Raw genomic sequence first — 269,776 nt, forward strand, 5'->3', positions numbered from 1 at the left:
CAGCAAGGATGAGGGTAGGGAAGCCGGAGGTGATGGTTAATTTCCAGACTATCTCAATCTAGATATTTTTCTCTCTCAATGGAAGACTTGGATTGTTTCCGTTTAACTACATAACATTATTGGGCAAGGCAAGACCTTGGGTGTAGACGGATACTCTTCTTTTGAAAATGATTGACTTAGAGTGGACTTCCAAAAAGCTCTTTCTGGGCTAAGATGCTGTGATTACGGGATTTGATTTTGCCCTGTTTGAAGAAAAACTAAAATAAATTGGCCAAGAGACTCTGAGTGAGTGTGACAGTGAGTTTTGGTCATGTGGTGGAAGTAACTGGATACAACGACAATTTTTACAAGATAGTTGTTTCTTAAACCACACTTCATCAAGTCCCTTTCATTTGCTACTCCATTTATCTTTGAAATACCCAGGGAACAACAAAAGAGGCATATTCAACGGAAGAAATTTATTTACTTTTTTTTTTCTAGGTACATAGATGACATAATTATAGACAAGTTTTGATACATAGGGAAAACCCTTCTATCCACCTCCTTTTGCTAAATGAATCACAATAATTTTTACAATTTTTAAAACAATACACAGCTTTCTTGGGCTGAAGCAATGGCAAGAACATATTGGTACTGGTATATTACAGCTACTTACAATGTTTAAGAACAGCAATGGAGAAAAATAAGTTATTTAAATATTGATTTCATATACAGAAAGTGCAATGTTGTTAGTTGTTATATAACTTGCTTGACAGTTTCTTATTTTTCTATCAATTTAAAATCGAGATAACTTGGACTCGGACTACTATATATTTTTTTTTTCTGAAAATAATACAGTACACACATGCAGCATTGACTTGGTGAACCGATTTGCTGCAATCTGCTCTGACAGGAACTGATTTCCCATAGACTTAGGAAATTCCAATTTCACCTATACCTGGGTACAGGAAAGAGAAAAGGGCCTCTGACTAAGGCCAAGGCCATGAACATCTGTCTACTTCTTGGTTATCGGGAATGTAAATAGTGGTTGGGGCTGGCTGTATTTCCTTGTAGACAGACAGCTTCCAAGGAAAAATGATACACAACGGATGTGCAGCTACCTGAGCCAAACTGCCTCTGCTTTTGTGCTTTCCAAAGACAACGAAGCTCACCCTTCCTCAACACTATGCACCAAGTGCAAGGGATTAAAAACTGGATATTGCTGAAGCCGACCACCTGTCTTCAAAGGCCATAGGCGGCCCCGAACCACCTCAGTCAAATGTCACACACAAACATTCAGGCTTTTCTAGAATCAAATTAAAAGTTTAAAGCAAAAAAAAAACCAAACACATATACTAAAGATTAAAAAAAAAAAAAATTTTTTTTTAAAAGCACAATAAAGTAAAAACCACCTCAGACCCCGGATTAGGAAACCCTTCCCACTGAAAATGATTCCTGGTCCCTGAATTTCACTTTTCTATGCAAAGGCAATGATTTCCAAAGAAGAATGACAAACACACAGTTTGGTATTCTCAAAAACTCATAGTCGGAAAGTTCCCTTTTCTGGCACCACTTCAGTGAAGATCTTCCGATGAACGTGAACACTTGGAAGTTCACGTATCTGCCCTTCTCCTCTGTTCCCTATAACCCGACTTGTGTGCAGTCTCTTAGCTCAGCTTAAACTAGGAGCAGGCTCTCGAGGGCAGGCGGAGGGACCGCAAACCAGGCTGTTCCTACGGCACCCCGCCTCCCTGCAGCACTTGCAGTTCCTTTCAGTGACCCAGTTCCAGGAGAGCCCCGCCGCCTCCTTCATTACCTTCTCAATGGACTGCTCTCATAGGAATGTCTCACCCCACATGACAAAAATGGGTTGTGTTTAAGGGGTCGAGAGAAATTTGGCAGCTTTAGCATTTTCTTCTACATGTCTACAACTTCTTCACATGGCATCTTACAGGGGACAGTACTGAAGGAACATATATTCTTCTTTAAAATGCACACCAAAGCATGAAAAAATACATCACCTGAGAATGTCCTTTTCCTCAGAAACATGGATCCATATATATAAAGCAAATGGTAAAATGGCTTCGTATTTCATGAAATCACCTTTTTTCCCTTCCCCTGAGGGAAATCATTTGTTTCAAAGAGTGGATGAAATCATAGACCTTTTTAATCGAGGCTTTGTGTTCCCAGCATTTCTATAGTAAATGATCATCCCTAATGCTTAAAATAGGGCTCATGATAAGAACGTAAAGGAAAATCACTTTGTGGGTTTTTTTTTTTTTTTTTTTTTTTTTGGTCTTTTTGTCTTTTTAGGGCCCCACCCATGGCATATGGAGGTTCCCAGGCTAGGGGTCCAATTGGAGGTGCAGCCACCGGCCTACGCCAGAGCCACAGCAACGCAGGATCCGAGTCACGTCTGTGACTTACATCACAGCTCACGGCAACGCCGGATCCTTAACCCACTGAGTGAAGCCAGAGATCGAACCTGCGTCCTCATGGATGCTAGTTGGGTTCGCTAACTGCTAAGCCATGATGGGAACGCCAGGAAAATCACTCTGTGAGCAATTGGTAACCTGAATAATTTAGTTATCTAAATTTCTGTTAGAAAATCATACACTAGACTAAAAAAGGATGCTGAAATCAGCTGAAAAACAACGAGGATGTGCAACTACTTAATATATGGCCAATGTAATTTGGCTCCAAAATAAACCTTTATTTTATTTAAGAGAATGATCTAAGTAAGAAAAGATGGAAAACAGTATTTTAATTATAAAACTGAAAAAAAAATCTTTTAAAACATCTTATAAACTACTTCCCTTTTGAAAAACATCTTTCTTAAATATTTCATCCCATGATGACTTTTTGCAAAGGTGATCTGTTAGCTGAGGACTGGATTTTAGAATGAACACCATCAAGATTCCAAGTCAATACTGCAGCACAATGACCATCACGGTAACAGTACTCAACCGATTAAAACGAAAAGTAGTTACCGTAAGCGCACATGCACACGCACACACAATCACACACACACACATGCTCTCACACACGATATCTTGTGACGTTCAGAGCTTTTTACCAGATTTGTGGTTAGTTTAAAAACTCAAAGTCGACATGAAATTTGGCCTGATAAACACCGCTATAAAATACGCCATGTTCGAGTGAGACAAAAGCCCATTTCTGCCAAAAACATCCCAGGTATGTTAGATGACAGTCTAAGCTGAAGATGTGGAACTATGGTTACAGGCTAGTGAACACTAGTTAGATAACTGCTTAAAAGCTTACATTAAGGCAAATAAAAGCTGATTGCTAGAAAGCAATTATTAAAATGTCTCTTGTTTATCTAAAGGAGAATAGGACTTTTTTCTAGTGCAGCCAGATTTTCTAACTTTTGAACCACTGAGCCTTGGTCGACAGTGTACAATCACACCCGAGTCTGTCACCTGGCCTGGCTGAGTCCCGTCTGGGCCTCGGGTACCCTGCAGGATGGCAGACACCAGGGCGAGGGCATGCTGCCCCTCCCTCTGCCCCCGCCCTCTCCCAGCACACCAGGACAGACTGTGGGCATCGCATTTGCACCAAGTCAGCATCTTGGTTCTCCTGTGTCCTGAAAACAAAAATAAGTGCTTGTCTTTTCCCTGGGGGTCAGAGAACCACCCCAGTCCTGGAGGGGGCTTTTCTGGAGAACAGAGGGTCATCCGTCCCGTGCCAGGATTCCGAGTTCTGTCGGCCACACGCTGGCCTTTCTCTTGGATCTGGTCTGCAAGTCCAGCGAAGGAGGAATTGCATCAGCATCTTAAACACAGTGAAAGGGTGGCTCTGGTCCAGGGAGGTCCGTGTCGGGCCTGGCTACATGGCCTCGGGGCCTGGTGGCAGTTTGAAGAGTCTGGCTGCGGACACCAGCTTGCTTATGTGTCTCTCCTCTGTGATGCCGGCCTCCTGAAGGCAAGTGGGGGAGAGAGAAGGCACCTGGCCCAGTGTGCTGAACCCCGCCTCGGCGAGGGCGCTGGCGTACATGGGCAGACCGATGGAAACCAGCCAATCGGACACGGAAGAAACGCATCCGGGAGAGAGGGGCTTCCTACAGATTTCTGTGAGTCCGCCACTTGGGATCTGGGTAAAACAAAGAAAGCAATTTTATTTTTATTTATTGTTTTATGTGTTTGTCTTTTTGCCTTTTCTAGGGCCGCTCCTGCAGCCTATAGAAGTTCCCAGGCTACGGATCTTATCGGAGCTGTAGCCACCAGCCTACGCCAGAGCCACAGCAACATGGGATCTGAGCTGCAGCTGCGACCTACACCACAGCTCACAGCAATGCCAGATCCTTAACCCACTGAGCAAGGCCAGGGGTCGAACCTGCAACCTCATGGTTCCTAGTCGGATTCGTTAACCGCTGAGCCTCGACGGGAACTCCGAGAAAGCAACTTTATAAAGATTTGATGGGTGCCATGGGAGAGCTCTTTCTTATATGCCTACAAGGAACATTATCGAAATTTTATATTCCTAGACTATCAGACAGTGATGACTCTGTGAGACGCCAAAGACCATGACTAGCATCAAGAATGCTTTGTTGACTTCTCAAAGGTGAGACAAATCTTCGAAGAAGTGTTTGAGGTTCCAGAAGGTACTTGGAATTAGCTCTAACCCTGATTATGTGTTTAACCCTCCAAACTGTAAGCATTTATATTTTTGGCTATTTTGTCTCATGTTCTTCAACCAATGATCCCTACGGTGACTGAAGAAGCGAACCTATGGGGTAGTGTGAAAAATCAGATACTCAATGGGAAAGGTTTTTACGAAATCGATTTTCTCCTGTATTCTGAATCTACATTAAAAAGCAGAAAATCAAACATTTAATCAATGTAGCTATAAAGAACTAGAAATACAGTAATACTATATCCAGCCTCTTGGGATAGGCCATGATGGAAGATACTATAAGAAAGGGAATGTATATATAGGTATGACTGGGTCACGGTGCTGTACCCAGCAGAAATTAGCACAACACTGTAAATCAACTATATTTATTTATTTATTTTGCTTTTTAGGGCCACACTCGCAGCATATGGAGGTTCCCAGGCTAGGGGTCAAATTGGAGCTACAGCTGCTGGCCTACACCACAGCCACAGCCATGCAGGATCTGAGCCCAATCTGCCACCTACACCATAGTTCACGGCAACGCTGGATCCTTAACCCACTGAGCGAGGCCAGGGACTGAACCTGCATCCTCATGGATGCTAGTCGGGTTTGTTAACCACTGAGCCATGATGGGAACTCCCTGAGTCAACTATGCGTTAATAAAAAGAAAAACAAAACCAAAAAATACAAAATAAACATTGGCTAGGGTAGGGAAATGGACGCCTAGACTTGACTTCTGAGAAGGCCAAGTGCCAAAACTTTCAGCACATCCTTGAGATTTGAGGCACTCTTGGTGAAGCAAACATTCTTGGAGAAATATATCCTCAGAAATTAACCACAAAAGTCTACGAAAATTATTAACTAGGATATGCTTCACTCTTACTATTTAAGATAAAAAGTTGGAAAAAAATCTAAACGTTTCAACAACATGGAATTGGCTGAAGTAGGGCACACCTACTAGAATACTTTGAAATAAGTGATAATATACAAGAATTTTTAGTCACAAAGAAATGGAGTCATGATGTGATAACTGAAACAATAAGGTTTCAAAGCTGTATCTGTAATATACATTATATATGTGCAGAAAAATAACTAGATGGACTTTTTCACAGCCCTGGATTATGGGTAATTTTCATTTTTTCCTTTCCAAACCTGTATTTTAAAAACTGTGTAGGCTGGCTATGGATTACTTTCCCCCAGGAATCTCCCTTCAATAGCTATAACGAACCCTGGGCTACTCAGAAGCTGCCAGCATGCTCATCAGTAAGCTTGAGAACTGAATGGACTTTAAAAAGCAGGGGAGGGGATCCCTGAAGGGTGGGCTGCTCACCGCCATGCGGTGCTGCTTCCGAAGCAGCTTCACTCGGATCTGGTCCATGTGGGTGGCGACGTCCCTCTCGGGCTGATCTAAGTCTTCTGCGTATCTCTGGACCAGGGCCTCAGGAATCCCACAGCGGCCGTGCTGTTTGGGAGAACAGAAATGTGATCAAGGTTGTAAGGATTTTTTCTTTCTCTAGGAACAGCAAACAGAAGGTAGGATGAGACATTCGGCTACTAGAAAACAGGACCAAACGTTTTAAATGGAAGTGAAGATACTTTCTTTAGGGTCAGGATGGATATTTCGGAGAGAATGCTTTTACATCTTTAGTTAGGGAGGAGCTTTAGAAAAATGTTTGTTTTTTTTTTTTTCTTTTGGCCATGCCCTTGGCATGTAAAACTTCCTGGGCCAGGGATGTCACCTGAGCCACAGGAGGGACAGTGCCAGATCCTAACTGCTCAGCCACCTAGCAACTCCTAGAAAAATGTTTTGAGACATAGCAAAAGCAGAACACAATCATCCAGGGGGTCCAAGGCCCTCACTTCCCTCTGATCATTTTGTAAAATGCTATTGAGGATAGTCTTTGAAACTGCAGAGGAGAAGGGCAAGCTTGTCTGCTGTCGTGCCTCAACTATGAAGAGTTATATTGCTGCATCACTAGACTAGCATTGACCATAGAGTAGAATTCTCACTACTTCCTTTTCTCTTTTTTGAGGGCCACACCCATAGCATATGCAAGTTCCCAGATTAGCGGTCAATTGGAGCTGAAGCCGCTGCTCACAGCCACAGCCACTTGTCACAGCTTGCATCAACACCGGATGCTTAACCCACTACGCAAGGGCAGGGCTCGAATCCTCATGGATACTAGTCAGGTTTGTTACCCCTGAGCCACAACGGGAACTCCCGAATTCCCACTGCTTTCCATTCAAAGGAGCTCATTCGCTAAATATCAGGAAGGCAGAGGAGAAGTAAGGCACTTGTGGTCATAAGAAGTTTACAACAAAGACTCCTAAGAACGCATTATAATAAAACATCCATTTCTAGGAGTAACATACAGCTGCACCTATTACCATGTATATGTCTTCAGAATCATTTTGGTATTGGCAGATCAACCCTTTATTTCTCAAATGATAAGTGAATTTTCATTGTAGATTCAATGTTTTTGGTACAATGGGGTATTTTATATAATCTTTCCCCCTGTTACCCATACAGATACTTATACAGTATAATTATTACCTCTGAATAGGGCTCTACGGTTTTCGAAGTGGGTTCGCACTTATTTTATGTGCTCCTATTAATACCCCTACGAGGTAGTTATGTGGTTATGAGCAATCTCATTTTACATACAGGGAAATGAAGCGGGGATCTGTTAATGCCAAAAAACAAAGATGTTGAGTAAGACATGGAAACTGGAACTCAGATTTGCCAAGTGCACTAAACCAGGACCCAGTGCTAGGAGTGAGTGATAGGTGCTCCCTGCAAAGGAGAGCTGCCCCCAGTGAAACACAAACAAGCCAAAAAGGAGAAGAAAAAAGGGAAAGGAGAAGAGATTCCCGAGGCTGCGTTTGCATGTAATGTGCGCCCTGTGTTCCTCATCCATGTGAACACCCAGCTCCGGGTGGCAGGAGCCCCTCGCTGTGCCCCCCCACCCCCCGCCCACTGTTTCTGTTCACAGTCTGCCGCCCACGACACCAACTGGCACGAGGGGAGCGGGTGCGGAAGCGCGCCGTTCTCTGGCCCGGTCCCCTAACTCAGCAAGGCCTGTGCAGTGGTGCCTGGGCTTCGGATACCTTATCAGAATACGGCTCCTCGGTGAGATCGATGCCTTCGGATCGCAGTTTATTCTCGGTGAGCATCTCCAGGTCCACCCCGCGGGTGCAGGAGACCTTCCTGGCCAGGCCGGGGCCCAACCGCACGCCGTGCTCCTGGAGGCTGGCGCTCTCAGGCAGCTCCGCCAGCCAGGGTGGGGGCCGGGTGCTCGGCGGGCTGCCGGGCTCCGGCCCGGGTCCCGAGGGAGGCCTGGGCGCGGTGGGCGGGGGGCAGTCGCTGAGGTTGCCGGGGCTGCCCTTTTTCACTGGCAGGCTGGGAGCATCAGGGCCAGGCGGGGCAGGGGGACCAGGGGGGCCAGGATGCAGCCCATTGGCCAGGCGCTCCCGGCTCTTCTTGGCGGGAACGGGCGGAGGCTGGACCGGGGGTTTTGCCTGCGTTCTGGCCTCGGGGCCCCTCTGCTCAGTATCCCCGCCTTCTTTGGTGCCCGGAGGGTGATGTGTTCCTTCGAAATCCAGTCCTTTCCTGTGACCCTCAAGAGGTGTCCTTGTTAAACTGGGTTTAACAGCGGGAGGGGGGGCGTCAGGGTTTTTGGGCAAACACGGAGGGGGGGATGTGCCACGTGAGAAGGCAGCCATCGGGCTGTCCAGTTTCTTAGGAGTCGTTTTTTGAGGTTCAGAAAATCTTTTGCTTTGGGTCAGTAGCAATGTATTGAATGTATTGTCAATAGCAGAAGCTCGTTTGGGGCTTTGAACCTTTGTGATGGAGGGGGCTGTCTTTTCTGGCACTTCGGGTATAATCTGAGGGGAAGGTTCCAGCACCTGGCCAGGCACATCTTTTTCAGTCTCAGCCTCTCCTTGAAGGTCATCCAGAGAGTGGGATCGGGGCCAAGGCTCCCCAGTCTGGGGGCCCTCCAGGGTCTCACAGCTCCGACAGATGGAAACCGGGAGGCTTCTTCGGTTTTTATTCAAATCAGTCACACTGGGGGGATCACAGCACTTGGAGGTGTGAGAGGTGAGACCACCGCCCAGCCTGCTCTCCCCTCCAGGCTTCAGTGCATCCACTGACTTCGTTAAAGGCAAGGTTGGGTAGTTACCCAGCTGATTTCTGTTGAAAGACTTCAAGCTGGTCTCGGTGGATGACTTGGCAGAGAGAAGGCTGGTTTTTCGAGTCTTGCCTAGGAGACAAAGAACAATTTTACAGTCACATCTTTAAAAAGCAAATCAGTTGGACTGATAAAAGGTGGACTTATGTAGGTGAAACCCCCAACCTCCATATCCCATTGTCGAATTATGCGAAGAACATAAAATCACCACCGGGTGATGCAGATTGATGGTGGTCCCATTTTTATTTTAGAAAGAAAAGAAAAATTATTCTTAGTCTTATTAAAGGACTCAGGGAGCTAGATGAAGGCTAACTGAATTACGTGGAAAGAAACTATGCTGTGTCAGGCAATAAATAATTAAAAAAAAAAAAAATCTAGGCCTCATGCCTGTTCCTAACTGCAGTCAGTATGGAAGAAGGCTGATCATCCAGACCTGGTGTAGAAACCATACTGATGGGAGTTATGTTTAGTTAGGGAGTACAGTTTCCTGAGGCCATGGCTGCATGGGAGGTGGACTGAACTCTGGACAGGTTATTTCTTTTTTCCCCTGGCCTGATCACTGCATGCAAAAGTTCCCTAACCAAGGATGGAACCAGTGCCACAGCTTAGTTTTCAGCTTTTGTTATACTTTTGGTTAATACCATGTTTGGTGTGGGCTTTGACTCTGGGGTGAAGGGAATACCCCAAATATGACAAAAACACAGGAGCCGAGTGATTCCAGTACTCTAGGTCTGTAGAAAAAGATAAACATTTTACAACTACTCTAGTTCTCTGGTGGCCTAGTGGTTAAGGACCCAGCATTGTCACTGCTGTGGCATGGGTTCGATCCCTGGCCCCAGGAACTTCTACATGCTGTGGGCTTGGCAAAAAAATAAATAAATCTTAAACCCACATCAAGTTAGGAAGGTGCAAAGAAATGGCTGGCTCTAATTTCTGAAAAGCCACTCTCTTGTAACGAAAGGTTTTCTTCCCAGTCTACTGCTTCAGAAAACATTTCTACTTAAATATTTTAATTTAAAATTTTGACATCTCCCCATTAAGCAATCTCGTCCTTGGAATACACAAGGAGCAAGCAGAAACCAAGTGGGGCACTGATTTCACTGGGAGGGGAAGAAGGGTGTGGGCAGTGCCAGCTCTAAAGAGGGAAGAATAATTTGGGGATAAATGAAAGATTCTCTGATAAAAGCTCTGTGTGGATGCTAAGTGAAGGAAAAGGGACAAAAAGGCCCAGGGCACTGTGACATCACATGTGGTTTGGCCATTGTCGGCAGAGAGAAAACCAGATTCCTTCCGTGATTTCACAGCTTTCTACTAAGCTCACTCTAATTTCAAACTGAGAATATTAAATCAAGTATAAATCCGGACACTGACAGTGATGGGAAAGCACAGTAGCCTCCCCAATCAGACTTTTTACTAATGATTCCATCCTTCTGTTAAGATACCCGTCAACACATAAAGTATTTTTGCATCTGGCAAAGCAAAGTCATGGTCAAATAGCTTTTGTCTGCTCGTATGTACGATAATGTGAGGCCTCAGAGCCAGCCATCTGTGCATTAGCAACTTGACAGGCTAACATCATTAGAGGATCATTTCATTATTACATGGAGGAGGTCTTTACTTCACCCAGTGTCACCACGGAATATACTGACTATGATCGCATTTCTCAGTAATAGAAAAGTCATCACCCACAAAATGGAAGAGGCCAATTCCTCTTCAGAAAGCCGATCGCTTTAAACCTAAAGTCTGAGTTCTCCTGTGGTACAGGGGGTTAGGAATCTGGTGTTTTCACTGCAGTGGCTTGGGTCCTGAACTTCCACATGCCACAGGTGCAGCCAAAAAAACAAAACAAAACAAAACCAACTAACAAAGCCAACAAAAAAAAATCCCCTACAGTTTAAAAGTCAGTTAAAACAGAAAACCCATAAACCCACTTTGGTATACATTTTAAAATTATGGCTTTCCTTCTCTTGAACTCTTAATATAAACTATATGTGTAAACTCCATGTTCGTATTATATTTATATTAGAAGGATTCCCAAATACACTGAGGTGACAGTATGGTTTGCCAGCTTCTTTAATCTAGTTCCTCAGCAGGTGCACCTCAATTCTTTTTAGTATTAAAATGTCTGGGAATTCCTGTCGTGGCACAGTGGTTAACGAATCCGACTAGGAACCATGAGGTTGCAGGTTCGATCCCTGGCCTTGCTCAGTGGGTTAAGGATCCGGCGCTGCCGTGAGCTGTGGTGTAGGTTGCAGACACAGCTCGGCTCCCGCATTGCTGTGGCCCTGTTGTAGGCCAGTGGCTATGGCTCCAATTTGACCCCAAGCCTGGGAACCTCCATATGCCACAGGAGCGGCCCAAGAAATGGCAAAAAGACCAAAAAAAAAAAAAAAATAAAATAAAATAAAATAAAAAATAAATAAATAAATAAAATAAAATGTCTGCCAGTGATATCTGTAAGAATCTTATTGATCCAGAACAGTTTGGAGGAGAATTAATTTACTGAAAATGTTTGGATATGGAAAGGTTATTCTCAGAAAAGAAGAACCTTGAGGACCTACACAAGGACTTGTTAACTGAAACTGCAGAGTCACTGCGATCCAGGTGGGATTTCGCATCCCAGCTTGGCCACGGCTGTCCTAACGCTGGAACCTGGGGAGAAATACGACCTTCCCCAAAGTGCTAAGAGACTTTGAAGGCCAGGCTCACGGGTCAAAATTTGAGTCCTCAAAATGCTCTTTAGAATTGGGGTGAGGTGAGCAAGGCGCCTGGTGGACACACTTGAAGGAGATGGTCACTCGGTCCTGCAAAGGAAGCTGTTACCTGAATATGAGCACCTTTCTGAAGCCTGCACCTCCCTGCTTGCTGGCCTCACTCTGGTTCTGCTTTGGGGCCCATGATGGCTCTCAAACTGTTTTTTAAATCACAACCCGCAGTAAGGAAACATGTTTTACATTCATGAGCCGGTACACACAGACACATGTAACACAAGCAGAAGAGATTACACACACACACCTGAAACAAGGGTCTCAAGTTAGCAATGCTGACAGTCATCTTACCTATGGAATAGCACTCAGATTACTTTCTATCCTATTTTATCTTACAAAACTGCTCTTCATGACCTCCCCTCCCTCTCTCTCTCTCTCTCTCTCTATATATATATACTATATATATATATATATTTTTTTTGGTCTTTTTGCCATTTCTTGGGCTGCTCCTGCAGCATATGGAGGTTCCCAGGCTTGGGGTCAAATCGGAGCTGTAGCTGCCGGCCTACGCCAGAGCCACAGCAACACGGGATCCGAGCCTCGTCTGCAACCTACACCGCAGCTCACGGCAACGCCGGATCCTTAACCCACTGAGCAAGGCCAGGGATTGAACCTGCAACTTCATGGTTCCTAGTTGGATTCATTAACCGCTACGCCACGACAGGAACTCCATGACCCTCTATATTGATTTCTCAAGTCACTGATAAATTGAAAAGCTTGGCTTTCGTACATGCTCGATCAGTATTTTAACGCACTGGCTTCTTGATGAGATTCCAGTGTCAGCTAAGACTGGTAACTGTGAACAGCTTTTATGAGGGCCTTCCAGGGTTCCACGGAGATGGAGGGGACCCTTTACCTCGGTTTCTAATCTGGCTATCATAGGAGTGATCCGCACGATCACAACAGGAAGCCACAGAGCCCGCCGTGGGAACACGGAGTGCATCTGACGCCAATCCGCTGAAGACCCCTTTTCTGTTTGGGCCGAGGAAGCTATCTGGAATTTCCTGCAGACTCTCAGGACAGGGAAGCAGCCCACAAGACCCGCGGCCCTCAAACGGCCCCCTCGCTCCCTCACTGCTCCGTTGGTCCGCCCGCGCAGCCAAGGCATTTAAGCGACCGCAGCTCGTGTGGCCCTGATGGATGGTCTACCTGGTAAATCGTTTTCCTCACGGACCTAATAGTTCCCAACACTCAAATGGTAGTTTTTACTGCAAAAAGAAAAGGACATAGGAGACACACAATTTAGGTTTTATGGCCGCAGGTATTTCAGACAGAATTTATACACCCCGCACAGCAGTCGGCAGAGGCGTAACCAGAAACGAGCACAGGGAAGAGGTCAGAAGGGGAACGGCAGGCACTGAGTTCCTAATGGTAATGGGATCGTCTATTTTCAGAACACTGTTTCCCTTTTGGCTTTTTAAGGGCCACACCCTTGGCATATGGAGGTTCCCAGGCTAGGGGTCAAATGTGAGCTGTAGCTACCGTCCTGCACCACAGCCACAGCCATGCTGGATCCAAGCCACATCTATGAGCAACACAGCAGCTCACGGCAATGCCGGATCCTTAACCCACTGAGTGAGGCCAGGGTTTGAACCTGCGTCCTCATGGATACCAGTCAGTTTTGTTACCCACTGAGCCACAACGGGAACGCCCCGAACACTGAGCTTTTGAAATCAATACTTTTCAAAGTGGGAGGATCCTTTCAAATGAAGCTTCATTGCTAAACCAGATGGAAGGTGAAGTGTGGAGGTTGTGCAAGGCCCAGGCCCACCCTGACCCTCCATGGCCACAATCACCCCACACAAGGCCCCCCAGGCCCCTGAGGCTTGCAGGACCCCCACAGACCACAGTCAAACACCAGGGCTTCAGGCAGCATGAGCTCTCGAACCAGAAGTTACGAACTGCCTAAGAGGCACTGGTCCTTTAAAGACACCTTGTGCTTCTTTCTCCATTCAATGAGAATACTTTCCTAGTAAAACTAGAACAAAATTGTGCAGCTTGGTTTAACATCTGAATAAACAAATGTATTGGGGAGGGTACCATGTCCTTAACTGTTACGTGGACAAGGCAGAAAAGATGGGGGGAAAAAAGATCAAATCTATTTAAAAAATATCTAGCTTTTATTTTATTTATTTTTTTGTCTTTTGTCTTTTTAGGGCTGCACCTGAGACATATGGAGGTTCCCAGGCTAGAGGTCTAATTGAAGCTGTAGCTGGCTGCCTATGCCACAGCCACAGCAATGCCAGATCCGAGCTGTGTCTGTGACCTACAACACAGCTCAGGGCAATGCTGGATCCTTAACCCAATGAGCGAGGCCGGGGATCGAACCTGCAACCTCATGCTTACTAATCGGATTTGTTTCTGCTGTGCCATGACGGGAACTCCAAAAATATCTTGCTTTTAAAGTGATTTTGGTTGGTTTGAATTGTAGGCCTCTGGCTATTTCATATCTTCACTGTATACTTTTATGCTACTTTTCAAAGCAGAATGTATGGTTGATCCTTTTGTTCCAAAATCTATTTAGTGAATGTCTTCGATGGGCATGTAACTATGGAGGCTATATTATAAGGAAACCACTGATGCAAACTGAGTCCATCATTTGCAGTGGGTTTGGGACTCAATACACCAACTAAAAATACATATTCTCCAATAATTTTCAAAAACTAGACCATGAGGAGGGCTGGCCCAACGGTGTGATGCTTGGGGACCGTTACTCTGAGGCCCCAGTCATGCTCTCTGAATGAGAAGTACCATATTAGTTGTGAGTAATTCTGTCTAGCTGGTCTGAAGTTTTGGTATGTTTTCTTTTGTTAAAAAATGTAAGCCTTTAAGATTTAACCATATACACATTATTCAGAGAGCTGGCTTTCATAAAGATGAAGTAATGTTTGAATCAAGTCACACTTTTCACATTATTTTCATAAAATTAAAAAAATTTCTTTTTAATTTGGCTGCCTTGTGGCATAGGGAGTTCCCGGGCCAGGGATCGAAACTGACCTGGAGTTTTGACCCACACCACAGCTGCAGCACCAACAGATCCTTAAACCACTGTGCTGGACTGGGGATCGAACCCAAGTCCCTGCTGCTACAGAGACATGGCTGATCCTGCTGCACCACTGTGGGAATTCCTAAAATGAATTTAGATATTTTCATACTGTAACGATGATACACGCTGCCAGGATCTATCTGTCTGTGGAAGGAGTCATTCTGCCACCAGTGTCCCCGAGCTGACAAGCACACCTGTCTTCCCAGGCAGTGTCCTGTGCTGAGGGCCACGCCTGCTCAGGCTTACTGTCTATTTAGGAAAAAAAATGAAGGTCAGGGATGATGATGATACTGAAGGAACCAAACCTCATGCCCTGCCTTTGCCTCCTGTTCTCCGTGGGATGCACAAAATCCTCGCATTGAAATGACAGTCCCAGGCACTGGGATAATCTTGCTCCTCAGAATAAATAAGCCGACAAATAGGCAAAGAGACCTTTTATGGTATGTGGTGCCTTTTTCCTTGTTCCCAAAATAGGTCCACCTATTTTAATCCAATCCATGGGTCTTGAAGGTACTTATGAGAACATATACAGACTAAATCCCTTCTGGCTTCAAGTTCAACTAAGCCCAGTTACTCCTGGCTGATGCATGAGGACATTAAGTAGTTAGAGGATGGACTTGAAAACGCTTATGGTATTGGGAAGTCAGGTCTAATATACCGCCTGCCATTGACTGAGAGCCTGTTATGAGCCAGAGTGGTGCCAGGAGCAAACAAACAGAGGCTTCAGTTATTATTTAATCTCTTTAGCGCCCACATCTATAAAATACACAGTGCAGGATTTGAGATAATTAGCAGGGGCATATGTAAGCACCTGCCCTATTCACAGTCAGTGTCTACAAAATGCTGGGTATTTTTTAATATATTATTACTTTGTTTAAGTGTTAGAACAATCTATAAAAGAGAAACTCATAGTACAATTTCAGAGGTAAGGGGAGGTTGGAGATGTAAAGTAACTTGACCGAAGTCTTAAGCTATGCCCTGTCTGGTTCAATTCTCAGATCTTCCTACTCTAATCCCCCATGGCTCTTCTCAAGATCTAGATGATGGCAGGTGTGTGTGTGTGTGTGTGTGTGGGTGTGTGTCTCAGCCTTTAAGAGTTACAGGACAACGGAAAGTTTAGGGTCCCTTTCTCTGATACACAAATTTAAACTCTTTCGGTTTAGGTCCTACGTGGGAGGGGGAAATAACTGATGAAAAGACTCCTCCGCTCATTTCTCAGTATCATTGGCGGCCCAGGTTCCTGAGAGATGTTCCTCCCCCCTAAGGATCTTAATTAAGCATCAATCACCCCAGGAAAAAACCCCTCCTCCCAGTGCCAGTTTTCCCAAAAGCAATGCTCAGGCTGAGGAAGAAAGACTGTCGTTAGCTGAAGCTCAGCTGTCAAGGAATGGCCCAGAAGGCCTGTGTATGAAGATGCATTCATGATTTATCTGTGCCGACAGTACCGTTTTCCAGGTTCTCGCTGCTTTCATAGCATCCGGAGTCTCGAGGGGAGCATCCGCTCAAGCCCTGGCTGTCAACAAGCAGCTTCTCCTGGGATCCCGACTGGTCGCTGTTACCTGGAGAAGATGGACACACAGGTGGATCGTAAGGGGAATGAAAAGCAGGTTCCTAAGAATCCGTTTTATTCTGAGCTGTCACCATGCGCTTTGAAGCTTTGGACTTGGGAAGAGAACATATGATTTTAAAGTAAATGAGATAGAAATGAACGCTCGAAATCAGAACATTCTTTTCAAAACAAGTATCACAGGAAGATAAGTTTATTTCAAGTTATTTGGTCCCAGCTTTCCAAGTTTGGGAGCGAATATAAAAGTCAGTGTCAAATGAACCATCACTTTTATTAGCCTAATTTAGGAACTTTCTTAACCCTCACCTCAGGGACATATGCTGGCTCTCATATTACCTCAAAGGGAGTAAGGGTGACAACAAGGGGACACAAGCCCTTAAACCGAGGATGCTGTGACTTCAAATAGAGTATCCTTACTGAGAACAGAGTTAGAGGGTTTTCTTTCCTTTTTAACCTTCTTCTCCCTCCGTCTCAGGTCACCCTTCTGTTCCCTGCACACAAAAGATAAGACCTGGAAGGCTCAAAATGCCCTCCCACTTGGAAACTGAGTCTCCAGGACTCTCAAGGTGGAGGATGGAAAGCTGATCGTCCCCATCCTAGGGAACCCTTGGAGGGAGAAGCATCCGATGCCTTCCACTGATGGTCCCCTAGAGTAAATTACATGGGAAATCATGTGGGCCTTCCTTCCCCCCACCCTGTCACCCTGCACATTCTATAAAGAGGGCACACCTCGTCATACATGAGGTCAAGGTTTCAGGAAGAACATCTTTCAAATATTAGCAGACTAAATGCTTGGCTGACAAATATGGAAGCCAAGAAAACATTTTCTACGTAAAATAAGGAGTTGATGATGAATGGCCTTAGTTTACTTTTCTTTCTCTTTATTCCCTTCCTCCATACCCCCACCACACACACACACACACACACACACACACACACACACACACACACCCCCAACACATCAGAACTCTGATGCGTTTTCTTAGGTCATTAAAAAAAATTGCGGGAAGGCCGAGAGCTGCCATTCCACATATATCCCAGCTGCTCCCCCTGTCCACTTATCACTTCCTGTTTGTATTTCTCACATGGAAAGTGTTTTATAACAGAAATTATGGCAGGACACACCTTAAACTAGAACACCAAAGGAAGAAGTGCTATTTTAAAGTGATTAATGAAAAATTAACTGGAAGCCCAAGAGCAAATCCTTTCCCCTCCCCCCAGACCAAAAGTGGCACATTCTAGAGTGATGTGCTCAGTGTGTGGAAGAGTCTGCGGATTTGGAAGGACCTTTGTTCTAGCATAGCATGTTATTTAGGAAAATGATACTTAGAAAATGAGGGCTTTGAGCTATCAGTTACAACCCAGGAAGAGGCATCGATGCAGTTTTGTCCTTGGCGGGATGGGTCAGTGTATTGCAGTGGCCAAAACAGACAAACAGTGCTGACTGATGGGAATAAAACAGCAAACTTGTGCCTACCATTGCAGGAAAATGTGGACTGTGCCTGCATCTTTGGGGATGCCAGCCTCACGACACAACAGGATGCCGGAAGTTATTATAATGGGGAGTGAAGGCATCCAGTGAATGGCCTGAAAACTGCCATTCAAATTTACAAAATCAGGAGGCTTATGTCAAGGGGTGAGAGCCACTTTCTGCCTGAGGATCCAATCAGCATCTACTTGGCAGGAATCCAACTATCAAATTTAGCGAAACTACCTAAAGGTAAAAGCCAGTGTTTCCCAAGTTAAGTTGCTCTTCATTAGGGAGAGTGAGAGGGCAGGCATCTCGTGGGTATACTGCAGATTCAAGGCCATAGCCTCTCCCCGCACTCACTAGCATTAATGCCAAGGTACAGAGACAAGAAAGAAGAGGAGCTGGAACCACGAACATTCTCACTGTCAAGTAAGAGCAAAGGACCGAGTGATGGGCTGAGACTCCATTTGGACATGACCTGAATTTGGACTAAAGTTCTTCCCCCACCTCCGTCTCACTCACACACACACACACACAGAAGAACGTGCTAACACTGATGAGATGGATCCAAATCAAAAGGGGCTTATACACCAGGATGTGTGCCATTTTCTGGGTTTAGTTACCCTGGGAAAGTAGGGAAAGGAATGAGATTCTTGGACAGCAGGGCTTCCAATGGGCTTGTAACATTTCAGTCTTTAAAAAATAAGGATTGAAGTAAATGTGACAAAATGTTAACTTTAGTTGGATTTAGGAAGTGGATATATGGGTTTGTTTTCCTTTCTCTGCAATTCCCTGCATATTTGAAATAATGGTGATTAAAATTCTTATGAAAATGATTTTCTTAAAGGAGCTTTCATTTGGCCCACCTAGGAGAGAGGGTTTGGGATCAATGGAAGGAATTGCTCTGGGACAATGAGTGTCTTTTCTGAAGGGCACCCTGTCTGCAGACTGGCAGGCCCCGTGCATAGACACAACGAGAGAGGCTGGACCACTGGCCTGACTGCACGCAGTGAGGCAGATGTGCCTCTTGCTCCTGTGGGAGGCTGGGCGGAAGATGTGCAAGATCTCTCCAATCTCAGCAGAGCTCTGGTTCTGTCTAGTTTGACAGAAACGGACTGTGTTTCTCTAAGGTATCAGTGACATACAGAGAGTGCTTCTCAAACACAATGAAATGAACAGCACTGCACGTGGAATCTTCCATTCGGAGGATAAACCTGGATCCAGGCTCTTGGTACTAACTGGCACTCTAGCGCCCCTGAAGACTTTGTTTTGGAACCACTAAAAAGAAATACCACTTTGTGCATTAGGGATGTCCTAAACAGTGGCACAGCCCAGACTCGAAGTGGGATTATGAGGAAGGAAGGTGCCTCCCTTAGACCTCTGCGTGAGCATCATGATGGGCAAAGACGCCCTCCTACAAAATACTCCCTGGGGCAAATCTCAGGACATAATTCCAGGAGGGACAAGGAGCCTGAGCCTTGGCGACATGACAGAGACACAGCCTGCCTTCCACTCAGCATTTAGCTTTGCTCCTCCTACGGTGGCATGCTAAAGGAAATGTAATGAGGGGGGCTTATAAGCCAGCTGTTCTCAGTGGCTGACGGAGAGCAAATGAGCTATTTTATAGAGCAGATGTGGTCCAGGAGACTAGATGATTGAACATTAATTGATATTAATTAATATAGCTGGTTGGCTACACCAGGCACTGGGCCAGGCTCTGACAACCTGGCCATTGACCCCCAAAGTGTCCCCGGGGGAGCTCCAATACTAAAGAGACCAGGTTATAGAGTGATATTAACCACAAAACACAATTCCCTCCAAATCTATCCCTGAAGACAGCATGTTTATCTAGGGTTCAGACATCTATTTGATGGTATGTCATTACTTAATTTAGAGGGAGGACCTATTAAGCAGAAGTGAATTTAACTGCACTGAGACACTTGTCTCTTGGGCCTCATACATTCAGTAATGTACAATTTTTTTCCACCATTAACCATGGTTTTGGTGTATCTTTTAGCAAGAGAAATGCTATTAGCTACTGATATTTCTGAAGCAGAGCATATGAGAGAAAATGCATTTGAATTCAATAACTGGAAAGGATACTCCTCCTCGTGATGAATAATTTCAGGAATATTTTTGATGTCAGATTGAAGAATAAAGAGCAAGATAAGACGGGGTTAATGGAGCAAACGATACAGTGTATTTAGATAGACTACATAAAAGCTGTGAGCTCACTGGATTCTGTTCATGGGCTGTGAAAATGAGCTCTCCTTTTGGCTGAGAATTTGCAAGGTGGAATTCTCTGCTCTACATATTCACTTGAGATTCTTTCCTGCTTCTTTAATGCAAGCTGACGAATTTCATTTACTCATTAACTAACCTCGTCAATCAGAAAACTCCTCATGTGCTCTGAGAAGTAATCAACCCCGGGTGGGATAAGCTCCCCACCACCGTCCCGGTCACTTCTGTGCCCGGGGACCTTAGCGACCTCCTAAAGACTGCACATCCCACCAGTCCCTAAGGTGGCGTGAACGGTGTTGCTTAAGAAAACTGCGATTCAACCCTCAGTTACCTAGAGAAGCATCTTCCTCAATCTTACCTAGGAATGTTGAGCAGCAAGCTTTCTTTTGCTCCTGCATTGGCAGGAAGGTCTGCACCAGGAATCTATGTCTTCGTGCTCTTTGACATAATGCAGAACTGACTTTGGCTTTGAAAAGAGTAGGATCAAGAGTGACTCCAGGGACCTCAGCATAGGCTAGCAGCTTAGGGGATGCCTGCGGGTGACCTGAGAATGTGACTGATCTAATGGCACACACTTCCGTACCGGGAGGGACTTACTGTCATATTCCTGTAACAGCTCCACTGCTGTTAGGAGAACAGCTCTGTGCTCCGGGTCCCTGATATTTAACTCGTCCAAGTCTTCCTCCTCCAGGAGCTTAAAGGTGTCCAGATCTTCATATCCGTTGAACAGGAAAGTGGGCATATGCTCCTAGGAAGGACAGAAGACAGAGGTGAGTCAGCAGGCCCCTCCAGGTGATGCCTGACCCACAACTGGCCACTAGACTCTGCAGCCATAGCCATTTTTATGCGAATTGAAAGAGGAATTAATATCCTTTGTCACATAGGCTGTACCTCCTGGACCTATAGCTTGGGGCACAGCTTAGCGAGTCACTTCCTCAATTGTGGGTTAAGAAGATGGACATTTTGGGCCGAGATGGACTCCACTAGCTTGCGTTTACATTGTGCCCTTGCTGTGAGCAGGGCCTGTGATGGTACCTAGTGGGCAGTGGAGGAGATTCTTCTTTTACTTAGAGCTACGGAAATCCAGCTCAGAGAGACTGGCGACTTCCTCAGGAGCAAGGCAATTTTGCAAAGAGGAAGCAGATCCTACCACGTGGACTGACCCCATGAGATGCTGGGAGTCATGGTGGGACAGAGGTGGGAAAAGAAGAACCCTTATGGCCTCTGAGAAACCGGCCAGGGCGCCCGGCGTTGATGCTTACAGCCCATCCTGGTAGGAGCTTGAAGTGCACAGCTCTTGGCAAGCTGCTCTTTGGACCAGGAGCCAGTTCTGACCTGGGGCTCACGCTCTCACCCCCAGAGGAGGTCAAGGGCAGCGTCAGTGCTGGTAACTACTTCTGTAGGATAACAGGTACTCATAGCAATGGGCCGCCCTTGCTGGATGGCGCGGATCGCCCCGCCCTTCCCTGAAAGTGCCCTCACTCGCTCGGTTTCGAAGGGGAAGGCAAGGTGGGGTCGCAACAGGACGGAACTGACTTTGAGGTTGATGCGATCAAGGAGCTCCTCCACCGACTTGGGCTGGGGGCGTCTTCCTTTCCTCCTCCTCCTGGTGGGGCGCTTGGGCTTCTCCTCTTCCTCATTGAGCACGTCCACGTAGATGAATTTGAACGTGCCCACCTTGTTGTTCAGCAGACCCATCCAGGTGCCCATGGGGGGCTTGCTGATTATGTCAATGATGTCTCCTTTCTGGGGCGCAGGGGACAAAGATCTTAACATCGGGTCCACTTCCCAGCATGAATCATCAATCTGATGTGTTAGTCACATGGATGTGAAGACACTGAGGGGTCCCTCGGGTCACCTTACATAATGGGGGTCTGGCAGAGAGCCAGACAGAGCCTGTTTGGTGGCGCTGGACCCCATGGAGGCCGGGGGCCCCGTCCTCTGCGCCCTCCTGCCTCACAGCATGGTGTGCCCCAGTGTCTCCCAGCGCTCGAGGCTGGGGGACCCCTGGCTCTCTGAATGCCCACCCTCACCCAGAGCTCCTACGTCCTAGAGCAAGGACTGCCCACCAATCAGGTCAGTGGCAACCCCTGTCCTGCGACTGCATCACACATTTTGAGGAACCCCATCTATCCTGTACAAATGTCACCGATCGCACGGAGAAGCCAGTTGTGTCCCTTCAGGTGGCAAAAGCACAGAGACTGGAGGTGGAGGGTGACAGGACTTCTAGAAGGAAGCTGAGAGCAGAAGACAGCAGGGCCAGCAGGAACAGGTGGTGGCAACAAAGGATTAACATGACACCGCCTCGATCCCCAAGTGCTGGCCGGCTCTGTTTCATTTTTCCCCCCCGAGGAGACCCGTTTCCGAAGGGAGCCGAGACACTGGCCAGTGTGCACCACACCAGCCCAGCATTCCACAGCTGGGAGGAAAGAACGTCTCTGACGGAAACAAGGCACCCTGCCCAAGGGCTCCACGGCCAGGCAGACACACGCACCTTGAGCTTGAGGGAGTCTGTGTCATAGGGGCTGGGCGTGAAGTCGGTGTGCACCCTGGCACGCCCACAGAACGGGCCCCGGTAGGGGGGCTCCTCGTCGTCACCGTCTTCCGACTTGACACTCTCCCTGTTGCTGGTCGAGGAGTCCGTGGTGCTCACTGTTTGGCCGCCTGGACACGAGAAACAGGCAGAACGCGGTCAACAGAGACTGGCTGCACAGCCAGCCGGACGCAGCGAAGGTGCCACAGCCTAGGAAGGCAGGGGCCAGAGAAGGGAAGTCTCGAGCCACAGCCATTTGTCAGGACCAGAGCTGAGACCTGGGGAGAATCTGAGTTTCCTGACTGTCCCCTCTAATGGGACAGGGGATTCGAGCAAGTTACCTTTCTGACCTGGGAATCCAGGTGACACAGAGACTCCCTGATGGAGGACGCCGTCCGCGCTTAACATTCATGGCCTCCCATCTGTTAAGCATTACTGCTTGTGACCCCAGCTTACAGAGGAGGAATCTCAGAGGTCAACTTGCCCAAGGTCAAGTGCTTTTAAAGTGGTGGGTTTAAACGTGGTTCCCTCCCCTGTAGCGTTTGGCTAACACCACCACTGGACCGAGAGGGGTTGAACAGCATTTGTTTCGGGGACAATTGTAATTCTCTCCTCTTATTATTTTTCTGGTTCTTAGTTGACTACTTTATTGCTCTGATAATAATGTGGGGTTTTTTGGTGGTTGTTTTTTTGGCTGCTCCTGCAGCATGTGGAAATTTCCCCGGCCAGGGATGGAACCCGCGCCACAGCAGTGACAACGCTGGATGCTTAACCCACTGAGCCACCGGGGAATTCCAATAATGTTTTAATCATAAAAGTTATGAAGATATCGGCTTTCATTGTCAAACCAGAAGAGAATTATTGATACCTCCCAGTGCCCAAAATTCATCAGGGAAAAATAATGTCACATTACTGTGTTGAATCCTGCATAAAAATGTTTCTGATTAAAGACTGCAGGCTGAAGAGAAGCATTTGTCTTCTCTTTTATTAAACCCCAATAAAAGGCTAATAAAGGAACTGGATTCACAAGGACAAAGACAATAGCAGGGGACAAGGAGCTGATGAGGTTATTTCTACCCAAATCTGTAAGACAAAACGGTGGTCCAAGGATCGCTATTTACAACTGTAGGCGGAGGATGCTCCCTGAGGTGGGGCGGGACAGCAGCGTGTGCCCGGCAGGACCCTGGCCCTCTGCTCTGACTCCGCTGCTCACCTGGTGAGCTGCCCCACCTCCACCCCAACCCCTTCGCCTCCAGGCTCCAGATCTTCCTCTGACCTGCTTTCTCTCTTTTCCGACTCAAATTCACCTCTTGTGCCACTGCTGAGCATCAGCTACAGAACAAATAGGATGCCAGGGCCAGGTATCTTGCGGGTGTGTCTCCGTATGGGCATCTTACGGGTAGAAACGTCTTACCTTTCAACTGCCTGAACCTGACACTCAGGAAAAGTCTGATTTTGACTCCAAGGAAATCATCTACGATTACAAACGGGATGTACTGGAGTTCCCGTCGTGGCGCAGTGGTTAACGAATCCGACTAGGAACCATGAGGTTGCGGGTTCGGTCTCTGCCCTTGCTCAGTGGGTTAACGATCCGGCGTTGCCGTGAGCTATGGTGTAGGTTGCAGACGCGGCTCGGATCCCACGTTGCTGTGGCTCTGGCGTAGGCCGGTGGCTACAGCTCCAATTGGACCCCTAGCCTGGGAACCTCCATATGCCGTGGGAGCGGCCCAAGAAATAGCAAAAAGAAAAAAAAAACAAACGGGACGTACTCATCGAGCTCTGGCCGCTCAGAGAACTCCGCAGACTCTCCACAGACCCTCCAGCTTTGAGCTTGGGCTTGTCCATGTGTTCGCCGTCAGGCTGAGAGGATGGAGGGGAGCCAGGCATTCCGTCGAGGCCTGAATCCTGAAATGGGTTTCAAGAAACATTACAGCTCATCAGAGGGGACGGGCGTCCTTTTGTAATTCACAGCAGTCGAGCCCACAACAAAGTCAAGCAAATCCATTCTTATATCCGTGTCTGATTCTTCACCTAATAGTCTCCTTCTTTGTAATCTATAGCCTTCTTCATTTTAAAGTTGTGGCTCATGTAACTATTAATTAAGCACTCAAGAAGTATTTTACATGCTCAAATAGATGTTCTTGAAAAAAAAAAAATCTATCTACCTTGTAGACAGATCATTTCATTAAAGACTTAGAGACTTTTGAGCAAACTCCTTATGCAGTAAAAAACTGGACTTTAAGTGCAGATTCGATATAATCCGCAAATAATGCAGTGTCCAGAAGGTACTATCAAAGGACATCAAGCCTGTCTGAAATAATTACACTTAAAAAAAAAAAAAAAAGAGGGTATCTTTTGTCTTTTAAAAAAAAGCCAGATGTGGAAGTCCCCTTGTGGCAGCATGGGTTAAGGATCCAGCTTAACCCATGTGAGGCAGGCTGCAACTGAGGTATGGGTTCAATCCCTGGCCCAGGAACCTCCACATGCCATGGATACAATAACAACAACAAAAAAGCCAGATTCCGGGAGTTCCCACTGTGGCGCAGCGTAAACGAATCTAACCAGGAACCATGAGGTTGCGGGTGTGATCTCTGGCCTCGCTCAGTGGGTTAAGGATCCCGTGTTACTGTGAGCTCTGGTGTAAATCACAGATGTGGCTCGGATCCTGCGTTGCTGTGGCTGTGGTGTACGCAGGCAGCTGTAGCTCCGGTTGGACCCCTAGCCTGGGAACTTCCATGTGCCGCAGGTGTGGCCCTAAAAAGCAAAAAAAAAAAAAAAAGGCCAGATTCTTATATATTTCTATCACAAAGTTATTGAAATTGGCTAATAAAATACTAACTTAAGACCCAGATATATAGCTGTCCCTTGAACACACAGAGATTAGGGGTGCTGAGCCACTCTGCAGCTGAAAATCTGAATATAACTTGTAGTTGGCCTCCTTATCCGGGGTACTGCACCTGCCAGATTCAACCACAGATCCAGAAGTGCTCTAGCAAAATCCACCTTTCAGTGGACCTGTGCAATTCAAGCTCGTGTTGTTCAAGGGTCAACTGTAGAGCAAACATACCACTGTTCTGTCTGTAATCAATTTTCATACGTCACCCTAGGATTTCACCTTCTTTCACTTCTTTTTCTGTGTTGTTAGTAAAAAGCTGCGAAGTCCCTTTTAGATGGTAAGGTCAACAGTTATGACTCAGCAGTTTTACTCACTTCTCGGATGCCTAGGTATCATTAGCTTGGCAAATGAAGGGTGACTAGAGCCTGCTCATTGAGATGTCGATAGCCAATGATAGCCAGAATGGTTTACTTGCCCAAATAGAACACTCTCTGGCATACTACACAGCCACGTGAGCACTAAACCATCTAAACGAAACCTGTTATTTGCAGAGTGCCGAATCATCAGACGGGCTCTGCCTGAGATTCTGCGGGGGCCCTGCAAACATTTAAGGACAACAGTAAGGGCAGCTTCTGACCCAAAACACACTTCTGCTTTATACATAAGGAGAGTAAGCAAATACCCTGAACAACAACTGCCATAAACAGGGGAGCATTATTAGGAAGTGACTTAAACTGCAAAGGGCGAATTCTGGAGTAGGTTTTCATTCATTTTTTGAATCATAAAATCAGCCACCTTTCCAATTAAAATCTTTTTAAAATGCTCCTGAAAAAAAAAATCTCACATTTTGAAAAACAGTCATAGGAAATATACACTTTGTATACTCTATGTTCACAAATGCTTTTAGAAAATTATTTATCACATCTTTATTGATTGCTTGCAAGAGCAGGTACTATTCTAGAAGCTGGGCATACAGAGTAGGAATAGAGCAGACACAAATCCTTACCAGAATAGTTGGTATACTTAGTAAAAAGTAGGGGGGAAATTAAAGCCTTCCATCAGTAATACTTGTCTCTCCAAAAAACATGACAGTGATTCCTTCTTTTTTTTTTTTGGTTTATGTGAAATGACTGTTTTAAAAACACAGAGGACTAAAAATATGAGATATCTACATACTAGTGAAATTATAGAAAAAGGCTCCATACGGCATTAAAGGTCGAGGCTCATGATTCATCAAGTGGAAAACGCCTAGGAATGTAAGTTTACAAGAGCTTTTGGTGGATGTTTCAATTTGGGGGAAAAGCCAACTAAACAAAGTGCTTTAAATTTGAGGCACTGCTTTCCTTGGCATGATGTGTGTTTCACAGGAGTGCAGAGTTTGCGTCACTGCTGGCCAGAAATACAGAGTCACCGTCACTCCCACACCCACAGGGACAAGAAATGAAAAGAACAAGGAAAACAATCATGGAGAAGAGACACTAGAGGCTGCCCAGACTTCCCCTGTAGGTCTAACAAGCCATGGCTTCTCAACCTGAGCACGAATGGCATTTGGATGGACAATTCTTTGTTGTGGGGGGAGGCTGCTCTGTGTATTGTAAGGGGCATCTCTGACTTCTATCCACCAGATGTCAGTAGCACCCAACATCACCCCACCCCAACCCGGTTACAACTATCGAAAATGTCCCCAGCCAAAGCCCGGGGGCTGGTGGGAGAGCAAAATCAACCTCCTACAGTATGTGAGAACCACTGTACTAAAGTGAAGATGTACAGGCTTTGTGTGTCTCACAGGGCAGGAGGCTGGCTAGCTGGTGTGCAAAGCAATACACAGGGAGGCTTGGTTTTTAGCTCTCTGTGTCCACCAGAGGGCAGCAGCTGAACAAAAATGTCTGCTTCCCCTGCTGTTTTATTCAGTAGATAGAGCGGCATCACCTCCACATTTCAGGTAGACAACCAGCTCACGCACAGGGACTTCAATAGACTACACAATGAACACTATAAAAGTGCCAGCGGAGAGGGTTCTAAAAATCTAATGGTCAAAATTATCTCCAGGCCCAGCTTTCCAAATGTCATTATTCCCTCTACCCACACAAATAAGACAGAAACAGGTCATGTTCCCAGTGATGACATTATAGAATTGGGGAAGGGAGAGGTGTCAGTTCTGTGTTATCTTAGTGGCTGCAGATTGGGCTACTTAGTGAAAACACCCTCACAGAAACAGCAGTAGTATGTTCAGTCCTACATCCAGGAAGCACCTTAAGTTTACCTCTCACACATGCTCTGTGCTTCTAGAACGACCTAACACTGCATTTCTTTGATAAGGGAAAAAAAGAGAGAGAGAGAAAGAAGTCTGCTGTCTAAGAAAACATGATTGTCCTTTTTTGGTTTGATCCCAGGGACGCCCATTTTGGAGCAAGGGCTACATTAGAAAAGAAAATCCTTCCTTTGTGTTCTAATTTGTAGTTAGTGCTTTTACTGCATTAAAGAAAAATCATTTCTTTACATGGCTGTGTTTTCTTTCACTATATCTAGAAGGCAGGGCCTGCTCTGTATGCCCAGCACCTAAGTGATTAATAAATATTTGCTGAATCCAGTGTTTGTCCACATAAACTAAGCATGGTCCTGGAGCCTGTTAAGGTCAATGCATGTGTATAGTACCATGTAAAATCTCAGATTGACCGTGCTCGGCTTTTCTTGTCGTCGGGAGGAACCAAGGGGGCTTTTTGCCTGGCCCTCACATACCTGCTCAGAGACAGAGCTGCTGTATTTTTTAGACATTCTCTTCCTCATGGTCTCTTTCACTGATTTCACTTTTTTCCCAAGAGAGATGCGGGAGGCAGTGGGTGATTTGATTACTTCTTTGTACACAAAATCTCCTTCTTTACCCTGCAAAACAAAAGGTTATAAGCATCTTTAATCACAGAAAATGAGGCTCCCAAACAGGTTTTATTATTCAAATCCTGAATGTTCGACCTCTCAGAAAAACATGGGCATGCCTCGGGACCTTCACTTTTTCCTTATATTAATTCACTGCTAGGTTATTTATCTTTTCAATTAAAAATTAAAAGCTACTGACTAAGGGGCTTTTGTTTATTGTTTGTTTGAAGTGGGATGTAAGTCACTTTACTTTCTTCAATCTTAGTATATTCTTCTATTATTTTCCCCCCATCATTTTAAACACCCAAAGGGACTGTATTTCATCAATAGTGACTTAGATGAACCAACGCTCACTTAATCCCAGCAGTTTGGAGGAAGGGAAAGATTATACAGCTAATCACCCTAGGAAAGTGGTAAGAACAAAACAGCAAATCTCAATTATGAGATGTCCAGCATCTGGTAGGATTTATATCATTTCCTGTGCTCAGACCCTAAGTAAGAGTGTGAAAATTTCCTTTTCTGAACCAGTTAGATTGCGGTCACCTCATTCTATTTTGCATTGAAACAAACAAACATTTCCCCCAGGAAAGACAAAAAAAAAAAATCACACTTTCATTTTTTTAAAAGACTGACTCCAGGACATTTTTGGTTTACAAATCAATACAATTTGATATCCAAATAAAATAGATTTATTCCTCCAGGAAATTCTTAAACACTTCCACAAAGATGAGTTCTTCAGCTGACATGTGATATGACAAGTGGAAAGCACAGAATCCTAATTTCACAGTTTCATGACAAAATGCACCAGGGGGAAACAAAACTGTATGGAAAATACACCTACATCCTTGGGACCTCAGACAGCAAGCCTTAGGGAGAACTTGGGTACCTCAGAGGTCTGTCCCTAGATTACCATCCAGAGACAGGTCTGAGGAAGCAGTAACCTTGGCCCTGAGAAGTCTGGTTTGCTCTGCCCCACAAGGACTGGGTCCACTTTAGGACACTTCAAATCAGAAAGACCTAGGCTTAAGGTAGGGCTACGCACCTGGCCTGTGACAAAGCTGGCTTTCAGAAATGTTGGCGCATACTCTTGGAACCCAAATCCCAGGGCTTCATCCTATGGCACTACCTGTGTGTAACAGCCCCATCCACTTGCAACTGGTGTGGACAAAAAGCACGTGTGCACCAATGACCAACACCATAGAAACCAAGCTCATCTGCACTTGTGACTCCAAGAACCCTGGAAACCAAGCCATCAAAGAAATGCGGCTACTGCCAAGAGGGAGAGGGAAGCTGCAGGTGGTCGTCATTTCACTTCGGGGGCAACAGTAAGGGGACTGAGGTGGGGAAACAGGACTTCTCTCCCAGTGTGACTTAGGATTCCCGAGGAGCAGTGTCATTACCCAGCAGTGACTCTCAAAGATACCAAATGCGAAACTGCGTCAACCACATCACTTGATCCAAACAAACCCTTTGCTGTGCTCTGATGCTCACTCACCACGGGGTCTGAAGTATTACTGCCGATGTGTAGGGAACGATTTGTCAAGTCGAAGCCTCCAAAACTGCAGGTTCTCTGTGGAAAGGAGAGGGCAGGGTGGGAATAATCCGGTTATGCTTACGGTGGCCAGCAGTGCAGCCACCCAACACGTTTCCCTCGTGCAAGACATCACGGAGTCACAAAAAGTTACGCGATGGACGTACGGAATGAGGAATGATGAAGAAAAAAAAAAATCCATGACTTATGTTATCAGGAGACGTCACTCATTTTGCATTTCCACAGGCCACTGGAACTGTGCCTACACCAGAGGTTCAGAATCCCCTTAACAAAAATCCAGTGGTTTAAAAAAAAAAAAAAAATGCAACAACAATAAACATACCTGTGTGAAGTGCGCTAAGATTCCCTGTCTCTTAGCAACAGAATCCCCTTCCAGTCCCCTTAATATTGGCTGCATATAGCAGTGATAATGAGGGAAAACTCATTAGAGAACCCCTTGCTCAGAGGGGTCTCGGGAATCCAGATCTGAAGTCCTATAGCCCTGCCTCCGACAGCAGGCTTTTCGAAGACTCTTGTTTTGTTTAGTTTTACATTGCTGAGATGGAGGGGAAAAGGTTATGTTTACAATAGAGTCTAATCAGGCCAGAGGATTACTCAGTCATTGCTTCCCTGACCTCGCCAAAAATGCTGATAACTTTCCCATCTAACTGCCCAACTGAATTCCTTATGACCCCTTTCCTCAGACTGTAGGAAGGAAAGACACCACATTTGCCCAGAAAGAAAAAGTTTGATTCTGGGACTGTCTTTGACCGCACTTCCTTCATTTCAATAGGGAAAACACTGATGTTATAAAGAATGCCTTGATTGTCCTTTCGGCTGCTTTCAAACTTTCTGGAACTGCTTATGTTTCAGGGCTTTAATTTTTCCAGAACTTGGTTTGAATTCTCTGTTGTTTTTCGAGCAAAAGCTACTCAAGCACCACCTCCCCCTGACCCCAAATCTTTAAGAACAAGGAGAAATTCAAAGCACACCAACTTTTGTTACAACTGATTCTCTTTTTAAGAAATTGGTAATAAAATCTCAATAACAGATTTGTTTCTCAGAGAACTCTAATTAACTACTAATACATGGAAGAAATGGACAGGAAAGTCAATTTATACTATAAACATTGCTTATTTAAAATACACACACATATGTATAACTGAGAAAGCAGAAACATCTAGGGGAAAAAAATACCTAGGTTTTTGGAATCATACAGAACCAAAGACTGGGAGTTCCCATCATGGCTCAGTGGTTAATGAATCCGACTAGGAACCATGAGGTTTTGGGTTCAATCCCAGGCCTTGCTCGGTGGGTTAAGGATCTGACGTTGCCGTGAGCTGTGGTGTAGATTGCAGACACGGCTCAGATCCCAAGTTGCTGTGGCTCTGGTGTAAGCTGGTGGCTATAGCTCCGATTTGACCCCTAGCCTGGGAACCTCCATATGCCGTGGGAGTGGCCCAAGAAATGGCAAAAAGACCAAAAAAAACCCAAAAGACAAAAAACCCAAAGACTGGTTCTGCCATTTAACTTGCTGTGTGACCACAGTTAAAGTACTTAAACTCTCTGAGCTTTGGTTTCTTCACTAGTAAAATACTATCTATATTCTAGATTTGAGGCTTCTAGCACACTGCCTGGTACAAAGCCTCACTCTAGGAATGCTGGTTTCTTTCATTACTGAAAACACCACACTGAGAATTTGGTAGCTTGTCTTGACAATTGCTGCGTTCAAGTTTAGGCTTAGGCAACAGGCTAAATGTGCAAATGAAGAACTGGGCTTACTTCTGGGCCTTACATTCTGGGAGCTTCCCCTGTAAACCAGAGCCATCCCAGGAATGGGCCAAAAATAGAGAGAGGGCAGGTGTGGCAGAAGGAGAAGCCAAGAGAGGCAGAAGTGCCGCAGGAGGCTCGGCGGGATAACCAGCATTCAGGATATCACGCAGCTGTTTTTCTCCTTCACCAAAGCTGTTGCTGCTGGTTTAAGTAATCCACCATGGACACGATTTCAAAGGAGAGTTATTCTAATTTTATGTGAAACATCAATAGACAATCTGATTTCCCTTACAGTCAACTGAAGTGGACCTATCTCTATAAAAACAGAAAGATCCTGTATACAAAACACTCATCAAATTCCCTCATCTGCAACCAGTGCTATGACCATCTCTCAGGACTAAGCTTTAACTTCAACTTTCTCTTTCCAGTTTATAGTGCCAAATACATTTTCTCATTTTTGCAAAGGCAGTGATTTTATTCGAGTTTTTTCCTGTGACTCAGGGCTCCGCAGACACAGTATGGCGTCCAGATGCCTCATCATTTGATGGCTTTTGTGCTTTCCTGCTTTGAATTCCAGCATCAACTGCAGCCCTGAAGCCCAGCATGTTATTTCTGATGCATATGAAATAACTGACAAAGAATTTATGTGGAAACGATAACTGCAATAAATTAGAAGCTCGTTTATGTCTTCATATGCCTGCTACATGCATTTATTCCTAAAATAAGCTGAGAGTAAAGAATGGACTGGTTTTCATAACTAACAACTAAAACCTCTCCCAGTGATATGCTGAGATATTTGGAACCGATTCTTCTTTTTCAAAGGAGGATGAATAAAATATAACAGTTGGCACTGCTTGAACTAATCTCAAGCTTTTTTCTGGAATATTAAGGAGTTACCAAAGCAGCACGCTTACAACAGAGAAAACAGACGGTAGAGAGAATAGTAGGAGAGGGCAGACCAATCTTTGACTTTGGCGGGCTATATAAACGAAGCCTAAATGAGTTTTTTCAAGTTCGACCATCTCCTGCACAGATAATTATAAGAACATTCTAGAGAGATGCTTGTGGATGAGGAGAGCCAGTCAATGGAATGGGCATGCAGTTGAAGACATGTTTTTTGGTGGGGGGAGGGCTGAATTTTTTTTTAACGGGCAAAATTCCGAAATGTCATGCATGTCTCTTCCCCCAAACGAAAACTGAATGACCAAATAAAAAGCAAGACAAGTGACGGTTTCCAGTGAGTGCAAAGCATTGTCATTTCCCTGAGGTTTCATCAAGCAAATATGGCATTTTTTGAAAGACAAAAAGATCAAGGTTCAAGAATAAAGGGCACGACACTTTTCAGTAAAATGAAAGAGATATGACAAGAAGAAGGGAAAAAACCTGAAGTAAACCAAGCAAAAAGATTTTATCTTAATCCCTTAAGAAAAAAAAAACCCCAGAAAAACCTCTTTCTGTTGTTAAAACACTTATTTTCCCCTAGGTTCTCTGAATAAGTAGAAAATTAAATTTTGTTTTCTTAATTGTACAATTATGCTTATGAGAAATGGTATGCATACATTTCTAATTTGGAACTGAACATATATTTCAGCAAGTATTGAAACTGTCCAGTACTGCCTCAAGTTCATAGCCCTTAAAAAATATCCAGCCTCAAGCGGATTACTTGGGATGGAGGCTATAGAGAGTGCCACTTTGACAAGGGTTGAAACTGGCACATGAAAACAAGTCTGTCCAAATGTCCACACTCAATGTCCCTCAATGTGGGTACGACGGCCCACAAGGGCACAAATCTTGGAAATAGGACCTCTAGCGAGAAAGTCCTCTTGAAGTTATATCATTAATACAGCAGCAAAGAATATGAGGAACACATGAGCCACTCAAGGCACTCAATTGGAAAAATTCTCAGTCTTACGTGATCTCAACTCATGGGGATGAGCCATCAGTTCACAGAGTAGAGATGGAACTGTTCTATCAAGACCGTGTCAAAGGTACAGAGGCAGACGAACACCTCTCAAAAAGCAAATCACACCAACACTGGGTAGCCACAAGATTTTACAAAAAAGATCTGTGGGTGAGAACTGAATGAGTGATACAAAGAATTGTTATGTTACAACAAAGACAAACACAAACTGTTGCCATGATGGAGAAAGAGCCAGAGGAAAAGCTGTTAGTGATAATATTAAAAGTGTTGCAAGATTTACAACAATGGGACAAAAAAGAGAGAAAGTAAGATCCAGTAAGAAAGGCAACACATGTGGGAATATTTGGGAAACCTAAGGGCTGGTACAGACCTAAGCATCCTTTCAGAACAGAGAAGTTCATTTTAAGGATGTTATTCAGGAGTTCCCGTCGTGGCTCAGTGGTTAACAAATCTGACTAGGAACCATGAGGTTTCGGGTTCGAACCCTGGCCTCGCTCAGTAGGTTAAGGATCTGGCATTGCCGTGAGCTGTGGTGTAGGTTGCAGACATGGCTCAGATCCCGAGTTGCTGTGGCTCTGGTGTAGGCCAGTGGCTACAGCTCCGATTCGACCCTCAGCCTGGGAGAGGCCCAAGAAACGGCAAAAAAAGACCAAAAATAAAAAAGGATGTTATTCATCAGTCAGTCTCATTTCCACAGAAGCAGAACCTGACTGAATCAGTTTAAATGACAGCAATCATCTGGAGAAGAACATCTTATAATGCGAAGGAATATTCTAGGAGAAGCCACCACAGGAGGTGGCAGTATAGGTTATTCCTTCAGACCTTTAAAAGGGGAGAGGCCAGCAGCCCCAGTCTACAAATAAGCAAGGTGCCAACGGCTAGCGAAGCCAGCAAGCCCACAGTGCCTCCTTGCACGGTGCCACTTATACGGGCGCCTGTGCAAACTAAAAGTTGGGTGGGAATTTGGGATGTTAAATACCTAGATTCTCAAGTTCAATATGTCTTGCCCTGAAAATAAACTGTACCAGGTCTCCAATAATTCAGTAATAAAGCTGAAGACCATTTAATTATTTAGCAGTAAGTACTTTATTCCTAGCTATGTACAGAAAAATCCATGGGGCAGTGGGGGACTTTTCTAAATGCTGAGCCTTTTGTTTAAAAAGATAAGCACATCAAATCTACTCAAGTAAAAGAAAAACAGCTCTGATTTTGTTTTTCCCCTTTAGATTTAAGAACTTTCCATCGGCCCTTAGTAATAGAAGAAATATACTTTCCAGCATTTTCCAAAGCACCAAATGGGTGATGAGAATGATGAGACCGCTCCTATAGCTTTAATCAACTGAGAGAAAATGCATCTCTTTCAAGGGCAAAACGTCCTTCTGTTTTGAATCAGCTTCTCTGAGGTCAAGTGACATGATGGCTGGGACTCAAGACAGCCACTTCTAGGAGGCCAGACCCCACCCCTGTATTCTGAGAGAACCCTCTCTGGATCGGCTTCAGTGTTTAGTTTTAATGAAAAAGCTTCAACTGTCAGGAGGACAAAGGGGAGAGAGGGAGAAGCCATGGCTCAAGGAAAGCGGGTTAGGAATGGAGGCGATGATGGTGGGGCGGGGACCACGGGGATGGGGGAAGGATGCCAGGCTCAGCAAGAAAGGCCATAATGCTTGACGGCACTTCACAGAAATGACAAGGCCGTCCCCGTGACCGTCTCTCTGTGACTCACGGACTTCTGGTGGATTCTCAAGAGAACCCTTTTAGTACAGCGGTCCACCGTGGCGGCCCACTTCCTCTTGGCTTCCTCCTCCTCCTCCAGCAAGCACCGCCTCAGGTCCTGCTTCTCAGCCTTGCTCAGGGTCCTGTCGGCGGCAGGACGCACTAGCTGGGTCAGGTTCAGGTGGCTGTACAGGCTGCGCTCCACCACGTACGTGACATTGAACTCGCTGACCGCGGGGCGCCCGCGCCCCCTCCGGCCGGGGCCGCCGCAGCCTCCGCCCCCTTTGGGCTTCGGCCGGAGCAGCTGCAGGTCACAGGTGCTGCTGGTCACGCCTTTTCTGGAGGGACGCTGGCAGAGGAAAGCTCGGGAACAGGAATAATTAGCGTCCGTCTTCTTCAAGCGGATCTGCTTCCGGACGCTCTGAACCTCCTCCAGGGACACCAGCAGGTGGTGCCGACGACGGTGGCTGTCATAGAAGCAAACCCCATCGGTACTTACCCCGTGGCTCAGGGACCCGAGGCCCTTCTTCATCTCCCCCTCGGTGAGGGAGCGGGACACCTTCTGGGCCTTGTCTTCTTCGGGGTAGGAGAAGAACGTTCCCATCTTCTTGGGGGGCTTGATCAGCCCCCGGCTCTCTCCTCTGCTGAAGGTCTTGACCAGCTTCCGGCCAGCTCCCCAGGTGTCCAGGCTGCTGGATGATGGAGAAGGGGTGAGAGAGTCCGCTTCATCTTCCGGAGGTTTCTCAGGAGAGGCATCAAAGAAAAACGGCTTCTTGTGCACTCCGGAGTAAAGGGCGGACCTTTCGTCGGGGACCGGGGGATTCTCGAACACCTGCTCCTCCCCGCCTGGAGGGAATCAACACAGACACGGTCACGGTCTCCTGTCATCACACCTTGGCATTCTCTCACAGCTCAGATTTGTCTTGAAGCCCCCTGCCCTGCAAAAAAATTAGCTAGCCCTCAGGGCAACCACAGCGGTCCGCCCCCCACACTCACTCACTCACTCGCTCGCCATAAACCTGGCTCCCACTCAACTAAACGTGCGTAGAAAAGAAAACAACCAAACTGAACAAGTGTATGGTTTCACACAAGCTTAATGGTAAAAGATTTCAGATGTGTTTTCTCCTCGCCCCCGCCCTAATATCTTCATAGACCAAAAACCTTAACAGACCTACTAGAAAATACCATTTGGAAACTCTAAGCCCATCATTATTCCTATATTTAAGGATATTTAGCCTCTAAAGATAATTATCCTTCCCAGTTTGCAAGTGCAATCCTCAGAAGCTAAAGAATTAGAATTGTTCCCCCTTCTGAAAGGCCCTCCTGTTGAGTCTGGTTGGCTTTTTATAGTCAGGGTGCAATGAATGCCATGTGGCTGACAGTGATTTTTTTTTTTTTAATTGGTACATATGCCATTAAATAATTAAATCACTGAGGGAGAAGTCTGGGGGAGGAAACGCCATAAAGGGTCGTAGCTTCTAAAGGCAACGACAAATGGTCCCCATCTGACAAGCCTAACACAAAAAGTTAGGGAACTGGGTGCTCCAAGACAGACATCGCCACCAAGGCAGGCCCTACTTCGAAGCAGCAAGGGCATTTAAGGGCCTGGACACGCAAGCAGCCCCATGGAGTGTTCCATTTCGTCTCAAGGATTCCAGCTCTTGAAGCCTTCCCTGGAGCCAGGTATCCAGCCAAGACTTCCAGAGCCCAGTGGAAAGGTTTGGACTTGCTGGCAGGAAAATTGAGTTCTTTTCTGCATGTGTTATGTGAACAGATGTGAGAAAAGAAGTAGGTCAAACTCTGGGTGTAGTGATCCTGACTGGCTGGGTCCCTTTAATTATAAGGAAACTTTGGAGCACGGCAGCTCTCTGCCAATTGAATTGTGAAAAGGAAAAAATACCAAGTGCCCTGGAACAGTGGGATGGCGTTAAATATACCAACTGGGACTGGGATGCCAGTGTGTGGCTAAATGTCAGAGATAAAGGGAGAGGGCGGCTTGCTCTAGAGGGGGGAAAGAGGATTGGGAAGAGGGCTTTAACATTCCAGAAGTTTCTCACTTTCCCGACAGATGGGAAGTATAGTTACAAAGGAGAAAAGAATGGCTACTATGAAATACAACATAAGATTGACTCAGATGTCAAGGAGATGGTGGTAGGGAGAGTCATTCAAAACTATATCCAGTCCAACTGATTCACTTTGCTGAACACCTGAAATTAACACAACATTGTAAGTCAACTATACTCCAAAAAAATTTATTAAAAAAACAAAACAAAACAAAACCCTATATCCGGTCCAAAGTTACTCCATTGCTTGCATCACAAACATATTCACTCAATAAGATTCCCAGATCTTTCAAGGGAGTTGACGAGCAGGGTCTCTGGGTCTGGCAGATACCGGCCAGACCAGAAGCAGTGTGCGAATATCATGAGCGTTTCCTGCTCCTTCCTCAGGACCTCTAACTAATGGAGGCCAAGGGTGCTGATGCTGGCGGAAGTAAAAATCGCAACCTCTTCCGGATACAGTCAATGCTCCACTTCCAGGGATGAAGTGATGGGGCAGAGACGAGAGGCACAGCCTGGTGGCAGGGCAGCCCAACAGCGGACTCCTCTGTAAAAGCGGATCACGCTTTCACATTTAGCCCAGGTGTCCACAGTGGTGTGCGGAGGCCCCTCTCTACCCACAGTCTTTAGGTGCTTTGGGGAAGTTAAGGACGCAACAGTGATCTGGAAATTTTACAGAGTCCATTTTTGGTGCTGTCACTGGTGATTCCAATACTTCCTTGTGACATTTAAGTTCGGAACCAGCTGGTTCACACATGCCCGTGACATGTATAGCTCTACTTCCTGATTCTGGCAAGACAGCATCTGGTAAGGAGTCTGGAGGGAAATATGGCAAAGGCTTCCCAAGAGGCCACCTTAGACTGTGCCGAGGGCAGTCCTGACTCTTGTCTGTGCCTGACCTGAAACCCAGCCTGGACTTGGCTCTGTGGGTTTAGAGCATCACCTCTCCCATTTGCCTCTGACTTGAAATTATAACTGTCCTCCTCTTGGGAGAATGACAATCAAGATGTGCTCATTCCATCATCATCTGGTGTACGATTTGCTGCACATAATTGACCTTTATCTATTTTGCCCAGCTGGAATCAGAATACGGAAGAAACGGAGATTTTGATGGGAAGAAAGAGGTAGGATATGGGATGACTTAATGCCAAGAACACAGACTGATGCCCTAGACTCCAACCCTGGCTCTGCCATTCACCATCTTTGCAACTGTGGGCATTCCTTTATCTCTCCGAGTCTCAGTTTCCTCTCCTGTAACAGTGCCTCCCTATCTTCATAATATCTATTACAAGGCTCTTGAGAGGATAAAAGTAAGTGAAAAGAGTATGGGAAGGTACGTTATAAGCTGAAAAGCTAAGGAGTCATTAGCAGGTTGCAGATGAGCTGGAATAAAGAGAGTGGGTGGGTATCAGCTTTAGGAAAAGACACAGAAATGGGCAGATGAAGAGCACTGCCTTGGCCTTCAATTTCACTGTGTCTAGGGGCATCCAGGCCCTGGATAAGGACTCAAAACTCAAGTTACAAGCGTGAGACTAGATGATGGATTGTAACTCTCCTGGCTTTTTCAAGGCTCCAGAGCTGGGGGCTGAGAGATGGCGTGGGAGCAGCGTGGAGACCTGGATGTAGAGAAGTCGGGCTACTCAGACTTAATTCTGGTCCCTGGCCAGCTGGCTCAGTGACCATGAGTAAATTACTTCCCCTCTTTGTGTCTGTCAGAGTTTTCTCATTTGTGAAATGAGGGCAGTCTCAGTGCCTGCCTCTGGTGGCTATTCTGAAGATGACATATTAAAAGGAACATAAAATCTAGTGTTTGGAAAAGCAGCTGGCACACAGAAAGCGCTCAGTAAATGTCCCTTATTATTCAGACAGCTTAGTATTGGCACAGGCGTGCAGGAAGTCCAAAGGATCAACTTTTTGAAGGTCCAGGAGCAGGAGAAGGGGTTACTCAAAGAATAAACCTTTCCAGCTCTGCAGAAGCAGGTGTCAAGGTGGCCTCTCCAATACTAACACCAGTTCTCTTGCCAATGACAAACCTCAGAGAGTTGTACCAGGCAGGAGTGGTAGAGTTCCAGTCACCACCAGAACTGGTGCTAGGGGCAGCCTGCAGCAGATGCCCTGAGCTGTGCACACACCTGCCGCCTTTCCTGGCATTAGCGACAAGCCTGTCCACAGCACCCCAGCTCCACAAACACCACAGGACTCAAATTCACTAAATCCATCTTCTATCTGTGACACCTAATTCATAGCCAGCGGATCAAAGTTCAGAGCTGAAATGCCATATTGTTATTACTTGTTACCCTATTGCTACCTCTTTTGGTATATTTTCCCATTTTGTTTCCAACTATATCTCTGAGAGACAGTTGAGTTGATTTCTTCTGACATAAATACACAAATGAGAATACTTCTATGCTTTTACAAATGTTATGCTACAGGAAAACCTGCCCTAACACACATGACTACCCTACATGAAGGGGCTCCTGGGTGGCAGGCCCAGGCCCAGGGACTTCATCCACTTATCTCATTTATGGACAAGACCCACCCATCTATGCGTGATATATGGGATTTAATTTTGGCGAGTGTACATGAGGTTTGTTTTAAAAGTGCGATGGCTCCCAAAGTTGAGTGATGGCAATTTCATATGGTTCTACTTAATATTACCACCAAGTGACGCCGTGTGTGATTTCAGTAAGAGCTTCTACAGTGAGAGGAAGTCAGGCTATGTTCTGTACAGTGAAACCACAATGGACAGGCAAAGGTAAATCAGCACTGCACCCAGAATTACCATGCAAAGGACACCTAAAAGAAACCCTGGAAGGAAGCACAACTCTAAGTTTATGAAATTGGCCATAATGCAGATAGAGCCCCACCCCACCCCTCTCTGTCTCTCTCCTCTTCCTTTCCTTTTTCCCTTTTAATCTCCACTTCCCCACAGCAGCCCCTTTACCTTCTATGATCTTCTTGGGGATTTAAACTGATAATTACATCAAACAAATATTTAAAACCCAGCAAAAATAACAATAAGAAACCCTCACTCATGTAAATAAGGGGGAATGCGGTTCCCTCCAGGGTTTGATTTGATTTAAGTACAACAGAAAAGCCTCTGCAATGGTATTTTTTTCATCTACATGCTACATTTTTGAAATTTCCCACAAAGTAGATATGGCATTTTAATAGGTAATGTGCTTTTTGTGGGGGGGGGGGGGAAACAAAGATAGATTCTTTTCAGTATTTCTTTCAGTTCACTTATTGTTTTTCAAGCAGGAAATCTTACTCTTTTACTGCATCACTTTGGGAGAATTTTACAGGCTGCTGTAAATGCACTGCACTAAACAATAAGAAAAACGGCCACGGTTGAGATTTGACCTGTCATCATTACACTTCAAAGGTTAACTATTCATTACAACAAATCCCAGCTTATGCCCCTTTTGACACTGCTCTTCTGACAAGTGGCTTAGCCAGTGAGGTAGCTCTTAAAGACCACTTAGGATGGGAGGTCCTTAAAGCCTCAGTGGAACTGAGACTTGAGACCATTTATAGGAAGATCAAATTATCTCAGAGATCTGAAAGGACATTAAGTGCCTCAATTGTTAGATGTTTGTTCCAGATGGAGGTAAATCACATTTGCACTAAATTCACTGGGTGACAACCTTAGTCTTTTCGGAAGTAGAGGCTTACACTCAGAAGATGTCCTAAAATAAAGCTTACATGAAATGGTAGAAGGTCCAAATTAAAACTGCACCACATCCTGAGAAGACTTCACCGAGATACACGAGCCGTTTCCATCTCTGTAATATTTAGATAACTAAGCCCCTGGAATGCTGGATGGCAGAATCCTTCCTTCTGGAAGGTACGGAGTGTTTGCCCTGCTCACACAACAGATCCAAATACTCCCTCTGCCAGCCTCAGCCGGAACTCAACCCATTTTCTGCCTGACATCTTCAGACCCAAATGATACACTCTGGAATAAGCAAGGTGGAGTTTGCTTTTTTTACCTTCGGTGCTGGGCTTTTTCATTTCTTCCACCCTGATTAGTTTCTTTCTCACTCTGCGAGTGGAGTTTACCAGCTTGTGTAACCTCTTAAACTTCACCGACTCCTCCGTCTCATCATCCGACTGTTCTCTTGACTGGCAAAGAAACAAAGGAAAAGTTAATCAGATAATTGCCGGGTGCAGCTCAGCCTCTCCGCCTGTCTGAACTTTGGCAGTTCTGCAGCTGAACTTGGGGCACCGACAAAGCTGCCCGACAGGTTCATGGAGCCCCACGTACCATCATCGTAAGGTCTCATTCGGTGCCAAATGAGGTCCTGGGCACCACAGCGCACACTGGTGCCCTGGGCCACCATGGGGTGCATTTGTCTCCGTGTGGTCCTGGTCCTTTTAGAGAACCCCGGCAGATCACCCTCTTAGGCTGCCCCTGTCATTCTACTTGCACTGCTGGGGTGTGAGCCAGGTTCTCCTCTGTCTGGCCCCTCAGGACTTGCTGTTTAAGTGGTCATTGACTACTTCTCCAAACCCCAATTCTGCTGACTTGTTTCAGCCCGCCCCAAAAATCAAAACCAGCAGGGCAGGAAAGGGGAAGAGACGCACAAAGCCGCCTTCAGGCCCATTTGTGCGGCCCGCCTGCCGCATCTCAGCTCTCCTTCCTTCCGCCTCTCTCAGCCCTTTTCCGACAGCTCACAAGGCGAAGATGGGGACAGACCCTGCATTCCTCCACGAGGGACAAGGGAAAAAGCTGACCTTTAAAGCCACACAGTCCAGTCCATATTCCCCAGCATCCCGTTTCGTTCCGCAGCGATGCAAGTATGCTCAGCCCAGCTGTTTTCCCTCAAGTATCAAACGTTACAGGGAGGGGGGAAAAACAGCAGTGACCCAAGCGAAAAACAATCCTGTCCTTGTGAACAAAATGAGCGTTTCGTTTCCAAGTCAGTTCCAACACTCAACGTGCAGCTTCCCCTGTTTTATCTGGTCAAAACGGGAAAAAGCAACGGGCGCCTCCCGCTCCATGGCCCGGCGGCCCGGGGCTGGGCGCTGCGGCGGCCCGGGAGCCGGAGCGCGGAGCCGGCGGAAGTGCACAGCCTTGGCCGGCCGGCTGCTCAGGGGCAGTTCCAGCCAATCCCGCACATCCTGCCAGCAGCCTGCTCTCCATTTCCTCAAACCGAGTTCACTGCCGGAGAGGGAGAGCGATGCCTCAAACCAGAACACGAAGCAGGAACAACTCACTCCTCCAACACTGGGTCTCATACGGAGACCCCCCCCCCCAACCCCCCTCCAGAAACGCTCTCCTTAATCCCAATGTTAGAGACCATAAAATAAGTAAGCAAGAGCCAGCAGAGAACAGTTCAAGAGGAAATGAGTTAGGGCTTATATTTATTCCTTTGGCTTAAAAATGTGCCTATTTTTACAGCACTATGGCCTCTGTAAGGGGTATACTACCCACTTCTGGGCCTCTGTCCTGGCCCTGGACTTGCCAGCATTGGAGTCATTGGACTATAAGCAAGCCATTCACTTGCTAAAGAATCATTATTATAACCCACGAATGGCAAGTCAGCAGGACTCCCCTTTGGTGAAGTGTATCAGTGTCTACCTCTGATTTCTCTCCATCTCTCAGATAAAATGTTGCATACACATTTCAGAATTAAAGTTAACTGCTGGTTACCTGGTAACAAAGAGTAGAAATTGGACCCCCACAGAAAACAGGGGAAGGATACACTGCATGCCAGCAATCAGGCTTGATGTGTTTGTTCTAAATGTAACATATTAAAATAATAAATACAGCTTCTCCTACCTAATGGCTTTGCCTGATTAGAATCTCACTTTTACTTGGATGAACTGTTGGTGTGATGGAATGGTTGGAGTGGTCAACCAGAGGAAAGAGAACTTGGTTAACCCTCATTCTGGGTAATGGGCACCTGAACAAAACCACAGTGCATGGAATTACACATAAACATTGAAAAACGTTCTGCCTTCTTGAGGTATCTCAAAAGCCAAGTTCTTCTAATAGAAGAGGAATCAACAATAGATGACAGAAGGCTTCTGTACCTACAAAGCTAGACCGTATCTACAACCCTCACATTAAAAAAACAAACAAACAAACCTGGAGTCACGTGAAAATGAAATAAACACAAGATAATCAAGATTCAGGAAGCTACATTACAGGATGAAAATCACTCACACCCAGCTTAGAGCTGCTGCTGGTGGGGAGATGGGGGGGTGGAGGTGGGGGGAGGGGGGGTCAGTGATGGGGGAGGGGTAAGAAGAGAAATGGGATCTAGAAAGGAGTAGTACAAAAATCCTGAGTCCACAAAGACACAAATCATCTGCAGCAAACGTACCACCAGGAGGAATTTTTCAGGAGAAATCAAAATAGTTAAACCAGAACAACAGGATAAAAGGCAATGACTCCTCGGGCCCCCACCAATCCCACTTTCCTCTGCCCAGATCCACTGTGGTGAAAAATAGCATATTCCAGGTACTTATTTAATTGCTTTCACATGTTCCACTTAGTTTTGAGAAACAAGAACTCTTTAGAACTTTGAATTCAAGTTATTTTTATTTTTTTCCTCTAAAAAATTAAACGTTTGGGGGTGTGTGCCACTGACAACTCACAGGAACCAATGACTTTCTCTGCACTATCATGTTTGCTTGAACCCTAGATGAAATAGATGCAGCACAATTTATATGAAGAAAAATATAGAGTAAAAACCAAAGTAATTCCTGATATCAATACCTTATTATTATTATTTAAAAAATAGTGAACCTAGAAGTCACTGGAGTTGAACAGTGCTTTTTAAGGATGCTTTTTATTGAGAGAGGTGTTGACTTCTTACTTCCCCCTGAGTCCAGAGGAAAAAGAGTTGTGAAATATTTGCCTTTAAAAAATTCTCTCCAGCTGTTTCAACATAAAGTCTGTAAACAGCATGCATTTTTCTATTAAACTGGGGAGGAAAGCCTCAATTCCTCATGTTTCTCCTTTTAAATGAGCATTGCCACTTCCCAAATGCTGGGAAAAAAAAAAAAAAAGATGTATCTTGCTGTTTTATTCAGAATCTACCTCCAATGATGTATGTGTGAAAATTTTTTTTACTTTCTTAAATTTAAGAAATACATGTGTGTATGGAAAGGAAATCTCCCCACCTAGAGGAACTTTGTAGAAGAGGAGAGAAATCTTCATTGTATGTGAAATGAATGATTGATTCCAAGAAAGAGTCTCAGCCATTATAACACAGGTTTTAAATACACTAAAGTGAAAAAATAACCGTATATGTTTATACACATTCAAACACAAATAGTATCTCTTCCTCTCCCTGTCTTGGCCCAGGGCAGAGTGCTAAAATAAACTTTAATGTGACCATCTTCTAAATTAGAAGGTAGAAACTCAATCATCTGGATAACCGCACCCCCCCACCCCCAGATCCTCAGTTAGAAAAAGGCAATTAATTTATCCCACCAAAGGCTGTGGAAAAGTGGATTTACAATATTGTAAATAGAAACATTTGATTTCCAGCCTCTCTACTGCAGATTTTTCCACCAGAAAGCCCATATGGCTCAACTTTTAATTACTTTGGCTAATGCTATATGTAGTAATTCTGTGGTGAATGCTTAAGTGTTTCATTTCTGGTTGCTATGACAACATTACATCAGATTGCAGACAGCTGGCTCCACAGTTTTAAACCATAACAAATTGACCAAGCCAAGGCACAAAACTATAGCTGCTTTAAAGAGAGAGTACACCATTCTCCTGCCAGGGTGCTGAATGAGGAGCCTATGGGGCCCGTTTGGCTTGCTATGGAGGGTGGAGCCTTCTTCCTTCTCGGCTTCTTTTGGAACATGTGCGTCCTTGACACATCTGCAATGTTCTAATGGGAAAGACACGGAGCCAGCGTGGAGAACTTTTTATAATGCAGCTACACTAAGGATGCTCAGAAAAAACAAACGCAATTAAGAGCATCTGTAGATTCAAAAATGAGTGATCTGGAGCAAACTAAAAGTATCCCCTTCCTGTTCAACTGAAGCCTGTCGCTGCAGGTTGGTAACAGATGCTTCACTCGCCTGACCCTGTAACAAACAGTTCTTGCAAACGATGGGGTGCGAGAACAAACGCTTTCCAAAAGCTGCGTGGCGCAGTCATGCAGGCACAGGGGTCACACGCTGTGATGAAGATTAAATCAAACTTGCATGGAGCAGCTAGAACCCTTTCGGGCACCACTGGAAACCTTTCTGAGCATAGGATTACAACTGCGCCTTTCGCAGAAACACACATACTCAGTTTGCTTCGACAGCTCCGGACACGTAGCACGCTGTCCAGATGAACGGCCAGACTAAGTCAACTTCTCTTCCCCAGAGCCCCGCACGGAACACTATCTTTAAGCATTTCTGAAAAGTATTCTCAAATCAGCAATATATTTGCCTGTGAAATTCACACAATGTCAAGGGCATTAAGCTTCAGGAGAAGAAACTAATCGGAGGTTTATGAAAAGTCATGAGCAACGCTGCTGAAAGCCAAGTCTTCCACAGGAAAAGCCGCCACAAGTGGCAACTAAGTTCCAACCCACGTCCAGCCATCCCCTTGCATGCCTGCTTTATTCTCCAAATATTGTTCACTATTCTCCAAAAGCCATGCCTTAGTGTTGGGTGAGCGAGCTGAGAAAGAAGTCTTTGGGTTACAAGGTATGGAAGTAAACAAGGGAAGAAGGAAGAATCTGAATAGACAAGAGGGAGGCATCCCAGGGCAGGAACAATTTAAAAAAAGCCTTTCCTTGAAGGGACAGAAAGCACATCCTCCCCTTTCCACGAAACAAGTCCGCGAACTTACCGGCTTCGGCATTTAGCAGGCCTGGGGGGGGATGCTGAGCACGTCCGGGACCCCCGCCCCCTCCCCACTCTGAGAGCGTCTTCACTCCTGCTGTCACCTCTGCAATCTCAAAGGGACGGTTAGGCGCTCCCGAACATGCTCTTTGGGAGTTACATGACCGGACAGGCTCCGCCGGCACAGCTTAGGATCCGAGGGAGAAGAAAGTGAAGGCACTGGTTTCAATTAGCTGCTCGCTGCCTGCTGCCTGATCCCCCGGCTCCTCGCTAACTGCAGAACTTGTAAGAAAGGCATAAGTCATCAGCTCTAAGCAAATCTCCTATTCACCACAAGGAAAAAAGGGAGTGTTGTACGTGGCAAACAATCCCTGTTTTCACTGACGAAGGCTCCCTGACCTCCCGCTGGCCTCCAGTTCCTTAATTACTGTCTATGGAATTCCAGAGAAAGAAAAAAAGAACGCGAGAATCTGAGCAAATCCGGGACAAGGACTCACCCCTCACAAGTGACTGAACTGAAAAAAGATCTCTTTTGCAGAAAGTCTTCCCAACAACCCCTGAAGGGAGGCATCACGATTGAAAATAGACACCTTCCGAGGGCTATTTTTGAAATTACTGAGTTGAAACTGAGGATTGTGGTTTTCTCCTAAAGCTGTCACTTTCTCTCTCCCCGCCTTTTTTTTTTTTTTTCTCCTTCCTATTTTAACCGCTAGAGTAAATGGAAGATGTTTCCCTTCATTGATGCTTCTAAAACTGTCTTAACAAATTGTTTCAATGGTCATTTCGGAGCAGCGGAATTCTCCCGGATCCTAAAGTGTAAGCATGGGGACTCTGCCACCAGAGGGTCACCGAGTTTTCGCAGGGGTGTCTGGGGAGCAGCATCACATGCTGTTACTTAAACAGAACATCACCTAAAAAGGCAGGACTGAAAACCCATATGAAGTCCCACAACACGAGTAGCAAGTCAGGTCTGTATTTTCAGGGCTATGTTCAAATGTATCCATACAGTGCAGTCCTAGCCGCCAATTCCCAGGGCATCAAACAGCAGAGATCTTGGCAGGTACCAGAGACCACCAGAGCTCTTTCCTGGGGGCTTGTCCTGTTGTTTTTCTTTCCTAGGTCCCTTTGGCATTTCTCACTCTACAGGAAACTCCCTCCCCCCCCAACCTCTCCCACCACCACTTATGGTATTTCCTATTATTTCTCACCACACCTGCCCTATGCTGCTTGTTTCCCATTTTCCAAAGCTGCTCCCTCACACCCTCTCTGGTTCCACATACGCTCCCTTTCCCATCACCATCTGAGGACCCACACGTGCCACCCATGGTGACAGGTGCTTTCCCGCCCTTGGACTTCAAACACCCCTGCTTACCAAATGCCCACAATCAACCGGCACTGTGCTTAATTAGTCTTTGCACACATGTCTTTCTCCCAGGCAATAAATGGCAGAGGCAGACTGCGAACCCTCATGGTTTTATACCACCACATCTTGACCCGGGCTTTCTTCACCCAAGTCTGACAACCCCGCTGCTGCACCATCGCACTTAAAATTCTTTAAGGCTGTTGCAGAAAGTCTGGCTTGCATTTCCCTGATACTTCATGAAAACTAAGAAAATGTGTAAACCCCCCACCCAAGATGGTGAGCAAGTACTCGGAGCCTTTGGAGCCAGAACAGCCTGGGATTCATTTCTAAGTCCTCCGACAAATCGCTGGACTTCTATGGGTCTTAGAGTTCCTCCATGTAAATTTGGTCTAATAGTATTTGTCTTAAAGTGTTGCTGTTTTACAAATGGTGTATAGAACTGTGTATAATCGACCACTGGAGCTTGGTGAGTGCTCTATTACATCCTATCTATTACTGATCAGAATTCAAACAAGACCTATTTTAATTCTTGCAAATAGCTGTTTGAGGTGCTGTGTAAACACTAAAGGCAAGGAAAACACATGAAAGTGATAATGGCCAACATTTGAGGCTGGGTCTGAACAGGTTGTTTAGATGCAGAGAAGATGCTAAGCAGGATACGGAGCCACAACTCGGGAATCCTGCAGACACAGGCTGAGGTTCCCTTTATGCCACTTGCGAATTCTCATTTCTAAAATAGGCAGTGACGAGCCTCCTAGGGTTCCTGAGAGGACCCATCTCCTACATCTCCTTTCCTGCTTTTTAACTGGTCACAGCCGCCACTCTCAGAGGAGGAGCCAGGTATTTATGGAGACACTCCATGTAGGGAGCTCCATGGATGCTCAACAAGGGCTATCTTTCAGAGGACAGAAGGGTCCAGAGGGACAGGCACTGTGTCTCTTCCCCTCCTTGTATGTGGGCTGCCCAGCAGGGCCCGCCCACAGTGGGCCCATGGCAAATAGGTATGTGACCTATGTGAAAAGAAGGTGAGACTTTCCAGCCCCGTCGCTCCCAGCCTGTGCTGTGTAGCAGAGTAAACTGCGGAATATCTGAAATACTAGGCTGAGCCAGGCCACTCTGGGCAGCTTCTTGGTGGAGGGACGGTGGAAACAGGGCACATGAACTTCTCGAGGGAAGGCGTCACTGGTCTCGTACACTGAGTGGTGGACTTGGACTTACCCAGCCCACAGGAGTGTACAGATTTGCTGAGGACAGATCTGAGCACCTGATCCCACTCGAGAGAACTGTTCATTAATTAGGTCCTTAGAGCAAAGGCCGAATATAGGACATCATGGTCAGAGCCCGTCCTTCCAGTTTCTGTGTCTGTTATGCTCAGTGATGCAGGCACTACAAGGACTTGGCCTCTCAAAGGACCTGATTCCGCCCTCCAGCTTCCTCACAGAATCTCAGATACCCCATCTCTCACAGGCCTGCACACCTTTGTTCTTGCAGATCCCTTTTGGGGGACAATCTCTGCCCACCCCCTCTACTCCCCTAGCTCCTACTCATCCTTCAAGATTCAGGCCACTTGTCACCTCCTCTGAAGAGCCTTCCTGGACGTCCCCCTCATCGTCTTAGGCTGGGTGGTTGCCTCACAACCCAACAGATTTCATCTGAGGACTCAGCCCCATAGATGCTTATCACAGTATGACTCGCTCTTCACCCAGCTCCGAGGACAGTGAGCACTGTCATGTCCCCATTGCGCTATCTGTATTTCAGGAACAGTTATGGTTTATTCCTCGTTGCACACAATATACTTTTAAGTAGAAATTTTGGAAAATGCAGATACAGAAAAAGGAGTAAGAGAAATCACTTATGTCCTCTGACTCAGAAAAATTAGTAATGTTTTGGCTTATATCGTCCCTCTTTTCTCACACAGATACTCACTCACTCTCTAAACTTGAATGTTTGTTTGCTTGGTTTTTTTTTTTTTTTTTTTTAGCAAAAAAGGATGACCTTGTGATCTTTATCCGCCGCCCCCCATCCCCCAGTCACTATAAGGTCCCCAAAGTCTCCCTCACATGCACACGGGGTGTAAGTAAAGACACAGTGTCCAGTTATATTGTGTCTCTCTCTAAGCCACACTGCAGCCTCTAAAGGTTCCTTTAGAGAAACCCTGGGGCCCTCAAAGTACACTGTTCAAACTGTTTTATAACATGCTTTAAAAACTTAACATGTTTTGGAGTTCCCATCATGGCTCAGTGGTTAACGAATCCGACTAGGAACCATAAGGTTGCGGGTTCAACCCCTGACCTCGCTCAGTGGGTTAAGGATCCGGTGTTGCCGTGAGCTGTGGTGTAGGTTGCAGATGCAGCTCGGATCCTGAGTTGCTGTGGCTCTAGCGCAGGCCAGCAGCTACAGCTCCGATTCAACCCCTAGCCTGGGACCCTCCATATGCCATGGGTATGGCCCTAGAAAAGACCAAAAAACCCCAAAACAAACACTCAATATGTTTTGAAAATTGTCCCACACTGACAAATATTCAACAAATAAAACACAAAAATATATTAATGATTCAACAGTATTCAGCCACAGAAGTACATCATAACTTAACTTAAACAATACCCTCAATCACTGGACATCTGTAGGTTTTCAATTGTTCAATATCACACACACAAAAAATACTCTGGTGAACACTTTGTTGTAAAATTTCTAATGCATCTAATACATGATATTTTTTAGAATAAATGATTAGTTTGTTGAACTGATGGGTAATGAATGGGCATATAGTTAAGTCTTTTGATACATATTAACAATTTGCTCAGGGAGTTCCCGTCGTGGCGCAGTGGCTAACGAATCCGACTAGGAACCATGAGGTTGCGGGTTCGGTCCCTGCTCTTGCTCGGTGGGTTAACGATCCGGCGTTGCCGTGAGCTGTGGTGTAGGTTGCAGACGCGGCTCGGATCCCGCGTTGCTGCGCCTCTGGCGTAGGCCGGTGGCTGCAGCTCCGATTCAACCCCTAGCCTGGGAACCTCCATATGCCGCGGGAGCGGCCCAAGAAATAGCAACAACAACAACAAAAGACCAAAAAGACAAAAGACAAAAAAAAAAAAAAAAACAATTTGTTCAGAAGAAACATCGTGTTTTTTTAAAAATCCCTCCTTACTGACTACAAAAAAGAGTGCCTAATTCTTTACACGATTGTCAACAAGGAACATTACAATTCCCTTTTCCACAATGTACATATGTGCAGGACTGGGTCAGTCACTCTGCTATACAGCAGAAATTGGCACAACATTGTAAATTGACAATACTTTAATAAAAAAAATATGTGCAGAAAAAAAAATCATTTTCACGGGTCAAGAAAAAACCCCAATATTCTTTTCCACTTAGTTTTTTTTTTTTTTTTTGGTCTTTTGTTTTTTTAGGGCCACACCCATGGCATATGGAAGTTCCCAAGCTAGGGGTCTAACCAGAGCTGTTGCTGCCGGCCTACACCAGAGCCACAGCAATGCCAGATACGAGCGGTGCCTGCGACCTACACCACAGCTCACAGCAACGCTGGATCCTCAACCCACTAAGCGAGGCCAGGGATCGAACCCGCAACCTCATGGTTCCTAGTCGGATTTGTTCCCACTGCACCACGACGGGAACTCTGATAATTTAAAATAGTATATTTGTAATAAACAGATACTTCCTGATTGAAATCAGTGGGTGGTTGTACTGATTCAAGACATTAGGAAGAGCAAGGGATCAAAACATGAGTGAGCAGGCTTTACTTGGACTTGCACAGGTTCTCATCTACAAGTCTGGGGTGAAAAGAGGCCCCGGGAGAGGTTCGAGCATGATTAATATAAGTCAACGGTGATACTCGTGTGAGAAGAACAGAGATACAGGGATTCAGAAGTGGGAGAACTCATCTCTGGCTGGGGAAACTGAGGCATGCTCCAGTGAGGGGACGTGGCACTTGTCCTGGGTTTGGGGGCATTTCCTATGTGACCCTGGAAGTCCAGGGTTTAGGTGGCCCCAGCTGACCTTAGGTGCCTGCCTATCTGGACAGCCAAAGAAGAGTCGAGCTGCTGCTGCTGCCTTTATAAACAGCATGTGACACCAATCAACAGGCGCTTCGTGGCCCTCCTCTTCTCCAAGCTGGATTTCATAACCGCTCCAACGTGCCTGATCTTCCTTCACTGGTCCAAGAAGTGATGCATTCAAGGTCACTCCCTACCTTGGGGGCAGCATATTGGCTCGGGCTGGGGACATTCAAGCTCAGCATCGATGACCACCAGTCAGGGGAGTCAGGCCCATGGCAGGGACTTCTGGTTACAGACACAAAGGACAGTGTGTGTTATTCTTTGGGTTGATAGAAAAGTTAGTTTCACTCTTTCAAAGAAGTTAGAGTGACTTTAAAAAGTGTTTATGAGTTGTCAGAGTAACTCTATAAAATATGAAACAGATTGTGGGGTTTTTTTCTTACTTTACAAAGGAGCCAGGGAAGGACTCATCTGTTTAGAAAGAAATAGTTTGCTCATTAGCTGGTGACATCATTGCCCTCTGAAATTAGGCGATTTTTGTTAGCATATGGAAAAAAAAAGATGAAATTCCATTCTTCTCCCAGAGGTGCAGTGTAACACTGAAATAATCTCTCTGGCAGTTTCAAAATTAACTAGTTGTCGCCAGATTTGAAGGCAGAGGAGGAGGAGAAGGCAGAGGAGGGGAGGATAATTACATGATACTCCTATTTATAAAAAGTATGTGAGAATTTGAGGGTAATGTTACCATCCCCTAGAGGCAATGGCTTGTCAGCACTTAATTCACTTAAGAAACGGTTTTTAAAAAAATAATTATAAAACCAAAAGAACAGAAAATGATGCTACATTCCACAATAAATTAATTATTGTTTTTCTTGAAACACATGAACTCTGAATTGCTTTTAATCATCCCCAAATAATGCTGCCACTTTCCCCATAAGAAAGGAGAAAATATGAGGCCTCAGGAGTCCTACAGCCAAGTCTAGGGAGACTCGGATTACAAGTAAGCCCACCCATCCCAATTCTGCAAGTGTCCATGGAGCAGAGAAAATGCCTTGCTATGTCCTGAAAGGAGTTGAGGGAGGAGAGGGGTTGAGTGGAGGAAGAAGACCTGACTTCCTCTTCACTCTGTAAACCTTAGGGAAGATTTTACTGCTTGAGATTATGTCAACCTGCCCATGGGTCAGAGAACCCTGATGGTGATATAAAATAAGTGAGTTAAGACCAAAAAAAAAAAAGAGTTCCCATTGTGGCTCAGCGGTAATGAACCCAACTAATATCCATGAGGTCACAGGTTCCATCCCTGCCTCACTCAGTGGGTTAAGAATCTGGCATTGCTGTGGCTGCGGTGTAGGCCAGCAACTACAGCTCCAATTCGACTCCTAGCCTGGGAACCTCCATATGCCACAGGTGCAGCCCTAAAAAGACAAAAAGATAAAAATATAAGGGAGAGAGTCAACAGCTCTACAGGTCCCTCTGAAAAGAGTGAGCCAGTGTTACCCAAAACAAACCTATGGAGCTAGGCACACAGAGGCTAAAGCAAAACACCAAACCCACTCACTCCCAAGTGCATTCAATTCTCACACAGCCTGTGCCATGGAAAAAGGATGATTCAGAACCAGGCTGCCAAGTAGGGCAATTACATATGCGTTTGAGGCTGTAGTTTCTGGAGCTGATGGAAGTTTTCATCCCAGAAGCGGTAAGTCTCCCAAGGGATTGGGTGGTGTTTGCAAAGTCACATTACTTTTATGGCATCTTAGACCGACTGATTCACGGATCAGGCACGATGAGTTCTTGGACAACCTTGTCTGGGCACATGATGATGTAGAAATACAGAAAATAGATGGAGCCTGCACAGCAATGGAGGGAAAGTGCAGACATCAAGTTCTTTCCTCCAACCCAAACTTAAGCCACCGGAGCAGCAGAGCCATCTGTTGAAGACAGAGGCAGGTGGGCCAAAGTTACCTCCCAGGGTCATGATCTATGACCTGAACATACTTCCCCTTATGTCTGTAGAACAAATAATATGCAAATTTACTTCCAAATGGAAGAAATCTTGGCTGAACCCTTAGAAAAGGAATTAAAGCCAGAAAGGCTGTTTGTGGTCATCTAACTGGCAAAACTATCAGGTCATGATACTCGCTGAAAACTAAACCACAGACTATCCTTCCTACAACAACTAACAAAATGAGTAATAGTGCCCTAAAAAGCAAAATTTCTAAAAACTGGCAAAAACACCCCACCAAGGGCACACAAACAAAGGTACAGAACCTAATACATTAAACTTCAAAACTCCATGATCAAGCTAAGAGACACATTTCTGAAGACCCACAGAAAAACCGCTGTCTAAAAGCTACACTGGTGGGAATCTTGAGAATTATTTCATATAACTTCAAATTTAGAAGGAAGCCAACTGTGTAGCCTTCTTTATCTTTTTCTGATGTAGGAGCACCAGAAGTTGCTTCAAGGGAATATGAGTGAAAAAATGGAAAGTCTATAGCAAGGCTGAACTTGATTGAAACAGTCTTTAGAAATTCACCAGGAATTGCAGGAATGAATTAAAAGCAGACTAGCTATGGCCCACCCATCCCCCCACCCTGAACCAAGCAGCGTGAGCCATGCAGCAGTGCAACAGCAACAGCATAAATGACAAAGTCTTAGGAGAGAAGGCTGAGTGCAGTGCAGGTATCCCAGCGAAGAGCATCTTCCACCGCAGTTGGGTTATAGCAACAAAAAACATGAATGGATTACCAAATAAAGCCCTCCTCATTGTATCAACACAAAGAGAAAACCTGACTTGAGCTATCCAAGCATGATCAAAATGAAAAGACATGTATGACAACTACTCAAACAAACTATAATGGGGGGTGGTACAACAGAGAGAGAGAGAGAGAGAGAAAGAGAGGGAGGGAGAGAGAAGTCATGGACAAACACAAAGATTCTATCTCTTGATCCCATCTCTCTATCAGAAGAAAACATCCCTCAAGGAACAGGAAGAAATTCCTAACAATTACTTCTCTACATAATAATTTCAGAAGAACATGAGTTCACTTAAATGAGACCTCAAAGACAAGATGAAAAACATGAACTATATGGAATTTTCAAATTTCAGTAATAAGAAGATAGAGGCCCACATAACCTATTTAAGGACAAATTTATAAATAAGAATGAGCAAAGATTAGAATCTATGTTGTGTAAGTAAAAATAATGAAATTGAAAAAATCTAGATAATTTAAATCCATTTTCTCCCATGACCCAAGTTGGAAGAGTTACCCATCTCTTCCCCTAAGCTATGGGTTTTGCTGTTCCCTCTACCTAACAGGCTTCTCTTTCTTCTCCTGGCGAGCTCTTGCTTGGTCTCAGTCATCGTCTCTGGGCTTTCCACACTCTCCTCTCTGGGGCTTACTGGACTTTCTGTGTGTACTTAACATGCCAGGTAGAGCAATTCCAATTAAGGCCACAACCATGCTGTTTGTCTGTCTCTTCTTCTTAAATATAAATCCCTGTGTTTAGGGGCTGATAATGTGGTAGATACTCAGTAATGTTTGCACAATGAAGGAGTAAAAGAATGTTCAAGGTGGCATTCTTTCACCTACACTCTGGGTCCAAATTGCAGGGCAAGAAGTCTCTTTGCAGGAACTAATTATGCAATACTATTATTAGAATTAGACTAGTAATAATACGGTAAACAAGGGATGCCAGAGGGTGTGGCACAAAGAGGGAGAGGAACAGGGACAGAAAAGAGAATAAAGGGATATGTCTATCAATTATTCTGTGAACAATTAGAACTTGAATCAGAGTTTGGTTGTATTAAAATATTGCTTTCCAAATGAATGTCACTGATGACTGAGTATAGTTTTTTAATAGCTTTTTTAGAGTTTTGATAGAATGGGTAACTGTGGTGACTTACAGTTCAAATGAGCTCTGAACAAGTGCTGGGCAGCCTGTGACTTCAGTTAGTTGGCTTGCTGGAAGTGGCCTTGGGTCTGACTGACTCATGAATTATGACATGGCCTGGGTATTGCTCCAACCCATCCATTATATAAGATTTGGTACCCGGGCAAATGGGGAACTAACAGATGATGAGTCACCATCATTTAACAAGTAATGGAAATCCTCTTACTCCAACCTCCCTCAAGTTGATCCCAAAAGCAAAAAAAAAAAAAAAAATAGCACTGCAAATCGAAATGCCAATCCTTAACCCAGATTATATTACAAATATCTGTATTTAGATATAATCAGCTAGCAGGGAAAATGTGGCCTATCTTGTTTCGTATTTATGTATCAGGTTGAACAAGTGAAATTGGCATTTTTATAGGTCAAAGCTAATTACTATCTCCAGTTTACATGGTTCAAGCAAATAAAAGGAATAACAGACTACAACATTCCCAAAAGCTAGCTTAAATTTTTTAAATGTTAACAATAAGTGAGGCAATCCTCAGATTAGGTGGTATCTGGATATGTGGTCATTATTTTGGTTCATGTGGCCCTTGATATGTTGAGGGGAGTCTGCAGATAGCACCCTGTGCAAACCAGTGAGCACAGATGTACCTGGCGAGTCTGCCAGGTGCAAAGAGCCAGATTTTCAGCTCTTTCTGGACCTGCAGTAAGCGTGCCCCCAACATAACAGGTATAGAAGCGCATATCCACATGCAAAATGTGGCCCTGGGTAATTTCAGTACACTTATCTGCTTATTTTCCCCAAACAGTAATTCTAAGACCACATATGTTACTGACAAGATATCTGGCTCACCGCTAAGCCCACTTACACCTTCTGAAAGAGAAAATAAACCGAAGGGGGAAAAAGCACAACCAAGTCAACACACACTATCTCCATTAAGCCAGTCTGACAACTCCCAGCCACAACATGCCCATGTATATGCACGGCTACCGTATTAGTGGCATGAACAAAAACGAAACGTTTCCAGGAACTCAAGTGTTGTCAGAACAGCTAATGGGAAGGGAGAAGATGTTCATATCAAGCCCTAGAGCCTGGCACTCACTGGGTGTTGTTGACCCCTGGCCCTGTTTTCCAGATGAGGAAATGGGGGCTCAAAGAGATGAAACAACTCACCCTCCGATGTAGAGTGAAGAGGTGGCAGAGCTGGGGTCTGAACCCAAAATCTGACTCATGTCTGTGAGCTTAAGCAGCCCCCTCGCCTGCCCACACTGGGCAAGGGCCCACTTTCCCGAGGCCAGAGCCTCCTTCCTTCCTAAGTGTTTAAAGACAACGCTCTCAAGGGACCCACAGCAAACACAGGCCTCAAACTTGGCCCTTCTCCCAGGGAGAAGGCTGGGGGTGGAGGGTGGTGTGGAAGAAATGACAAGAAGTCATCGAAGCAGTGCTGTCTTGGTGAGCTTATGCCCAGGGAGAATGAAACGCAACTTTCTCACAGACTTTGTTACACATGTTATTCCAATGGACTGATTTTGTCTTTGAGTCTCGCCATAAAGCCACGGGTCTAAGAATCATTACTTCTAGGCTTCCAAAGAGAATGGTTATATGTCCCTATTTTACTATCATTTTAGTTTCAGAATCACTTTTGCTAAAATTAAGAGCAATATGTCTTCTTCTTCCCACCTGAGCGATCTATAAAAGTCTGAAGAATCAACTCAGGGCTTCAAGTATGCATTAAAAGACCAGAATCCAGAGAAGGTATTTTTAACCTAGTTGCATTTAGAGATATTTAGAAAAATGTTAATTACTTTGGCATGGTATAACACAGGGCTGCATAAACATGTCTGTCCCAAAGATACAGGGTACCAAAACCCTCTGGCAGATGAACGTTAGGTCATATTTCTCCTCTCTCTCCTGGTCATATTACAAGTCAAATGAGTTTGCATAAAGCTCTTCTTCTGTTCAAGAAATAAAGAGCCAAAGCACCCATCTAACCATCCTGTACGTAAGCCTGGCTGGTATAAGCATTAAAGCTACAGCAAGGAGAACCGCTTTCTAGCCACCCATCAAAATTTACCTGAGCTTGCTGATTAGAATCCTTTAAAGCTGAAACCTATATATTGAGTTAAAAAAGAAATTCTCTAGGAAAAGAGATTCAAAGAAAAAATATAAACACCATTAAAAGCAAACAGTAACTTACATTCATAAAAAGCTACTTTTATGCCTGGAATCTATTCCTTCCTACATTTCCTCATAAAACCAATAAGAGCAGAAAGACGGTGGAAAGAAGGTCTGTCACTTTCATGAAGATACCTTTACTGGGCTTCTACTGTCTCATCTAATACTGAGGTCTATGCGAATCTTCACAGGGTTTGTGCAGCCCCTAAATATTCACTCAAACTCAGCAAAAATACAAAAAGCACGTTTTTTAAAAATTGCTGGTACTCTCTATAGGTAGGAGACAATTCTGTAAATTCATCATGTATTTTCACTAAAAAAAGGTCAGATTTCCCCAAACAACAAAAACTAATAATACTGGTTTCTCTTTTCTTTTAATACCTTTGCAGTATAAAAATAAAACTTCTGATAAATTTTTTTTGGTCACACCAGCAGCATGTGAACGTTCCTGAGCCAGGGATCAAACCTTTGCCACAACAGTGACCCAAGGCTCTGTAGCGGCACCACCAGATCCTTAACCCACTGAGCCATCAGGGAACTCTATGATAAATTTTAACATATAGACATTCTCTGTAAGTTCATTCTAGTATAAGAAAAATATTCAAAATAAGAATTATTTTAATTTCATTAATTACACTTAAGAATAGCCAAATTTGGGAGTTCCCATTGTGGCTCAAGCGGGTCACAAACTCAACTAGTATCCATGAGGATGTGGGTCCGATCCCTGACCTCTCTCAGTGGGTTAAGGATCTGGTGTTGCCAAGAGCTTCAGCACAGGTCACAGATGCAGTCTGGATCCTATGTTGTGGCTGTGGTGTGGGCCTGCAGCTGCAGCTCCGACTTGACCCCTAGACTGGGAACTTCCATATGCAGCAGGTGTGGCCATAAAATGCAAAAAAAAAAAAAGAATAGCCAGATTTTTTTTAAAAAAATCTAGTTCAATCCAGAATAATGGACTCTAAGAAGAGCATTGTGGATTTACAGGCACCTCTTAGACAATCGGAAGCATCACTCTGCCGCTGAAGAGCACCCCAAGGCGTGAGTTCTGTTCTCTGACCACATTCTGTATTAAATGATTAAATTGTCCACCTTTTCTCTGGCCGTAATAGAAATTAAACCATTCACCAGAGAAACCATTAAAAAAGTAACTTCGTGAAATGCTCTCCTGGCTTTCAGCACATTATCTTTATGAAAGTTCTAGATTAAACTAAGGCTATAGCCAGCATCTCCTTCCAAAACAACAGACCTGAATCTTCTGGCTGGAAGACAATGGCTGTAACCGAGGCAGGTGAAACAACTCTGAAAAGCCTCAGTAAAAGCCATCTCCTGGCAAGGGCCAAGTTTATGGTTTATAATTTTAGAAAGCCCCAAAAAGATTCACCCAGTCTCACATCATGCCAACAATATGGGGATATTTTAGCTGTGACCTGGAAAGCCCTCAATCAGGGAAACATTTAAAATAGTGTTTTGTAAAAAGTGGAAGAAATTATCACTTGACATTGTGTCTCTGTTACACCAAATCTGGACACAGTTCAACCACATGGCTCCGCAGGTTAGTGGCAAAGATATACTCAGAGTTGGAATGAAAGAAAGGCTGTGAAGAGATGCACATATGGCTGTGAGGTGTTGTTATAACACCACAGTGATAATACAGCGCTCGCTGCATAAATATTTCCCAACTCTAAATTTCCCCCAAATGTAAAAGCGATCGATTATGAAACAATGACTTGCTTTACAAAATAACTCACTTCACAAACATGTCACCACAGTTGCTTCATTCTCATAAGGAAATCCAGATAGGGAAATTAATTCCAACTTTTTCTGGAAACACAGTTTGTATGAAGTGAAACAACTAAATGCGACCAAAATAGATGTCTGCAAAGGACCCTAAGAGCTCTGGTGCTTCACTGTCTTTGTTGTTGCTTTAATTTTTCTTTATGCATTGTATATTTTAAAAAATAATTAAAATAGCATCATAATCAAATAATTGACAATTTGATATTTTTTGGAAAGAGAGATTTCCCAGCAAACATTTCAAGTACAGCTCACCAACTCTTACCTACTAATTCTGTAAAAGCAAAAACTACAATTTACTAAAACGTATGCCTTGAGTAAAAATCTTTAAACCCCAGTAAGGCAGAGAGCACAATTTCTTTCAACATTTTCTTAATCAGAAGGTAAGCCGCACCTCAACGCACAAGGATGCAAGCTTGAGATGAGAACTCTTACAACTCTCCTTCCGCAGGAGGCAAATGAAAACAAAAGTTACTAAAATAAAACGGAAATTATTAAACATTCAGGGGAGGGCATGGGATGGACTGGGAGTTTGGGGTTAGCAGATGCAAACTATTCCATTTAGAATGGACAGACAGTAAGGGCCTACCGTACAGCACACAGAACTATATCCAGTTTCTTGGGATAGAACATGATGGAAGGTAACATGAGAAAAGGAATGTGTGTATATATATATATATATATATATATATATATATATATATATATATATGTGTGTGTGTGTGTGTGTATGTGTGTGTGTATGATTGGGTCGCTTTGCTGTACAGCAGAAATTGGCATGACATTACAAATCGAATATAATTGTAAAAAGGCAACAGAATTAAAATAAAGTAAAATAAAACAAACATTCAGTTGTTTAACAAGGAATCCAGTGAAGTACTCAACCAGAAATTCTTTTTAAAAACTCTAACACTCACAACAGAAGTTTGCTATTAATGAAAAACAGCAGAGACCAGATTCCCCTCTGGCAAAGAGAAAGCTATTTTTCACTTCCCCTGGTAACTATCTTTAGTACTTTACACTCTTGGAAACCGAGAATGTGAATATGGATTTATTGCGAAGCAACATGCAATTATCTAATGCCAGTTCTGGGGGTGGGGAAGCCTACGATCAATGCAAATGAAATCCTAAAGCACGACAGGCATCAATATAGGCATTGAGGTCTGGTGACAAAGGCCTTATGATCTCTGAAACTTTCATGGCCTGGGCATTCCCGACATGGCCAGTGGGCTATTTACATCTCAGTACAGAAAAGAATCGATAGAAAACTGAAAAGCTCTGGCCCTCGCACAAAAGATAATCAAAGCACCGAAGCCAAGGCGGCTGGAGTAGGACACAGTGGGAATTATCTGAAATTAATTACTCTGCTATCAGGCAAATGGAGCATCAGTGAAGAGGAATATTTTGGATGGAGTTTCCTGCTGAGTTTCCACAAAAACAGAGGACAGACTGAAATCAGGGTAAGAGGGGCGAGTGTCACGTACATTGGGATCACAATCAAGTTCATGCGAACTTCACACACATGTGAGTTCACACAGTTCATACGACTGTAATGGTGGTCGTTACAGTCACGAGCGCAGCGACTGCGAGGGGGCGTGGCTTGTCTGCACAAAGGCAGCCAGCAAAACACACGGGCTGAACGACATTTCTTTAGAAATGAATAGACTGTCTTCATCGACATCATTCCGCAAAGAGACAAGTCATTTTAGAGCTCCTGGGAAACTGAGCTGCAAGGGGACAGAGCATAGGGGACCCCCGGCCCTTCGTCCAACTAGGAAGGGCTGAGCTTATGTTTTGAGCCATCTATGAAGAAAAAGTGCGCTGAGGGGCTAATAAGAGAAGTGGGTACAAGACTCTCAAGTCTGCGTGAGCACATGGGAGGGTTAACCTCTGCACTGCAGCATAAACTCCCCCGGGGCAGGGCCCCTCCTTCTTCACCTTTGCAGCCTGGATATGGAGCAAGAAACCCGGCACAGACCAAGCGCTCCACGAATATCTTCCACATGAACAAAGCAATGCTCGAGAGAATCAATGTCCAACTTCTAAGGACCGACTTCATTCTCCCAGTCAATATCGAGGGAAGGGTTCTGATGCACCCTCACCCTCTGAAAGGGACCCAACGCACCAACACTTAATAACGCTTTCTTAGCAGCTCGTTCAAAATGCCTGCAGTCCTCGATGTACGGTAACTTCCTCGTAAACGGGACAAGCCTCTCTTCTTGCCATCGAGGTAGGAGGTTTTCCTACAGGCCTGTGTCTCTGAATGGATAAAGTCCTATAACCTCTCCCTTGCCTCAGATGCTATTCATCAGGACAGCTGACAGTGAGACTGTCACTAAAGGACCCACTGTGGACAAACAGGTCTTTGTGCTCCCTCTGCGAGTGGACTTTGAATCCCATCAGTCTGGAGTTACTGTATTTCTTCTTCAAGATCCTTTGGGTTCCTGATTTACATTTAGATTATGTTGGTTGTTAGGACTAGGGGATAAGAGACCCAAAAAGGCACATGGAAAACCATGGACCCAGTTCCTTTGATTACCTCATAGTCCCAGGACGCGCTGCTGGTGAGCAGACGACACATTTATTATTATACATGGTAACGTCTCAGTCCCTTTTACACAAAAACCAATCAGTCAGGGCTTGCAAATTAATAACTATGTTTTTTGGGTTTGCGGGGGGGAGCAGTTTGTTTGGTTTGGTTTTGCTGTTTTAAGCTGCAATAGAAATCTGGGTGCTGAAATCAGGGGCAAGAAGGTTGTGGGAGGGTGACACTAACTTCTGATATGACATCTCTTGTTACTTAGATGCAAAGGAAGCGTAAAGACTGAGTCTGTAGTTGCAAGACATAAAACATACTCCTAAAGCAGCAGGAAGGATGACCACTGAAATACAAATTTGTTCATTGAATATTTCTCGGACAGGTTATATGAGGTGGACAGCGGGTTAGGCTGCGATGGAGACACAAAGATAAGATAGCCTGTCTTTCTTACTCAAGAAGCTGACAATTTCCACAGAGGCTGAAACGTGTACAATTAATGCTGACACTCCAGGACGGCTGCTAGGTTTCATGTCGAAAGTTACTTTAACAAAGCACAGAATAGAAAGCGATAAAATATCCTTGAAGAGGCTAAAGTTTCAGAGGAGGAGGCAGCTAGGCTTCATCTTGAAGGATGCATAGATTTTTACCAGGAAGTATTTGGAGGAAGACATTTTAGGTAGAGGAAATGCCCACATTAAAGCAGAGAGGGTGAAAATACAAGGTGTGATCAGCAGTGCCAGCAAGGTCGAAAGTGGATGGAGTGGAGGTGACTGAGGCCGAGGGTGATGGATGGGAGAAACTGACTAAAGCCAGATCCCATAGGGTTTTTCGTTTGTTGTTTTTCCCCTCCCGCACCCACGGCATGCGGAAGTTCACAGGCCAGGGACTGAATCCACTCCACAGCTGTAACCAGAGCCACAACAGTGACAACACTGGATCCTTAACCCACTGAGTAAGCAGGGAACTCCACATAGGGTTTTCAGCATCCCCAAATGTTTGGGATTTCTCTTATAAAACTGGAAAATCATCAGGGCTTTTTGAAAAACAGGAATATAAGGAAAGAGGTATGTTTTGGAAAGATGATCAGCTGGACGGAGCACCGACAAAAGGAAGCAAGAGGCTGAAGACATGGAGGCAGAGTTGCTTCCAGACGTTAGGGAAGAGATAGCCTAATGGACAAAATAACTGTGTAGCAGGTGAAAAGGCTAACTCCCTTCACCACGCTCCATGCAGTTTGATGATGGCACTTGGAAATGTCTATTGGAAAATCTGGAATTCCTCTTATGGTCTTGGTGGAACTCCACTGTTCTGATGGCATTAAAATAACATGAGTATGGAGTTCCCGTCGTGGCGCAGTGGTTAACGAATCCGACTAGGAACCATGAGGTTGCGGGTTCGGTCCCTGCCCTTGCTCAGTGGGTTAACGATCTGGTGTTGCCATGAGCTGTGGTGTAGGTTGCAGACGCGGCTCGGATCCCGCGTTGCTGTGGCTCTGGTGTAGGCTGGTGGCTACAGCTCCCATTGGACCCCTAGCCTGGGAACCTCCATATGCCGCGGGAGCGGCCCAAGAAATAGCAAAAAAGACAACAACAACAACAAAATAATAATAAAATAAATAAATAAATAAAACTTTCAGAAGTAAACTGAAACTCTATAAATTTGCTTTAAAATATACAAGGTTATCAAATAAAGATAATTGCCTTTGGGAGCAGAGTGGAATATAAAACTGTAATTATGTAAGTAATAACCAGGGTTCCCCCACCCCATGTAACATGCATTGTAAAAAATTGTTAGGAATTCCTTCCATAGTGCAATTGGTTAAGAATCTGACTGCAGAGGCTGGGGTCTCTGAGAAGGTGTGGCCTTTAGAAAAAAATCACTAGCGATCTTGTTTTGTAATTTTAAAACCTAGCATTTTAACATACAAACAGCTCATACAACTCAACAACAACAAAAAACAACCCAATCAAAATATGGGCAGAAGCCCTAAATAGACATTTCTCCAAAGATAACATACGGATGGCCAGTAGGCCCATGAAGAGATGCTCAGCATCGCTAGTTATTGGAGAAATGCAAATCAAAACCATAATGCGATACCTCTTCACACCAGTCAGATTGGCCATCATTAAAAAGTCTGCAAACAGGAGTTCCCGTCGTGGCGCAGTGGTTAACGAATCCGACTAGGAACCATGAGGTTGCGGGTTTGATCCCTGCCCTTGCTCAGTGGGTTAACGATCCGGCGTTGCCGTGAGCTGTGGTGTAGGTTGCAGATGCGGCTCAGATCCCACGTTGCTGTGGCTCTGGCGTAGGCCGGTGGCTACAGCTCCGATTCGACCCCTAGCCTGGGAACCTCCATATGCCGCGGGAGCGGCCCAAGAAATAGCAACAACAACAACAACAACAACAAAGACAAAAGACAAAAGACAAAAAAAAATAAAATAAAATAAAAATAAAAATAAATAAATAAAATAACATGAGTAATAAAAGGCATTAAAATTGAAAATGAAGTAAAATTGCCTCTGTTCACAAGTGACATGGGTTTAATATGTAGAAAACACATACACACACACACACACAACCTGTTAGAGTTAATAAAGAAATTTAGCAAGGTTGCAAGATACAAAATTAACCTACAAAAATCAGTTCCATCTTTATATACTGGCAATGAACAATTCAAAAAAAGAAATTAAGAAAGCAATTTCATTTATAATAGCATTAAAAATACTTAAAAATAAACTTACTCAAAGAGGAAAAACTTATAACTGAAAAGTACAAAACTGTTGAAAGAAGTTCAAAAATACATAAATATTAAAAACAAAAAAAATTTTTCTTGGCTGCACCTATGGCATGTGGAAATTCCCAGGCCAGGGGTTGAACTGAAACCACAGCAGTGACCTGAGCTGCAGCAGTGACAATGCTGGGTCCTTAACCCAATGAACCACCAGGGAACTCCCAAGAAGACATAAAAAAAAGTATTGTCATCTTAACAATATGAAGTTCTCTGATCTACCCAAATCAATCTACAGATCCAATGTAATTCCTATTAAAATCACATGGCACTTTCTGCAGAAATAGAAAAACCCATCCTAAAATTCATATAGAATCTCAAGGGACTTCAATAGCTAAAACAATCTGAAAAAGAAGAACCAAGTTGGAGGGCTCACACTTCCCAATTTCAAACCTTACAACAAAACTATGTTAATCAAAACAGTATGATACCTGCGAAGGACAGACATACAAACCAATGGAATAAATGAATAAATAAGACAGCCCAGACATAAACCCTCACGTGTATGGTCAATTCATTTTCAAAAAGGAGTTCCCATCGTGGTGCAGCAGAAACAAACCTGACTAGGAACCATGAAGTTGCAGGTTCAATCCCTGGCCTTGCTCAGTGGGGCAAGGATCTGGCGTTGCCGTGAGCTGTGGTGTAGGTCACAGAAGTTGTGGTATAGGATCTGATGTTGCTGTGGCTGTGGCGGAGGCCGGCAGCTATAGCTCTGATTTGACCCCTAGCTGGGGAACCTCCATATGCCATGGATGCGGCCCTAAAAAGCAAAAAAAGGGGGGGGGGGAAGGTGCTAAGACCATTCATAGGGAAAATGTCAGTCTTTTCAACAAATGGTTCTGGGAAAACAAGGTATCTACCTGCAACAGAAGGAAGTTGGACCCGTATGTTATATCATATATAAACATTAACTTAAAATGGTCACAGACCTCAACATAAGAGCTAAAACCATAATCTCTTAAAAGAAAACATAGGATCTTTAGGACAATAGATTTGGCAATGATTTCTTGTATCTGACACCAAAAGCAAATGTAAACTGCACTTGAAAATTAAAAACTGTCAGGAGTTCCCATTGTAGCTCAGCAAGTTAAGAACCTGATATAGTGTCTGTGAGGATGCGGGTTCAATCCCTGGCATCACTCCATGGGTTAAGGATCCAGCGTTGTTACAAGCTGTGGCATAGGTCGGTAGCTGCAGTTCCTATTTGACCCCAAGCCTAGGAATTTTCATGTGTCACGCGTGTGGCCATAAAAAGAGAAAGGAAGGAGGGAAGGAAGGAAAAGGATGGCTAGTATCAAAAAAGGGGAATTTTCCAAGTATGGGCAAGGAAGCAGAGAAACTGGAACTTTCATGCGGCTGTCGGGAATATAAAGTGGTGCAGCCACCAGGGAGAACAGGAGAGCAGCTCTTCAGAAAGTGAAACACAGAAATACTGTTAAGATCCAGAAATTTTACTGCTACGTACATACTGAAAAGAAGTGACAGCAGGGATTCAGACACTTGTACACCAATGTTGATAACAGCAATATTCACACTAGCCAAAAGCTACAAATACCCAAGTGTCTATCAACAGATGAATGGTTAGACAAGATGTGGTATATACATGCAATACTGTTCATCCATAAAAAGGAATGAAGATCCAGCACAGCTGTAATGTGGGTGAGTCTTGAAAATATGGTGTTAACTGAAAATAAACCAGACCTAGGACATGATTTCATTTATGTAAAGTACCCAGACCAGTCAAATTTATAGACACAGCAAGTTGAATGTGGTTTCCAGGAGTTGGAGAATGTGGCGCCAGAATGGACAGTTACTGTTTAATGGTGATGGAATATCCGTTTGGGATGATGAAAAAGTTCCCAAAGTAGGCTGTAGAGATGGTTGCACAACAGTGTCAATGTACTTAATGCCACTGAACTAAACACTTAAAATGCTTACAACTGGTAAAGTTTAAGTTGTATCTACTTTACCACAATTAAAATTAAAACAAAACAAAACAGCATGCAACAGTAACACATCAGAGGCGATGCCCCTTCTCAGATCCGGGTGAGAGTTGGTAATTACAAAAAGTCTAAAGGCTGAAATTGTGCGGGCTGGCCTTTGTCGGTGGAAGTGGTTAAGATGCTCAAAGAGATGGTAAACTTACATTGCAGTTTGATGAGCCATCGAATGTTGGGTAAGAACCATCTGGCCAGTCAGCAGGGTCCAAGGCAGCTGACTGCCGGTGCTGGGCCTCGTACTCCTTGAGCTGCAACAAAAGAAAGTAAGAGACTGAACTGGCAGTAAGCTGAGGCTGTGTCCCAAGCAGCGGAGGAAACACTCAGGCACCTTCTTCATGCCACAGTTTGTGACTAAGGGCCAGCCAAAGACAAGGGTCCCAAAACCTAGAGGAGATACTCGCCCTGCCTTGCAGATTTGCAGCTAAATCATACCTACAGACACAATACTCTTTGTATTCTTTGTTCCAAAAAGAACTTTGATATCCTCCCCGACATCCTCCAACATCTAAACTCATCTTTCTCCATTAAATTTTTGGTTTAATAACAGAAATTATACTTTGGCCTCTGGATTACCTCTCTTGGACACAACGTGTAGGATAAGGACATTTTAGTCAGAGGTGGAAGCCTGAAATGGATTTTTTATTATTATTTTTTTTCTTTTTAGGGCCATACCTGCGGCATATGGAAGTTCCTGGGCTAGGGATTGAATTGAAGCTGCAGCTGCTGGCCTATATAACAGCCACAGCAACGCTGGATCTGAGCCAAATCTGCAACCTACGCCACAGCTTGCAGCAATGCTGGAACCTTAACCCCCCAAGCAAAGCCAGGGATCGAACCCGAATCCTCATGGCCACTACTCAGGTTCTTAACCTGCTAGTTAGGCGGGAACTCCAAAATGGATTTTTTTAAAAAGCACTTGCTTGTCCTGTTCTTGGTTGCCCCAAAGTTACAGTTCAATGTTATCACCTAACAAGGGTCATGGGATGCACTGTGGATCCTATAATTGAGAGGAAAGAAATACCTATCTAGGATATGGTCAGACATTTAAAATTTGGGCTTAAACTAGGTTTCCACTTTTTGAAAAACATGGAAAGACAAATGAAATATTACAGAAAACTAACCAATTTAACCCACCAGAGTTAGATGAAGGATCTTCAAGAATGGCAAGAGGGAAAAGTGCCAGGTATGTTTTCGTAAAACAGGTAGGAATTTAATTCACTACATATTATAATTAAGTTGTCACTGCATTAAAATTCTGTTATACAACAGTTTCATTTCATTTTATTTTACCTTTCTTCTTAGGGCCGCACTCGTGGCATATGGAAGTTCCCATGCTAGGGGTCAGATTGGAGCTACATCTGCCAGCCTACACCAGAGCCACAGCAATGTGGGATCTGAGCTTTGGCTGCAACCTACACCATAGCTCATGGCAACGCCAGACAGTTAAACCACTGAGAGCCAGGGATTGAACCCACATCCTCATGGATGCTAGGTGGATTTGTTTCCGCTGAGCCACAAGGGGAACTCCTGTTTTAAAACAGTTTTTAAATACCAACTTAAGACATTGAGCAAATCATGCTCCATGAATCAATATACCAAAAACAAACAAACAAACAAAAAAACCAGAAACAAGATAAACAGACAGCCCAGGAGATGGTGCCAGGGCTGTGCTTAAGCTCTGGAGCTATGTGGACGTGGCAATGCCACTCTTTTAGGAAAAAGCAACTTCCCAAAGCATTATTTCTATGATGAATTTTTTTTCTATGCACACTTGTGTCAGGAAATGGACGAGGGAAAGGCAAACAGTATTGACTGACAGATAAATTACCTAACCTCTCTGCGTCTCAGTTTCTTCACCCAGAAAATGGGATGACAATAAACTATCTCACAGGACTTTTACCAAAATGAAGTAAGACAGTGGTACCCATGCAGTAGACTTATTATTACAGTGTAATTATTATCACCCATGTGGTTTAAGATAAAACTCAGGTGTCTACATTTTTGCTATTGGGGCCCTTAATATTATTTTAACCTTTCTATTATATTAGGGGGATTAATACTGTTCTAATTTCTGTCATACATTTAAGTGATGTATTAGAATGCTTTTCTTTACAGATGTAATGGCTTCTGAAGTGCAAGATTCTTCCAGTATGATTGAAATAGCTGTCTGCTGAAAAGTGAGGCTATCATTTTTTTCTCAAGGTCTCTGCTCTATGCTTACACTTGACCTTAGCCCCAACTTGTAGGAGCCACTAAATAAAAGCTTCATCTTTAGGAAAACAAAACAAAAAAATGCCTAACTAGTCAATCATAAACAGACTTAATATTTTTCTTTTGCTATCTGTCCATTTGCACTATTTACCTTGGGGCTTAAGAGCACATGTGCTTCTTCCGATATAGATTCAAATTTGTGTTCTATCTAAATTTACCTTTTTTAATTCCCTAATTTCAAAATGCTGGGGGTTTTTTTAGTTACAGCTGATTTACAATGTTGTGCTAATTTCTGCTGCACAGCAAAGCAACTTAGTTATACTCATATACCCACTTTTTTGTCTTTTTAGGGCCACACCCGCAGCATATGGAAGTTCCCCAGGCTGGCAGTCAAATCCGAGCTACAGCTGCCAGCCAACACCACAGCCACAGCGACTGCAGATCTGAGACATGTCTGCAACCTACACTGCCGCTCACGGCAATGCCAGATACTTAACCCACTGAGCAGAGCCAGGGTTCAAATCCATGTCCTCATGGATACAAGTCAGGTTTGTTTCCACTGAGCCACATTGGGAACTTCTACATATTCTTTTTTGTAAATATTATTTTCCACCACAGTCTATCCCAGGAGACTGGAGAGAGTTCCCTGTGCTATAGAGCAGTGCCTTGTTGTTCATCCTCTCTAAATTTAATAGTTTACATCTACTGACACCAAACGCCCAGTCCATCCCTCCCCCTCCCTCCCTTCTCCTTGGCAAAGGCAAGTCCATTCTTCATGTCTGTGACTCTGTTTCTGATTTGTAGATAGGTTCCTTTGTGCCATATATTAGATTCCAGATATAAGTGATGTCATATGGTATTTGTCTCTTTCCTTCTGACCTACTTTACTTAGTATGAGAATCTTTAGTTGCATCCATGTTGCTGCAAATGGCATGATTTCATTCTTCTTTCTGACTGAGTAGTATTCCATTGTATAAATGTACCACACTTCTTAATCCATTCATCTATTGGACATTTGGGTTGTTCCCAAGTCTTGGCTATTGTCAATAGTGCTGCAATGCACACTGGGGTGCATGTATCCCTTTGAATCATTGTTTTGTCCAGGTATATGCCCAGGAGTGGAATTGCTGAAGCATATGGCAGCTCTATTTTTAGTTTTCTGAGGAACCTCCATACTGAACTCCATAGTGGCTGCATCACTTTACATTCCCACTGACAATACAGGAACATTCCCTTTTCGCCACATCCTCTCTAGCATTTGTTTGCAGACTTTTTAATGATGGCCAATCTGTCTGGTGTGAAGAGGTATCGCATTATGGTTTTGATTTGCATTTCTCCAATAACTAGCGATGCTGAGCATCTTTTCATGGGCCTACTGGCCATCCGTATGTTATCTTTGGAGAAATGTCTATTTAGGGCTTCTGCCCATATTTTGATTGGCTTGTTTTTTGTTGTTGTTGAGTTGTATGAGCTGTTTGTATGTTAAAATGCTAGGTTTTAAAATTACAAAACAAGATCGCTAGTGATTTTTTTCTAAAGGCCACACCTTCTCAGAGACCCCAGCCTCTGCAGTCAGATTCTTAACCAATTGCACTACGGAAGGAATTCCTAACAATTTTTTACAATGCATTTTACATGGGGTGGGGGAACTCTGGTTATTACTTACATAATTACAGTTTTATATTCCACTCTGCTCCCAAAGGCAATTATCTTTATTTGATAACCTTGTATATTTTAAAGCAAATTTATAGAGTTTCAGTTTACTTCTGAAAGTTTTATTTATTTATTTATTTTATTATTATTTTGTTGTTGTTGTTGTCTTTTTTGCTATTTCTTGGGCCGCTCCCGCGGCATATGGAGGTTCCCAGGCTAGGGGTCCAATGGGAGCTGTAGCCACCAGCCTACACCAGAGCCACAGCAACGCGGGATCCGAGCCGCGTCTGCAACCTACACCACAGCTCACGGCAGCGCCAGATCGTTAACCCACTGAGCAAGGGGCAGGGACCGAACCCGCAACCTCATGGTTCCTAGTCAGATTCGTTAACCACTGCGCCACGACGGGAACTCCCTACTTCTGAAAGTTTTAAAACAATGACTTTTCAAAGTGTGTGTGTGTGTCTGTCTGTCTGTCTACCTTCATATCCTATTTCTCCTAGTCTCACAGTTTTCCTGCACTTGAAGTCTATGACATGATTATTAGAGGGATGACATCTTTACTAGGTTAATGCTTATTTTATCTTGAAAATCTTAAAGACATTTAAGGAGACAGATTCTAAAATGTTCCCATTTCTAACAGCACTTATTATAAAGAATATTTATATTATATTTAATCTCAATCCCCTCCAGCTGCAATTTGCATCCATTTCCTTTTATTCTCTCCTCAGTAGAGATTAAAACCAAACAAAACACTGCTCAGTACATCTTAACAACTACTGTCTAATAATCCTTCGTGTACTGGAAGACAGTGAGTTCTTTTCTGCTTCTCTGCTAAGATAAATCTTTTCCAATTTCAACCCAAGAGACCTATTTTAAAAAGCCCTCAATCACTTCACTGCTCTTCTAGAGTCTCTCCACGAGCCTCTCTAGTTGTCCAAATTTCTATGATTAATGCACAGTAGCAGCTACAAAGAAATAATTCAATAATATTTATAGGTTCCCAGTTCTTAAGCCTGTGCTCTGGTATACCAGATGCCTAGACTCCCTTTCTACAACTATTTGCCAATTCCCCAGTTACTGCAGAGATGGACGCACGTCTCTACCCTGCTCAGGAGAACTTTCCATGGTTGAGAGAAGTTGTCTCCCCAGCGATGATTAGAAGGCTGCTCCCTTCTCCCCAGTCAGCTTCCAGCCTCCTTTTCTCTGGCAGGATGAACTTTCCAGTGTGATTCACTTTCCAGATCTCCCCACCCCCCAGGGGATCAGGCTGAGGCCCACACTGGACTCCCCTGCAATCACATCTCTGCCCAGCTTCTTCCTCGGCTGCTCCTGCTTCCCTCCCTCCCTCCTCTGAAAGCTGCTCTTCAATAAATCATGTGCATAAGAATTCCCATCTCAGGCTCTGTTTCTAGGGAAAATGCTAATGATGAAGATTAAGAAAAATTAAGGAAAATTCACATGCCGAAACCTCAATCAAGTGAGTGACATTAGGAAAATTTGACATGTCAATTCCTCAATCAAGTCAGGGATGAACATCAAGTATTTTTGTTTTTTTCATCCCACAAGACTTTAATTTGGACTTTAATACCGAAATGACCTTGTGGAACCTAACACAGATTTATCAGGTGAATAAATATGTAATAGTTAGTAATTAGATCAAATCATAGGAGCAGTGTTTAATATTAATACTTACATTATTTTTAGGAAATATGATTATTAAATCACGGCCATAGATCTCTCTCAATTTCCTGCATTCAGTGCTCCCAGTTAACATGGCAAAGGATGGGTTTTATCAACAGCGTAGCCCCGTCGTTGCTTAACCCCATCACGCCAAACCAACAGTGCTCTCTTTTACGCAAAGCTGTAAAAATCGGTTTATTCCCTACCCGCCCAATCTCACAAACACCACAAAAATTACCCAGACAAATGAATAACCTGTAACTTCCAAATATCCCACTGGCTTTCCATACCTTGTAGAACTAGTCCAAGATGTGAATACCTTGAACTTACCAAGAGCCACGAACCTCTGAAATTTCACGCCTGGAAACTACGTTGTTTAGAATATGCCAATCATTCAGAGCTTCCTAAACAATTTCTTTTTTTTTAAACCTATGCTGGACTCCTTAAAATACACAGAATAAGGATCCATCATAAAACTATTAGAAAATGTTCAAAATACCATTCGATTTGATGGAACAATTAATAAAATATAAAAATCCTAAATTAAGCTGCTGCCTTTTAAAATTACACACTGTGTACACAGAGTTATTTTATAAACTTCATCCTCTTCAAACACTTCTGCAGCTCACCGTGGGGTTTCACATAATAGGTCCTTGAAGCCCTTCTCCTTTTTAGCTTTGTATTGGTAACTGGGCTTTCAGGCATGTGAATCATAGCTGTATACTTCACAGGGGGAGAACATTCATCCATGAGATCAAATTCATATAGATAAAATCTAGTTGACCTACTTGTATTCACCTGTACACAGGCAAAATGTCTTCTAGGACAAGGACGTACTGGGGAGTACATCTAGCTCCAAATGACACACAGGCAGGAGGGCCCATCGTGGCTCAGCGGAAACGAATCTGACTAGTGTCCAGGGGGATGCAGGTTCCATCCCTGGCCTCACTCAGGGGGTTAAGGATCCGGCATTGCCGTGAGCTGTGGTGTAGGTCGCAGACACAGCTCGGATCTGATGTGGCTGTGGCTGTGGCTGTGGCTGTGGTGTAGGCTGGCGGCTACCGCTCCGATTCAATCCCTAGCCTGGGAAACTCCATATGCTGCAGGTGTAGCCCTGAAAAAAAAAGGAGGGGGAGAGGCAAAGGACACACAGGCAAACTTCTCTCTCCTGATGCTGGGTTGGGACTGTCAGGATTAAAATCTACGTTCTGGAGTTCCCATCATGGCGCAGTGGTTAACGAATCCGACTAGGAACCATGAGATTGCGGGTTCGATCCCTGGCCTTGCTCAGTGGGTTAAGGATCCAGCGTTGCTGTGAGCTGTGCTGTAGGCTGCAGACTGCTGTGGCTCGGGCGTAGGCCGGCGGCTACAGCTCCGATTAGACCCCTAGCCTGGGAATCTCCATATGCCACAGGAGCGGGCCAAGAGATGGCAAAAAGACAAAAATAAATAAATAAAATAAAATAAAATAAAATAAAATAAAATCTACATTCTACCTATGGGTCTTGAAGTCTCTGACTTGACAGTGGAAAAAACATACCTGACGTTCTGGAGAATCATTCTCATCACAGTCATTATAGGAGGTCTAACTCTTCATGTTTCTTTTATACAGCAATCAAGTACATTTAGATCTTTGAGCTGATCCTAAGTTCAAGGAGGCAGATCCTTTATTTTTCTTAGAGTGCTTTGCCTCTGGCTAAAAGCAAACCCAAGCAGGTGCTAGTAGCTGAGGGCGTAAGCTACCCTGCCAAGAGCAGGCCAACAAGCTTCCCTGCTACTTCATCATCTGTCAAAGGACACCATCTTTGTGTGCAGGATCTAACAAAGTTTGGAGAATGTTACCAGTTTTTTTCTTTAACCTGTGGTTCTCAATTGCCTTGTAGAAGAAAATATTGATGTCTTGAGGAGTTCTCTGCAAAAATTAGGCAAAGGCAGCCAACCTGTTACAGACAGGCTCCTAGGCTAAAACCTCTACCAAAAATCTGCACACAACTGTGCCATTATTTTATTTTATTTTTGGCGGCACCTATGGCATACAAAAATTCCCTGGGCAGGGATCAAACTCGAGCCACAACCTGAGCCACAGCACTGATAATTACAGAGGCTTAAGCCACTGAGCTGCCAGGGAACTCCCTGTGCCACTTTTTCATAGAGTTGACTTCTGATTTTCTTTCCATGCAAACAATGGCCAGCTGTTAAAATGATCAGATCAGAAAGAGCATCGAACAAATCTTTTTCTTCCTCAGCTTCGAAAGCATTCCTTTGTTTCTTTTTCCATTATAGAAATGTGCCACCTCAAGTTGACTATGTTAAGGCCACTTTCTTTTTTTTTTTTGCTTTTTAGGGCTGAACCCATAGCTGGGGGTTGTTGAACTGGAACTATAGCCACTGGCTGACACCATAGCTACAGCAACGCCAGATCCTAGCCTTGTCTGCCACCTACGCCACAGCCTGCGGCAACACCAGATCTTTAACCCACTGAGCACAGCCAGGGATCGAACCCACATTCTCATGGATACTAGTAGGATTCATTTCTGCTGCGCCACAGTGGGAACTCCTGTTAAGGCCACTTTCAACATTTGCTTCTGCTCCAAGAAAACTACATTAACCTGGTCTATCCTATGCAACTCCCTTGCCAAAAACAGATGTTGTTAGCTGACTGCAGACAACGTCTGCATTCACATCTTCATTTTTATGATTCAAAAATGCAATTTTGCTGCCTCACTCCCAGAAAGGGAAGTACACGTCTTGCCTACCATGGGAAAACTAAATACAGATCTGTGTTTCTCATATGCATGTCCTGGGAATTCAGGTGGATTTTTCCCAAAGGCTATGGCATGCTCAAGGGATGGCGCTGGAAGGACGATGTAGGGTGGGCTTTTGGCCCCAACTAGCAGCTGGGCTGGGTGCTGAAGGCGTGGTGGATTTGGTAGAGCAGGCCGAAGGTAAAGGGCAGGTGCAGGTGATGAGCAACATGGACAGATAGGATGTTGTCACCTGTCACCTGCTCCATCACTACTTTGGCCCACCAGAGACATTGGAGGCGGAGATTACCTTTGCTCCTCCACATCAACGGGCTGGCAGATGGGCATCTGGTGGTGGCCTGGACCCCGAGGTCTCCCCTTACTACAGGTCCCACCTCCCATTCCCCTATTCCCCTCAAGTGCTTCCCCCCTCCCACACATTGTCTCAGCATCAAATTAAACATGTTCTTTTAAACTACTGAGGTTCAGAGTCAGGTAGTCTAAACAAGTGAGTACAGTTGTCATTGTTTCAAGGTCTCAAACCTTCAAGATTCTGCTTAATGGTAAAGTCATAGCTCATTCAAGGATCCCTTAGTAACTTGACATTTCTAAACCTGCCTAATTTATAACTTGTCTACACTGTCCCGAACCAAGTGTTCAAAGTCAAAATCCAAGGATTTATAATAAGTTTGTTGGGCAACAACAAAGCAGGAAAGCTCTTAAGAATTGCTATCTCCAGTATCCTGAAGGTTAACTAGGCTTCTTTTAGTGCTTAATTTTAACTGAGAGCAAAAAAATATGACACAATAAACTGCACTTAATATCTACTTAGAAGTTAAAGTATGCAAAAGTTTAAGGTTTATAGATAAAGCCTGACTTTTAGATCAATGTTTAGTTTGTTGAAAGCATCTTCTAGAACTAATGTTTATAATGGCAGTATTCCATTTTTCTTAGTTTTTTTTTTTTAGTAATGGATCATTATCAATTATATTGATATATTCCTATACCTTTTTATGCCCCTGTCTTTCTTAGTCTGTTTAAGCTGCTATAACTAATCACCATAGACCAAGTGGCTTATAAACAACAGAAATTTCTCACCGTTTTGGAGGCTGGGAAGTTCAAGATCAAAGTGTCTGATGATGACCCACTTCCTGGTTCACAGATTATCATGTGCCTTCACACAGTGGAAGGGGTGAAGGAGCTCTGTGGGGCCCCTTATGTAAGGTCACTCATCCCATTCGTAAATGGGATGACCTAGTCACCCTTCAAAGGCCTCACCTCCAAATAACACTGCTTGGGGATTAGGATTTAATATATGAATCTGTGTGTGTGTGTGGTGGGCGAGGCACAAACATTCAGTCTATAGCAACCTCCCCCGCCCCAACACTTTGTAAAGAGGTCAAGGACTGGAGTTGCTGTTGTCATGGCTCAGTGGAAATGAATCTGACTAGTATCCATGAGGATGCGGGTTCAATCCCCAGCCTCCAGAATGGGTGTTGCCGGGAGCTGGGGTGTAGGTTGCAGATGTGGCTTGGATCTGGCGATGCTGTGGCTGTGGTATAGTCCAGCAGCTACAGCTCTGATTCAACCCCTAGCCTGGGAACCTCCATATGCCGTGGGAGTGGCCCTAAAATGACCAAAAGAAAAAAAAAAATCAAGGACCCACAAATGCAAACCAACCCTCCGCCCTCTTACCCTAGCAAGCGCTTCCTCGATGGTGATCATCTTTTCCTTGACCATCATCATCAGCTGAATCCGTTCCTCATCACTCATGGTTATCTCGCTCGCCACATAACCCACATCTTCTCCTACAAGCGGCAGAAGAAAAACAACAGCAATGAAAGCGCGAAAGAGAAAACAGGCTGCCCATCTTAAGGTCTGTCGTCCAGGACCGGAGAAGGATGTGATGCGGGGGTACTGTTTCTGGTGGAGCCACAGGAGCAGGAACGGGCTGCACTTCAGGAAACCAGTGACACCAGCTCCAAGACCATCTAGATGTTACCATGGAAACAAATCCTTCAGAAGGATCAGAGCTTTTGCGGTGGAGGGTCCGGTGGAGGCATTTTACCAGAAAGCTGGTGGGGAGTCTGGAGCAACAGGTGGGGCAGAGACCTAATTTAAGAACCCCAGCTAGAGGTGAAAATGTAAAATGCCAAAGGCACGATGAGAAAGTCTGGGAACCCCTCAAAAGGTTAAACGGAAAGATAACCTATAACCTGTCAATTCTATATTCAGAGAATGGAAATAAATGTCCACGTAAAAATAGATATGCATATAAAAACTTGTATGTAAATGTTCACAGCAGGATTAATCATAGCAGGATGGAAAAAGGTGGAAACAAGTCGAAAGTCCATCAAATGATGAACAGATCAATAAATTATCTATTTATTGTGGTACATCCATACAGTGGATTATTATTCAGCTATAAAAAGGAATACAGATACTCCACATATGCTACACTGTGGCGTAACCTTCAAAAACACATGCTAAGTAAAAGAAGACAAAGAAGACCACATATCATACGATCCCATTTAAATGAAATACCCCAAAGAGGACAGATCTATAGAGGCGGAAATTAGACTGGTGGTTTCTTAGAGGTTGGGGAGGTTGAGGGAAAATGGAGAGTGATTACAATGAGTAAGTTTCTTTCGTTCTCTTTTTAGGGCCACACCCACGGCATATGGAAGTTCCCAGGCTCGGGGTTGAATCAGAGCAGCAACTGCCAGCCTGCACCACAGCCACGACAAGGGAGGACTGGAGCTGCATCTTCAACCTACACGATAGCTCATGGCAACACTGGATCCTTAACCCATGAAGCAAGGCCAGGGATCAAACCCTCATCCTCATGGATACTAGTCAGATTCTTAACCTCCTGAGCCACAACGAGAACTCCAAGAAGTTACTTTATGCAGTGATGAAAATGTTCAAGGTAAAATCTGTTTAGTTATATACGATAAGTGGTTGGATTTTACCATTATGTGAGTTATATCTCAATAAACTATAGCATGAAAAAGAAAAATAAAGACCTGGCTAGAGTGGGCATTCATTCCAAGACTCTCTGGGCATCCTTCAATTTCAAACATGAACAAGAAGGAAATGTTTTTGCAAGAGTGGGAGGGAACTGTATTTTTTTTCTTTTTTTTTTTTTTTTTTTGCCTTTTTGCCATTTCTTGACCCGATCCTGTGGCACATGGAGGTTCCCAGGCTAGGGGTACAATTGGAGCTGTTGCCGCCGGCCTATGTCAGAGCCACAGCAATGCGGGATCCAAGCCGCATCTGCGACCTACACCACAGCTCACATCAATGCTGGATCCTTAACCCACTGAGCAAGGCCAGGGATCGAACCCGCAACACCCTAGTCGGATTCATTAACCACTGTGCCACGATGGCAAGACAGAGAACTTTAAGGTCACAGTGTGTGCTGCAGAACAAAGCCTGCTGCCCGGTGAAACTCGAGATTCCTAGATTCCTGCTAAGCTATGTGACTGCTGTTCCTCAGTGGACAAGCGCAGATGAACGGAATCACAGGTGTTGAACAACTGGGGTTGGTTAGAAGGATGGTACAATCTGCGTACACATCTGAAAGCATCGCTCTCACCATATGTTCCCAAACCCACTGTGAGGGGAACTCAACTTGCAGCACTAAACCAAAGGCAGCCGAAATCATGGAGGGAAAAAGAATCCCTTGATTTGGATTCTTTGCAAGTGTTTTCTTAAAAAGTAACATCACCTATAGGTGAGCCCCATCAGCGTGGGGTAGGATGTTCTGGAAGGGGGGCTGCGCGAGCTCTCATCCCACGTCCTCCTCCTCTGCCCTGTTGTCCCCCTCACACCTCACTAGCATCAGTGTTACCAGGTCACTAGCTCATTTGCCCTTGAGGTAGGAGGACAGCCTCAGGGGTGCAGACCTCGGGGGACCCGTTTCAGTCAGGGCCTTCTTTGGAGTTTGTGCTCCCCTGTGCCCTTGTCTCATTTCCATGTGTCATCAATCAGTCCAGAAACACCAAATTCCCTTCGCTGGTCAGTTCCTTGTATGGGGAGAGTAATAGCCTATGCTGGGCGAGGGGGGAGCCGGGATCTGGTTCATTTTACTATCCGAGCAGCCTTCCCCTGGTGGAGGGAGTGAAGGGGAGTTGGTGGGATTTAAAAAGCAGTTCTCAGAGTTCCCATCATGGCTCGGCAGTCAGCCAACCTGACTAGCATCCGTGAGGATGTGGGTTCAATCCCTGGCCTCCCTCAGTGGGCTGAGGAGTCGGCGTTGTCACGAGCTATGGTGTAGGTTGCAGACGAGGCTCAGATCTGGCGTGGCTGTGGCTGTGGCGTAGGCCGGCAGCGACAGCTCCAATTGGACCCCTAGCCTGGGAACCTCCATATGCCATGGGTACGGTCCTAAAAAGACAAGAAAAAATAAACTTAAATAAATAAATAAATAAATATCGATTCTCTGAGCCATTAAACTGTTGGCTCCCTCCCTCCATTCTTTGTCTCTCTTTCTCCTTTTCTCCCTTCTTTCCTTCCTCCCTCCCTCTCTTTCTTTCTTTTCCTTCCTTCTTTCTCTCTTTCTTAGACTTTGTTAGAATCCAAGGTTTACTTTGACTCCCAAGTGATGCTGGGTGTGTCCCCAAAGGAAAAACCGAAGAATGTTTAGGGAAAAACGCCCTTACAGCAGGGCAGCTTCCATAAGCCCACTGCCGGCTGCCAGGGAAGCCAGGTGTGCTCCTGGCACACTTGCTGCCCGTGTCCGTGTTTCTCATTTCCGTGTGCGTGAATAAGCGGAGAAGCATTCTGCGCAGGGCAGGACACTTAGATTTGGTCAAAGAAAATAAGCCGCGTCAGCGGTGAGCTACTAAACATCTAATGATAACCTTATTCAGCCAGACTGGAATCCGAGAGGAGCTTGGTTTCCACTCCCTGTCTGAATCCTGGAGAAACATAAATTATATAACTGGGCCTCAAAGGGGTGACATATTTACTTACTACATAAACAACAACAAAAGACACGGCCAAGAGGAAGGCAGAACTCCCTTCACAAAGCAGTCCGGGCGAATTCCCATGATGTCAGCCCATTAGCCAGTTTCCAGGGGCAACAACCCCATAACTGTCCCTGCCACAGAAAAGCATCTGAAGCTCAGAAGACTGCAAAGGCCCCCAGTGGCAGGCCAGGGCGGGAGGGTCCAAAACTAACAAACGCTGAGCCTTTCTAGACCCTTTGAGGTTCCATCTTGGCCAGTAAGGCTGTCCCTGAGGTTGCTGTGACTGAGAAAGCTAAAGATTTGGTCTTAGCTGTCAGATCTATGAGAGAGAGAGAGAGAAAAAAAAAAAAAAAGACTGTGAACGCTTCCCATTTTGTTTTCTTTGATTTAAAAAAACCAGGGAGTTCTCATCGTGGCTCAGCAGAAACGAATCCGACCAGGAATCATGAGGTTGCGGGTTCGATCCCTGGCCTCACTCAGTGGCTTAAGGATCTGGCGTTGCTGTGAGCTGTGGTGTAGGTCGAAGACGCCGGCTCGGATCTGGCGTGGCTGTGGCTCTGGCGTAGGCCGGAGGCTACAGCTCCGATTCGACCCCTAGACTGGGAACCTCCATATGCCACGGGTGCGGCTCTAAAAAGACAAAAGACAAAAAATAAAATAAAATAAAATAAATAAAAATTGAAACAACCACAACAACAAAAACCCAAAACCTCACTGGGATGAAGTCTCAAAGTGATGATAGGAATGTCAGCAAAGTTGAGCATTTTACGCGCACATGCAATGGCTCATGCTATCGTACAGCATCCATTTAGACGGGCGGCCCAGGCTTCTTGACGTCTTAGAGCTAAAAGGAGCGACTGTCCACCAGCTGTGTTACAGTACCTTTTGAAGTCTGTCTCATTATTCCTTTCTGATTCTTTCGGAAGTTCTGCCAGAAATACTTATTTTTCTTCTTCCAATCTCCTTTTCCTTTAAAAAAAGAAAAGAAAAAAGGGCACAAGCAATAAACTCATTAATAACAAAAGTAGCCTCTTCCTTCCCATTCAAAGCTTATAGGAATCCTTTAATTTCACAAAGACAGTTTTGCTCTTTCAGTTTGTGAAAAGGCTTAGAAATGCCATTAAAGTTGTTTAAAAGAAATGCAAATTTTCTAGTAGCAAGAAATGGTACAGTAAAGATGAGAAATAAAGAAACATCAAAAAAGCAGGCAAATCATGCATTCTTATATTCCCTTTGATGTTTGTTTAACTAGTGAGTCTAATTCTGCCTTGTCTTGTGGTATAGCTTTTCCCCTTTCGTCTCAGCCACAATTATTTCAACTGAACCACAAATAGGATACTTTAAAAAAAAAAGGTTAACTTTGTTGCATTGTTATTCCTGCTGTTGATCTATCCTTGGTTTATTTGTTATCCCAGATTTAAGGAGGAGAAGAGAATGGCTGCTATCTGTGGTGCAGAGCTGGCTCCCCGGGTCTGTAGGGTGACTCGGGCTGCTTCTCAAGGTGTGGAATTTGTATGGGTCTAAGCTATAGCACAGGAGGGGCACCACAGCCACCTCTCTGGCACTCAGGCTACCTGGTATCTGACCTACAGCTCACCCGGGGCACAAGGACGAGAAAAGCGGGCTCCCATCTTGCTATGACATCCTCCAACTTAGTCCCCTGTCGTGACTACCATCTTTCCCAGACTGTTCTGCACGTTGGCGCGCGCGCGGCAGGGGGTGTCGGTTTAGGCGTGCACCTGCAACCTATGAAACTTTCTACGCCAAGGGTTGAACTGGAACTGCAGCTGAAGCCTATGCCACAGCCACAGCAATGCAGGATCCCAGCCACATCTGCGACCTACACTGTAGCTGGCATAAATGCTGGATCCATAACCCAGTGAGCGAGGCCAGGGATTGAATCCTCACCCTCATGGATAATACTCGGGTTCTTAACCTGCTGAGTCAAAATAGGAACTCTTGTTTTGTGTGACTTTGCGGTGAAAACAAATTCACTGCCATGGCTGGATGTTTTTCATATCTGGTTGGCTTGTGATCATCAGGAACATGTAATACCTTTTAAAAAGCAGGGGGAAGGGGGGAAAGTAAGGAAAAGGAAAGAAGCGAATGACCCTTGATTCTTAGACTCGGCAGCCCTATTTGTTCTTGTAGATGTGGCACCGCCCCACCCCCCAGAGCTGTGGCTTTGTCACCATTTGGTGTCGGGTTGCTCCACAGCCACTGGAAACAGGACCCAGCAGAGTGATGCACTGTCTGTTTCCACAGTCTAGACTGGTGGTGCCAGGCAGTGCTGCACAAAACAGACCAGTGGAAACTCCATGCACAGTGCTCCCAGGCTAGAAAGGGCATCATCAGTTTATCAAAACAGGATGCCCTCATTACGTTGTGACAACCCCCAGGACTGTGGCAAGGAAATCGGAGCCACCAGCCTGGGGCTGCCTCTGTACTCAGAATCTGGAAGGCGCCTGCTGCCTTTGGCCTAACCCGACAGCCAGTATCAGCCAGGAAAGGTTACAGCAGAGGTAGGATTACTCCTACTTCAACCTTTCTCTCGGGCCACCTGGGAATATAATGTATTTCTTCTTAGCCATACTCCCCTCTTCTCCCATTTGAATGTTTCTGAAATGGAGAAGCAGCTTTAAAAGTTAATGGGGAGAACGTTCCCTTGTGGCTCAGCGGGGGAAGGATCCAGCGTTGTGACTGCAGCGGTTCGGGTGGCTGTTGCGGCAGGGGTTCCACCCCTGGCCCAGAAACTTCCACATGCTACAGGCGCAGCCAAAAATAAAAAATAATGGTGAGAGCTAACGTATCCAGGACTTAGCATATCCAGGCACTTTTTATCTAAGCATCATTTACTACTCACTTGATAAGAACAAAGGATGTATTCTTGCTTCCATTTGGTGGATAAGAAAACTGAGGCTCAGAGAGGCAAATGACTTGCCCACGGTCATAAGCTGGTAGAGTCATGATTCAAATCGAAATAAAGGCTGGATGTGAGCACTTAGGCTCCTAACCATGAGTACCATGCCAGCCTTTCTCAGACCCAAACAGAAAAGGTATCACGAAATCAAGGAAATAGGTAGATGTTATAACCAAGAAAATAAAATATTTAACACTGCGACTGTGCATAATCTTTGACTTAGAATTTCCAAATTGAAGGATTTATCCTGAGGACATACCAGGGACAGGTGCAAGGATGTTTAATGCTAGCATCACTTCCCTGTGGGAGAAAAAAACTGCAAACAACTGAAAAATCCAGTAAAGAAGAGATTGGGGGAGTTCCCGTCGTGACGCAGTGGTTAACGAATCCAACTAGGAACCATGAGGTTTGCAGGTTCGATCCCTGGCCTTGCTCAGTAGGTTAAGGATCCGGCGTTGCCCTGAGCTGTGGTATAGGTCACAGAAGTGGCTCAGATCCCACGTTGCTGTGGCTGTGGCATAGGCCAGTGGCTACAGCTCCAATTGGACCCCTGGCCTGGGAACCTCCATATGCCACGGGAGTGGCCCCAGAAAAGGCAAAAAGACAAAATAAAAAATAAAAAAAAAGAGAGATTGGTTCATATTATGCAGACTTCAGAATTTTACTGTAAAAAATAATCAAGTGAGAACGTGTTCATGCCATATTCAATTGAAAAAAAGAACTATGTGGAGTTCCCATTGTGGCGCAGTGGTTAACGAATCCGACTAGGAACCATGAGGTTGCAGGTTCGGTCCCTGCCCCTTGCTCAGTGGGTTAACGATCTGGCGTTGCCGTGAGCTGTGGTGTAGGTTGCAGACGCGGCTCGGATCCCGCATTGCTGTGGCTCTGGCGTAGGCCGGTGGCTACAGCTCCGATTCAACCCCTAGCCTGGGAACCTCCATATGCCGCGGGAGTGGCCCAAGAAATAGCAACAACAACAACAACAACAAAAAGACAAAAATAAAATAAAATAAAGATGGTAAGTGTGGTTTCTTTTTAAAAAAAAAAAGAAAAAAAGAACTATGAAATAATACATAGAATATGACCCAAATGATGTTTAAAAAAAAAAACACCCACACAGATATGGGAAAAAAGAGGAGAGCTGTACATCCAAGTCTTAACAATGCTGATTTCTGGCTGGAAGGATTCCCTGTGGTTTTTGTATTTTCACATATTTATGTGCTCTATAAAGTACTGAAAGAAACTGATTAATTAAAAATGGTTAAACCAAGGAAAATGGTACTGACCCACAGAGCCGTCTTCCGAGTGGGACTTATGAAGAGGATGCCTGCAAAAGAAGAAGAACAAGCGTGATTACCAGGGGGCCTCGCCTTCACGTGCGAACCAAAGACCCTCCCCTAACTAGAGGGACCCAGCATCCATCAACTTGGCAGAGCAGGGAAATTTTCAAAGAGTATTTACCAACAGCCCTTTCCAGCCATCTGCTGCCTTTCTAAAAACACGCTCACGTGCCATTGTCAACACTAATTAAAGCCTCCTTCCAGGGCGAGACCTCCAGTGAATGAAGGGAGCAGACTTTGCTAGGTGACTGCTGAAGTGCCTTCCATTTCTGTGAACCATCAACCACACGTGACGTTCCTGCCTTTGAGACATCTCTTGTGCAAGCGGGGAAGAGGAGGTAAATAACAATGCCACAGAGACCTAGCTGATGAGCAGGGTGGTGAGCTTGAGGAGAAACAGAGGCGTGGGGGTGGTACGTGGACATTAATCAACAGGAGGTTGGATGCCCCAAATAGGAGCAGCCAAGAAGTAGCGCCTTGGGTCCCCTGCTGCCGATTGGCAAGCGCACCATCCATCTCGCTGGATCTTCCAATGTTCAAAGACAAGACAGAAATCTGCTTTTTTTTTTTTTTTTTAACAAGAGCTTCACATCTTTCAGTGCTGGCAAATCATTCCATGTCTTTAAAAATATGTCCAGGGAGTTCCCATCATGGCACAGCAGAAACAATCCAACTAGGAACCATGAGGTTGCCGGTTCGATCCCTGGCGGTGCTCCGCAGGTCAAGGATCCGGCGTTGCTGTGAGCTGTGGTGTAGGTCACAGATGCGGCTTGAATCTGCTGTGGTGTAGGCCGGCAGCTACAGCTCTGATTAGACCCCTAGCCTGGGAACCTCCATATGCCATGGGTGCAGCCCTAAAAAGACAAAAAAAGACCAAAAAAAAAAAGTCCAAGTTAATTACTATGTGGTGTCTGGGCATCAGATTTGGCTCACACCCCACCCTAGCCTGGCTGCCAGGGTGTGACTGCTGATACACCCAAAGAACCTGAAATGTGAACACAGCCCCAAACCAGGTGATAAGCCTTTCTCCTGAAAATACAGAGATAGGCAGCAACGTAAAGAAGAAGGTAGGGAAACCAAAGAGACTGAACGCCGGTTGTCTCAGAGAGGGAGGAGTGGAGGTGGAGCATAATTTTTCATCAGATGGGTCCAGAGCCTGGAGGGAGTACAGGGTCCCCGAGCTGGCTGACAAGGAAGCCAGGGAGAAGGAGCCTGCGTCAGAACAGAAGCAGGGATGCTCAGGGGGTTTACGCCTGAATCTTCGCTGCACAGGCATCCACCCAGACAGAGGAGGGAGGCGGCTTCTGGCGGAATACTCTTTGCTATGAGAAAGCCTGTGAGGCTGGAACTGAGTTGCACTGCAACAGTCAGGAGGAGAAACAGAATGTCCAAGTCACCTAGGGTGATTTTCTGCCTACCTGGCAGGTGACAAGGGCCTCTAGATCTCAAGGTGACCACAGGGAGTGGGAGGGGGCTTTCTCTCTTGCAGAGCGAGCTGTGACGAGCAGTCTCTCTTGGGTACAGTCGCACTGATGCTGCTGACCACTGGCTGCCATTTGAGAACAAAGGCTTCAAGCCCTGCAAGCACCTTCGTGCCCCAAGTCTGAGAGGAGAGAATTGTTTCTGACTAGCCTGGAAGCCTGACAGGCCTCTGCTGTCCATGAGGGGTCAGAGGAAGAGGGGTCAGAGGAAGAGCAAAGTAGGGGAAAGGCCTCGGCTGCTGAGGCCCAGAGCTAGACTTGAAGCCTATCATTTTCCATCACACTACGTGCCAACAGAGAACATGTGAGGAAAATCTCCCCTGTCTGCAAACTGTGCCAAGACTTAGCCTCCAGGATGCACGCTCCTCTCTCTGATCCACAAGAGAAATGAAGACACCGAAACACACTTCCTTGAGAGGCTTTACGAAATAGCCATGTCAACGCTTAACTCTTGCGGCAAAATGGTGTTGAATGTTGAATGTTGCTGTGAGTAAGGTGCCTGGATGATGATGAAGGATGGGGACTCACAGTTGACGGGGGGTGACAACTGTGAACCAAGCACATGTAAGGGAGAAGCAAGAGCAGGAGGAGGGGGTGGGGGACGGGAGGGGGAGGGAGAGAGGGAAGGAGGAGGGGGAGGCCCAGAAGGAGCAGCCACACAGGCAAGGCCCTCGGGGCCACAGAAGCAGAGGGCTGCCGACCGCAGAGGAGAAGAGCTGGTGAGTCGGCTGAGAAACCCTTCAAAACTAACACTTAGACTAAGGTCTGAATTCTTTTTTTTTTTTTTTTTGTCTTTTCTAGGGCTGCCCCGCGGCATATGGAGGTTCCCAGGCTAGGGGTCGAATCGGAGCTATAGCCACTGGCCTACACCACAGCCACAGCAATGGAGGATCTGAGCCGCGTCTGCAACCTACACCACAGCTCACGGCAACGCCGGATCCTTAACCCACTGAGCAAGGCCAGGGATCGAACCCGCAACCCCATGGTTCCTAGTCGGATTCGTTAACCACTGCGCCACGACGGGAACTCCTAAGGTCTGAATTCTTAAACTTTGTTTTTTAAATTGTCCTCTGCTGCATGTGTAGCTCCGAGTCGTGGCAATATGCTCAGTCTACCTTTCTGCAACTGGCCATGGTCCACAGGCGCCATCACCATCCTGCAGATGACTGCTGACGGCTAAGCAAGTGGCACGTTTCTTTTTATACTCCCTCTAAGGACTAGGAACGGCTTGACCTAATTGCTAAAAACCAAATACATCAGATCTCCTTAGCTCTTGATAAACTACTTACTATATAACTAAGAATATGCCTTTTCCTTTTTCTAAGAGAACTATTTTCACGGGGAAGTGGTCTAAAGAAATAGTACTTTTCCCCAGTCCTTTGCTGATCTAAATAATAGGCCTCATCGAGTTGTGAGGAATTTTGCCCATCATTTAATCCAACCCTGCTTTGACAGGAAACCATGGTCTCCAGAAATTACAGAAGTGGTACAAGATTCCATGACTGGTCAGGGGCCAGCAAGGAGCTATGCCGAGGCACTGCTAGCTCAGATGTCTTTCCAAAATACACCTGACTCTTCCTAGCTGGGTAAAGTGTATATAAAATTGTTTCAATATGATTCTTGAAAAAGGCAAAGGCTCATTTCAATTTTTCCAACCCATTTTTCACTAGTTCTGCCAAATGGGAATATCTAACAGTGAAAACACTCCCAACCCCACATTACAGAAAAGTTATGTTCTCACTATTACATGGTTATCACAAAATATAATTGTATTTTCCTCTCTAAAGTGCTGACTCACAACTTTTTAATCTACTTTCTTCAAATTGTCATGCATTTTGAATATTCATCCTCGGGTTTGCCGTTTGATCTATTTGTTACATAAGAGGGGCTGCTCTTCGTCATCACTTGCACTTACTCCAGAATGCCAGCAGATGGCACTGTAGTTTCTTTATTCATTTGCTTATTGCAGCCGGAGGGAATTTTGGTTTGAAAATTTCACAAATTCACAATCTAGATACTGGCCAAAGACAGCAAGCCAACGTTTCATAAGCGTGAGGCTCCCCAACTCATCAATTTATAAAGTGGGAAAATGAGGCCGTATGCAGTTTAATTTGGAAGCAGTGAATTGTCCCTGCAAACAGAAGCTGGCAGAGCAGCCATGCAAAATGTCACCACCTCCTTCCTCCTCGAGACTAATTATAAAACTCATCCGGCACGAACAAAAATCAATGATGTAACCAAATTCCAAATTTGGATGGCAGCAGGTGGAAGGGTCATTTACTGATCTCCTGGTGGAAGAAATTAATGCTCAGAAGTCAGCTCCAAAGAGGCTTCCTTGTAATGCATCCATCCAGCCAGACACTGCGGGCCTGAAAGCAGCAGCCCCGTTTCTATCCATCATTTTCATCGTTAACAGGGTAAAAAGGATGGGGACTTCCACACAGATTTCGATGACTGGGAAGCAATAATTAATATTCTGTTGCACTTTGAAAGTCTATTTAAGCATTTAATAGTCACAGAGTTTTGCATTTAAAGTCTCTGGACTTAATCTTTGTAAATAATCAATAACACAACTATTAGACCCCCAAACTGCTTAAATGTGAACATTTTTTCTTTGAGATCCCTAAAACTACTCTAGTCCTCCAGGAAGGCCAAATTCACTTAAAAAAAACTCATAAGGCAAGTGCCCTGGTGGCGCAGCAGGTTAAAGATCCGGCGTTGTTTGATCCCTTCCACAGCGGCAGGCGCAACCAAAAAGAAAGAAGAATAAGAAAAATCATAAAGGTATAGATTAGATCAAAAAACCAATTTAAGGAACAGCATCCCCAGAAGTTAACCAATTCTTTTTATCCTACACTTTTAGTCTTCAGTGAATTCTTTGTTAAATTGCTTCCTTCCTTCCTTCTCATTCCTTTACTTACTCATTTTGTCTTGCATTCAATAAACACTCATTAAGCTCTCATTATGAGTCGGGCATCCTCTGAGGCACTGAGATCACAGCAGTAAACAGAAGATGAGGAGGAACCCTAGTCTTGGGGAGCAGATCAAGAAGGGGGGAGAAGTCTAGAAGGGACAGAGGGGGCCTCTCTGAAGAGGTGACAGGTGAGCAGGCACTTGGAGGATGAGCTGCCGTGACAGTCACTCCTCCTGCTGGGCAGGGAAAGAAGTGAGGAGGAAGCAAGGTCTCCTTGGTCTGAGGTGCTTGCTCTAAACACCCCTTCGGGATGTGTGAAGTCTGAGTTCAGGGGATTCACTGAGGAGTGGAGATGAGCGTTTGGAAGTCATTTGCTTATTTAAAGCCAGGAGACCAACCAAACAGGTTGAAGAGAAGTTGAGACTAAACTCAAGGGCAATCCAATTTTTTAGAGGTCAGGAAAAAAACGTGAAGCAGGCAATGCGACTTGGTGGGGAGGGGGCGGTCAGTGGGGAGAAGGAACACCAGGCAAGTACACTTCTTTTTCTGGCTTGAATAAAACTAAAATCGATTTCACACAAATTACACTGCTGCCTTGAATGCCATACAGGGTAAATTCTAGGTTGCTCTATTTTTCCTCTGAATCTATTGCTTCACAGCAAGACAACCCCACAAGACCAAAGAGAAAACTAAGAAGGGTCAAGCGAGACTCTTTACAATTTACATCTGTGTCTAGAATTCCACCTTGCCTAAGGACACGGGGCTGGCCGGGATGCAACTCGGTTTAGCAGAGTGTCTCAGTCCAAAGCTTCATCCACTCTACTGAACGCAGCAGTGCTTCTCATGTATATAAAAGAAATTCACGGCACGTTCTATGCTGGCCTGGTTCTTGGGTCAATTTCGGAAACGAGACTCAGAAGGATGTGTGAGGAGAGGGTATGTTTTCAACCCCAAATGTGAACATGGCCTAAGGGTTTATTAGAACTAAGTGTTTCAAAAGCCTTTTCAGGATTTGGTTGTGTTGCTGCTGCACAGCCTCCTGTCTGCTTGTCAAAGGAAAGGAGGCCACATCATCTGGCTCAAGCCCATCTTTCTTCTTCTATTTATATATAACTAGCCTGAGGTTCCTCCAGGCAGAGACAGCTCTATTGCGTTGTTACAGACTTAGGCTGGCACACCAGAAAGGTATAACAAATGCCATGCGGAAAGGGATGCCTAAAATAGACTTGATGTTTTTGTTTTGATGGACTGTTCAGAAACTTCATTATAACCAAGCCAAAAAAATAAGAGGAACTGTGCTCACCTCCTTTCTAAGAAAGGACCATGTGTTAGATGTTACTACACTTAGGAGATTTTAAAGGTTCCTTTATCGTGTGCCTCCGGAAATACACTTTTCCATTAGTTTCTTTTCTGCTGGCTTTTGCTGTGTCTGGGTCCTTGCCTGTCTCATCCCGGGCCTGCCAAGCCAGTCCCCAAAGCCAGCACCAATTTTCCTCAAGAAGCAGAAAAAGGACTGAGGCATCTATGCTACCGAATTGCACGTGCACAGGGGGAGGGAGGCACTTTTTAGTCGTTAATATTTTCTGTTGCTTTACGCCTTCCCTAAATAAATGAATAACTCACGTTCATATCTTGCATATATGGAGAAACAAATCATTTTGTGTAAAATAGGTCATCTCTTACTTTGACATTACTTATTATCCTTTGGTTATTGAAGGCATTTTTCATATAGGAGTCTCTCTCCTCTCATTGAAATAAGTATGAAACAAAATGCATATTCATACTAGGGTCGGCCATGAAAATTTAAGGGTCACCCCTTTCCAGCCATGGGGCAAGGACTAGGATGAGGCACCAGACATGGAGGGTCCCTAGTGTCGGGGTGCCACTCTCGCAGATGGGGGACGTAGTGAGCAAGCACCTCTTGAAACTCTGTGCCCTCGGTCATCTCCAGCTTTACCCTAGATGGGGCCCTTCCCAGCCGATACCATTGCATTTCAGGCACCTGATGGAAATTAGCCTGCAAGCTCACTGGCGGGGCTGGAAGGTAACTCTGTTGGCCAGAGGCTGGTCAACTATTGTCAGAACTCCCCAGTGACAATGCTGGTGACATGCTGTCACCCTGGTGGACCCACTCTCCCCACACGGGCTTTTTCTTTCATTTCGATCTATTCCTGGCCTGTACTTTCTGGCTTTTCGTAGCAAGGTTGCCTTCCTAAGTGATGAAGGTGGGTGTCTGAAGAACCACATCCAAGGCCGAGGCTGACATGCACAGGCTGAGCAGCCGCACGCTCAGAAGTCAGGCACGCCTGTGGCTGCACTGCCATAAATCTAAACCTGTTCTTTTTTATGGGAAGTAAAACGGTGTGATGATAGAAACTACCTACCTTCGTGGGTTGTTAGCGGAATTACAGGAAAGCATGAACGTAAAGAGCTCAGGGCAACACCTGGCAGTTGGTGAACTCCCAGTAAATGGCACCTTATGACTATTCCCCAAAGCGGCCCCCATGCAGACGAATATGCTTGGTTTCTGCAGAGATGACACCTCGCTCAGGCCTCCAAGCACTGCCCCGACTCAGCTCCTTCTCTAGACTCCAGCAGTTTCTGAATCACCAAGGTTCCTCTTTTACTTTTCTTACATGAACTTCCTTCAAATAATTTGGATGGATATAGCGATTCCTCTTTCCCTTTCCTATCTTACTGTAGACAAGCAACGCCTGCTTTTCTCCAAAGTGAAAAACAACAACAACAACACAATGATTGAACAAAATGTCAACAGCATATCATTAACATTTGTTTATCTCCTTTGGTCTTCCCTAAGCAGGAAGAACTGTACCAATTTAGCTTATCACATTCAGCGCAGTGGCTACTAAATAATATTTTGTGCATGTTGCATAGGTGTCAATATGGATGCATATCTTGGGAAATGATCTGGGCCCATCAATCATGTAATATCACTCTCCAGATGAAATAGCAGGTTTTCCGGGTCTCTTAATGATGGTATTTCTAAAACAAGAATACCCCCAACCTTTACTTCCAGTTTGAAGAGGGTCTCTAACCACACAAATCAAATTCTCACACTTGGAAAGGGCTAAAAGGACATTTTTAAAGTCTGAAATTTCCAACCAGGAGTGTGGGCCTTTTCAAGGTTTTCCAACCCTACCCCTCTTCTTTATAGTATCTTTGCTTTTATTTATTTATTTATTTTTGTCTTTTGTCTTTTGAGGGCCACACCCATGGCATATGGAGGTTCCCAGGCTAGGGGTCCAATCGGAGCTGTAGCCACTGGCCTGTGCCACAGCCACAGCAATACCAGATCCGAGCTGCGTCTGCGACCTACACCACAGCTCATGGCAACGCCAGATCCTTAACCCACTGAGTGAGGTCAGGGATCGAACCTGCAACCTCATGGTTCCCAGTCGGATTCATTAACCACTGAGCCATAATGAGAACTCCCTATCTTTGTTTTTTGTTTGTTTTCTGTTTTTTTGTCTTTTTGCTATTTCTTGGGCCGTTCCCATGGCATATGGAGGTTCCCAGGCTAGGGGTCGAATCGGAGCTGTAGTCACCGGCCCACGCCAGAGACACAGCAATGCAGGATCCCAGCTGCGTCCGCAACCTACACCACAGCTCACGGCAACGCCGGATCCTTAACCCACTGAGCAAGGGCAGGGACCGAACCCGCAACCTCAAGGTTCCCAGTCGGATTCGTTAACCACTGCCTCACGACGGGAACTCCCCTATCTTTGTTTTTAAAACTGCCATCAGAATCACTTTAGGTAAGACAATTCCTTCTTTCAAAAGGAGTGTCTTATTCAGAAAAACACAGAAGGAAAGATACAGCCAATCAAGACGTGAGACCTGACTTCTAATGACAATCATTTCTATTATCCTCCAGCCCTCTGCTGATTATATTAGGTATGTAGAAGTTCTAGGTGTTTACCCATGATCCTTTGTGTGCAAAGCAAGCCCTTCTCAAAGACCTACTGCCCTTACATAGTCAGGACACAGCGATTCTTCTTCCACTTTTCAAGTGCACTTTACCAAAACAATCCATATTTTTCTTAGAATTATACACCAGTGATGGAACATGATGTCAACATGGAGATGCCCAGGCAGCATCTCTAAGGCCACTCTCCCAGAAGCTGCCAAGCACAATGGCTCACAAGGGTTCTGGAGCCCAACCACGAGTGTTCAAGGACCAGATCTTTCACTGACTAACTAGCAAGTCTGGATGAGTCGCGCTCAGTCCCCCTGAATCCCCATTTTAGGCTGTGCACAATAAACAGCAATATTTCCGATCATACCGGTTTCCTGGAGGTCTCAGTGAACCATGACTCGTATGGTACTGGACGGGCCTGCACAGGACAGGACCCCCACCGAGAAGGTGGCCGTCATGACCGCTGGCCTTTGCTCTCCCCCGTTCTCCCTGGAGTCAAATCTCTTTTAGTCCTTCTCAGAATGCACTTCCCTCCAAATGCAAGGGATCGGCTCTCTGGCACCTTGGGGGTGGCCGACAAGCCCCCCAGGGCCAAGAGTAGGGCTCTATGCCTGAGGAGTCTGAAAATCCTTCACAAAGGGGCCCTCAAAGATCTTCGTGCTCTTTCATCCACCAACTGGTGATGCTACCCACAGTGAATGATGCAGGACACTGGCAGATGCTGAAGTTTCTGGCCTGGAAAGCAGCCAAAAGCGCTCTCTCCACAGTGGGGGTTCAGGGTCCAGTTGAGTCTGGGCCCCACCTTCCCCCGAGCCAGGATTCCACACGGGGCAGAACTCGATGTGACCACAGAAGGGGGCTGGGGGCAGGCAAAGCCAACCCAGGACTGCACACCACCATCCTCCAGGGATTCCAAAACCTCTCAGCACGTCTCTTCTTCTCTACTGGGGCCATAATCTTCACCTGTGTCCCGTCTAAAACCTGGCTGTGGGTGCCAGCAGTGATGCTGATGGCCCTTCTGAGAGTATCAGCGTCTACCTCGGCCCCGGGAAGTGATAAATGCCTTCCTGATGCCTCCAGACTTAGTAACTAACCTTCAGAACTTCTCCATGACATACGAGAGGGCAGGCAATATTATTTTTTTATGTTACGTTCATATACAAAGGCATCTGTATAACCGATCAATCTCATGCAGAAAAATACCAAGGGTGATTTCTTGCTCTAGGCTTCATGTGTGGTACAGATAATGAAGCCGTGTGCGTTGAGGGAGGGAGATGCGACACCTGGGTCCACAGTTTCCAGGAATTTACAAGATAATTCAGTAGACGACATGCCTGTGACGCGAGACGCCAGTGGTCGAGTGAGGGCTTATAACGGGCAAGGCCAGTTGGCTCCCATGTCAATATCCATTCTCATCTTCCTTCTTATTCAAAGAACCTCGATTTTGCTTGGGTGGCGGTGTGTCCTGTTAAATTACTCACTTCCCCACATTCCCTTGAAGCTGTGGAAGGCCAGGTGTCAGCACAGCCTGAGAGGACATACCTGGAACGTTATAGTGGGATGTTTCTGGGAAAGCCTGTGTTTTTATGGTGCAAAGAAATGACTCAGTTTGCACATGTCTTTGGCCCTTGGCCCTCCCCCTTGGTCCTGCCAGAAACACGGGCATGGTGCCCAGGCAATTGTCATTTCATCACAAGGAAGAGGAACTAATTCTCAGAATATCTACCTCTAGACTCCTTGCGGTACAGAAAAATGTGCCCCCATTGGCCCCAACACTGAAGTTAGCTTTGGGTGACATGCCACTCAATATAATCCTAACAGATTTGGTCATGAAGAAGCAAAAACAACCCAGTTCTTCTATAAAGCATGGGCCTGGGTTTACCAAGTACATTCTCACACATCTCACCAGATTCCAGGCTCACAGAGACCCTGAAAAGGACGACGTCCATTATACAGATGGAGAGACTGAGGCCAGGAGTATTCATGGTCAGTTGTCAAGTCACAGAGGGAAGGCTCAACCTCGCCTCTTCTGACATCCAACTCCGTGTTCTTCCCACTAAAAACCAGATTCACAATACGATGAATGGAAGCCAAACTGTGTGCATTTTCTCTAATTCCTGGAAGTGACAGTGCAATTTAAGTTTGTGAATCGGGCCCTGGAGTCTGCTGCTCCAGGTCAAGCTCTGACTTTTACTGCTTCCTCAATCGGAATACAAATCAAGGTGTTAAGAACAGGAAACGGTCTTGAACTGCTTCTGTTCATTCTGGTTTTGGTGTAACCAGTAAAAACAAATGCTTTTCTTTTATGGCCTCTATGCCGAATTTTAATCTTTATTTAGGTCTTTATATCTTCGGAATTACTAAATTACTGTCAAAACCAAAATAAAACACAACAGGATCTTAGCGCATTGCTTTCACCATACAAACTAGTTTGTATAAAATGAGGGAAAAAAACCCTGTAAGTGGCTTTGTTTACATTTTTAATGGCTGCTATTTACCCTGTAAAGAGAGCAGAATTATTCCTTCCTTCTATTTATTTCCCCTTTAAAATCTACTGCATGTGTGTAATAAATACATGGTCCAAGAAAGGCTTTTCTGCAAGGAAATGTGGCTGAGATTTGAGGCCGCCTGGATCAACAGGGAAGCGTCTGCTCGCTCCGCTGGAAGGCTGTTTGGTTATCAGAACGTGTAATGCAGCCCCCAGCTCAGGAACAGGTGTGGAAATGGGCTGTCACTCTGGTACAGGGGTTCATACAGGGTCATTTATCCCGCCAGAGGCTGGCACCATAAGGAAAATTGACCTTTGCTCTTCTTATCAAATTTGCAGGGACCAGTGAGGGAAGCCAGGCTGCAAAGAGCTGGCCCCTACCCGCCAGAGCTCAGGACAGGGAAAGGGAGCGGGGAGATGGAAGGAAAAGAGGCTCCTTTCAAAGATCTCCTAGGTCTGTTTCCATGGCGATGCTTCCGGAAGCAGGTCAGAACTTTCTCAGTGGAAACGAACAGCGGCTCCCATTCACCATCACCCGAGCCATGCTGGCCACGCTGGAGGAACCTGGGGAGGGACGTGGGGTCCGGGGCTGCCAGGCTTTCTTCTGTCAGCTGCTCTGAAGGCAGCAGGGGAGTCGGTGAAGCTGCCTCTGAAGGCCAAAGTCAGAGGAGCTGCGGGCATGCAGGGCCCCTCCTGGCCTCGCTGATCACATGCTGCAGGCACAGGGACCAGCCAGCCTACAGGACAGAGCTGTGGGATCCCGGTGGGCGGCATAAAGGACCAGGTCCTTTCCACAGCGACCACTGCCACAGCCTTTCGTTATTTTCTTTTTCGTTTCTTTTGCTTTTTAGGTCCGTACCTGCGGCATATGGATATTCCCAGGCTAGGGGTCTTATCAGAGCTGCAGCTGCCAGCCAATGGCACAGCCACAGCAACGTGGGATCCAAGGCACATCTGCCACCTGCGCTGCAGCTTGCTGTAATGCGGGATCCTCAACCCACTGAACGGAGCCAGGGATGGAACCCACACCCTCATGGACACTAGTCGGGTTCATAACCCGCTGACTATAAGGAGAACTCTAGCCTTTTGCTTTTTTTCACTTTCAATTCCTTCAGACACAGCTGATGGGAATTTTTTGGGATGGTATAAATACGATGAAAATGGGAACTCCAGCTTTCCTATCTTCTCAGATCTCATCTTTTAAATTGTGGTACAACACAGTGACGTGGTAGAAACTTATCACCACAATACGTCTAGTTAACCTCCGCTACCCTTTGGGTCTCATTTTTAAGTCCCCCCACAGCTCCCTTGTCACACCCTCGTGCCCTCCACCTTTGTGGCCACCAAGGGGCTGCCTCCGCCTCCCCGTGCTTTGTCACTCCACCAGCTGCTCACCCTTGGCTCTCGGAGGGCCTCACATCCTTCCTCCTCCTGATTCCGTGGCTTTCTCCGAAGTGACGCACCAGCACCTGCTGGAGATGATCCGCATGCCAGGAGGCACTGCCAGGGACACCCTGACGATAAACAACCTCCACCAGTATCACCCGAGCGGCCCCCAGCTCTGCTGGGGACCGAGAAGGGAAGCAGAAGCAGAGAGCTTCCGTCCCACAGATGAGAAAAAGGTTTTGGCAGAGGTTCCTAAAACCAAGCCAGCTGCTTGAGAACCTCCTGGGAACCTTGTTAGAGGCTCCAGCGTTCCACATCTGGAGAATCCAATGTGCTTGGCCTGGGCAGGGCCTGAGGGTCTGTCTTCAGCCAGCCCTCCAGCTGACTCGGACGTGGGCGTGCCGGAACCAGAGTGTGACCCAGGAAAAAGTGCAAAACCCATTTCCCCATCCTTCCTTCTCCCCCGCCTCCCTGTACCCTCCTTCTCTCAAACCTCCAAAATACGGCAAGCAGCACTGCCAGTGAGATTTCCAGAAGAGAATACAGATTATAGTAAGATAAAACAAGTGGGAGGTCCTGTTGTGGCTCTGTGGGTTAAGAACCTGAGGCTGTCTCTCTGAGGACGTGGGTTCAATCCCTGGCCTTGCTCAGTGGGTTAAGGATCTGGTGTTGCCTCAAGCTTCGGTGGAAGTAATGCTGTGCCTTGGATCCCGTGTTGCTGTGGCTGTGGCGTAGGCCTGCAGCTGCAGCTCCAATTCAACCCCTAGCCTGGGAACTTCCATATGTCACAGGTGTGGATCTTAAAAAAATAAAAATAAAAGATAAAGCAAGTGGCCAAGATGCTTCAAGGGTTATCCTTCCATGAGGGGTTATTTGGACAAAGCTTTCAGGGCAGGTCGGGGGCCAGGGTGAGCCTTGCATGGAAGCTGTGGTCCATGTCAAGTTTGTTTCCCCAGATCCTCTTCCCCCATGGGGTCAGCGTGCACCACGTGAGATGTTTCCTGAGGCGCAGAAAGCAGAAGTAGCGCAGTAGCTGTTTCCTTGCTGGGCTTCTGGGTCACCGCAGTGCATGAAGCCCTGCCCAAACTAACAGATGTCGACGCGTGTCCCCTGGGTCACTGAGAGGCATGGAGCAGCTGGGCCGCAGTGCTCGCATTCCTGTCCAGTCTCCTCCTCGGGGTGTCAGATCCTCAGCCTGTGGCTTGCTTCCCGAGGAAGGACCCCAGCGCCCCCTGCAGGTTCCTTACGCTGGAGGTTGCTGCTCGGTGGTGAGGATGACCTGGGATTCAGCCCATCCTTGTAGGTGGCAGGGCGTCCTCTTTCCCCACTTTTCCACGTCTCTTTTTTTTTTTTTTGCCCCAAATGCTGGTCCTGCTACATCAGACCACATCATTGGACACAGAGGGACAGCCTCACCAGCATTGTGAACCAGCTCCCATAGACACATGAGGTCAAAATGCTATCAGTTGTTATTTTCTTTAATTTTTTTTATGGCCACACCCTCTGCATATGGAAGTTCCCAGGCCATGGATGGAATCTCATCCGCAGTTGTGACCTATGCCACAGCTGCAGCAAAGTCGGATCCTGAACCCACTGCAACACAGAGGGAACTCCTCGATGTTATCTTAATATCTGCTTCTCCAACAGAAAGAACCCTGACTGATAAGGAATTTATGTGGCTCTCAGCCCTGTCCTGTCCTGAGGGGTAGACTGTCCCTCTTCCTCCAGTTTCTCTGCATCCTGCCCACAGGGTATGATATCACTGTGTCCTGTCTTCCCACTGTCACCTTTCCTATCATGTTCATCTTTCCAGGACCCAGCATACTCATCCATACAGCAGAAAGGTGACGTGTTTAATTAAACTTCCTGAGCCGCCTGGCCCATCACTCGTCCCTCCTAAGAGCATCTGACCTTGTGTGGTTCTGGTGGCTGAGTCTATGACAAAAGGCCTGGCCCCGGCAGATAAACAGATCAGGATTGGAATTCTACCTCCGCCTCACCCCAGGTTTGTAATCAGGATCTCAGTGTGTCATTCGTCATTCTAAACTTCGGTTTCCTTAACTGCCACCTACCACGTACAGCATAGTTTCGTTGGGAGGAATTACACACATAACTTGTAGGTATGGGTCCCTCCCTATTCCTGTGGGGATAGGAACGGGTATTTACTGATATTTACTCCCTCCTCCGCCCTCCTCCTCCCAGCCCAGTGTTCTGATCACCTCCCCTGGAGGACTTCGGCCACCTTCACATACGAAACACCTCCTGGCTCCTGCAATCACAGGATGCAGGCCTGGGGGTGGACTCAAGCTGGGACCGGGTCAGCTGGACGCTCCCTTGCCAGGCGCAGCTCAGGGCCATAGGGCTTGCAGAAGGAAACAGCTGAGGAGGAGAATTCTGGCACAGCTGCTCTCACTTGGAGCCCCTGCGTTCTGGAATGTTGAGCCCCTCAAATATGCTGCACCGTGGAGCACACACACGTGTGAGGACACAGAGCCATCCTCACAAATGCATATTTCAGTGGGTTGTGACCGCACGGGCTCCGTTGTCTCCTGGCCCTCCCCCGCCCTCCTGTCTTTGGGGCGCAGAAAGGACAGGAAAGCACAGGTAGGGTGGTACCCTGTAAGCAGCAGAGGCCACTGACAAGCTGGGCATCTGGCAGCATCTAATGAGATGGAGGATAGAAACCACAGGCACCCTGAGGTCGCCTGGCAGCAGCCTGCATCTGGTGGATGGGGAGAGAACAGCGCCCATCTATGCAGGACCTGCGTGGGTACTTCACACAACTGTCCCTGGAAAGAGCTTTGATCGTGCATGTTTTATCGATCAGGAACCCGAGGCTTAGAGAATTCAAATCCCACAACCAGCAGAGCTAAAATTCAGGCTCAGGTTCTGTCTAAGACCAAAGCCAGCTGCGGCGACAGCACACGTGAATATGCAACTGTATGCGATGCGACACTGGAAGTGCAGGGTAAGCTTTGGACAGGGTCAGAAATGAGAGCTGGCCCAGGCCAGAAGGAATCCGGAGACCCCCTGACTCAAGCTCGCCACCGTGTCACTGAGCGCTGAAGCCTGGGTGGGGGGACGATCACAGACAGGTAAACAGCACACTGGAAGCCCCACCCCTGGACAGCGACCTTGCCCTCCTGCCCGCAGCCTTGGCAGATGGCTATGGGTAAACTGATTAAAGCAAAAGAACAGACAAGACATCACATATGGCTGCCTCTATTTATTTTCTGATACCTAAGGGTGCTGTCTGCCTGTCCTTCCCTCCCTGGAGAGCTGCATGGACCGGACGATGGAGGCCAAAAGTCCCCTCTGATGCTGCTCTAACAGACCATGAGCGCCCACCTCCCTCTCCTGGGGGGCCAGGGCGAGGACACAGCCACCGGAAGAGGGCAGAATCGACTTGGGAGCCATTCTGAAGGATGAGCCTCCGCAAGGCTTCCCCACTCCTCGCACGGCACTTGCTCCCCTCGGGGAAAAACTGCTGCGTGAGTGTCTGTCCCTTCCCTCCCCCCATCCCACAGCCCTGCCGCAAACAGGATGTGGAAACGGGATGCATTAGTCTCAGCTCCAGGGAACATGGCTTGACCTGGACTTCCTAGCACACTCACAGGCCTCATCGGCAATTCTCACTGAACCTGGCGTGTTCCGAAGGAGACTTGTAATCGCCCCGCGTGTGTGTTTCTAGGGCTTCCTCTTACCAACCAGAAAGAGAGCCCCAGTTCATCACACAGGAGCCCACAGAGGACAGCAACTGTCAGCCTGAGTCCTCAGGGACCTTCCACACACCTGAGCCCCTCTCCTCAAGCCCAGTTCCCGGGAAGGAGCTACTTAAGGAAGAGGGAGGCGGTCCCACGTAGGAAAGACCTTGCTCAGATTCCTTACACTTCCATTGCAAAGCAGCTAGACACAAAGTTATTAAACATTGATTTCCAAATTCTATTCCTCCAGAGCTGTAACAAACATATACATCCATTTTCTTTAAAATATGCACTTTCCTTCTATGTATATGAAAGGTCCAGAACAGACAAACCTATACAGACAGAAGGCAGGTTTGTGGTTGCTTAGGGCTGGGGGTCGTGGGGAGATAGAGCAGTGATTGCTAAAGGGCATGGAGTTTCTTTTCGAGGTGACGAAATGTTCTAAATTGACCCATAGCTGTGGACACACCGTGTGAAAGCAGTGACTAGTATGGTACGTGCTCTGCATTTCAATAAAGCTGATTAAAAAAGGAGAACAGATGACCACCCAAAAACCTGTATACGAATGTTCAGAGCAGCGTTACTCATAATAGCCCCAAAGACAAAACAACCCTAACTGTCCATCAATCGATGGATGGATAAACAAAATGCGGCACATACATGCAGAAAAAAGGAATGAATGTAGAGGAAATTCCCTGGTGGCCGAGAGGTTAAGGATCCTGCATTGTGGCGGCTTCAGGGGAAGCTCCAGGGATCTAGGGGTTTATGGAAGTTATTATTCTCTCTACTACATGTTTTTTTTTTTTAAATTTTTAACAGGTGTCGTTTTGATGCTAATATTCACAAGTAGAAAGCACTTACTTCCTATTACATTGCTGTCATTTTTAGGGAGGCCTGGCAGATGCTAGCGAACAGGAGAGACCCAAGTAGGTCTTCTGTTAATTCCAGTCCTGATCATAGTTCAGTTGTAATCTGATTCCAAAAAACTGGGAGCATTCAATGAATTTGTTGCAAGTACTTAATGAGCCCTTGCTCTATGCAAACCACTGTTCTGGATACTGAAGAAAATCCAAGGAGGCGAAGAGAATGAGCGCAAGGTCTCAAGGAATCTATGACCGTGCTGGGCCAGGCGGGATTAGAAAAGTCCACAAGTGGCTAAAGCCAGGGGCAAGGGGCATGAACTGGGGCCAGACAGAAGAGACAATGGTAACAGACAAGATTTCGGGGTGCTCATTAGTTGCTTGAGAGCTTGCTGAGGTCAGTACTGTAATGATCACTTTATGGTTGCGGAATCTGTAGAGAGCAAGAGTTGCAGAGCTGGTGAAATAAAGAGCCTGGATTTGAAGCCAGAAAATCTGGTATCAGGCCAGGCATCTTAACCCCAAGGTTATGATGGCAGCGCAAGCAACTGGATTAGGATTTTTCTCTCTTGTTCTGGGACCTTAGGCAAGGTAATCACCCTCAACGGGTTCATGAAAAATTACCTGATGAAAGTATAGTACGTGATTAGCACCAGTGTCCAATAAATACACAGAAATAACCCGATAAGCAGTGTTATGATATTGACGATGATACATGTGACAGTAGGTTAAGAGACATCAAATCCATGCAAAATGCAAGAGGTGGAAAGAATACAGTCAGGGGATTGAGAAGGGGAAGATGCAGCCCTTAAAGCAGGGCTTAAAGAAGGAAATGCTTTCAAGACAGGAACTCCAGACAGCCCCAGAGGCGTTTGGAAGCATCCAGTGGCCTGGAGCTGGGTCACATGACTGGGATAAAGATGGGCAGGGGCTCTCTTTGGGGACTTTGACCAAGGGGAAACCCTGCAGAGAGCCTAATTTACAGGCGTCCCTAAGGGGACCTCAGCATCCTCTCAGTGTGATGGGACCTGTTTGTACTTTAAGGAGTAATTTCCTGAATGCTTTTTTCCAGTTCATGAAAAGAGCATTAAGGGTCTCACTTGGAGCAGGGAAGATGAAAAAGAGGGGGAACCCACCACATATATATCACCAGGCATAAACCCAATATACGAATCCATGTGTATAACCATGCACTTAAGCAAGCATATATGGGTGAAGCTCAGCTGGGAGTTAACACTTAACAGGGAATTTTCCAGGATCCAGTATCTATGCTTACTGGTCATCATATGTTATGCTGGTGATAACTATGTTACTATGGACAAGACTTTGTGAATCAGCAAACAGAATAAATTAAAACTCTACAGTGTCTGAAGAAACCCTCTTGATTCCTCAGCATGATATTAGATATATACTTTTGTCAGAAAATTATTAATATATACTGTTTATCAATATTATTTATTTATATTCCTCTAAAGTCACATGGATATCGTATTATGAAAGCCGGATAAACTAAACCTCCATCTTTAACTTATCCCAGCCTCTAGGGCTTTCTCTGTAAGCAGCAAATTTTAGATGAGTAGTCTCAGTTCCAATCCTCAAATAGAAAAAAAAAGAAGCGGCTTGCTTACGCCGTTGTACATTATAAAGAGGTAGGGTTTTTTCTTAATTTTGTTTCGTTTTGTTTTGAGTTGCATTCAGAGCTACACAGGAGTAAGAAACTGGGACAACGTTAGGTTCTTGTTTTATGTTTAGATAAAATTCATGTATCCTTTTAACTAATAGCTATAGGCCTTTTGTCCATAGCGATATCAAAACAGACCATATTACGGTTTTGTAAATAAAGTTTTGTTCTAAAAAAAAAAAGAAAAAGAGAGGGAAAGGGAAAGTTATAGAAGTAGGAAGCAGGAATTCCCGTCGTGGCACAGTGGTTAACGAATCCGATTAGGAACCATGAGGTTGCAGGTTCCATTCCTGCCCTTGATCAGTGGGTTAACGATCCGGTGTTGCCGTGAGCTGTGGTGTAGGTCGCAGACGCGGCTCGGATCCAGTGTTGCTGTGGCTCTGCCGTAGGCCGGTGGCTACAGCTCCGATTGGACCCCTAGCCTGGGAATCTCCATATGCCGCAGGAGCGGCCCAAGATATGGCAAAAAGACAAAAAAAAAAAAAAAAAAGAAGTAGGAAGCAGCCAGTTCTGGCAGTTAGGATGTAAAGGCTGTGTGAAGGGCAGAAAGTGGTCCCTGGGATACAAAGAGGGATGAAGGGCAGAGAACAGGTGGTCAGAGAGAGAAGGAAGCAGGATAAGGGGGGCGGGGAGTTCTAGTACAAGAATGAGCGGCTTGGGGCAACAGGAATGGAATGGCAATGAGCAGGCATCTGGCAAGAGGCTGCACAGGAAAGCGGCCAGTGTGGGGAATGGGGCAGAGGGAGAGGGGTATGGATGTCACGTGGGTGCCCAGAGACAGTGGTTCAAAGCCATGAGCAGAGGTAAGCATCTTTGAAGAGCATGCAGGAATAAAGGCCCAAAGAAACAACCCACCTAAGGGGTGGGCGGGGAAAGCACAGCTGCCAAGAGTGGGCATAAAGTGAGTGGGAGAAGCTGGAAACCACAAAGTCACGGACACCAAGGGTGGAGAGAGCAGCGAGACCGAAAGGGAAATCGGGAAATCGGTGCCAAATGCAGCACACATCTGCAAGGCGGCGGGGCCTGGACCCTGGAAAGAGCATCTCGACAGGGAAGGAAGAGAGGAGCCCAGCTGTAGGGGAAAACTTCAGCAACTAGGGGAGCAAAGCAATGGAATTATGGTTTGGGAGGATGGTGAGATTCTGCGATTCTCACAGGGTAGAGAATTAGTAAGCTTTCTTTTTTTTGCTTTTTGGTTATTTTAGGGCCGCACCCTCGGCATATGGAAGTTCCCAGACTAGGGGTTGAATTAGAGCAGCAGCTGCCAGCCTACACCACAGCCACAGCAATACCAGATCTGAGCCCCATCTGCGACCTAACGCCACAGCTTGAGGCAACGCTGGATCCTTTAACCCACTAAACAAGGCCAGGGATTGAACCTGCATCCTCATGGACAACAGGTGGATTCCTAACCCACTGAGCCACAGTAGGAACTATGAAGTAAGCAGCTTTTTTATGAGTGGGCACTCACTCACCCACTCACATGTCTATCCATCATCCAAAGTCTTTTACGTAAAAGATCTCGGGCTCAGGGTGGGAGGTAACCCCCCCCCACACACACACACAGATATGTGCACCAGACCTCCAGTCCACTGCAACAGCTGCATGACAGCCCAAGGGTTACAGAGTCCAGCAGCAGGATGCTTCGCCTCAACTCTGCAGATTAGGAAAGACTTCTGGGATAGGCAAGACCAGAGCTGAGGTTTTTAAGGTGGAGCTTGTGCAAGTGAGGGGGTAGCAGGGAGACAGAGCACCCCACCAGGAGAAGCAGCAGTCTCAGAGGCTCTGCAGGCCACAGGAGGATACAGCCTGGAACAGATCAAGGGCAAGGGCAGAGGCGGCCAGGCAGGGAGAGGGCGGATCAGGAGGGGAGAGGAGGAGGGAAAAGGCAAGACCAGGCCGCAAGCCATCCACAGAGTAGGTCGCAGGTGAGTCAGAGGCAGGGAGATGGACCAATCAGGACACACAACACCTGCAGGCCTTCTCCGCTGGAGTCAAGAGGAAAGAGGAGGGGAAGATGGATTTTTGAGGGAAAAGGGAAAGTTGATGCCTTCCGAACAGTTACCAGCTTGCCAGATGAAACAATTCCAAGAGCGAAGCAAATTCCAAATGGAATAAATGCTTGCAGAGAACATTTATAAACTCTATTCCATCCGTTTCAGCTGACCACAGAACCCTCTCCCGCCCTTTTATTTATCTCCCTCTTCCATCATGCTGCTATATATTTTTGGACATTTTCACCGTAAAACAGTTGAAGTGTAGTCACAGGTAATGAAAGAAAGGGAAACTAAATCAGGGAATTTTCAATGCTAGTGAAAGACTTAGTAGAAAAGAGCTTATAAATATTGGCTAAGGTGAGGTTTTGAGATTTATTTTGGACTGTCCTGTCTCTATAAATAAGTAAGAGATCCAGTGTATATCAGAATAAAGCTTGCTCTGACATCCAAGGGAACCACCGAAGCGGCGGTTTTAACTGCTGCTATTTACATAACGCTAATGAACTCAAATCACCTCTCACCTCTCTATTTGCATAAGCAATACAACTACAAGTGCTTTGGAATGAGACCTTAGCAGTTAGGAGCATGAATTCTTAAGTGGGATCCAATCTGGGCTCTGTCACTTAGCTGTGTAGCCTTGGGCAATTTACCAATCTCTCTGTGCCTCAATTTCTGCATTTGGCAGAGAGAATTACAACACCCCATGAGCCCCATGAACCCTATGAGCCCTGTGCTTTGTAGCTGGTGCTCAGGGAACAGCTGCTGCGTGAAGAAAGGAGTGGGGTAAAATGGAACATGCTGGTCAGGGTCTCGGGGAAAGCTCTGAAAAGGGTGTGCTGCTGGCTTTTTGCCCCTTTTCCTTCTTCCCGTTATCTTGCTTCTTCCCACCCAGAAGATGCAGCAGCACTTTAAAACCAAAGGGGCGTTCCCACTGTGGTACAGTGTTTTAAGAATTTAAGATTTAAATTAACCCTTAAATTTAAATTTAAGATTTAAGTATTTTAAGATTTTAAGAATCCGACTGCAGAGGCTTGGGTCACTGCAGAGATGCAGGTTTGATTCCCAGTGCAGCACAGTGGGTTATCTATATGCTGGGGTGAGGACCAAAAAAAAAAAAAAAAAACAACCAAAAAACTGATAAAGAAGGGAGGGAGGGAGGGAGGAACAAAGGAAGGAAGGAAGCATAAGAAAAGGGAAAAGGGAAAGGACAGTCTGAGTTCCTGAAGGCTCTCCTTAGCCCTGGACCTGTCCCCAAACAAGAATGTACCTAGTGAACTTTGTATTAGTGTATGCCACTGTTTGTCAGGTTTTCTATAATCTGTAACTAAACTGTCGACTGGAGAAAAACACACAACCCACAAGTTGCAAATTCAGTTTTATTTAAGGATCTTACTGAGGAGCACAGCCTAGGAGACAGCCACTTAGACAGCTCTAAGGAACTGATCCTAAGAGACAAGAGAGGAGGCAGGATATACAGGATTTGTTTTTTCTGCTTTATATATAGTTGAACATCAAAAGATTATGGCTAATCACAAAAAACCCCAGACATCTCAAGCTAATGATTTTTTTTTTTTTTCAGTGGCTTTCTATGTATGGGGAGACGCAAGAATCTGGGCTCATTGAAACGATCCCTGAGGTATGCATCTTAACTAACAGGGCCAACAGCCAAAGCACAGACTGCTTCCTGTTTTTCTCCATCCTGATTTTCCCCCACCCCCGGGGTGGGGCGGGGGCTGGGGGCTGCAGTGGCTGATGGCACCATCCTTACAGAGCTGGAACAGAGGGCAACATTTTTAAAAGATACAGTTTCAAAGATAATTTCCAACACAAAAAAAGCCTTCTTCTCAAGATATTCTTGAGAGTAATTCGTGAGCAACAAAAAATGTAATTACTATTCACGTTTTCAGCCAGTCGACACAAATCCAATATTGGTGTAATAAAGCAGACAGCCTCATCAATAGGCAATGGAAATAGATATAAATAGAAGAGATTCAAATAAAAAAGCTCCTCTGGCCTTCTTTGATTATATTTTCAGTGGAAGCATGTGGAGGGACCAGGGACTGAAAGAAATGAAGGGTGAATGGGGACTTTGTCAAAGTGGGGGGTGGGGCAGCGGGGGCAAGTCCAGTCTCCATATCTATCTATTCTCCCTCCCTCCCTCCCTCCCTCCCTTCCATCATGCAGGTCATCACATCTAGAGGCCAAACAGAGCCCAGGCAGCCCCCGCCCGTGTCAGGGCATCCAATGCTGTGATGTCAGGTATGTTAGACTCCTCACTGCTGGTCTTTCCCACAAAACGCACCTCCTGGGTCTTTTCTGGCCAGGGCTAGATATTCCTGTAACTGAAGACTTTAAATCCTGTTACATGCAAAATACCACTAGAAGACGTGATGGTGTTTTTTAGAAAACATACATGTGCATCATAATTAATGCCCGGCACCTCTTTGAGAACAGGTTTTAAGGGTTGCAGCTCGGGAAGAAGGGAGGGCAGGGGTGCCCAGCCCCTGAGACAGCTGTGGGGGGGAGGACAGGACAGTGGATCGGAAGGCAAGAGCCACAAGGGCCAAAACCTCAGGTCCCAATTCTCCTGTCACCACCTATGCCTCTGCTTCTAAGTTCGAGCAGCTTTAGGATTCGTCCACTTTTGTTTGCTGAATTCTCTCGCCCTTTGAAGAAACCTTCTGCCAACAAAACAACACTGCTGACTCAGAAGGATATTTTGGTTGGCCGCTACTTTGCAGACAAACCAACTGGTTTGCCAGGTCATCCTCCAGGGCTTGTGGAGTTACCAACAAGCATTTTCATTTGAAGAATGGCAAGATTCTGCATTTCCAAATATCTGCATTTTCAAGTAGAAAAATACAAACACTTCAACTTAAACACTACATCAAACCTACTCAGATTATAATCCAGACGCTAGGGTGTCCAGAGTGGTAGTTCATGTTTAAAAAAACGAAACATACACACACACATATACACACAAATTTGGTTAGTTCTAAATCCAAAATAATCATCAATTTCAGAATAAATATCACCCCATTGGAATCAGCACAGAAAAAAGTGATTCAGGAAAGCATCATTAAAGGACTCTAAAAGCGTTAGGTAAATGTTTAAGGAGAGACAAGATATTTACATGGTCTCAGATTATCTCCCCACAGAATATTTATTAATTACAAGGCAAAATTATAACTTAGAAGAATCCTGGCAGACATCACTGGAACCAAAAGAACAGAATTAATCTCACCAATAATGGGACAAAGTGACAGGATGCTATGCACTGTGGTGACCAGAGCACCAGAAATGCACTCCCTGAATCTTAAAAAACAAACAAAAAAACAGAAAACCCAGGTCCAAAAACATTTCAGGATTCCCATCATGGCTCCGTGGTTAACCAACCCGACTAGTATCCATGAGGACTTGGATTCGATCCCTGGCCTCGCTCAGTGGGTTAAGATCTGGCATTGCTGAGCGCTGTGGTGTAAGTAACAGATGCGGCTCGGATCTGGCGTTGCTGTGGCTGTGGTGTGTAGGCCGGCAGCAACAGCTCCAATTCAACCCCTGGGAACCTCCATATGCCGCAGGTGCAGCCCTCAAAAGACAACAAACAAACAAACAAACGCCCTATTTCACAAGACAACTAGTTTACACTCTCAAAAAAATATCACAAACAAAGGCCAAGAAAGCTTTTCGGATTAAATGGGACAAGAAACATGACATGTAAATGCCATATGTAATTTTTTTTAAATGCTAGATTTTTTAAAATGCTATAAGAAATATTACTGGGGCAATTAAAGAAACCTGAATATAAACTGTCTCTTAGGAAAATCACTATTAAATTTTCTCATTTGGTAATTATACCGTAGTTCTCTAAGAGAATGTTCTCGTCCTTAAGAGACGTGACATGAGAGTCGTGAGGGCTGCAACTTATTTCCACACAGTACAGCAGTAACAATAAAAATTAATGACATTATGTGAGTGTGTGTGTATGTGTGCAGAAGAGAGAGCCAGTGCGTGCAAATTGGTGAGTCTAAATACAAGGTATGTGGGAGTTCATCATACGAGTCTTGCTCAAAAGTTTTCGTTTTAATTAAAAAAAGTGTCATAGGTTTGAAAAAAAAAACATTAAAAGGGAAATGGAGGACAAGATGGGTGGAGAGTATCAAATTATTTAGAAACAACTACATTAAGCAAACCCTTTAACAGAACAGAAGCAAAATGGCATATTGCAGATGGGGAGGCTGGGTGCAGCCCTCAAAAGATAACAAATAAACAACCCCCACAGGCTGGGGGTTGTCAATAGCTGTGTGCGTGTGTGCGCGCTCGAGTGTGTGTGAGTGTCTCAGAATTGTTTGTTAACCTCAGGAGGCTGTCAGTCTCTCTCTGGGCCACAAGAGTCATGCCACATTTTACTAAGTGGAGGACATAAACACGGAAAGAATGACTACCCACAATTGAGGAGAAGGAGAAATAACCAGCCTAACTAAGATTAGTACCAATTTGGTGAGTCACTTCCTCTTAGGAGGAAAGGCAAACATGTCTTGTTCCCTGAAAGATTCAGAGATTCCAAGACCCCCCGAGTTCTCAACCTGAATCAGGCCACGCAGGTAGCAAACCAGGTCAGGACCGCCCACGGCCCCTTCACTGGGTGCTTCTGCCCACCTCCCATTTCAAAAGTCAAGGTCAGCTCTCTTGGCTATTTCAGCCTCCGCACCACAAAGTTCCTGGGAGAACACACGCAACCAAGACAAAGGGAATCCAGGTCCACTGCACATGAACCTTCCAACCACGAAGGGGCGAGACGTTGGTTTTCTTTTGTGCGCCACCTCCCATGGTCTTCACAGTCCTGAAGCGAATCTGCTTGGCCTCTTTTTTTTTTTTGTCTTTTTGCCATTTCTAGGGCTGCTCTCGCGGCATATGGAGGTTCCCAGGCTAGGGGTCTAATCAGAGCTGTAGCCACTGGCCTACACCAGAGCCACAGCAACGCGGGATACAAGCCGCGTCTGCGACCTACACCACAGCTCACGGCAATGCCGGATCCTTAACCCACTGAGCAAGGGCAGGGATCGAGCCTGCAACCTCACGGTTCCTAGTCGGATTTGTTAACCATTGCGCCACGACAAGAACTCCCCGCTTGGCCTCTTAAAGTGAGAACTGAAGCTCTGGCACAACAGCCTTCCCTCCTGAAGCTGCGTCTGTGCGAGCAGCACACACACGTGGACGGATTAGACGGAGCTGTGCTGTAAAGCACACACACGCTTGCCTAACGTGTGCTTTTCATTCCAGAAATACTTGATTCCTAAACCACTTCTACGCCTCTCTTGGCCTGAAACAGGATCAGTGGCTCCGGGCCAGAGGAGGTGTCTGTATAAAGATGTGGACTTTCTCAAAATTTCTTTAACTCAGAAGATTACATATAGAACATTCTAGCGTAATTATGATAGAGTAACGTAGAAAAGGGAAAGTTTATAGGAAAAAAAAATTTTTTCTTTTTTTTTTTGCTTTGTTTTTGTTTTGAAGTGGCCTAAAAGAAATACTGGAAATACGAAATATAACATAGAATTATCTTCCATGAGAGTAAAAATTACAGGGTCCAAGTTAGGACAAGGAGGCAAAAATACTACCTTCAACAGGAAAGGTTAGTGAGCATTTGCCATCTTAGGTCACAAGCATTTATTTTTGTTTTAAGGTCACCCACCAAAGCAAGGTGCAGAGAGGATTCTGTAATCACTGTTTGATTCTGGAATGTACTTTTAGTTTTGTTCTTGCTTCTTTATGACTTTCGTCCTATATCAAAAACCAGTGTAAAAGACATAGTGTTGGCCGTAGCGGTTCTATCCTTTTCTCCGCGCTCACTTTCAGATATTTACGGTTCACTCGCAATAAGGAGTGTGAAATCCTTAACTCTTTGCAGAATCCTTCAGCATCACCAAGTGAATTATAAAACTTTTATCCACCTACATACATGTACACACACACACACACACACACACACACGACATATAAGGGAAATGACATCAAGCTCCATAGTACGTACACAACATGATCACTCATTTCACTTTCATCAGGAAGAACCTAAAAGGCACCTTAGAAATTCTGATCTTGGACAGAAGGAGAAAAACTTACTTTCTCTCCACTTCTGGTGTTGACACGGCGCTACAGAAGCCAAGCGACTCCTAGGAGAGAGGATTCAGAGTGTCAGTGCAGGCAGCACAGCAGGCTTCATCTGATTTGTACATAATACCACTTAAAAGAAAAAAAGAAAAAAAAAAAAAAAAAAAAAAGGACAGAAGCAAAAATAGATGATTGAAGTCACTGTGCTTACTTCGATCTGGGACCGCAGCTGAAGTGACGTGGGGCTGGCTTCGGGTTTCTCCTAAAACAGAACAGATGCTGGTTTAATGAGACGTCCAAACGTGGCACACACCAGAAAGACAAATAGATGTGTAAGAAGAGATGGGGGGATTTGGGAAACGCCAGGGTACAGTGGGAGGAGACGGCGGAGGTAAACAGATTTTTCTGGAAAAGCTCAAGTATTTTTTAAATGAGAGCCCTAGCCCCTCAAAATAGAACTGTTTTCCAAACTTCGTCACTTGACACTACTACAATTTCACTGTGAAGAAAGAAGCACAATCTAACTGAAGGATACTGACAGTTAATGGTGAAATGACTTTCCGGATGTGATCGGAATGTCGGCAGGACAGAGAATGAACTGCGACGCACTTGTGTCAGAGTCATAAAGAAGAAGCAGAGGACCCAAAACAATTTTACAAATAAGGTCACAGAGTATAACAAAATCATTAAAAAAAAATTGTATCCCTTTTGAAAGAAAAAGTGTTAAACCAGTTATCTGTAAAAAAACTATATGTTGAAATAAGTTTCGGCAGCAAAACAGGAAAAATTACAGTATTATAAGTGTTAGGATATAGTGCAAAAAAATGAATTATACCAGGAAATAGAGCACAGAGAACCACACTGACATTTTTTTCGTAAGTAGAGAAAAATTTCTAAATCTAAATAGATGCTAAAGTGCTAAATAGATGCTAAATAGATGCTCATCCAATTGTGGTCCAAAGCCAAGGGGGTTTGTGGCTGAGCAGCAAGGCATGAGGAGGAGGATGGGCAGTTTGTTTGTTTATTTGTTGTTGTTGTTTATTTTCTTTTTAGGGCCGCATCTGTGGAATATGGAAGTTCCCAGGCTAGGGGTTGATTCGGAGCTGCCAGCCGACACCACAGCCACCGCAAAGCTGGATCTGAGCCATGTCTGCAACCTACACCGCAGCTTGCAGTAATGCCAGATCCTTACTTAACGCACCGAGTGAGGCCAGGGATCGAACCCACATTCTCACGGATACTATCTGAGGTTCTTAACCCACTGAGCCACAGTGGGAACTCCACGATGGGCAGTTTTAGAGAAAGGTGTAATATTACACACTAACATCATACAAGTTTCAAATATCAGATTAATTATGAGTTTTCCAATAATCCTATTGGGTTCTTAATGATTGTTAGATTCTTCGGGCCTATACATGAGGACTGCTTTGTTAGCCTCCACTGACGTTCGGGAAGTAGGGCCAATTATCTCTAGAGACCAATTCTCACTTGCATCTAATTGCTCCGTTTTTTCCCAGGTTGCCTATTTCAGCTTTAACACAAATGCAAAACTAGACCAATCTTTTAAAACTTAGCAGGGAAATATGAGCCTAAGTGTAACTCACAGCAAACACATAAATGTAAATAGGGAACAGGAATCTGTACAAATATGGAAGATAAAGCGAAAGTGCTGGGATGACAAAAAAATCTGAGAACAGGAGGAATACAGACAAGCAGACTCTAGGAGAAAGGTGTGTTAATGCGAAGGGGACTATAACCAGTCTCTTGGGAGAGAACATGACAGTATGAGAAAAAGAATGTCAATATATATTCGTATGGCTGGGTCACTTGCTGTACACAGCAGAAACTGGCACAACACTAAATCAACTATACTTTAATAATAAAAAATAAATTAAGGAGTTCTCGTCATGGCCCAGTGGCTAACCAATCCGACTAGGAACCATGAGGTTGTGAGTTCGATCCCTGGCCTTGCTCAGTGGGGTAAGGATTCAGCGTTGCCGAAACTGTGGTGTAGGTTGCAGACTGGCGTAGGCCGGTGGCCACAGCTCTGATTAGACCCCTAGCCTGGGAACCTCTATATGCCATGGGAGCGGCCCTAGAAAAGGCAAAAGAAATAAATTAAGTAATTAATTTAAAAAAATTTTTAAAGGGTGTTAATGGACTGGCAACCCACCCACCCCAGTCCCAAGGCCTTCCTTGTCATGAAATAATATCAGGAGTTCCCACTATGGCACAGCGGAAATGAATTTGACTAGTATCCATGAGGATAGGATCCCTGGCCTCGCTCAGCGGGTTAAGGATCCGGCATTGCTGTGAGCTGTGGCTGTGGTGTAGGCTGGCAGCTGTAGCTCTGATTTGACCCCTAGCTTGGGAACTTCCATGTGCTGCAGGTGTGGTCCCCCCCAGAAAGAAAAAGACACCAAAGTGGTGTGGATCCCCACAGAACCTCTCTCTGGTTAACACTGCCTGGTATTGATCGCTACCTTTGTTCATGATGAACAAATTTACATTTCTGTCCCAAATTTGACACCCCATTTTTACAAAACAATGTATAGAAATGTTTGAGTTACGTTCCAAGTCCAATTTATTGCTACCATGTCAGACTCAGGTGTAATCAACAGAGGCGACAAGTATTTCAGAGGTTCTTGGTGCTTAGAGACTAATCGCAATGTGCTGATGGCCAACCTCTTGGCGGCACACAGAGAACTTTACCAACTTAAACAGCAGGAGGTAAGCAAAGGTACAGTCTGCAAATCTTCCGCCCTAAGTCCTCCTGCTCAGGCGTCAGTATGGAACCCTCAGAATTATGACATGACTCTATTCATTCTTCTGAAAACTTCTCTGAAATTGTCCCTCGAACAAATTCCCAACTCCATGGTCATCAGCAAAAAGTAACTGGTTTGCCTCTCTTCCCATCCTCCATTCTTAACTTCCCTTCATACTCTAAGTCCCTACCTCACTAGGTAATGTAGCCATGATAAGAAATGACCTGCTTTTATTGTACATTTTTATCGGCTCTTTTCTAATAAATTTAATTTATTGAGTGGGTCATTTGTCACCCCACTGCATAAACACAGAGTTTACAGACTACTATGAAAAATGTACCTGTTCCACTGATGCTTGTTAACAAGCATATTAAACATTTGATGATCAGGAAGGAATATTCTAGGAGTTCCCATTGTGGCGCAGTGGTTAGCGACTTCGACTAGGAACCATGAGGTTGCAGGTTCGATCCCTGCCCTCGCCCTGTAGGTTAAGGATCCGGTATTGCTGTGGGCTGTGGTATAGGCTGCAGATGCAGGCTCGGATCCCGAGTTGCTGTGGCTCTGGCGTAGGCTGGCCACTACAGCTCTGATTCGACCCCTGGCCTGGGAACCTTCATATGCCACGAGTGCGGCCCAAGAAAAGACCAAAAAAGACCAAAAAAAAAAAAAAGGAAGGAATATTCTATACAATTCATCTACCATATTAGTTTGTCATTTATAATAGACATTTGACTGTGTTGTAGTTACTTCTTAGGAACTTGGTTTGAGGATGCAGTCTGGTGTACAATGTATTAAAATTCATCCCATTAAGGAGTTCCCGTTGTGGCTCAGTGGTAACAAACTGGACCAGTATCCATGAGGTTGCAGGTTTGATCCCTGGCCTTGCTCTGTGGGTTTAAAGATCCAGTGTTGCTGTGAGCTGTGGTGTAGGTTGCAGACACAGTTCAGATCTGGCGTTGCTGTGGCTGTGGCGTAGGCCGGCAGCTGCAGCTCTGATTCGACCCCTCGCCTGGGAACTTCCATATGCCACAGGTACAGCCTAAAGAAGACCAAAAAAAAACCTCACCCCATTAAAATAATGGACCCGGGAGTTCCCATCATGGCGCAGTGGTTAACGGATCCAACTAGGAACCATGAGGTTGCGGGTTCGATCCCTGGCCTTGCTCAGTGGGTTAAGGATCCAGTGTTGCCGTGAGAAGACTCGGCTCGGATTCCGAGTTGCTGTGGCTCTGGCGTAGGCCGTTGTCTACAGCTCCGATTAGACCCCTAGTCTGGGAACTCCTAGAAAAGGCAAAAAAAAAAAAAGACAAATAAATAAAGAAATAAATAAAATAATGGACCCAGTTAATGTTTCCATGTGGAACATCTGTTTTACCAGGAATAGGATATGTTCAACAGGAGATCTTGCACAGTGATGTTTCTAGTGTTTTTTCTTTTCCCCAGAACATGTCACAAAATAAATTTTTAAGAATAAATATTAGTTTTCTCTCTCAAGGAAAGACCACCATCATCGTTAAGAGGCATTTCTTAGAACAAACACATGCTAGGGTAAAAATAATACACAGTTGAGGAGAGCTTTGCAAAATTATCCACTAAGTTAAGGACCTATACGATGTCTGGAGAGGAAACAGAATGGACTACTGGCAAAAATCCCATTATTACGACATTGATGGATGTCACACGATAACAGTGACAAACATGCAGAAGACTATCATTCCATCACATACTTGTGAATATGACGAAACCCATGTGGACCCACCATTGAGCATGAGAAATGGAATATTACAAGTTAGAGTTAAAGCTAGAAGGCATTCTGATACACACTTGGATAAAACACTATGCGCAGAGTATGATAACAAACCTTGAAAATGTGTCATACACATATGAGGAAGAAGTGTTGGACACCTTTTTATTCTGTTTATCATGAAAAAATAGATATTTTTTTCCCCCAGCACAATGTGAAATGAAAAAGTGTGATGGAGTCAGGCAGAAGGAGCACCAGTCATACACGCAGCAATAAAGGGCACTGCTTACATAATAAAGAAAGATGGATTCAGGTCAGAATGGGCAGAGAATTTGCAGCCACATGGATGGAGCTAGAGATCATCATAATAAGTGAAATAAATCAGATACAGAAAGACAAATATCCTATGATATCACTTACATGTGAAATCTTTGAAACTGATACAAATGAACTTATTTACAAAACAGTAACAGACTCACAGACATAGAAAATAAACTTATGGTTATGAAAGGGGAAAGGGAAGGAGGAGGGAAAAATTAGGAGCTGGGATGAACAGATACACACTACTATAAATAAAATGGATAAACAACAAGGTCGTACTGCATAGCGCAGGGAACTATAGTCAGTGTCTTGCAATCATCTATAAATGAAAAGAATCTGAAAAAGAATACCTATATAAACTGAATCACTTTGCTGTACTCAAGAAACTAACACGACACTGTAATCAACTATACTTCAATTTAAAAAATTAAATTTAAAAAAGTATTAAAAAAAAGAATGGTGGAGTTCCTGTCGTGGTGCAGTGGTTAACGAATCCGACTAAGAACCACGAGATTGCGGGTTCAATCCCTGACCTTGCTCAGTGGGTTAAGGATCCGGCATTGCCGTGAGCTGTGGTGTAGGTCGCAGACGTGGCTTGGATCCTGCGTTGCTGTGGCTCTGGCGTAGGCCGGTGGCTACAGCTCCGATTCGACCCCTAGCCTGGGAACCTCAATATGCCGCGGCAGCTGCCCAAGAAATAGCAAAAAAGACCAAAAAAAAAAAAAAGAATGGGCAGAGAAAGACCCTTGACACCTCTCCTCGCTGTCCAGTTCCCATTTTAATCCACCCCTTCTCTGCTCCCAATTCAGCCCATGTAAGGAGGGGAAGGGGCAGGAAGCCATGGTTCTGGAGTTCCAGCAGGAGAAGGAAATCCTGATGAACGGAGGGGATGGGAGTAAGAAGATTTAAAGAGATACAAACACCTGACTGCCCGGCAAACTACTTTCTTCAAGGAACAACAGATGGTCCACAATATAATTCCTGATTGGGAAGTCAACATGTTGATGGAAATAATAAAAATTGTGAATGGGGGAGTTCCCGTGGTGGCTCAGTGGTTAACGAATCCGAACTAGGAACCACGAGGTTGCAGGTTCGATCCCTGGCCTTGCTCAGTGGGTTAAGGATCCAGCGTTGCCATGAGCTGTGGTGTAGTTTGCAGACACGGCTTGGATCCCGTGTGGCTGTGGCTGTGGTGTAGGCCGGTGGCTACAGCTCCCTAGCCAGACCCCTAGCCTGGGATCCTCAGGAGCGGCCCAAGAAATGGCAAAAAAAAAAAAGACACACACAAAAAAATTGTGAATGGCATCAAAACACAGTCACTGAGTATGTGTGTAGCTTCTGGGTGTGTTATAAAGAGATGATGACTGAGAAGTAAGATTTTTCTCTCACTGTTCCAAGTGCTACTGCTGTGTAACAAATCACCCCAAACTTAGCTGTGTAGAGCAACAAGAATTTCATGATGCTCACAGATTCTGTAGGTAAGAATTCAGAAAGGGGACAGCAGAGAAGGCTCATCTCTGCTCTATGGTGTCTTCCTTAGCTGGGCAGATTCAAAGGTCAGGGCTGACTTGACGACTCACATGTGTGAAGGCTTGATGGTGGCCTTCACACGCCACTGACACTGAAGCAGGGGCTACCAGCTGAGCCACCTTTACATGGATGCTTCCAGGGAGAGGATACCAAGAGAGCCAGGCGGAAGCTGTATTACTTTTTATAACACAGCCTCATATGCTGTACTTCTGCTGGAGTCACAAGCCCTTCCAAGACCAAGGACCCCAGCTCCAGCTCCAGCTCTCAGTTGAGAAGGGTCAAAGTCACTTGGTAAGAAGGACAGGGGGATGGGAGGTATCATTAAGGCTACTTTGAAAATTCCAGTCCACCATACGGACTGCCAAGGAGATGGGAGCTCAGGTTAAGTTTTTAAAACAAGAAATGAGATGAGACTATTTTTCCTGACTATGTCCATAAAGATTCTGTTGTGGTTTTTGTAGCATTTACTCAAGTAGCATATCATGGCAATATATTTCATCCTGAACCTACCACATACAGCAGAAAAGACTCAAAGATACAGAGAACAATCTAGTGGTTACCAGTGGAGAGAGAAGGGGGAGGGGTAACAGCGTAAGGGTGTGGGGGAAAGAGGTGTTACAGGATTCTACGAAATGTGTGTGAAACTCGAAAATTGTAAAGCACTACAGAATGTCCTTCAAGTTGAAATCTCACCATGTTTTAGGCTACAACTATTACCTCTCTCTTGATTCAAAATTATTACTATGGAGTTCCCGTTGTGGCTCAGTGGTTAACGAATCCGACTAGGAACCATGAGGTTGCGGGTTCGATCCCTGCCCTTGCAGGGTTGACGATCTGGCATTGCCGTGAGCTGTGGTGTAGGTTGCAGATGCGGCTCGGATCCAGCGTTGCTGTGGCTCTGGCACAGGCCAGTGGCTACAGCTCCGATTCGACCCCTAGCCTGGGAACCTCCATATGCCACAGGAGCGGCCCAAGAAACAGCAAAAAAAAAAAAAAATTACTATGGAAAATCTTGAATATACAAAAGTAAGAAGAGTACAGTGAACTCCCAAATGCCTATTTTCTAGCTTCAGTTAATTATCAACTCATCATGGTCAATTTTGTTTCATCTACACCTTCACCCATAATTCAGCTCCAGCCCGTTTTACTTTGAAGAAAATCCCACATGCCCTGTCATGAAATAACACAATTTTTAATGTTAAGATCTAGCTACTAGGCTTCCTTCCATCCAACTGTGGCTTCATATTGAGCAAATAGCTCAATAACCAAGCATTCAACTCTTTCCTAGCACTGGAGGACTCTCTTTGGTCATTGGAAAAAAGAAAAGAAAAAAAAAATCACCTTCAACAAATTTTTTTTAATTTTTACTAAAGTATATAGTTGATTTCACCTTCAACAAATTTAGATAGTCTATCTAAATGTTGCAAAAGAACATGAATAAACACACCCCAAATTGAACACAAACCAATGAGTTCATTAGACAAGGACTCACTGCAGTTTTCCAAGTATAAATCTATCATCTTAATACTTTTTGAGTATGATATGCTCATTGACTTTGCACTTGACAGAGCCAATATTTTGTGAAAAATAACTCCAACCTTTGGTCCATGTTCAGTGTGGGCATTCAGAGAGCCTCACAATACTGGTAGCTGAGCCTAAATCTATAACTATAGGTGAGGGTATTATAATCAGTTAAAATTAAAAAAAAAAAATTTAAGTGGATTATTTGATCTATGGATTAAACTGTTTCTCATTAAGCAACATATGGATATCTAAGTTAAGAATGACAAATATCATTAACATTACAAATTCTCAGTGAGTTTGTAAATTGCAAACACTTAAGGAATCCTCCCTAACTTAATGAAGTGTTAAGAGAAAACCATACCAAAATATAAATATAGCCCAACATGTGTGCATTTAATTATGTATGCAAGCATAGGAAAAGATCTGGGAGGATCTATGGTTCTATTTTCTTTGCAGTTTTTCAAAAGCATGTAATTGTGCATTACTTTTATTTATTTTTTTTCTTTCCTTCTTTCTTTCTTTTTTGCTTTTTGCTTTTTAGGGCCGTATCCAAAGCATATGGAAGTCCCAGGCTAGGGGTCGAATCGGAGCTGCAGCTGCGCAGCCACAGCAATGCAGGATCAGAGCAGCGCCTGCAACCTACACCACAGCTCACAGTAACGCCGGATCCTTAAACCCATGAGTGAGACCAGGGATTGAACCTGCCTCTTCATGGATACTAGTCAGGTTTGTTACCACTGAGCCACAACAGCAACTCCTGGAAATCAAGACTGTACAGTAAAACTGGTCCAGAAATTAGGTTGGTTCACAAAATTTAGGTTATGGATCCCATGCTAAAGATACACCACACCTTTGAGGCTAAGAGACATAATCAGTTAAACACTGAGTTACCCATTCTTTTATCTTTTAAGGTGCACGACCTGCTTTGAGTGAGATTTTCTCCCTGGCTTCTGGCAGACGGGACATCACCTCACCCTCACCAACATCACAAGCCACGCCCTGCAGATCTCGTGGTGTCCCGAAAGCACTTTCCCTAGTGGAAACCAAGAGACCTCCCAAGGGGACATCTGTGAGAGGCACACCCTCCAGCCTGCTGGGAGAGCCCTCGGACAGGGGCACAACTCAGCGGAGGAGACAGCAGGGTGGGTCCTGCCATCCTGAAGCCTGGCTGTGGTAAAACACAAGGGAGTCAGTATTCGTTAGGTGAACCGCTTCAAATCAGGGATCATTTGAATCTAAGAGTGTCAGGCTTGGGGCTCTCAGGCCTCATCACAAGTAACAAGGTAGTAAGATTCTTTCATTTCTAAACGGTCTTAAGAAATGATGTACTAGAGCTTTTAGGCTACAACTTTAATAGCATTTCATATATGGCACGTACCAAGCATCGTGCAGAGAGACAGGAATAAGACCTGGACCATGGCCTGATGACAGATCCCTTGGATAGAATGTGTCAGGTGGAAGGATGCACCTTTGCTATGAACAAAAGTAACACAAGCGTATCTGGTCTATAAATGTAAATAAATATTAAAAGACGGAGTTCCCGTCGTGGCGCAGTGGTTAACGAATCCGACTAGGAACCATGAGGTTGCGGGTTCGATCCCTGCCCTTGCTCAGGGGGTTAACGATCCGGCGTTGCCGTGAGCTGTGGTGTAGGTTGCAGACGCGGCTCGGATCCCGTGTTGCTGTGGCTCTGGTGTAGGCTGGTGGCTACAGCTCCGATTCGACCCCTAGCCTGGGAACCTCCATATGCCGCGGCAGCGGCCCAAGAAATAGCAAAAAAGACAAAAAAAAAAGAAAAGAAAAGAAAAAAGACATGGTGCCGTAAAGAAATTTTAATCATTATTTTTAAAAAAGGACTCTAACAACATGTATAATTCAATTTTTCATTTTTAAGACCACTTGGCTTAATGACACTAAAACAGAAACAGTCCCGGCATTTCCAGGGGCGGACACCACAAAGTCCAGCCAGTCTGCAAGTCCATCCAACCTCGCTGTTGTGAGAACAAAGTGCAGTCATCCACAGTCACCAAGAGCTTTTCTGGGTACAGCTGGTTGCTGACTGGGATTGGAGAACACGAGACAGAAATGACAGAAAGCAACTAAATGGGCCCACTTATTTTTAATTTCGCTCCATGCCGCCTCATCTCCTCTCTCTTCTAATCATTTCTTAATTTAAAAAATACTTACCGGAGTTCCCATTGTGGCTCAGCGAGTTAGTAATAGCGTCGAAGAGGGTGCGGGTTTGATCCCTACACTCGCTCAGTGGGTTAAGGATCCAGCAGTGCCACGAGCTGCGGTATAGGTCTCAGATTCGGCTTGGATCTGGCGTGGCTGTGGCTGTGGCATAGGCCAGCAGCTCCAGGTCCGTTTTGACCCCTATAGCCCAGGAACTTCCATACGCTGCAGGTGTGGCTGTAAAAAAGGGGGGTAGGGGAGGACGACCTTGATCACATACCCTACTCTAAGCACTGTTCCAGTTAAGAAGGATAAAACAGTGAAAAAGACAGTCGCTGCCTTCATGGGGCTTCTATTCCAGTGCTTTCTAAAGTCACTCGTGGGCATCACTTTCGCTTCACGTCTAAATCACAGACCCAGTATTCCTTCCGTTCTGGCAGCAGGCAGATGGTATCTGGACAGCTGTGCTCAGCTGTGGATGCCACATTTTCCAGAGGAGAATGAAAACCAGGAGACCCTTCACGACAAGAATGTTTGGAAATGGAATCGTATAAACAAGATCAGTTGGAGGGACCGGGGCTGTTTACTCAGAGAAGGGAAGGAAAATGCAAACACAGGGAGAGCTTCCAGGGAGAGAGGGCAGACAGCTGCCCTGTGCAGCTTCCCTGCAGCACAGGCAATAACAGGCCCTTGCACATGGGGGACACTGAGGAGGGGTGGCGTGGAAAACATTTATTACGTGTTTAAATAATACATGCTGATTATAGCACAGTATTAGTGAAAATAGTAAATACTGAATTGGTATGAAAAGTTCCAGTAAAACCTTTCTAATTTTTTAAAAAAGAACTTTAAGCTTACTTCCTTAAAATAAAACTTTAAAAAAATCAGGTTATATGCTTGAAAAAACTCTAAGCTATACTCGGCCAGAAACCTTTAATGAGGAGTTCCTGTTGCAGCTCAGCGGTAATGTACCCAACTAGTATCCATGAGGACTTGGGTTCGATCCCTGGCCTTGCTTAGTGGTTAAGGATCCAGCATTGCCATAAGCTGTGGTGTAGGCTGTAGATGCAGCTCGGATCCGGCATTGCTGTGGCAGTGGTGTAGGCCAGCGGCTGCAGCTCCGTGTTCATCCCTAGCCCAGGAACCTCCATATGCTGCAGTTTTGGCCCTAAAAAGAAAACAAAAACAAAAACAAAAAACCAACAGCTCCAAGGCCCCCATGACCAGGATGACCAGCAGCAGAGTGCTGAGCAGCTGGCTGATGAAGCGCGTGCCATCAAGCTTGCTGCCCAGAGGAATCATGTATTAAGGTCCCACCTTGGGGCCAGCTCCAGTGAGCCCTAGAGCAGTGGTTCCACACTTAGTACCTGGCAATCACCTGGAGGGCTCATCCCTTCAACCCTCTGCTGCCCCCAACCTCCCCCACCCCCCACCCCCAGATTTCCAGATGAAGGCCTCCAGGGGTGAGCCCACTAATTTGCATTTCTATCAGGTTCCCAGGTGATGGATGCCCTTGCTGCTGGCTGGGGAGCCACACTTTGAGAACTGCTGCCCCAGACAGGGCTGCTCAGAGCTGCCTCCAGTCTGGGAGTCACTGGGCTGCAGGTTGAAGGGAGCAGCATATTCTGAGTCGCACCTAAACTCCAGCCGGTCTTCAGGGCTCTAGAAGGGGGCAATCAGGACTAAGGACTTTAAAGTAAAAGGAAAGAGTGACTTTAGAAAGCACTGGAATATAAGCTCCACGAAGGTAGCGACTGTCTACAACAGTGGTTGGCGTAGGGTGTGTGATCAAGAAGATTTTTTTTTTTTTTTAACAGCCACACCTGCAGCGTATGGAAGTTCTTTGGCTACAGGTGTCGAACCGGAACTGAAGCTGCTGGCCTATGCCACAGCCTTCCTTTTTTAAAATGATGCAGGGAGGGCAGGTGGTAGATGCAAACTACTGCATTTGGAGTAGATAAGCAATGAGGTCTTGCTGTACAGCATAGGGAACTATATCCAATCCCTTGTGATGGAACATGATGGAAAACATTATGAGAAAATACAGCAGAAATTGACAGAACATTGTAAATCAACTATAATTTTCAAAAACTTTTTTGGGAGTTCCCGTTGTGGTGCAGTGGAAACGAATCCAACTAGTAGCCATGAGGTTTCGGGTTCGATCCCTGGCCTCACTTAGTGAGTTAAGGATCCGGCATTGCTGTGAGCTGTGGTGTAGGTAGCAGATGTGGCTCGGATCCTGCATGGTTGTGGCTGTGGTGTAGGCCGGCAGCTCCAATTCAACGTCTCACCTGGGAACTTCCACATGCCTCGGGTGAGGCATGGAAGGAAAAAAAAAATTAAAAAGGGAGGGGGGCAGGTAAAGCCAAATGTCCAAATTAGAATAACTATTTACATGCAGAATCAATCCGTATAACTGGAGGATTTGAGCACAACCATGGGACTGTCTACTACTTGGGTGGGGGGCTCTTTGAGAAACTGATCCAGACCTCTGTCAACTATGGTGATTCTATTATTTCTGCTGGAGAAATCACTGGAAATTAAGCCTTTGTGGGATAATTTGCTTTTTACGCTTTGTTTTTCCAGGAAAACGAACAAGTCCTAAGCCAGTGACTCAAACATTTTAGAGTGGATTATCTTTAGCAGGCGTGACAGCCTGTAGCTGAACAAACACTCGTGTATTAATTTATTCAACCAATATTTCCTAAGTGTCACCGCTGTTCTTAGTTAACATGCTGGTACTAGAAGTATAAAGAATAGTTACTGACCTTCAGGAGCTCAGGGTTAAGAAATATAAACATAACCTGAAACACAAAACCCCCAAAGCTCCCATATTATCATGTAAATCGCATCCAAACGGATTAGTACGTAGACTGGGTGTAGACTGGGTGTCTGAATACGGGTTTCACAAAATTGTGTAGCCTGACCAAACTGGAGATGCCAAATTTAACCCTACAGGGACGATGTTGAGTTCTTAACCCACTGAGCCACAATGAGAACTCATGAATCGTATTTTCAAATCATCTTTAAAAGCTTTGCAATCATCTTAAAAACCTTCAGAACCAATGACAATCAATGACAATTCAATGCATTCTGAAATCATCAGCCATAAACACTTCTTTAAAGAAGAAATTCTTTAAAGAAACGAGCTTTTGAATTAATAGTAATGACGTCAGACATTTAAAAGCACATGGATAGATATCACAGTATTTGATTAAGAAAAGTAAGAATAAAATAAAAATTGGAATTTTAGAAGGTTGAGACAACTGCCAAACTTTAGCCCAGGGCAAACTTTTTGCCATAATATTACAAAAATTTTAAAAATCAGGTTTATATTGGCAACTCAGGCAGACCAAGCCACAATGTAATATACATAAATGATGTTTCTGTTCTTGTGTAGTGATTTTCCTCCTTTCTGAGCATTAATCTTTGAATGACTTACTCTATAAATTATTGAACTTAGTTCAAAAGCAAATGAAATCTAAAATACCCATTCACTGAATGGGCTAAAATGCCATGTTGAAATTACTGTGATTTATCTGTTTCTTTAACCGTTCCTGTAGCAAATGTACTTCATTGCTCAAAATTATTACCTGGTTGCACAGTTTACTCTGGTTTAAGCATAAATCTCTCCCCCTGTTCCGAACAGCAGCTGTTTGTCAGGATCTCATCCACAACCGCAAGGCTCAATTTTTTCTTTTTACAACCCCAAGGGGTATCTATGTGCACACTGAGATGGTACTCAGTTTTTGGAAACCAATTAAATTCCTGAGCACCATGATTATACAGTAAGGGAGGGGGCAGGGACAGAGTTCCCTCCCTGCTCACCTGCCTACTGGTACCTGCATGGCTCTGGCAGCTCAGGCACCAAAGGTAGCCCTTTACTGTATTTCTTGGACAGTGCTACGTGCAGGTACTACGGTCACAGCAACTGAGCCATTGCTCCTATGGTTATGAAAAGAGATTCTGGTTTAAAATCTCACTTCTCATCCACACCAAGAGGAGGGCCTCCTCCTCCTTGCCTGTCTCATGATTTGGCTGGAGGGAAAGTTAGAAGAATGTACATTCTCCATCTAGGGAGAATTCTGCTGCATACATGATGATGGACTAAATGGCTCAATATATAGAGTCCTGATAAATAAATAAGGAAACACTACTTAGAAAAATGGGCAAATGACTATGAGAGGAACCACAGAAATAAAGATCCAAAAATATGTGTTCTTAGAAATAATCAAAGATTTACCATTGAAAACACTATGAGGAGTCCCCATTGTGGCTCAGTGAAATCAAATCCGACTAGGGGTTGGGGGTTCGATCCACGGCCTCGCTCAAGTGGGTTAAGGATCTGGCGTTGCCGTGAGCCCTGGTTTAGGTCGCAGACGTGGCTCGGATCTGGTGTTGCTGTGGCTCTAGCGTAGACCGGCGGCTGCAGCTGATTAGACCCTGAGCCTAAGACCCTCCATATGCCAGGGATGTGGCTGTTAAAAAAAAAAAAAAAAAAAAAAAAAAGGAAAACACTATGAGACTTATATGTAGAATCTAAAATGTGACACAAATGAACTTATCTATGAAAAGAGACTCACAGACATAGAGAACAGACTTGTGGTTGCCAAGGGGAGGCGGGGGAGCAGGGGGAGGACTGAATTAGGAGTTTGGGATCAGTAGGTGCAAACTAGTATATACAGGATGGATTAAAAAACAAGGTCCTACTGTATAGCACAGGGAACTAGATTCAATATCCTATAATAAAACACAATGGAAAATATGAAAAAGAACACACACACGTACATACATAAAACTGAGTTACCGTGATGTACACCAGCAACTAACACAACATTGTAAATCAACCATATTTCAATACACAGTTTTTTCTTTTTTTTTTTTTTTTTGCTTTCTAGGGCTGCACCCACGGCACATGGAGGTTCCCAGGCTAGGGGTCGAATCAGAGCTGCAGCTGCCAGCCTATGCCACAGACACAGCAACACAGGACCCTAGCCTCGTCTTCAACCTACACCACAACTCATGGCAACACCGGATCCTTAACCCACTGAGCAAGGTCAGGGATCGAACCCTCCACCTCATGATTCCTAGTTGGATTTGTTTCTGCTGCATCACGACGGAAACTCCCAATACATTTCTTTAAAAGCAAAAGTAAACAAAATAAGACACTACGAGACTAGTTTTCAAACTGATTATGTTTTCTTTTCCTGATAACATTAAATACTAAGAAGTAGAAAATAAAAAAAGAGCACAGACATACACGCTGCTAATGGAAATGCAAACTATACAATATTTCCAGATGGTGATTTAACAGTGTTCGTGACGTCTTTAAAATGTGCCTACTTTTCACCTGTTAAATTCATACCTAATCATCTACCCTAAAGATAATAAATTACGAAGGTGAGGATGTACATTTAAAGTTATTCATGGTCACTGATTTTTATAATAACCGCAAACTGGAAAACACCTAAATAAACTGAGGGATACATAAATAAGCCATGGTGTGCTTGCAAGATAAAAAGGTATGTAACCATTCAAATTCAAAACACTGAGCAATATTTAACAATAGAAAAGGTGTTCCTTATTGAAGGTTAAGGAATCTAAGCAAGCACACTGTATGTACGGCTTGATCCCAATGCATATTTGAGTATATGAGTGGACATACACAGAGCAGAAATTCCATGGAGGCAGGAACTTCTGTATGTTTTGTTGACTGATAAATCCCTAGAACTCAGCAGTGTCTGGCACTTCGCAAGTACTCACTATTTGTTGAATGAATACAACATATGTACAGACAACAGCCTGGAAGGAAATAGGCTAACCTGTGGTTAAATGAGAGGTGGGGGTAGAGGTTAGAGGTTTCAGCATAATTATTTTGCTTTTTAGGCTTTTCGGTATTTTGCTATTTTTCTATAATGTGTATTACTACTTTTACAACCAGAAAGCAAGACAAAATGTTTTTATTTAAATTTGCCTTTTTTCCTAATGTTATTCCTTCTATAGAGCTAGAGTCAGATTTGGCTTAAATTTTACACACACACACGTAGCACACCCTCAAGATCCTGTACCTGGAGTCCCCGTCATGGCTCAGTGGTAACGAACCTGACTAGTATCCCTGAGGACTCAGGTTCAATGCCTGGCCTCATGCAGTGGGTTAAGGACCCAGTGTTTCCATGAGCTACAGAAGGGGTCGGATCCCCTGTTGCTGTGGCTTCAGGCTGGCAGCTGAAGCTCAGATTCTACCCCTAGCCTGGGAACTTCCAAGTGCCTCGGGTGCAGCCCTAAAAAGACAAAGAAAAAAAAAAAAAAAAGAATCCTGTACCTTAACTGGGACTTGGAATTTCCAAGGCACAGAAGAGGTATGTTAATTTTTAAAAATCTCATATGATAATTGACTCCTTTTCTACAAATAGATCTTTGTGGAACACTTGTCATTTAAAGATCCATTATTCAGGAGTTCCCGTAATGGCTCAGTGGTTAACGAATCTGACTAGGTAGGAACCATGAGGTTGCAGATTTGATCCCTGGCCTCGCTCAGTGGGTTAACGATCCGGCATTGCTGTGAGCTGTGGTGTAGGCTGCAGACATGGCTCAGATCCTGTGTTGCTGTGGCTCTGGCGTAGGCAGGTGGCTACAGTTCCGATTAGACCCCTAGCCTGGGAACCTCCACATGCTGTGGATGCGGCCCTAGAAAAGACAGAAAAACAAAAAAATAAATAAATAAAAATAGTTTAAAAAATAAAGATCCATTATTCAGCACACAAACACACAATTCACAGTACCTTAGTTTTTTAATTGCATCGTGCTACTGAAGATTCTGAAACATCAGTTAATTGGAATTTTCCTCACAGAAAATTTGCTTTACTTTCCCCTTCTCTTAAACTGTCTCCTTTCCCCTAGCATGGAAAGAAGGAATTAGAAGGATTTTCTCATCGTCTCTTAACTAGCCTCAATCACCTAAATATCACCAGGGTGTTAATTAGAAAGTGGTTATTTCATGTAAGATTATGCACATTATAGACGCAGAAAATTTGCATATATACAAACAGTAAGCCAATTTGCCCCTATTAGATAGTATTTTTTTCTTAGGAAAGCAAACAAACAAAAGCCTCAGAAGAGTACAAACAGGAAACACATTTGGACCTGATCTCCAAGGGCAGAAAACAGATGGACGGCTCTTTCCGAGCATCTGCAGCAGGACAGATAAAAGCAGGGAGTGCAAACACAATGACCAGCCTGCCTGGGAAGCTGGATAGGAGAGCTGGCTGCGTCCCTGAACACTACACGTCTCTCCAAAGGCTAAAATGAACCTAGAGATACGACTGCTAGGTGGAGAATCAAGAGAATCAGGAGTCTTACATGGCGCTGGGAGGTCCAAAAAAAAAGATGTGATCCTTGCAGTGATACGGTATCATTTCTAAATCATCTGTGTTTTTCTTATCAAGCCAATGTATGCGAACTCGAAGCACTACTAACTTTTCATTTATTCCTTAAAATTCAAGGCAAAGAGAACCCAAGGATCAGAGTAGTCACCTATACCACAAAACCTTGAGCTAGGAGAAATAGTTAGCACCCTAACCATTGAATTTTAAGTGTTAAACATACACATTTTGAAAGTTGCTATGCAGAGTCTCTTTGAATACCCCAAATTTTAATTGCCAGACACATGACCTTAACAACGCATGAAAATGCTAATCACATAAAGAGAAGAGGATCGTTGGAAATGGAGGAGGCTTCAGTTCTTTGCTATAAAGTATTCAAAGAGCAATGAACAAACCCCTCGAATTTTACCAAAAAAAAATTTTTTTGGGGGGGGCGCACCTGGAATATGTGGAAGTTCCAGGGCTAGGGGTCGAATCAGAGCTGCAGCTGCGACCTACACCACAGCTTGTGGCTACGCAGGATCCTTAACCCACTGAGCAGAGGCCAGGAATAGAACCCGTATCCTCATGGGCACTATGTCAGGTTCTTAACCTGCTGAGCCACAACAGGAACTCCCCCAAACCGTTTTCATGCTGACATGAGCCATGCAGCACATGAGAATGACTTGAGCAGGCAAGAGATGGGGAGAGGGGACGGGGATAACTGCCAGGCAAGATTCAACATTGGGGAAAAGACTGGTTGCTTCAAAACTGTTGAGGCTCCTTACAGTCATGATTTGGAGTCTTGGAGTTAATGAATATTTCTGACAAACATTTAGGAAAATTAAAGATGCTACCTACCTTCTCCATAAGCTTTCCCCAGCCCACTAAGACTCAGATCCTCCCATAACACCATCTAACCATACAGCACTACAATTGTCTATATTCATCTGAGGACTTCATGGAAGGTTTCTGGGCAGAGGTGGCTCATCATTAACATCCCAAGACCTAATAAAGCACTGGGGAGAGATTAAGTATCTACATGATCAATATTTGTGGGACGAACAAATGAATGAAAAGTAGTAGAGGAGACAGGAAGTGGAGAGACCATGACACAGAAAGCCTAGTGCCTTGTACATAGTAGGAAACCAATACACATTTATCAACTGGGTTAAAATTTCTATTATATTTTTAACCCCTGGGTATTCACATTAAATAAACTGATCCATAAAGCATGAGACAGACAGTATGTTGCAAAATAAAAACAAGAAAATCACAGAAACATGTTCACGAAGGGACAGAAAGCTCGCCAAGCTCTATCTCCCACGACATGTGTCAAGGCTGTTGTCAGGGACCACACAGACTGCCATTCATTTGGCTTTGCTTATCCTGAGTAAGCAACCAGGGCAAAAACTGAATGGAGTAGTTTGGGGGTACATAAAAGCAAGTAATTATTTTCTTGAAAGATCCTCTCTCAAATAATGATAGTCAAAGGGTACCCACTTAAAAAAATTGAACTCATGGATTCAGTTATCCACAACAAGGTATTCTCAAGTAACCAGAGAAAAGAGTCGCAACAAACTTCTTGGGGCTACTTGATACCTCATCTACACCAAGTAATTACCAAGCCCTCATCAAGGCTCATTCTCACTGCATCCCACTTCCTCACCTGCTGGCCATCACTGGATCTCCGCCTATCAATTGCATGCATGTCGCAGGGCCAATTCCGACTTGAGAAGCAGGTGCTTCAGCAGTACTTTCTGATTCATCATCATCATCATCATGACCAGCATCATCACCACTGTCACCATCACCGTCAACATCTTCTTCTTCACCTCACTGCCATCATTACCAATGTCAATCACCTGCTTCCTTGGTGCCACACACCATTCGGGGCACTTTGCAGATATCATTTAATCCTCCTAGAAACCTTGCGAGGTAGCAAATTTTACTATTCCCATTTGACCAGCTAGGAAACCGAAGCACGGAGAGACTACAGACCACATGCTAGAAGTCCATTTGCGTCCAGGGCAGACACTCTTAAGGGCTCTGCTTACATCTACCAGCCCTTCAGGTCACTGCTCCGTGCTGACAACCAGGCAACCTGTAGCTTCCTGAGTCTGTCCTCCTTCCCCGCTCCTTAGCCTGAACCCAAGTGTTCTGCTTTGCTGTTTTCATTGGTCTTCTCCCAGTACAGGGGTTCCGCCCCATTCTGGGTGAGCCTGGTGACAGAGTCCCATCCACCTGCTCATGGACCTAACAATGGACAGACACCCACTAGGAGCTGTTCTCGGCTTCCCGGTGCGGCCCATACCTGACTCCTCTGTCCTGAGGACCCCCACCGTCTGCTGCTCGCCCAGGCTTAAACTTCCTGCCGGAGACCTGAGCCCTCTGGGAGATCCTGCCATGAGGCCACTCCAGTGGTTGGGTCTACCCCCAAGCACTTGTCTCTGAGGCACCTTTCTGATCCTGCCATCAGTCACTGGCCTTGTTGACAAAACTTGGAAGTTGCTAAGGGGGTAAGTGAATCTTGGCTTAATAATTACCCATGTCCTAGGGAAGATCGTGGGTTACCGAACCACTTCAGCTGCAATCCAAGGAAGATGCATTCTGCCTCGAGGCAGCATAACCTGGAGACACCAAGACACTGTTCTGAGCTGGCGCTGTCAGCACGGTAGCTCCCTTCCTTGTCCAAGACGGGAGGAGCCTGCCACCTGTCAGATACCGTGCAGATTAACGAGGTAACACTTGTGAAGGTTTTGTGGCGTGTAGCACACATGTTGTCCCGGGAGCTCACACATGGCATTCCACACTGCAAAATTCAAGAGCTATTTTTAAAGCCTATCTACCAGTTGAGCAGAACCAGGAGGCCACCACGCTTTCTCTGGAGTATCTCAAAAGGAGCATACAACTGGTGGGGATTATTGAACAGGATGGAAAAGGACACTTCAAAGAAATTATTTACAAAGAAAAAAAAATTATTTAGAAGCCACATCCAGTTTTCAGGGAAACCTCCAAGAGGTTGTTTTGTTTCATCTAGTTCTTTGAAAACAAGCCATTCCAGGGTGAGAGAGTGGGGAACCTATTGCACCATGTCTGTCCAGATGTCATTTCCAGGTAAGAGAGGGAGTCACATGCTGGGGGGCTGGCAGAGGGCACCGAGGTTTGTGGGATGGCCTGAAACCTGTAAACAGCAAGGCCAGCGTCTCTGAGGCCCTGGTAGACCTGCTCGGTCAGTCAAGTCAAAGTGTCCTGATGGCTGAAGGTTTAAGTGTGGGACCCCCTCTCCTTCGCCAGACTGTTATTACAGAAAGCTTTCCTGGCTTCAGAAAAACGAAAGGTTTATTTTTATTTATTTTTTATTTTTTTGTCTTTTTAGGGCCACACCTGCGTCATATGGAAGTTCCCAGGCTAGGGGTTGAATGGAAGCTGCACCTGCCGGCCTGCACCACAGCCACAGCAACGCCAGATCTGAGCCGGATCTGTGACCTACATTATACAGCTCACAGCAACACCGGATCCTTTAACCCACTGAGCAAGGCCAGGGATCGAACCCATATCTTCACAGATACTAGTTGGATCCTTAACCCACTGAGCCACAACGGGAACTCCAGGTTTATTTTTATTTTTTGTCTTTTTAGGGTGACACCCGTGGCATATGGAAGTTTCCAGGCTAGGGGTCCAATCGCAGCTACAGCCGCCGGCCACAGCCACAGCCACAGCAACCCAGGATCCGAGCCATGTCTGTGACCTACACCACAGCTCACAGCAATGCCGGATCCTCAACCCACTAAAAGAACCTGCAACCTCATGGTTCCCAGTCGGATTCGTTTCCACTGAGCCAGGATGGGAACCTCTCCAGGTTTATTTTTAATGCATGAGGGCAGGTTGCTCATCCTCTTAAAGAGTGCCACCTCCTGCCAAAGAGAATCCTGGAATTGAGTGGCTACGTTTAATGGACTGCCTTTGGCTAAGAGGTCTGCGGGGTAGTCTCCCCAAGTAGGTGTATTCTTCCCAGGACAGCCACTGCAGTGGTCTCCTTTCCGCCTGGGCTTTCCCTTCTGTAATTAATTGACTGTCATGATGACACTATGGTGACCTGTGACCTGCTGGCTGTCACGTGATTACCACCAATTTTTAAGTTCTTGAAGCTTTTCAGGAGCAGGTGTGGACATGGTCTCGGTTCCATGACATTTGTCTTTCTGGTATCTACGCTCTGAGACAACAACGCTGATCACACCAAATGATGCTCAAACCTAACAGTGACCCTTCTTTGATTTTTTTTAAGTAAACTATCCTGTGGTGTACTGCCTATAAAATTCACAGTTTTCTCCAAGTATTGCTTTATCAATCTTGTTTTCTCCCCACAGAAATGTGACACACTAAGGGGACCTTTTAGAGAAAAGCCTCGGTCAAAGCTAGCCGGGGTCAGAAAAAGCGATGTGCTGCCCTGGTGTTTCCTATTTAGTAAGTGGGAAAAGCACAACGTAGGAAAAATCAGTGCCCAGGCCCCTTCATAGTGACCAGAATTTCCTAGGTAAATGATTACCATTAATATCAACATGTAAATTGTTCAGTGGACACGCACGCACCAGTAGGACTCAGTGGTTTCCTCCACCCAGTGAAAAACACTCAACATCAATTCCTAAATTCATTTACCATTGGAAGCCCTACCCCTTTGTCATCATAAAAACAAGAAAATAGTCTGCTGTCTTGAATGCCAGATAGCGGCTCACACTGAGCAGCGCCATGCCCTCTGCTTGGTGCTTTATAAATACTGAGAAACGTACTCATCCTTCCTGGACTCTACAGAACGTAATAAGCACCACGAGGGAAGACTCTTCATCCATTTTCTTCACCGCTGCAGCCCCAGTGCCTGGCACATAATAGGCGCGAAATAAATATTTGTCCAATACATTACAAGAAAAACATTTCCCATAGTTCTCGCTGCAGCCCTCAAAGGTACAGATCAGGTTTACGCCTCTTTTACAAAAGGAGCTCTGAGCCTCGGAGACATTAAGTGACTCGCTCCCGGTCACTCACGCAGCTAGTAAGTGGCAAAGCGGGGATTTCTACTCCCCTCTGCCTGCCTCCGACACCTCCCTGAACCTCCCTGAACCACGCTGCCTGAGAGTCTCCTACAGTCAATTAAGCTACTAAAACCATCCGCATCCAACAAAATGTCCATATGAATACACAGTAGACCCCTGAATGTGGATGGGGGTTAATCTGCATACAATTTAGAGTCAAATCTGAGGTTCTTTCACATTCACGGAGGAGTCAACTAACCAAGGGCAAGGCAGTACTGTAGTATTTAGCATGGAAAAAAACGTGCATGTAAATGGACCCTTGCAGTTCAAACTCCTGTTGTTTAAGGGTCAACCGTACACGCAGGAACACTTTAGAAATTCTTCCCATTACATGCTTTCTGATTGTGCCTTTTGACCTAATATTGAGCATGTTTGGGGGCTCAAATCTAATTATTTGGGTGCTTCCACTATTTCTTTATGTAATTACCTTTCTTTTTAGCAAATACGATACCGACTAAAGCAGAAAAACAAGCCTTTGGGGATGACGTTCGCTGGCTGTAAATATGAACGGCGGGCCCCTGGCAAAGGGGGATGGGAGAGCCACCCAGGCTTTAAACATTTTTCATTCTCCAAAGAGGGGAGGTCACACTTCTTCAATTGTTTTTCCCCAGACTTCATGAAGAGGAGGATCGATTCCCCCTATTATTTAGTCTTCCTTGTTATTTTTTATTCTTCACCATCCTTCTCTTCTCTTCTTTTTGGCGCACAGACAGGTTCAACTCTCCCCGGAGAAAGGGAAGTGGAGAGGAGAGGCAGGGAGGGGACAGGAGAGGAGGGCAAAGGAAGAGGGGGAGAAAGGAAGGCGGGCAGGAAGGGAGAGGGAGGGCGGGAGGGAGGTTGGTTAACTCTCTACTCTCTGTGTTCATTCCTCCAGTGCCAAAGATCAAGCTTCTTGAATGGATTATCCATAGGCCTCCATTCGCCTCCCACAGACCCATTCATTTCAAGTTCGGTACCAAGAAGATGGTGATGAGCAAGTATCAGGATGCACCTCTCTAACTCCAGCTGTGCCTCTAAATCAGAGGGCACCTGATTTACATCTCAGGTCCCTGGCTCTACAGCTCCCAGAAAACGCCAGGATAGGACCTCAACCTCCACACCTTGTAAAGTGAGCTCCTGCTCTTCCACACACCTCGCCTCCTACTCGCTCACCTGCAAAAACCCATGCCGGCCTTCCAGCATCTTCACTCACCGCCCCTTCCAATAGACTCACTGAAGCACCAAGCATTTCTGGCCTCCATTTCCTCATTTCCATTCCTACATCTGGCATCTTTCCGTTCTCTCACATCTGGACTGCAGCCACATCCTCCTAATTGCTCTTACTCCTCCCAAATAACTGAACACACTGTTGATCCATCCAACATCCCGAGAACATAATGCTTGTGTCATTCTCCTAATCAACAGTTTTCACACGGGGAACCCTCCTACAAGGTTGGTGGGAATGTAAATTGGTACAGCCACTATGGAGAACAGTATGGAGGCTCCTTTAAAAACTAAAAAAAAGATGGAGTTCCTGTTTTGACTCAGCAGGAAGGAGCCTGACTAGTATTCTCAAGGATGCAAGTTCAATCCCTGGCCTTGCTCAGTGGGTTAAGTATCTGGCGCGGTAGCTCTTATTTGACCCTTAGCCTGGGAACTTCCAAATGACGCAAGTGCAGCCATTTAAAAATAAAAAAATAAAAAAGAGCGGGCATATGATCCAGCAAGCCCACTCCTGGGCATCTATCCCAAAAAAACTAATTTGAAAAGATACATGCACTCCTATGTTCATAGCAGCATTATTCACAATAGTCAAGACATGGAAACAATCTAAATGCCCATCAACAGAGGAAGGAAGACGTGGTACTTACAAATACTACTCAGCCATAAAGAAGAATGAAATAATGCCATTTGCAGCTACATGGATGGACCTAGAGATAATTATACTAAGTAAGTTAGACTAAGAAAAATATCACAGTATCGCCTATATGTGGAAATACAATGTAAATGAACTTATGTACAAAACAGCAACAGGCTCAGAGACACAGAACAGAATTGTGGCTGCCAATGAGGAGGAGGGGAGGAGAGATATGCATTGGGAGTTGGGGATTACCAGATGCAAACTCTTATATGGAGCGTGGATAAACAGCAGCTCCTACTGTAGAGCGCCGTATCCTGTGGTGAACTATAATGGGAAAAAATTGTTTCAATGTCTCCTCCTAACAGAGCAATGTCACATTACTAAAATTGGCATTCAAGGTTGATACACACACAACCTAACTATACAAATTACTTAATCTCACTAATTTAATTGAAATCAAACTACGCTAAGTTCCCTTGAATATCCAAACATGATTCAAACTAATTACTAAAGTAGCTCAAACTACTAAAATTACAGTTAAGGTTCCTGCATTTGGTAAGAAATCAAGACACACACCAGGTTTGCACAGTTTTAAAAGTGGTAAATATTTCTCTAGAGTCTCATTAAAAGTGTTATTCCGAATCACAGAGTCGCTTTCTTTAAGAAATGTCTCTTTCCTTTTTCCAACAATAATGATTTTCCTGTGATTCTTTCCCCATATACTTCATGACACAGTTTTCCAATTTGGAAGACTTGTTGCAAAATGAAGTAACTATGGCACAAATTTTAAGTTTAAAAACCAAATAATAGGAGTTCTCGTCATGGCTCAGCGGAAACCTAAGTAGCATCCGTGAGGATGCAGGTTAGATCCCTGGCCTTGCCCAGTGGGTTAAGGATCTGGTGTTGCCGTGAGCTGTGGTGTAGGTTGCAGACGCAGGTCGGATCTGACGTTGCTGTGGCTGTGATGTAGGCCGGCAGCTACAGCCCATATTTGACCCCTAGCCTGGGAACTTCCATATGCCACGGGTGCGGCCCTAAAAAATTTTAATAATAATAACAAATACTTCTTTGTATCATTTTACATCATTTTTAAGCAACTTTTTTTTCTTCTGTTTGTGGATGCTTTACGGGTAACTGTAGACTATTAAGGAATCCTTATCTCCAAGTGCCAGCACCTAAGTAGATACCTGCTACTATTGTCAGGAGAGGGTGAGGTACAAATTGAAATTATTTTTTTAGGGCTGCACCCACAGCATATGGACGTTCCCAGACTAGGGGTCAAATTTGAACTGCAGCTGCCAACCTATGCCACAGACATAGCAATGTGGGATGTGAGCCACGTCTGCGACCTACACCACGGCTTGCAGCAACACCAGATCCTTAACCCACTGAGCGAGGCCAGGGATCAAACCCACATCCTCATGGATCCTAGTCAGGTTCATTTCCACTGAGCCACAACAAAAACTCCTCAAATTGAAATTTATGTGAAGAACAAACACTTGGGCCTTCTTAATCATTTCTTTTTTCTTTCTTTCTTTCTTTTTTTTGGGGGGGGGCACACTCATGGCATATGGAGATTCCCAGGCTAGGCGTCTAATCGGAACCGTAGCCACCAGCCTACGCCAGAGCCACAGCAAAGTGGGATCCAAGCCACATGTGTGACCTACACCACAGCTCACAGCAATGCCAGATCCTTAACCCACTGAGCAAGGCCAGGGATCGAACCTGTAACCTCGTGGTTCCTAGTCGGATTCGTTAACCACTGAGCACCAACGGGAACTCCCTCAATCATTTCTTAAGTGAACTCTGATTTTCTCCATCCTTCAGGCATAATCTAGCCGAAATGATCCTTCATATTTGCAAAACTGCAACGCTCTAAACATCTTGAAATGTGGCACGCCAGATGTCCATGTGCTTTTTTAACACTTCAACTACAAGTCATAACAAGTCATGAGTGTCAAGATTCAGTCTACTTTCAGGCCACAAATGTTATGTAATAACACGAATTTTACCAAAATGGAAATTAAGGATTTGAAAAACTAATGGAAAAGTAAGCCATCAAGAGTATAGCCTGCGTGGGAACTGTGGCAAATATTCTCATTATGGTCTCTGAGCATAATGGTTCACACACAACTGGGAATTTTAAAGGGATTTCATGCTTCATATTAATTTCATCAAATTTTACGTAGAAAATTACTAAAAGCCCAAATGATGAGCTCCCATTGGGGCACAGCAGAGATGAAGCCAACCCTCATCCAGGATGCAGGTTCAATCCCTGGTCTTGGTCAGAGGGTCAGGAATCTAGCATTGCCATGAGCTGTGGTAGAGGTTGTAGACGCAGCTAAGATCCCGTGTTGCTGTGGCTGTGGTGTAGGCCGGCAGCTGCAGCTCCAATTCAACACCTAGCCTGGGAAATTCGATATGCCATGGGTGCAGTCCTAAAAAGAAAGAAAGATCCAAAAAAAGACTGTTCTGGAATATAAGCAATCTCTTTTGTGACTTGAACATGCAAACATTAAAAATATAACCATGAGCACTGCTTTGCACAACACTGCCTTTTCTTATGGCCCAAACACACCCACCTCAACATTCAGCAGTTTCTCACGGCGAGTACTCATCAGGATCACTCTACAAAACACCCTCTACACCCACTGTTACTCCACAGGGGTGCGACTGACACATACCAGTAGGTTTTCTGTAGACAAGTTCCTGATGGGAGAAGCAGCGGTATTCGTGTCAGGCCATGTCTTGTGGTCCGTGGTGAAAGTCACTCTTCGAGGGGCCAGTGTGCTTCAGGACTGCCCCTGACAGTTCAACTTTATCAAAAGCACAGGGACTCACCTTCTTTTATTGCCAGGCTTTAAATATAGATTGTAGTTTTTAAGGACCATCTCAAAGTCGCTTGGGTATGAAATTTCTCATAGACCCCCAAGGTGATGTCGGTATAAAAATTTCTCCCTTCTCTCTCTCTTTTTTTTTTTTTTAAAGACTTTATTTATTTATTTATTTATTTATTTATTTATTTATTGCTATTTCTTGGGCCGCTCCCACGGTATGTGGAGATTCCCAGGCTAGGTGTCCAATCGGAGCTGTAGCCACCAGCCTAGGCCAGAGCCACAGCAACGCGGGATCCGAGCCACGTCTGCAACCTACACCACAGCTCACAGCAACGCCGGATCGTTAACCCACTGAGCAAGGGCAGGGACCAAACCCGCAACCTCATGGTTCCTAGTCAGATTCGTTAACCACTGCGCCACAACGGGAACTCCTCTCCCTTCTCTTATTCACTTATTCTTCTCTAATTCCCTTACTATAACAATGACGGCAATTGTCATAGCATTTTTGGGCATTTTAAAGAAAACAAAACTGAACCTGAGAATTCCTTTAAACAAACATTAAAACAGGAGAATATCTAAATTCAATACTATATTCACACAACGCTATCTTCTTACGACCCTTTTCTTTCTTTCTTTCTTTCTTTCTTTCTTTCTTTCTTTCTTTCTTTCTTTTGCTTTTCAGGGCCTCACCCGTGGCATATGTAGCTTCCCAGGCTAGGGGTCAAATCGGAGCTACAGCTGCCAGCTTATGCTACAGGCACAGCAATGCAGGATCCAAGCTGCATCTGTGACCTACACCACAGCTCACGGCAACACCAGATCCTTAACCCACTGAGAGAGGCCAGGGATCGAACCCACAACCTCATGGTTCCTAGTCAGATTCATTTCTGCTGCACCACAACTGGAACTCCTTCTTACAACTCTTAATAACTGGATATACAGTTAATCACCATGGGCCTCTGCAAGGTACAAGACACTGTGAAGCACCAGATACTGTGGCAAATGCAATTAAATTCAGGGAGGCAATTAAAGCCAGCCATCTTGGCACTTACGATCTAGTAGAAGAGCTGAGATAAGTGCACAAATAATAATGCAAGGTAGGAAAGAACAAACATCATATGAAAAGTATTATAAAACTTACAAAAATTCAGGACAAGTGTCACCTCCCTTAGGGAACCAGTGAAGAGACTGCAGAGGAGCTGGCATTAGAGCAGGATGCAGTGACAAGAGTAGGGAGTAAACGACAGTCTAGAGGCAAGACATGGGGTGGAATTGAGGCAGAGACTGTTTTTCTTTACAACAAATCTCTCAAAATTATGTGATAATGCATGCACTGCATGCAAATAAAAGCTAAGGGTGTACCTTACACGATATACAATAAATAACTCAAATGGGACGAAGACCCACATTTAAGAGTTAAAACCACAGGGGGAAAGCCGCATGACATTGTCTTTGGCCATGACTTCTTGGATACTATACCAAAAACACAGGCAACAAAAGAAAAATTAGATAAACCAAACTTGATCAAAGTTAATGAAATTTTGTTCATCAAAGGACACTATTAACAGAGTAAAAAGGCAACTCAGAGAATGGGAGAAAATACCTGCAAATCATATATTTATTTGATAAGGAATTAAAATATTCAGAATATATAAAGAACTCCTACATTACAACAACAAAACAACCCAATTTGAAAATGGGAAAAGAAAAACGTGAATAGACATCTCTCTTAAGAAAATACAGAGATGGTCAAAAAGATGCTCAACATCACTAGTTATCAGGGAGATGCAAATCAAAACTATAATCAGGTATCACTTCACAGCCATAAGAATGGCTATTCTTTTTTGAAAAAGGAACAAGCATTGGCAAGGATGCAGAGAAACATAAACCTCGGTGCATTGTTGGTCAGAATGAAAAATGGCACAACCGCTACGGAGGTTCCTCAAAAAATGAAAAACAGAACTACAGTAGGGCCCAAAATTCCACTTTTGCATATACACCCTCAAAGAATGGAAAGCAGAGACTCAGAGAGGTATTTGTACACCCATGGTCATAGCAGCATTATTCCCAATAGCCAAATGGTAGAAGCAATCCAGCCGTCTACTGATGGATGAGTGGACAAACAAAACGTGGTATACACATACAATGGAATATTATTCAGCCTTTAAAAAGCAAGGAAGTCAGCCACACAGCTTCCAAGCTGGGGAATTTAGGGCAAATCTCTTCATTTCTCCAGGCTTCTGTTTCATAGAGTTCCATGCTCTTATCTTGGAAGCATATTAAATCCAACCAGCCTCTCTTCTGAGGCTTAAACTACCTTTACATATTCCTGCCAGGAATATAAATTGGCCTCCTGTTGCTCACCCCCCAGAGGTCAGGGAGCTCACTGCCTATCCAGGCTGGGATCTTTGGATGGAATGTCCTCATAGTAAAGGAACTTATCTGTGAAAAAGAAAAAAAAAAAAAAAGCAAGGAAGTTCTGACACATGCTGCTACATGGGGAAACCTTGAGGACACTATACAACGTGAAATAAGCCAGTCCTCAAAGAACAAATACTATATGATGCCACTGATATGAGGTACTAGAGGCTAAATCCATAGAAACAGAAGGCAGAATGGCTTCCAGGAGTTGGGGGAGCAGGGAGCAGGGACTTACTGCTCTGTCGGCACCAGGTTTTGGTTTTGCAGAATGAAGATCCTGTGGCTGGATGGTGGTAATGAGAGCACAATGAGGATATATTTAACACCACTGAAATGTACACTTAAAGATGGTTAAGATGGCAAATTTATGTTATGTGTATTTTACTACCATCTTTTACTACCATCTTTAAAATGATAAACAATTTTTTAAACTAAAAAAAAAAAAAAAACCCAGAAAGCTAAAGCAAACTAAAACAAGTCCCACCATCCTCACTCTCATCCTTGTCATAAACAAGGGCCTCCTAGGAGGAGAGGGGAGGGAGTGGGATGGACTTGGGGTTTGGGGTTAGTAGATGCAAACGATCGCATTTGGAGTGGAGAAGCAATGAGGTCCTGCTGTACAGCACAGGGAACTATATCCAATCATTCATGACAGAACATGATGGAAGATAATATGAGAAAAAAAATATGTACATACATATCACTGGGTCACTTTGCTGTACCGCAGATATTGACAGAACATTGTAAATCAACTTTAATTAAAAATTTATTTAGGAGTTCCCATTGTGGTTCAGCAAACCTGACTAGTATCCACAAGGAAGTGGGTTCGATCCCTGGCCTCACTTGGTAGGTTAAGGATCCAGAGTTGCTATGGCTGTGGTGTAGGCTGGACCCCCTAGCCTGAGAACTTTCATATGCTGCAGGTGCAGCCCTAAAAAGAAGAAAAAAAAAAAAAAAAAAAAAAAATTTGAGAGTTCCTTTTGTGGCTCAGTGGTTAACGAACCCGACTAGGATCCATGAGGATATGGGTTCGATCCCTGGCCTCGCTCAGTGGGTTAAGGATCCAGTGTTGCCATGAGCTGTGTGGCGCAGGCCAGCAGCTGCAGCTCCAATTCGACGCCTGGCCTGGGAACCTCCAAATACCACGGGTGTGGTCCTAAAAAGCAAAAAAAAAAAAAAAAAGAGAGAGAGAGAGAAAAGAAATAAATAAAAATTTAAAAAAATAATGTGTATATATATGTATGACTGGTCACTATGCTGTACGGCAGAAATTGGCACAACACTGTAAATCAACTATGCTTTAATAAAAAATAAATTAATTAGAATTCTTCTAAAAATGCCCTCCCAGACCTGAGAAGGGCCTATCCTCTGGCCCCAGATATCTCTGCCTTCTTCAGCTCCTCTCTGCCTTCGGGCCAACCCCCTAGGGCCAGATCCTTCTGGAACTACCTGGATCCCTATGCCCAGCCTCTTAGCACTCAAGCTCTACAGTCCACGGGTATCCTAGAAGAAGACAGACCTATGTTGGCTGCCTGCCTCTGCTGGGAGCTGATGCACAGGACACTGTTCCCTCCAGGCTTCAGCACTGAGTTTAGGAATCTGTATACAAACAGCAACATGCCTAACGCCGCAAATTAAAATAACACATGCCAACTGCATTTATTTATACCTTCTTCTTTATTTCTTGCTGTTCAGAAACAGATTTCCCTCCCACCGGCCATGTCTGCACTGGATCGCCTACTGAAATCTTTCAGAGTGATTCTCTGAGGTTCAAGTGGTAAGAATTCCAGTCACAAGAAACAAACAAACAAACACAAGTGTAGCTGAATAAATCCTTAGCTGACTGGCTAGTGTTCAGCATTTGCATCCTCTTGCATCAGACCAGGTGAGCAGTGCCCCGCAGTGAGAAGCGTACCTACCTGGCCTGTCCTACAGCCCTGTTCCTTCCTCTTTCCTCAAGTCAGTGAGACCTGGGCATAAACACACCTCCACCTAAAGAAGAAAATATCTCCAAATTCTCCACTGCTTTGGAGGCCACCGCCCAGCACAAGATGGGTTGGGTTCCAAGCATTACCTTGACAATTGCTGGGGATTTATTGGGGAGGAGAGGGGCTGAGGTAACAAAAGTCAGCTTTAATATCAGCAAGATATCACATCCCATGGTCAGGCACCATCCCGTTTTCCTCTGGATGTGCTGGGATCCAGAGGCAGGGCCCGCCCCACCAGGCAAGGTTCTGTGGGAAAATGGAGTCCAAAAAGAATTCGCCCCCAAGGGCATGAGGGAGGCTGCACAGCCCCAAGGTGGCCTTTTTCCCCAGGGCAGTACAGACCCAGGAGTGAGGGGGGCCCCAGGCGGACAGAGGACCCGGTGGTGAGAGGAGGCGATGAAGGCGGGAGCAGGTGATGAAAAGCGGGAGCAGGTGGGTGAGGAAAGGCTGGGAATGCCGTGCAACAGGTGGGGAGGAAGGTGGCACATGGGCAGGGGAGTTCCTTGTGTCTGGTACCCTCAGCCCCCGCCCCCACCCCCTGCAAACCAGCCCTGGAGTAGAACAGGGCAGAAGAGGGGCAGAAACTCCTATTCTCTGTGCTGCTTGCCCCTAATACCACCAAGGCAGGGGCGGGGGCAAAGGAGGGTCCTCTCTGGCCTCTTGCCTCCCTGCTCATCCCTCCCTTCATGAGATTTTCTACAACCATGGCCACTGGCTGAGAGTCTCCTCCCTCCCTCCCTCCCTCCCTCTCTCTCTCTCTCTCTCACACACACACACACACACACACACACACACACACACACACACATACACACACACACACCCCAATACATCAACACACACGACACCTGCACACAGTGATCCCAGGCAGGGGGCGGGGACTAGGATGCCAGGGCTGGAGGCTGGAGGGACAGGCAGGCCTGTGAGAGGGGCTTCTGTGCGCCCCGTGTGCAGGGGGTGGGGTGCAAAGAGGAAAAGGGCGGGGAGAGGGAGGCAAGAGGCAGGAGGAGCACCCCCTCCGCCGAGCATCTGCTCTCTGGCAGGAAGGCCTGTAAACTAGGGGCTTTTCGTCCAGCTGTCCTGCGGGCAGAATTAACCATCTGTTCCAAGTCTAGGAAGAGTTAGTGTCGGATCCTTCTTGGGTCCCCACCCAAGCTTCGAACACTTGACTTAGTACTTTTTCCCCTCTCTGCTGTTCTTAAGTTCCATGTGCATGTCTGGGAGGCTCACTTGTGTTGGAAGGAAGGGAAGGAGGGAGAGAGGGAGAGCAAGCAAGCTGCCACCATGGAGAGCTCACCGTCAGCAATACACAATGGGGAGGTTGGCAGTGGGGTGGGAAGTCAGTTTGGAAAAGACGGGGCACCCTACTCCAGCTTGTACCCAGATCATTCTCACTGGATCCTGGGTTTTTACATTTAGATACCAATTTTAACACAGTAGCCGATCCCTTAGAACCATATTAAAAAATACGTTTACACAAGCAAACTTTAAAGCATGAAGGAGATTTTTTATTATCAAATATACTTTCACTGGGAGCCTTTTCTCCTCTAATCAGAAGTTTGAACCTCTTAACATATTTTACATTTTTAATAGCCAATGGATTCATTCTGTAAGAAAGGCACTTTTTTTTTCCCAGAAATATACTTTCCAAAACTTTCTTTCAAGTTTTTTATGCTTAGTTTAAAACCTGAGAATAACAAGAAAGCTTCGGTTTTTTCGGAGACAGACATCCCGATCTCCAAAAGGCCCAGTTACTGTCATTCATTCATCCCACAGCTATTTATTCATCATCTACTACATGCCGAGAACTGCTCTAGCCACAGAAATGCAGTAGTGAAGAAGGCATTTACTCTACACTCACTGTAGAAAGGTGAAAAACAGAATACAAAGTTCTGTGGGATTCTGGAAGAGACCGCACAACTTTGTGAATACACTGAAACCAGGGAACTGCACACTTAAAAGAGCAAGGTTTATGGTGAGTGAGTTATGAGCTCAGTTCTAAAAACCTCATTTTAGGGAGTTCCCATCGTGGCGCAGTGGTTAACGAATCCGACTAGGAACCATGAGGTTGCGGGTTCGGTCCCTGCCCCTGCTCAGTGGGTTAACGATCCGGCGTTGCCGTGAGCTGTGGTGTAGGTTGCAGACGCGGCTCGGATCCCGCGTTGCTGTGGCTCTGGCGTAGGCTGGGGGCTCCAGCTCCAGGCTCCAGCTCCGATTAGACCCCTAGCCTGGGAACCTCCATATGCCGCGGAAGCGGCCCAAGAAATAGCAAATAGACAAAAAAAAAAAATAAAAACTTCATTTTACAAAGTGCTACGGGAGTGTTCTGAAGGTAGATGATACCCACTGCATGCGCTCACGAGGCAGGTACTCAGTGAACGTCCTACAAAGAATGCAATCGGCTGGGGTATTTAATTAAAAGACGAGACCTCCTTGAAATGCATACATGAAATATATTCTTACATATATATTCTACATATAGCCATCACACACACACACATAAAACATCCTGGCTATTACTATCATCGACATTAACATTCTTTTTTAGGGACACACCCATGGCATATGGAGGTTTCCCACGCTAGGGGTCGAATCAGAGCTGTAGCTGCTGGCCTACACCACAGCCACACCACCACCAGATCACAGCCCTGTCTGCGACCTACACACAGTAATGCCAGATCCTTAACCCACTGAGCGAGGCCAGGGATCGAACCTGGCCAGGGATCAAACCTGCATCCTCATGGGTACTAGTCAGATTTGTTTCTGCTGAGCTAAAAATAACTAGTAAAAACTAACTAAAGCTAACACCAGCATTATCATTCTAACGATAAGTGCCCTGATAAGTCCAGCCCTGTTAAATGTATCCAAACCTGAGGTGTCTCCTTATGTTGCTCTAGTTTCTGGCACCAGATAATCTGAGCAACCGTACAAGTTTTTGTCCAATTACTCAGAAATGAACCTTGTGCTTGATTTTAGGTTGCAGAGGCCTGACCCTAGCCTGAGGTACCTGCTCTTCCAGACCAGTTCAGCAAGGCTTTCCCACCAACAAGCATCGCAGCCTTCACCTTTCCTACTGCCTTCATGCTCGCTGCATCTCCACGTGAACTGGCGGAGAACTAGGAGGTGCTGTCAGCAGACCTGTTTCACCCACTTGTGAACATGACTAATATCATCTTATCCTTGGCTGTCCTGTTCTATTGCGACATGAACTTCCTGAAATGAGGCTTGTGTTTTCGGTTCCTAAAAACTTCCCCAATGATACCACCTAAGTTACTGAAACACGAGAAAACCAGTGAATGTTGTTTTTGCTTTGCTGGTTTTACCAGTTCCTTATATTTGCTTTCAGGAAGAATAATATATGTCATCATCAATATTTATTCCATAATACACCAAAATTATAATAATATAGAGCTCTCTCCTATTAGGTTATTCTGTTAAACAAGCAGAATTTTCAGGAAAAGGCTACAGATACAATAGTAAAATGTTTTTACTTTATTCTTGGATGCAATTCTTTGAACGTCTCTTATCCTCTGTATTCTCTAACAACGGAGGGGAGATCCTGCTGTGGTGCAGTGGGTTAAGGACCTGGCATTGCCACAGCTGCAGCTTGGATTTGTCTTATTTGTTTGTTTTTTGTCTTTTTGCCTTTTCTAGGGTCGCTCCCACAGCATATGGAGGTTCCCAGGCTAGGGGTCGAATTGGAGCTGTAGCCACCGGCCTATGCCAGAGCCACAGCAACCCAGTATCCGAGCCACATCTACGACGTACACCACAGCTCACGGCAACACCAGATCCTTAACCCACTGAGCAAAGCCAGGGATCAAACCCGCAACTTCATGGTTCCTAGTCGGATTCATTAACCACTGAGCCACGACAGGAACTTCTGCAGCTCAGATTTGACCCCTGGCCTGGGAACTTCCATATGGCACAAGTGAGCCTCCCCCTAAAACACTGGGAATATAATTTAACAGATTCTTTTCCTTCTATTCACTTTAAAATTTTTCTGTGTCTCCATCTGCGAACATTTCTCACCATTCTCAGATGACTGCATCTAGCACTGAGTCAACCCTTTTTTATTTCCCACTTCCACTCTGCCAAGGGTAAAGCATCATGTACATCTGTGTGTATGCAAAGCGAGAAGGCAGGGATGAAGTAAAGAAAGAATAGAGAGTTCCCATCGTGGCTGAGTGGTAATGAACCCGACTAGGATCCCTGAGGACGCAGGTTTGATCCCTGGCCTCGCTCAGTGGGTTAAGGATCCGGTGTTGCCATGAGCTGTGGTATAGGGTATAGATACGGCTCAGATCCCATGTTGCTGTGGCTGTGGTGTAGGCCAGCAGCTGTAGCTCCGATTGGACCCCTAGCCTGGGAACGTCTTTATGCCACTGCTGTAGACCTAAAAAAACAAAATAAAAATAACAAGAAGAAGAAGAAGAAAGAAAGAAGAGAAAACTTGAAATTCCAGGAAGCTACTTAAAATCCAACTGTTTAAACTACTTTATATTATTCTTTATATATTTATATTATATTACCCAAACTAATCTGTAAATCAAGATTTACTCCTGGGAGGGGTATGGGAGGAGTTGGGGGGGAGGGGCTGGGCTCTGGAATCTCCTGAGAATCAAAATGCAAAGGGGGGAGGGGTTCAGAGATTTTCCATCAACCTCCTTGTTTCAAATCCCATCTCTGATACCTACCAACTATTTTTTGAACAAGTCTGATTTTTATGATTACTACTCATCAATACTTCAATACTTAGTATTTCTATTATAAATAATCATATGTATTACTAGAAATAGTCACTGAGCTCTAGCATATACCCAGGAACTCTGCCAAGTGCTCTACAAACATGACCTTTACAACAACCTGACAAAGCAGCCACTGTCATCCTCATCAGCTGGGGCCCAAATTGAGGTTCCCGGCAGGTGTTCCTGGCAGGGACGGTCCAGACAGGTGGGCAATGCAGCTTCCCCACCAGGTTATATGATGTGTTCCCCCCCGCCCCCCCTGGAGCACCATTTTCTGCCTCTGCCCAACTGAAATCATGAGATTACTAAGACTCATCTCACGGGGGTATTAAAAGAATTAAATAAGATAGTAGATGCCGATGCCTCATAACGTCCAACGTAGTTTTAAAATGTCATTATTGCGACAATTATCACATCGTTATTATGGCCTCCTCATACTTTACCCTTCCTTCCTAGTTATTGGCAGTGCTTTAGGTAGTGAGGCAGATAAAGTACCCTGAGTTTTACACATGCTGGGTTATACTGGTGATCCACATGCAAAATAGCTTCACTGCTAATTATCATAAAATCACCAGCACTTAAAAGAGTCATAAGAAACATTAAATGGCAATGGATAAGCAATGAGGGCCTCCTGTACAGTGCAGGGAACTATATCCAATCTCTTGGGACAGAACATGGTGAAGATAGTATGAGAAAAAGAATGTATATATACGTATGACGGGGTCACTATGCTGTACAGCAGAGATTGGCACAACACTGTAAATCAACTATAATAAAAGTAAACAATTTCTTGAAAATTTAAAAAAAAAACCCATTACATAGTGAATTTTTCCTAAGTTAAAATTCTCCTTTAGAAAGAAAGGTTGAATCTTCATGAGTCAAGTCACTGACTCCAATGAAGAATTCAAATAAAATATCAAAGGAGATTCCGACAGATGAAAGAGATCAAAGGAGTATCTTGGAGATGTGAAACCCACACCCCAAGGAGAAAGGACATACACATACAAACAAAAATACCCTTTGAAATCACAGCTGGAAGCCTGTCTTCCTCTTGGCATCTTTGTTAAGAAGCCATGTCTCTGCTGTCGCAGACATTAAAAAATAACATACACCCTCGGAAACACATCCAGATGTTCACGAATATTCATGATGTGCTTCCAATCTGGTTTGGACTTGCCCTTGATTTATTTTTGATTAAGTTCCATCAGCTTCTGCTCGGGCCCATGAGATGGATGGCCCTGCTGTACCACGAATTTTGAACATCTTCATAGCCTAAATAATTGCAGAAAGTCTCTCAAACTATCCCTTATAAATAAATGATTTACGTACAAGCCTCAGAATAAGCAGAGCTAGAGAAATTGGTTTGCTCTTGAATCCGAACTCGAGTGCCACTGCTAGTTGATAAATTAAGCCTCCATTTCTGATGCACACGTTGACATGTGGTGGGGTGGGGGAGAAGCTAAAATCTGACATTCTTTTCTGAGTAATATCATGAGACATTAAAAGGAAGGCAACAGCTGTGCTCTGAGGGTACTAAGATGTACTTTCTGACCACTTAAGTTTGTGTTCTTTCAGACAATGTCTGGTTGAAAAGCCAGAATAACTGACCCAACGACTTGGAACAAACCAGCCAACATTTTACCATGTTGCTTTCTTCTATTTAAAACACTTGAAACGTCCAAACAGAAAAAGTAAAATAAAATAAAAAGCAGCTCCAAATCAAAAACTACAGCTGAAATGGGTGTAGTGAGCTTCTCAAAAGAAGTGGCCAGAGAAAGGTCTAGTCAATATTCTTGGTGTTCTGGGCCCAATTCTTTGTTCTCAGTCGTTCTGGTTGGTGCCCAGGAGCTGTGGTGAGATTCATCTAAAATATGGACCTAGGAGTTCCCGCTGTGGTGAAGCAGGTTAAGGATCTGGTGCTGTCTCTGCAGCAAGCGCAGGTTCCCTCTCTGGCCCAGCACAGTGGGTTCCATCCCTGGCCCGAGAATTCCCATATGCCATGAGTGCGGCTGAAAAAAGAAAAAAATTTAAAACAAAAGAAAATATGGACCTATGACATCTGGAGGCCAACGCCAGATGTGTGTATCAACACCAGCAAAGGCTCAAGGTCCTGCTTCAGGTGACTTCCTGTCCAGGCGCTGGCTGCACACATCCGCCTGATCCCACCCCAGACGCCCAACCCTCGCCATCTCAACCACGCCCAGCCTTGATACACAGCCTGACCTGGGCCACTCCGACTTTACCGAGGGCCTCAAACAGATCTTTGGCCATATCATCAGGTGACATTATAGATACAGCTGTAGAAACTCACTCTTAGGGCCTGAAAATAAGGAAGCGGGCATCACATGCCTTCACATTTTGTTTCACGTCAAGACCATACTGTGTGCTACAAATTAGTATGTTTAAATAGTCTCTAATTAGTTCGTGATTAGCACAAATAAATGACATGGTAATCTTCCACATGCAAAGTGTCTAATTGTTAAATGTAAACATTGAGCTCATGCTACAGTTTCGGTAACCTGGGTTTAATACATGGGGGCAAAAAGGCACCTGGCCTGGGCCTCACTTCACTCTGAAAGGTCCCCATTCCAAAAACCAAGACACTCCTTTTCCCTCCAAGCCCAGATTCTGCCATCAAAAAGCGGCCTCTTATACCTTCATTCTTTGACTTTTGTCCTCAATTACTGTCAACTTGATTAATATTTAGGAATTCTCTCCATTTTATGTAAATGAAAACTACAGAGCTCAGACTTTTTTCCTTTTCTGGCAAGCACTTGTATTTTGAGCAGAATGCTATTTTGGTTTTTAATCCCCCAGGCACTTTGTGTTTATAAATGCAAACAAACAAAAACCAGGCATTTCTGAAAGCTCAGGAGCAACACCAGAAAAAGCTAATGTTGATTCACATTTGCAAAGTCTGATGAAGACCTTTCAACTATTATATTGTACTTAACACATCTAATATGTCCGTTTCCATCATTGGACAAGGGGTCTACGAGGTCTCTAAGTTGAAAAGGATGGAAGCACCCCTAAATTGATCATAAAAAGTATAATATAAATCGTCTTAATTATGAGAGGTAGGAGATGCCAAGATCAGATCTGGCCGCCAAGAGACCTACTTAAGTCCATGTTAACATGGTGCAATGTACAAAAACTGCTGATGAGATTGGGACTGGGCATTTGACTACAAATGGGACTTTGTCTGAGAGGAGCCAGAGCAGAGCACTGTATTACCATCTGGCTTAAGACAGAACGCCTCGGTGTATTTTGACAGCAAGTGTGTGAATCCCACAGCAGAATGCGGTTCAGACTCCCTGTCTAATGCCCACTGTTTGGGACTGCAATCTGCAATTCAACAGTAGCCCAGAGCTAGCAAACAGTGTCCATTAAGACAAAATGAAACCAAACAAAAGCAAATGCTCTCAGTGCAACAGTTGGGCTTTAGCGGTTGAATATTTAAACTCAGGACAATTTGCCACACACAGACCACCCACCTACTGGTCCTGTGGGTGAGAGTAAGAATGGAAGGAGCTTCTAGGCTCCTGGGGCACCCAGGCGCTGAAGTAGGGGAACCCTTATCTTTTCTTGAATTATGTAGGGAGCTCAAAGGTACAAGAAACCTGTGTGCCACATGCTCTGCTATCTCTAGCAAAGAGCAAAAGAGCAGTCAAGAAAACAAAACAACCTCCCTCCCCTTGCGCCCCCAGACAGGATGGACTACGTCCTCATGACTGTGTGAAGCCACGAGGTTACCTTGGCCCAACCAGTCGACCATTGTGAAACGGCAGTTATTTTTGTTTTGTCTCGTGAATGGTGATGAATCAGAACAACATTCTATCTTTTTACATAATTCATAATCCAGGGACCTGTGAAAGGACAGCATGTATCTTTTCTCTGCACATCTGTTTAGACTTTAGGTTCCAGCCACAGTAAACTTCTCAATGGCCCCTAAAAGCCACATTTTCTCTCTCATGTTTGACCTCTTCACTAATTGTAACCTCTGCCTTAAATTACTCTGTACTGTCTACACCTCCGTCCCCAACCAGATTAATCCTCTGTGTTCTTTATGGTGGGCTTGGGTATCACCTCCTCCAGGAAGCCTTCTTTGACTTTCCTAACCTGGGCCTGGGGCTCTTTTATGCACTCCTGCACAGCATTTTAATTGGCTGCTTACTTGTCTAAAGCCCCCACTAAATTGCGACGTCTTTGTGGATGGGGAACACATCTTTATCTGTATTTCTGGAATAATAAAGTCTCAGATACATGCATGATGCTCATTAAATAGTTTTAAATATTTACATACACAAATAAATTCAACAAATATTTATTGAGCACCTATTATATGCCATGCACTGTTCCCAGTGGAAAAATACAGAAAGGCCCAAAACAGACTGACAGATACCTCTGCCCTCAAACCAGGATTTACTGGGAAGGGATATGAGGGAATTTTGTGGGGTGATGGCTGTGTTCCCTGTCATGCTGAGGTGTGGATGACATGGCTATATGCACGTGACAAAACTGGATCGTAGCTAAGACGTGTGCACTTCAATACATAAATTTTGTATTTTTCATCATTCTCTTAAATTTTATTGGAGTATAATTGATTTACAATGTGTTCATTTCAGGTGTACAGCAAAGTGACTCAGTTATACATATACATATATCCATTCTTTTTCAGATTCTTTTCCCATATAGGTCATTACAGAATAAGGAATAGCGTTCTGTGTGCTCACAGTAGGTCCTTGTTGGTTACCTATTTTATAAAGAGTAGTGTGTATATGTAAATATACAATACATAAATTTTACCTAAGAATTTCTTTTTCATCTTTTGTCTTTTCAGGGCCCACACTCACGGCATATGGAGGTTCCCAGGCTAGGGGTCCAATTGGAGCTACAACTGCTAGCCCACATCAGAGCCACAGCAATGCCAGATCCAAGCCGAATCTGCGACCTACATCACAGCTCATGGCAACGCCGGATCCTTACCCCACTAAGTGAGGCCAGGGATCGATCGAACCTGCATCCTCATGGATGCTAGTCAGATTCATTTCTGCTGAGCCACAATGAGAACTCCCTCACAAAGAATTTTTTTAAAATAACAATTAATCAGGCATGAAGACTAAAGGTGATGTGAGAAAGGCAGGATGCCTTGAAACTGGGTAAAAGGCACAGTTATTTTGTTATATTATGGTATCCATACATGTTTGAAATTTCCTAAAATAAAAGCGAAAAGAAATCTCTGCACACCTGTGAATAAATACTAATGAAGTACGAGTAACAGATACTTCAGCATCACTACAGGAGCTTTTGAATCAGGAATAGAAAGGAAGGAAAGGCAATAAACAGTTATAGGTCACTTACAATGACGGACCAGGTCCTTCACAGCAATTTTCTCATTTAATGCACATAACAACTTTATGAGCTATGTTTAGCCCCTTTTATAAATGGAGAAACTGAAACTTATAAAGATTAACACAACTTGCCAGCAAAGTGCAACAGCAAGACGTGAACCCCAATCTGACTTCCCAGCCTCTTTCCATCATGTCTCTCACAGCCTTCTGCCACTGTGACAACCCCAGTGGCTAGGACGCCAGCTAGGACTGGGGTGGGAAGGGTGGAGTCGGAGGAAGCCCCAAGAATCACCTCTAGTGATGAGAAACACCAGTCTTGCTACTTCTGTCTTAGTCTAGAATTATACCTTGAAGATTAAATATGAAAATTGTAAGGAACAATAATTATGTCCCAGAATCAATCCCTACACCATCAGCAATGATTCCCTCTCTTTTTTTTTGGCAGGGGTGGGGGGTGCATATCTGCAGCATAGGGAAGTTGGTGGGCCAGGGACTGAATCCTTGCTGCAACTTTGACCAAGCCACTGCAGAGACAACACCAGATTCCTAACCCACTGTGCCAAGTGGGAACTCCATCAGCAAAGGTTCTGATATCACATGTCTCTGGGATAATATGCAACAGTTTGATTTATATCCCGGTCCTTAAAGACCTGGGTGAGTCTTGCTGGGATCCCGGTTCCTGGTGCCCACACAGATGTACTAAGGATTCAGCACAGAGATCCAGCGTCATTAACAGTTCACTAAAGTGGCAACCTCTCCATCAGGGTTGGGCTACACCGACCACCACACAACCTTGTTTCTGCCAACATCCAAGCAGACTCAACCTCAAAGATGCCAAGGAAGCTGACATGGCCAGTAATAAGAGGCTGCCTTGTGTGGTGCCATGGCCACCTCTCCTGGCCATGGTGTTACTTTGACAGATGTCAGACTCGGCATCACGAGAGATGAGCCCATTATGGACTTGGAAAGCTGCTGTCATTTCCAAGTGCAGCGTCTCGCCGCCAAAAAAACACACAGTGCTCAGGGATATGCCAAATGCATGGAAATATGGGCATCTTCCCTGCTGTTCACAAGCACTAATGTCCTAATCCCCAGCAGAGGCAAAGGCTGTGGTCCAAACACACGGTTCCTTTAGGGCCCATTTGGTGCTAAATAAAAACTTTCACCATAGTTAGCAATGTGAAACATAATCCCTGCTCATGCTGTTGAATTTTCACCCATCTGTACTCTCCATGACCTTCAACTAAACTAACTGGCCCCTAAAGCACTTCATCAAGTAAGTGCTTCATTCCGGCCAGGAGCCGGGTGACTAGTCCTGGAAAAGTAGCTTGATATTCAGTCCAGAAAGTTAATTACTAACACAATTATCCAAAGCCTTTATTTTTCAGGGCTAAGTCAAGCATCTCTGTGGGCAGGGTGACTTTTTGGCTTGCTTGTTCTCCAGGTGACATGTAATTAGCTTTTAAGGAGGCTGCATGTCGGGAGTTTACACAGTCAAGCATAAATACCTAAGATCTGTTCTGTCTCTAGAACATCTCGGTCCTCCAGATTCACCCTGATTTGAAATGAAACAAATTCATAAAACCAATTTAACCCATCACCCCAAACTCTCCATCTTCAAGGCTGTCTCCAATGACTTTTTCTTTTTTTTTTTTGGTCTTTTTAGGGCCACACCTGAGGCATATGGAGGTTCCCAGGCTAGGGGTCCTAACTGGAGCTATAGCTGCTGGCCTACACCAGAGCCAAAGCAATGCCAGATCCAAGCCATGACTGCGACCTACATCACAGCCCATGGCAACGCCGGATCCTTAACCCACTGAGCGAGGCCAGGGATCGAACCCGCAACCTCATGGTTCCTAGTCGGATTCGTTTCCGCTGCGCCATGATGGGAACCCCCGATGACTTTGTCTACAGCAGGAACAGCAAACTTAATGCTGTGTTTTCCCTACAAAATGTTTCAGGCTCCTAATGTTTTCCTGTTTCCTCTTCGTGCTTTTGGTGGATGATTTCTTCTCCAAGCCGTCTCACCCCTGCTTTGGACAAGGCCGCTTCCTAGCACAGAAAAAAAGTATTAAGCTACAGGTCCTCAGACCAGAAGCTGCCCCAACAGCCAAGCAAGGCAGAAGTTTGTGTACTTGTCTAAAGGCAGAGCTCAAAATCTAGAAATACAAGTAAAATGTGATGCAGTAAAGAGGACTCTTCTGGACGAAAAGTGACAGCTTTTTAAGAAATGAATTCCCAAAGTTCCTGTCATGGCGCAGTGTAAACGAATCCGACTGGGAACCATGAAGTTTCAGATTGGATCCCTGGCTCCCTAGGTTAAGGATCCGGCGTTGCTGTGAGCTGTGGTGTGAGCTGCAGACGCGGCTCGGATTCGGCATTGCTGTGGATGTGGTGTAGGCCAGCAGTTGTAGGTCTACCCTAGCCTGGGAACCTCCATATGCCAGGGATGCGGCCCTAAAAAAGACCGAAAAAAAAAAAGAAATGAGTTCCCATCAGGACTCAATCTGTGATGAGCTAACCACTGTGAGAGGGAAGTTTCCTGGGGTCACCAGAGTTGCATGCAAGGCCTGAAGGATGACCTTAAAATACCTCTAACTTCCTATTCCTGAGCCATGTGAATGCCCTGAAATACAGCATCTAACTTAACCTTCAGCACTTGCCTGGAATCTCACAGGAAGAGAACTTGAATAAGCCTCCTGAGGACCTTACTTTTTGCACGAACTACAGTTTAAAGGATGAAGGGGAGTTTCCAGCCTGGCTGGAAGCAGCTCCTGTCAATTTTACCCACCGACATACTTCTGCATCTTTGATGGGAACTCATTTGGCTCCTGTGTCTTCTCCCCCCACAATTTCTTTTGCAGCTCTGGAATACAGCACACAACTTGGGCCCATCCATCTACATGGGAAGAAGTTAGTTACCCCAACACCAAGCAGGCTTCCTTTCCTACCGAGAAGCTGCCTTTCAAGAGTCCCAAACACCATTGAGTCATTACGGTCACTCCAATGCTTAATCGGCTAGAATTTGGGAAAGAACAGTTCAAGGTCACATCAAGGATAATCTGCCAATTCACAGCCATTGTTCCCTGCACCATGAAATGGACAAGCAAGCAGACAGTGTGCTACCAGACTATTATTCAAGGTCAAAATCATCACATTCAAGAACTCAGTGCAATCATTAAATTGCCATTTGGTGGCAATCTTGCCAAAAGGAAAAGCCTTTTTTTCATTAACTGTGCCTCAAACAGGAAAGCCAAAATAATTTTAACAGCATCTTTTGCCACATGAGGATACTTTCTTAAAAAGAAGGAAATACCCCCACCCGTGCACACACACAGGGGGACAAAGTCAGAGGAAAGGAGCTCTTGGTAACAATGACGCTATGTGCTTGCCTGGGCCACAGTGTGGCTCCTGGGGTGATGGCTTACTGCCCCCAATTGATGCTTCTTGGCCTCAATCGATTCTATTACACTAACTCCCACCTATGTTGAACACTAAATCAGTGAACAAAAAGGAAAAAGGATCAATACTTATTGGACAGTTATGATATAATGTTACTCCTGACCTAAGAAATCTTTACGTGGATTGAGTTAAGGAAAGAACCACAAGTGCCTTAGGGTGCCAGCATCTTACTTACAGTGGAAGTGAATCATGTCTACTTATGGAATATACAGCAGTGACTCCTAAACCACTTGTTGGGTCCCTTACCCAACAGGTCTTTTAGAATATAAAAGGAGTTATTAACAAACGAATTATCTGTTCCTAGTTACTAATTTTTTTCATCTCTACTTTAAGGAGATTATGGGGAGAAAAAAAAAGATGCAATTGAAGCAGCAGTTTTCAAACATTCTTTTTAAAGGCAGTTACCCCTTACTCAAAACAGATCCAAAGAGTCTCCTAATATATAAAAGATGCTCAAAAAGGAAATGGTCCAGATGAGGAGACACGGAGGGTTGAGCCTCTTCTGCCTCCCATTCCCGACGTGGTCTTGAGGTCACCACAGTGAAACAAAACAATGTGAAAGCACTGAACCAAAATGAATCCCAGACCTACGGAGCAAATTTAAATTAATAAATGCAGATGTTTCAGTAAGATACTTTACAATAAATGTACAACACAGAAATACTAGCACACACAGAGACCTAAGCTATGTATTTACTATGTATCATGTGCAAGTTCAAATGCACCTCTAATCATACACATAAAGGTCTTTACAAAACAGACAAATGAACTTCAATGCACCTGAGTGAGAGAAGAGAATATAGCCATGAAAAACAGTGATTACAAAGAGGTATTAACAACACGGAAGAATTAAAATAAAATGTTAAGTCAAAAAGCAAGAATTACACTGCTGATATAAAAATACCCAGAAAGGGAGTTCCCCTCATGGCTCAGCGGAAACAAATCTGACTAGTATCCATGAGAACGCAGGTTCGATCCCTGATCTTGCTCAGTGGGTTTAGGATCCGGTGTTGCCGTGAGCTGTGGTGTAGGTCGCAGCTGCAGCTCAGATCCCATGTTGCTGTGGCTGTGGTATAGGCCGGCAGCTATGGCTCCAAGTCCACCCCTAGCCTGGAAACTTCCATATGCTGCTGGTACAGCCCTAAAAAGACCAAAAAAAAAGCCCAGAAAAACACTGAATGGAGACTTGCTAAAACACTAAAGTGGTTACTGTTAGGTGAGAAATTAGGGAGGTTTCCTGCTTCTTTAAATTTTATTTTGTTTAAAACAAAAAGAAAAAGGAAGGAAGGGAGGAGGGAAGGAAGGAAAGGAAGAACTAGCCTAGATCTTTTGGCTTAAAGTCATTAAAAATGTAGTCTTTTAATGAATACAAAAATTTAATCGTTATTGCCCCAACCAATACTCAGACTGAAACCCACAGAACTGGATTAATACTTTGTGGATCTGACGTTTTCATCCCAAACTAGCGCAGCCTCCTGCAGGGTACTGGCCACTTACAGCTGTTAGAGGGCCCCAGAGGGGACGCTGGACCACAAGCAGCCCGTCAAGGCAAGAGCATCTTCCCAGTGCCCCACTCACCACATCCAGGTCCTGAGAAACCCGCCGTTTCCGCAGCTCCTCCATCCTCTCGCACACGTCGGAGAAGCAGGTATTGTAATAATCTGCATACTGCTGGGCCAGGTCATCGATGTTTCCCAGGGAGCCGTCCTGAGGGTGACGAGGGCGGGGAAAAAAAAGAGCAGAAGACAAAGGCGGTTGGTCAGTCCACCTGCAAACGCCCCATGTCACCTAGTCTCCCTCCACGTAGCGTTTATACCACTAACAGCCAGGATTTTTTTTTTTTATGGTCCATTTCTTAGTTTTATTCGTGTCATTGATCTATGTTGTTATCTTTTTAAAAAAATTCTTATTATAGTTGATTTATAATGTTGTGTCAATTTCTGCTGTACAGCAAAGTGACCCAGCCATCCATATATATACATTCTTTTTCTCATATTATCTTCCATCGTGTTCTATCCCAGCAGACTGGATATAGTTCCCTGTGCTGTACAGTAGGACCGCATTGCTTATTCATTCTAAATAGAATAGTCTGCATCTTGGGGTCAGCAGATGCAGCCTGGATTTTTAAAGTGGTGAACTTGTGCCTGGCTAAGGTTTACACTTGACACCTCCTAATCCTTAGGACAGACCTAATTTCCTCACTGGACAGATGGAAAAACAGCTACTCAAAGAAGGAGAGTGACAGCCCAAAGATTCCAGGGCTACCAAGTCAAGAAGCCAGGTCCCCAGCTCAGGAATGTCTGGTGCCAAAGCCACGGTTTTAACTCACACCCCCGCCTGCCTTACAGGGACATGAAAACCCCCTCAGCGGGTGTAGGGGAAGGACACTGTCAGGGTGAGGCTCCCTTCCGCCTAATGAGGGGCTGCATCAGAACCTCCAGGGAAGCTTTTGAGAAATCCAGGTGCCAGGAGGTCCCCTTGGGGAGATGCTGATGGGAAGCTGAGAAGGCAGAAGCCAACAGCGAATGGCACATCTGGGGCACACCTGAACCATTCCTCCCACGAGACCTCAGAAAAGCACGAAATCGTCTTCCCTATGTTGTTCAAGTACTTGCAAGAGGACACGTACAAATTCACCTACATAAATAAGGAAATCTGTCGGTGATTCTCCATTTAGGGAAGGGCCCGGAAGCTGCTCTGGAGCCCGCATCCCCGAGGTCACACCCAGCTCTACCGCCACTTCTGGCTCCGCGGCCTTGGCATGTGTCCCCATCTCTGGCAACACTGGAACAATAACAGCACCTAACAGCACCTACCTCCCCGTGAGGAGTAATGATGTGACATGAAACCCTCAGGGCGTGGGCCCTCACAGCGTTCCTGGCACATGGTCAGTGCTCAGTTAATTAGCTAATAATATTCACTACAAGACAATGTTTCAGACGATAGTCTTCCTTCAGGGAAATTGATTCCAGAGTCCATGTTTGAACACATACACATGGGATGACAGCAATGCTGTGTACAGTTGGAGGTTTATGCCGTTTCTTCCAGTCATTCTTTCATTCTTTATTCAGAGAAGCATCTCCCCTGCCCCTTTGAAAAGGATGCTTCTGCGATGTTCCTTCTTCAATGTAAATGAATGACCCGACCAAGGCAACCAAGGGAAATGATTTTAGCTAGATAACCAAGGAAAACACAAGAACTCCTAGACAACTGAAAAGGTGCACACCCCTTTTCCCTGTGACAGACCACCGGCCAGCCCTGTCCCACAGCTAACGTCAGCACGACACCCTGAGCAGCATGTGACTGACTGCAGGGCACACGTGGATGCAGGCAGAGTTTAGAGTTCTCCAAAAACCTTTCTGCTGAAGACCTCGCCGCCCTGGTCAGGAGGCGTGGTCAGAGCAAGACAGCATCTCTATGCTTCTTTTTTTTTGCACTCACTGATTTCACAGAACTAAGGGAGCGGAGAAACCGAAATGGAAAGAAGTGATTTTTTTTTTTAGACAAGAGTCTTCCTTTCTCACCAGTAAAATGTATACTATGTTTGAAGGAATTGCTTCAAAGTCCCCAGGATAGAGTGAGGGCTGGGGCTCTTTATAAGAACAGTAGGATGTTTGAACATGTCTAGGCAAAAGTCATTCCCTTGACTCTGAGATGACAGGCTGGATGGAGACAGTGGAGGTGGCAGGTGCCTACCGGCCCCTTCAAAATGTCTATTGTCAAGTTTACGGGAGGGAAACGACAGGATGCCAAATGCAAGTCTGCTGCTAGCAGCCGAGGAAAGGATCGGAGTGCTCGGCCTGCCCGTCTTTGCTTTACTGCCTTCCGTGGAGGTGAGGTTCCTGACACACAGCATCATAAATCAGATTATGATCCGAAGGTTTGTCCTGACTCGTCTCAACTCAACAGCACATGCCCTGGGGGCCAGAGCACAACAATCTACAACCTCCTCCTGACTGGTTTTCCTGTCTCCTTCTCCATGTTGCCTCTTCTGCCCTGGACCCAGCCACCAAAGTGACTTTGCAAAACAGGGGTCAGACCAGGTCTCTCCCAGCTAAGAATTACTCATTCTGCCCCGAGTAACCCCCTCTGCAAGCAAACCCCAAACTTACCAGCCTGGCGTTCAAGCCCCTTCATCTCTGCACACTGGAGAAGGGGACTGAGACCTGCCTACCGGGAGAACCAGAGGAGACAGAGAGCAGCAGACTGCCCCTGCTCTACATCAGGCAGCAGTTTTCTCCCTACTCCCCACCCTTAACAGCAGGAGAAAGTACTGGAAGAAACTTTAGGAAAGAGCAAGGGCAGAAGAGCTGCTTCCATGGAGCATCTATTCCAACCACCAGCTACCGCCAGCTAAGGGCCCACTGAGGCTTGGGCTCGAGTCCACCACTGCCTTGGCCAGTGGAGAAGGATCTGCACAGTTCCTAGGACAAAGAGAACTGGGCTTTACCTTTAACATCATGGTACCCGCCTTCTGCTGACCCAGGAGGCTTGCTGACACCTCAAAGACCCAAAGCCCTCACCATCCCAGTTCTCTCCAAGGGCCTCCAGGTTTTTTAGCTCCCCCTCCAGCAAACATTGGGACGCATCCAGCAGCTTCCTTCGCAGTGAGGGATGGAAGGTGGAAGGGACACGACTTGCCACAGTGTCACCTGAGAGCCCTTCTTTATGCATTATTACCCAGATCCTGCCACTCCCTGCAGCAACTGGGGCTCCCAGAAGATCCTGGGCTCTTGAGAACTATCTTGGTCTTGAGGGTATGAAATCACCGTCATTGAGAAACTTCTGCCTTCATCTCTCCAGGAGATGAAACATACCTGCCATTCCTAACCAAATACAAAATCTGCATCTTCTATATGTGAGTGAAGTTATGTGAGGGGTTATATCCCCACACTTCCCCATGGCTTGCTCTTCTTAACGGAAATTCGTATCTCTCTCTCTCTCCCTCTCCCACTCTCTCATTCACAGAAGCGCTAAGAGTTGTACTGACCAAGCTAAGACACTCCAGCCATGATTGATGACTTCTCAAAAAGAATCAGCCTTCTGGTTTACGAACTGTATGACTTAATCACAATCCACTACTTTCTTGGACTGATCAAGCCCACCTGAAAAAGTTGTAAAAATAATTACTTATGTAGTTTTGTTCAAATCACTTTCTTTCCCTTTTCTCTCTCTCGTATATCCTAGAACACCTATCTTCAAAGCCAACTGTTCACTTCTAAAGTTTCCTAGTTGCTGATCAAAATTTTTCTTACTAGTGAAAAAGTTTAATTCCCTATTCCTCACTCGCAATCACTCAGAACTCCCCAATAGTTCAGGGGCCTAGAAAATAGCTATTGCTCATGAGGAAGAAAGCAGCTGTTCAACACAACTCAGGCCAAAGACAGCAAACATTTCACACCCTGCAATATCCACTCCTCACTTGGTGCTCAGCAGATAATCACTTAGAACAGGGTGGCACAGCTGTCTCTTACGTTTTCCCAAATCACTTTCCAGATGTGTGGTAAGTCCCCATAATTACCGCTTTCATCGGTCTCCATAATTTAAATGCCAAGAAAAGCAAAATAATTTTTTAAAGTCTGTGTATGTTTGTTTGTTTGTTTTCTTTTTTCTTTTTTTGGCCACCCTGCAACATATGGAGTTTCAAGGATCACATCCAAGCCGCCGCTGCAACCTACACCACAGCTGTGGCAACACTGAATCCTTTAACCCACTGCATCAGGCTGGGAATCAAACCTGCATCCTGGCGCTGCACAGACATGGAGGATCACATTGCACCAGAGTGGCAACTCCTGTATGTTTATAAAGTAGGTCTTCTCTGCCATCCCCAGAAAGGAATTTTTTTCCAGCCCAATCAAATGGAACCAGAGAGCCACATGATGAGTATCTCTTGACCCACTCAAAATCTGTGCTCTTTCTGAGCTCCAGGACTACCTGGAGACCTTCGCCTCCTTTCTATCCAACTCGTTCTTATTCAATACAGACCTATTCAGTGAAAATATTTACTTCTGTTAAAATATTTGCAACTTTAGTCGGTAGGTAATTTAAATAATCCAGCTGAAGTTTCAATAGCACCACACCTAGGACATTTTTGGGGGAAATGCGAAGTTCATATCTGACTCACCACCCTGCAATGCTAATGCCAAGAGGCATTGATGTTACAAAATAAACTTCTAAATATATTGTATGATGTTAAACTATAAATATTTATATTCGTTATAATAAATACAATTACTAAATGCTGAAACATTCCTTTTTCGACTTATTTTTTTTTTTTTTTTGTCTTTTAACGTGTTAAAAGTTTCTGCTGTAGAGTGTATTGTTTCTGTCTAGTCTGTTTCTCTTCTTATCCTCCCCCTTTGGTTCACAAACATTAGGCTGAAGCAATAAGATTCAAGTTTAGGAAGGGAGGAAAATCTTATTTCCTCAAAAGAACTTTTCTAAAGTAAATTGTGAAATCCTGCGTCACATTATCTTTTTACAAGAATTTTCCCATCTCTGTCTTAAAAAAAAGAAACAAACCTGAAAATGATACATGAGAATTCAAGTTCCCTCCCCATTTCTTATTATAGAACCAGGTCACAGCATCTTTCTAAGACCATCCGTTTTACTTGGCATGAGTATGAACTTAATTATAATTTTTCCACAAAGCCAGAGCACAGATTTATACCAAACCCCCATCTTTTTTTTATACAACCAACATAAAAATATAGAGATAAGGAGCACTGTACCAAACAATTCAGATGGGGTGAACTGCTGTTACAATTAAGGAGAAGAGAAGCAGAGCACTGTTCTCTCAACAACTGATTTAATAGTATTTCTGATATTTATCCCAGTGTACTTCTATCGCTGGAAAATGTAAAAACCAAAAGAACCATGAAAACAGAGTCATTTGTACCATTACTTTTGTTATTTTTGCTCTCTTCTTTCCCCAGATGTCATTTACACTTTAGAATATCTTGACAAGCTTAAGGGGGAGAAAAGAAAAAGCAAAAAACTTCTCTGAAAACACCAGGAGACACAATGCAATCTGTACTGCTGTATGCAGATTAAATGCAAATGAATGCAAATGAACTTGTGGTCCTGCTATTTTATGTATCTATAAAGACAGAGCCTCAAGGGATAACTCAGTGTGTTGCTCTGAATCCCCAAAGTTGAGGGGAGGGAAGGGAACAGACTCATGGCTCATTTATTTAATGCATCTCTACCTTTCCTGTGTACGATAGTAAGTAATATATGACATATTTTATGAAATATAAACTGTATGTTATATATTTACCACTGCACACTATTGTTTGGGAGAGGAATGGAGATAGATTTGTGTATATATAAAATAAGTACATCGGTTCCCTACAAGATAAACCCACTGAAAGAAATCACTACAATACAACAAAGCCTGATTTCTTGACTTCACAATGTGTTCTCACTTTTAATTAGCTTGTTTACAGATTCTAAGGTGATAAACAATATCGGCCACCTTTCAGGTGAAATTGCTACTTCCAGAAAAAAGACTTTAATTCTGGTTGCCTTGTTCAGCCTCACTGAATCCGTGAGATGTCACCGTTTGCACCAGCTCGGTCATCCCATTCTGCTATCTTTCTGGAGAGATTCACTTTATCTGTAATAACTGATCTCAAATATTTTCCTCCCAGATATCACTCCCAACATTTCCTCAGATGGTCTGCGCTGAAATACAGTTCATCTCAGGAAAGTTTTTTTTTACACCTAACAACCAAAAACATACACTTAAAGGGACAAATGAGGTCATTGTAGTGGTGAGGAAGGCCCTGGGGACACACCCACGGGGCAGGTGGATGGAGGAGGGCTGATTTCACATCTTCCACTCCCCTCCCTCCCAAACACCCAGAACTTGCCAGAGCCTATGTCTAAGTCTTCCTTTGGCAAATATGATCTTCTGCTTTTGCTTTTGAGGGCTGCACCCACGGCATATGGAGGTTCCCAGGCTAGCGGTCGAATTGGAGCTACAGCTGCCAGGTTACGCCACAGTCACAGCAAAGCCAGATCCGAGCTGCATCTGCAACCTACACCACAGCTCACAGCAATGCCAGATCCGTAACCCACTGAGTGAAGCCAGGGATCGAACCCGCATCCTCATGGATCCTAGTCGGGTTCATTCACTGCTGAGCCACAAAGGGAACACCTGGCAAACATGATCTTGGAGGCCCCTGCTAGTATGCATCCGTGGTCTCCAGTTAACACAAATCCCTTCTCAAAGAAGGAGTGGCCTCACCAGCACAGTACTGACCACACCCTCCTTCCCAACAGTCTCAGCTGCTGCTTCTAAGGCAGTGGTCTTCGAAAGTCTGAGGGAAAAAAACCTGAAAAAGAAAGTAGTGTATGGAACCTCCTCGGTATAATGTAATTATTTATGAATACGTATATCTACTTACGACTATAAGCACTTATTAATATAAACTATATCTAAATATACACAGAGGAGCTCCCACTGTAGCATAACAGGAGGTGGTGTCTTGGGAGCACTGGGACGCGGGTTTGATTCCCGGCCTGGCACCGTGGGTTAAGGATCCAGCATAGGTCGAGACTGTGGCTCAGATCTGATCGCTGGCCCAGAAGCTCCAATATGCCCCAGGGCAGTCAAAAATTTTAAAACACCGAAGCAGGCTTTTTTTTTTCTTTAATGGCCATACCCACGACATATGGAAGTCTCCTGGGCCAGGGACTGGATCTGAGCTGCAGCTGCAACCTACATCGCAGTGCAGCAATGCCAGATCCTTTAACCCAAGACACTGGGCCGGGGATCAAACGCTCACCTCTGCAGTGACCCGAATCTTAACCCACAGTGAGAACTCCAAAAATAGGCATTTTTAAATAAGATAAAAACAAGTATCAATAAAAAGTTCTAACTTCTTTTCTATTCTCAAAGGAGAAGCATCTGCAGTGGTATTTACCCTGCAGATCATGACCCATTAGGGCTCAAGGTTGGATCACAGAAGCACAACCCATATGGAGGAATGGAAGTTGCTGAAACAGTCTGTCTGTACAGCGGCTGCCTAGGACCAGTCATCGCAGGTTGGCCAGGCTGGCAGTTATAAAGGAAACTGGATGTGGAAGGGCAAGGACAAAACATGAGACCACAGGAACCACGAAAACAACTGGAATCCACATCTGCTTCTCATCAACTCCAACCCTGCTGCCATGGGTGCCCTACAGCAAGCTGGAGCTCTTCATGATGGCTCAGGAGCCCCAGACAATGAAGGAGTTTTGGTACGATGTGGACTTGCTGGGAGTCCGGGCACCACCTCACATCAACAAGGTAAGCACGGAGTTGTCGCTGTGGCTCAGTGGCTAATGAACCCAACTAGTATCTATGAAGATGCAGGTTCAATTCCTGGCCTCACTCAGTGGGTTAAGGATCCAGCATCGCCGTGAGCTGTGATGTAGGTCGAAGACGTGGCTCAGACCCAGCACTGCAGGGGCTCAGTGGCAATAATTCTGACTAGCCTCCAGGAAGACACAGTTTCGATCCCTGGCCTTGATCAGTGGGTTAAGGATCCAGCATTGCCATGAGCTGTGGTACAGGTCGCAGACATGGCTCAGATCTGGTGTGGCTGTGGCTGTGGCGTAGGCCAGCAGCTGTAGCTCCAATTCGACTCCTAGCCTGGGAAGCTCCATGTGCCGAAGGTGTGGCTGGTAAAAGACAAAAAGGAAATAGAAAAGTTTGAGATTTTTAGCAAAAATGTTATTATCAAAATCTTACACATGAACTGGTAATCCCTAATTATTTTCTGGGAAGGGATTTGAGCAGCTTGGTCTAAAAATGAACAATCTCAGTTTACAAGCCAAGGAGAGGAACAGCTACAAAAAAATTGGATGAGGAGTTCCCCTCGTGGCACAGTGGTTAACGAATCTGACTAGGAAACATGAGGTTTCGGGTTCGATCCCTGCCCTTGCTCAGTGGGTTAAGGATCCGGCATTGCCGTGAGCTGTGGTGTAGGTTGCAGATGTGGCTCGGATCTGGCATTGCTGTGGCTGTGGCGTAGGCCAGCGGCTACAGCTCCAATTAGACCCCTAGCCTGGGAACCTCCATATGCCAAGGTTGCGGCCCTAGAAAAGACAAAAAAAAAAAAAAAAGGATGAAAAGACCTCCTCCTCATGGGAAGAGTGTACGCTGGCATCTTTGCCATCAGAATGATTGTCAGGTGTGATCAAGAACGTGATCAGGCTACAAAATTATGCTCTTCAGTCATCGACACCCAATGGGATATTGCATTAATACTAATAATGTTTATGGAACACCTATGACATCCCGGGTGTTATGCTAGGTGCTAAGTACACAATATAAACCCCAGAAACATGAATGCTTATTATTCCTGGACAGAAAAGCAAAGTAGGTTCTTTAGTTTATTTTAATGGAGTCATACGGTTAAGTCATGGAAACTTGGTGAAGGGATTTACTAAACTGTGTGCTTAGTATAAGGTCTTTTTGGAATCAAAGGCTTGTAGAGATTGTATTTGCTGGGCTATCGGTGGCTTAAAAGAACATTTCACAGGAATCCTCGGAACTTGCAAACGTGGGGAAAGGCTGGAGTTTTGACAGTTTGTTCTAAAAAGGTCAAGTACAGAGTCACACCTAAAATGGACATGTAGATTTAGCAGATGACAATTTTAGACTGAATTAATTTCTCCTTTCCAAACTGCCTGAACTTAAGAGAATCACAGAACAGCAGAGTGAGCTAGTCGGGTGGGAATGAAGTCAGAATTCAGACCAGATTCACGGGTTTTGATGAGCATGAATCATAATTTCCGCCTTCTCTGGCTGCCCCTGGCACATGATCGCAAGGATAAGAGAATTCTCAGGCATTAGACCAATAAAGATCTGATTGGGAAAGATGTAATCTATAGAAATTTGGAAAAGAGTATACTAATCTCAGAACAATAAAGAGTTCCCTGGTGGTTCAGTAGGTTAAGAACCTGGCATCGCTGCTGTGGCCCTGGTCACTGCTGTGGTGCAAGTTCGATCCCTGGCCCCAGGAACTTCCAGATGCCCCAGGGCACAGAACTGCCCCCCCCCCAAAAAATAAACCCCTGAAATTTCTGGTTATGATGTTAATTAAAACTTGTATGACATTGGAGTTTGTTTTATGACAGTTATATTCTGCCCCAGCTTGAGCAGAGTCAGGTGCAGTGTTAACACCTGGAGTCAGAGAACTTGACTCCAGCTAATTTCCATGAACAGCGAGACTGCTGATTGAGATTTGGAAGCCCTGATGACCTGATCAAACCAAAGGCATCGTGCTTATTTATCACCGTTCACTGTTAAAGCGCTAGTGTTGATTCAACTCTTTCTTGGTTATGTTGCCAAAATTCCACATTTTTAAAAACAGGCAGGTTAACACCTCAGCAGTGATATCAAGAAAAATTCACATGGCTTCCAAACCTGAGGACCGAGAACACATGACCCAGTACTGAAAGGCTCTGAAGCTCTTCATTTATGCTTTGGTTACTCTCAAAATTTCCTCTCCATCTCCTTAGCTGTAGACAAATGCCTATGCCTATTCTTCCTGGATATTCAGTCCAAACTCTCCACCCCCACCAAACTTTTATTCTGGATTCCAGAGCCCAGAGACCATCATTTACCCCATTTCAGCCACGCCAGGCTCTCAAGATCATTCACTTAATCCCAAAGTTAAGAGGTCACTAGGTCTTAGAACATGTCATAAGTAAGTGCTAATATAATTATCTCTCTCCAATTGCTCTCAATGTCTCAAATGTCTCAAAATGTCTCTACAGCTTAATCCCTGCAGTGTTTCAAGCCATCAACCAAGGTTCTCAGCTATTTACTCCCTTCTCCAACCCCATCTCACTTACAGCCCACTCTCTACCCCATGTCTACTGTAACTTTCAAAACATAAATCTTGAAAGCTATAAACGTCTCCCAGTGATGATCTGACAAAGTCAGTCTGTGGCTGACAACACAAAAGCCTTTTTATCTGTACTCTGTCTGCCTTTCTAGGACCCAGCCCCACCCCCACTGCCATTGGCTCCACTCTCCCATCCTTGTACCAGTTGATCAAACTACAAGCAGCACTATACCATCCCTGCTCCCCTCACACTATTTCTTCTGCCTGGAACACCCTCTTCTCTCCACTGACCCTGCAGACAGCAGCCAAGGTGCCACAAGGGCACCCGACCTTCCCAACGCATCAGTTAAACCACACCACCCAACACAAACAGAATGTCTGGATGTCTGTGACTTGCTTCAAAGTCCTGGGGGGAGTGGAAGGTGCAGGTATAGGTGAAAACAAGGCTGGCAGTGACTGATAGCTGTAGCACTGGAATACGGGTGTTCTTTAAAATATTCTAATTTGATGAGATCCTGCTGTGTAGCACTGGGAACTGTATCTAGTCACTTATGACGGAGCACGACAATGTGAGAAAAAAGAATTTATACATGTACGTGTAACTGGGTCACCATGCAGTAGAAAATTGACAGAACCCTGTAAACAAGCTATAATGAAAAAAAAAGCATTATACAAAAAAATTTTTAAATAAAATAAAATATTCTAATTTGGTATGTAGCTGAAATCTTCAATTTTAAGACATTGTTAAAAAGTGACTCCTGAGAGTTCCCTTGTGGATCTGGTGTTGTCACGGCAGTGGCTTGGGTGGCTGCTGTGGCACGGGTTTGATCCCTGGCCCAGGAACTTCTACACGCCATGGGCGTGGCCAAAAAAAAAAAAAGTGACCCTTCCTCATTTACATGGTTGTTGCCCCTCAGAAACTTCAAAGTCCTTGAAAGCTGGAGCTGGGTCTTACTTCTGCAACCTCAGCACCTAACACCATGACAATGCCTGACGCCTAGCAATGGCCTAAGAAATCACCATCAAATATATGAATGAATGAAAAGAGGGAAGGAGGGAATAAATGGACGTCCGTAGAATGATCTCTCCCCTTCCCGAGGGTGCCAGGTAACATTCCCTTAGTAACCAAGCAATGACATTCCGTCAGCGAAGCCGGCCTTTTCACACATAATGGTGACTTTTCAGTCTCAATCTCCCTGACCCACCAACTTTACAACGGCGATTCAGTCTAGTGAGTAAAACACTCAAACACAAAATCTATCACGGGAAACAATGACAAATGAACTGGAGGAAGGGGTGGGACTAACACATGTAATTCCTCTGAGTCAGGCCACAGCCTAACCTGTTCCCAGAGGAAAAGCTCCTGGGTGGCTGAAGGGTGGGTGCAGAGGTGAGGCAGGACAGGTGGCCAAGAGACAGAAGGGGACCCAGGTGTGAAGATTCTTCATGTACAGGAATAAATGATTTCTAATCCCCTCCACTTAATGCTGATAATTCTCAACATCTTGAGGTCACAGACCTTGTTGGAACCCAATGGAAGTTTCTCACATCTAAGAGATTAGAGAGACTGTTCCTTGGTGCAATGGGCTTAAGGTCTAGAGGCTACAGGCTACAACCTCACATCCTTCTTATATCCTGACAGAAAAAGCAATGATGTGTCTGGAAACAAACATGGTGCCTTATATAAAAAGGCATTGAACACATCCAGAATTTCTGGTTGAGTCCTCCACATTCATCGCCTGCCAGGGACACCAGTAGGAAAACACACCTGGAATGCAACTGGCCCGGGTGTTATAAGAAAGCAAATACTAGAGCGATGCCGTGGCCTCTGAAACAGGCACACTGCCCTCTTTCTGGGGCTGGGCTAGCGTAGGCCGAAGGGAAACCTCCTGGTTCCTATTTACTGGACACATTTTAGGGCCCTTCGACTCATGTGACACCAGCTGGGTGGTTTCTTTCCAAAGGCAGGGAGAAACGAGTTTACCCAGTGCCCTGGGAAAAGTTCTCCCAGGGCTCCCCAAACAGTTCTTCATCAGCCACCTAGCCCCCTCCACGCACATTTCATGACAGCTGCTGGCATTTGTTCTCTGAACAGCTCCTTGTTCTCCAGGACACTCGAACAACAGCCATCAGGGGACTAAGGGCTTCATTCAGGACTCAAAGGCCCCCTTGTGAAAGTGGGGTGAACAGAGAAAACCCAGCTTCATCCTGGACCGCATTCTGACCTGTCACATATAGGAAAAATCAGATTCGAAGAATGTCAGCCCCATAAAATTACTCCTCTTGTTCCAGGCACATGCCTGAGTATCACTGTATCTGTGTCTATGTATCTGAGTATCTACGGATGTAACCATGTAAAAACTACATGACAAGACAGCCATCCTTTTATTTCAGGGGGGACGAGTTCTCTCTTAACTACATCATTTCTCCTCAGTTTTCATCATAAAAGACTTCCATGGTCGCCAAGAATATAATAACATCAAAGCCTCTGAGAAAGCGTCTTAAGCACTTGGATCTGTTCCTACTCTTAGATTCAAAACACCTTGAAAGGTGAGAGTGAAGATGCTTTGCTTTGCACCACATTCTATATACATGCTTACAATGCAAACTTGACAGGCTTCTCACGAACTAAGGGAACAACCAAAATCTAAGGCGAACTGACATCGCTCTACACCAAGCCAATTATCACGAGGATGAAAACACCCATTTTTCCAGTTTGCTCTCAAGCCAAGAATTTACTAACATCATCACTGACTCCTTCAAGACACCCACAGTTTAAACTTCTAAGGCACACTTTACCGAAAGAGCCACTGACTTCATCAAAGAATTAACATTTTCCCTCACATCTGTCAGAAGGGCCATCCTCAAAACGAACACATATAACAAATGTTGGTGAGGACGTGGAGAAAAGGGAGCCCTTGCCTACTGTGGTGGGAATTTGAACAGGTGCAGCCACTGTCGAAAACCGTACGGCAGTTCCTCAAAAACCTAAAAGCAGAATTGCCATATGACCCTGCAGTTCCATTCCAGAATATGTATACAAAAACATGAATTCAAAAAGAAACGAGTCACAGTGAGGGTACTTAATACCACTGAATCATTTGACTGGTTGACCTGAATGGTTAAAATGGTCAGTTTTTACAGCACTATATACAATAGCCAAGACACGGAAATAACCTAAATGTCCATCGACAGAGGAGTGGATAAAGAAGATGTGGTAGGCAGACACAATGGAATATTACTCAGCCATTAACAGGAAAGAAATACCTAGAAATTATCATGCTAAGTGAAGTTGGACAGTGAGACACCAACATCATATGCTATCACTTACATGTGGAATCTAAAAAAAGGACACGACACAATACACTTCTTTGCAGAACAGATACTGACTCGCAGGCTTTGAAAAGCTTAGGGTTTCCAAAGGAGACAGGTTTGGGGGGTAGGGGGATGCACTGGGGGTTTGGGATGGAAATGCCATAAAATTTGGTCATGATGATCGTTGTACAACTATAAATGTAATAAGATTCATTGAGTTAAAAAAGGTCGATTTTATATTACATATAAATTTACCACAATTAAAAATTTTTGTAAGATTTTGTTTCCAAAAAAATCCAACAAAACAAAAAGAAACAGGTACCCAAAAGTTCAGAGTAGCCCTATTTACAGTGCCGAGATATGGAGGCAACCATCAACAGATGAATGGAGAAGAGACCTGGGGTGTGTGGGTGTGTGGGTGTGTGGGTGTGCGGGTGTGCGGGTGTGTATACACACACGCAAGCGGAAATATTACTCAGCCACAAAAAAGAATGAAATTTTGCCATTTGCTACAACATGGATGGACTTGGAAGGTATTATGCTAAGAGAAAGAAGTCAGACAGAGAAAGACAAATACTGTATGATATCATTTATATATAGAATCTAAAAAATAGACGCTGCACGCTATGGGTGTGGCCCAAAATAAAATAAACGACAAGACTATATTGTACAACATGGGGGAATGTAGCCGTTAGATTATAATAACTATAAAGTTCTAACCTTTAAAAATTGAGAATTACTATTTGCACACCTGTAACTTACCTAATATTGTACATCAACCATACTTCAATTAACCAAAAAATTAACATTTTTATCAACTCTGAAGCCAAATCTTGTTTCTTCCAACAGTTTTAGAGGTCAGCGTTCGCGCTGACACAGCCCCTCCTTCTTACAATAAAACCCTCTCGCTAAAGGACATGAACCAGTTAAAACACGTCTACCACCCACCCAAACTTTTCTAGGCTTCTCAACTGTTGTATAAAAAAGGGACAATTTCACTTTCTTCTCTGTGATGCAGACAGAACACATTTTTATGTTAATTGTTTGCCCCATGGTGGGGGAAAGCCTACAAAGAAAATTGCATGTGTGATCAAGCCTCTTAAAGGGCTGCCCCGTTTTAAAAGGCTGATTCTCTCAGGATGGGCTGTGCGTTTCCATTCGCAAAGCATAGCAATTTAACAGCTCTGGGAGATCAAATACTGGGCGGCCTCTTTTCACCCCTGTGCACCCTCAGAACACAGCAGTTGGACAGATCCTGTTAGAACCCAAGTTGAACCCTGTCCCTCTGCTCGAGGGCCCCATTCAGGCTCCCCTCTTGCTCAGAGTAAAGGCCTCCATCCGCCCCCCACAAACCGAAAGACCCTCCCCAGCTGCCCCCCCCTCGCCTCACGCCTCTCCCAGGCTCACTGCCCGGACACACGGGCCACCTCCTCCCTCCTCCAACACTTCAACCCTGCCAGCCTCAGCCAGGCCTTTGCAACGTGCTGCCCCCTCTGCCTGTTCCCCTCTTCCCACGGTTACCTGCCCTCACCTCCTGCAGGGAGGCCGGGGCCAATGCTGCGACCTCCCTCCACTACACACGACCTCTAACCCCATGCTCTGCCTTATCTTTCTCCTTCCACGCTTTTTTTTTTTTTTTTAAATGTTGGTTGGGTACTTTCATTTTTAAAATTGTGTATGACACATCTTTTCCAGCCTCTCTCCCCCAACTAAAGTGCAAGGTCCATAAGGGCAAGAGATTTTTCTATGAATTTTGTTCCCTGTCCAATGTTAAGGACAGCGCCTAGAAGACCCTCGATATGAACTGACTGAGGGAATGAATGAAATGAAACGATCGAGCCACGAGCACTGTGCTAGGCATTCTGCTCAGGCCCTTGGGGAGACAAGTATAAACAATTCAGATGCTACTCTGATATTTTCATTTCTTTTTTCTAAGTACCAGATCTATTCCTCAGTCCTCAGTCTTGGCAAGTTTTAGCTTCTAACCCCCCCCATGACTTCATCATAATTTAAAAGGCCAATATGAACTATGCGGGTGCCTTTTGTATGTGTATCATCCTGTTCTCTTTGTATGGTATCAAAAGAAACAAATGGAATATATAGTTCAAGGTGTTAATTACATCAGCTTATTAAACACAAACTCTCAAGACGAGTAGGTTCTAACACTTAGCACTTTTATGTGTATGTAGTTTATTAGCTTTATGAATGTGAGAAAGTCAAAGGTAGTGAGCATAAGATTGCAAAACAGCTCAGACCAAAGGAAAAGTCTTTCACTTACATGGACAGGCCCGTGAAAGAACTGGCTCTAGGGTGCGAGTTGGGAAATGAAAGGACTCGGCAGTGGAAACAGGTTTTTACATGACGGTGTTTCTGAAATTGTGATAGGGTGGTGTTGTGCTTCCTGATGTAATATGCAATTGGAACAATTTTACACAATCAGCAGAAAAGTATTTTCAGTATTCCATGTTGTGAAAAAAATGAGTGAGTCCTGTTTCAAGACATTCTGTATATCCAGGTCGTAAGTGATCTAGCTTAATAGCTCCAAATTGGGGTTTTTGTTTTTTGTTTTGTGCATTGTTGTTTTTTGGGGTTTTGAGGGGTTTTGTTTTTGTTTTTGTTTTTATTACTCTTCTGGGAATAGCTGCTAGCATGGAAAATTGGTTCTGTTAATGAATACACTAGAATAGGCCCTTTTGACCTGCAATGGCAAACCAGGACATAAATGCAGGAAACAAAGATTTTCAAAAGGCCATTAAAGCTAACTGTTCCCCAAATGCAGGCACTTCACCCTCCTGGATCAGTACAGAAGGCAGGCGCGTTGGGAAGCCTGGTGAGTAGAACTTCCCAGCCCGGGTTCCTATCTTCCTTTACTTCGCCAGCACCGTGAACCCACAGGGCATCCTGGCTCTGAGCCTAGACTGAGGTCAGGTCTTGTCCCCACCTCCCTACAGACAAGCGGGGCCGCAGAAGCCCGCTATGACTCACAGGCCAAAATGCAGAAAAGCCAATTTGACTTTCCACAGAAGTAATTCAGAAAATGTCTGAAAAAGTATGAGTTAATTAATTTCAACATTTCACTTTTTCCTCAACATCAGCCCAGTGACTTTAGGCTCCTCTTGCCCCTCCCCTCTTCTGTGGCCACAAAACCACTAAAAGGTGTAGCACATGGAGGAAGGAGGGACACTAGCCGTTCCTAAAAAATACAGCTCCAGAGGCTGGTGCTCTGACAGCAGCATTCAAGGAGATAACCACAGGGAGCCTGGCCAAATACTTCACAGTGGTTTTTTTTGGGGGGGGGGGGGGAGTTAGGGATAAAATTTTATTTATTATATAGAAGCGTTTCAGTCCTCACTTGAGAATATTTTCTTAGGTTGGAACATACTTTTGAAAAGGCAAGAGACCCGAAATAACTCCAAACCAGAGAGAGAATTTAACAGCAGATGAGCAAGAGGGCACTGTTCAAAGAAAGGAAAGGAAGAGTCTGAGATGGAAACATTTTAGTCCACTGCTCTCAAATGCAGAACTCCAGCACAGGGGCTGCGGCTAATATTCCAAAACTTTCCACAGACTCCTTCTGTGTGAATTTCTCCCCGATTCCAAATCTTGCTATCTTGAAATCGCCACTATTAACTGAACACCTACCAGTTTCTTAGAATTGCAGTAGATTTTATCCATATTCATTCCTCAATTTGTTTTTTAATAAGAGAGGTCTGGTTAAACTTAAAAGACCACAGAATACTCTGTCTAGAAGGAGATATTTGAATGATCACTTGATCTACTGTTATATCCTTCCTCACCTCCACCTCGCATTTACAAAAGAAAAGCATGCTACTTGGGGAGCTTCCGTCATCATGGTGCAACAGAAAAGAATACGACTAGGAACCATGAGGTTTCGGGTTTGATTCCTGGCCTCGCTCAGTGGATTAAGGATCTGGTGTTGCTGTGAGCTGTGCTGTGGGTCACAGACACAGCTGGCTCGGATCCTGCATTGCTGTGGCTGTGGTGTAGGCGGCCATGGTAGCTCTGATTAGACCCCAGCCTGGGAAACTCCATATGCTGCAGGTGTGTCCCTAAAAAGCAAATAAATAAATAAATAAATACTGGGGGGAAAAAAGAATGCTACTTGGTAGTAACAAATTATTTTACATATTTTTGTAGAGGGTTGAGTTTCTTTTCCTTTTTTTTCCAAAGAAAGGGAAGAACCAATGTGACGTGATGATTAAGATGCCAGGTTCTGATCTCAAGAAACCAAGTTATTACATTTATTTGTGCCCTGGAGATAGAGGTCCTGTTCAAAGGACAAGGATGCCAAATAAATGAGGTCGCCCATGTGATGCACCCAGAACTCAACAATTGATTCCTTGAGAGTTCTTGTCCTGGCGCAGCAGAAACGAATCTGACTAGGAACCATGAGGTTGCGGGTTCGATCCCTGGCCTCACTCAGTGGGTTAAGGATCTGGTGTTGCTGTGGCTGTGGTGTAGGCCGGCAGCTGTAGCTCCGATTCAACCCCTAGCCTGGAAACCTTCATATGCTGCGGGTGCGGCCCTGAAAAAGACAAAAAGACAAAAAAAAAAAAAAAAAATTTGCCACTGGGGCTAACAATGTTATGAACTATCATGACCAACCCTATCTAGTTCCAAAATCTTTACTGCACTGCATTTGTCCAGGTAAAAACTGTTTCAATGTGTGAAGCAGATACAAAGTATGAATAGGAAGCCAGGAGACACAGGATAAATGCCGCTTCTAAAATGCCCTTTTCCTCTTTCTCTGCAGGGAGATAGCTCTTTCCGTGCTCTGTATTCCCTTAACATGTCCTCAGTCACTCTACCTTGCATGGGTTTATTTCCAGTTGTTTCACACATGCACATTCAGATACCCTCCCCAACACAGATCAGCTCTGCCAGGCCAGTGCAGGCATCTTCTTGCAATGCAATGCATCTGTAATTCTTTGCAGTGCTTGCCACAAGGTAGCACTGGGAGGCATTTAATAAAAGCTCGACAACTGAATGCATCCTTATCTCTCGGAATAAGAGAAGCATGCTGCTTCAGACATCATATGGATTTGCTTTTTTTCCATTTGATCAAGTTTGTAGAATAAGCTGAAAATAGAGAGAGAGAGAGAGAGAGAGAGAGTGTGTGTGTGTGTGTGTGTGTGTGTGTGTGTGTGTGTGTGTTGGGAGATTGAAATACGAGAGTTAAGGAAGAATTAAACATTTACTGAACACGTATATACACGAGTGTGTGTATGCGTAGATGCTTTTTAGGGCCACACCTGCAGCATGTGAACGTTTGGGGTTGAATCGGAGCTGTAGCTGCTGGCCTACAACACAGTCAGAACTACAGCAACACGGGATCCAAGCCACATCTGCAACCTACAGCACAGCTGTCATGGCAACACCAGATCCTTAACTGAGCATGGCCAGGGGTCAAACCGGCATCCTCATGGATACTACAGGGATCTTTACCTCTGAGCCACAGCAGGAACTCCTATGTACCCATATTATATGTCTGGTATTCTTGCATGTAATTTAACCTTGAACATACAAGAAAGTGTAGGCTTTATTAACTGTATGATTCCAATGAGAACAGACACTCAGGGAGGTGACAAATGTGTCAGCTGTCACATAGCTAGTGAAGAGGAGGCCCAGGCTTCAAACCCATGCCCGTCTACGCCACAAACCTAACTTCACCATCCCAGCAGAACGGATTACAGCAATTGGGCATATACCAAACCTTAGCTAAGTTTACTGCTCATTTAAGTTATAAAGCCATCTATAGGCTTTCCACAGACAGTACCTCTTCGCTATATTTTTTAAGTAGAAGTGAGGGTTAGTGAGCAATACGCCCAAGCTGCACAGAAGCACAGCTGCCTCATTCATTCACCCCAAGTCAGGAAACAGGCTGGGATCTCGGCTGGGCCTAACCGGCATCCAAGTCATCTTTTCTTCCTGAGGCTGGGCTCACAGTTCACCCAACAGCTCGAGTGAGCAGCTCAGGGCCCTGCCTTAAGGCTGGGACTTGGAAACACTCATACAGCCGCTCTGGGGGCCTCTGAGAGGTGCCCGCTCCCAAGCTCTTTAGGCCAGTACACACAGAGCATGAAGTGCGAAACGGGAGCTGGCAGCCAGGGGATGGCAGAAGGCCACCGTCTCGCCACCTCCTCGCCTCGCCCAAGCTGGGCAGGAGAACTGGCCTTGAAACTTACAGGCTGGAGGGTGGAGATACGGATCTAGTCTTGACCTCATGCAAGGGGGCTTGTGTGTCATCACATCCTGGTCAGCCCTGGCCCGCCCGCCACCAGGACCGCTTCCTGAGGAAATCCTGCTGGCCACAGAGAAATGGGTGGCTCGGCCCAAGGATGTAAACAGGAGCCGTGTGTTTTGTTCTGTGTCCCAGCAAACCCAAGCTGGGCTCCACGGCTTTTTTGGCAGGAGCACAATGAAAAGGCCAGGGCTGGGCGATGGCTCGGATGGCGAGGATTTACTAGTCAAGAACATGCGGGGTTTTGCTCAACCGATGGCTGAAGACTGAGGCCTTCTCACCTAGGCTTTCAGCTTCAGAAAGAATCATGACAATAAATAAGGAAAAGACAGGCAGCCTGAAGGCATGTTTCCTAACCAAAGGTCGAAGGGCCTTCCAGCCCAGATCTAGTCTTCTCAGCTGCAGACCCACCTGGTTGGAAAGTCAATCCTGCAATCAGGACCAGGCTCCGGACGGATCAGAGCACCTGGCACGTGCGGACACTAAGTAAATGTTGACAGAATGAAAAGTTTTTCTCTCAGAACTGAGAAAACCCCTCCCCGCTGGCCATATGCCCCACACTTAAGAGTAGATATATGCACACTGAAAGTATTGCACTAAAGACTGGGAAAGGAAGAGTTCCCGTCATGGCGCAGTGGTTAATGAATCCGACTAGGAACCATGAGGCTGCAGGTTCAATCCATGGCCTCGCTCAGTGGGTTAAGGATCCGGTGTTGCCATGAGCTGTGGTGTATGTAGGTTGCAGACTTGGCTCAGATCCCGCGTTGCTGTGGCTGTGGTGTAGGCTGGCGACTACAGCTCTGATTAGACCCCTAGCCTGGGAACCTCCATATGTTGCAGGTGCAGCCCTAGAAAAGGCAAAAAGATGACTAAATAAATAAATAAATAAATAAAAAGATTGGGAAAGAAAAACAAAGGGAAATAAAGAGAATGAGTAGAGGAGCTCCCGCTGTGGCGCAAGAGGATCTGAGGCACCTTGGGAGCGCTGGGATGCAGGTTCTATCCCAGGCCTGGTACAGTGTGTTAGGGATCCAACAGAAGCTCAGATCTGATCCAGGGATATGATATGGGAACTCCATATGCCTTGGGGCGGCCAAAAAAGAGAGAGGGAGAGTGAGTAGCTTTAAAGGATGCTGCCTTCCCCACACCTATCCATCCTGTCTCCTATGTTTGGGCTTGTCCTTCAAAATTCTCCTTGGGACCAGGGGAGCCTCATGGCCACTGGGGACCCAGGTCCTTCTCAACAGGAAATGGCACCTACCATCTGATAACTCAAAATGTTAAACATAGGACTCTGATAGACATTTCCTCCCATAGTGTTTTTTTTTTTTTTTTTTTTTTTTTTTTTTTTTGGTATTTTTAGGGCTGCACCCTCAGCATATGGAGGTTCCCAGGCTAGAGGTCGAATCAGAGCTACAGCTGCTGGCCTACACCACAGCCACAGCAATTAGGGATCTGAGCCATGTCTTCGATCTACACCACAGTTCATGGCAACGTCAGACCCTTAACCCACTGATCAAGGCCAGGGATCGAACCTGCGTCCTCATGGATTCTAGTCAGATTCCTTTCCGCTGAGCCAGGACGGGAACTCCGGTGTTGTCTTAATAAATTCAGGCTCCGGGAAGCCTGATGGGATTTTTGTTCATTATTCTCCAGTGCTGAAAACTGTCTCCCTCTCACCACCCTGCCCTTCTCCCTGTCCGCCCAGCTTACCAGGCACAGTCACACAGAAAGGAAGCTACAAGACCCTGGTGCTGCCAGACTGAATGACAAGCCAGCACAGACACTGCCACATCTCCTGTGTAGCAATGGCTCATAGCTCTTTGTAGGAAAAAGGTAAGGTAATATAGATTCAAGTAGGCACCAGAGTGCACTGGAAACCAGCCTGGGCTGTGAAGTCAGAATTCTTGCGTGTACGTCCCAGTTATAGCCCTGTGTGACTTTGGACAAGTCCTTCACCCTCACTCAACCTAATCTGTAAAATGAGATGATAATAAGAGTACCTACATCTCACAGGTCGGGGCAAGGATGAAAAGAAATCAACCCCCAGAGGGCATTTAGCACTGTGCCTGCCACATAAGCCCTCAAGAAATCTTAGCTAGTATTGTACGTTCCAAAATTCAAGAACTGTCTAAACAAGTCCTAGGATGTCTCTATCTGTAAAGCAGTTTATTTTTAGGAACGGTAACACAGAGGTATTTGAGATTTTTTTAAGGCATTTTAATGAAGTCCGACAATTATTCCCCTGCTGAGTTTTTTAAACACGAAGTTTCATTTAAATATTATTTGGAATCAGACTTTTAAGTACGAGAGACTTGCAAGCGTCTTCCTGTTGGAGATAGACGAGCCCAGGAAAAACGCTCGTCCCCTCGCCATCAACCACCATTTGGACGGGGGGGCACTGCTACGCTTTGCCATGTACGGATTCCTTCCCATTGGAACGTTGGGACCTGGTTTTCTCCAACAGCTGAGAACAGTCCTGTCTGCCCACGCGGGGCAGCGGGCACTGGGGACTCCAGCCAAGTGACATCTTACAACTCAACGGTGACTGCACCATTCATCACTGCACTTCCTGAGAGGACCAATGCGGTCAACGTGGAAATACGTCTCATTTCAGAAGTCAACATGAGATCATGCAACACGGAAAGGGGTAGAGAGAACACGGAAGGACTTTTTTTTTTTTTCTCTTTTGTCCTTTTAGGGCCGCACTCAAGGCATGTGGAAGTTCCCAGGCTAGGAGTCTAACCGGAGCTGCAGCCACCAGCCTACATCACAGCCACAGCAACGCAGGATCCAAGCTGCATCTGCGACCTACACCAGAGCTCACGGCAACGCCAAATCCTTAACCCACTGAGCAAGGCCAGGGATTGAACCCACAACCTCATGGTTCCTAGTCGGATTTGTTAACCACTGAGCCACACAGGAACTCCAGGACTTTTCTAATTGGGCAGATGCCCTCAGAAATGTCGAGAAAACTGATCACACTGCTTTGGGCGGTAAGTTTAAAAAGCTGGCTACCGAGAGTACTTACACGCAGGCCACTCACCTTTTTTACTTCCCCTACCACACAGCAACCATCGCTGTCACCGGTGAAGCTCAGGCTCACTGAGATGCAAGCCAGATGCCAAGCTCCTCCCTCGCACGCATCCCACCCCTGCCCCACTGAGACCGGCTGCCAGGTCCCATCGCCTCTCCCAAACACATCTCTCCAACATGCTCCCTCCATGACCTTAGCTCCCTGCCTGTCATCGCAGCAAGGAAATCTGCACCACTGTCACTAAGACGGCTGAGTCCAGCGCCTCGGCCCTGTGATACAGGCCACCTCGCCCTCCAGGCAGACAGGGTTCCAGTCCACCCAAAGGACACATGGATGGGCAGCATGATCAAGACTGTCCAACACGGTGCCCTTCTGGTCCTAATTAAATTGCCCAAGGGGGAGTTCCCGTTGTGGCGCAGTGGTTAACGAATCCGACTAGGAACCGTGAGGTTGCAGGTTCGGTCCCTGCCCTTGCTCAGTGGGTTAACGATCCGTCGTTGCCGTGAGCTGTGGTGTAGGTTGCAGACGCGGCTCAGATCCAGTGTTGCTGTGGCTCTGGCGTAGGCTGGCGGCTACAGCTCCGATTGGACCCCTAGCCTGGGAACCTCCACATGCCGCGGGAGCGGCCCAAGAAAATGGCAAAAAAAGACAAAAAATAAAAATAAAAAATAAAAAATAAAAATAAAAAAATAAATTGCCCAAGGGGATGTTTTCATGGGAAAGAGCATGCCATGGTCGTCCGGTCTGCTGGGTGGTTTTATTTTAAATTCTCTCTGTAAATCAGCTTAATGACACTGGGTGTATCTTGATTTCCCACCCCCACCCTCACAACCCAAAACTATCTTCCTTAGAGCCTCAGACAAAATATCCAGTATCATCTTCAATTCTCTGCTCTGCTAACAACCAGCCTGAAATCAGAGGTGCTACCCCTAAAACCTAATCCACATCTGTCTACTTCTCTCCAGCACTAGGACCACAGCCTGGTCCAAGCCACTACCTCATTATAATCCACTGTCCAGTAACACTGCCAGTGGTCTTTTAAAAATGTTTAAGTTCATTTAAAAACCCCAACATGGAGTTCCCGTTGTGGCACAGCGGAAACGAATCCAACTAGGAACCATGAGTTTACGGGTTCGATCCCTGGCCTCGATCAGTGGGTTAAAGATCCGGCATTGCCATGAGCTGTGGTGTAGGTCGCAGACACGGCTAGGATCTGGCATGGCTGTAGCTGTGGCGCAGGCCAGCAGCTGTAGCTCCGATCTGACCCCTAGCCTGGGAACTTCCATATGCTGCAGGTGCGGCCCTAAAAAGCAAAAAATAATAATAAATAAATATAAAAATAAAAACCCAATGACTTCCAATCATGCTTACAATAAAACCCTGACCATGATCGATGTCAACTGGCCCAGCGGTCTCTTTGACCCACTCTCAAGGCTCCAACGCTCACTAAGCAATAAGCTTATTGGCTCCTAAAATTCACCAAGTTCATTTGCATCTGGGACCTTCAGCGCTGACGTTCTCTCTCCACTGAGAAGTGCATTTCCAGTTCTTCTGACCACCCTCAATAAATCCAGCCCCTCAGTCAACTGGATTACCTATTCAGTCTTCAAAAAGCTGATAGTTTTGTACAAAGAAATTGCAAAAATACAAATTAGGTAATGTGTTTATATTCTGCCTTGTTTCACAGTGAATTTGCGGTGGCAATCCAAAATAGTAAGTGATTCTCCCAAAGCAACAGAAATTAGAGCAAAAATAAACCCATGGGACCTCATCAAACTGAAAAGCTTTTGCACAGCAAAGGAAACCCAAAAGAAAACAAAAAGACAACTTACAGAATGGGAGAAAATAGTTTCAAATGATGCAACTGACAAGGGCTTAATCTCTAGAATATATAAGCAACTTATACAACTCAACAGCAAAAAAACCAATCAATCAATGGAAAAATGGGCAAAAGACCTGAATAGACATTTCTCCAAAGAAGATATACAGATGGCCAACAAACACATGAAAAAATGCTCAACATCGCTGATTATTAGAGAAATGCAAATCAAAACTACCATGAGATACCACCTCACACCAGTCAGAATGGCCATCATTAATAAATCCACAAAGAACAAGTGCTGGAGGGGCTGTGGAGAAAAGGGAACCCTCCTGCACTGCTGGTGGGAATGTAACTGGTACAGCCACTATGGAGAACAGTTTGGAGATACCTTAGAAATCTATACATAGAACTTCCATATGACCCCGCAATCCCACTCTTGGGCATCTATCCGGACAAAGCTCTACTTAAAAGAGACACATGCACCCGCATGTTCATTGCAGCACTATTCACAATAGCCAGGACATGGAAACAACCCAAATGTCCATCGACAGATGATTGGATTCGGAAGAGGTGGTATATATACACAATGGAATACTACTCAGCCATAAAAAGGAATGACATAATGCCATTTGCAGCAACATGGATGGAACTAGAGAATCTCATACTGAGTGAAATGAGCCAGAAAGACAAAGACAAATACCATATGATATCACTTATAACTGGAATCTAATATCCAGCACAAATGAACATCTCCTCAGAAAAGAAAATCATAGACTTGGAGAAAAGACTTGTGGCTGCCTGATGAGAGGGGGAGGGTGTGGGAGGGACCGGGAGCTTGGGCTTATCAGACACAACTTAGAATAGATTTACAAGGAGATCCTGCTGAATAGCATTGAGAACTATGTCTAGATACTTATGTTGCAACAGAAGAAAGGGTGGGGGAAAACTGTAATTGTAATGTATACATGTAAGGATAACCTGACCCCCTTGCTGTATAGTGGGAAAATAAAAAAAAATATTAAAAAAAAAAGACTCAATTTGAGTTAAAAAAAAAAAATAGTAAGTGATTAAGACTTACATAAGTGAGAAAAGACCCATCCTTGGTTCTAGTTCGCAGTCTAGTTTCAAAGAACTCAAACCCACATGGCCATGGCCCTGTAAGCAACACAGTTCTGTTCCCTGTAGGATATATTCTCTCACCATCAAAAAGGGGAGCCACACTGAAGTTCCCATCATGGCGCAGCGGAAACGAATCCGACTAGGAGCCATGAGGTTGCAGGTTCGATCCCTGGCTTTGCTCAGTGGGTTAAGGATCTGGTGTTGCCGTGAGCTGCAGTGTAGGTCGCAGACGCGGCTCAGATCTGACGCTGTGGCTGTGGTGGAGGCTGGCAGCTGTAGCTCCAATCAGACCCCTAGCCTGGGAACCTCCATATGCCGTGGGTGCGGTCCTAAAAAGAAAAAAAATGGCAGGGGGAACCAGAGACAATAATTCAGCAGTTTAAGAAATCCTAAGCATCCAGAATTAAGAGCTTCCCACTAATTCCAAAATCCATCAGAACCCATTACACAGATGATGAGGGGAGGGCCCCAAGAGCTTACTTGGAGAAAAGTATCCAAAGTGGAAGATGGATTTCATTTCCTTTTGAGAAATGATGACGTTCAGGCCCCAACCTAAAAACTAGTCAAACTTATACACTGGGTGCAGACATTTCAAGTCAGACAGAGACCTGCCATCACCTCACCAAACCCAGACAAAATCTCCAAGTAAATGAAATTCCTCCTGTTCCACCTAAAGCTTTGTTCTTCCAAGTATCCAACACTTTCTTATGCTCATGCTTTGTAACTAACTTCCCTGGCACAGCCCCTTCCTTCTGGTAAAGGTCACCGCCTCAAAAATTATCTTCCTGGAGTTCCTATCGCGGTGCAGTGGTTAACAAATCTGACTAGGAACCATGAGGTTGCAGGTTCGATCCCTATCCTTGCTCAGTGGGTTAAGGAGCCAGCGATGCTGTGAGCTGTGGTGTAGGTTGCAGACACGACTCGGATCCCGCGTTGCTGTGGCTCTGGCGTAGGCCAGCAGCTACAGCTCTGATTCGACCCCTAGCCTGGGAACCTCCATGTGCCATGGGAATCGGCCCTAGAAAAGGCAAAAAGACCAAAAAAAATTATCTTCCTGGGAGTTCTCACTGTGGCACCCAGTGGAAACAAATCCAACTAGTATCCATGAGGATGCAGGTTTGATCCCTGGCCTCTCTCAGTGGGTCAGCGATCTGGAGTTGCTGTGGTCTGATTTGACCCCTAGCCTGGGAACTTCCATGTGCTGCAGGTACGGCCCTAAAGAGCACATAAAAAAAAAATTATCTTCCTAGCCCCCATCTCTCCTTCCACTGATGCTCCCTTTTAGCTGAACCACATCAGCAAGGGGCAGGTGAGGATACAGCATGTGGATTCCTAATGAGAAATGCAGTCACCGGGAGGAGGATGGGGGCGAGAGCTAGTAACCACCCCCCTCACATCTTACAGCAGGAGGACCAACTGCATCTTGGTAGGCAGGCGGAGTCATAACTCAGGTGGTCTGTGCAAGAGCTTGGGCTTTCGTGCATTCTTTGATATGGCTGTGGATTAACATATGTGGCTTAAGGGCTCCAGGGAGTAACATCCCCACAGGCCTTGTTTACTCTAGGGAGTGTACCGATGCCCAGATGGACATTAATCTCTAACCCCCTGTGACTCAGTTTATGAGAAGAAAAGGCCAAAGAAACCACGAGACTTATGGGACATTTCCACCCCTAAGACCCCTGTTGGACAAGGACTGATGTAGGTAATTGGGCAAAGCCAAGAGGAGAAAACCACATCTTTCTGGACCCCACGTTGGTAACCCCCATCTTTAAGGGATTAAAAACCCCTATAAGACAGTAGAGAGGGGGGCTCATCTCCCCGCTCCCAGCTGTCCTGTAATAAAGACTTTGCTTGCTTGCTGCCTGTGTATTTTCTGGGTTCATTCTTCGGCTGCATGAACAAGAACCTGCAGCCGAAGTAACATCTTTCCAGCATCAGTAGGGAGCACTGTGCCCCCACCAAGTCTCAGTAAAACAAAAAAAGGTAGTAAGAGTTTGATCCAACAAATAAAATGGTGAACAGGCTTCCAAAGGACGTTAAATGTCAAATGAATGAACAACAGTGGGTGCTAAAGCATAATCGGAGAAGAAAAATACCGATTTGCCACATCAAGAGACCTGCTACTGAGTTCCCATCATGGCGCATCGGAAACGAATCTGACTAGGAACCATGAGGTTGCAGGTTCAATCCCTGGCCTCACTCAGTGGGTTAAGGATCTGGCGTTGCCGTGAGCTGTGGTGTAGGTTGCAGACACGGCTTGGACCTGGCACGGCTGTGGCTGTGATGTAGGCCGGCAGCTGTAGCTCCAATTAGACCCCTAACCTGAGAACCTTCATATGCCGTGGGTGCAGCCATAAAACGCAAAAAAAAAAAAAGAGAGAGAGAGAGATCTACTATTAAATAAAGCAGTCCAGAATCGTATATCATATGACTGTGAAGCATGACAGTCAGGAACTTTCAAAAGGGGACATAGGAAAAAAAAAAAACTTGGAGAAAAGAGTTTTGTGAATCATAGAATGTGCTGGCTTTTGTAATACAGCTATCCCCCACTTTTCAAAACCACTTCACTTTTATGAAGACCTACATTAGCATCTGTTCTTGCAAAGAGGAAATCAAAGAGGATCTTTGAGCCTTTCTGCAGAACTAAAACCCCCAACAAATGAAAGAACTACTTGATGAGGCATTCTTCATGCTGGGAAGGAGGTCCACCAGAACCAGTTCTGGGGGCCACTAAACACCAGCTTTGAAAGTTGGTGCAAGCTTGCCTCTACCCCAATCCTTATCTGCAGCCCTATTTTTCCACTCTTTAAACTATAAAACCACCTCCTAATGGGGGCACAGTCTTTAAGGCATTAGTCTGCTGTGACCCCCTTTGCCTGGCAAAGCAACAAAGTTGTCTTTTTCTCTTTCACCCAAAACTCTGTCTCCAAGTTTCTACTTGGCAATGGTGGACAAGAGGCAACATAGTGAGAGCCAAGAGTCAACTGTACTTTGAGTGTCTGTTAGCAAGATGTGTTCTAAGGTAACTGCCTCTGCACTTGATGCCATATTGGCTTATGAAAGGTCTCAGGAACACTCTCAGATGGGAGCAAGGATGATGGTGGGTGGGGTGGGCAATGGGCGACTGCGCAAAGACCTGTGTTGGTATCTTTGACTTGGTGTTTGACTGTTACTCTGTTGCAATGTTTGTTGCTATCAAAACTCTTGGGAAGAGTGCTCACTCTACCCCTTTGTCAACAAGCCTGTCAATTATAGGCAGAGCCACCAGCCAGAACTGACCCTTACCTTGACCTTGCACCAAAGAAATCTTCCTTTTGGCCTTGAGTCCTTTCCCGCCCCAACTAGCCCCAACTAACGATTTCTGGTTTTATATACTCCTTGAATAGTGAATCATAAACTCTAAATGTGCTCAGGACAGCCAACATTTGCATTTTTAACTCCCACATTACACTAATGCGGTGTCTACACCCTTTTTTACCCATCGCTGAACTTGACACCAAATTACTGACTCCACTGTCCTTCTTTGAAGGGACTGCACACAACTCCGTGTGCTCACGCCACTGACTTTCCACAGCCCCTTGGTGAGTATGTTTCCAAAGGAAGTGGGGGGAACAGGGGGCCATCTCTGAAAATTTCTGGGGCCCTCTTCCTTTGGGACCATGAATCATCTTCTTTCTCAATCTCAACTTTAAAATTTTTCTTTTCCTCTGCAAATCAGAAGTTCCTTAATAGGCTGTCTGCTGGGGTGTGTAACAGTCTCAAAAGGGAAGTGATGAAGGTTTTGGCTTGAATCACTGAACTAAACTTGGAAAAGTCATCTACAGTAATGTACTATAGGGAACAGTCCATTACTAACAGGATGGGCTACAGATGCTATAGGAAGTTTTATTTTTCTAACTATCTATTTTACTTTACAAAGAGTTCTCTGAAAGCATTTATTCTGAACGAATGGTGGGGATTTACATTAATTTATTCCGGGGGTCTGAACCTTTTAGGAAGAATATCCCATAAGATTTTAATTAAAAATGTCTGGTAAAGAATCCACAGAGAATAATACACACTATAAATTATTTCCATTGTCTCCATATCCTCTCTTACTTTCATTCCTAACCCTCAGCAATCCAATAAGGAGTGGTTTCTGACCCCAACGTTTGCATCATAGCTAAGATACCTGCAACATTCTACGCAGGCTCAAAAACCAGGAGTAAAGGGAAAGAAATCAGGAGACGTTTCAAGAAGACGTTAACGTTTTCATCCAGAAACTTCTATCACTCCTTTCCTAATATAGCCGTTACGGAATACCACATTCATCTCCCTCTTAAGGGTGAAGTAGGGCAGCCTGAGATTTAGGGATATCACCAACATTCCTTTGCAGCCAGGTAGCCCCATCCCCCAAAACTCTCTGCCAATGTCTCTGACCTCCCTCCCGCCCAGTTCATTTGCCCCGCCCTAGAAGTCAGTCCTGGCACCAATGGGACCTCATCTGCTTTTATCTCCACACCCTCTCCCAACTTCTGCTCTGGGTAATGGTTGAGATGGGGGGGGACAAAGAAGTGTGGTCCTTTTTGGAGGAGTTTTTTGTCCACACCCACAGCATAGAGATGTTCCCAGGCCAAGGACTGAACCTGCGCCACAGCAGTAACCAGAGCCACGGCAGTGACAATGCCAACCCTTAACCCTCAAGCCACCCGGGAACTCCCTCTTTAAAGGATTAATTCAATTCTATCACTTCAGAACAATGGTTATAAGGCTTTCTGAAGTTTCCATTTCCTCCTCACCCACCCCCCTCCCTTTCCTCACTTTCATCTCTTGATAGATACAGAGACAGACAGACAGACATAAAACGAGAGAGTAATGATAGTGGTGAGCAGAAGAGGGAAGAACCATAGCTACTGGTCTGAGGGCTTATTTGGGTGGGAAGATGAGACTCAATGCAATTTCCCATCTTATCGAATGAGAAACGGTGGACCTTCACCAAGGAAAGTGACTGCACTTCCTTCTATCTTTGTTTCTCTTGTTACTCCCTAGCACTTGGGGGAGGAATAGAGGAGTCTGTCTTCCTCTGCCCTGGTGGAACCCACCCAAACCCAGTAAGTCTTTGTGGCACAGGTGTCTGTGCGGCCACGGTCAAGTTCTTCCTGAGGCACACTGCTCATTGATCTTCTCAGTTTTCCTTCTCCTGCTGGTAAAGGTGTTGGCCATGCAACGTGCTAAAACTAGAGGAGTTCCCGTCATGGCTCAGCGGTTAACGAACCCAACTAGCATCCACGAGGACGCAGGTTCGATCCCTGGTCTCGCTCAGTGGGTTAAGGATCCCGCGTTGCTGTGAGCTGTGGTGTAAGTCACAGACATGGCTCAGATCCCAGGTTGCTGTGGCTCTGGTGTAGGCTGGAAACTCCAGCTCCCATTCGACCTCCAGCCAGAAGTGAGACACTCTCTGCTCTAGGGAAACAAAGAGCAGGTCTTCAGATGGTTAGATGTTTTTAGGAGATTTTATGAGCCCACTTCTTGCATGTCCTCATATCTAGAAAAACACGAAAACCCTTCATGGAGATGTCTGCTCCTTGTGACTAGTAGCAACTTTCACGAGGCCAGCAGCGAACTCCCTAGAAGGTATGCCCGGCTACATGCCCCTCCCCCAGCGCCTTTATCACTCACATCTTGATGTTTCCCCTTTCCTCTGTGGGGCAGCATTTCAGAGCTGTCTGAATTACTACCTCCTGGGCGTAGCTAAGTAGACAAAACAATAGATGTCACGGTCAGCCACTCCCAAGGGTGAGCCTTGGGAAAGAAAGAATACCAGCCTGTAGCTGAGGTGCATATCAAAGGAGAGATTCCAGTAAGCACAGACCTTTACATCTTCCCAGAGAAATGGTTTTCTGTACATCTTTTGTTCCTACCACCTTCCCTTTGTTGCCAGAGCTATATATCCTAGCTTCCCCCTTCACCTCCTCGGAGTGGTTTCTCGGGGCTCCCTGAGGTGCTGTGTCTCGGGCTTAGGTCCTAATTTCACCCCAAATAAAACTTAACTCTCAACTTACAAGTTGTGCTTTTTTCTTTTTTAAGTCAACAGCTTAAAACAGAAATGTATTATTTCACAGTTCTCGAGGTGAGGAGTCCAAAATCAAGGTTTCAGCAGGGCCATGACCCTTTTAAAATCTATAGGGGAATCCTTCCTTGCCTCCCAGCTTGGACCCTTCGGCATTCCTTGCTGCAACAGGTGCACAATGCTAATTCTTCATCTTCCTATCATTTTTCTGTGTCACATCGTCGTCCCCCTGAGCGTGCCTGTGTCTGTGTCCAACTTTCCCCACTTTGGATTAGGGTCCACTCCACCAACCTCCTCTTGATTTGATTAAACCTACAGAGATCCTATTTCCAAACAGGATTGCATCCTGAGATTAAGACTGAGGGTTAAGTCTTTAACATACATTCCTTGGGGGGATACATTTCAACCTAAACCACCACCTCGAGCGGTTACAGGAACAAAATGAGGAAACACATGGAAAGAGCTTAGCGCTGTCTTTGGCACATAGTACATAACCAATCAGTATCAGCTGCCAGCCACAGTATACTTTTTTTTTTACTTTTTTTTTTTTTTTTTTTTGTCTTTTCTAGGGCCACACCTGCAGCATATGGAGGTTCCCAGGCTAGGGGTCAAATCAGAGCTACAGCTGCCAGCCTACACCACAGCTACCGCAACGCCAGATCCAGGCCATGTCTGCGACTTACACCACAGCTCACGGCAACGCCAGATCCTTCACCCACTGAGTGAGGCCAGGGATCGAACCCACAACCTCACGGTTCCTAGTTGGATTGTTTCTGCTGCACCACGGCAGGAATTCCCAACCACGGTATTCTTATTATTTCTAGGTCACCCAGTCTTTCTGCCCCATCGCATCTTCACTAAAATGGCTTTACAAACAGGTCTTTATGGCAGTCAAGTTTCATGAAGAATCTTCCAACTATGGCACAGAAATACAACCTCCAAATTCCTTGAGGAACAAAACAATAATTACAATGGTTGACTGAGTAGTAAACTGTAGAGTGTTCTTTGTTCTGGCCACCGAGCTCTGAGGCTTCAAGGAAGCGTGGAATGCAGAGCTGTAAGAATCAATAAAGGACGTCCCTCGAAGAATCTGCTGACAACTGAACTTCTAAGTTCCCTTGGTTTGCAGGAGAAAAAATGTTTGAGTCTCTCTGCCACACTCTCCCTACATTGCCACATAAAAATATGCTTCTATTTTTTACATAAAAGTCCATAAAAGACGACAGAGACAGAAAGCACTAGAAAACCAGAGGCCAAAGAACCAATTAATTGACTGCTCTATGGTCTAAAGGAGTAGTGACTTAAATTTAAATTTAAGAAAAAAAGGTAATCACCCTTTTCTTTTTCTTCTGAGTTCCAGGCTAGAGGTCCCATCGGAGCTGCAGTTGCCAGCCTTCACCACAGCCATGACAGCACCAGATCTGAGCCACATTTGTGACCTACGCTGCAGCTTGCAACAACATGGGATCCTTAACCCACTGAGCGAGGCCAGGGAACGAACACAAACCCGCATCCTCACGGACACTAGTCGGGTTCTTAACCTGCTTCACCACAACAGGAACTCCTCATCCTTAATTTTTAAAAGATACCTTAGGAGTTCCCTGGTAGCTCACTGGGTTAAGGACCCAGTGTTGTCACTGATATGGCTCAGATCATTGCTGTGCTGCAAGTTTGATCCCTGGCAGAGGAACTTGCAATGCCATGGGCTCAGCCAAAAAAAAAAAGATAATTCAGAATGTTGGCAATATTCTTAGCTGTACAGCAGTCACTACCAGTCACATCCAAAGCACCACAGCAACACCGGCATGCTTTTTTCTAAGCTAACAGAGTTTTTTGGTTTTTCATTTTTTAAAGTTTTATTGAAGTACAGTGGATTTACAATGTTGTGATCATAAAGCTTGTTTTGACTGAGACCTTTGGAGGCCCAAGCAGGTAATGTGTGCATACCACCCCTCAGTCAATTTGCTAAGTCATTTTTCTACCCAAACAGCATGTGCAGCCTCATCAGTCCTGGCTGCCAACTATATTGCATAATTCAATACTTACTTATCTTGACCTAACTAGCACATTCAGGATTTAAACCAGTCTTGCTTTGGCTTGTTCCTTGGGTCTTTGCTGATCCTTTGGAACTATCTGTAATCTAGCACCCTTGAGCAACTCTTGCTCTGGATTTTCTTCTTTATATGTAAGGACTTGAAATAAAAACACCCTTAAACTTGTCTGCAAGTAAGTCCACAGGTATACAAATGAGAGGTGTGTGTGCTTTTTTCAAAATCTTGATTGTTTTTTTAAAAGATAAACCTAATATCATAAAACCAGACTGTTTTGCAGTTTGACAAACTTTTTGGCTGCCAACGGGAGAATCTGCTTTTGCCAGTGTTGTGAAAGTGGGTCTCCTGTTTCCCCCAGTTGAACAAACTGGAAGTTATGAGAACTAAAGTCTGGCTTGTCTAGAATTTGTGGCAAGCTGGTGACAGTGAGACACCGGTCATTTATGCTTCTCTCTGCCTCTTTGGAAAAGGTGAGCCTGCAAAATCTTGAATGTCTGCTGCAATGACCCACACCACGGCATCCAAGACTCAGACACCAGGCAGCCTGGATGAAAATGGGAAAACCCAGCTTGACCCCTGAACTCTGCTCAAAGAGTAGAGTTCAGGGGTCTGGTCTACAGGGGGATGGGGGCGGGGGGGGGCAATTTGAAAATATCTACAGGTAAAATAGATGAATGTGGGGAGTTTCCTGGTGACCTAGTGGTTAAGAATCCCATGTTGACACTGCTTCAGTGCAGGTTCAAGTCCTGGCCCAGATACTTCTGGCATGGCTCAGTGATGTCCCCCCAACCCCGCCCCAAAAATGAACTTAGAAAGCCTAGAATTTGCAGAAGCCAAATCCACCAGAACTTGTTGAATTATGGGTACTGAAATATGGGCAATGAGAAATGTCAGGATTGTTTGAAAAGGAAACCAGGAACCTGGAGAACTCATGAGGCTAGGAAACTGTAGCCGCCAACAAGACTGGGCTTCTGAAAGCTCTAAGGGCATTAAACCAGTCAATGCTTGTAAAGACACACTATGAAGTGCAAGGAATTACATGCCAATGTAAGTCTTATCATTTAATCTTTAGAGCAGTACTTCTTAGATGTGACCTGCTGAAAATCTCTTGGTGTTTAAAGGAGTGTACTCATTCTATTTGCCTCCCTGCCAGTTTCTACGGAAGCTCTTCCACCATGGAAGCTATCCTGCTTTTGAAAGACACAAGTTCTGGCATGTTCGACCTTTCAGTGATGGACAAGCTGAAAAGTCTTTGATACAGAATGGGGGGGTTACCATCTGCGTTCTGTTTTGTTGAAACACTACCCAGTTCTTGGCCAGGGCTAGTTATTTCACATGGATTTTACTGTATCTTTCATGTACCTTTTATGACTCATTTGACACCTATTTACTTTAACGCTCATCTCATAACCTCAATGTCATAATATCCTAATCCGGGCAGATCACTACCACGCATCAGTGTCATGAGGGGCTTTCATTAAGTCACCACCTGGACACCACATGTGAAGTAACTAGAAGCCCTGTGTGCAGAGGCAGTAAGGATCTTTTCCCATAGACTATGTCCTAAGGCGATACTTTGGTGGACAGTTTTCAATAAAGCTGTAATTCATGATGAAGTATGCTTTAAAAATGAAATGTTTTATCTCACCGGCACGAAATGTTCATTTTCCCGGACTTTCTCAACGTTTCAAATTCCTTCGGATTTTCTGTAGATGCATAATGAAGTTACCCCAGATTAAAACGTATGTCAGTGGCACCTTTAGTCATTCTTCCTCAAACCACAAGGGATTCCATTTTCTATCATATTCACACTGATGTGTGTTTACAGGTTGCTTTGAGCTCTGGTGGGAACATGACCATATGATACTTTAATAAATTTTTTTTTTTGCCTTTTTGCCTTTTCACCTTTTCTAGGGCCGCTCCTGCAGCACATGGAGGTTCCCAGGCTAGGGATTCAATCGGAGCTGTAGCTGCCGGCCTACGCCAGAGCCACAGCAACACAGGATCCGAGCCGCGTCTGCGACCTACACCATAGCTCATGGCAACACCGGATCCTCAACCCACTGAGCCAGGCCAGGAATCGAACCCGCAACCTCATGGTTCCCAGCCAGATTCGTTAACACTGTGCCATGATGGGAACTCCTATAAGTTTTTGATTGGAGGCTGAAGATTCCTAACTAAGATGCAAAAATACAGAATGAATGTTTTGCAACCCCAACAGAAACACTAGTTACTTCAATAAAGTCCCGGGATAATATTCTCCAAAAAAGTTCAAGACAACGAAAATAGATTTTATACATCCACATGAGTCCAGCACTCAAAAAGTAAAATCATTGGTTAAGTAGATGCTTTCAATAGTTTACATGTTTCTAAGAAGTCAACTTAGAGATCTCATGTTATTGTGTTACTCAATCACTAGAGACCTGAAAATAGCGGCCTGGACACCACTTGGAACAGAAAATACGTTTTCATTACAAATATCTTCTTGCCTTCAGAAAACCCTACCTCCTCACAAGTTTTATGCATTGTCTTCCTTGAGTAGAGACTATTCTTTTCTTGTTCTTTTTTTTTCCTTTTTGTTCAAGTATCATTGACTTACAGTGTTATGCTTTCTGCTGTACAGCAAAGTGATTCAGTTATACATACGTGCATACTCTTTTTTTAAACCATTATATGTATATTCATTCTTTTCCACTATGGTTGACATAGGATATTGACGACAGTGCTCTGTGCTGTTCAGTAGGACCTTGTTTATCCCCTTCGTGTAGAAGAGCTTCCATCTGCTAATCCCACCCTCTCACGCCATCCCTCCCCCAACCCTCTCTCTCTTGTCAATTACAACCTATTTTCCTTGTCCATGAGTCTGTCTCTGTTTCCTAGATAGGATAAGTTATGTCATATTTTAGATTCCGCACATAAAGGATATGATATTTGTCTTTCTCTTTCTTTCTCACTTACTTCACTTAGTAGGATAATTTCCAGTTGCATCCATGCTGCTGCCAATGACATTATTTTATTTTTCGTGGCTGAGTCGTATTCTGTTTTATATACATCACATTTTCTTTTTTTTTTTTTGGTCTTTTTTGCTCTTTCTTGGGCCGCTCCCGCGGCATATGGAGGTTCCCAGACTAGGGGTCTAATCGGAGCTGTAGCCACCAGCCTACACCACAGCCACAGCAACTCGGGATCCGAGCCTTGTCTGTGACCTACACCACAGCTCACGGAAACACCGGATCATTAACCCACTGAGCAAGGGCAAGGACCGAACCCGCAACCTCATGGTTCCTAGTTGGATTCGTTAACCACTGCACCACGACGGGAACTCCTAATCACATTTTCTTTATCCATTCATCTGTTTATGGACATGTAGGTTGTTTCCATATCTTGGCTATTGTGAATAGTGCTGCATAGGAGTGCATGTATCTTTCCAAATTACAGTTTTGTCCAGATATATGTCCAGGAACAGGATTGCTGGATCACTGGGTGACTTTATCCTTAGTTTTCTGAGGAACCTCCTTACTGTTTTACGTAATGGCTACATCAATTTACATTCCCACCAACAGTGTAGGAGGGTTTCCTTTTCTCCACATCCTCTCCAGCATTTGTTATTTGTAGACTTTTTAATGATGGCCCTTCTGACCAGTGTGAGGTGGTATCTCATTGCAGTTTTGACTTGCATCTCTAATAATTAGCAATGTTGAGCATTTTTTAAATGATTTTTATTTTTTTCACTATAGCTTGTTTATAATATTCTGTCAATTTTCTATTGTACAGCAAAGTGACCCAGTCACACATACATATATATATTCTTTCTCTCACATCGTTGAGCATTTTTTTATAGAATATTTTCCAACACCTATGTCCTAACATGAAACCTGAAGGCTAATACTTTGAAGCAATTTATGTATTTATTTTTAAATTTTGTATTCTAAAAAGGACATTTGACATAAATTAAATAGTTAATGCCAATCCTAAATTGAACACGTGGAATCAGATCATCCCTCCATTTAAAGATGAGACTGCAATTAATTAAGGAAATCAATTCACATTCCAACTAGATTTAACTATCAACAGTTAATAATGAATACTTATGATCTGCATACCATCTGCTATGCTCAGTTCTAGTGATTTAATTAATCTTACCAGACTCAATGATGCCGCTGGCTATCACCCTCATTTTACCGATGAGGTAACCAAGGCACAAAGTGCTTAAGGAACTAACCCAGGTCACATGTCCACTAAATTTCAAAGCCAAGATTAGAAACCAGTCTGATCTGCTTCCTTTGCTTTTAACTGCCCCACAAAACAAACTTTCAGTTTTTTAAGAGGTATTTAATTAATTTTTTTTGTTTCTAAATGTTCCCATTCTGTTACTCTTCTCTCCATTAAAACAAAAATTTAACTATTCTCTTCTTATTGACTCCATTTAAAAAAAAAAAAAGACTCCATTTTTTTTTTTTAGCAGTTCAAGACTAGCAGCTAAGTTGAAGGAACGTACCGAGATTCCCAATATATGCATGACCCCCCAAACACGCACAGCTTCCCTCATTATCATTATCATTATTATCACTATCTCCCACTATGATATTGTGATTTATAAGAAATATATACTTGGTCTTCCTCCCAGTCCTGGCATGGCTTTCCAAATGCTTGGAATTTAGAGTGACAGGAGTGTCTTTTGTCATTCATGGGGTATGCTTCAGAGCACACCAGAGTTGACACTGTGGTGACTTTGGGTGGGGTTCCTAGATGGCCTGGGGTGGAGCTGGTCACCAGGAAGACCCGGTGATCACTGGTAGGAACTTTCAGTCTCACCCCATCCCCCACATCCTTAGGAGGCAAGAGCGGCTGGAGACTGACTTCAGTGACCAAAGGCCAATGACTTAATCAATCAGGCCTATAGAAGGAAGCCTCCATACAAACCGAAAAGCACAGAGTCTAGAGAGCATCCAGATTGGTGAACACGTGGAGATTCAGGGAGAGTGGTGCCCCAGAGACCACGGAAGCTCCTGAAGCTCCTTGCGCCTTCCCACAGACCTTGCCCTGAGTTAGATCCCGTTATAACAAACTGGAGATCTAGTAAATACATGGGTTAATCTAGTAAGTAAGTTGGTTTCCTCAGTTCTGTGAGCTGCTCTAGCAAATTAATGCAATCTAAGTGGGCCTTGCGGGAACCTCTGATTTATACAGGCTGTTGGTCAAAAGTCAAGCAACAATCCAGGACATGCAACTGGGATCTGAAACAGGGGCAGCCCTTAGCCTGTGGAATTTGACACTCGATAGCGTCAGACTTGAATTAAATTTGTGGGAAACCTGTTCTGTGCCCACTGAGAAGTTGAGGACTGCTTGGTGGTATTGAAATAAACCCACAGTACTCATTGGAGCAGATGCACCTACCTTGTCCACACCATAATCACCCCTCCATGACCTTGCTTTACTGTGGCCTCTTGGTGTTGTGCCTGTATCTCCTCACCATTATAAAAATCCTCTGTGTTCTACCTATTCATCCCAGTGCTCCCCCACCCACCCGCAAACCCCTGGCAATCACTGATCTTTTCACTATTTCCACAGTTTTGCCTTTTCCAACCTATCATATAGTCTGAACAAAAAACCTTTTCAGACTGGCTTCTTTTGCTTAGTAATATGCATTTGGGGTTCTTCTACATCTTTTGTTGGCTTGATAGCTCATTTCTTTTTGGCACTAAATATTATTCTACCACCATTCACCTAGAGAAGGACATCTTGGTTGCTTCCGAGTTTTGGCCATTATGAATAAAGCTGCTATAAATAGCTGTATGCAGGTTTTTGTGTGGACATAAAATTTCACTCTCTTTGGGTACATACCAAAGAGTGCAATTGCTGGACTGGATGGTAAGACTATATAGTTTAGTCTTAAAAGAAATTTCTACAGTCTTCCAAAGTGGCTGTACCATTTTTCAATTTCCCCCGCAAAGAACAAGAGTTCTTGTGGCTCCGTATCTGCTTCAGTGTTGTCAGCGTTCCAGATTGTGGCCATTGTTATAGGTGTACGGGGCCATCTCACCGCGGTTTTGTTAAAAAAAAAAAAAATTTTTTTTTAACCCTGGGTCTTTCCAAACAATTTGTGAAAATGTTAATGATTTATCTTATCTTATAAGTGAAGCCTTTAAAATCCTATGAAATGGATGCAAGCCTATAGCGATTTAGTCTTAAACTAGAATATTCCTTTCTTCTTTATAATAAATAACTTAATGTTGAAACACTATTTTTAAGAGCACCCAAAAAAGTAGAGAAACATTTTTTTACCTCTAGTTTGAAAAAAGTGTTGGTTTATAGTAAGTCTTAAGCAAAAGTATTCAAGTCCACAAAATTAACTAGGATAAATTTTTAAAGTAACTCCGGCTCAGGACACATACTAAGATTTTGTTGTTGTTCCGCCCTTCAGTGACACTTTCAGTTAAAATTACAATTATACCATTTATTCTTCTTTCACTTCTAATTCACTTTTAGTTTTGCATGCCAGAACAGAAAACGAAGCCACAACCAGGCAAGGGGTGATGTGTAGACACACTGGACTTTCCTCTCTCACTACTTGCAGTAAAACAAACAAACAAACAATGGATGAAGCAACAAAATCAGCCAGGAATCAAATCTGCATTATAAACACCACGGAGAGCTGCAAAGTGTCTCTATAGTCACAAGGAACAAAAGTCTACAGAGCATTCATTACCAACGCAAATGAATTCACCTTTTCACCAATCAGTTGAGAAACATGAAAGGCAACAGGCATCCCCTCAGAAAAGAAAGAATACTGATTAAAGAGAGGAAAAACAATCTCATTAGAATATAATGAGATTTTTGGCTTCTGAGTGTCCAAGATCCCCCAGTGCCTGGGTCCCCAGTCTCCGTGCTGGAGCTGTCTCTATTACATAACTTAACAAGCAAGAAAAAAATACAAGCTAGGTTATTTCTTTTTTTTTTTTTTTTCTTGTCTTTTTGCCTTTTCTAGGGCCGCTCCTGTGGCACATGGAGGTTCCCAGGCTAGAGGTCGAATCAGAGCTGTAGCCGCCGGCCTACGCCAGAGCCACAGCAATGTGGGATCCGAGCTGCGTCTGCGACCCACACCATAGCTCACAGCAACGCTGGATCCTTAACCCACTGAGCAAGGCCAAGGATTGAACCCTCAACCCCATGGTTTCTTGTCGGATTCATTAACCACAGCACCACAACGGGAACTCCCAAGCTAGGTTATTTCTATGAAACATCTCCATTCATAAAGAATCGATGCTACCAAGTGAAACATCTTATGAAACAAAAGGTGGGACACTGGACGGCTAGCTGGCTAGAAGCAAAGCTAAGGAGGAACAGACTCACCAATTTTGGGTCTCATTACCAATTTAAATGAATAAATACATAAGCATACCATCTGAAAAATGACAAATCCAAGTCATCATCAAAATACATTTTACTTCAAAATCAATCTGAAGGCTTGGTTATTTCTATAGTCTTAGTCTATACTCGCTGGTATTAAACGGCACAGTTAATTTTTAGAGCTTTAGCCTGGATCCATCTAAATGCATTATTTTGAGATCAATTTTGTTTCTTCCCTAAGGTAAGGATTGTGTAAACCATGGGTAAATACATCATACATACATCAAAGTGGGATTATGACAGTTAAGTCTGAAGCAGAAAGTACGCTTAAAAAGAATACATTAAATGGCTTAAAGGCTTAAATATAAGACATGACACCATAAAACTCCTAGAAGAGAATATAGGCAAAATGCTCTCTGATGTAAATCATACCAATGTTTTCTTAGGTCAGTCTCCCAAGGCAATACAAAAAAAGCAAAAATAAACAAATTAGACCTATCAAACTTAGAAGCTTTTGCAATAAAATAAAATAAATAAATAAAATAAAAGACAACCTATGGATTCGGAGAAAATATCTGCAAAGGATGCGACCAACAAGGGCTTATACAAACAGCTCATACAACTCAATAATGAAACAAGCAAACAAACAATCCAATGAAAAAAATGGGCAGAAAACCCAAATAGACATTTCTCCAAAGAAGACATACACAGATGGCCAACAGGCACAGGAGAAGATGTTCATCATCATCAGAGGAGTGCAAGTCAAAACGATCACCTCACGGGAGTTCCCATTGAGGCTCAGTGGTAACAAACCCGACTAGTAACCATGAGGATGCAGGTTCGATCCCTGGCCTCGCTCAGCGGGTTAAGGATCCGGTGTTGCCCTGAACTGTGGTGTAGGTCTCAGACGCAGCTGCAGCTCTGATCCCATGTTGCTGTGGCTGTGGTGTAGGCCAGCAACCACAGCTCTGATTTGACCCCTAGCCTGGGAACTTCCATATGCCATGGGTACTGCCCTAAAAAGACAAAAACAAAACAAAAACAAAACTATCACCTCACACAGGTCAAAGTCTACAAAGAACAAATGCTGGAGAGGGTATGGAGAAAAGGCATCCTCTTAAACTGTTGGCGAGAATGTAAATTGGTGCAGCCATTATAGAAAATGGATTCCTCAAAAAACTAGAAATAGAATCACCACTATGATCCAGCAATCCCATGCCTGGGCATATTGTAATTCAAACAGATTTTTGTAATTCAAACAGATACATTCACCCCCTATGCTCACAGCAGCACTGTTTACAATAGCCAAGACTTGGAAACAACCTACATGTCCATTGACAGATGAATGGATACAGAAGATGTGGTACACATATACCATGGAATACTACTCAGCCGTAAGAAAAGAATGAAATGACGCCATTGGCAGCAATATGGATGCAACTAGAGATTATCATGCTAAGTGAAGTTAAGTCAGAAAAAGAATGACAAATACCCTATCCCTTGTATGTGGAACCTAAATTATGACATACACTTAACAGAAATAGACTCACAGGCATAAAGAACGGACTTATGGTTGCCAAGGGGGAGGGCGGGGGTGGAAAGGATGGATTGAGATTGGGATTAGCAGATGCAAACTATTACATACAGAATGGATAAACAACAAGGTCCTACTATATAGCACAGGGAACTATATTCATTATCCTATAATACAGTATAATGGAAAAGAATATGAAAAAGAATATATATGCGTAAAAACTAAATCACTTTGCTGTACAGTAGAAATGAACACAACCCTGTAAATCAACTATATGTCAATGAAATAAACTTTAAAAATAAAATTCAGCAATTTGTGAAAAAATATGTGTTTCCTGGTGTGAGAAATTATTAACATTTCTTTTTTTTTTTTTTTTTTCCTTTCTTTTTACAGCCCCACCTGTGGCATATAAAGTTCCTGGGCCAGGCATCAAAGGGTAGCTGCAGCTGCGGCCTGCACCACAGCCACAGCCACATGGGATCCACAACCCACGGAGCGAGGCCAGGGATCAAACCTGCATCCTCATAAAGATGGTGGATCCTTAAGCCACTAAACCACAACAGGAACTCCAAAAAATTCATATTTCCATGGGATATGTTAGTTTCTTCAAAGGAATCCACCAGAAAACGAAATGCTACAGTGCTTGCTTGTTCCCGAGCTCAATCAATTTGCTTATTTGAATTTCTTCCCATCTGTCCCGTCTCAAGGTAACATTGTCTTTCATACTATATTTATGCATTTATGTTTGGGTGATAAATTATTTCATAAGTTTTGACAGCAAAAGGGCAACGACCTCAGCCAGAACTAAAACACTTAACTTTGCCTTTGGCAAACTGAAAATCAGGGGATGTGCATTCTGGTCCTTAGGTGACCTTAAGGGCCCTCTATTCCTCCTCTTCAAATGAGGGAGCTGATTTCCAAGGTTCTTTAGTCAGTGCCTCCCGCTTATAAAAGCCAAGGGCTTTCAGCGGACTCTCAGGAACGTAAAATTAGGATGAAATCAGAATATCTGAAAGCGAGGCTGACTCTCAGCTTCCAAGACCTAAAATTAAGTCTTTAGCTGAAGGGCTTAACAGAAAACTCTACCCAAGGAATATGTAAATCACCCAGCGGTCCTTACAAAGGAGTGTGCATGTTAAAAGCTCCCTAGGAATCCCACCGACTTCTCCCCTCCCCCACACTTGGCCTAAACCTGCAAAGCCAAGGAGGGTCTTAGGAAGGACGGGGACTTCAGCAAAGAGCAAGACACAGTAAACCTAACAGATGACTTACCCTGAAGATAAACTTAGATAAACCTACTACCTTCTTTTCGGTAGCTTGCACAGGAATTAGAGTAGGGTTAGGTCCTTTGTGCAGAGTTTGTCTACACAATGGATAGTTTCCAAGCTTTGCTAGGAAATGGGTGTAAATTGTAGGATCTTAGCAGGGAAATGTAAGGTTTGGGGGAGGTGCATCTTGCAGGATCCTGCAAACAATAGTCACTTACTAACTCCCTTCCCCTCCCTAGCCAGTGAACAAGGACTTTTAATGGCGGGACTCTGCTGTAAGACACCCTCAAATTCTAGAAGAAAAACTTATGAACCATCACCACTTACCAAATGGATACTCCGGGCTGAAAAATAGGATCCACCACATCTGATAACCTCAGCAATTTCTACTCTTAAACCCCCCCCCCCAAAAAAAGAATGTTTTGTCTGCAACCATGGAGTAAAGATAAAAGAGTACAAGCCCAAAGGATTCTAACTTGTTCTCCACGGAAGTCTAAGCATGTCCCCAGGAAAGGTGATGGGCTTTGAAAACCCAGGCTGGCCACAGGCTGCCAGGTTAGAGAACAGAATAGCACATTCACAAGAAGGCCGTGGTTTAATGGCTCAGGGTTTACAAACATTTCGCAATTTGCCATTACGTTTTTCGGTGGAAGCGCCAGGATTGGAGCTTGCATGATGAAACTGTCCAAGCGGTAGCGTCAGCATCAGTAGAATTTATTCAAGTCTTAATAAATATACCCCATTAAAGCCAGTGCAGGAGTCTTTACAGAGCTGTATTTTGAAGTGGCTCACGCATTTGAGTACCTATTTTTCGTCTTTTTCATTCAGTAAAACCGCATCCTTAGCCCCAAGCCATGGAGGTAGAAACATGCATAAAACACTGGCCATGCCCTCCAGGCCCACACCATCAACAGTGTTTTTTCTCTTAATTCTAGATCTGTTTACATAGTCACTTATTAGCATGTATTCCTCCAAGCATGCTCAAACATTTTGCAAGCCATAAATTATACTATTACATATCTAAATAAGCGTTTTCTTAACAATTATCTAAAAGCAACAAGTTGGTGCTGAACTAAGCAGGACTGAATTAATTTAAATGCAAAATGTGTCCTAACGAACTACAGCATTTGGAGTGGATAAGCCCCAACAACCATCCCGTATTTACTGACGTCAAAGCCTCTGGGTAACACCCTTTCCTGGGGTTAGAACCAACAAAATCCACAGGGGACAAGTGGCTCTCACTGTTCTGCACCTCGGAGCTGTGCTCACTCACTTAAAAAAGTATAGTTATCCTACTATCGCCATTCCCCTCCTGAATATTGAAAAAAGAATCTTCCAAGTAGGATTTTCCTAAAATACTGGATGTGGTTAATTACATTCTCTCAAGTTGATCGGGGACAGTTACGGAACGCCACGGCACCAGGCTCCAGAATGGTGGGGGTCAGAGAACTGGGGTGCAATCTGACATAGCCACTCACAAAGTACCTGTGCCACCGATCAAGTTACTTCACTGTCTAGGCTGATAGATAATCCCCTATTTTAAACATAACATGAAGGAAATGGTGTCTTTTATCTCTGTAAGAACAGAGACAGTCAACTGCTAGTTTTGTGTCTTACATTCATCCTAAAACAGTTTCTTAATATAAACACTTCGATGGGAGCGGAAAAAAAACAGAATAAAGATCCTTTGCTCCTAGTGACTTCGTAAAGGCATGAACACACAGGTAAGCTATGTCTTCTTCAAGTGCATTTTACGAAGGAACAGTCTTGATGCCCAAGACTCAAAGGAAAATAAGACATTATAAAAGATGGGAAAACACGAGTGAATAATACCTGTCTGGGACAGTCTTTCCGTTCTTTCTGCCTCACACTGAACTATTAGCTCTGTAAGAAGTACCTATTTTCTTTTCTCCTGCATCTGCCTTTAGATAACAGGTTTGGGATTCTGGAGCCCCACCCCATCTTTTAACTCAGCCAAAGAACACTCTGCTACAACTGACCCAACAGCGCTGGAATCTGCCAGGGAAGGGAAAGCAAATTCTCAGAAAATAAATATCCCATGCCACCCCCCCCAAAACAACCCTGAGCCCACACTTTCCATTTAAGCAAGCCCCTCTAACCCTTCCCTCCTCAGCCCACACCTTACAATGTGATGCTATCAAATCAATTTTCTTAGTGACTGAAAATTTAGAGTAAGACCTAAGCAAGAAATAGCAAGCTATGCCTGCTGCCTGATAAACTTCAAAAAATGATCTATCACGGCAACTTTTACATGTTCATTGGGTTTTCTGGAATTTCACTGAAGGCCCACGCAAAAAGCACAAGTTAAAGAAATTTTTAAATGCACATTTTTAAAACAGTGGAGAATGAGAAGAGCAGATAGAAATCTTCGACCAACCTTTCCTGGCTCTCTATAGAGGAATAATCATAAATACCAATGGACACCTGAAAATGGAATAACTGGGGCTTTAGGACATCTGGAAAGATGAGATGCAGGACTATTTGCAAGAAAAAAAAAATGAGAGCTATCATTTATGAAGTCCAACTGCATACTGGTATGCTGAGCACAAGCTCTACTTCAACTTAGCTAAATCTCAGAGAGAAACCTAAGAAAGCAAACCTTTGCTTCACTTTTCAGGTGATGAAATAGATCAATAGGGTTGGCTACCTTGGCCGAGGTCAGGCAGTCAATCAACAAAAGGGCTGGGATGTGAACCCAGGCTAATGCGCTCCAAAGTCCTAGAGCTTAATTACTGTGCTGAGAAAGGTTTCATCATTCCCAAGGAAGAGCTTCTTTCTACAAACGACACTTCCTTCCATTAAAAAAATAAAAGACCTTCAAGGAAATCTACAGCCTCTTTCAATGATCAACACAACTGCCAATTCCAAATTTAAATTTCAGTTTAAATTCCACATTTAAACTGAGGTTGACTCGAGGAGTGGATTAAGATGTCTGGCTGTACTAACCCCCACCCACCTGATTCTAGTCTACCTACCCATCTACAGTTCCACCGAGCAAAACTACTAATTCTTCAAGGCACTGAACCCTGAACAAGCAAGCTAAAGCTTCATCCTCCACACCTAAAGACTATTTTTTCAGAAATTCTGCCAAACCTATGGGCTGTTTCAGTTACTGGACATTTCAAAATACATGACAATACAGATTTAGCAAAATATTTTTAGTCCCCAACACATAACAACAAATACCCAGTAAATCTACAAGTCTTAAAAACTGCAAACAGAGTAAGTAAACTTTTTGAGGTTCTGAGTAGGAGGTAATTGGTTTCCTCTCCCGGTCAGACAACAAATGGTGAAGAGATAAACATCAGTAACATCAGCCTCTTCCCAAATCCAACTGTGAAAGCACATCAGCCAAATACGGTTTATTTACACCCAGTCTTTGAAGGACTCTTTCTCCACACCAACTTCTCAGCAGGTGTCCCAGATTAAACTGTTGAATATCATACCCGATTGTTTAAAACAAAAAACAAAAAACTTTGATGTGATCCGAGGCGGCTTATTTTTTAATTAGGGTTTGAAATCCTAAACCGTGCGTATTTAACCCCCTAAGAACTAGAGCCGGAGAAGGAAGACTCGGCCGACTGGGCTTGCCGGGTCGGCGAGCGCCAAAGGAGCGCGGGGTGGCCGGGAGCCGGCCCGTCCCGGGGCCCGCGACCCGCCTTCCGCGCGCCTCGGCGGCCGCAGGTAACTCACCAGGATGCCCATCACGTCGGTCCAGAGCCGAGAGAACGCCTCGGACATGCCAGCGCCCGCTTCACACTCCGGCGCGGGCTCGGGCTCGGGCTCCGGCTCCGGCGCCGGGCCGGCGGCTCCCGCGTCCTCCTCCATGGCCGGGTCCCCTGGGCGCCCCGGCCCCGCAGCAGCGCGCGCCCGGCCCCCGGCGCCGGTCTCCGCCCGCCGCGTCACCGAGCCGCGCCCCCGCGCCGCATCCCCCGCGGCCTCCGACCCCGCGGGCGCCCCCGGAAGGCGCCCGCACTTCGGCTCGAGGTGGCGGTGGGCAGCGCGACTGACAAGTCCCGAAACTTTGCCGGCCCGGCTGGGCTCGGCCACCGGGTAGCAGGAGGCAAGGTTCGCACCACTGAGTTTTTCGGCGGGGAATCCTGGCAGCCCAGAAGCAATGCGACCCGCTGCAAAGGCGTCTCTTCCTGTAACCGGGACCGACTAAGTAGGCACGCGACTCATCACTTCCAGCAAGTCTGGGCAGGGCCCCGCCGGGCGACCGCGGTGGCTCTGGAACTTGGGGGGAACTCCCCGGGCCCCCTCTCTTCAAAATGAGTCCTTCCAGCTCCACATGACTCTCTCCCCGCGAAGCTAAAGAAAGCGTTTAGCAACAAAAGGTGCTCTGATGTCAGGCTCTTTGCATGGAAATGAGCCATAGACAGGAGAACAAATCGCCTGTTGAAAGAGCGGCCGCGCTTCTCCCGCCTGCACAAGTTTCCAATCACGCTATTCACTCAGACAGTTTTGGTCACAGAAACTCGAGAAAGTTAATCTTTAAGCTGCTCTTGAAAGAGTTCCCAAGTAGTCAGTGTGGTTACAACTGCACACCTCGCCCCTCCTGGAGTCAAGCGACCTCGGGAATTACAACTCTGCCTCTCTCAGCCAAGACCTGGAAAAACAAGTGTGAAAGCTTGGGCACGAGCCATTGTTTGTATCGTGTTTATTATGAGTGGGGACTTTTTTAGTTTCCGGGCGCCCCAAAGGCCGTGATTGCTAGGGGTGTCGGCTAAATAGGGGAGTTCCCCTAAAGAGGGGTAAGAAGCTTTGGGCTTCAACGGGTCCTTGACAGTAAGGACCTAGGGAAGGGCCCTTTTCAAAAGTCAGTGTTATGGTTGTAGCCATTTAACCAACACACTTGGGGCCCTGTGTGTGTGTTTTTGCAAGGACAAGATCCATGACGGATTTATTTTACAAGAGAAAGAGCCCTGTAGAAGTATTTCATCTGTTGTGATCCGTTCTTTACAAACCACTCAGAGAATTTACCCTGAGAGCTGACAATCCAGGTCACATTTGATTGGGTGTTTGATCATTTTGTGAAACTTTTCAGAAACCACGAGGAACCGCCCTTAGGTCAAAACGCTGTAGGGTACGAAAAACCAGGTAAGGTGCCCCCTGGGTTGGGGCGGGGGGTGGGGTGGGGTGGGGGGAGTCCTTGCTTGTTTTAGAGGCCTCTTGGTTGTGTGTGTGTGTGTGTGTTTCCTTCTGAGCCCACCACATTAAAGGAGGGCTGAGGGACCGAAGAGCGCTCGTCCTTGAAATCCCCTTCCTAAAAGCAGGAATTAGGGGGAATCAACGCAAATGGATGAATAGCCCTTAGAAGAAAGTGCAAGATTGAAAAAAAAAAAAAGTTTCAAAAGTAATTACGTGTATAAGCTTAATCCCTGATGACAACATTTTTGAAAAGAAAGAGAAAGAATGAGAAAGTTTTCCCTTGACAGTAAGGAGGCGTTGTGTTGAAGTGGAGTGCTGGGCACAGAATCAGTATGCCCACGCCTGGTGCTTTTCTGAGCTGAAGCTGGCCTTAGGCCAGGTATGTGTTCTAAGATGCTAGGTAGCCAAATAAATTCTCTAAAGCAGTGGTGGGCTTGTTATCATCAGCGCATTATTATTACATCTATAAAGACATGAACAGAAGTAAATGATGAGAAAAGGTAAGGCAACTGTTAAGAGTTGGTTTTACTAGTCTACTTAAGAATTTCAGTGTTTTAGCCACCTGGTACCTTACTCAATTCCAGAAAATACAAAGGACAGTGCTACCTCTACTGGGGACAGCTTGTTTTCCACATAAACACATTCTGACCAGTGACTGAGAATGAAGCCATACAAGCAGGATGGTGGGGGCAGCACCAGTCGGGAGTCCTTCTTCTTGCCTCATCAGATGACCTGAGGGCAAAGCATTTAACTTTTCTGTGCCACCTCCGTTTCCCCATTCTAGATGTAGCAAGGCCACACTAATTGCCACCTACCTCCTCAAAGGTGATATTATATGTCAGGGTCATCTAAACATAGGTATTATTTAGCCACAACCTAAACACACATATCAATATAATTAAATCTTAACCAGCATTTTGGAACTCAGAGCAATCAATCTACTCTAGACATTTAAGCTCCTTTTCCTGGCACAACCTAATAAATAGATAAGGAAATAAGTAATGCATTTGAAGGGGAATGTTGGTACCTATTAATAGGTTCCCAGGAGGATGGAGACAGACCCCACCCCTCGAATGTACCTTTTGACCTTGGAGACCTGCTTCGGACCTGGGTACAGCCTGCACAGGACCTACACCCTTCCCCGGAATGTGGAGCAGAGATTAACCGCCTACAAGGATTCACTGCCCTCTGTCACAGGACTCGACCACCTACCCCTCCCCACCTACTCCGCCCTTGAACTTCCGCTCCTCCTTCTTGTCGTTCTTGCCACAAGTTCCCGCCATGAACTCCCGGCACAGATTCCTGCCACGGATCCTTTATAAGCTTGGAACCTGCTCACAGTCAGGGCTGGTGCCATCTTGAGCTCAGCCCGTGCCCCTCTGATGCCTTCATAAATCTCTTTTGCTTTACCAGCTAGGCCTTGTGCATTCTTCCCTTGGCAAACCTAACACCTATAATTTTGTTGTCTGTATATAAATATGAGTTTTCGAACAGTCATTTTTCTACGTATAGAACATGTATCATTTTTTGACTGTCTTAAAAATGAAGCTGAACATTTTCACTTATCAGCTTCGTGATGCTTCTACTCAAAATAAATCTGATTACTTCTTCCAAATTGAGTCTTTTGGTGGGGGTGGTTCTGGTTTTTTGTTTTTGCTTTTTGCTTTTGTAATGATTTTTATTTTTTCCATTATACCTGGTTTACAGTGTTCTGTCAATTTTCTGTTGCACAGCAAAGTGACCCAGTCACACATACATGTATACATTCTTTTTTCTCACATTATCATGCTCCATCACAAGTGACCAGACATAGTTCCTAGTGCTATACAGCAGGATCCCATAGGAACTGAGTCGTTTTTCCTTTGATTAATGTCAATCTTCCAAAAATTCCTTCAGGGGCTTTTTTTTTTTTTTTTTTTACAAAATGTAAAGAATAATCAGCAACATCACGATTGCCATCATACTATTTCAGAGTCCCATAGGGTACCATTTATAAAGAGCTTTTTATAATAGAGTTACATATCCCATTAGGGTGGGAAAGGGCCTTGGAGGTGATCTGGATCAAATCTCTCATTTTGAGGATAAAGAAATGGGCTCCAGAGAATTTGAATTCAAGTGAACACAGCTACATGGAGCAGAAAAAAGTCAGATGGCTTTTGCTTTTAAAAGTTCTTTTAGGAGTTCCCTGGTGGCTCAGTGGGTTAAAGATCTGGTGGTGTCACTGCTGCGGCGTGGGTCTGATTCTGGCCTGGGAAATTCCACATGCCACGGGCAAAGCCAAAAAGAAAAAAGAAATATATATATATATATATATATATATATATATATATATATATATATAAAACTATACCATTGGATTGCTTTTTAAAATTAATTGGTAAAAGAAACTGTTCAGAGATACGTGAATGGAGCTCTCCAGATCACAGGTTCAGAGATGGATTTTAAAGGGCAAACAATAAAATATTGTAATTAAATGTATTTATTGGAATAAAATGTACTATCCATAAGAGTAGCATATGTTTCAGGAACACAGTTTCATTCAAACACTTGTTATTTTTCAGAGGCAATACATTTGCTGCAGAAAAAATGTGAGATAAAGCAGAGATTAAATCCAAAAGATTATAAATAGTCCACTTTAGTTTTTACCATTTTTGCTTTCCGAAATTGAGCAATGAAAAGAGATAAGCTCGTTTAGTTTTTGCCTACCATCGGCAGCCCTCTCTGGCACTCTAACTCGGGGCATTCCACAGTGCTTTAGGGGCACTAACTGTAAGGAAAGACTGAAATGCCAAAACATTTTTCCCCTGACAATCCCAAATAAATGTAAGTGTACAGGTTTTTCACAACTGCCTTCAAAGCAAGCCAAACCCCTGCTAAAGTAGTACCTGTTTAAAAGCTTCTTCAGAGTTCCCACTGTGGCTCAGTGGGTTAAAAACCCAACTGGTATCCATGAGGATATGAGTTTGATCCCTGGCCTCACTCAGTGGGTTAAGGATCTGGGATGGCCACAAGCTGTGTGTAGGTCGCAGATGGTCCTCTGATCTGGTGGTGGTGTGGCTGTAGTGTAGGCTAGCAGCTGTAGCTCTAATTTGACCCCTAGCCTGGAAACTGCCATATGCCACAGGTGTGGCCCTAAAAAGAAAATAATAATAATAATAAAGCCTCTTCATCATGGAGTATTTGGTAAGAGAGATTGAGCAAAGAGCTAAGAGCAAACCAAAGAGAAATGAAAACCAAGTGAAGACAGCCCAAAAAGGCCAAGGAAAGAAGGTAAATAAACCAAATGAGGCTGCAGGGCTATAAATACTTTTCTCTGAAATCTCTTCTTCCACTCTGATAAGCAATGTTACTAGCCTGGCCAGTTCAGTTTTCCTCTGTGTTGATGCAATGTAAACACCAAAGTTCTGCCTGGGAATTATTCCATCAGGCATAATACGATGTGACCGAGATTTCATTTTGCAGAGTCGGGTCAGACTACATCATTTCTAAAGCCCTTAGTGATTCTGAAATATGAGGGTTCTGAACTCTTCAGTAACACACATTCTAGACAAGAAACAAAAACCTCTGAGGGGGCTGACAACATTGAATTAACAATGTTTCAGGCAAAGAACCCAGAGACTTCAACTCACCATATAATTACTTCTGAACTAACACAAGAGCAGTGTCTCCTGTGGGAGCTGTGAGGTTCTGTGAGAGCTGACTGACACTGAAAACGAGAAACAAAAGGAAGCGTGGAGAAGGAATGATCTTTAGCATCATACTCTGTGCTATTTATGTTTAGCTTAGGAGACTGTAAGAGAGAAAAAAAAAAAGGAATGTGTTAATAAGAGATCAGAGATTATGTTAAATATTTCCCAATTGTGCAAGAAAAGTCTTAAAAGCACAGCTGGCAAGTATCAGGCACCAACCAAATTGCTTCATCAATCTTGTCTATTTTATAAACTTTACCCAATGAGAATGCCTCCTTGGCTGTCTCTCTTGCTTAAACATACTTGTGAAAAATACATTTTTTTCTATTCAATTTAAAAGCTCCAATTAAAACTATCACTCTGCTTCTTTGAAGTGCTGTAATGTTATATACACAGAACAAAAGATTCGCACTTACAAAATTAATCCCAGAAACCACGGAAGACTAAGAAGACTATTACAAATCTTATCCAGAATTGATGTATTATCTAGAATACTTTCAATAACAGATCATTTATAAATAAAATTGTACATATGCAAAATAATTTGCATATGACTATTAAATGGGAGGGCATTGAGCTGAGTGTAACATTCTGGAAAAAATACGTGTTGACATTAAAACAAAGGAAAGTGTGATATCCATTTTTACCACTCATTTTTTTTTAAAGAGTCACATATTTGCATAAATTACTTGAGACAACCATAAGTCTTAGTTGCATTGCCCAGCCTGATGTTAAGTCTGAAAAGAGCTTGGCTTTATTCTGTTCTATGACTTTCATGGAAGAGCCAACATTTTGGACCACAAGGAATGAGGCTATTACACCCCTTAAATGTACCTGTTGGCTGTTAAACAGAGGTACTCCCATTCCTGTTTCTGAAAAAAGAAGGAAGGGAAAAAAAGAAGGGAGAGAGAGAGAAGAAATCTTAACTTTCCTTTCTGCTATAAAGTTCTATCATTTTAGAACCTCAGATCCATGCATCTTTCTTCTCACGCGATCCTTCCCATGTATAGTAAATTTTTCAATCTCCCCTCAGTCATTCAAAGCCATTTTCCTTTCCTGGGTACTTTCTTTCAAATTGCATTTCCTGTAACACACACAGAGGCACGCGCGCATGTGCACACACACACACACACACACACACACACACACACAAAGGCTCAATTATCTCAATTTTTCTGAGCCGCCTTATACAGTTGAAGATATAAATAAATGAACTTGGTGAAGAACTCATCAAAAGAGGTAGCACCATGAGAATGTCTCAATGAGCTTCTCACATACAGAGATAGAAATTTGAGTGGCAGGACACTGGGGTCATGGTTACTTCTTTAAATAGTGCCTTGGTCAAGCATAGTGAAACAATTCCCTGTTTAGGGAAACGTAACATGCTCTGCTCCTACGGTTAGTGCTGGCTGGCATAAGGACTAAAATCTAAGAGAAGTATTAATATGGGTACGCAGGCACCAGATTTTCTGCACCATTTCCCTCTTAAGGAACACAAATATTTTTAAAGGAACAAAAAATGTATTGCCTAAGCATAATTTTTTCCTCTGCCTTATAAATGAAACAACTAGGTACTAGCTCCTCTTTATCTACTGAGTATTTTCAAAAATCAGATGATGTTGATTCCAACAGCAAAGAGACACAACAAAGGCCCCTTGTTCTAGAAATGAGGTCATTTGGACAGTCTATCCATTAAGAAAAAGCCTATTTTGCTTTCAGAGGTCACCTATTAGGGCAGGAAATCCATCTTTCAGCCAGTGGACTAACATCTGGCCTAAGTCTTCTGGGCTGAAATGTCAATTTCCTGGTCTAAATGGAACACACATGAAAGGAAAAAAGATGAAAAATACAAATCTTCATTTGCCAAAGAACTCTTCAAGAGTAGCATAGACAATAAGAATTACCCAAATAAGAGCTACTCTTCAGCGATCAAAACAAAACAAAACAAAACAAAAAACCCTGTAAAATACCTTTAAGAAATTTGTATTTCTTTCTGTAATAACTACTGAAAGGCAAAATTAAGAAGCTAAAGATTAATGATAGCCAAGGGACAAATCAACCATTCACTAGTAAATCCATAAATAAATCTACTTTAATTTAGAATGACTAATCACGATTCACGATAATTCATTCCAAGCTGGGTAAAATTTGCTTTTGTACTATTGGGGGCGGGGGTGGGGGGGTGCAGGTAGGAGTTTACTAACTAAATTAACAGGATAAAACTTTAAAAAGAGGAAAAAAAAAAGGAGGATGTTTCATCAACATCAGAAATTCTGTTACAGCCAGTTAAAAGTGCCATAAAATACCTCTTGTGTAATTCTTCTAAATAAGCCATTCAATTTATACTACTTTCTGTTCTCTTTGAGAATATTCCATAATTTTGACTAGTCTTTCCTACTGGTTCAAATTGGAGATATCTTGGTCCATCATTCATTCATTGATTCATTAGGCAACAAATATTGATTGAGGGACAGAGTTCCCTTTGTAGTTGAGCAGTTTATGAACCCAACTAAGATCTATGAGGATGCGAGTTCGATTCCTGGCCTCACTCAGTGGGTTAAGGATCCAGTATTGCAGTGAGCTGTGGTGTAGGTTGTAGATGTGGCTCAGATACCGTGTTCCTGGGGCTGTGGTGTAGAGGGGCAGCTGTAGCTCTGATTGGACCCCTAGCCTGGGAACTTCCATATGCCGCAGATGTGGCCCTTAAAAAAAAAGCAAAAAAAAAAAAAAAAAAAAATTGACTGAGGGCCCGTTATGTCTGACATTATGTTAGATTTTGACAAAACACAGCTCTGGTTTTCAGAAGCATCAAACGAGCCGTGTAAGGCGTTCCCTCGCGGCACAGCAGGTTAAGGATCCAGCATCGTCTCTGCAGCGGCTTGGGTCACTGCCTTGGCGTGGGTTTGATCCCTGGCTCAGGAACTTCCGCATGCTGCAGGTGCAGCCAAAAGAAAGGAGGGAGGGAGTGTAACCGCTTGTGTTTTTGAAAATAAATTGTTCAGTTGTTCAACTTAGGTTTATTTTATAATGAATGGTGATGTGGAACCTAGAAGGGGGTGAAAATTTAGACGGGGCAACTTTTCAGCCATGCTGCTAATCTAGGCGAAAGGCTACAAGGCATAACAATGCGGGCACTTTAGCAGGGGTACGTCAGTTCCTGTCTGATCCCACACTGCTTTTCCAGCCTGATTTTCTGTTATGATCCAACATAGAGTTACTCTGGGAGGCTCTTATCTACTTTCCCCCACGTTCTCTGTATTTCCTATTTTCTGCTTCTCTGTTTTGTTCAGACTGTTAATTTTTCCTGAAGTACTCCTGCTTTCTCCTTCCAGCTTTGCTGAGATATAATTGACCTATGACATTGCGTAAGTTTAAGGTGTACAGTGTGTTCACTTATATATTGTAAGATGATTGCCACCTTGGTGTGAGCTCACACCTCCATCACCATCATGTCACGCAATGACCATGACCATGACCGTGCCTTTTTTTGTGGTGAGAACATTGAAGATCTACTCTCTCAGCAGCTTTCAAGTATAATACAGCAGGATTAACTGTACTCACCATGCTGTACCTTAGATTCCCCAGAACTTGTCTTACAACTGGAAGTTTTTACCTTTTGGCCAATATCTCACCAGTTCCTCCACCCCTAGCCCCTTGTAACCACCATTCTACTCTCTGTTTCTATGAATTAAGCTCTTTTAGAGTCTACATATGAGTAATATCATACAGTATTCGTCTTTCTGACTTCTTTCACTTAGCGTCATGGTCTCCAAGTCCACCAATAACAAGATCTTCTTCTTTCTTACCGCTTAATAATATTAGGTGGTTTCCATATCTTGCCTACTGAGAATACTGCTTCAGTGAACATGGGAGTGCAGATATCTTTGAGATGCTTCTTCATTCCTTTGAATATATACCCAGAAGTAGAATTGTTGGATGAGATGGTAGTCCGATTTTTCATTTTCTGAGGAACCATACTGTTTTCCATAGTGGTTGTACCAATTTACATTCCTACCAACCGTTCATAAATGTCCCCTTCTTTCAGGTATCTTTATTTTTGAAAGAGTCCCAGGCGAGTGGGATGGGGAGCAAAGATTGAAATCCACCGGTATAAGTGAGAATGGAAAATTGACAAGGACAGAACTTGGGGAACACTAGCATTGAAGAGGACGTGGGGTAATGCCGTGTTGTCTGGGTGAGAGCGGTCCCAGGGGTAGGAAGAGAATCATGACAGCAGGATGTCAAGGGAGTTGAGGATTATAGGAAGGAGGGAGGGATCCACAAGGTCTGACCTCATGGAAAAGTCAACAGTATAAGTATCAACCTCATGTTCATTTGGGGGGGACTGGTAACTCTATTTAGCCAGTGAAATTTCAGTGTAGAAGAAGGAGTGGAAACTAGATGGAAGGGGACTGAGGAAATGATGGGAGAAAAATGGGTGAAGAAAGAAAACAGAAGGGACCATCAAGTTTGACAATGTGTCTAAACATATGAAAGATCTGAGCAAATATATAAGGTAAGCAGCACCTGTAGCGTGTGGAGTTTCTCAGGCTAGGGGTCTAATCAGAGCTACAGCCACTGCCCTACACCACAGTCACAGCAACGCCAGATCCAAGCTGCGTCTTCGACCTACACCTCAGCTCAGGGCAACGTCGGATCCTAAACCCACTGAGCAAGGCCAGAGATCGAACCCGCAAGCTCATGGTTCCTAGTCGGATTCGTTTCTGCTGTGCCACGATGGGAACTCCAAGATTGAAGATTCAACACAGAATACTACTAGATTAAGATCCTAGAGGAGATGATGGTGATGATACAAATGATTTAGATTTATTATTTTTAATTTATGGCCACATATACAGTTTATGGAAGCTTCCAGCCCTTTAAGCTCCTACACTGGGCTGGGGATTGAACGTGTACCTCTGCTGCAGTTGGATCCTTAACTCACTGCACCACAGCAGAAACACTAAAATAATTTACATTCTTGAGAAATTATTATTACCAGGTTTCTCTTGTACAGAGATCAGGCTACCCCTTTCCTGTTAACACATTTCCTACTCAATAATACCACAACATTGATCAGATTTAAACATTCTAAGAGAGAATTACTTTCTAGTCACATTTTCCTGATGCTAGACCCAGATCATCTTCAATGGGTTTTAGAATTTTCACAAATCCTCTTCATATATTTCAGTTCAATAAATATTTACCGAATGTCTACTCTGTATTAAACATTGTGGGATATGAAAATAAGTCACAGATTCTGATTTTGATGAGCTTAGTCTAGTGAGGGAGACAGATACATAAATATGCTCAGCCCAGTGTGATAAAAGAATCCACAGGCCCTTTATGAACTGAGAAACTGGATGGTCATGGTAGCCTAGAGGCATCATGGAAGGCTTCCTGCAAGAGGTTTCCTCTGAGTTAATAAATCTTGAAGGAAGGGTTGAAATTGGCCAGGCACAAAGGGGCTGAGCTGGTTTCAGACTATGAGAACAGTAGGTACATGGGCACAAAGACATAAAATATCATTATATGTTGGAAGAACTTGAAGCTCTCTGTTTTAAAAAATGCTAGTGAGCGCATGGCTAGACCCAAAGCTCAAAGAACAAAGCAGTCAGCCACATGGCACCTTGTCTGCTGTCAACCAAGGAGACCAGTCTTAAAGCTCTGTGAGAGCACAACCTTTGCATGTTAATACTTCATAATTTCCTTTCTGGGATGGTGCCTTCATTTTTCTTCCCAAGTGCACCCTGTTCCACTGACAGTCCCCAGGCTGCGTAGGTCATCCCACACCCATGACAACAGGGTCCACATGCAAAGCCATGGGCACATTAGGGAGGGAGAAAAATTTGGAACATCTCACTAATATGCAGGTCACACCTACCCAAAGGTCATGCTGATATTGTCTTTTTGTTTCCAATATTAGTACCTGCGCCACCCCCTTGATATTTCCTAGCAGCAGTACTAGTCAGCGCTATGCAGGGGACCTCCTTCTAGATCTCCCCACCCACCCTGGGATCTGAAATAATTGAGTCTCCCTAGCTCTCAGGGTCCCTCACTCTAAAATGAAGGGGGTAAAAAGATAATTGAGGTCTTTTCCATTTCTAATGTTCAGAAACAGCATGCGTGGGTGTTTCAGTACAGGACTGTCTTAGGGAGTGAGGAAGTAAGAAGATGCTAAAAGTTTGGGAAGGAGGAAAGGGGCTTTCCTGTCTAGTAGAAGGCATTTATATAATGTATAGGTTAAGCCATCTGGAAGATACTTCTTATAAGAAATGGCTTGTGCAGGCATTCTTTTTCTTTCTTTCTTTCTTTCTGGTTGCAGCTGCAGCATGTGGAAGTTCCTAGGCCAGGGTTTGAACCCCTGCCAGAGCAGCGACCCAAGCCACTGCAGTGAGAAGTCAGATCCTCCACCCCTGTGCCACAAGGGAAATCCCTATGTATGCATTCTCGATGAGACTAGAATGTTCCTCAGTTTTCCATCTAGAAATCAAGCAGTATCTTCATGAAAGTGGCAATGGAATGTGACCAATATAAAGAAAATTATAAATGTAAATTGGCACAAGATTCAGAAATTTGGCAGGATGCATCAAAATCCGTAAAACTGTTCATGTCGTCTGAGCCAGCATTTAGATTCCTGGGAACTTATCCTGGTAAATTCTTGGAAAGAAATCAGAAACTCTGTGCTCAGAGACTTATGATTGCATTTTTATAATACTGAAGATTTAGAAAGAAGCTTAAGATCCCGCAAAGAAGTGATGATATTGAAGAAATAATATCTACTGATTAGTTAACATAAAGAATAAGTAAGACTATGAGAAAATACCCTCTGTACGAAAAACTTAACTCTTAGAAATCAGGAAGGTGTATGTACATAGGTGAGACGAGAACCTGCAAATATATGCCAGTGTTTGCAATTGACCCGGAGGTCAACAAATATATTTTATATTTTAAACAAATAAATGAAGTAAATTGAAAACTGGTGATGCCTTAGAATGGTGGGATCAGGAATTAAATTATCTTTAAAATTTGTCTATGTTGTTACTGTGTTGTTTAATGATAAGCACAGTTAAAATTAGTAGCTAATACTTATTTAGTGTTTTTTAGGTATAGATCTCATTCTACAGATTATATATTTTATAATGCTACCTATTCATCACCTTGCAGAAGATGCCTGCTACTTTTGCACCTCCAGATTCAAGCCTTCGTGGAGGCAAATTCAGTGCCAGCCAGACACGTCTATGAATAAAGGAATGATTGAATGAATGAATGAATGAATGAATGAAATCTCAGTGAATGAGAGTAGTGAAGATTGAAGTAAATGACACTGCTGCCTTAGACCACACGGTCTCTGGTATCCTGTACGGGCAGGAATTCTCAGCACTCACTCAAAGTCCTAGTCTTCTAGATTCTCTGTGTGACTAACTGCAAGAATTGAAAGGATTGAGTTCCTGAGGCTGAGAGACAGAGTTCTTCTCAAGACCTTGTCTAGAAAGCATAACCTTTTCAATTACTTCTGATCATTCTCCAATGCCTCACTATTAAACCCTGGAAGGTCCTGCAAAGGTTTACATGTTGCAGCATTTCCAAAAAGGAACAGAAGTGTGCTATGGTAAATGTTTAAAGGAATGGAACTTTTAAATGGACCTGAATGGATCCAGCATCCAAAAAAAGCAAACAAGCACTGTTGCTTTCCTCACTATTTCCTCCATAATAATAACAAATATTCAGGAACCACCTCTTTTGATCCACCCACAGTGTTTAACTTTCCTGGATTTGCAGGTTTGATGGTAAACATGGTGCCACAGATTAACAAGAGCTCTTTATGGGACTGAATTTTATCATTGGCTCACGCACGCCCAGGTTCAGTGGAGGCCATTGGAATGGCTTGTCCGCATCCACAAGCAGTATTTAGCCTTTGGTAAGCAGCAAGAGAATTTCACCCTGGATTTTTCTTGGATACAGAGCCTACCTTCTTCACTATTCATCTTGAGCTTTTCCACAAAGAGATGCTATTTTTGAAGTTGCTCTGTGCCCTTGGCTATTTCTCCTGATTCCTTCCCTTTTCCAGCCGATTCAGAGGGGACCACAGGCAGCCAGGTGCCCCATCTGATCACCATTATATTCCTCAAGGCACCAACGGTAGTATTTTTAAGCACAGCAATCTCGGGGGTTCTATTTCAGTAGCTCGTGTGACATAAAGAGCCTTACTTTGATCCTTCATGCAAACATATATTCAAGATACATCCCTCTTCCCATAAGTCTGTAATCCCCGACTGTGCCATAGCTTGGCCACCCTTGGCAGAGCAACAATTAATACTCCTTGCATCGTCTCAACATGGCCGGTGTCTCCAGGAAATATCTATGCTTAGGAAGGAAAACTAGCAAATTATTTCGTGAACCAGTGGTGTCAAATGCCACTCACTCTCCTGGTCTATAAAATAAAATGTCTAACTTTCAGGGCCTCTGAGAAGATAAATTGAGAAGATAAATTGGGAACTACGTAGCATTTTCTGAGAGCTTGCATCTAATCATAGATACATTCTGGGCAAGCCAATTAATCTGGGCATCGTGCCCTGAAGTGGGCCCTGTGCTGCTCGATGTCACTAACAGCATGCCATATATCTGTGCCCTGCACCCACTTAATTTGTCCCTGGCTGGAATACATGAACTTTTATTTGTGCTATTATCATCATATCCTGTCTAGACTGAAAACAGCTCCAGAGCGGCTCCCTTCATATTCCAGTGAATTAAAAATAAAGAGCCTGCCCCCCCCCTACTGCCTCTGCCAGGGATGCTGGTGGGTTTCCACTCAGCCTCTCCCATCTAAATGGGGAGAAACAGAGCGTAGACCGTGGAAGCTGCTCCCAACTGGAAAAACTTAGATAAGAGCAAAACTTGACCTTAAATAGTAAACACGGTGATCTGACTCCAGGAACACTACATTTTAAGTAAAATCCCTTGGAAAAATAATGAAAGTTTTAAATCGAGCTAGGCTGCGGTAACGTTTGGGCTCTGTTTTGATTCTCGTTTGAAAACACTGATGTGCCAGGAACTCAGTGAACAAAAGGAGTACTGTGTCCTCAGAGCTGTGAGGGGAAGAGTCTGCTGGGCCGCACAGGGATTCGCCAAGGCAGAATGTTCAGGGGTGTGGTGGGCTAGTCTTATTTCGAGATTTTCGACAGGTCGAGAAAGCTCCTACAACCAAGGCAAGAAAATCGTTTAAACTTAACATTTAAAAAAACCAAAAACCAAAAACCAAAAAACCTACATTTTATTTACTTATTTATTTTGGCTGTGCCTGTGGCATGTGGAAGTTCTGGGGCCAGGAATCGAACCTGTGCCACCGCAGTGATGGGAGCCACAGCAGTGACAATGCTGGACCCTTAACCTGCTGAGCCACTAGGGAACGCCCATGTTTTGAATTTGTATAAAACTGATCAATCAAGGGGGTAACTTGCATCAGAAACAAACAAACAAGGGGTTCCCTAGGGGTCTAGTGGTTAGGACTTGGTGGTTTCACCACTGTAGCCCGGTTCGATCCCTGGCCTGGGAACTGAGATCTCACAACAAGCTGCTGTACACCAGCTCCCTGACCCCAAACAAACAAACCCTGTCCATTTAAGGACTCATCAAAGGATCTAAGGGAGTGGTCAAGCACATTGACTCTGACTATTCAAGTTCAACTTTATGTCTTTTTCTTTTTTTGCTATTTCTTGGGCTGCTCCCGCGGCATATGGAGGTTCCCAGGCTAGGGGTCGAATCGGAGCTGTAGCCACCGGCCGCAGCCACAGCAACGCAGGATCCGAGCTGCGTCTGCAGCCTACACCACAGCTCACAGCAACGCCGGATCGCTAACCCACTGAGCAAGGGCAGGGACCGAACCTGCAACCTCATGGTTCCTAGTCGGATTCATTAACCACTGCGCCACGACGGGAACTCCCCAAGTTCAACTTTAACAAATATTTTTTAAGCCGTACTTTCTTCACCTACAAAATGGAGCTGATGAAAGTGTCTATGACATAGTGTTGAGGAGAAGAATAAATGAGATGGTTTGCGAAGAAGTCGATGCTGTGAGTGGCACATAGTAAGTGATCAATATAAATGTATTAGCTCCTTTTATTATTATTATGCAGAAAAGCAGTTCATATGTTATCCACCTGGCTTAAAAGGAGCATTGAATAAATGAGAGTAGTGGTTATTAAAATTTTATTCTGTTTAATACAAATGACAAATAGGAACTCACTGAATCCCTTGAATGTTTGCAGATCATTAGCTGCATTTAAAACATCATCCAGGAGTTCCCGTCGTGGCGCAGTGGTTAACGAATCCGACTAGGAACCATGAGGTTGCGGGTTCAGTCCCTGCCCTTCTCAGTGAGTTAAGGATCCGGCGTTGCCGTGAGCTGTGGTGTAGGTTGCAGACGTGGCTTGGATCCCGCTGTTGCTGTGGCTCTGGTGTAGGCCGGTGGCTACAGCTCCGATTCATCCCCTAGCCTGGGAACCTCCATATGCCGCGGGAGCGGCCTAAGAAATAGCAACAACAACAACAACAAGACAAAAGACAAAAAAATTAAAAAAATAAAAAAAAATAAAACATCATCTATATTACTATTCATTAATAGATTTGGGCCTTAGGAGAGAATAGGTTGTTCTAACTCCAGCCTCTCTTTCTTTCCTTCCTCTTGAGCTAAGGGTACACTAATGTGTTGGGTGGAGAGGAAAGAAGGAAAATAGAAAGACATCTATTTCCAAAATTTGTTTGAGGGCCAAAAATGAAACCGTATGCCATTGATTAGAGGGAAATGACCATGAATGTCTTAGAAATAACCCCTAGACTCAGGCCCCAAATAATATACTCAGTGGGCTCAGTAAATTCCTCATTACCATATAAATTGTTTTCAAGGCTGATCTAATAGGATATGATTAATAATTGGGCTTTGTTTTCTTCCAAGAAGCTGAATGATAGAAGGGAACCCATACAATTTAAAAGACTGTTCCTAAGCTGATTGAGTAAGCATTCTCAGCTTTATTTTTGCATAAACAAAAGTATTCCAATTAGTGGGCAGGGTCCTCCTGGACGCTGAGCGAGGAAGGATGTGGCTCTAGTCTTGGCATCGCATGTGTGCACTACAGGAAGCGGGGCTGCATCCACGCACCATATGGCTTATAAAATGAGAATTGCAAAAATTATGGCTGCTTGGGGACAGACCTTCCAACGCCGTGTTGTTTATCCTCTGATTAGAATTCCTGATAGACTTCAAGGACTGCTTGAGCTACTTCCCAGCCCTTCTCACTTCCTCCTTGGACCATTTCTGAGACGCGCGAGCTCATTTCTGGTGTAAATTCAATACAGCCCAAATTGCTTATGAAAATCTGGACAGGAAAACACTGAGCTTCTGCTAAAGGTACTTTTCAAAGGAACAAGGTTTCCTTGTTCAAGTTGCCCAAAATTCAGAGCTAGGGAAGGGGAAGGAAAGGACTCGTTAAGGGAAAGAAAACCAGCAAAATAAGCCCTTTGATTATGCGTTAACACAACATGTTCTAGCCAGTTGACACAATGATAGCCTCTCCATTCTCTACCAGAAGGAGCAGGTAGCAGTTTGAATTTCCACTGCCCAGCCCACACCAGGCATGCAGCCGCACGCGCACAGCCACCAAGGCCCTGGTCAATTAGAAGCAACATGAAAATGACATCCCATCTGTTCTACAAATGTCCACGAGCTTGTGCCACCTGTTGAGGGGTTGTGGGGACAGCAGAAGGGTAAAGAGTCTCGACACAGGTTTGTATATTTATGCAAAGAGCCACTTCATTCAATGTTCTCTCCTCTACGCCTCTGCGTTGCCATAAATCTTTGGAATAGTTTTGCAGTGGTGTTTTGCACCCAGAGAGTGTTAGCTGTACTTAAACAAGTCCCGAGAATCACAGGACATGGAGAAACATGTGCTGCACCTCCACTTGTGGAAAAAAAAATGTACAACTTTAAGTGATTCTCAAACCATCCTCTACATGCACTTGCTAATAAGTAGGGAGAAAAACTGCAGCCCAGTACTAAAGTTGGTTATTCTCAGTCACGCTGAATCAAAAACCCTGGAATGAGTAAGGAGATTATCAACGCTATTTTCCAAAGATCGGGACATGAGGAGAGTAGGTCAGAATCAGGCTGCCTTGTCGACTTCCATGAGCTTCTGTCCAGCCTCTGTTAAGGCAGTTTCCCGACAATGTCCAAGTCCAGCTTTGAGTCCAACCTCAGGGTCTGGCTCAAATGGTGTCCCCCTCCTCTGCCACTCATTCCCATGACCTGTGTTTTGGAGTGGGAGGTAGTTTTTTTTTTCTGGTTATCATTTGGAGTGACTCACACTTCACTGGATCCCTAATTGCTGCTGACACTTAACCTGTCCTTCTAGACAGAACCAAATGCCACTCCCCTGGGAAGATTTTTGGCCGTGTTGTCCTTTCTCCAGCAAGAGCCGCCTCCTCCTCCTCCTCCATGAGCTCAGAAAAGTGCCTTGCAAGTACCCCCAAAGCACTTAACACACTGCATTGTATTTTATTTTACTTTATTTATTTACCTTTTTGGATGTGCCATGGCATTTGGTAGTTCCCAGGCTAGGGATCGAACCCGTGCCACAGCAGAGACAACACCAAATCCTCAACTGCTAGGCCACCAGGGAATACTCTATTTTACTAATTAGGAAAAAAACAAAAAACAAACAAAAAAAACCCCTCTCTCTCTTTTTTTTTTTTTAATTTATCTTCTTTTTCTTTCTTCCTCCCTCCCTCCCTCCCTTCCTTTCCTTCTGGGCCTCACTTGCAGCTGAATCCAATCTGTAACTGCCAGCCTTCACCACAGCCACAGCAATGCCAGACCCGAGCTGCATCTGTGACCTACACTACAGGTTACCAAAATGCCAGACCCTTAACCCACTGAGCAAGGCCAGGGATCAAATCATCACCTTCATGGACACTGGTGGGGTTCTTAACCCGCTGACCCACAACGGGAACTCCTTTTTTTATTTAAAAAAAAATTATTTTTTTGGCTTTTTAGGGCTGCACCCGAGGCATATGGAAGTTCCCAGGCTAGGGGTAGAATCGGAGCTGCAGCTGCTGGCCTACACCACAGCCACAGCACCACGGGATCCCTGACCCACTGAGAGAGGCCAGGGATCGAACCCCCAACCTCATGGATACTAGTCGGATTCATTTCTGCTATGCCGCAATGGGAAGGCCTTCTTTTTTTAAAATTGCAGTACAGTGGATGCATATAATATCACGCTAGTTTTCCCGTGTATGACATGGTGATCCTATATAATACATTCCAGGAATGATCGCCGAGGTCAGTCCAGTAAACAACACACAGCATTTTGATTATGAATTTGTCCATTGTGTCTTCACTGTGAGCTGCCTGAGGGCAGGAACTCCATGGTCCTTTGTTATTCTCAGTGCCTAGCACGGTGCCTGGACATAAAAGATTCTCAATAAGGAGAATAACAATAATCAACACTTACGGAGCACGTCCTACATGCCAGGCACTGTTCTCAGCGTGTTAATAATAGAATCTATCTCCTCCGTTTTTTTTTTTTTTTTTTTTTTTTTTTTTTGTCTTTTTGCCATCTTCTTGGGCCGCTCTCACGGCATATGGGGGTTCCCAGGCTAGGGGTCCAGTCGGAGTTGTAGACGCTGGCCTATATCAGAGCCACAGCAACGCGGGATCCGAGCCGCGTCTGCGACCTACACCACAGCTCACAGCAACGCCGGATCCTTGACCCACTGTGCAAGGCCAGGGATCGAACCCGCAACCTCAAGGTTCCTAGTTGGATTTGTTAACCACTGCGCCACGACGGGAACTCCTCTCCTACGGTTTTAAGAAATGACTGAAATGATGACTATAAAGGCACATCCAAATCTGGTACAGAGTGAGTTGTGAATAAACTAGCAAATTTTATTTCATGAGTCTTTTACTTCTTAGAACATATTTTGCATGCAGCACTACTGCTCTTTTTTTCTCATTTTAAAGGTGAAGAAATAGATGTTTATAAAGGTTAAGGAAGATGCCTAAGGTCACTTAGCTTAAGTGCCAGAGCAGAGTTTTGTTTTATTTTATTATCACCTTCATAGTTTTAGAAAACTAAGTAGTGTCTATGGTATTCTTCTTCCAAGTCAGGTTTATAGAGGCCTAATTTGCATATAGTAAACGTCATGCCATTTACTGAACTGTGCTGTGTTAGTCACGTAACCACCGCCACAATCAAGACAGGGACACTTTCATCGTCCCAAAGAATTCCCACATGCCCTAAAGCTGTCAACTCCTTTCCCTACTCCCAGGCTCTGAAAACACTAATCTGATCTGTGTCCTTACAGCTTTGCCTTTTTCAGAATGTCACATAAGTATAGTCACATAGCATGTAGCCTGCTGAGGCTGGCTCCTTTTCCTTAGCGTTTGAAGTTTGTGAAACATTTGTGACTCACCCATGTTTCCGTGAGTATCAGTAGTTCGTCCCTTTTCAGGGTTGAGTGGTATTCTATTATATGGATATAATACCATAGTTTACTCATTAACCAGCTGCTGAAGCATGCTGGGGTATTTTCCAGCAAAAAAGAAAAAAAGAAATTACCAAAATGTTTTTCTTTTTTCTTTTCTTTTTTTTTTTGCTTTTTTTAGGGCCTCATTCACAGCATATGGAAGTTCCCAGGACAAGGGTCATATTGGAGCTACTGCTGCTGCCCTACACCACAGCCGCAGCCACTCGGGATCTGAGCCATGTCTGTGATCTATACCACAGCTCATGGCAATGCAGGATCCTTGACCCACTGAGTGAGGCCAGGGATTGATCCTGTATCCTCATGGATATTAATCAGATTCGTTTCCACTGAACCACAATGGGAACTCCACCAAAATGTTTTTCTTTTTTTTCTTTTTTTTTTTTTTTTTGCTTTTTAGGGCCACACCTGTTGCATATGGAAGTTCCCAGGGTAGGGGTCAGATCGGAGCTACAGCTGCTGGCCTGTGCCATAGCCATAGCAGTGCGGGATCCGAGCATGTCTTCGACCTACACCACAGCTCATGGCAATGCCAGACCCTTAAACCACTGATCAGGGCCAGGGATCAAACCTGAAATCTCATGGTTCCTAGTCGGATTAATTTCTGCTGTGCCACAACAGAAACTCCCTGGTTTAATTTTTAAAGTCATTCTAATAGGTATCTAGGGGTATCTCATTGTGGTTTTCATTTGCATTTCTCTAATGACAAGTGACGTCAAGTACCTTTTCATGTTCTCTATTCAGTACTTTGCCCATTTAAAAAAACTAGCTGTTTTGCTATTATTGAATTTTGAGATATCTGAATATATATTCTAGATACAAGTCCTTTGTCAAATATGTGCTTTGCAAATACTTTCTCAGTCTGTGATTGTCTTTTTCTTTTCTAATGTCTTTCAAGGAGAGTTTTCACTTTTGATTAAGTCCAAGTTATGCATTTTTTCTTTTATGGATCTTATTCTGTTGTTTTATCTAAGGAATCTTTGTCTAGCAAAGTCACAAAAATTTTTTTCCTATTTTTTTCCTCTGGAAATTTTTCCAGTTTTAGATTTTCACATTTAGATCTATGATCTATTTTGAGTTAACCTTTACATAGTATGAATTAACCTTTATAATAATATGTATGGCTCTAGGTTCCTTTTTTTCCCCCCACTTAAATAATATGTATGGCTTTAGGTTCCTTCCCCCCCCAAGTTGGATTTCCAACTGTTATAGCATCATTTACGGAAAGACAGAGCAGAAATTTGAACTCCGATTTCACTGATTCTACAGGTCAAGTTCTTACCACGTAAATCCTTTTTCTATGTTTATGTATATTTTTAATCTTCTGCTACATCGTACACTCTTTGACAGACTTCTCTACCCACCCCCCAAAAGCACAATGCCTTGAACATAGCATGTCTTCGTTAAAGACCCCTGGACAGACTATTTAAATGGAGGATGGAGGAGTTCCCTTTGTGGTGCAGCAGAAACAAATCCGACTAAGAACCATGAGGTTGTGGGTTTGATCCCTGGCCTCGTTCAGTGGGTTAAGGACCTGGCATTGCCATGAGCTGTGGTGTAGGTTGAAGACGTGGCTCAGATACTGTGTTGCTGTGGCTGTGGTGTAGGCCGACAGCTATAGCTCCGATTTGACTCCTAGCCTGGGAACCTCCATATGCTGCAGGTGTGGGCCTAAAAAGCAAAATAAATAAATAAATAAATAAATAAATAAATAAGGATGGAATAATAATCACTCAAAAACTGGCCAATCCTGATTCAGCAATCCCACTCCTGGGCATCTATCCAGAGAAAACCATGACTCGCAAAGACACGTGTACTCCGATGTTCACTGCAGCACTATTTGCAATAGCCAAGACATGGAAACAACCTAAATGTCCATCGACAGAGGAGTGGATCCAGAAGATGTGGTACAGATACACAATGGAGTATTACTCAGCCGTTAAAGGGAATGAAATACTGGCATTTTTAGCAACATGGATGGACCTAGAAACTATCATGCTAAGTGAAGTCAGCCACACAATGAGACACCAACATCAAATGCTTTCACTGACGTGTGGAATCTGAAAAAAGGACAGACGGAACTTCTTTGCAGAACAGATGCTGACTCATAGACATTGAAAAACTTATGGTCTCTGGAGGAGACAGTTTGGGGGGTGGGGGGATGTGCTTGGGTTATGGGATGGAAATCCTGTGAAACTGGATTGTTATGATCATTATACAACTACAGATGTGATAAATTCATTTGAGTAATAAAAAAAAGAATGCAAACAAAACAAAACAAACCTGGCCAATCGTTGTTCCCCCTTCCCCCAAAATCAACAGTATCCTCGTACTTAATGTCTGTGTGTTTAGAACTCTGACCCACCCAGCAGGCAGGCACCTGTCCAATATTTACAATTGACCTCCCTACCCTAAGCCTTTTAATACAAATCTTTTCCTCATATTAACATGACTCCCAGTCTACCAATGGCATGAGGATAATTGCATTTCTTCTGACAGCTATTCCAACCTGATAGACAAGCTCTGGCTGTCCTGAGGAATGATCATTTGCCAGTCTGTTCTGGCCAATGGCCAGGGCCAGTTCAGGAGCAATTTGGGGACAGAACTAGTGGGTGGATGTGCATGGAGGCGGGAAATATGCAACGCTAGTATAACTGAGACTATCCAAGATCTTGCTTCTGATCCTCGAGTAAATAAGCTAGCGTGGGCAAGTCCTCTGCATGACCTTCAGCTCCATGGGTTTATAAGCAAGGGCCCAACCGTAACTCACAGAAGGCAAGGCCAGCAGACCCCTGCATGACCCTTGCCACTGAAGAGGTCAGAGGGTCTTGCATAGTCCACCTTAGAAGATCGTGCAGTTTTACCCCATCACTCATGTTTCACTATAATAACCTTCCATTCCCATTCAATATTCCACACTCTCTCTTTCCCAAGTTAGCATAACACCAAATCATTCTGATGGGGCCACATTGAGGAAGAGACTCTCACAGACTGAAAAGGAACAGTTCTGTATTCTAGATATGAGAACCTGGAGAGCAAGAAAGAAAAGCAAAAAAAAAAAAAAAAGGTTTTAAAAGTTACCAGATTTTTGGTAAACCTGGATTTTAACACAAGAAAAGCTTTTTGCCTAGGACCCATTACAGAGTAAGTTCCCAGATATGCCATATTGTTAGTCATTATTATATATTTTTGCTTTTTTTTTTTTTACCATTTTTTTAAAACTGTAGTAAATGCCATTATTATATTTTGCACAAGGTATAATATACAAACACACACAAACAGGCATGCATACACTCATATGTGCATACACACAAATACACATGAGACACTGGAGAGAGAAAGAAAGAAATATAGAGGACCTAAGAGATTAGGAACCAAGAGGAAAAGATAGGATGCTATGATTGCTTGCACATCTTGCTTATCCCCAGACTAAATCTCCAAGCCTTCAGGCTGTGTCTCTTCCATGATTTCTGTCCTCATATTGTCATAGAAATTCTGAGATCACATCTCCTCTCCAGCGTTCTGCACATCTTGAACATTCAGAGTCAGCTGGGTTATTTCAGGGAAAATTAAATAAAATATATTTGTTGAATAAACATTAATGGAAAAGTCATTAAACCCTAAGCCAAGTGACCAATTAAACCATATTTTACCAGCCAAGTGATTTGCTTTCCACCAAAAAAAAAAAAAAATAAAAATAAAAATAAAGCCAAGTTAAGTTGACTAAGAGGTTGAGCAAAAATTTTAATAACCTAATTAAAAAAGCAGCTGCCCATCAGAAGCATGAAGGCGATGACAGATCATTCTGGAAGGGCTGGATTCTCAGGACAAATCATATATCCTCCTTTGAAGCCTGAGAATCAGCATGGTGTAGAACAGCAGTAAATACAATAGGATGCATGAAAATATTGGGGCAGCTATGGAATGTGGTTCATAAATTTCCTCTTTCAGGAGGATGCCATTTTTTAATAGATTTGACAGTGTGGTGTATTGTAAGCTCTTTTAGGGCAGGGCTCCCAGCTTCCTCTCCAGTTGCCTTGGAGGGTTGTGCTAAAAATGTGGCAAATGGCCAGTTCGCTGGGGCGTTCAAGGATGACTAAGAGGCACTGTCACCACATATCCTTAAAAACACCAAGGTCTGGTCATCTTGCCCATATGTACTGAGCACTATATACAAAATGAGTCCCAGAGATGCTGGCCAAGTCCTGTGGGCGGGATGAGGTTCTCCTAGTCCTTGGTCACAGCTGGTTTCCGAGACTCTGTGGGCTAACAACTTGTGATACCATTGAGTGAACACAGAGCAGCCCCACATGGCCTTTTTTCGAACAGTGAAGCAAAAGTAACAAGGCAATGCTAATTCAAAGGCAACTTTCAATCATGATGCCCATTAATTAGACACCAAAGAGAATCCAGACTAAAACATACTCCTGGTCCTCCCTTGGTACACTAGACCAGTGGTTATTACACTTTAACCTGCATCAGAACCTTCTGGAGGGTTCTCAGAGTGTCTGATTCAGTAGGTCAGGGCTGAGTCTGAGAATGTGCATTTCTAACAAGTTTCCAGGTGGTACTGATGTTGCAGATTCAGGAACTACAGTTTGAGAACCATTGCATCCACATTTGCTTGGAAAATATTCCTTATGTCTATTCCTTTAAATTCGACACTCCAGGGAACCTCCAGAATTCCTTAACTATTGGATGATACCAAAGAGCAAGAAAAAGTAACAGTGAAGCCAATAGTGTTTCCGTTTGACAGAGGTCACACTTTGGGTGACCTCCAGGATTTGGAACATAGTTGCAAATTAAGAAATAAGGAGTTCCCATCATGGCTCAGTGGTTAAGGAATCCAACTAGGAACCATGAGGTTGAGGGTTCGATCCCTGGCTTTGCCCATGGGGTTAAGGATCCGGAGTTGCTATGAGTTGTGGTGTAGGTTGCAAATGTGGCTTGGATCCTGTGTTGCTGTGGCTGTGGCTGTGGCTGGCAGCTACAGCTCCGATTCAACCCCTAGCTTGGGAACCTCTATATGCCATGGGAGTGGCCCTAGAAAAGGCAAAAAGACAAAAAAAGGAAAGAAAAAGAAAAAAAAGAAATAAGTATACCCTTAAATTGTTAAAAAAAAAAAAAAATAGGCCTGTAAGAAAGTTACCTCACTCTGTAGGGGCTGACAGTATAAAGAATCCTTTAGGTCTGAACATAAAATAGGCCAATATGTATTGCCAGAGAGTGACAAAAGAAATACAAAACACAAGCACCAGGCTTTATCTATGGGACAAAATGTCCAATTGAAGCTGGTAGTAGCCCCCATGGTCATCACTATATTATAAGCAAAAAAACCATTATCAATTGTCCCCAAATATTAAGGTTCCTCTTATAAGAACTCCCTCCCATTGCTGCCCCAACATCAAATAAAGAAACTATAAAATGGCCAATAAGGAATTCTCCCTTCCTGTGAGAATGCACAAAGACTTACAGCTCAGCCTGGGACAAAGAGAATGTCAGCTGGAAGAAGTGATTCTGAGAGGGCTGCTGGGGCATGCCCCCCATAGCCTCACTTTCAGGGCACTTGGAGGGATGGGGAAGAAAATCTGAGGGGACCTGTCTGTGCTCCCAGGTGGAGGAGGCTGTGAAAATGGAAGGAGAAGATTACTTTTGTTAACTCCAATAAAGGGCTATAAAAGCTAGTGGGAAGGGACATCAAGATCAAAGACCATCAGGGACTAAAGTAACAGGGCCACAAAGCATGGAAGCAGAGAGCAACACAAGCAACAGAGAAGGGGCAGCAGTCAAGTTCTTGGACAATCAAGAAGAGGTGTCTTAGCACCCAACTAGAGGCTGGAGCCTTGGGGCTCTGGGACCAGTAACCCTGGTGGGTCAGAGCTTGTGCTGGTTCATCTCCATTGGCTCCTCCAGATCCAATCTCTTCCTCCTTTGCCATGTTTTTCCTGGGAGGCTGTCATCTACTGCCAGTGGCTCAAGGCCTGGTTCTCTAGCTTCCTTTGGGTTGGGCCAGTGGTAAAGGATAGGAGAGTGGAAGGAGAGAGAGGTCAGGGAAGGTATTCATGTCAGTCAAAGTCTATCAGCATCCAGCAGTTGCTACCTTCCTCTAAGCCTGGAATGCAGCAGAGGTGAGCCCATTTCTAGGGTTATGATTCTCAATGGTTCATCACCTCTCGTCAAACGCTTTTGAGTCAGCTTGCTGTTTACTGCCTGGACTCTGACCAAAATAGAGATCAAGGTCAAAGCTTCCACACATTGGACATGAGCTTTGGTGAGCTCCCAACCGTAAACTCAGGAACAAATGGAATCATCAGCTTACCTGAGGGAATCCTGCAGCAGTAGGTAATCAAAGGAAATGACTTAAGGAAATTAGCCTCAGCTCAGGAATGTCAGTGAGAAAATGACTCTAGGAGTTCCCTTGTGACTCAGCAGGTTAAAGATCCAGTGTTGCCATAGTTGTCATATAGGTTTGCAGCTGTGGCTCTGATTCGATCCCTGGTCTGGGAACGTCCATATGCTGTGAGTGCAGTTGAAAGAAAGAGAGAAAGAAAGAAAGAAAGAGGAAGGAAGGAAAGAGGAAGGAAGGAAGGAAGAAAATGACTATAAAACAATTACTAAAAGCATATAAGCAGAGGTTAAATAGCTGAACACATCCTGAAGAAATGGCTATTTGGAAACTGGTTAGAATATAGGCGTTATTTCAATAAAGTATTCTAGAAGTTGAGAATTTTTAAGGCTAAGGCTTGAAAGAGCAATAATGAAATTATTGAAAAGATTTGAGGAGTTCCCATCGTGGCACTGTGCAAACAAATCTGACTGGGAACCAAGAGGTTTCGGGTTCGATCCCCGGCCTCGCTCAGTGGGTTAAGGATCCGGCGTTGCTGTGAGCTCTGGTGTAGGTCGCAGACCCAGCTCGGATTCCACATGGCTGTGGTGCAGGCTGGCAGCTACAGCTCTGATCTGACCCCTAGCCTGGGAACCTCCATATGCCACGGGTTCGGCCCTAGATTTGATGGATAGTATGAGCACTGGTAGATTTGGAAAGGTATAGAGTAGGATGCCATATCCTATTATTTAAAACAGTTTTTTTTAGAGCAGAGGGGAGTAGAATTCACATTAACTGCAATTCACCCATTTAAAGTGTACAGTGTAATGTATTCAAGGGCTTTCCTAAGGTTGTAAAACCACAGCCTAATTTTAGAACATTTTCATGCCTCCCTTCAACCCATAAGCACCACTACTCTCTTATGTCTCTCTAAATATATTAATAGAAAATATTTTATATAAATGGAATCAGACAATACACAGCATTTTGTGACTGAGTTCTCTCACTTAGCAAAATGTTTTCAAGAATTATCCCTTGATATATGTTGTGGTGTATATTAGCATTTCATTTCTTTTTTATTTCTAAATAATACTTCATTGTATGGATATGTACATATTATTTATTCATTCTTTGGGTGATGTACAATTAAGTCATTTTCATTTTTTTTTTAAATAAATAAAGTTTCTGGGAACATTCATGTACAAGCTTTGGTGTGTACATATGTTTTCATTTCTCATGGGTAGATCCCTAAGAGTGATATTGTTGAGTCATATGGCAATTCTGTTCAACTCTGAGGAATAGCCAAACTGTTTTTCTTAAGTAGCTTAAGCATCTCAAATCTTAATAAATGGGAGTACCAATTTTTCTTTTTCTGTTTTTGTTTTTAGGGCTGAACCTGTGGCATATGGAGGTTCCCAGGCTAGGGGTCAAATGGGAGCTGTAGCTGCCAGCCTATACCACAGCCAGAGCAACTTGGGATCCAAGCCGAGTCTTACCTATACCACAGCTCATGGCAATGCCAGATCCTTAACCCACTGAGTGAGGCCAGGGATTGAACCTGCATCCTCATGGATCCTAGTCAGATTCATTTCTGCTGTGCCATGATGGGAACTCTGAGAGTACCAATTTTTCTACATCTTTGTCAGCTCTTGCTGTAGTGTCTCTTTTTGATTATAACCATCCTAGTGGATGTGGTATGGTATCTCAGAGTGGTTTTTGAAAAGTTTTTTTAAAATTAAAGTATAGTTGATTTACAATGTCATGCCAATTTCTGCTGTACAGCAAAGTGACTCAGTTATACATAAACATACATACGTTCTTTTGTATATTCTTTTCCATCATGGTCTATTCCAGGAGATTGGATATAGTTCCCTATACTATAAGTAGGATCCTAGTGTTCTCAAGGTGGTTTTAATTTGCATTTCCTTAATGACATTTTACATTTTACAGCTATGCATTTCCCTCTAAGCACTGCTTTAGCTGCATCTCGTAAGTATGGTACATTGTATTTTTCTTTTATTTCGTCTCAAAACATATTCTAATTTTCCTTGCCATATCTTCTTTGTTTGTTTGTTTGTTTGTTTTTGTTTTTTGTTTTGACCATGTCCCTGGGATGTGGAAGTTCCTGGGCCAGGGCACCAACACCGCAGTAGTGACTAGAGCTACAGTAGAGACAATGCCAGATTCTTAAAGCACTGCTGCACAACAAGAGGACTCCTGCAATTTCTTCTTTGATCCATTTAGAAGTGTGTTGTTTAATTTTCCTGTATTTGTAAATTTCCCAAATTTCCTTCTGTATTTATCATGGTCAGAAAACATACTTTGTATGACTTCAATGTTTTTACACTAAAGTTTAGCACAGTGCTATGACTCAGCATAGTGCTTGGCACATTATGTTAGTTTATATATAGATGCTATTTAGATACAGAATGTCAGTTAGGTTTTAGACATAGAATTGCCATTACCACTAGCAAAGAAGGGTTTACTAGCTATTTTTCTTCCCTCAAGTAAAAAATACAGGGAATTCTTTGCAGTTTTTTAAGGTTTTTGAAACTCTGGCCTGACCTTCTTTCCTTGCTGTTTTAGGGAATAAAAATCTTATTTCTCAGAGGCAAAGAGTTTTCTTTTAGTCACTGTTTTGGTTTGCGTTTTTTTTTTTTTTTTTACCAGATCCCTGAAACTTATTCTAGGGTACCCACAAATGTTGGACCACTCAGTGGGGATGTTGTAGAGGAAATGAGCATCTGATGGACACAGCAAGGTTGGACTAGATAACCTTTTACATCCTTCCAACCTTGAGTCTGCTGAGACAGACAATAGAGGTTATTAAAATGAGTATTCACATGAAATCATCTCGTGAATTGGATCATACTAATGAACAAGGGACACAGTAATCAATTTATTTCTTGGAACTATATGAAGGTTTTTAGCCTTCCATATTCAGTTTACTAAATCATTTCTGACAGTATGTTATGGTAATGTAGTCATAGGAAAGAGTTAATTCATTTCTACCCAAAAGCAATTTACTACCTCTCAAGTGTAGAATATGAACTACAATGTGTTGCTAAACTGATATCCATGCATCAGTGGAAAAAGGCCGTAGGAACTTAAAGTTTCATTTCCTCCCCAACATCTTGACAACATTCTCCGCTCCTAGAAACCTCCCCTCAAATATGGGGGGAGGATGGGACAGGCACTGTGTATACTTACTCTGATTTAAGAGTTGAGACAGTAACTAAAGATAACAGCAGCATCAAAAAGCACGAAATACCAGCATTTTTAGCAACATGGATGGACCTAGAAACTATCATGCTAAGTGAAGTCAGCCACACAATGAGACACCAACATCAAATGCTTTCACTGACATGTGGAATCTGAAAAAAGAACAGACTGAACTTCTTTGCAGAACAGATGCTGACTCATAGACATTGAAAAACTTATGGTCTCCGGAGGAGACAGTTTGGGGGGTGGGGGGATGTGCTTGGGCTGTGGGATGGAAATCCTGTGAAATCAGACTGTTATGATCATTATACAACTACAGATGTGATAAATTCATTTGAGTAATTAAAAAATATATATATATAAAAGATAACAGCAGGAATTAATGTCTTGCTTCTTGTGCCCCACCCCCAATTCAGTTTGACCTTTCACCTCCAAAGACTTAATTTATATAATTCTCAGGCGTAAAACACCAGAGAGCTTCTTAAAGGACTTGAATGATATCAAGATGCATCATTCTTGTAGCACCAATAAATGCTGAAAAATAAATATCTAAAGTCTAATTTATGAAAAAGAAATCTTTATAATGCCACATTGCCTCACAATATATCATTAAGTTCCTGAAATGGGCCATAGTTTAAAATTCACACATCCTCAGAAAACCATTCTCTAGAATGCAAATCCAAGAGGACAGGAAAGTTCATTTTCTTTCCTTATTTCTCCCCAAACCTCAAAGTGATATCTAGGACAGAGTGAGTGCTCAATGGATATTTGTTGAATGAAGTCTCTTCTTTAACACAGAAACATTTATCTACAAAGTATTCTAAATGCTTTCAAGTATTCTGTATGCTTTAGTTTATATGTTACTTAATGATATTTTGACTCAAGAGAAAATATGATTATCTATTGGTTAATCATAGATATTTAAAGTGGGAAATTGCCAAATAAGAAACTATGGTAAAACTTGTTTCAAGTCAACCATTCATTGTAATTTCCTTTAAGGAATGCAATTTCCCTTAAAACTTGTAAATTGTAGCCACGCATTTATTTTTACTGAAGGTAATGGTGCTGTGTTACACTGATGTTTCAACAGGGTTACCAGATAAAATACAAATAATGGCACAATAATTGGTACAAAAAAATACCAAATATTGCATGGGCATACATATACTAAAAATTATTGTCTATCTGAAGTTCAAATTTAAATGGACATCCTGTATTTTTTTTCCGCTAAATCTGACAAACCTTGCTTCAAGTAAATAACATTGCTCTCATCTTAAAGTGCTGTCACAATTAAATAAAAGTTGCTTAATACATAAACCCATAACTGACTGTTTTCAAGAACAATGTCTTTAATCTAAGCAATCATCTTATCTCAGTAAAATAAACAAACTCTGGAGGAAAATGGCTTCCTGAGTGACTCTCCATGGGGCCCCAGCTTTGTAGTTCCCTGAGGTCAGCAGTGCTGCATTAGGGCCCAGAGTCCTACCCTCTGTGATGAGGGAATCGCCTTTCACATTTCCAGCCCTTATTAGTACACTCTTCCAGAAGCTTCTTCCCGCTTCTGGAGGCACAGCCTTGGCCATGTGGAAAAAACTAGAATTTAGCAACAAAGAAATTCCCTTCCCTGAGGACTTTTCTTCCTTCAGATGAAACTCACACAGAGGTCAAGCCTCCACAGCTGCACGTCTTTGACTCTTGACCTTTGCCTTCACAGGTATAGAAATTTTGCTAAATTCCCCAAATCCTTTAAAGAGGCAACATCAGAGCCTCCATGCAATGACTCCTGTTCTCAGCCCACTTCTTCCTCTCACCCCTGCCTCCTTCCCCCAAACTGCCACCAAATGAAGACTGACCACTGTGTGCAGAACTCTGGATACCCGGGTTCAGGGAGGCTGTAGGTCCCAGCATGCCACCTTCAGAGCATCATTCTAAGCTAAGCATCCTTGGGTCAATAAATCAATGTCCAAAGCATCAGTTTTTTCACCCATAAAATGGGGCTATGAATACCATGTAGCCCACAGGGTCACATGAGATATTGGACCCAGAAAGGTGGTAAATATTAAGTAAAGGTTGCCATGGTTAATATAAAATGTATTTAAGAATATGCAAGTATCCATATAAATTTGCATTTATTCTCTTTTCTCTCTCTCTCTCTCTTTTTTTTTTTTTTTGTCTTTTTGCCATTTCTTGGGCCTCTCCCTCAGCATATGGAGGTTCCCAGGCTAGGGGTCTAATCGGAGCTGTAGCCACCGGCTTATGCCAGAGCCACAGCAACGCGGGATCCAAGCCATGTTTGCGACCTATACCACAGCTCACGGCAATGCCAGATCCTTAACCTACTGAGCAAGGGCAGGCATAGAACCCGCAATCTCATGGTTCCTAGTTGGATTCATTAACCACTGCGCCACGATGGGGACTCCCATTTATTCTCTCCTTAAGTAACATGAATGTTCAGTAGGTTTTAATAATAACTAGAAATGGCTTAATAAAGTCAACACCGATAAGTGGCATTAGAATGATATGGCACTTTAAATTTTATTGTTTGGAAGAACTCTAAGCAGTTAGCTACACTCACTGGGAGATAACCATGTAAGTGTCCTCATCTCCTTTGTGCTAGTGCAGAGGATAGAACACAGCCAATCAGAATGCAGATCAAAACTACAAAGAGGCAACACCTCACTGGTCAGAACAGCTATCATTAATGTCTACACATAACAAATGCTGGAGAGGGTGTGGAGAAAAGGAAACCCTCCTATACTGTTGGTGGGAATGTAAAATGGTACAACCACTATGGAAAACAGTATGGAGCTTCCTCAGAAAACTAAATACATAACTACCATATGATCCAGCAATTCCACTCCTGGGCATATATCATACAATTCAGAAAGATTCATGTACCTGTATGTTCATGGCAGGACTATTTACAATAGCCAAGACATGGAAACAACCTAAATGTCCATTGACAGATGAATGGAGTAAGAAGATGTAGTACAAAAATGCAATGGAATGCTACTTAGCCATAAAAAAGAATGAAATAATGCCATTTGCAGCAACATGGAAGCAGCTAGAGATTCTCATATTAAGTGAAGTAAGTCAGAAAGAGAAAGATGAATACCATATGATAGCCCTTGCATGTGGAATTTAAAATATGACACAATGAACCTATCTACACAACAGAAATAGACTCACAGACATGGAAAACAGACCTGTGCTTGCCAAGGGGAGGGAGTGAGATGGACTGAGAGTTTGAGGTTAGTAGATGCAAACTATTCCATTTAGAGTAGATAAGCAATGAGGTCCCACTGTATAGCACAGGGAACTATATCCAGTCTCTTGGGATAGACCATGATGGAAGATAGTATGAGAAAAGGAATGTATACATATATATCGATTGGATTGCTTTGTTGTATGGCAGAAATTCACATAAAATTGTAAATCGACTATATTGTAATTCAAAAAATACACAATTCTGTACTCTTCTTCAGGCACCTGCCACTTCTTCAGATGGGGGGGGATTGCACATCTGCCCCTCCCCACCATGGCGTTGGCTTAATCTGAACGTGCCACAGACCACTGAGAAAATGCCTCCCTGCCCTGTGGGGCTGCTGCCCCATCCATCAGTACTCAAAAAAAAAAAGGTGAAAGAGTTCTTGTTAGTGATATTGTTTGTGGAAGTTTTTCTTCATTTCTCTCTCTCTCCAAGGGAGAAGAAGCTAAGAACAGAAATCAGAATTGGAATCTGCTTTTACCCAAAGAATAATGGATCTATTCTGCTCAAAAAATGCCTTGATTGTTGATGTGTTTACTTCAGCTCCTTCTCTGAAGGAGAGTGTCAGAAATTTGGGGACAAAGCAAAATCAGAGGCAAGGGGCGGGGGGAGAAAGAGAGTGTGTAAATGTCTTATCAACACAAAGGACTTCATATGCATTCATGAAATTTTCCTTTTCCTAATTCAAAAGTAGGAACCAGATTCTATGCACTTTAGTAAAATGGCTGTGATAGGGGGTTTCGACGCCCATTTTTTGGAAAAGGTAAATGTCAGAGACACAGAGACTTGAAGCTAGAAAACCATACTGAATTGTTGAACCTCTGCAGAAGGAAATTTGGTGATTTTTCCAGGTGTTTTTCCACTGATTAAAATAGAAAGGTAATGGAAATTTTTGTTTTTTTGGCTGCACCTATGGCATATGGAAGTTGCTGGGCCAGGGACTGAATCCAAGCCACAGCTGCCACCTACAACACAGCTGCCACAGCTGTGGCAAGGCCAGAACCTTTTTAACCCACTCTGCTGGACTGGGAATAGAACCTGCACCTTCACAGCAAACCCAGCCGCTGTAGTCAGATTCTTCTTTTTCTTTTTCTTTTTTTGTCTTTTGTCTTTTTAGGGCCGAATCTGCGACACATGGACGTTCCCAGGCTAGGGGTAGAATCGGAGCTCTAGCTGCTGGCCAACACCACAGCCTCAGTACCACAGGATCCGACCCACATCTGTGACTTACACCACAGCTCATGGCAACCCTGGATACTTAACCGACTGAGTGAGGCCAGGGATTAAAGCTGCATCCTCACGGATACTAGTCAGGTTCGTTAACCATTGAGCCACGATGGGAATTCCTGCAGTCATATTCTTAACCTACTGCACCATGGCGGGAACTCCGGTAATGGTCATTTTCAAGCCAGTTTTTTGTTCCATGCTCTTTCTCCATTACAAGCGAGGGCTTGGAATTGATCACATGAACTGAGCTCACAGGGTTGCACTGCCACTTGTAAAGTATTACTAAAAGATGGGGCACCAGCAATTCCATGCTGCATGCGGTCCTTCCTGTGTAAGCATAATAATAAAAGTAACAGCAGCAACCATGCATCAAGTACTTAGTTTTGCTCTAGGCTGGGTTCTAAGCAAGTGTTTTATCACTTGTTACTTAATCTTTCTACATCCTAGTGAGAAAGGGCCTATTACCATCATCCCTATTTGGACCTCATCTCAGTGAGAAAGGTTCTATCATCCATCCCTGCGGAGGGGCTGGATAATTTGCCCTTAGCTAGTAAGGGAAGGATCCAGGATTTGCACAGTTCTGACCTTGAAAATCCATGTTCTCAACCATTCCTGGATTCTGCCACTGGTCTCCATTCGATTGCCAATTATGTGACAGTTTCTTGGCTGCGTGGCCTCATTTGTATTCTTAGCTGCCTTCTTACATGGCCAACAACACATCTACAAAGGAATTCATAGCCATGGAACTGAATTTCTCTGCACAAAATCTAAGTGTGCCACTCCAGCTCCACTCCAGCATCCTTCTTTGTGGGGTCCAGCCCAGGAGAGGCAGACATACACACATGGTGCTATTCAGAGAACAGATTCCCCTTGGTTTCCGTAGACCCCGGGCAAGGGCCCAACGGCAATTCACAGGATTTCCCGTGAAACATTCTGCCACCCAAACTAGGCCAATGCCTCTTTCTTTGGTTTCTCTTACTCCCCAATGAATCTCAATGCTCTCTGAGTGTATAAGAAGAACGGATACTTCCTAAATGCTGATAAAGGAATAGAATCTTGTCTTTTCCTTCTCTCGGGCTAAGTGTGTGTGCCCTTTGCTAGTTCAGCTGGTAGGGGGGAGGACTGCAGAGGTGATAGGGTGAGGACTGTGTGACAGTAAAGAATTGGGAGCAAGTGTTTTGTGACCCACCCATGGGAAGGCTCTAGCCGATGGCTGCCTCAGGATGCTAACTCACTGTGCCTTTGGACAGGCTACTGGGTGCATGCAGATTTTAGGAAACTCAGAGCCTAGCACCTGTGGCATAAATGAGATTTCTCAAATTCCCCTCTCCCTCTGGGCTCTGGGGCCCAGGGGCTGCCCTGGCTGCCTGGGAGGGAGCGGCTGCAGAGGACAGGGGTGCCAGGCCTGGCGGAAAGCGCATGCTCTCAGTGCTGACCTGGGGCCCAGGCCGGGTGGAGCACCAAGGCTTCCCAGAAGCCCTTGCCAGTCAATCCCCACACTTCCTTCCTGAAGGGAAGAAAAGCAAACCTTTCAAGGACACATCCTCAAACCAGGCATTTATGTGGCAGCATTGTAATCCAATGGGGACTGATTCGTAGGCTCCCGATTCCTTGCTGAGGGCCAGGAGGAGCCACGCTTGGGAGACAAAGGACTGTTTCTTTGCTCACTGCTAGTCTGGGGGTGACCTGCTTCTGAGCACATCTGAAGGGCCATTGCCAGCACCACTGACCACTGAGAGGGTTTGGATCAACTTGGGTTTGCAAGGTGCTCTGTGGCCACTCTGTGGGGACCTATATCCAGGTTTAGGGAGCCCTTCCAGACGCTATAGATCATGAGAGATGAGGGCTCTCTGGGCTCCTGTTGATTTAGTAGACCTTTGACAGCCTGGCATAGAGCCTCTGATAGACGGAACTCGCCTATCATTTGCCTTTGTTGCTCTGCCCTGATGCTAATTTGCTGGAGAGAGAAGTGAGCTGCCCAAAGGCAGCTCCAGCCACATCCTCAGTGACTGTGCTCCCGTGAGGCTTGACAATGAGCAGAATGTCCTTCACAGCTCCCTTCTGAGGACAGAGGCTTCCAGAGGCTATATTTGAGTTGTAGAGCCCACGGGCCAGTGTGCTCAGAAGGGATGCAAGGCCTCGGCTAATATCTATGCTAATATCCATATACCAAAGAGCATTCCATTTCTGTGGAAGGCTCTGTTAACCAGAATATGGGATGAGACAGGGTTGGGTTGTGGGGTAGTCGAAGGTCACCCTCTGCCCATGGTGGGTGACAGGCAAGCTCCGAACTCAGGGCAGAGTAAGATTTAAAACCTTTAAAAATTGGAGTTCCCGTCGTGGCGCAGTGGTTAACGAATCCGACTAGGAACCATGAGGTCGCGGGTTCGATCCCTGCCCTTGCTCAGTGGGTTAACGATCCGGCGTTGCCGTGAGCTGTGGTGTAGGTTGCAGACGCGGCTCGGATCCTGCGTTGCTGTGGCTCTGGTGTAGGCTGGTGGCTACAGCTCCGATTCAACCCCTAGCCTGGGAACCTCCATATGCCGCGGGAGCGGCCCAAGAAATAGCAACAACAACAACAACAACAACAAAAGACAAAAAAAGACAAAAGACAAAAAAAAAAAAAAAAAAAAAAAAACCTTTAAAAATTGAATTGGATAACCATTCAAACTGGATGGCTTAGTTATATCGTTCCCGGAGGCAGGAAATAAGACAAAACTCTCTCTTCCAGCTGCATGCTTCTACGAAAAGATCATCACAGAAGATAGTTCTGTCTACCTTCTAATCTCAAGGAACACTTAAAAACACTTCATTAAGTACATTTTACAAAGGTATTTCCTTCCCGCTCCATATTCAGTGGTTTTTTTTTTTTTTTTCTTTTGCTTGATCTTGCTACCAGTGTTCAAGATGCTAGCTGCTCTTTTTCAGGAGGAAATTAACAAAATTCTTTTAAATATTAGTAGCTATTTTTCTTGATTCTAAACTTTTCTCTTTCACCATGTCTGGATTTTTTTTTTTTTTTTTTTACTTCTCTTCCTTATACTGAGTCCCCCAAAGCCTCCAGGAGACCAGCCACAAGAAAGATAAGAATCACAATAAATATCTTATGCCTGGAGCTGTGGTTTTCTTAATCTCAGTCCTTATTTTTGGCTTTCATTTGATCTTAAAGAGCATTTCATTGCCTAACAGACGAGTCATGTCTTGTCTCTCCCTCCATCTCTCTTGGCTTTTTCTCGAGAGCTGGCTTTGCGTCGCATTCTTCGAGAAAGCTTAGTCCACCTCGTCAGCCGGCTGAAAGGCTCTCACAATTTGGAGGCACTGAGGATGGCGAGGCAGGAGGAAGGACCTTCCATTATTCATATTAGACTGAGCCATGTGAAAGTGCTGATCCTGGATCATTTTTTGACCTATAAAAATAACTTCAGGAGTTCCCATTGTGGTACAGTGGAAACGAATCTGACTAGGAACCATGAGGTTGTGGGATCGATCCCTGGCTTTGCTCAGTGGGTCAAGGGTCCAGTGTTGCCGTGAGCTGTGGTGTAGGCTGCAGATGTGGCTTGGATCTGGTATGGCTGTGGTGTAGGCTGGCAGCTACAGCTCTGATTCGACCCCTAGCCTGGGAACCTCCATTATGCCGCAGGTGCAGCCCTAAAAAAAAAGACAAAAAGACAATAAATAAATAATAAATAATAAAAATAACTTTATATGGGAGTTCCTATCATGGCTCAGTGGTAATGAACCCAACTAATATCCATGAGGCATGAGTTCGATCCCTGGTCTCGCTCAGCGGGTTAAGGATCCAGTGTTGTAGTGAGCACCTGGCTCAGATCCTGCATTGCTGTGGTGTAGACCCACCCTGGGAGGTCCGTATGCCTTGGGTGTGGCCCTAAAAAAAAAAAATAATAATAATAATTTCACATGGTGTAAACTAACATGTAGGAGTTTGAGGCTCATATTCATGCAGCAAACCACAGTTTTCCTAGAAACTCCGCTCAAGCAGAGAGAATAAACTGTCTTCCCCATTTCACATACTATGCTGAATTATACCTTTTTCTAAAGATGATAACAGCTAGCTTTTATTGGGCAATCCTGCATCTTTTCATGGAATTCTTACAGCAATTCCATGAGGTAGGATTTATGACTCCCATTTTATAAATCTGAACACTGAGGCTCCAAGAGGCTGAGCTAAGGCAGATCTGCCTCACTCTACCCCTTTGCACTTTCCCGTCTACCATGCAGCCTCTTCTTCGCATTAACCTCTCACCTTTTAAAAATATTGTTTTGTAGCCATGCCTGAGGCATGCAGAAGTTCTCGGGCCAGGCACTGAACCTGTGCCACGGCAGTGACAACACCAGAGCCTTAACTGTTAGGCCACTGGGGGAACTCATCCTCTCACTTTTTTAATTTAATTTAATTTAATTTAATTTTTTTTGGTCTTTTCTCTTTTTAGGGCCACACCATGGCACATGGAAGTTCCCAGACTAGGGGTCGAACAGGAGCTACAGCTGCTGGCTTACGCCACAGCCACAGCCATGTGGGATCCGAGTCACGTGTGTGACCTAGACCACAGCTCATGGCAACACTGGATCCTTAACCCATTGAGCAAGGCCAGGGATCGAACCCGAAACCTCATGGTTCCTAGTCGGATTCGTTTCTGCTGCGCCACGATGGGAACTCCCTCCTTTTTTCTTTTTAAAATTACTATTATTATTATCATTTCCAGGGCTGCACCTGCAGCATATGGAAGTTCCCAGGCTAGGGTTGAATCAGAGCTGCAGCTTGTAGGTTTACACCACAGCCACAGGAATGCAAGATCTTAGCTGCATCTATGACCATAGCCTGTGGTAACTCTGGATCCTTAACTCACAGAGCGGAGCAAGGTCAGGAATTGAACCCACATCCTCATGGACACTATTTCAGATTATTAACTCACTGAGCTACAACAGGAACTCCTTCTCACCTTTTAAAAAGCTCTTTCTGATATTCCCTTTCAAGTGATTTTGCCTGAAACAAACATGGGGAAATTATGCATCACTTGATCTTCAATGGGCCATACCTGCCCCAAACACATTGATGACAAGCTCCCTATTGATCAGGAAACCATAGGCACAGTGCCATCTATTTACCAAACTGTAGTCTCTCATTTTGTCAAGTAGAAATGCTTTGGCATTATAACTTTTTTTTTTTTAAAGGCAGATGATGGAGAACTGGGAAGCCAGAGCACAAAAGTATTGTGTTTATAGATGCCATCAAATAACATCTAAGAAATTAAGTTAATCTGACACATATTTGATGAAGTACATAATCATTATTATGTCTCATGGTAACTTGGCATAAATGGCATGCATTCCATGTAAATCACTGTAATTGCTTTGACTGTACATAGATTTTTAGTTTTTTTGCTTCTGACCACATTTCGTTTTATAAGATCTATAAAGGGAATCAGTGTGGACCTTGTACCCAGTGTCACCACCACCATCATCATTATCTTCATTATCACAGACACTGACCAGCACAGGGGTGAGTCCGGTACCCCTTCCCTCAACAGTTAGAACTTCCTTGATCCTCCTTCCCCAACCGTAGCCAAGAATCATTGCTTCTTGGGTGGCAGGAATGTCTCTTGTCCCCCTCATCCTGCCATGCTTCTCCCAAATCCATGCTCCAAAGGGCCCCTTCAGCCACTGCTAGACTGTACTTTTCTGTATCCTTGAGTGTCCTAGAGGCTGAAGGACTGAAGCACCTCATCTCTGGGCTCCAGTGTTGTGGGTAAGAGCGGTGCTTGGGCTGATGTGACAGAAGATGGGATGTAAATGCAGAAAGGCAAAGAAAAAGCTTAGGTTTGGGCTGCAGGCTGCGTGTGGGATTTCCATGCTGCCAGTGACCCTATTCCTTTTGGCTGAAGCTATATGAGGAATTACTGGATCCCATAACCAAAATGGCAGGGATGGATCCTGGAGCTTAGACTTATCTTTGGGGATCTGTGTTTCTCTTTCTCTAAGCTCTGCTTTTCTCCGTGCTGATTTAATCCTAGGCAGGCATAAGTGGAAAGACGGCCATTGGTAGCTCCAGGCTTAAATCAACCATCTCAGAAATGGTAGGGAAAAAAGCATCTCTTTTTTTTAATGGTTCTGGTAAAATTCCTGGGGTCAACAATGATTTGCCTGGCCCTGACCTGAATGAAGCAGAGAAGCCACGAGCATGTGATGCTCTTGTGAATGGTTAGGCCCCCATCATAGGACAACCTTTAGAGCTGCAGGCAGATGCAGCCCCACTAGACCACACAGACAGATAGTGGGCAATAGCGGGCAGCAAAGAAAATTGGATGCTCTTATCAGAAAAAGGATAATGGAGCCAGGCAGAGGAAATCACAGATGTCCCCTCTGGCTGGTGAAACAGAGGGCAGAAAGAGGCCAGGTAAAATGGCCTCTGAGACCCATATCTCAGAAAGTTGGCTCAGAGAAGAGGAAGTATTAGGATTAAGGTAAACAGAAGAAATAGGAGTAGATAGGATGTGTCACACATCCTCTCTATTAGGTAGGTCTTCCAAGATGTTAAACTGAGCAAGTTTTATGTTTCTATCATTGAAAACTCTCCCTCCCTTGCTGTTATTTGCAATTTCTTTAATCATGGACAACTCTTTCATCTAAAAACAAACAAACAAAAAAACAGATTTACGTGAAAATGCCTTGGGAATGGCGGTGCAGAGTAATGAATGAGTTGTGGCCAAAGTAGAAACGAAAATATCACTTCTTACTTTGATAAGGGAAGAGAATTAAAAAGAACAGGGAAGGAGACGCCATTAAAAGAAGACGTGTAGATGAATAAAGACAGAAGACACTCGAAGCTCACTTCTTAAACTTGTCAACATCAACTCAGTTGATGGAACACAAATAGTGGCTGTAAGACTGACCTTAGTGGAAATTCTATAATAGCACGGCTTTTTTTTCTTTTTTTTCTTTTTTTTTTGGTCTCCTTTAGAGCCGTACCCGAGGCGTATGGGGGTACGGGGGTGGGGGGGGAGTTCCCAGGCTAGGGGTCAAATCGAAGCTGTAGCTGCTGGCCTACACCACAGCCACAGCAACACCGGATCCAGGCCATGTCTGTGACCTACACCACAGCTCATGGAACCCTGGAGCCTTAACCCACTGAGCAAGGCCAGGGATCCAACTTGTGTCCTCATGGATGTGGGTCAGATTTGTGTCCATTGAGCCATGACAGGAACTCTTTCTTCTTCTTCTTCTTTTTTTTTAAAAAAAACAAAAAACAAAACTATTGATCTTTTTGTTTTTAAATCTTCTTACTTTATTGAATGAGAACCAAACTTTCCAAACTCAGTATATGCTCTTGGTTGAGAAGTCCCTGAAGCCGGGACAGTCTTGGCCCAGTTAGGTCATAATTCAAGCGAGGCAGGGGAATGCAAGACGAAATATGCCACGGGAGAAATTCACTGGCTCTCAGCCCTATCCAGAGCCTCGGCATGTCTTCGTAAAGTTAAACTTTTTCTTTTCCGTCTCCATATAATCTGTCTTTGGCTAAACAGGACTTAAACGAACTTGACCTATATTCCAGCGAGGTAGGGAGACTAGTAAAGCTTTGAAATCCCTCAAAGGCCCTTACATTGCAGAAATTCAGGTTTATTCAATATTTAAAAGCTACTGAAAAATAGCATAATGGGGGTTTGCCCTCACTGTGATGCCAACTTAACTGTGCTTTCAGCGAATGACAATGTATTAGGGAGGCAGATCCTCCCAGTGACTTGGCACCCGGACTGACCACAGGGGTCAGACCACTGTCTTAAGATACTCTGAAGATTTCCCAGTGGGCATTAGTGATGTGTGGACCAAAACAATGCCACCACAGTTACAGGTGTTTTTATGATAGTCACTCTTCCATGTGAGAAATACCTGAAAGAACTTGAGCATGGACCAAACAACGTCTTAAAAACACCAGTAAAGAGAATCAACACCACAAAATAGTTGTCCTAATTATCTTGGACTTTTATCAAAAATAGTAATATTTTGGAGTTCCTGTTGTGGCTCAGTGGTTAATGAATCTGACTAGGAACCATGAGGTTGTGGGTTCAATCCCTGGCCTTGCTCAGTGGGTTAAGGATCCAGCGTCACCGTGAGCTGTGGTGTAGGTTGCAGATGCGGCTCAGATCCCAAGCTGCTGTGGCTCTGGTGTAGGCTGGCGGCTACAGCTCCGATTAGACCCCTAGCCTGGGAACCTCCATATGCCTTGGGAGTGGCCATAGAAAAGGCAAAAAAATAAAGTAATAATTTGGTCAAGTAGAATGACAGGAAAATATCAGAGATGTAGGGGGTAGGATAATGTAAAGGACAAGGTCGTCTGGAAGAAAAGATGCCTTTTCATCTTTCATAAGGCGTATTGAAATCTACAACAATAACTAGTAATTTAACTTTTTTTTTTTCTTTTTAAGGCTACACCTGTAGCATATGGAAGTTCCCAGGCTAGGGGTGGAATCAGAGCTACACCACAGCCACAGCAACACAGGGATCCGAGCCTCATTTGTGACCTATGCCACAGCTCACGGCAAGGCTGAGGGAGGCCGGGGATTGAACCGCATCCTTGTGGATTCTAGTTTGATTGGTTTCCGCTTCACCACAATGGGAACTCTATTACTTTTAATTTAATTCCCGGTTCTTAACTGGGAAAGAGAAGGAAAATTCTTACCATCCATCTGGGCATCAAAGACTAAGAGCTAAGGGTGTTTGTTGTAATCATAGATCAAACTGAACACTGCATTGAAACTTAGACCTTCCTCTCAGAATTTGTGACTACGAGTTGCCTTCACAGTTGTTATATAACAAGTGTTTGCAGGCAGGACAGAAATGAAATCACCCTCTGATTATATGTTAAAAGGAAGCAGCATCTCCAAGCCCCCCTTCCCAAGTCCAATACTCACTATGCTTATGTTCAGGTTCCTGCTTTCAGATGTTCTGCGTACCCCGTAGTCTTATCAGTAACAATTATCTATGTCTCTGGGGCACATCAGCTTAAAAAGAAACCTTTACCTGAAAGCCTTCTCTTTAAGTGTATTCTGGACAGTGGCAAAGGCTACCCCTGGCTCCCGTGAAGCGCCTCCATGGCGCCTCCACCCTGACAAACACACCAGACAGGCCTGGAGACTCCTATGGGGGAGAGGGGACCCCTCCCTCTAATCACTTCACTGCCTTTTACCCTCAAGTCAACAGGAAAGGAAAACAGCAAAAAAATGAGGTTAAAGGCTCTAGGCTTGAGACTGCGAGGCATCTGATATAGGTAGGACTGGGTAGGATCCGCCTTTGCACACAGATGGACCGATGGCCGTGTTTACTCAAGGTTAGTCATCCTTCTGGCTCCCTGGGTCAACACCAGTGGTTGCCTCCCTCCTCCTTCCTTGCTTGCTATTAATTCAAAGTCTAAAATGCTTCCTTCTCAAAGGATGGGTGACGCCAGGTGACCCGGGGTGGGAATTAACCCAAACAATCCATTGAAATAAACTTGTATCTGTGTTTCTTTGTTTTGCACGCGCAAGTAGGAGTTGCAAGCCCTGTGACATTTGCCATCTCCATCTGGTTAACAGCTTCTCGGCTCCCCAAAAGGCTGGAAGGCAAAATCTCTGAGAAATCTCTCTTGTCTTCGTGAGGAAGCTGGGCTTTGATGTCCATGACGTGGGGAACCTGTGTGTTCACATTTAGAAGCACAGACTCTGGGGCCAGCTGCTGAGGACCAGGTGAAAAATCGCCATCTGATTGCTACCAGGACACTTTTTGATGGTTTGAACTGGTGTGTGTACGTTGTACCTGCGTTTGTTTTGTGTCTGCCTGCCTTGGCTCTAGGGTTGGCATGGAATTTGCTGAGAGGTAGGAAATTATAAAAGTCAACCATCATTCTTGTAGGTATGTGAGTACACACACCATGGTGGGTAAGAAATTAAGCATAGAGAGGAAATACTAAGCTGGGAGGTTGTTCTTGTTTCATGTAAACACGAATATGCAGCTCGATCTCTTCCCTGGGTTTCTATATTTTTAATTATACTGAGTTTTAAATAATCAATTTAGAGACATCTGTGTGCTGTTTTTCTTTCTTTTTTTTTTTTTTTTGGTTTTTAGGGCTGCACTAGAGGCATATGGAAGTTCCAAAGTTAGGGGTCGAATGGGAGCTGCAGCTGCTGGCCTACACCACAGCCACAGCAATGCCGGGTCCTTAACTCACAGAGCACGGACACGGATTGAACCTGCATCCACACGGATGCTAGTCAGGTTCATATACTGCTGAGCCATGACAGGAACGCCCTATTTCTTTGTCTTTAGAACCACCATGCTATCATTGTTTATTCATATTTACTGTTTGTTTTGTTTTATTTGTTTTTTGTCTTTTTAGGTCCCCACTCGCAGCATATGGAGGTTCCAGGCTAGGGGTAGAATCAGAGCTATAGCCGCCGGCCTACACCACAGCCACAGCAACACCAGATCCGAGCCTCTGAGACCCACACCACAGTTCACAGCAACGCCAGATCCTTAACCCACTGAGCGAGATCAGGGATCGAACTTGCATCCTCATGGATACTAGTTGGATGTGTTACCACTGAGCCACGACGAGAACTTCTGCTGTTTCTTTTTACGTCTATTGTGTAGGAGGCAGACTGTGTTTCTGGGACAGGCTCGAGCGTGCCTCCCGTGATGCTCTGCTGCAGGGGCCGCTCAGCTCCCAGGCGCATCCCAGGGCTGCCCTGCTGCTTACTCTGCTTTCTCTAAGTGATTGAAAAGCACACTTGACACATACACTCTCTTCAGAGATCAAGTTATAATTAAACCCAGGAATACTCTCTGACAGCTGGAGGCCGCAGGTTTTCAGTTTGGTATTTGTTCTTGCAAAAGCCCACAGCCATGGCTGATATGTCGCTGCCACATGCCTGCGTGCGTGATGGTGGAATGTTTGTTCTGTCTACGGTACAGTTTGCTTGGTGCAAATGAAAGCCCACTAGTAAAGTAAACTTGCTTTGAACACAGATTTAAGCATTTTCTCACCAACCCGAAGTTCTCTGTTTTCCAGACAGGACAAAAGGTTAGTTTGATATTGTGCCAACAAACAAGAAACCATAGCTAAGTAGTTGAGAAGAGGTAAACACAAATGGCTTGGGAGAGGGGGAGGTGTCTGGTGCGAAGCCAGTGTGGAGCCCAGATTTAACAGCTTCATCAAAGGGAATGTGTTAAATGCTCATTAACGAAATCTACAAATGATCTGCAACTGGGAGGTGTTGCAAACAACAGAGGAATAAACACACACACACACACACACACACACGCATGCTAATGACATGCACACATGCACAAAAAGCAGGAAATGAAGTAGCATTGCTTGGAAAATATTCCCAAGAGAAAATAGTTTCAAGTATAGACATTCAAGGAAAGCATTTACACAGCTTTCATGTGAAGAAATTAAGAATTTCATATTAAGAACTAAGGGAAGACTAGGAAGCTGCCATCTTATGGGGCCACCGGAGAGGGTAGGAGGGGGACCGAGCCCATGGTGGCAGGGGGTGTGCACATCCCCAGAGGATCCTGGGGAAGATGTGACACATACCCAGAAGGGACGCTGGGCGCACTGGACCCCCACAGTCAGAGGCAGAGTAGAACACCTGATGGTAATAGGCCAACAGATTCTAGAGAAGTGTTCCTAAAATTCCTGATTTTCCAGGGCTTTAGGAGCCATTGACCCAGACCACACTGTGGGTCTTGGCGGCAGAGGAAGGGCCACACCTGATCACACTGGCACCCCGCAATCACTGCACACATCCTTAAGAAGCCATTGGGAACAGATTTCTTAAGGCATTGTTTTGGCTGTTGCACAGGCATCTTGAGGGAAAAAAAAGTACATTTTGGATCTTCAGCCCCACCCTGCTGCCATCAGAGACAGATCACGAACAGTACCTCCACGTGTGTCGCATCCCCGAAATCTGACCCGTGGGCTTACCCCCACCGGCTGGGGTACAGGGTGCTGTGTTGAATGGAGCACCAGGAGAGGAGTCGGGGCGCCGCAGCCACAGCCGACTGGCTGATGGGACACCGGGGGTGTAGCCCTGCCTCTGCTGAGGACTGCAGACAAGTCCTGGGACCTCTCTCTCCAGGTCTCAGTTTCCTAAGGAGGTCAGAAATTCTTACTGGAGAAACCATGAGTTGGCATCAGGAAGACTGCAAATCTCTTGATGTTTGTAAACATCTTGGCAATGTGCATATGTGCACTTTTTAGAGAAAGAACATATTCTTTAGGAAATTATATATATATATATATATATATATATATATATATATATAGTCTTTTTCTGCTCCTGCGTCATGTGGAGGTTCCCAGGCTAGGGGTCTAATTGGAGCTGTGGCCACTGGCCTACACCACAGCCACAGCAACGCAGGATCACAGCCACGTCTGCAACCTACACCACAGCTCAAGGCAACGCCGGATCGTTAACCCACTGAGCAAGGCCAGGGACCGAACCCGTAACCTCATGGTTCCTAGTCGGATTCGTTAACCACTGTGCCACGACGGGAACTCCAGGAAAGAATCATATTTTAAAAGATTTTTTTTTTTTGGTCTTTTCCTCCCCATTTTTGGCAACGTCCCTGGCATGTATAAGTACCTAGGCCAGGGATCGAACCCATGTCACAGTAGTGACCTGAGCTGCTGCAGTGACAATACCAGATACTTAACACACTGAGCCACCAGGGAACTCCTAAGAGATGTTCTTTTTTTTTTTTTTTTTTTTTTTTTTGGCTTTTTAGGGCTGCACTCACGGCATATGGAGGTTCCCAGGCTGAAGGTCTAATTGGAGCTACAGCCACCAGCCTACGCCCCAGCCACAGCAATGCCAGGTCCAAGCTGTGTCTGTGACCTACACCACAGCTCATGCCAACACCAGATCCTTAACCCACTGAACAAGGCCAGGGATCAAACCTGCAATCTCATGGTTCCTAGTCAGATTTGTTTCCGATGCGCCACGACAGGAACTCCAAGAGATGTTCTTTTTTGTTTGTTTGTTTGTTTAGGGCCACATCCATGGCATATGAAGGTTCCCAGGTGAGGGGTCGAAATGGAGCTGTAGCTGCCAGCCTATACCACAGCCACAGCAATTCAGGATCTGAGCCGTGTTTGTGAACTACACCACAGCTTATGGCAATGCCGGATTCTTAACCCACTGAATGAGGCCAGGGATTGAACCTGTGTCCTCATGGATACTAGTCAGATTCGTTTCTGCTGAGCCATGATGGGAAATCCCTAAGAGATGTTCTTGATGCAAGAAAGAAGGTTTCTTCTAGAGCTAAACTTCAGCCCCTAACCCACATAATCCCTTCCATGTCTAAGCCAGATAAGCAACCAGAGGAAAGAGAAAGAATCTGAGGCCACTGCTCATTATAGGTCATCAAACCTATAATCCAGACATCTGACCTCCTTGATTAGGTGTGTCTGAACTGAAAACTATTTAAGAATCTTTTAGTCCAGTTGATTAGAATATAGGAGGAGTATATTCAGGGTTGCAGGTGTGATTCACACTTAGATCATTTTTCACTTGAAAAGTAAAGAAAGGTGGAAAAGCTTCTACCAGAATTTCCATATGAACCCTAACTCAGACATCTTGGAACTCAGGGAAAGTAGTGGAAGAGAGAAAACCATATAGCCTCTCACTGCTTTTTGAAAAGCAAGTGTAATGTCAACACCAAGTCCTCAGCCAAACCTTGTAAAGGGTCCTCCAGCTATGACTCTGGGAAATGGCTTTTCTTGGGCCCCCAAACACCCAGAGGCCACAGTGTAAATTAATGTATGCTTGGGAGGGGGTTAGGTGCTTATCTTGTTTAACCTACACCCAGCTGTAGCAGGTGGAGGGTGTAAGCTTTGTCTTCATTTTCCAAGGGAAAAGGGGGACTTGGGAAATGGGCAGGTAACGTTTCTAAGGCCTCAGACAGCAAGGGGTGGAGGTTGGACTCAATTGCCGGCAGCCCTACCTCAGACGTTACTGGTTCAACAATTGTGACGGATTCCCAAGGGCGGGGTGGGGGGTGGGGGAGGAGGTGAGAAGAAGGAGGTGCCATCATTCGTGTTCAGTGGGTGTCCATCCTCTCCTGGGCATCCCAGAGATGCAATATGGTTTGGGTACAAAGCTGCCTGAATTTTACCTCCTCACTATTTTCAGAAAATTATTACGGCATAATACGGTCCAAGGCCAAACAAGTCAATCTCTCTTTCTCTCTTTTTCTTTCTCTTTCTCTCTCCATCTTTATCTCTCAGTCCCTCCTTCTCCCTCCCTGTCCCTACCCTTCTCTCTCATCCTCTCTCTCTCTTTTTTTCTTGTACTTTTTAGGGCCGCACCTGAGGCATATGGAGGTTCCCAGGCTAGGGGTCGAATTGCAGCTATAGCTGCCAGCCTACACCACAGCCATAGCAGCGCAGGATCTGAGCTCTATCTGTGACCTACACCACAGCTCACAGCAACACCGGATCCTTAACCTACTGAGTGGGGTCAGGGATCGAACTGGAGCCTCATGGATATTAGTTGGGGCCATGGATGCTGAGCCATGATGGGAACTCCCATCCTCTCTTATTCTTTAACCAAAAGACCCTATACTCTTGAAGTTCCGCTTCTGAAAAAAATCCGTAAGAATACAAATTCAGAATAATGGCTACTTTTGGAGGTAAGAGAGGGGTTGTGATGTGTGAAAGTTCAGACTGGTTTTAGATGTATAAGTAATATGCCTTCTAGGAGTTCCCGTGCAGCAGAAACGGATCCAACTAGGAACCATGAGGTTTCGGGTTCGATCCCTGGCCTTGCTCAGTGGGTTAAGGATCTGGCGTTGCTGTGAGCTGTGGTGTAGGTCGCAGATGCAGCTTGGATCCTGAGTTGCTGAGGCTGTTGTAAAGGCTGGCAGCTGTAGTTCTGATTCAACCCCTAGCCCAGGAACCTCCATATGCCTCAGGTGCGGCCGTAAAAAGCCAAAAAAAAAAAAAAAAAAGTAATATGCCTTCTAAAGTTTAAGCTGAACCAGGGCATGCACTTAATGGTTTATACATTTTCCTCTGAAAAATATGAATATTATTAAATATTAAACAAACTTTTTCACAGTCTGTCTAAAAAAAGATTTACTTGGCCTTAAAAACGTTCATATCACTTGACTGAGCAGCTCCATTTCTGGGAATCTATTCTGAGGAAATAATCTGAAACGAGGACAAAGATTTATATGGCAAAGGTTCATCACAGTGTTATTTCTAATTTAACAATCTTGAAATAATTTAAAAAGCCTAACAAAGAAGAATGATTGGGCCATTTATGCTGCATCTGTGCGCTGGAATATGACATATACTTAAAAAAAATGATGCTTACGAAGTGTTTTTAATGGTATAAGGAAATGCATTTGATGAAATTTTAAGTGGAAAATCAGAATATGAAATTATGCACAAAATAAAGTTCTGGAAGAGACTTAAAAAAAGGCCCTGAAAGAAAATAAGGCTAATTGTAGGCATATTTGGTTTGTCCATTTGTGGTCTTCTGGACTTGTTTCTATTTTTATACACCTGAGTATGGATTACTTTTATGAAATGAAAATAATTAAAAATTGTCTGCCTATTGGGTTCTTATCAAAAATCTTCTGGTAAGTTCCTCTATTGGCAATTGCAATGACTTTTGTCCCATGGGCTAAGCCGCTGCAGTGACAATGCTGGATTCTTAACCCACTGAGCCACAAGGGAACTTCTAGGCAAGTTTCTTAAGTCACATTGTAGTTCAGGCGTTTTCCTCTTTCCCCCCACTCACAGTAGATAATGTGCTGCTGCTGACAGAATAACTCATGGGTTTTGAGGGGATATTCTGGAGTCCTGGGTCCCCATGCAATTTAGTGTCCCCTGCTTTTTTTGTTTTTTTTTTTGTTTTGTCTTTTTAGGGCTGCACCTTCGGCATATGGAAGTTCCCAGGCTAGGGGTCCAATGGGAGCTGCAGATGCCTGCCTACACCACAGCCACAGCAAGGCAGGATCTGAGGCACATCTGTGACCTACACCACAGCTCATGACAACGCCAGATCCTTAACCCACTGAGCGAGGCCAGGGATCGAACCTGCAGCCTCATGGATACTAGTCGGATTCGTTTCCACTGCATCACAACGAGAACTCCTTCAGTGTCTCTGTTTTGTCTCATCTATTCCAAGACTAGATGGAGATGAGGAAAGCCAGGTAGATACACACGCTTCTGACCAAGTCGGGAAGAACTATGGTCATGTGACATAACAGTGTGAGGTTTTTCTGGTACATACACACACACACACACACACACACACACACACACACACACACCCCACACACACATGCACTCGCCTCCCCACAGTGTCCCTGCCCACATTCCCTTCGGCCTGATCGCCACGGGAGGAAGGTATGTGGCAGGTGTCCAGGGCCCTCGGGGGCAGCTGTCTCAGGGCCCAGGTGGCCGCAGGGCAGCAGTCACAGCTGTAGGGGGCGGGGAGGGAGGGGGAGCCGCTCTGCTATCCTCTCTCTTCTTCACACCCCCTCCTCTTTCTTCATCAGTCACCCTGGAGGAAAGGGACTAGTTTCACCAGCTGCTGATGTCGCAGAACTGGAAGGAAGGAAGACGTGAAGCTGGGCTGAGCTGCAAGCTCTCTGGAGGGGGTCCCTGATCAGCCTGGAGGCAGAAGGTTTGCATCTCCTCAGGTTTCCTTCCCGGGATTCCTGCGTGCCTTTCCCTGCCTCCTGGTGCACCTCTAGGTGTGTCCTTGCCGCAGAGAAACCAGCCACGCTTAGAAGTGGAGGCTGCAGCCAGACTGTAATGACAAGGAAGGCTTGCACTAGACTGAGGAGGGGGCAAACAAGCAAGAGGCACCACAGTTCACCACAATTTTTTTTTTTGGCTGTGCCCATGTTCTGCGGAAGTTCCCAGGTCAGGGATCGAACCCATGCCACAGCTGTGACCAGAGCCACAGCAGTGACAACGCTGGATCTGCTGGGCTACCAGGGTGCTCTGACTACAATTTTGATCAAATATTTTAAGACGTATGGAATATATTTATGGATTTTAGATATATATTTACATATATTTACACTGTATATAAAGAGCTTTGATTATGGTTGATATATATATTTATATATTTTAAAACATTTAAATATGATTGACATATATCAATGTTTGATATATATATATATGTATGTAGATACATGCTTTTTAATCATCATAATATTAGGCAAATTTCTCTACTTTTTGGCTGCGCCAGGCCAGGGATCAAACCCACGCCACAGCAGTGGCCCGAGCTGCTGCAGTGACAATGCTGGATCCCTAACCCACTGAGCCACAAGGGAACTCCTAGGCAAGTTTGTCAAGTCACATAGTAGTCCAGGCATTTCCCCCTTCCCCCCACTCACAGTTCACTGCTGCTTCACCCCACCTTCGCTGACATAATCACTTTTATGTTGTTTGTTTCTTGCACTGTCGCCCTCATTTCTAAATCACGTGCTTATCATGCTATTGTTTTTTCCCCCACTGCAGACATAGAGACATATTGATTGATAGAATCTACTGATTCCTAATATGAAAGATGATGATTTAACACTCCGCTCTGCCTCCTTCCCCTCACCCCCCTAATTTTTCCTTTTTTCATTCTCCCAGTGTACTGATGGTGTTATTCGGGTCCTCTGAGCAGCAGACAACAAGGCAGAATTAGAAAAGCACAAAATCCACTCGGGCAGATAAAGGGGTGGCCCCAGGGCTGATCTGACCCCATGAAGGAGAGGGACAAAGATTGGGTAGGAGGAGTCTTAGGAGCAGAGCTGTTCGGAGAAATTCAAGGCCAGGCTCATGAGGAGACCCAGACTAAAGACGGCCCATTGCGGAAGTCTTGCACTGAGCAGCAATGGGCTGCTTTCGTCCCCTGCAGGGCTCAGTCATGGTGTGGGGACCCAGGAGAACAAACCTTCTCTGAAGACAACAGTGGGTCCCAAGGGACAATACAGTCCTCCAAGCAGGTTGTCCTTTGCAAGGAAGTCTGAGTGGTCCAATTCCATGGCCACCATATTTATATTCTAATTTATGGTTCTATTATTGCTTCCATTGTAAATAAATACTGTTCACAGTTGACACATGTTGTCTACTATAATCCTATTTCTTTTTTTGTGTGTGCTTTTTAGGGCCACATCCTTAGCATGTGGAGTCTCAGGTTAGGCGTCGAATCAGAGCTGCAGCTGCTGGTCTATACCACAGCTATGGCAACTCAGGATCCAAGCTGAGTCTTCGATCTACACCACAGCTCCTGGCAATGCTGGATCCCAGAGCCACTGAGAGAGGCCAGGGATCGAACCTGCATCCTCAAGGATACTAGTCTGATTCGTTTCTGCTGTGCCACAATAGGAATGGAGGTTTCCTCTTTAATTTATCCATTTTTCTATGTATTTGTCCGTTATCTTGCTCCAAATATTCTGAGAGAGTTTAAAACACCCTGCAATATGGTGGAACCCACTGGTATATCAGTCAGTTCCATTTCTTTTTTTTTTTTTTTTTTTTTTTGGTCTTTTTGCTATTTCTTGGTCTTGGGCCGCTCCTGCGGCATATGGAGATTCCCAGGCTAGGGGTCCAATCGGAGCTGTAGCCACCGGCCTACACCAGAGCCACAGCAACGCGGGATCCGAGCCGCATCTGTAACCTACACCACAGCTCACGGCAACGCCGGATCGTTAACCCACTGAGCAAGGGCAGGGACCGAACCCGCAACCTCATGGTTCCTAGTCGGATTCGTTAACCACTGCGCCACGACGGGAACTCCAGTCAGTTCCATTTCTTTAGGTTTTGTATCTGTTCTGTCTGGAGCCCCCCTCTGAGTTGGTTGGACTTTGCTTACTTCTCTCATTTTGGTGGAGCTTGCGGAGAAGGGGTTAAGGGATGTAAATACGTTGACCCCCATATACATGCTTTAAGTCTACCCTGCCCTTGATAGTTTCTAGGTCAGATATCACTTGCACTTCAGAATTTGGGAGTTGCTGTTCTTGGCTTCTAGGGTTCCTGTTGAGCAGTCAATGCCATTCAGGCTTCTGGTGGTTTGTGTGACCTGATTTTTTTCTTTCTGGCAGACTTTAGGATCTTCTGTTTATCGCTAGTGTGCTGAAGTGTCACAATGATATATGCCTTACTCTTCACGTCGGGTGTGAGATGGGTCTGTCTTTTTTATTAAAATATAGCTGATTTACAATGTTGTGCCACCTTCTGTTGTACAGCAAAGTGACCCGGGCAAACATATATACGCATTCTTTTTCTTAATAGATGGGTCTTTCCAATCAAGAAACTCCTGTCTTTCATGTCTGGGGAAATTTTTCTTTATTATTCAATTGACTTCTTCCATTTTGTTTTTTCAGCTTTCTCTTTCCAGAATTTATTATTTGGATATTTGACCTATTGGATTGATCATCTATTTTCCTTAGATTCTGTCCTGTTTCCTATCTAGTTCTGACACATTACCTAAACTTTATCTTCTAAGCCTCTTTTAAATTGTTTTTTATTTTTGGATTTTTTTTTTTCTTTCTTTTTAGGACCCCACCTGCAGCATATGGAAGTTCCCAGGCTAGGGATCGAATCAGAGCTGCAGCTGCCAGCCTAAACCACAGCCACAGCAACGCCAGATCCTTAACCCACTGAACAAGGCCAGGGATTGAATCTGTATCCTTATGGATACTAGTCAGGTTCGTTACCTCTGAGCTGTAATGGGAACTCCTCTTTCTTTTATTTTTATTTTTTATTAATTGTACGTGTTTTTCTTTCCTTTGCCTTGCTGAGCACACTCAGTGTATATTTTGGATGCAATTCTGTCCCCATATTATCTCTGCTACCTCTGAGTTCATTCTCCCCAACCCATTTGTTTAGATAGCGTTCATGTCCACAGCCTTTTCTGGTTGTCTGATGACCCTTTGTTTATACTTAAGATTGAGGCACCAACAATTAGATTAGAAGCCCTGGGGTGGTCCTCATTGTGACTGATGTCGCAGCAGGCTCAGAGATGTAGGGGATCTGTCTTACATGAAGACTTTTACTTTTGAGCAGGTCTTTTTGAAGGAACCATCCCATCTTTTCTCTTGGTGACAGTGGTGGGGGAGGGAGATGCAGCATAAAATCCTGGCTACCAGAACTTTGGGAGCTAAATTTGGGAGGTAATTGGGAAGTTTTGCTTCTCAAGACACAGATTTTACTGAGTCCTCTTGTTTTCAGGGTAGAGACTGAACCCCTTCCTCAGGTGTTTCTGAGACCAGAGTATTTCTGGTTCAGCTTCTCCAGTCTTTTTTAAATTACTACTTTTGGCCATGCAGTGGCATGTGGAAGTTCCTGGGCCAGGGACTGAACCTGTGCTGCAGCAGTGACCAGAGCCACAGCAGTGACAATGCTGGATCCTTAACCCATTGAGCCACCAGGGAACTCCTGGCTTCATTTTATTTTTAATATTTTTTCTTGTTTTATTTGTTTTTGGGCTTCATTTTGGCGACCTGTATTTCCTTGACATTTTGGAGCCATTTGGTGATTTAAAAAAATCAGTTCCTTGAAGGATACATCTAACTTAATTTTTTATTTCTATCAGGTATTGATTGAACTTGCAGGATTTTTTTTTTTTAAGTGATGGGATTGTTTTGGACACTTGAAAGTGCCTTTTTTCTATTTGACCTACTTTTGAATAGTTAAGCTCTTTTTAGTCAGTTTATGTAAGGCCTTTTATTCAGAATTTAAATTAAATTAAAATTTAATTCAATTTAATGTTTATTTCCAGGACACCGGAATAGATGTAAAAATGCTCCAAAGGCGATTGATGTTACGTAAGATATTTTCTAGCCAGACAAAATGAAGACAAAGAGCTGGGCAATCCACCTGCTACCCCGTCCATCCTTTCCTTCTTCCTCTCCCCTCACTGCTATCCAAGGAGGAGACCCACTTGGCTCCCTATTTGTGCGATTCTGGGTGTCAGTTGTTATTTCTCCTGTTTTCCTGAGTCAAAGGAAGAAACTCAGGTGCATCACTGAATATATTGGGGGCAGGCAAAACTTCGGGCAACTTCTCGAACCAGTTTACCTATGCATACAAAAACTATACCCTGAAACATCAGCAGGACATGGGAATGGCTTAAAATAGGAATGAATAAAATAGCCAGAGAAATAGGTAACTTTGTAGCACTTGCATAGTTAATTTCTTCATCTTCTGCTGCTGCTTCTGCTTTTCTCTCTCTCTCCTTTTTTTTTTCTTCCTTTTGTCTTTTTAGGGCTGCACCTGCGGCACATAGAGGTTCCCAGGTCGAATCAGAGCTGTTGTTGCTGGTCTGTACCACAGCCACAGCAACTTCAGATCCGAGCCATGTGTGTGACCTATACCACAGCTCACGGCCACGCCAGATCCTTAACCCACTGAGTGAGGCCAGGGATTGAACCCAAAACCTCATGGTTACTCTTCGGATTCATTAGCCACTGAACCACGAGGGGAACTCCTGCTTCTCCTTCTCCTTCTTTTTCATTTTTGGCTGCCCAACAGCATATGCAGTTCCGAGGCCAGGGATCAGATCTGAGCGGCATTGCAACCTAAGCCGCAGCTGTGGCAACACTAGATCCTTAACCCACCGTGCTGCGGACCAGGGATTGAACCTGAGTCCCAGTACACCCAAGGTGCTGCCAATCCTCTTCTGCCACATTGGGAGCTCTTATAGTCACTTTCTGAATTGTAGAAATGCTTATAGTAATTCAAACAGGTAGCAAAGGGGAGGACTTCCATTCTTTCTGTCTAACACATCCTCGGATCAGAATTTGTGAAATGTGTTGAATGTATTAACTAGTTGAATGTGTCCCTATTTTTTTTTTTTCTTTATTTTTTCTTTTTCAGCTGCACCCATGGCATATGGAAGTTCCTGGGCCAGGTATCAAATCCGAGCCACAGCTGTGACCTATGCCGCAGCTGCGGCAATACCAGATCCTTAACCCACTGCAGTGGGCTAGGGATTAAACTCATGCTGCCTCGGAGACATCACTGATCCTTAACCTGCTATGCCACAGCAGGAACTCCTTGTGTGTGTGTGTGTGTGTGTCCCTATTTTTCATAGGAGAAAATGGAGCAATTTTCATGGAAAATTGCTGTGAGCAATTTGAGGGAGAGGTAAGATCTTAGCATTAGGCCTAAGAGTAATGGAATTATTTTAGAACATGGACCTGTCAAACTCAATCTAGGAAACATAAACAAATGCTCGCAAATGATATATTTTGAGACTTTTTTTTAAAAAAAGGTCAGAAATAGATGACTCTTTAAAAAAACAAACAAATGTATGACTATTTTCTGGACAATTATTGGGATGTCAACATAATTTCAGAAAGAATTTTTTAAGAATCACTTGGTTGTTATCGGGACTAAAAACAATGTCCTTCCGACACTGCAGTGCCACGTGGGCGGCTAAGACCATAGGACCCTTGCCCCTTGCCTGACTCCAGAGTCTCTGGTCGGTGTCCCCGGGGCTGACTTTCCTTGGAAACTCTCAGTCCAATCAGCCGGCTGGTCTGGGCAACATGCAAATTCTACCGCTCTAACTTTTCAGGTATTAAAATTGTATTCTGATTGTATATCCATAGGGATGTTCATCAAAGGGGCTTTACGGCGACATTGACTGTGGCCGCTGAGCTGGACCTTTGATTACGCCAGGAGTCACATCAGCTGCACCCACTTTCTTGTGTGATGTGTGCAGACTCTGGGTTCCCATACTGGCTCCCACACATCCCAGTTGTGTGACTAGTTGTGTGCTGTCCTTCCTTATCAGTAAAATAAGGATCTTGCAAACCGACCCTACAGGGTTGTTGTGAGGCTAAAATGAGTTAATACGTGTAAAGAGCTAAGAACAGCACCCGGCACCTGGTTAAGAGATATATTAAGTGTTAGGAATGTATTACTATCATTATTATTCATGTGAAGTATTTGAAATTATATAAGGTACTTTCTGGTTACAAGTGCACAGGTGTGCATGCACAGATATATGCATATTAAATCAGCAATTATTCCTTTTATAATCCTGAAATGCATTTTCCCAACAATGCAAGTTCTCTTCTCTTCCTTTCACTTTTTTTTTTTTTTTTTTTTTTTTATTATCTTCCCACTGTACAGCAAGGGGGTCAGGTCATCCTTAGATGTATACATTGCAGTTACAGTTTTTTCCCCCACCCTTTCTTCTGTTGCGACATGAGTATCTAGACATAGTTCTCAATGCTATTCAGCAGGATCTCCTTATAAATCTATTCTAGGTTGTGTCTGATAAGCCCAAGCTCCCGATCCCTCCCACTCCCTCCCCCCTCTTCCTTTCACTTTGTAAACACCTCCACCAAGTAGTTTTATCTTCATCTCCTCCCTTTTTATTTTGCAAGTATAATGTTACCTTCTGCTATCATAGCTTACTTAATTCTGTTTTGGGAAATTTTTCCCCCCGCTACTTATTCACAAATCTCCTGAACTCTCTTCTTTTCTTTCACACCTCCAAGTTTATTTTATTTAATTTATTATACTTTATTTTATTTTTATTTTTTTGTCTATTTGCCTTCTCTAGGGCCACTCCTGCAACATATGGAGATTCCCAGGCTAGGGGTCTAATCAGAGCTGTAGCTGCCGGCCTACATCACAGCCATAGCAACTCAGGATCCGAGCTGCGTCTGCAACCTACACCACAGCTCACGGCAACACCAGATCCGTAATGCACTGAGTGAGACCAGGGATTGAACTCGCAACCTCATGGTTCCTAGTTGGATTCGTTAACCACTGAGCCACAACGGGAACTCCAACTTTATTTTATTTTTAATCACCCAAGTGACATGGGAAGTGGCTGATAAAAGGTAGAGTAATGCTATTTTGACAGGCTGCATCAAAAAGTGGGTATACATATGACCCAGCAATCCCACTCTTGGGTATATATTGGGACAAAACTTTCTTTGAAAAAAACACATGCACCTGTATGTTCATTGCAGCACTATTCACAATAGCCAAGACATGGAAACAACTTAAATGTCCATCAACAGATGAATGGATTAAGAAGATGTGGTATATATACACAATGGAATATTACTCAGCCATAAAAAAGAAAAAAATGCCATTTACAGCAACATGGATGAAATTAGAGACTCTCATACTAAGTGATGTTAAGTCAGAAAGAGAAAGACAAATACCATATGATATCACTTACATCTAGAATCTAATATAGTGCACAAATGAACCTTTCCTCAGAAAAGAAAATCACGGACACAGAGAACAGACTTGTTGCCAAGGAGGAGGGGGAGGGAGTGGGATGGACTGAGAATTTGGGGTTAATAGATGCAAACTATTGCCTTTGGAATGGATAAGCAATGAGATCCTGCTGTATAGCAGTGGGAACTATAGCTAGTCACTTATGATGGAGCATGATAATGTGAGAAAAAGAATGTATATATGTACGCGTGACTGGGTCACCTTTCTGTCCAGTGTAAAATTGGAAGAACACTGTAAGCCAGCTATAATGGAAAAAAAAAAAGTCATTTAAAAAATGGAAAAATAAAGGACCTGAAATGAGACCCTCCCAAGAAAAAATGGGTATTCCTTAAAAGTTTGATGCAGAGAGTTCTATAGATCAAATTGTTTATTGTGTTGTGCAAATTTCTACATCTTTATTAAATATTTTTCTCTTGAATGTGGGAAAAAAAAAGAGGGTGGAGTTGCAAAAGGAGTGTCCAAGGCTGGATAGAAGGGCCAAATTCCTCCTGTACTCCTCCTGCTTTCAAAATTCTATGTCTGCCGTTTCTTTGGAATTCCTGTCGTGGAGCAGTGGAAAAGAATCTGACTAGGAACCATGCAGTTTCGGGTTCAATCCCTGGCCTTGCTAAGTGGGTTAAGGATCCGGCTTTGCTGTGAGCTGTGGTGTAGGGGTGCAGCCCTAAAAAGCAAACAAACAAACAAAAACCAAAAAAAATTCTATGTCTGCCATTTCTGATTTAGAGCCATCTTTTACCACCATTTATCTTCTACCTTGTGTGGTTTAAGCACTAAGCTAGAGCTTTTAGATGGATAATCATTTAATGCTCATAGCAACTCTTCAAGGTAGTTATTAACCCATCTTACAGACAAAAACAGGCAAAAATAGAGAGGTAAATAACTTATCCACACAACTGGAAAGTAATGCTCAACTAGAACCCATATGTTTTTATTCCAAGCTCTAGTCTCTCCCCATTATTCATAATCCCTTCCTTACATAACTATAGACGTAAAATAATAAAATAATAATGGTCAAATTTCATTGATATCTTGCCCTTGAAACTAAAATCCCGTTTCAGGAGTTCCCGTCGTGGTGCAGTGGTTTAACGAATCCGACTAGAAACCGTGAGGTTGCAGGTTCGATCCCTGGCTGGGTTAAGGATCCAGCATTGCCGTGAGCTGTGGTGTAGGTTGCAGACGTGGCTCTGATCCTGCATTGCTGTGGCTGTGGTGTAGGCCAGCGGCTACAGCTCTGATCAGACCCCTAGCCTGGGAACCTCTATATACCGTGGCAAGCGTCCCTGGAAAAGGCAAAAAGGCAAAAAGACAAAAAAAAAAAAAAAATAAAAAAATAAAAAATAAATAAATACATAAATAAAAATAAAATCCCGTTTCAAATTCCATAGAAGATTTTATATAGCTCTTCTTCCTCCTCTAAATAAACCAACCTTTTATCCAGCACTCCATCTCTCCATCCATCCATCAATCTGTCCATCCATTTATCTAATTGTCCCTCCATTTATTCACTATCCATCCTGTCGTACATTCATCCATCCAATTATCCATCAACCTATCCATCCATTCATCCTCTTGTTAATTTTTCACTATATTCCAGAGTTGCAACACATCCTGAGGAAATCCCTAGCTTTTAGGAGTTCTCAGTCTAGGGAAGGGGATAATATATAAATAAAAATTCACAATATAATGTGGTGAATGTTAATACATAGTGGTTCTGATAAGGTGTTATAGAAATGCGGAAGAGCTGGGGAGGGGAATTTGTAACTTTTCCTAGGGGACACTTTTAAAACTAGGATCTCTGGCACTTTAGAAAGTCAGGGAAGAGACCATCTGAAGTTGTGGGCAAAGTGTTCTCAGAGAATTTGTGTCTAAGGGAGGAGAAGAGGCATCACAGAGGAGTTTTAACTGTGTCAATGTTTGGGCTGATGAGGATCTGCCAGGAATCAGGCGTGGAGGAAGATTTTCCAGGCCAAAAAACCACAAGTGGAAAAGTACGTGCAAATAATTCGCTAGGACTTCAATCTAGGGTACCATTTGAAGAAGTAGACGGAGACAAAGCACCTAGGAGAGGTGGTTAGGGCTTGGACAAAGGAAAGAATTTTTCCCACGGTGAAGAATTAATTCTCGAGGATGCTTAAAATGCGCTTTATACAGGAAAATAGTCTGAAAAAGAATGGATGTGTGTATGTGTACCTGCATCACTTCGTTGTAACAGCAGAAATGATCACAGCATTGTAAATCAACTCTACTTCAACAAAATTTTTTTTTTTTGTCTTTTTGCCTTTTTCTAGGGCCATTCCTGCGTCATATGGAGGTTCTCGGGCTAGGGCTTGAATCAGAGCTGTAGCTGCCAGCCTATGCCAGAGCCACTGCAACGCCAGATCCGAGCCCCGTCTGCGACCTACACCACAGCTCACGGCAACGCCAGATCCTTAACCCACTGAGCGAGGCCAGGGCTCAAACCTCCAACCTCATGATTCCTAGTCAGATTCGTTAACCACTGAGCCACGATGGGAACTCCAAAAACGTTAAAAAAATGAAGAAAAAAGCTCTCTAAAGCCTTATTACCGTTCACCATAAATTGTGTTCTTCAATATCTTTAAATGGAATGACTGTAGTTCTTTCCGTTCATGTCTAGATCGTTGTAACAAATTCTCTATATTTTGGGGTAAATTTGCATTCAGGAGTTGAGCTGGGAGCCTAACTTTGTTTTTGGGGGATAATGTGTTCTGAATTCCAAACAATGGTTTACAAAACTTCGGGAGAGCATTGAGGTTGGGACTTGGCATGATGGCATCGTCTTAGAGAGATGCCTGATGTTCAAATATGGGGCAGGGAAAGAGGACATGGCCCCGAATCAAGACAAATGAAGTCTTGCTTATGTTGTCACTCAAAAAGTAGCAAGAGGGCTTTTTGGAGGTGAATTTTAATTGATGTAATAGAAGCCAATCTCTGATATAGGTAATAGAAGTCTCTATTTTTATTTTCACTACTTTTATTTTCTTTCTGAATTTTGTGGCTGAGATTAAGTAGGGGTGTGTGTGTGTGTGTATACACATAATATATATAGTCATCTACTAAAGAGGAAGCTGGTCTGAACTGGAATTGTTTCTAAAGATTTCAAGGCTCATTTGCCAGTCTCCTTAGCTAGGACAGAAGCGATGTTTCTGAGCCTGATAATTCCCCTTTCTGTCTGAGTTGATCAATACATCTTTTTGCATCTTCCAGCACAAAAACCCAAATGTGCTTCCTTTTCTAAAAGGAGCCTCTGTCTTGCTGGGATTAAGAGGGCATAGTCCCATGACACAGTTTGCACTCCATTTTTGGCATCTAAAAACCTTCCCTCTTTCAAGAACTGTGGGCAGCCAGTCAAGAGAGAACAGTGTTTTGGCATTTGGACTGAAAATCTTACCTGCCAATTGGGCTGCTCTTAACGTATTGTTTCTGAAACTGGGGGAAGCACATGGAACAAGAACAGCCTTTGTACTGTCGGGATATTTTTGATGAGCACATCTGCACCGAGCTGCGGGGGAGCCGGGCAGCTGTTTATTCACTTTCTCCTGTACCAGCTTTCCTCCAACTCCTGAACAGTCTCGCAGGGCAACTGTTATCTCTCAAGACTCCTATTTCATTTCTTTACTTTAGAAATACCATAACCACCGACTCAGACATTTTAGGCACAGTTGCTCTGACTGACACGCTAGCATTTTTCTCTTAATTACCCTTCACTCTCTATGCTTTACTTGCGCTGTCAATCTTCCCAAGAAGGTGAGTGGAAATTAACCCAACAGAGGCTCACTAGCTCCATGTGTTCAAACTGACATTTCTTCCGAGAGTCCCTTCATTTTTTTTTTTTTTTTGTCTTTTTGCCATTTCTTGGGCTGCTCCTGCGGCATATGGAGTTTCCCAGGATAGGGGTCTAACTGGAGCCGTAGCCACCGGCCTACACCAGAGCCACAGCAACGCGGGATCCGAGCCGCGTCTGCAACCTACACCACAGCTCACGGCAACGCCAGATCCTTAACCCACTGAGCAAGGCCAGGGATCGAACCTGCAACCTCATGGTTTCTAGTAGGATTCGTTAACCACAGAGCCACGATGGGAACTCCGAAGAGTTCCTTCAATAACTCTGTCTTCATTCAACACCTATTCATTGGGCATCAACTCTACCAGGCAGGGTCCTCAGCTTCTCAGAGAAGACGGTGAGCAGAATAGACTTCTGGAAGTAACCCTAGAGGCCTCTATTCACCAAAGCCCTGTCCAGACCTGGAGAAGGAGCCAGAAGGGCCTCAGGAGCCAGACTGCGTGGGGGGTGCACTGGGGGGGTCCTCAGCGTTCATGCCTCAGGCTCTGGGGGTCTCAGACCCTGACTCATAACCACGGTCCCCTTCTTTTGCCTTTAATCATTTTTAATGAACAAATCTAATCTCCTTTTTAATTAAGAAGAAAAAGAAGCTCACATTCTATAATACACGGCTTCCACAGGGAAAAAAAAAGAAGGAAAAGAGTTGTTCAGCCAGCTGAGAAGACGCCTTCAGTAGGATATTAAATGCTAAATAGTTAATCAGATGGCCCTGGTCCCCTGAGGCTTGGAATATGAACTGCTGAGTTCCATCCTTCATTCCTAGCATGTGTGGAAATATTTGAAAATAATTTCATAGATAAGCTGAGGGTGGAAAAATTCTGGCTTTTTAACAGTAAAAACTTTTCTTGGCTTACCGAGTCATTTTAGAATCTTGAGAGGGAATTTTCTATAACGATCTACATACTTTTTTGAATATATCCTTCATAAATGGTAAGTCACAAAACCCAGCAAAGCCCGGCAGAGGATTTTCTGGGAAAGAGAGGCTTCCTAGCCTCTCAGAATGCTGACCGATTCATTGGCAGCCCTAGAAGTCCCACAGATGGACCGTTAGTTTATACCTGCTGGCCAAAGAGTCCCCTCCCAACTATGCCTGCCCAAATATCCAAAGGACATTTCCTTACCGAAAAACCAGGCTTCAGCTCGGAAATGGACAGCCTACGGACCCCGCCGTCTTGATCCTCCATGAAGGGAGCTGCCGTGTTGCTATCAGGCCATACGTTCGAATGTTCTCCAACTTCCTTTCTGACTCAGATCGAATGAATGCGCAGCGCTGATGTAAGGCTCTTAATGGGAATCTGTTTTCAATTCAGGGCAGATGTGGGACACTCTTGTAGCTCTAGGGATTATCAACTTTAAAACAAATCGCCGTCAGGATGATAAGTCAAGAGGCAGTGACTGCTTCCTGAGGCCTCCCTGGGGTTCCTTCCAAATCCTTAACATATAATACAATAACTATGGCACAAAAGCAGGTTTTGCTCCCGAGGTTCCCAGGCTTTAGGACACAGCTTGCAGATACTCCTCAGAAACAAAGCTTGTAAATGCGTCCCAGAGCCATTAAATAGAAATTCAGATATTTTAGTAACATGCAAAAGGGATCAGAATGTTCCTGCCACCAGTCTCTCTTAGCACGATGCTTCGTTCATGGAGGATAGTTTTTCCACAAATTGAAATTGAATTGTTCTGGTTCAGAGTTTTCTTGGCTCAAGGAAAGGAAGGGGAGGACGATTCCAAGACTTTCACAGAGAAACATCCAGCAATCAATTTAACATGATAAGTTGAATGTTCTAGAATTAGCGTTCACGCGGCACGAACTGCCTACAACTCGGATCACCCTCTGTTCTGAGACCACTCTGTAGGGCTGGCTCACCTGCCAGGATTTTAGACTCAAAAACCCCATATCAGGCGCTTCATATAGTTTAACCCAGTTTAATAACCCTGAAAAGAGGTTTAAAAAACCCACTAACTTGTGAAAAAATCTGAAGGAAAAATTTCAAGATTTTTAAAACAAAACTTTCCTTTGAATAAAGCAAGTTTTATTTAGAACTTTATTAAAAAGTTAATGTGCATGGCATTTCCCCATCAAGCACACACAGATAAATTTAGGTATAAACACACATTAGTGAGGAGTCAGAAAATGGTCATGATAAATTATGTATTGAGAAAACACAGCCTATTTTCTTTCCCTCTTTTTTTTTTTGTCTTTTGAGGGCCGCACCCTGGACATATGGAGGTTCCCTGGCTAGGGATAGAATCAGAGCTGTAGCCACCAGCCTACGCCACAGCCACAGCAACTCGGGATCCCAGCGGTGTCTTCGACCCACACCACAGCTCATGGTAACGCCGGATCCTTAACCCACTGAGCGAGGCCAGGGATCGAACCTGCATCCTCATGGATGCTAGTCAGATTTGTTTCTGATGAGCCACGATGGGAACTCCGAGGAAACACGGCCTATTCTTTAAAATTAATATTGTGGGAGTTCCCCTTGTGGCGCATCGGAAATGAATCCAACTAGGAACCATGAGGTTTCGGGTTCTATCCCTGGCTTCACTTAGTGGGTTAAGGATCCGGCGTTGTGGTGAGCTGTGGTATAGGTCGCAGACGAGACTTGGATCTGGCATTGCTGTGGCTGTGGCCTAGGCTGGCAGCTGTAGCTCCGATTTGACCCCTAGCCTGGGAGCCTCCATATGCTGCAGGTGTGGCCCTACAAAGACAAAATAAAAATAAAAATGAAAAAAATAAAAACATAGAGACGGTATGTATAAAAAAATAAAATTAATATTATGAATGTG

At 44.4% G+C, this 269,776-nt stretch overlaps 1 protein-coding gene, 3 long non-coding RNA genes and 1 pseudogene across 8 annotated transcripts; 2 read left to right on the forward strand and 3 right to left on the reverse strand.

The window, feature by feature from the left end:
• Window positions 1-443: 443 nt before the first annotated feature.
• Window positions 444-205,472, reverse strand: SASH1 (SAM and SH3 domain containing 1). 5 transcript variants are annotated; one of them, XM_021072069.2, is made up of 20 exons: window positions 205,115-205,472; window positions 157,329-157,457; window positions 110,805-110,855; window positions 110,606-110,655; window positions 83,981-84,021; window positions 80,657-80,743; window positions 76,497-76,609; window positions 66,657-66,758; window positions 41,128-41,260; window positions 35,575-35,921; window positions 29,633-29,707; window positions 28,003-28,146; window positions 24,197-24,332; window positions 22,389-22,558; window positions 21,431-21,640; window positions 20,492-20,642; window positions 16,061-16,174; window positions 7,720-8,873; window positions 5,942-6,073; window positions 444-4,089 (listed from the first exon to the last, which is right to left on the reverse strand). In XM_021072069.2, exons 1-20 carry the CDS (start codon window positions 205,247-205,249, stop codon window positions 3,826-3,828), a joined length of 3,738 nt encoding a protein of 1,245 aa, XP_020927728.2. In that variant the 5' UTR covers window positions 205,250-205,472; the 3' UTR covers window positions 444-3,825. The 5 variants fall into 5 exon arrangements, with proteins under 5 accessions (XP_020927728.2, XP_020927725.2, XP_084880233.1 ...); XM_021072066.2 differs by having other exon boundaries at window positions 35,086-35,921; XM_085024107.1 differs by lacking the exons at window positions 66,657-66,758; window positions 76,497-76,609; window positions 80,657-80,743; ... (3 more) ...; window positions 157,329-157,457; window positions 205,115-205,472 and adding an exon at window positions 46,438-46,557.
• LOC146405947 (uncharacterized) lies at window positions 84,594-91,674 on the forward strand. The gene is made up of 2 exons (XR_014844927.1): window positions 84,594-84,675; window positions 86,550-91,674. It is a non-coding gene; the product is annotated as an uncharacterized LOC146405947 (long non-coding RNA).
• Window positions 138,421-141,324, forward strand: LOC146405948 (uncharacterized). Its single transcript, XR_014844930.1, has 2 exons — window positions 138,421-139,959; window positions 140,258-141,324. It is a non-coding gene; the product is annotated as an uncharacterized LOC146405948 (long non-coding RNA).
• LOC146405949 (uncharacterized) lies at window positions 194,965-203,360 on the reverse strand. Its single transcript, XR_014844918.1, has 2 exons — window positions 199,489-203,360; window positions 194,965-198,385 (listed from the first exon to the last, which is right to left on the reverse strand). It is a non-coding gene; the product is annotated as an uncharacterized LOC146405949 (long non-coding RNA).
• Window positions 205,473-216,104: 10,632 nt separating the features above from the next.
• Window positions 216,105-216,199, reverse strand: LOC146405950 (U6 spliceosomal RNA; annotated as a pseudogene).
• Window positions 216,200-269,776: the final 53,577 nt, after the last annotated feature.

The sequence above is a fragment of the Sus scrofa genome, chromosome 1 (genome assembly GCF_054392235.1).
Source record: "Sus scrofa isolate SSC_HxYL_T2T_F1_AM1 chromosome 1, Sscrofa_HxYL_maternal_Yorkshire_Landrace_v2.0, whole genome shotgun sequence".
Taxonomy (NCBI): Eukaryota; Metazoa; Chordata; class Mammalia; order Artiodactyla; family Suidae; genus Sus; species Sus scrofa.

Bases quoted from the DNA above. Each gene is read 5' to 3' on its own strand.
- SASH1 (XM_021072066.2), bottom strand. From the start codon at position 205,249: ATGGAGGAGGACGCGGGAGCCGCCGGCCCGGCGCCGGAGCCGGAGCCC. The intron at 41,261-66,656 runs GTAAGTTTACCA...TTTCTTTGCCAG, and splicing joins ATGGCTCATCAAACTGCAAT to TCAAGAGAACAGTCGGATGA. The intron at 20,643-21,430 runs GTCAGTTCCGTC...TGTCCTTCCTAG, and splicing joins TTGATCGCATCAACCTCAAA to GAGCATATGCCCACTTTCCT.